At 37.9% G+C, this 288,358-nt stretch overlaps 1 protein-coding gene and 1 pseudogene across 9 annotated transcripts; both read left to right on the top strand.

Annotated features, from left to right (window-relative positions):
- The first annotated feature begins 72,146 nt into the window (after positions 1 to 72,146).
- Positions 72,147 to 239,281, top strand: ADD3 (adducin 3). Of its 8 annotated transcripts, none has more exons than XM_020987991.2 (15): positions 72,147 to 72,286; positions 210,348 to 210,569; positions 223,306 to 223,444; positions 225,728 to 225,879; positions 226,801 to 226,881; positions 228,204 to 228,353; positions 228,892 to 229,035; positions 229,147 to 229,245; positions 230,155 to 230,337; positions 231,009 to 231,266; positions 232,229 to 232,348; positions 232,919 to 233,005; positions 234,327 to 234,450; positions 236,272 to 236,367; positions 236,986 to 239,281. In XM_020987991.2, the coding sequence occupies exons 2-15, from the start codon at positions 210,375 to 210,377 to the stop codon at positions 237,276 to 237,278; spliced, it is 2,121 nt and encodes a 706-aa protein (XP_020843650.1). In that variant the 5' UTR covers positions 72,147 to 72,286; positions 210,348 to 210,374; the 3' UTR covers positions 237,279 to 239,281. The 8 variants fall into 8 exon arrangements, with proteins under 8 accessions (XP_020843650.1, XP_078007190.1, XP_020843649.1 ...); XM_078151064.1 differs by lacking the exon at positions 72,147 to 72,286 and adding an exon at positions 74,131 to 74,150; XM_020987990.2 differs by lacking the exon at positions 72,147 to 72,286 and adding an exon at positions 74,351 to 74,438.
- On the top strand, positions 134,286 to 139,335 carry LOC110209490 (NADH dehydrogenase [ubiquinone] 1 alpha subcomplex subunit 3 pseudogene; annotated as a pseudogene). Its single transcript, XR_013485272.1, has 2 exons — positions 134,286 to 134,361; positions 135,382 to 139,335. The product of XR_013485272.1 is annotated as an NADH dehydrogenase [ubiquinone] 1 alpha subcomplex subunit 3 pseudogene (transcript).
- Positions 239,282 to 288,358: the final 49,077 nt, after the last annotated feature.

Below are 288,358 nucleotides of genomic sequence, written 5' to 3'. Positions count from 1 at the left end.
TGGTTCCATTTCAGCAAACACCAATCATGGGGAATTGCTTCTCTGCATTGTTATGCACCTAAGGGCTGATATGATTCTTACAACACACAATCTGTCACAGGTCATCATTGTATTCTAGCGGCCAGTCTAACGTTTTTCCCATGGTTCCCTGTCTTTGGTCATGGGAGCTAAAGGACATGAGTGCAAAAAATATATGTACATTACAATCTCTCTCTTGGTCTAGCCTTATCTGTGATAGTGAAGGAGACACAGTGGGGGGCAGGGAGGGGGAAGGATAGGTAGTTAGGATAAGGTATAGTAAGAAGAAAGACCACTAAACTAGGAATCAAAAGACTCAGGTTTCAGTCACAGTCCTACCACTGAGTCACTCTGTGACTTTGAATGAATCACTTAATCTTTGTGGGCCTCAGTTTCCACAAATGTAAAATGTAGTAGAGTAGATTAAATTAGCTGATCAATAAAGTCTTTTCTAATTCTGAAATTCTATAATATACATTCCTGTTTAAAATAACATGCCTGTCAGGATAAAATGAGATAAAAGTAGTTTGAAAATAACTGGGGGCAGCTAGGTGGTGTAGTGGATAGAGCACCAGGCCTGGAGTCAGGAGAATCTGAGTTCAAATTCAGCCTCAGATCAGACACTTGGTACTTACGAGCTGTGTGACCCTGGGCAAATCACTTAACTCCAATTGCCTCACAAAAAAAAAAAAAGAAAATAAGGTTATAAATGAAAAGTTTATATTTTTGTTGTCTATTATCACAAGCATAATAACAGTAAGCTAACCTCAAGTATAATTTTACTTTGTGATGACATTATGATCACCTCTAGAAGTAGAGATATTTATATACCTGATCTGCTTATATACCTCTCTGCTTTATCTAGTACCAAAGAGAAAGAACATTTGGACTTTTCTCCAGTAGGACTAGATTTTACCACTGGCCCTTATCCTGCTCTAAAGATAATTTTGCCTAAGAGAATTAGGCCAGTACCCAGTAGGAGGGAAAGAAAAAGCATGGCATTCCCTCCATTCGGCTCAGACATTGTGTACAACTTGAGTGGGCCCATATGTCATAGGTTAATAATGTTACTGTCAGAATTCATAGTTGACAGACCATGGACAGGTATGACAATTTGTTGGAGAAAGCATATTTGTTATGTACAAGATAATACAGCATCAAATAAAATATCCTGACAACATTATAGACTGGGGCCAGAGAGGCAGGGATAAGCCTGTTATTTTGAAAGCACAATGTTATGACATTTTAAATATACTGATGTGTGTGTTCAGCAGATGTGAAGGCTAATTTGCTACTCAGATGAGTATCAATCAGTATTCTAGAGCATCATTTACTTTGCATTGTAAAATATATTCTTCATCTTCCTTTCCCACAAAACAATGCTGTATGTAACAGCTGTTGGTTCTAAATATGTTTCAATAAATAGAATATTCTCATGGTGGGAAAGAAAACCTCAGAACTAGTTTTCTAAATAAGTGTCAGAATTCTGAAAATACTGAAAGTAGGGAAAATGCTATTGCTTCTTCATGACAAATTTTAAGAATGCCATATCCCCACTAAAATGGCAAAAAAAAATACTAAAAAGGAATAAAATCCAATGTTGGTGGGGCTGTGAAGAAATAGTTACTCTAATACCTGGGGTGGGGAGGGGGTGACTGTAGACCAATAGAAACATTTTAATGAGTAAAGTAAATAGTGAAACTGATCATTCCTTTTAATCTAATGGTTCCATTCTTTACAATTTTACAATTTTTTTTACAATTTTTTTTTTAGGATAGGCAATGGGGTTAAGTAACTTCCCAGGGTCACACAGTTAGTAAGTGTTATGTGTCTGATTTTGGATTTGAATTCAGGTCCTCCTGAATCCAGGACCAGTGCTCTATCCACTGCGCCACCTAGCTGCCCGGTTCCATTCTTAAAATTCTGTCCTGAAAGCATCATAAAAAACAAAAACTACTTAGCTGTTCTATTTATCAATTCGTCACTAAATATTTATTTAGCATTTACTATATGTCAGACCCTAAGGTAAGCTCTGGGGATACAAGGAAAGAGAAAAAAACATACTGTTCTGAAGAAGAGCAGATTCTAATGGGAGAGACAACATGTAAAAAATTGTCTATAACAATACACCATAGAGTGTAAATATATATTTCCCTTGAACAGAAGGAACTAGCAATGGGGGTTTGGATGGGAGAAAAAAACCTAGAAATGCCTCCTGTAGAAGACAGGATTTGAACTAAGTCCTAAAGGAAGTCAGGGACACAATAAGTTGGAGGTAAGAAGGGAAAGCATTCCACACATGGGGGACAGCCAGTGAAAAGGCACAAAGGCAAGAGATGGCTGGTCAAGTATGTGAAGAACAACAAGAAGGCTGGGTGCACCAAGGCTTATGGAGAGGAGTAAAATGCAAGAAGACTGCAAAGGTGGAAAGGGCCAGTTTGTAAAGGGCTTTAAATGCCCAAGAATTTTGTATTTGATCTTAGAGGTAAGAGGAAGACACTGCACTTTACTGATTAGGAAGGTCATGTTCAGGCCTATCTGTGCTTTAAAAATACCATGTTAGCAACTAAGTGAAAGATGGACTGGATCAGAGAGAGACTTGAGGCAAAGAGAGTAATTAGAAGGCTATTGCAATAGTTCAGGTGTAAGGTGATGAGGGCTTGCAGCAGGATGTTGACCTTATATTGTCAAATCTTGGCAACAGGTTGTATATGTGGGGTAAGAGTGAGGTACCACTGATGCTGAGGTTGTAAGCCTTGGGGCCTGGGATGATGATTGTGCCTTCAACAGTAATAGGGAAGTTGGAAAGGGCAGGGCTTAAGGGGGAATGATAATGAGTTCTGTTTTGGACATGTTGATTTGGAGATATCCACAGGACATCCAGCTAGAGATTCCAAAAGTAGCTGCTGATGCAAGATTGTATCACAAGAGTGAGTTACAGACTGTGTATATGGAATTATCTACACAGAAATGATCATTGAACCCAATGGAGCTGATAAGATCACAAGTTGTTATGGCACCATAATATTTGGTTACATTCGTGCATTATACTTTGGACACATCTTGTTTTCATTTCTTTGGTACTGGAAAAAAAGTGCTGCTATGAATATAGCAAGTATGTACATAGAATCTATATAAGGTCCTTTCCCTTTGTATTCTACCTCTTATGGGTGTAGACCCAATAGTGTCAAAGGACATGTATAGTTTAGTGTCTTTAAGAGTGTAGTTCTGAATTGCTTTCTCGCATGCATGGACCAATTCATAGATCAAAGATCTGCCAACAGGGCATGAGCATTTTTTCTTACCCATAGCTCCTCAAAAAAAAAATGGCCAGTTTTGTCTTTTGTCTTCTTCGCCAATTTGATCAGTATGATGTAGAAAGAGTGGTATTAACTTGCATTTCTCAAATTATCAGTCATTTGAAGCATTCTTTCCTGATTGTTGATAGTTTGCATTTCTTCACTTGAAAACTGACCAAAGGAGTGTGCCCTCTCCCAGTCTCTACCTGCTGCCACCATTAATCATACCATATAAAAGTTTGCCTTCATTTACAAAAAGAGAGGTGAGGAGACTGATTCATTCAGCAATCAATTGAGGGACAAATCATTTGTAAGGGAACAGTTGCATGAGCTGCCTGTAATGGTGAACAGAATCATCTTTCCCTAAGTTCTGCCTTTTTCCCTAAGGGGGAAAGAACTGGAAGAAATCCTCAGACAGTTTGTGGGATATGAGCTTGGAGTTAAGCTACCTTTAACAACAGGTAAGGAACAGAGGAAATTAAACTTCCTATTCGTCATGTAACAGTCTTACCCAGCATACTTCATAAATTCTCAGTAGTTGGGTTACTCCTCTGCTTCCTGTCAGCATTGTCTGCAACCTCAACTCCCTGTCCTCCTGGAGGAAAGGGGAGGGAAGGCAGGTGCCCAGGATTAGATGTACCATGCTGAGTCTTCTCACTGACCTTTTTCCACACAGTGCACCAAGATGAATATACTTCCTCCTTCATCTTTCTCCCACAATTCTCTCTAAGAACAAGTTCCATGTTCCTGAAACTGTTGAATTCATAGAAAGAATCTGCTCCACTTGGCCATCACCATTTCTGGCAATATTTACAATGAAATCGCTACTGGTGTTTAGGTTTGTACATTTTCTGATGACTCTCTCCTGGGACCTTTCTACTTCTCACACTGAGAGAGGAATGTCTCCTGTCTTTTTAAAGGCAAGAGCTCTTTCTGAATTCACTCTGAACCACTTTCGGGATTGGTAGTCACTAACTGCTCTTTTATATCAAATATTGGAATTTGTAGGGTTCTAGTCAAGGTAACAAGGTGTGAGCACAGGTTACTTTTAGCGGGCAGCTGAGGAAGGGATAATTGACTTCTCTGCCTTAATTCCTCTCCATGCTATAATGAAGAAGAAATACAATCTGAATAGGTCAGACTGCTAACAGAGGGCTGCTCCCCTGCCAGTGTAGGAGGAGGAGAAAAGGAAAGTGTTAGGTATTCAGTATATTCGAGGCAAGGCTCACCAGCCCTTTCCTTGATTGGCTGTTTCAAGTGGTACCACTCAAAGTTCCTATTAGCTATTGGCAGATGGGATGATCCTTAAACTCCAGTGCCTAGGGGCAAGATGGGAGAAGGGCACCCTATGCCAGGTATGTCCGTCTAACACCCCAAATAATACTTTCATGTAGCTTAGTAAGGTGAATTCTGTCTTTCAGTGTCCTCTTCCAATGCCAAATTCAAACACTCAAGTCCTTGTGAACTCTGGCTAAAAATGTCTGCTTGGCAACAAAGAAACTTTCTTAAATCTCGCATTCCCATAGCAAGGCCACCCGGTGGCAAAGGGTTCCATTTTTGTAAATTTGTATCAATTCCTTACATGCCTTGAACGTCAGACCTTTATCAGTGATGTTTGTTACAGAGATTTTATTTTTCTGTTTAGGGGCTTCACTTCTAATCCTAACTGCATTTTTTTTTCCTGTACAAAAGCTCTTCTATCTCTTTTGATTGAACCACTCCGCAACTTTTTCTTTTCTTTTTTTTTTAGTAGGAGAAGTACCACAATTATTGCTAGAAGAAGGAACATTTCCTAGGCACTGGTAAAAATAATAGCCCCTGGGGCAGCTAGGCGGCGCAGTGGATAGAGCACGAGCCCTGGAGTCAGGAGGACCTAAGCTCAAATGTGGCTTCAGACACATAACACTCACTGACCCTGGGCAAGTCACTTAACCCCAATGCCTAGCCAAAAAATAAATAATAATAATAATAGCCCCCATCCCAAAATGGCAGTGTCAGTATTTCAGATTATTATAAAGAGGAACCTCTTAACAATTAGAGCAATCCAAAGATGTAATAGGCTGCCTCTGGAGGTTGCCTTTGAATAAGCTAAATGACCGTCTGCCAGGATGAAAGGAGGATATTGCTACACAGGTTAGGGGTTAACTAGATGGCATTTAAGATTTGTTCCTAAGACTCTATTAGTTGCTAACCATGAGATGCTCAGACTTTGCCTGGCGTAACTATGCTCAGTCCCTGTTCTCCACTCCACAGGAATCACAGAAAACCCATGAAACTATTTCATTGGTTGAGTCTCTTTAACTTTGGCTCATACTTCTATCTATGTGCCAGTTACCTTCTGTTCCTACTGACTCCTCAGTCTCTGAGCACTTGCTTTTTTCCCCTAGATCATGGCTAATCTTTGTGTCTGGCTCATTGTGCCATGTTTAGCCCTTTTTTGGTTTTCTATAACAGATATATATGGGAAAATGTTTAACAACAGGAAGGGGATGGTACACCCAATACACTTTTAAAATTTTTATTTCTTTTTTATTTTTAATTGGTGGAATAAAACAAGCTTCCTATGAGACAGTGTAATTTTAAAAAAGATGATTGTAGTGAAACTGCCTATTATGTATAATGTGCTATTCCTTTTAAATATATAATAGTTATCATGTAAATTTCTTTTTTCCCTTCCCTCTCCACTAATACACTTTTAAGTTTAATCTGCATTAGTGACATTTTCTCCATCACTTTCTTAAGTCTAGGTAATAAAAAGAAAATCAAGCCCTAATTTGTAGTGTTTGCCAATTTCCAAATGCTCGAGGTGAAAATTTAACAATGGATCTTACAAGCCAGGTCCAGCAGGTTCCAGCACACTCTAGCCTACTTTGTCTTCTCCAGCACTGACTCCTGGCTGGCTCCTTAGTGTTGGCATTCATGCTTATCTGGCTGATGGCTTGTGTTCTCTACATTCAGTTGTGGGTCTCACATTGCATTTACAACCTGCTTCCCACTTCTGTGATATTGGACAAGGTTTAAGCAAAGGCTGGATAAATATTCATCCAAGATGCTAGGGACGGGTTTTGGTAGGACTATGTTTCAGGGAGTGGTTGATCTTTAAGGTCCCTTCCAACTCTTATATTCTCTGTAAATCTTATGAAATAAAATGCTCCACATACACCAACAGATGGAAAGAGCAGTCTCTGGAGTCAGAAGTTCTGGGTTCAAATCTTGTTTCTTTTCTTTGACCACAGGCAAGTTGTTTGACCTCTCGGCTTCATATTTCCCAACTGTAAAATGAGGAGTTTGAACCAGGTGGTCTCTGAGAATACCTCCAGCTCTAAATATATGCTCACATGAGCCAATGAAAAGTAAATGGTAATTATTAGTTACAAAGTTAAAAAAAAACAATAGAGAGGAAAATAAAATATATATTTTGTCCATTGAAAACACAAAATTATTTTAAAAGGGCAAAGAATGAGATCCTAGCAGGAGTTTTTAATCTTTTTTTGTGTGTCATGCACCCCTTTGGCAGTCTAATGAAGCCTATGGACCCCTTCTCAGAATAACATTTTTAATTGCAGAAGATAAAATAAGTAGAATTACATAGGAAACCAACTACATTGAAGTAGAGTCATAAAAAAAATTTAAGTTCACAGACAACAGTTTAAGAACTTCTACACTAAGAGGAATGGCTGAAAAATTGTTGTGGTACTTTGTTGCATTAAAATGAATTTATTACTAAAGTTCTATGTTGACTTTTTAATGAAATATTTTAAAAAATAATTCACTCTGACTTTGCTAAGATATATCTTGGACAAGTGCTATTGAGGAACCTCTCCTAATTTAACCCTGAGCAGTCCCAGGACAATAATCTCTAGGAGCAGTGAATAAATATTTCATGTCCCTGTTGGAGTTGATCAAATTTCTCAAAGCAGGTGAGAGTGAAAGGCAGAGGTTCAGAGGCACAGCTGGTGAATGATCCCCCAGCCCTGAGAGTCTTTGGACAAAATCTGGGGAGGGAACAAAGAAAGGGATTTTTTCAGTTCTGTCTGTTCTGGAAAGCTCCTCCAACATCTTATACAATGGGACATAATGAGCATTTTTGCTTTTGCAGGCTGCCTTCAGAGCTCTCCACAGGTGCATTGGCACAGCTCTGGAGAGGCTGGCAAAGGCCTGGTTGTATTGTCCCCTCCCTAACCCCTCCTTAGAAGCTGCTCATTATGAAGGAAGGTGATGATGTTACATAATGTGTATCCCAACTTGCTCTACCAACCTAGAAAGAAAAGCAAAACATTAAAATGTCTTCAGCACTATGCAGAATAAGTTGCACATGAATAGGACCCCATAGATCTTGACAGATGGGCAGTGTGCTGAGATAATAACAGCTCACTGGCTTTCTGTGCAGTGTGGCTGATAGAGGTAAATACTTGTTATCTGATAAGAATCTTCTAGCACAAGGCCAACAGTAGCAAAATCTGTATTCTCATAATCTTGCTATTGGCAGTTTTTCTCCATAGACCTCAAAGAGTTTTGCAAATGTTTAGTAGGATATCACTTTTTAACTTAAAAAAACCAAAACCCTACTTTTGATCACCCCTGAGAAGCCAGGAGACAATTATGTACACTTTATATTAGCTAACAAACATTTACTCTTTTTTCCTTTTTAAAATTTATTTTTAGTTTTCAACATTCACTTTTATAAGATTTTGAGTTCCAAATTCCCCTCCCCCCCAAGACAGCATTCAATCTGATATAGGCTATACATGTACAATCATATTAAACATATTTCTACATTAGTCAACAAACATTTATTCTTAGAAGCACAAGTCCCACTACCTCTCAAGTGATAAAAGCACTCTCCTTTTTAAAACCCTTTAAAAAAAGGAATTTATGCTTCTGAAAAAAGAAAAAAAAGCTTGAGATCATTAAAGGAGCTTTGAGATTTCCTAAAGGCAATTCAGCCATTTCTTTTCCTCTTACTTAATTCTCAACCCAACTCATTGTCCATTTGTATTATTGTCTCATATATACATAGAGATAAAAAAAATTCTATGTTGTCCATCCAACTGTATGTCATGATTTGGAAAATAGACATATGTAGAGAATTGGTAGTGCAGAAATGTTCTAGGATACGCAGGCCACTGAGATGGTAGGCTCTTCCAATCACTTAGTCTTTCCTTTTTGGGTTATCATGCCAAACTCTTGAGAAATTAGAGGTCTCTTGTAGAAGGTTAAATGCAGCAAACACAATGTCCTTTACAAGCAGGAGCACTTGGAGGACCTCATTATCCACAGAGTCTCCCTCTGCAACTTTGACTCTACACCATGCTAGAGGGTATCATCCTGCAAAGGTTTCATCAGGAATGGGGTCAAATAGGAAGAATAAGGGACCTAGATGTTATAATCAGTATACCCAAGTATGTATCATCATTTTCATTGCAGGATCTATACCCCATGAAATCAGAACTCATACCCAAGTTCCTCGAGTGTTAAATGTAACTGGAAGGGATCTTAGAAATCACATAGAAATGTATACGTTGGTGTATGTTTTAGACATTAACTTAAATTGAACAGTAAGTCAAAGAGAGTATTTTACAGCTGAGAAAGCTGAGGCCAAAGGAGGCAAAAATGACTTGCCAATATCCTACAGCTTATTAGTAGTGGAGCCAGGACTGGAATACACACACACACACACACACACACACACACACACACACACACACACACACTCACACACTGTTCAGTCATTTTTCAGTCATGTCTGATGACTCTTCATGAACTCATTTGGGGTTTTCTTGGCAAAGATACTGGAGTGGTTTGCTATTTCCTTCTCCAGCTCATTTTTACAGATGAGGAAACTGAGGCAAACAGGGTTAAGTAACTTGCCCAGGGTCACACAGTTAAGTAAGTGTCTGAGGCCAGATTTGACCTCATTTGAAGATGAGTCTTCCTGACCCGGGCCCAGCACTCTATCCACCGTGCCACCTTGCTGCCCCATACACATACACATACATGCTAGTATTTCTTTTTTCCTTTAATCTGCTATGGATGGGAGAGAGAAAGAGATTTTAAAACATCTAAGTCCCTTTTAAGTCAGTGCCAACTTAGAAAATCTGGGCTATATTCAAATCATTCTGCAAATACTTTTTCAATGATCCTGGGAAAAAGATAGTGAAGTCTCACTGTGGCAGGATTCTGAGAATATGACCAAATAGTAGGGTTAAAAGGAGGGGATTGGAAACCAGATGTGGACTTTGCTCCAACTAGTGATATCAAGTGAGCTAGGGCAGATGATTGAGTCTCAAGCTTCAGATTCTGTTTCAATTTAGAAATCTAACTGGCAAGGACTTCAGAAAAGCCTTTTTTGTACCTGTGTTGGCCCTTTTGTAAAGTGGGGTTGCAATTAGGCCTGCCTACCCTATGTAGTTTGTTTGTCCCTTAGGCATACTTTGCCCAAAACACTGCAGTTCCTAAGAGTTTATGAATGAACTAAAAATATTTATTGTGGTAAATCATTCCAGCTCCACATAGACTGTGTAATTTATTATTTTTTTAATTACCTACCTCCTTCCTCTGGTCCCATCAAGTTAGGATGGCCTCAGGCAACATTCAGAACAACCCAAGATTTCGAAAAAATAATTCAAAAGTCTATTATGATCACAAAAGCCCTTTCCACAGTGAAACTGTCAGCAGATACACTAGCATCTTTAATAGAAAACCAATGTGTACATGAAGACATCTCAAAAAAAAAGGCCCAGTGAGTGGGAGACAATCTGTAACTGTCACCCCCCACCCCACCCCATCCCCAATTTAAGCTGAGTTTATTTTTTCCTAGTCACGGGTTGCAAAGTGTGTAGGTGTTAACACTCATTTCTCCCCCAGCTGAAACACCACCACAGACGCCAACAGCTCAGGAATATTTCCTGATTCAATCTGGCAAATGTTTTTCAATTCAAGAAAAATCCACTCAGCTCATGCTAGATACCCAGCACTGTCTTGGGCATGATGAAGATTATACAACTATCTTAGGAGAAGGAGGAAGCCTTAGCAACCAAAAGCAAAGAAAGAAAATGGTCTATTTCAACAGTGAAGTAACAAAACACAACCAAACAATCAGGATTTCAAAGGACCACACTCACACTATTTGCCACACCCTGAAGTTGGGGAGGCAAAGCCAGGCTTTTGCTGAGTTAGGTTTATTATAACAGGAGGGAAAAAAGCCAAGGCAGCCTAAGCTATTTCCCTAAGACAGGCTTGTTCCAAGCTCTTGTTCCTTTGGAAAAAAAAAAAAAGGACCATTGGGAAGCAAGCTGGGCCTCAAGTGGGAGGATCTAGGTTGGAATCCTGTCTTTGCAGCTTACTATCTGTATAGCCTAAGACAAGTCATTTGACCTTTTAAGGTCTGTTTCCTTATTGGCAAAATGAGGGGTTGGATGGATGGATAGAGGCAATTTAAGTATTAAATTCTATCATTTAATAACAAATGAGGGGAAAGACATCCTTTGTTGTATAATTTCTGTTAGACATGCAGAGGTGCTATCTAAGGTCCAACTTTCTAATGTATGCATTATCCAAACTTTTTGCTAGGGGGCAGGAGCTGGCATTTTTGCTTTTCTGCAGAATGGCACATGGAAAAAAGTCCTATATTTGGAGTCAAAGGACCAAGGTTTGGATCCCGACTCTGTGACTTCCTATGTCTATTACCTTGTACAAGTCATTTAATTTCTCTGGGCCTCAGTTTCCTCACTTGTAAAATTAGGGGTTTGGAATAGATGCTTCTATGACTACACGGCCTCTAAGGTCAGTCCTAGCACCAAATCAGTGGTTATTTTTCTTCTATAGTAATATCCACCCAACACTGAATCCTTTTTTTAAAAATGGTTTGGATTTGGCTCAACTAGAGAAATTAAGGGTTTACATACAGATTTTTTCAAAAAATCCTGATGAAAGTCATTTTCTCTTTCAGATGTTTCTTCAGGTATTAGTTATTCTACCAGTCCCGAAGGTGTGAGGACATTTCTAAAAAAAAGGTCTCACCTCATTTAAAATATCAAAGTCATACAACACCATTCTGGACTCTGTTTTCCTATGAAACAAAGACCATTCCTTCATGCTCACCTGAGTATCGGGTCTGAAACATGAGCTGATATTTATTTCCAGGATCACTCTGGTTTCCTTGCTGTAAACCATATGTTAAGTTACAAGAGGAAAAGCCCCATATACATAGTTTGTGAGTGCAAGGGGAGGAAGGATGAGGTCACAGGGCTCTGCAGGAGGTAATCATGGGTAATAACTAAAAGCTTCTAGAAAAAACATTTTCTGATACATTAGATAGATTGTTTTCTTAGCCCTTAAATGTAAGCAGTTTGTTCCTCATGATTAGGGGCCTTGCTCTCTGTTCGGTCTCTTGCTAGGCAATTGTACAAGTCAATGCTTAGCCTGCCAGCCTGGTAACCTGCCTGGGTTTTGTCCCCTGCACCTGGAAATCACTTTTAATTAGATGAATTTTTCCTTGCTCATGTTGCTACTTTTTTCTTCTTTGGTGGAGGAGCCACCTGCTGGGAGGTGGCTCATTTTACCTGACCTGTTTGTAATGAAAATCTGAGGTCACTGGGAATGAATATTTCCACCTCTGGCCCCCTGTTTTTTAGCCTAGACCTTTTAGACAGGTAAGGCAGGTGCTAAAAGGCAACCTAAGGCTTTACCTGGTGATCTTCCAATAGTGAGGTCATGGAAAAGGTCTAGGAGAGCTTGCCTTACTGAAAGTAGGTTGAGAGGCAGCCTAAACATTTAGTCTAGCTAGAAAATTGTGGAGGCAATAGGGCTGAGGTGTGAAAGAAGTCATAAGGTCAAAGATTAAAAGCTATAAGGGACCTTAGAGCTGATCTAGTCCAACACTTTCATTTTTCAAAGAAGGAAACTGAGACCCAAAAAGTCTGAATGACTTACCCAAGGTCACAGTTATATTTGTCCAAGGCAGGAAAGAATAGAACTAAGCTGATACTTGAAGCAGAAAGAGCTCCCTTTGAGAATTCAGGCCTACTGTTTCAGCCAGAAAACTCACAGTCTCCAAGAATGAAAAATGGTCATTTTTGCCTCAGGGGAGAAGATATTTTAGTATTCCATTAGAAATGAGCCCCTGTGGGTAAAAGCCACTCCTTCTCACCCCAAAATTGTGACATCCAAATTTTATAGCTTCCTGATTCAATGGATCCCTGACCTACCCTACATGGGACAGTAGGTTGGGTCCTGAGGAGTTTGACAAAATATCATTGAAGACAGGAGTCATGTTGCTACTTCCTCTTAACCTCTTTTCCCACACATCACAACAGTTTTTTTCTTAGGGACTTGAGGGTCAGAGAAGAAGCTGGCTGTAAATAAACCACCACTTCTACATATTCTATGCTCATCATCTCCCTCCCCTTCCCTTCTTAGTATTGTTGGGATCTTAGGAAGGATCCCGGAAGATAAATGGAATTTACCTTACACTGGGGAGTATAGCTGTTGCTAGTTATCATAGTTTAATGTCTTGGGCTTTTAATTTCTTTTCTTTTATTGCTGTCCCAGAGGCCTCATGCCTGCTATCTGTAGATCTTAGATGATACCTATCCTACTACTGTTTTAGTAATTCAAGTTAAAAGGCACCTTTAAATACCTTTTATGTGAAAAATATAATCCTAGGTGTCAAAAATACTAATAAAAAGAAAAGAAACAGTTCATGCCCTCAGGGAGCTTATATTTGCCCAATTTACGTCCCAAAAGCACTTGAAATCAAGATGATACCAGGTGTGGCTGATGTTCTAACTCCTCTAAGTGCTTTAACGACTCCAGTCTTCAGGGATCTATCTTTTCATTAACTGAACTCTCCTAGGAGTTAATTGGATCACATATTTAGAGCTGGGCCCAGGTCTTCTGACTATATAAATCCAGTATCATTTTCGATGCGCTGTGCTGGTAACACCTAGTTGTCCTGAGTGCTTTGGGTACATTAGTTCTGTCTCCCTAGCTAAACTTTTCCTCACACAAGAAACTCCATCTCCCAGTTGTGGGCATTTTTCCCTGGCTGTCCTCCATGCTTGAAATGTTTTCCCTATTCATCTCTTCTTCTGAGCACCCCTGCTGTCTTTTAAGTCTTAGCTAAAAAATCCCACCTTCCACAAGAAGCCTTTTCCAATCCACCTGACTTCTAGTGCCTTCTCTCTATTGATTATTTCTGATTTACCCTGTATATAATTTGTTTGTACATAGTTGTGTGCATTTTGTCTTCCCCATCAGACTGTGAGCTCCTCAAGGGCAAGCACTCACTTTTGTCTTTTTCTTTATATCCTCAGCACTTGGCACAGTGCCTGACATATAATATAGGCTCTTAATAAATAGCAGGTGCTTATTCACTGACTAAACTATAAACAACCTGAGGACTAGAATCACATTTCTTCTTCATTCAGAAGATTTTGTATGTACAGGTATACCCAAAACCTTTTTCTCCAACCAATGTAATTTCAGGCAAACACCATTAATTCATTGTTTTTAAAAGTGCCATAATGTTACAAAACATTGATCTAAGGTCAGTCAGCTGACTTCCCATTCGTAACACAAATAACATCATTCTTATGAAACTAGCTCCTTCTGCTACATTGTTTCATCTAATGTCAAAATTGTTTTAGAACCAATTCAGAAGGGTAGGCAGAGTGTATCTGTTGTGGGAATTCAACAAATACATGAGGATGTATAAAATTGATCTCATATTGCTTGCTTTCTCGATGGATGATAGAAAGGCTGGAGGGAGAGAATTTGGAACTCAAAATTATTAAAAATGAGTGTTTAAAACAAATTGATAATGAATTTAAAGAAAAATAGGTGAATAGATAGAAAATGTTGGCAATTCTTCTGAGCCAGTGATGAGTTGGTTACTGCTATTGCCACAACTACAGCCACTAGAAGACAACCATCATTGTCAGTATAATTCACAAGTACATAGTTCTTAATTATACATATATATAGTACTTTTCCTTACAACAGATCTATGAGGGAGACAGAACAATTTGTATTAGCACCATTCTATAGATGATGGAAATAAGGCACAGAGAGATTAAATGGCTGACTTTATAATGTCTAATAAGGATTCAACCTGGCTCTTCCCATCCAGTGGCCTTTTCAATACAGCATTTGTATTAAAATTTAATTGTCCCAATTAGTATCAGTCTGCAGACTAAATAGTAACTCACATTTATGTAGTACTCTCAGGTTTGCAAAGTACAGTCCTCACAACAACCCTGTGAGGTAGGTAGTTCAGTTATTATTGTACCTATTTTATAGAGGAGGAAACTAAAACTCTGAAACGCTATGACTTCCCAATGATCATATAATGAGTAATTATCTGAGTGGACAAATATCCTAATACCAAGTCCTCCACATATTTTACCATGCCAAACTTCCCCTGAAAGATGGAAGTGGACAAGAAAGAACCTGAATCAACTTACTGGGTATTGATTTTTAAGTGCCTAAAACTGCACTAAGACTTTTGGGACACTCTGATTTATAGGGTGATAAACTTACAGGTTTAAGACTGAAAAAGACCATAGAGCTCATCTAGTCCAGTACCTTCACTTTACACCCTCCAGTATAGACACTTTACTTTTGGCCTTGTCCCACTCGACCTGAGCCAAGAATGGGAGTGGAGACAAGGTTTGCCAGGAGAAACATTGGATGTCCTTCACAGCAGTACATAGAGCCACAGATAAAAACTGAGAGTGTTTGGAATTTTATTGCTGTTTTTTCTAGTTTGCTAAATTATTAGGTCTCTCTTAAAATCTAGAAATTTAAAAATACCAGTGTTTTCCCCTTTCTCCCTGTATCTGTAGCTCCCACCTTTGCCTTTTTCCTTTTCTCTAGTTTCCAGTCCTTAGAGGAGGTATGGTATGCTAGATTTGGAATCAAAGGACTCAGGTTCAAAACTTGGCTTTGTTATTTACTAGCTATATGATTTTGCTATAACATGAGAGGATTGGACTAAATTGCCTCTAGAAGGTCTTTTCCAGCTCTAAAACTTATGATCCTTGGGGTAGCAAGAGCTACTGTGCTAAGACTCTGGAAGGCAGAGTGGTCATGGTGAAGAATTTTTTTTTTTGGTGCATATTATATTTGGGGTTGTGAAATACCAGTTTAGGATAAATCAGGGCATGGATCCAGAGCAACAAGACATACAGAGCACAAGATTAAAGGCATCAAATAGGCCCCAAGGTGGACTTAGGCTAAATCTGTCCCCATTTAAAGTAACAGAAAATTGAAGAGCAGAGAAGCAGAGTACAGGGATGGAAGGCAGGTATTACAGAATGTTGGCAGGCATGGGCAATTCTCTTTACTTAATTTGATGGCACTCTGTCATGTTTCAGAGTTGGAGAGTACGGTGCTAGCCACACCTCCCCCATCCACTTGAAGAGCTGCAACTATATTATTACAGGTGGCAGCATTTCATGGTCCTGGTGCTCCCTGCTATTAGATGCATAATTCTTGTGATGCCCCTAGCTATAACAATGCCTGGGCCAAGTGTTGAAGGATTGGTGAGGCATTTTTCAGGCTCACAGGTATATTTATCCTACCTGTAAGACTATGCTCACTAGGTGTTCATTCACAGCCCCCAGGCTACCATATTAGGAGGAAGAAACCCAACAGTTCAAGAAGAAGAAAATCTGGAGGTTCAATTAACAATGTGTACTCTGTGTGTGTGTGTGTGTGTGTGTGTGTGTGTGTGTAGATGGTTTATAATATGTATGGCACTACTCAAAATGGGGAAGGAGACAGATAATGTAAAATATACAGCCTCTGTTCTCAAGGGGCTTAGAATCTAAATGTAGACACAAAGTCACACAAATATTAAAAGATACAGTAGGAAGAGCATTAGGTTTAAAATCAGCATGCCCAAGTTTAAATCTCAGTCTGATTGTTTATTAACTATTTGGCTTTGGACAAATGACTTCTCTCAGGGCCTCAGTCTTCTTATTTCTAAAATGACAGGTTGATCTTAGAGGTCCCTTCTAGTTCTAAATCTATGAACCCATGATAACCAACAGTTTAAGGCAAAATAAAATAAAAAGCAAATAAATATTCTTTGTAGCTCAATGGAGAGAAAGATTACTGTGGATTGGGGTAGTAAGGGAAAGTTTCAAGAAGGAGGTGAAACTTGAGGTGGGGACTGAAGGTTAGATAGGCAAGATTCAAATAATCTGAGAAGTAGGGGGAGGGAATTGTAGGTGCATATAAAGGCAGAGGCATGATAATTCACAAGGGTAAATTCAAGGGACAATGGGTAGAATAGTTTGTTTGGGGCCTAGATTACAAAGTGATTCATTTTAACCTCCTTTAAATGTTTATTTTAAATCTTCTGGAAAACTAAGAAAACTGTAACCTAAAATGGATGAAACTGTGCCAACCCTGAATTTCCTGAGAAAGATCTATAAATCTGAGGGAAGACAGGAGATGATGTTTGGTAGTAACCTGGAAAAGAAGAAAACACCAGTTGGATGATTTCATTTCTGAAAATTTACGCTCATCACAATGGTCAGAGTTCATGCTGTGTTTGTAATGAATCTGAAAAGTTATCTCCTAAAGGGAGTCTACTTAAAGACTGTCTTTGCTGCATGGACACCTGGGTGCAAGAACTCAGGAGGCCAACTCTGGGCCTTGGAATATCTCAACTTCCTCTGAGATTTCTCCTCATGACTAGCCTGTGGGAATGAAACCAGAGAGGGTGCCAGATGGCAGGGTGTAGGAAGTCTCTGGCTGCAAGGGGTTGGCCAAAATAAACAAACAAGTAGAGATCTGAAAAATGAATGGATAAACATTCGGACCAAAGTCAGCAGAGCTAGAGAATCAAAATCCCAAGGCCTGGGAGTTTTTGACATGAGAGTTCAAATTCATATCCTTGAAATAACTTTTCTACAACTAATTCACAATGTACTTAACTGTCTTCATAGAGCGATGTAGGAGTTGTGATTTCTTATCAAGTATGACTTTCCATAAAGTTTCTACTTTCAAATTAGATAATGATGAATTCATTTTTTTTTCTCATAAGGTACCCAGTATCAAACATCTACCTCCCTTTTTGTTGCGGGAGAGAGACAATTTAGCCAAAAGCTTATTCCCTTGGGCCAGGTCTACATTCCACCAAGTAGAAATCAGATCATTATTTGGTCAGTTTATATATTTAAGATGCATATGTGATGCTGTCAATGTGGGTGTTCCCCTCAAACACTGTGTGTGTGTGTGTATGTGTGTGTGTGTGTGTGAATATATATACATATATATATACACACACACATATATATATACACATATACATATATATGTACACACACACATATAGATATATATACACATATACATATATATGTACACACACATAGATATATATACACACATATACATATCTATGTACACACACATATAGATATATATACACATATACATATATATGTATACACACACACATATATATACATGCACACATATACATATATATGTACACACACATATAGATATATACACATATACATATATATGTACACACACACATATAGATATATATACACATATACATATATATGTACACACACATATAGATATATATACACATATACATATATATGTACACACACATATAGATATATATACACATATACATATATATGTACACACACATATAGATATATATACACATATACATATATATGTACACACACACATATAGATATATATACACATATACATATATATGTACACACACATATAGATATATATACACATATACATATATATGTACACACACACATATAGATATATATCACAATACATCTATGCTTGCCTATTCCGTGTAATTTTATACATTCTCTTTCAAAAAAATCTTTCAGAGAAGTCTCACCTCCCAAGCTGAGGGTCTTCCTTTAGATTCATGATAAATGCATGAATGCCTATGGAGCACATGGTCAATCCATTGGGAAGCTCTTGGTCTCCTTGTGTGAGTGGAACGAGTTGTTTTTTTTCCCGGACATGCTTAGTCTGATGTTACTCTTTATGATGCCGGTTCTTGGTTGATAATATATTGCAGCCTGCTTACTATGTACCTACTCTCCCTATGAGTGACCTTCCACTTTAATGTTTCTGAGGCACTGCAGACAGACAGTATCACCAGAAAAATATTGTTGTTAAAAGATGGATCTTTGCTTCAGGGAGAATCCTAGGGTCATTAAAAGCACAGCACATTTTCCAAAAGCAATCCAGCATGCTCTCCTTACCCAATTAGATTCTGGGGACAGCTCATCATGCATTTGCAGTGTTTGTCCGAAAGATATGTCCTGATGGACCGGATGAAGACCTGAGCAACTTACATATAAATGTTCACTTTCCTGTCAATTCATGGATTATACAGATCAAAGCACATTTTACAATCTAAATTATCTAGATAATTGGGTTGTATAGACCTAGCCTTAGGAAATTAACTCTGAGAGTCAGAATTTATGACCTAGATCTAAGAGATGCTTCAGTGTAGCATTTATTGCTGGGTTGGCTGGTTGCCTGTTTTGAGTTCAATAGGGTCTTGACTCAAACCAGTGTGAGAGAGGAAATGCCTCCTCCAAAAAGTTAGAGGTCTAATGCTGCTGACAAACAGGCCCCTGATGCATTTTCTCTCTCTCTAACCCATTTCCATCTTTCTTGTGTATTTTTTACTCCTGATAAGTCTGAATTATAATCATTCTGTGACGAGTGCACCAGGGGAAAAAAATCTAACTGTTTAGAATGCTTGTTTAAATTGGAAGAACTGTTTCCTCTTTGAAAGTAATATGCAGTCCTCTCTTGACCACCAAATGACTCCAAATCTTGTATGACTAGATAATCAGTATTTATATAACTGAAATAATTCAACTGAATTTTCCATGGTCCAGGACTAGAAAAAAACCTCAATTTCTTTCTTTTCTTTTCTTTTTGATAGTATCACAGGCACCACCAAGGACCCTCTAAATGGAAGGTAGAATAGTGTAATGGATAAAAGACTAGACCAAGCTTTTACATCCTACCTCTCAAACTTCCTAGCTGTATGACCTCAGACAAGTTACATAACATCTCTTTGTCTGGGTTTCCTTACCAATAAAATGGAGGTGGGGACATAAGAATTACTTCAGGTGCTACCCTACAAGGTAGTTATAAAGCTTAAATTTTAAAAAAAATTAGGTAAGTCACTTTGCAAAACTTAAGACACTATGCAAATGACAGTAAAAAGTTTTTCTAGAGGCAGTATACATAGTGAATAGAAGGCTGAGCTTGGAGCCAGGAAGCTCCCAATTCAGATCTCTCCTCCAGCACTCATTAATTGCACAACCTTGATCAAGTGACTTAAACTCTCATAGCTTCAGTTTTCTCATCTGTAAAATGGGGTAATGATACCTTTTGTACACACCTCACAGGGTTGTTGTGAAGCTCAAATGAGATCATACCAGTTGGGGTCTTTATAAACATTGAAGTGCTACATAAACATCAGTTGTTATCATTATTTAGCATTTATACCCTGGGTTTATAAATGTTTAACAAACACCAGTGGCCATCTTTTTTTTTAGTCTTCTATTAAATGAAAATGGAAACATAGCTTGCTGTTGACTGGCAACTGAGGCAATGGGTAGGTCTGTCTAAATATGTTTTCCTTCTAGTCTAAATCAATTATGTTCTATTGGAGCTGTCTCTGGGCAAGTAGAACTTGAGCTGTGTAGGGGAAAGGCAAAATTGCTGTTTTCCCCCAGTTCCTGTTTCCGTCACTGATCATGCTCCGTTTGGACTTCTGATGCTGAAGGGGGTGGAAGGGTTGACAAATCTGTTTCCATTTTTTGATTTTTGACTCTCCATGTTTGTAGCTCTCCAGCTATTACTGTGGAAAAGTGAGAATGGTATTAAGACATATTTGTCATCTTTGGGCAGTGAGAGGAGTTCTTTACACAAGAGTTGAAATGTTACTTCTTCCTTAGCCTCAGGATGATGCTCTAATGGATGTCAAATAGGCACTTGTGGGAATATCACAGCACTGGCTCCAATGCAAGTGTCCTCATGGAAATCAGGGCAAGATACCCTGAAATATGCCAATCTCTACTATTTAGTATCTGCATCTGGGCAAATTGTCTTGACTTTTGGATACCTAAATATTAAAAACTGTCAATCCTGCTCAGGAGAAGAAGTATGCTTTAAGATAGAATGCAAATGTATTCTCAAGGGCTTATCAAAAGACATGACTTCACTTTGTTCCTGAGGAATATTGATATTCAAGGCTGGTTTTGGGTGGCAATGTGATCTTGGTGAATTTTGTTTCTTCATGTTCCTATCTCTCCAAGTCAAACCCTTGCTCCTTCTGGGAAGTGTCCACTCCTAGTCCCACCTAAGATGTTCAGTGTCATGTAATCCTATAGTACTACCATTCTGACTTCATATCTTATCCTATCTTAATCAAATAATGCTCTAAATGCACCCTAACCCTCACACAAACACACCCCTTTGGACTTTGTAAAATCAGTGTCCCATTCTTTAACATGGCCTTACAAAGCCTCCTAATTAATCCCCCTGCCTTGTCTCTCTCCTTTCCAATCCATGCTCCACACAGCTGCCAAAGTGATATTCCAGGCTATCTTTCAAGATTTATTACACATTACTCTCCAATACAAGATCTGTATTCTAGTCAAAATGGCCTACTTGGTATGCCCCATAGACAGCATTCCATCTCCTATCTCCATGCCTTTTCATATATTGTCTCCCATGCTTGGAATTCATTCCTTCCTTACTCCTACCTCCTAGAAGAATCCCTATCTCCCTTCAAAGCTCAGCTCAAACATTTATCTCCCACAAGAGACTTTTTCTGATTCTCCCTGCCCCAGCCCTGCTAGTGGCTCCCCAAAATTACTTTGAGGATATTTTGTATTCATTTATCTGTGTACATGCTGTTTCTTCAGATAGAATGTAAGCTCCTTGAGAGCAAAGACTATTATGCCTTCTCTTTGTATCGTCTTGCACAGTGGTTGGGACAAAATAGGTCTTTAATAAATGCTTATTGATTGCTGATAGATTGATTTAATCTATTGGAGTTACAAAGGAATTTAATAAGTATCATATATTCAAAGCTTAGAGGTCATCTGTTTTGCCTTTGTCTTTGCATACCCCGCACTGGCAAAATGCCTGGCAAAAAGAACATAATAGATCTTTAATAAATGCATTTTAACTGATGGGAACCTTTTTTGGTCTCAAATAGAACCACATCAACAATGATCTATAACAACTCTGAGGCTGGCTGGCCCTGTGAAGTTTCCTAAATATACTCAGGGATGTAAATGAGCCCCCATTCAACAAGACCATACAAGGACACTTCCAAGATAGAATCTCTTGTGCTATTAGAATGTATAATTCATGGCCAAAGCCAATTCCGGAACTACTGGATGAATATGAGGCACTGAGCCTAGCGTGCTGTAGTGAGCACATGATGACGGAAAGACCAACTGACAAGGAGAGAGGAACAGTCCCAGAACTATGACATAGTCCCAAGCACTTGGCTAGCTGGTCCTTAGAGTAACAGCAATATCAATCAGTCACTGTCTTCCCCTTCCTCAAAGAGTAGTTCCTCACCAGCTCATAAACAAGTTAACTGAGTTCTAATAGGATCACAGAATTGAGAGTTGGGAATGTCTTAGAAATCAACCAGTTCAAATCCTTCATTTTACAAATGAGCCAAAAATAAGGGCCAGAAAGGTCATAGTAACATAAGGTCATAGATTTTGAGCTAGAAGGGATCTTAGAGATCATATAGTCAAATTTTCTTATTTTACAAATATGGAAACTGAGGCCCAGAGAGGCAGTTACTGACAAGAGTATTTAATCCTAGATCCTCTTATGTTTCAAGCTTTTTCTATAAGTAATAGTGTGTGTGTGTGTGTGTGTGTGTGTGTGTGTGTGTAACTCACTAATACAGACTAATGAGAAAGTCAGCCTGAATTATCAAAGAGTTTGAATTATAAGAAATTTTACTAAAACTATTTTCCATGAAGGAATTCAAACTTAGTTAATAAATCAGAAATCCTAGTAGAGCAGAAGTTCCATTTAACGAAAGGATGAGAGTAGCTAATAATCAAAATAAAATTCATAATAAATTTGTATATCAGTCCTCAGAATTCAAATGAGAAGGGTTTAAAATACTTGGATTTTACCACAGATGTGGTCCCCTACCACACATTGGCTCAGTTTGTATATTTTGCTATCTACGTCTTCTTGATTTACCACTTTACCTTTGAATATGGAACCTATTGTTATAAGACCATATGAAATCTGAGCTTGTAAGACTCACGGGCAGAGAATAACCCAACTAGGATGAACATTTCTTTTATCTTTCAACTTGAGGGGCAGGGGTAAGTTGAAATGAGGTGGTGGAATCAGGGAAAGCATGCAATTTATACAATTACTGGTCTTGATTTTAGGAGGAAAATGTGCTTCTCATTCCACACCCACACACACATACTCCACATAGTACTTTGTACATTTCTTATGTACTTAAAATGTATTCTTTTGTATATCTCCCTTGGGGGGGGTCCTGGGTTTTTTTTGTTTGTTTTTGTATCTCTAGTAGTTAGCGTTGTGTCTTCCACACAGTGAACACTTCTGTGAAGTTTCTTCCTTTTTCATGCACCATCTAATATGGAGAAGGAGCCTTTCACAAAATTTTGAAGTCATTTAAGTTTGTTTGTGGAGCTTTCCATAACCTTTTCTGCATTCTTCACTCTGTCTCCTACCTCTACCCTTCAGTGCCCCCTCCAAACCCCAAGCATCCATTTGTTCATTTGTTTCTCTTCTATCACATCCTATCAATCATTTATACCTTATCTAAAGCAAGGTCAAGTCAATGTTCTGTGTGTGCCTCACTTTCTCTCTTGTATTTACATCTTTAGCTTGATTTCTAACCATAGCAGGAAAAGCTTTGTCTCTTTTAAGGCATTAATTTAAGGAATGTAATTTAATTTAAGGAATCTAAGGCATTAAGGAACAGGTTAGGAGGCATTGCAGAGTGCTCAAATCACACTTCCTATTCTGTGTACCTGTTATATCCTGTCATTTCTTTACCTTTCTAATATCTCAATTGTTCCAGGCTTTCCTTCCTAATCTTCCTGTTTATGTAATTTTTAGTTCTGGCTCATTTCATTTCCAATTTTAGCCCCCAAATTCTCTTTACCCATCAAACTCCATGACCCCATCCACGAACCTTGGAGGCCCCTAGCTTCAATAGTACAAATCCTTTTCTCTCCCATGGTAATCAACGCTCCTGTCTTTCTGCTGCATTCTTTTTGTGTCTATACATGTTGCACAGACAGTGCTGGGAGTTTTCTCTAACATTGCTGCCCCTTCAGGTATCAATTTAATGATTTTATTTTGCTACCTGAGTGTCTATCTGGATCTGTTTTGTAAGACCCAAGATAGCAGGGACTATATCTATGTAATTCTTTGTATGGTAACTAGCATGGTGAAGCTGGTGTAGGTTTTGTAATAAAACTAACCTAGTCAACAAACTTGTATGCCTATCAAAAGGAGTGAACAACAGGCTCGTGAGAATGTGATTGCCACTTGCAGGAAAACATCACACCACCTTCATCAGTGCCTATGTTCCCACCACGATGAACCCTGATGACGTCAAAGAAAGAAATTTATGAAAACCTGGAGATCCTTATCATGAATTTGCCAAAACAGGACAAGCTTATAATTCTGGGTGACTTTAATGCTAGAGTAGGCTCAGACTACTACGTTTGGCAGAGAGTTCTAGGGAAGAATGGACTTGAAAACAGCAATAGCAATGGTCACTTACTACTAAAGACTTGTGCATCTCATGACCTTCTCATCACCAACACTATCTTCCGTTCACCTAAATGCAATAAAACTTCATGGATGCACCCTCATGGCAAACATTGACATTTAATAGACTATGTGATTGTAAGGAGAAAAGACAGACAGGATGTGAGAGTGACAAAGACAATGTGTGGTGCAGAGTGCTGAACTGATCATAGACTTATCCTGTCCAAGCTAAATGTTCCCATTCAACAAAGGAGGCATTCCCAAGGCAAAATGACTACCAGAAGAATTAATGTCAACAGATTAGAGCTCTTCTCTGAGTGGGAACAGTTTGTTGCTAACTTGGAGGGAAAGTTGAGCCAACACACAACAGTGGAGCAGAAAAGGAGTGGACAGCTTTCAGAGGTTTGGTGTATTTGTTCATCTGGGTCAGAACACTCACAAACATCAAGATTGGTTTGATGAAAATGATGGGGAAATTCAGAAGCTATTAAATGAAAAACAAGAACTCCACAGGGCTTACCAGAAGGATAGTTCATTCATCTCTAAGAAGGTAGCATTTAATTCCATCAAAAGTAAAGTACAGCAACCTATATTGAGTTGCTTGCCTTTTCAATGAGGGTGGGTGGGGAGGGAGGAAGGGAGAAAATTTGGAACTCAAAGTTTGAAAAATACATGTTTTAAAAAAATGTTTTCACATGCAACTGGGAAATAAGAAATACAGGAAATGGGGTACAGAAGTCTATCCTGCTCTACAGGAAAATAGAAGGGGAAGGGAATAAGAGAAGGGAGGGGGGAGAGATAGAACAGAAGGCAGACTAGGGGAAGGGGTATTCAGAATGCATGCTATCTTGGGGTGGGGGAGGGGTGAGAAATTTTGGAACTCAAAAACTTGTGGAAGTGGATGTTGAAAACTAAAAATGAATAAATTTATATTTAAAAAAAAGTAAAGTACAAGCAAAGCTTACAGACAAGTAGGATTCTTGGCTCAGTAAGAAGGCAGATTGAAATTCAGTTTTATGCTGATAATAACAATCCAAAGCTCTTTTAGGGTGCCCTGAAGGCTATTTATGGGCCAAAGACCTATGGTGCATCTCAAATATTCAGTGCTGATGAAGCCACATTGATTAGTAATAAGGACATGATCCTAGAGAGGTGGGTTGAACACTTCTATAATGTTCTCAACAGACCATCATCAATCAATGCTGAGGCCACTGACCATTTACCTGAGGTTAAAGTCAATTCCTCCCTAGCTGAAGTTCTAATGGAAGAAGAGGTTTTGAATGCCATTAGGCTCCTTTCATGTGGCAAAGCAGCTGGTGCTGATTCTATTCCAGCTGATATTTACAAGGTAGGGGGTCCATTGCTCATACAAAAGCTGACTGAAATTTTCCAGGTTATATGGCAAGAGGAGGTCATCCCCCAGGAACTCAAGGATTCCCAGTCACCAGCGGAGTGAAACAAGGCTGTGTGCTTGCTCCCATGCTTTTTATTTTTAGCATGATGTTTTCAGCCATGTTGTCAAATGCTTTCAATGAGGATAAACACTGCATCAAGGTCAGCTACCACACTGGTGGTAAATTCTTCAACTTGAAAAGACTACAAGCCAAGACCAAAGTGGAGGGAGTGTTGGTTTCTGTTTGCAGATGATTGTGCACTCAATGCAGCCTCTGAAGCTGAGGTGCAACAAAGTATGGATCAATTCTCTGCTAATTTTGGCCTAGAAATTAACACCAAGAAAACATAGGTGCTCCATCAGCCACCACCATACCACCAATACATGGAACCATTGGTGGCAGTGAATGGAGAAGTTTTGAATGCTGTAGATAAGTTCACTTACCTTGGTAGTATACTTTCCAGGGATGTACACATTGATAATGAGGTTGACACATTCATTGCCACAGCTAGCTCAGTGTTTGGGAGGCTCCAAAGGAAAATGTAGAAGAGAAGAAATGTTAGACTGACAACCAGACTGAAGATCTACAGAGACTTTGTGCTGACTTCATTGTTGTATACCTGTGAAACCTGGACATGGACCAGTGCCATGCCAGGAAACTGAATTGCTTCCATTTGAATTGTCTTAGGAAGATTCTGAAGATCACTTATCAGGATAAGATACCAGACACTGAGATCCTTTCTTGAACTAAACTGCTGGGCACTCAAACTCTGCTTCAGAAAGCATAACTTTGATGGGCTGGCCATGTTGTTCAAATGTAAAATGTACGCTTGCCAAAAAAGACTATTTTACGGAGAACTCACACAGGGCAAGTGCTCACATGGTGGTCAGAAGAAGAGATACAAGGACACTCCCAAGATCTCTCTTAAGAACTTTGGAATTGATTGTGACATGGCAGCCACTGGCACAGTACTGCTCAGCATGGCATGGCCACATCAGAAAAGATGTTGTGCTCTATGAGCAAAGCAGAATTGAAATAGCTCAAGAGGCTTGGAGAATCCACCCCAGGTGTTTACACAGACTGTTTGTGCCCGACTTATGGTCAAACATTCCAGCCTCATGTTGATCTGATCAGCCACAGTTGGACACACTGGGGCTTGACTCTAACATAGTGATGTCATTTGGTCCACTTCCAGAATAAGGGAGAACAGCCAGCCAGCATGAGACTAGTTGAAAGTAAGAGACATTGAATAAAAGCTTTTTAGGTATGACAATAGTTTCTCTTCTGCCTAACAAGAACAAAAAAATAGTGGATTTATAAAGTGATTCTGGGTCTGATGCTCTGGGTGACACTATGTAGAGCCTCCAAAGCTCTTATATCATCCTTTTGACAAATAAAACAAATATTTATTGGATACTTTGCTATGTGCAAGGCAATGTGCTAGATGTTGGAGAGCTGTGGTGTCAAAGTCAAATAGAAAAAGGGACCACTAAACCATACACAAATGATCCCACATAGTGCCTGTTTTAAAATGTTATGGTATCTATATTTTATTGTACTTTTATTTATTTTGTTAAATATTTCCCAATTACATTTTAATCTGGTTCAGATCACACTCATGAGTGTTGCAGGCTACATTTGATACCTCTTCTAAATAGGATACACTGGCATGTAAGGCATGATTGCCTTGTCAGGGGTGTTAATCTAGTCATTCAGTCCTCCTTTCATACAAACTTGCTCTTAGCAATTTCTCTAAAATACTAAATTCCTAAGTACCATTGAGTTTATAGGCAGCTTCCTTCTATGTATCTAATCCAGAGCCAGAACAAATGACATTTCTGCCCAAGGCAAACAGCAGAAAACAAATGTGTGGGGAGGGGAGGTCTGTGGACAGAGATCTTAGGATACTTCAGGACTGCTACCAGGCAGACTACTGCCTGGGAAGAGCAGAGCCAAGTGGGCCAGGTGGAAAGGAATCCACTTGAGATTCTGCCACTGGTGAGGAGCAGAAGGGGATGGAAAGAGTGAAAAAAGGAAGGAGCTTATTTATCTAGAGGCTTCCTATTTTAATGATTTATTTTTGCCAGCCAGATGTTAAACTCAGTTGTTTCTAAACTTAAGAAGGACTGCAAGTGCCTTCTAAATTTTCACATCTTGGGACAAAGCTCAAATCACCCTGCCCTAATTACTCTCCAATTTGATCACAGAGTCTCATTTCCCCTACAAAGTAGACTTTTAATTTTTTTTTAATTTCTTCCTTGCTCACTCATGTTATGATTTTTTTTAGTTAGTCTGCTGACTACATTGATCGAGAGCCTTCTAGACTCTCATTACAAAGTCCTATACTAGGCTCTGAATGATGTCTTTAAAATTCTAAGCCCATAGATCAAAGCTATTTTGCCTGGCTACAAGGCTATTTTTATTCCAATGGATCTCTCTTTCATCTGAAGTCCTCTAGCACTTACTATCTGAACTGTCAATTTAGCACTTACATATTACCTTGTTTAGTTTTCCCCAATCATTTTTTCTATATATTGTCTTCTTTATTAGATTGTGAGTTCTGTAAAGGCAGGGATCAGAGTTTATACTTCTCATATCTCCCTTCCCACTCCACCCTCTGCCACTAGGCATAGCGCCTTAGGATGATAGATGCTCAATAAATATTTGATTAATTGTTTGTTTTAACATCTAGTTTTGGATCATCTATTAAATTGCTTCATAAGTAAGATCATGTTCTGTAAATGGATTTTAATGATTTGCTCTTGTTTCTGTACATATGGTTACAAGCAGCACCTCCTTGGAGAGTATACAAAGAATGCTTCAGAGAGAGACTGCTTTTGTAGGCAGTATTTCACCTATTCTGTGTGTGACTCTTTCCATGTTCATTTCCATCTCTCTTTACTTCTGTTTTCTTCAATCCTCATTTCCCTTCTGGTTTTCACCTGGCATACATCACTTTCTGCCCCATTATGTTATAGTGAAAGTCAAGACATTGTCTTTTTTTGTCTATTCAGTTACTTGCCAACTGTGCTTTCATTGGAAACCACCTTCACTCTAAATCTTCTTCCCCTTCTTCCTTTCCGCCATGTATTTCTTGATATTTCTTTATTAATTGGATTATTCTGATGTACCCACTTAACTCCTTCAGGTTCATCCCTGGTTCCTAATTTTTAAAAAATGCTTTACATATCAAAAAATAAGACACAGAGAGAGAGACAAAGAGAGAACTTCAGAGGGTTAAGAAACTTAAGTGGACAGTTTCTCCCAAATACAACTTTGGGGATTTAGAGGGTAAGAGTGTGTACAAAATGAGTGACTGAATGAAAAACAATTTATTAAGTACTACGTGCCAAGCACTAAGCACCAGCACACCAAATACAAAAGTGAAACATCCCTTCTGCCAAGCAGTTTGCATTCTAATGGGGGAAGGAGTAATGGCCAGGGAATGGTATTTTGGTCAGGAAAGACATAAGGATGGTGAGTGAAGCTATAGGGAAACTAACTGATACCTCTTTCTAGGAATGGTAGTGTTGATTTGATTCTGTACCCAGAGTTGGAGGAGAGAAACAGAAAGGCAAAAAGGGTGAGCAGGTGGTAGCATGCATGGGCAGAGAGCACCATGGTTGGGTCTGGGCCAGACAAGATATTAAGAAACTCTCACCAATCAGGATCTCAAGGCAGGGAAAGAAACTGGAGTCAGGAGACATGGCATGAAAGTAGCTAGGTAGCTGCATACTGGTGTACTATGTAAAGATAGAGAAATTTTTAAAAGCTCAAGTGGTCCTGTGCTGAGTGCTACCAAATAGAGTTCTAAATATGTGTTTGTAGTGCATGTCCACATGAATATAAAATTCACTACATGGCTATAACATTAGAAGCTAGACACATACATTAGAGGGCAGGAGTGGGTTCCCAGAACTTAGTTATATCTTTTGTCTATCACTTAAAGTGGAGCTCCCACTGTAAACTCAACACAGGTTTTCTTTGCTTTTCATTGAACTTTTGACCTGAATTTCATTTCTAGGCCCTTTCCAGTTCCTCTGTCATCTATTTACAAACCATTATTGGTTGTTGAAAACACACACCCATATAACATATTCAAGTAATACATACATTCAGGCCAATCGGATTATAGAAGAAACGTATTTTCCAAGTTATTGAATTAAAACCAATAGAAGGGAGAGAGATGGGTTTAATTGTTAGCAGTTGGCTTGACAACTTGATTTGCTAGAGAGTAAAAAGGGCTGAGTTCACATTGTCAGACTCAGACAAGTTCAAGGCCAGTGCTTTGCCTGTAAATCTAGTTGCCAAGGTAATTCAACATAAGGCCAGAGACTCCTAAAATGACTACCACTGACAGCTCATGCCAGCAAGAGCAATCTGATTAAAAGAAATCTTTTAAAAAGAAACAGTACTTCAAGGAAAGCAGGAGTGAAATTAAAAGAACAGGATTTTGAAATATGGACAACAGAAAATCAGAACAGAAAAACAGAGAAGGGTGCCAGGAAACAGCAATAGGAGAAAGCTGGTTTTGTTAGCAAGTGTGTAACAGTGGCTAAAATTCTGTGAGCAGAGATTTCAGTTTCTTATTCTATTCTACAGGTAAAAGCACTATGTCCTACTTTTAAGTACCTTCTCAGGTTCATCAGCCTGGGTTCTTCCTTTTCTTCTTTTTTTTAACCAAATATTTATATCAGTGTAGATTCTTTTCATGATAACTTTTACTTTTCCACAACTCTGAACATGCTATTACTCTGCTTAAAACTCTTTAATGGGGCCTGGAGCCAAGACGGCAGAGTAAAAGCAGTGACTTACTTGCTTGAGCATTCCCCCAAACCCCTCCAAGTACCTGTAAAAAATGGCTTTAAACAAATTCCAGAGCAGCAGAACCCACAAAAAGATAGAGTGAAACAAATTTCCAGCCCAAGACAACGTAGATGATTGATTAGAAAGGTCTATCACACTGGGCTGGGAGAGAAACACAGTTCAGTATGGACACACAGGCAAAAGAGGCTTCAGCAAACCTGGAGAAGCCTCAGGGGACTGAATCACAGGCAGCTGTGGCATTTTCCAGACTTCTCAACAACCCACAAAAGCCAAAGACAACTTAGAAGGTCAGTAGAAAAAGTCTGTGACTGTGGTGGGAGAGAAGCTCAATCCCAGCCCCAGTCCTGGCGCAACCCTGGGAAGGCGGCTGCTTCCAGAGCTTCCAGACCACAGACTGAGGGGGAATCGAGTGGCTGATCAGAGGGGGATTGCAGGGATCTCTTTGCTGGTGCTGAGGCAGGATTCTCTTCCTTTGCCCCTGCTTAGATCCAGGTCACAGTTTTGAGTGGTGATCCTGGAGCAAGGAGAAGTGCTGGTGTGGTAGAGCTTGTGCCTTAGTGAAGAGGGAATCTTCCTCACAATTCCAAGGCAGAAAACAGTGCTTATGGTCACCCAAAAACCAGAGCACAGGCCAGGAAAGGATTAAACACCTCGCCCTTAAATCATACCACCTTGAAAGAACTGAAAACTTACAGGTCCCTAGAAGTATCTCTGAAAACAGTTGCACAAACCCCCCGAAGCTTGGGACAGCACACTCTCCACACTGGAAGCAGCCCCCTACCTTAACAAAGAGTTTAAAACTCAAGTAACTGGCTAGGATCATGAGCAAATTGTGCAAAAAAAAAAAGTCAGACCATAGAATCTTTCTTTGGTAACAAAGAAGATCAAAACATACAATCAGAAGACAACAAAATCAAAGCTCCTACATTCAAAGCCTCCAAGAAAAATATGAATCAGTCCCAGGCCATAGAAGAGTTCAATTTCAAGAAGCAAGTAAGAGAAGTAGAGGAAAAACTGGGAAGAGAAATGAGAGTGATGCAAGAAAATGATGAAAAACTAGTCAACAGCTTGCTAAAGGAGACCAAAAAATATACTGAAGAAAATAACACCTTAAAAAATAGCCTAACCCAAATGGCAAAAGAGGTCCAAAAAGCCAATCAGGAGAAGAATGCCTTAAAATGCAGAATTGGCCAAATGGAAAAGGAAGTCCAAAAGCTCACTGAAGAAAATATTTATTTAAATTAGAATGGAGCAATTGGAAGATAGTGACTTTATGAGAAATTATGACATTGTAAAACAAAACCAAAAGAATGAAAAAATAGAAGACAATGTGAAATATCTCACTGGAAAAACAACTGACCTGGAAAATAGATCCAGGAGAGAGAATTTAAAAATTATTGGACTATCTGAAAGCCATGATCAAAAAAAAGAGCCTAGACATCGTCTTTCAAGAAATTGTCAAACTGCCCTGGTAATTCTAGAACAAGAGGATAAAATAGAAATGTAAAGAATCCACTAATCACCTCCTGAAAGAGATCCCAAACGGAAAACTTCTGGGAATATTGTAGCCAAATTTCAGAGTTCCCACGTCAAGGAGAAAATATAGCAAGCAGCCAGAAAGAAACAATTCAAGTACTGTGGAAACACAATCAGGATAATGCAGGATTTAGCAGCTTCTACATTATGGGACCACAGGGTTTGGAACATGATATTCCAGAGGGCAAAGGAGATAGGATTACAGCCAAGAATGACCTACCCAGCAAAACTGAGTATAATTCTTTAGGGGGGAAAATGGACATTCAGTGAAATAGAGGACTTTCAAGCATTCTTGATGAAAAGACCAGAGCTGAATAGAAAATTCAACTTTCAAATACAAAACTCAAGAGAAGCATAGAAAGGCAAACAGGAAAAAGAAATCATAAGGGAATTATTAAGGTTGAACTATTTACATTCCTACATGGAAAGATGATATTTGTAATTCATGAGACCTTTGTCAGTATATAGGTAGTTGGGAGGGAAAAAAATTGTACATATAGATAGATTGATAGAGAGCACAGAGTGAGTTAGAAATGAATGGGTGATATCTGGAGAATAAAATTAAGGGGTGAGAGAGGACTATACTGTGACAAGGAGAGAGGGAGAAGTAGAATGAGGTAAATTATATCACATAAAACAGACAAGAAAAGGCTTATACAGTGGAGGAGAAGTGGGGGAAGGTGAGAGGGAATGAGTGAATCTTATTCTCATCAGATTTGGCTTAAGGAGGGAATAACATACACACTCAATTAGGTATGGAAAGCTATCTTACCCTACAGGAAAATAGGGGGGAAGGGGATAAGAGAGCAGAGGGATGATAGAGGGGAAGGCAGATTGGGGAAGGGGGTAATAAGAAGCAAACACTTCTAAGGAGAGACAGGGTCAAAAGAGAGAATAGAATAAATGGGGAGGGGGTCAGGATAGGATGAAGGGAAATATAGTTAGTTTTCTACAGCATGACTACTATGGAAATGTTTTGCATGACTATACAAGTATAACCTATTTTTAAAAAAATCCTTTAATGGATCCCTATCACATATCAAATAAAATCCAGATTCTACAATCTGTTATTCAAGGTCTCCCACATTCCATGCTCTCTTGTTCTACACCTTTCCTCATATTATTCCCTACACCAGGAATGATATCTCACCCTGTTACTTTATACTGACATCCTGCCCACCTTTTAAGGCCCAGTTTCAAATATCTCCTCTCCCATATTTTCCCTGATTCACCTCTCCCAACCTACGTTTCCACACCCCACATTCTTGCCACTACTTCATTTACAACCATGCTATGAACTTATCAAGAAGTATTTTCCATGTACCATATCCTCCCACAAGATTGTAAGGTCTGTGAGGGAGAGACCATGTCTTAGCAATCTTCACATCTCCCCAGTACCTAGGTACCCAGTACCTACCCCTTTAGCTCCTTGACAGCAGTGCTGTCTTTGTCTTTGCTTATATTTGTGTCTTTACACGCTTGAGGTAGACATTGCCCTAACTCACAGTTGGGTTTGAGGCCTGTTGGTTACCCTGAAGCAATCCAAGTATGTGAAGACTTCCCCTGATGGAACAGGCAGTTGAGAACAATTTGTTCCAGCAGCAATGAAGACAACTGAAGTAGGTGCTGTGGAATGCTCAGAGTTTGGTCAGACATCAAAGACACCTAGATCAAGCACTGCATTCTGGGCCATCAAAGTTCATCTTGACTTTTGTCTTGCCCCTGAACTTCATGACCCTGGAAGAGAGAGTAAGGCTGATGACTTTGTGGGACTCTGCCTCACTTCAATTCAATTCACTAGCAACTGAAGTCAAGACATCATCAGTCCTCTTCAAAAAGAAAGAATGAACAATTTGTATCCCCAACACTTAACATGGAGCCTAGCACATAATAAGTGATGAATAAATGCTTGTTGCTTTGTCTTGCTTAGGTCAGTGCTCAGTTCTTAGCAGGTACTTAGTGAATTTCTTGAAGTGAAATTGCTAAAGAAAATGGCTTAAGCTGATTTTTATAGTTCAGACACACTTTCTGGTAAGATAAATGCATCCCACAAAATCTGTCACAAACTGATGTCATTGCCTTAATACACTAAAAATATTTTTTGAATACATGTGTAATTGTATTGCGCCACAGTGATTTATTGATATGTGATTTATAGGCTCATAACATAATGACAATAATAACTCACTTATCTAATAATTTACAGCTTTCCTCATAGCAACCCTGTAAGGTAGGTATGGTGAATATTATTATTTCCATTCTATAGATGAAGAAAATGGAGTTCAGAGAAGTCAAATAACTTGCTCAAGGTCATGCTGCCACTAAGAGTTAGAGTCCAATCCATTTGCACATGTGTCATGTCTCTTGAATTAACCTATGATAAGACAGAGATTATTGGCAGTTCTACTATAAAAATAAGGAAGAAACCATCCTTGAGTCTCTTTACATAACCATATTCTCCAGACGACTCTATCTCTAGGGGCTTCAGTATTGAGACCTTCAGCACTGTCTGTTCTAATCTTGGGTAACTCATGATTCAGAAACTGATAACAATCTGTGTTTGTACCAATATGTTTCAATATTAGGGGTCTGGCTCTTTTCATGGTTTCTGTCCCCTACTCTGTTTTCCTTGGGGACATCAGAAGTTGGTTCATTTTGACTCCTAGAATTTCCTCTGGGATCGTGGCTCCACTCAGAAGATATTATACCTCAGCTCAGCCTCTGTAATACTAATAGCATTTTTTCTCATGCCCAACAATGTAGCCCTCAAATTAGGATTTCCCCTAGGCAAGGCTTTTGGGAATTTTCCTGTGGGGGAGGGGAGAATCTTAGCTGTGACTCTAGCACCCAGGAATGCATTTATCAATCAATTCAGATTTATTAAACACCTGTTACATTCTCGGCACTATGTTTGGCTCTAGCCATACAAAGACAAAAGTCTCTGCTTTCAAGGAGCTTACATTCTAAGAGGTGGAGGGAGAGAAGGGATGAGCACAGAATGCAGCTGTGTGTGTGTGTGTGTGTGTGTGTGTGTGTGTGTGTGTGTGTGTGTGTGTATACATATATATGTATTATATACCTTTATAAGTAAAGACCGAATAAATGTAGCCCCTCTGGACTACCTCAGTACTCACAAGTTTTCAGGTTCATTCCAAAGTGGGGAGGGGTGACTACTGTCACATGTAGGTCTGTACTTCTAAAATTATAGCTCATGACCCCACATTGTTAGACACAATTAGCTCAGAGAAAGGTATTAGTAAGAACAATAGCTACACTACATCCTCCTGAAAAGGCTGCCTCACATTCACCCACAGATATGCAGAGCAGTGGGAGGAGTGGGCACAGAGGGCCGAGGTAATGAGATACATGTAGGAAATGCATGATCAAGACAACTTTCGCCTCCAGTGCTACAGGGTCCTGAAAGTCCTTTCTTATTTCATATCTGTCCCACACCACCCCATTCCCGGTTGCCCAGCTGGGCTCCCTGAGTCTGCTATTTTCTACAGCTCAGAGAATCAGAGCTTGTTTTCTCCCAAATACATCCACAGTCAGCTCTCTTTTTACTGCTCAAAGTCCTGTTCTTTGAAGTTGTCTCCTGCAAGGAATACAGCCTTTTTGTGTTTCTTATCTGTCTGTCTGTATGGACAGACATGTATGTATGAAGAATGTGCATTTCTGTTCCCTGGCTCAAAGTATTCCACTCTCCCAGTTCAGGACTGGCTTGCGGGTGTTTCCTATTTGGTGGGTAACTCTATTGTGAGTAACAGCTGATAGGGAGAAAGGAGAGAAAAACCTTCTCTCCACCCCACCGCTGTTGCCCTCTAGTAGAGATGTAGAGGTCACACTCCACAAAGCTGCTCCTTGCCTCTAACACTTCAAACTATCAAACTGTTCAAATGACTGGCTTCTTTTTTAAAGGACACCTTGGGTATAGCCTGTCTGCCTAGTCAATGGCCAGGCTCTCCCTTCTGATTCAAAGAAAGAGTCTTTTTCACATTCCATAAAGGGATCACAAGATATCTTTGCCCATTGTTAGCATATTAATACCTTGTTATCCCTGTTATCTGACACTTTCTGTGATTACATCTAAGCTGTGAAGGGAACCAAATCCCCTTCATTACATACACAAAAAGTAAATACAAGGCAATTTATGGCAAAGGGAGTTGAAGCATTAGCAGCTGGAGGCATCCGGAAAGGCTTCATAGAATCTGAGCTAAGATTTGAAGGAAGTTAGGGATTATAAGAAACAGAAGTGAGGAGAGAAGTCAAAAGGGACAGTCCATGCAAAGGTGTGGAGGTGGGAGATGGAATGTCTGAACTAAGTCCAAGGGATACAGAAACAAAAACAAAAGAATCCCTTACCTCAAGAAGTTTATGTTTGACTGGAGGAAAACAATGTGTACACAGGTAAATAAATACCAACTGTACAAAGTAAATACAAACTAATAAGGGCTGGAACACAAATTGGGGTAGGGGGTGGAGAAATCAGGATAATCTCCTGGTAGGAGGTGAGCCTTAAAGTGAGCTAAGGATTCATCTTATTATTTCCATGAACCTAACTGTCCTTTCCAATGTTGTTTCATGTAAAGCTATGATTTTTGTGAAATCCATTGTTAAGAGCAGTATTATCAAATTTAATGGGGCAGAGAACTAGGATTATAGAGTCACAGACTCAAAGAAAGAAGGAATCTTTAAGGTCATCTTTCACGTAATCATAGATCTACAGCTTAGAGGATTCTTAAAGTGGTTAAATCCAATACCTTCAGTTTATAGAAGAGGAAATCAGGGATGTAGGTATCCTTCATAAGGTTATATAGGTGGTAAGTGGCAGAGCCAAGATTGGTAACCAGATTTTCTAATTCCACACAAAGAAACTTAGTAAAGCATGTTATTCATGTGTTTTCCTATGTCGTTTAAAATATTTGAAGAAATTTAAGTTATAAAGGAAATTACATCTCAGCAACTTACAAGTTATACTTTTAAAAAATGCTAAGCATCCCCTCATTTTCATTTATGGACAGTGTGTCATATTTTTCTATGGATAAATTGCTTCTAAGTATAAAATAACAGACAAAAGAGGCCAGGAAAATGAGTCTCTTTCTTTATCACACCAGTTGCAGAGGCATTTGCTGAGCATTGGAGTAGGATCATGTCTAACAAACTGTTAACCCTAGAAGATTCCCTGGAGAACAGCACCTGAGGCCCTTCTCCAACACTGATTCTAGGTACTATTAGAAGCAAGATGTTCTAAGGGATTGAGAAGGTAAAACAGGTCATCTTGAGACATGAAATTGAAAAGCTTTTGCAGGAACAAAATGAATGCAAGTAGGATGATAAGGAAAATATTTGAGAAAAAGAGTTTTGTGTCAAATACCTCCAATAAAGGGATGATATCCAAGCTATATAGACCCCAAAAGGGGTCTCTAACTAATATTAAACCAAAAGCTGTTTCCCAAAAGATAAGTTTTTCAAATATTATTACATCAGTTCTCAAAAGAAGAATTGCAAACTACTAACAATCATATGAAAGGATGGCTCCAAACTATTACTGATAAGAGATATACAAATCAGAATAATTCTGTGGACTCGCTGCACATCAAGGAAATTGGTGAAGATGATAAAAAAAATGGGAATAGTCAGTGTTGGAGGGATTGTAGAAAGACAGGCACACTATGTGATATTTGCAGAACTATGGTTTGATAGAACCCTCATAGAAAGCAATTTGAAAGTAGGGGAATAAAATGATTAAAATGTCCTTGCCCTTTGAACCAATGATTCCACTACTAGGCATATATCCCTGAGGGGATCGATGATTAAAAAAAAAAAAGGTTCCATGTATGCTAAAATATTTCTAGTAGCACTTTTTTGGTAGCAATGAACAAATTAGAATGCCATTGATTGGGGAATGGCTAGATAAGTTGTGGTACCTTGATATAATGGTATATTACTTTACTGTAAAAATAATTAATATGATGAATACACAGAAGAATGAAAAGACATATAAATTAGTTCAGAGTAAAGTAAACAGAACTAGCAATATATACAATTACTACAACAATATAAATGGAAAGAATAACAACAAATAACTGAATCTGTATATTGTGAAATGATAAAGACCAATCTTGGCTCCCAAAAAGGGATATGACAAGGTACTTTCCTCTTCTTTCCTCCTCATGCCCAACTTCTTTGCAGAAGTGGGAGACTGGGAGTATGAAACACTATAGATAATGTCAGATTTTGAGGTTTTGGCTAATTTTGTTGAATATTTTCCTCCTTTTTTATTCTTTGTTATAAGGGTTGGTTCTCTGGCAAGAAGAGGGAGAAGGATACACTGGGATATAAAAGCAAAAGACATTATAAAAAATTAAATTAAGTTTAAAAAAAACAAGAAATTCAACAAAGTAGCTAACAGAACATCTGTACAGATCAAAGCCTGTGCTCAGGAATAAGATTTATTGTCCTCAGTACAGAGCCTGGGGATTGGTAGGACAATGAGAATGAAATTTGTATTAAGACATTATCTTTCCTCAAGAGGGTTAAAGCAGGTTGATGGCAGAGGTAACATTGAGTTTGAACTTTGGTGGGTGTCCTTTTACATTCAAATGCTGGAGTGGCTCTATGTCACTATACACAGTCTCTTTGAGGGTGGTCAAAGTATTTGTTGAGAAATAGAGTGGGTCCTCACTCAGGGGATGAATTGGGTTGGGAGTTGTAGAGTGTCACCAGATTTCATATATGATTACTTTTGAAGTGGTTAGAAAGGCAGGTAAAAGTTCCTGAAGGAACAGGGAAATAAAGTATTTATTGTAGCTAAGAAAACAAAACTTTTAAAGCACAATTCATTGTTGAAGGCAGGGGTGTCATTGAGTCAATATCTCCCACACTTAAAGTTACCAACAAAAAATTCTAGCCCTGATGCCTTTATCAGGTGAGAACATTTCTATTGAATCAAGCAATAATCAAGCAATCAATCAAAGGTATTAAGCTAATATATTCTATGCTTGGCTAGACCTTTGTCAGAAGTGCTCTCAGCTTGATCCCCATGACTATGTATATACTGGGGGAGAGTAGAGACTTTTGTAAGGGTGTTTTATACTACATGTTCTTACTAATACATCCTTAGAAAAATGTCCCCTTTCTAAAAGTGAATTTAATCTGGTTGGCAAATTGACACAAACTGATAAAGAGAAAAGGACACTCATGGTGTCTTGTGAGCTACAATGCTCAAACTGACCCACCCCCTCCAATCTAGAACCCTGAGAAGGGGTGCAATAACCACCTTCTTCTGGGGGCTAGAGTTGCCATTGTGAGTTGGGGTTGGGAGAGAAGTACAATCCTCATTTCTTCAGGGTTTTGTAGCTATAACATGCCATCTGCCCCTACTTAAAGATGGCCATTTCCTTAGAGAGTAAGTAGGGGAGTTTTCCAACTTGAACTAATTTAAACAAAGCTGGAAGGCAATATTGTCCTTTGATGAGCATAAAAACATAAATGAGTCCACATACATAATTTGAGTACTAAAATCTTATAAAGTCAGCTATGTTTTAATCCTTCAGAGTATCCTCCCCCACTTCTTAACTCTTTACTGGCTTTTCAGACATCTGATCCTGTAACCAATCCCTGATTCTGATTTAGATGTCACCTTCTGCCTCTGGCCCCTGAGCTCAGCATCTCACATGCCTGGGAACTTTCTTGACCAATACTAGACTTCTGTTACAGGTATCTGACTCCTCTTTTAGTGAAAAACTTTAGGACACAGCCTTTCCTGGGCCAGGATGTTTCAGTCTGCACTACAGAAAGTCCTCAATCTCATCATTGCTCAGGGATGGGAGAAACAGTCAATATACCTAGCACTGTACTAAGAACATCTTTTGTCTTTACTGGTAGTCATAACAAATACATGGGGAACTTTGCCCTGGTGTTTTCTTCCCCATGTGTACTTGTTCATATTTTCTGTACTTATCATCTAACTTGAACTAGTTATCTTCATAATCATAATGACAATGATAAATTGCATGTCTTTAGTGCTCAGCTTTACAAAGCTTCCCCTTGCCCTCAGGCAAACAATAAGCCGTTGAAAGGCAAGGGCTTAGTCTAATTTTTTTTAATCTTCCTTAGTATCTACTAATAAACATTTGTTGAGTATATGAATGATCTGGCCAGCCCATGTGTAGCTGTTGAAGCAAATATGAAGAAAAAGACATTCTCATCACCAATTCTGCTGATGCTGAATTTAAAAGTAGCAATATGTCCTTTGAAGGACTTAGCATGGTATTATTATAAAAAGACATAGCAAGATATTCTAACCAACAAGTAATAGAGGGCAGCAACATCTTCCCAGTTCCTCAGGCTTGCAACCTAAGAGTCATCCTTGACTCCTCCTCACTATCTCTCTCTACATCCAATCAATTGCTGAAATCTGTCAATTTTACCTTTGCAACATTTCTCTATAACATTCCCTTCTCTTCTCTCATACTTTCATAATCCTGGTTCAGGCCTTCATCACCTCACACCTGGACTATTGCAATAGCCTGCTAGTGGGTCTGCCTGCCTCAAGTTTTTCCCCACTTGAGTGCATCCTCCATTCAGTCACCAAAGTGATTTTCATAAAGTGCATGTGCAACTGTCTCTCTCTCTCTCTCTCTCTCTCTCTCTCTCTCTCTCTCTCTCTCTCTCTCTCTCTCTCTCTCTCTCTCTCTCTCTCTCTCTCTCTCTTTCTCTCTCTCTGTTCTAGTGAGTCCATACTGCCCCCAGGATCAAATGCAAAAATCCTCTGTTTGACACTCAAAGCATTTCATAACCTAGCCCCTTCCTACCTTTCTAGTCTTCTGGCTAGATGTGTACACTTTGATTCAGTGACAATGGCCTCCTTACTGTTCCATGAATGAGACACTCCATCTCTCCACCAGGCATTTCGTCTGGTTGTCCCCATGCTTGGAATGTTTTCCCTCTTCAACTCTGCCTCTTGACTTCCCTGGCTTTCTTTATGTCCCAACTAAATACAGAAAGCCTTTTCAAACTTAATTCCAGTGCCTTTCCCTCTCTTGATTATTTCCTTTTTGTCCTGCATATAGCTTGTTTGTATATTGTATAAATTGTTTGCATGTTGTTTCTCCCATTAGATTATAAACTCCTTGAGGGCAGGGACTTTCATTTGCCTCTTTTTGTATCCCCAGTGCTTAGCACAGTACCTGGCTCCTAGCAGGTACTTAATTAATATTGACTGATTGATTGGTTGACTGATTAATAGAGAAGAGCCATTTTCATAGAAATAAAAAGCTTAGTGTTTTGTTTTATTTTTATTTACTAGGCTTAAAACACTTGTGTTTAATGTGGCAGTAGCAAAATATGCTTCCTGCCCAAGTTGGATACCTTTGCATGACTCAAGAATCTGGTAAAATGCCTGTCTCTGGTATGTCTCTGATATGGATGGCATCACTGCCAACAATCATAGAAGTTATCTCATGCTCCAAGAAAGAACATGGACTTAGAGTCTGGAGGGCTGAGTCTGATTCCCAACACTGTAATTTAGTAGTTGGATGACTTTGGCCAAGTTGCTTCTCTCCATCTCAGTTTTCTTCACCTGCAAAATGGAGATGACTAAATGATTTCTCAGATCCCTTTAAGCTCTAAGATTCTGTTCTATTCTAAATACCATTTAGAATTTGTAGAATTTCACTAACTATCCTTTACACCAGTGGGGAATCCTCTCCCTTTTCATCTCCATCTCCTGGCTTTCCCTGGCTTCCTTGAAGTCTCAGCTAAAATTTCACCTTCTTCAAAGAAGCCTCTTCCAACCTTCCGTAATATTAGTGCCTTCCCACTAAGATTATCTCCAATTTATCCTGCATAGATCTTGTATGTAAATTGATGTTTGCTTGTTGCCTCCCCCCTCTCCCTTTAGATTGTGAGCTCCTTGAGGAGAAAGATGGTCTTTGCCTTTGTATCATTTCCGTCTAAGAGGCAGCTGGTGGCACAGTGGATAAAGTGCTGGGCCTGGAGTCAGGAAGATCCAATTTCAATTCTGGCTTCAGACATTTACTACCATGTGACCTCTCTGTTTGCCTCAGGTTCCTGAACTGTGAAATGGGGAAAATAATAGCTCCTACCTTGAAGAGTTGTTGTGAGGATCAAATGAAATTATATAACATAGCAGCATAGTGCATGGCACATAGTAGCTGCTATGTTAAAAAAAAAAGAGCTTATTTACTTTCTTTCCCCTTTCCCATCACCAGCACTTAGCATAGTGCCTGACATATAGTAGGTACTTAACAAATGCTTATTGATATAGTCTATAAGAAGAGTACAAAATGCTATGGCATTCTAAATTTGGAGTTAGAATATTTGGGCTCAAATCACAGTTTTCCTATTTACTACTTTCATGACCTTGGGCATATTACCTAACTTCTCTGATTTTCAATTCCTTCATCTGGAAAATGAAGGCATTGAGCTGATTATCTCGCAGATCTCTTCTGGATGAAGATCCTCTGATCCTCCAAGATCCTCTGATCCTCTGAGAAGATAGAGAAATGTCTACCTAGGAACAGAATGCCTGAGGAGAAGCTTGGAAAGCAGGAGAAGAATTTGGGAGGCTCCCCCTTCCCCCCAGCCAAGAATAACTTTATAGGAAGGCTCTAGTGTATTCTCCAACCTAATGTTTCAAGGAAAACTCTCAAAAACTCACTTTAAATTAGAGCAAGTCACAAATCACCAAGAGAACTGGGTTGTCAGAAAGCCCCCCCACCACCACCCCCTTCCCCATTATTGTTTTCTAAGGCCTGTGGAATGTAGCAAACAAGTGTTAGATAATAACTTTGCCTGGCAACTCCTTAGCAAAGACTTTCTAGCTAGTGGGGCCCCCTCAGCCACAGAAGACTTCTCCAGGACAACAAATAACCCGGATGTCAGTCGTTCATTCTTGTCAAGAGAATTCAGATTGATAGATGAAAGCTCTCTCTAAAGCAAAGCAGCTGGGAGAGGATATGGTTACTGGTTTTTGGCTTCAGAGCTGCTATTTAAAAAAAAAATCAATCACTCATTTGTTAGACAATAACCAAATGCAAAATAAAAGGTACTTCATAAAAATTGCATTATAGTACCCCGATGTAATTTTAAATGGATTTAGTGTTGGCTGGAGATGCCGGATTGACAGTATGAAGAAGGAAATATTCTCTTCCTCACAGAACAGGTGGGAGAAGCAGAACATGCTTTTCAAACAAAGGCCAGAAACTCTGATGAGTGTTCTTCTCTGTAAGAGAGATTCACTCCTTCTCTACCTTACAGCATTCCAGACTCTCTTCAAGGCTATTTCTGGACTGAACATGATAAATAAAGGAAACAAATTTAGAAATGGCATACTTTATATGGTTATACTTACATTCCCAGACCAGCTCAAAATCCACTTTGTGAAGAGGGTAGCTCTTTGCCCTCAATTTGGGAAGATTAACAAAAATACCATTTTCCTATAATCAGAGCAAAATACACTAGATGCTCATAACAGCTAGCATTCATACAAAGTTTTACATGTATCATCTCACTTGATCCTCCCAATAACTTGTGACTTCAGGTACTATTGTTATACTCATTTTACAGATAAAGAGACTGAGGCTCAGCAAGGCTGACTGACTTGTCCACGGTAACATGGCAGAGTAAATGTAAGAGGTAGGTCTCTCCTTTCTCCAATCTGTTAGTCTTTATACTTTACCATGTTAAGGATACAAGTCAGCTCATAATAACAATCTTATTCCAATCACTTGTTAGGAGCCTGGCCATGGCTTGCCAAGCAGCAATCACTTTAGGTAAGGAGCAATCCAAGATGGATTTGCCTTTGCCTTAAAGGTAACATGCATGCTCTTGTTACCACTGAAACTCTGTTTCTTCAGTTACCTATGTAAAAATGTAATTTTAACAGGACAATCTATCAATAAGTGTCTTGTTACCAGCAAGTTGCATAAAAAGAGGAGTCAATGCCAATGGGAATATTGTTTTTGTTGTTGTCACCATGAGGAAGATTCTGTTTTATAGCCTTGTAGTTGTGCACACAGCAAACAAGAGAGCATGATGCAAGCTGAGATTATGATTTCAGGTTTTTCAAGAGAATTCAAAGTCAAAGGAAATTAAATACAAAGTAGCAGAAATCCTAGTTTATTTTGGTTTTTTGGACAAATGTCTCCAGTGATAAAATCCTAGGAAAGAGAATGTGGGAAATAATATATAAAATTAAACTGTGTCAGACTTAGAATTTTTTTTTACATTTTCCTTGGGGGAGGTCTCCTTGCTTCCTGCAAACATCTTATCATAATTTGGAGCAAAGTTACATTTAAAAAACAAGCAACACATGCAATCAGAGGCATTTGGTTATATGGAACTCCAGTTCCTTTAAAGCAGGGCTTCTTTACCTGAGATCTTCATATAGAATTCAGTGAATTTAGATGAGAAAAAAATTACATCTTTGCAAAATGGATAATTTTGATTACATTAAATTAAAAAGGCTTTCCACAAACAAAGCCAGTGCAACCAAGATTAGAAGGGAAGCAGGAAGCTGGGAAATAATATTAACAGCCAGTGTCTTTGATAAAGGCTTCATTTCTAAAATGTATAGAGAACTGAGTCAAATTTATAAGAATACAAGTCATTCCCCAATTGATAAATGGTCAAAGGGTACGAACAGGCAGTTTTCAGATGAAGAAATTAAAGCTATCTATAGTCATATGAAAAAATGTTCTAAATCACTATTGATTAGAGAAAAGCAAATCATAACAACTCTGAGGTACCACCTCACACTTATCAGATTGGCTAATATGACAAAAAAGGAAAATGATAAATGTCGGAGAAGATGTAGGAAAATTGGAACACAATGTATTGTTGGTGGAGTTGTGAACTAATCCAACCATTCTGGAGAACACTTTGAAACTATACCAAAACAGCTATAAAACTGTCCACCCAGGGGCAGCTAGGTAGTGCAGTGGATAGAGCACTGGCCCTAGAGTCAAGAGGACCTAAGTTCAAATCTGGTCTCAGACCCTTGACACTTACTAGCCCTGTGACCCTGGGCAAATCACTTAACCCCATTGCCTAGCCAAAAAAAATAAAAACCCAAACAGACAAACCCTGCATACCCTTTGATCCAACAATAGCATTCTAAGTCCATATCCCAAAGAGAACATAAAAAAGGGAAAAGGTCTCACATGTACAAAAATGTTTATAGCAACTCTTTTTGTAGTGGCAAAGAATTTGAAATTGAGGGGCTGCCCATCAATTGGGGAATGGCTGAACAAGTTGTGGTATATGAATGTAATGGAATACTATTGTTGTATAAGAAATGGCAAGCAGGCAGATTTCAGAAAAACCTGGACTTACATGAACTGATGCTGATGAAATGAGCAGAACCAGGAGAACATTGTACACAGTAATAGCAACTCTGTGCAATGACCAGCTTTGATAGACTTATCTCTTCTCAGAAATACAATGATCTAAGACAATCCAAAAAAATTGTGAGAGAAAATGCTACTTACATCACAGACTGAATGCAGACTGAATCTACTATTTTCTCTTTTTTTCTTTCTTGTAATTTTTTCCTCTTGTTCTGATTCTTCTTTCACAACATGACTAATGTGGAAATGTTTAATATGATCGTACATGTATAGACTATATCAGATTGCATGCCATCTTGAGAAGAGGGGAAATTTTTAGAACTCAAAATCTAATGAATAAATAAACATAAATTTTTAAAAATTACATCTTTTGTTTCAGTATAACTTGTTTCCTTTGTAATTCTACATATTTTATATTGTGCACTTAAAAGCATTATTCTGAGGAGTACATAGGGCTTCACTTGGCTGCCAAAAAGGCTCCTAACACACAAAAAAATTTAAGAACCCCACAGCCCCCATCCCCAGCCACCCACTGCTTTAAGGCCTGAAGGGCTTTCAACTGATAAATTTTGTTTTTTGTTTTTGGGTTTTTTTTTTGGTGAGGCAATTGGGGTTAAGTGACTTGCCCAGGGTCATACAGCTAGTACGTGTTACGTGTCTGAGGCCAGATTTGAACTCAGGTCCTCCTGACTTCAGGGCTGGTGCTCTATCCACTGTGCCACCTAGCTGCCCTCAACTGATACATTTTGCTTAGGCTTCACTCTGCCAATGGATGCTAAGTAAGAAAGGTGATAATGAAGTCAGAAATATGGGGTTTTGATTGAGGAAATTCATAATAATAATAATAATCCTTTACATATAGTACAGTTTTCAAATTGTTTCCATTTAAACCTTTAGTGTACATCTATCTTTCTCTTCTTCTCTAGAACAAATTCTAAAATGATAGGGTCTTGAAGACATGTCGGGTCTTTGTGATCACCACTTCCTTTTCTAAATCATCACTAACTACCCCATAACAATATATTCTAGAATTTTACCCAAATATCAAAGCCAAGCTCACCAGCCAATAGATTTTACATTCCATTCTCTTCCTTTAAAAAAAAACCTGGATGATATTTGCCCTTCTCCTATGAACTTTCCAGTTCTCCATTGACATTTACTACCTGTGAGGTCTTAGGAGACTTGCTTAACTTCTTTGGCTTCAGTATCCTCATCTGGGTAAGGATCAACGGAGGCAAAAACAGGAGCAGTATTGCCATGAGAGTACACTGTAGACAACCTAGACAGGAAGAGGAAATACATGACAAATTTAAGAAATAGATCATAAGCCTGGCAGAGAGGATGGAAGCAAGGGTAGGAAACAGATGATGCATACAAAAGGGTGGTGTGGTCTTATAAGAAGCATGTCAGAACACTAAAGCTCAGGATGAATTGAAACTGGTGAGAAAAATTAAGGAAAGCAAGAAGGCTTAGGTGGGGCTTTTGAAGCTATATTAGAGAAAAAGAGATGCTTCATTCAATAAGAAGTAGGATCCAAAAAGATCTTGGCAGTCTAGAACTTTGGGTCAAATCTAAGAAGATGAAATTTAACAGGGATAAATGTGAATGTCTTACAACTGGATTTTTAAAAACCCACAACAACTTCACAAATTCAAAGCATGTCTAGATGGCAGTTTGTATGGAAAAGAGCTGTTGGATTTAGTGAACTGCAAGCTCAATATGAATCAACAATATGATATAACAACTTTAAAAGTTGGTAATATCTTAGACTCTAACATGTGAGGCATTGGGTCCAAGACCAGATAAGTGATAGTCCTTCTGTATTCTGTCCTGATCTGTCCTGTACACCTGGAGTATAGTTTTTAAACCTAAAGGCCACATTTAGAGTTACTAAAAGCAGACTAGATTGCTTCATGAGGTAGTGGGGAGCTCTTCAATGAAGGACTTCAAGTAAAACCTAGATAACATACAGGCAGTGTCAAAGAGAGGCCTCTTGTTCATGTGCTGGTTGGACTATATGGTCTCTGAAGTCCCTTCCAACTCCAGGGTCATAAGTATGTACAGACTACAGGCCAGCCCATGCTCCATGCATGGCTATGTCCGAAGTTCTGGTTTCCTGTGACTTTGAACTCATTTCACATCCTATTAGAGGTTCATCCTCAGAGAGTTAACCACTAGATAATTTTTTTTTCAGCCATAACTTTGGAAGACTACATACTTTGGTTCAGACAAACCGCGATCTATGTTGGTGGAAGGAAGATTTACTCTTAGGAAATCACAGGGACTTTTAAAATATGAAGTATGAAAATGAATAAAGGAATATAGAAAGCAAAGAGAAAAGTTTCTCTAAGAGATAAGAAATTTGTTGAAACTCAACCTTTAAATAGGTCACTATGTGCATCACCATGGTGATCTTTCCAAAGTTTTCCTGGAAGCAATAGCTGCTTTTTAAAAGGTGGATCCACAAAAATTTGAAATTCCATTAAACAGATAAATATTTTCCAGAGAAAATACTTAACTCTTCAGGGAGTTTAGTCAGTAGTTCATCTTCATTCTCTTTTTCACAAGAAAACAGATAAAAAAAAATGTTCCATAATTGTTTTGGATGGTATTCAATTCTTAATTCTCTGCCTGAATCCAGCAAGGAATGTGGGTGCCTCCCTGCTTTTCTCCGTGAACTTTCTGTATACTGATACATTGACTGTCATCATGATTACTTCTCTGCAGAAAGAAGTCATTCGATCATCCTGACTAAACCATGAATTTCATAGGCTTACAAGAGAGGTCCTGCTATGAAACCAAATGACAACATCATCCCCACTGTCTTAATCTTTTTGCTTTACACCTTCCTCATCTTTTCCTTGCTACCAGTATTTCTTTGCTCTTCTTATTTCCTACCTCTTTTTCTTCCCATTCTTCCCCTTCATTCTCCTCTCTCTACTTCTTCCTACGTAGCCCTATGAAAATATAACCTAGAAGAGATAACTAAAAAACTATACCTGCTCTCAACCTTTTTCACACCCTTTGTTTCTTCTTTCATATTCTCACTCTACCACCAAGAAGTTTTGCCCCAGTTTTTCAATAATGTGTTCCCTTTTCTCATCAATATTGCTTTCCTAAAAATCTACATTTTAAGCTAAAACTCCCCTGTGCTCCCCCCAAAGAGAACCAGTCTGCAAATTCCATGAAACAATTTTATTCCTCTTGCAAATATGTTTGAGAGCCAGCAGATAGTTGGATCTTTTTATCTCACTTTATAACTGCTTTTTGAAGGACAAGAGGGAGAGAGGAAGAAAGACACACTTGTGAATTTCAGGGTGTACAGCAACAAGTGTGGCAAGAAAAGCCACCATTTCCCAGATGTGGGATGAAGACACATGATCAATAAGGATGAAGGCAGGAGTGCTGGAGTAGGAAGAATCAGGAGGGTAGAAAAAAGACATGTGTAAAGATAGAGTAGCATCTCATTTACGGCACCCATCATGAACAGTGGTCAGCTGGGCAAGATCTGCCAGCTGGTGATCAAATGACCAGAAGTACTTGAGCTAGAATGCAGATATTACAAAACTTTCAGTAGCACACTGGACCATACACATGAGTCTAAAAGATAGGGTTCCAGAAGCTACATATGTTATGGGACCAGTACCTGCAATGCATTAAGGTTATTGGGAATCTTCCCAGGCTGCCTCTGTGGGGGCATAGGTTTACAGGCATTGACACAAAATTATTTGGGAACAGATAGATAAGAAATAGTGGTCACCTGGGGGTAAAGTAATTGACTTTGGCTGAAGGGGCTGGGATACTGTCCTCTTACTATGTTAACATATGAGATAATATATGTAAAACACTTCAGAAACCTTGAAGCTTTATATAAATGTGAATTATTGTTCTTACTGTCTTGAATATTCTTTTTAAAATCTTTATTAGACACTTCAGGCTGCAGAATAGAATCTAATTTTTCTGGTACAAGATAAAATGAGATTGTGACTTTCCCAGGAAGAGAATCTGGATGATGGCATCAACCTTTTCGTTATTATTAAGTCTTTAAGATTGAACATGGTCCACCTGTCCTCAGTTGACATCATCATTACTATCTCATGGAAAAACTTTGCACTTATCCATGTTACAGTTTGTCTTATAGTGTTGTGTATGTATTTCCTAGTCTCATTAGTGTTAAATTTTGAGTAGCACATAGTCTTGAGAGTTAGGAGGTCTGGGTTTGAATCCTGTCTCTTACTACCTTATGCCACCAATACAGGAAGTGTAAGGAAAATCTGTTTCCACACGCTCTGCATCTGCCTTGCCTACTCTCTTTGTCTCCTATGCTGTTTGTATGAAGAATGTTGTTAAGTAAGTCATGTATTTTGAGTTATTTGTCAAATAATAATGATAGGTTTGCACTGAGCCTTCCATATTCTCTCATCCATATTCTTCTGCTCTCTCTCCCCCCCCCCCTTTCCCCTCTGAGACTAGTGGGTTCAGAAGGTAACTTGACTATAATCAGAAGTATATTTCATGGCCAGGTAACAGTTTCTTTCTCTTTGAAACCAACAAGCCTCCTAAAATGATCAGTTTTGTATTCTCATCAATACTGTGCTATAATCAACTGAATTAACATTCAACAAATGTTAGATTACAAATATATACAAAACAGGGTTTTGGGATGGGAGCTACCAAGACTCAAAACAAATATTTGATTTGTGTTGTGTATAACTTCTCACACTGCCATAGGCAAACACATTTGTAGACTTAATAAAACCTTTTTAATGATAAACACTCATATATTTAAAACTCAATTATTTGAGGACTTTTAGTAGTTATATTCTATAATATTAACATGCTTAGAGGTACATGAGGGCAGCAACATGCTGTAGTGGGAAGTGCTAAACTAAGAGTCAGAAGACTAGGGTCCTGGCTCTGCTGTTAATTAGTTGTACAGCTTTGAGCAAGTTATTTCATCTATCTTGGCCTCTATTTCATCCTCAGTTAAATGAAGGGTTGAACCAAGATTTCTATCTCCAAGATTCTTTGTCAATCCCATTTTCTTACTTTTTTTGTTTTTTGTTTTGTTTTGTTTTTAGGCAATAGGGGTTCAGTGACCTGCCCAGGGTCACATAGCTAGTGTCAAGTGATTCGTCTGAGGCTGAATTTGAACTCAGGTCCTCCTGACTTCAGGGCCAGTGCTCTATCCACTACGCAACCTAGCTGCCTCCTTACTTTTCTTTAATGGCATAAGATTCTCAGAAATAAGAAATGGTTTCCAGCTCCTTACTTCAGAAATGACCTCTCTTCCCAACAAAAGTCAGTGAGCATCTCTACCATTCCTCAATACCTTAATCCCTTATTCCTTTGTGAATATTCCCCTATTTAAGTCACAAGGTATAAATCCACCACTGTCTTTATCTCAATCATGAACATTTCTCTTACCTATAATTCTTCAGTCCCCAAGAATGAGAAGAAGCAAATAGGTAAATAAATTGTATGAAGTAGTGACTGGTGGAAAGACCATAGGATATTCTTGCTTTGGAGTCAGAGGACTGGGGTTAAAATCCTGATTCTGCCATTTAATAACTATGGGATATTGGACAAGTCATCTAACATCTCTGGCCCCAAGTTTCCTCTTTGGTAGAACAGGGGGGAGGGTTAGAGTTGATGTCTGAGGTCCCTTGTAGCTCTAAACTTATGATCCTATAATATACTAGGTCTTTATCTAGGTATTATAGAGGACAGAGATAGGAAAATCTGGAGACATTATTGGAAGCTGATTTTTGCGTTAATGTAAGAAAGTAGCCAGAGTTGGCCTATAATGGCAGTGTATTGCCTTGATAATGTTGTCAGTTCTCTGTCATTGGAAGCATTCCAACAGAAGTCAAATGACCACCTATCAAGGATGCCAAGAATTACCAGGGATTCCTGTATTGAGCAGCAACTGGTCAATGAGCATCCTCTAATGTATATTCAAACTTGAATATTGATTCTATTCTGACCTTTAATTTTATGGATAAGGAAGAGGAGGCCCAAAAAGTTCAAGGGACTTGCCCAACATTCCACAGCAAGGAAATGGCAGGACTAAAAACTTGAAATTTAGTGTCCTGAAATTTTATCCAGTGCTGTTTTCATTGCACTAAACTGACTTCTTCAATACTTTTTAAAAAAATATCTGGTCCTTATTTCAAGAAGAAAACCCTCCATGGTTTTACCTTGTTTTCTATGCAAAAGTATAGTGACATGAAGTATAGTCTAGTCCAATGCATTTGGTATCACCCTAATTCACATATTTTGGCATCAGCCTCCCAACTCAGTAATAGCAGAATTAATGAAGACACCTTGTAGTGGAAAGAGATTAAAAATTCAGAAATAGCTAAAGCAGCACATGATGACAGGCCCCATGATCACTATGTTCTTTCTTTGAATGGTAACCACAGATTCATCAATTTCATTCTCCCTCTTCCATATACCTCTTTAAAAAACAAATACACAAATGCAATTGCAAGCCAAAAATCCAGAATCTACCAATCCCTCTGAGGGTGTACCATATCCCAACTCAGAGGTTGGTGTATGCAATATTGTGGCTTAGTTTTCAGTGGGCTAGACTAGAAACTTAAAATAATATTTGGTTGTTATGTAAATATTTGGTGATAGTTTTCCTACTGAGGGCGACACCCTACTCTATCTTATGGGCATGTTACTCTTATAGCCTTGTTATGTGTAGGGAAGGGAGGGTGTAATATATGACTTTAATATTCAAACCATAAAGCTGATCTCTTTTTTTCTATCTCTCCCAAACTTTCTGGAAGTTGTCCATCCAAAAGAGTTGGCTCCTCATTTAAAATGAAATACTGATCAAGACCTGCCTTCTAGGTCCTTGGATGTGGCCTTTTGACTGAGTCCAAGTTTTACAGAAGAAATCCTTTTATTAAAGGGATCTGTTCTGTGAAGTTTGAATTCAGTCAAGGGCTGCACTTGAAGACCTAGAGGGCCACATGTGGCCTTGAAGCCACAGGTTCCCCACCTCTGATCAAGACTTTTTCATTCATTTTCAGAGGGGAGCTGTGTGTTTGAGGACTCACTTTGAACTAGGTCCTTCAAACTCTTGATGCTTGAAACTATGGTTATACGGGACCATGTTGTTAAATCCTGGAAGAGCTGCTCACAAATTTGTTAACAATTTACTTCCAATTGTTCAATGTTTACTTCCAAGGTCCAATTGTTAAACAGTTCCTATCCTCAAGAGCACTGCACTTTCACTGCATCAAAAAAAAGAAGAAAACAAAACAAAAGAAAACAAAAATGCTTTTGTCAATGATAGCTTCTATAAAATATGTTCATTTTGGGGTGCCAGTTCCAGGTAGTTTAAAGATATGGTCTTAAACAATTAAACAGGGAATCAGAAGTACCAGATGCAGGAGAGGTCAAGAGACACTGAATCACTCAATTTATGTCACTGAATTTCTTATCAATGAGAATTACTAACACTTTTTAAAAAAGGATCATAAAACACCACAATAATATAATAAACATGCCAAACATGTATTCAGCATCTACTGAGTCCAAATATTTTATTTGCATAAGTAAAAGCTATCAACTTCGTATTCCCAACTTGAGATCAATAGGGTACTTACTTTGTTTACATTATCTATTTTCTCCTTGGTGTTAATTCTCTCTTACCCCTTAAACAGAAACTTGTTGATCCAAGTCTGCATTGATAAAATTTATTAAGCTCTAATTTCTGTTTGCTCTCTACTTAAGGTGCTTCATAACTCAAAGTGATTGGACTTTTTTTTATTGCTTCAGTTAAAATGTAATATTCCTGTTATCTCCTTATGGGTGTGGCCCACACCCTTCCTGACTCCAAGCTTTGTTCATTCAGCATCATATCTACTAACACGTCTCTCCTATCATGGCTACAAATGAAGCAGTGAGAAGCTTGTCTGATTTAGTAGATAGAAGTTTATTTTAAAAGACATGAAGTGAAGTTAGGAGATTTATTTCCAAGAAAGACATGAATAAGAATTATGAGCTATTTGGGTATTTTGGGGAGGGGAGAAAGAAAGGATAACTGGATTTTTGCTCCAGTTATTGAAGGAACAGGATGTTCTTTCTTTCCCTGGGGACAGCTAAAGGAAATGAGAACTAAATTTAATGTTCTCATGTTTTAAGTTGGTGCCTTAAGTTTACATGCTCTTGTCACTGTGTTATTCACTAAGAAGATCTAGACTTTGTATTCAGGTCTGTTAGTTTAATAATCACTGATATTTTATAGCACTTAATGCTTTAAAGCAGTTTCTTCATTAAAATGTGAGGTAAGTAATGAAAGTGTCCTTGTCCTGCTATAGATGAGGAAACTGAGTCAGAAGTATGAAATAGCAGTCCCAAATCACATGATTAGTACATGACAAATCCAGGATTGTGACCCAGGTCTTTTGTTTGGAAATCAGTGTTTGTATTCATTCATTCAGCTATCACATATTAAGCACTTAATATGTATAAGACACTGTGCTGGGCACTGGAAATACAAAAACAAAATTTTAAACAGTCCCTGTCCTTAAGAGCACTGTACTTTCACTCCACCAAAAAAAAAAAAAGAAAGAAAGAAAACAAAAATGCTTTTGTCAATGATGGCAAATTGGGAAGTAGGAGAGCTTAGTATGGATGAATGAGTGAATATAGTTATTAAGGACGTACTTTGTGCTAGGTGCAAATACAAATAGAAAAAGTAAGACAGCCTCTGTTCTCAAGGAACTCACATTCTAATATGGAAGACAACAACTATGGAAAGTTTCAGCTGCATGTCAGATGGAATGGTCCCATCATCCTTAGGGTAGATACTTTGAAAATGCAACATTTCTTTTTTAAGACTTTTTTTTCATCTCAATAAGACCAGAACTTTCTCCAAGCAAAACAATAAATTAGATAACTTTTGTCTTTAAAGAATAAATGAGTAGAAACGAATAGAAAAGAATCTCTTTCCACCTGATGTCTGGTGCTAGAAATGCCTTTAACAAGAGGGGAAGTTTTTCATTTCACAATTAGAAACAAAGTTCTATAATCTGTATAACATTTGGGGGCAGTATCACAATGAATGAAGTTTATGTTAAGATGTAAATATCTGAGAAGTCCTTATAATAGATTTTGAAGGAGGAAAGAATAGAGGACATAACCCTGCTGGACAGGGGTGTAGGTGAATGCATGCATGCATGCATGCATGCATGAATGAATGAATACACATTTAGTGAGTGCTTACTATACAGCAAGCACTATAACAAGTTCCAGGGATACAAATAGAAAAGGTGAGGCAGTCCTTGCTTTCAAAGAGCTCTCACTCTAATGGGGTTTATGAGTTAAGCTGCAAGGCTTAATGGGGTAAATGTGAGTTAAGCTGCAAGACTAATGCCGATGACAAGGCACAGGGTTCATTAGGGTAGATAGGCATGCCAAATGATATTGCACCAGTTTCTGGAGGATGTAGTGACAGGGCTGGTGGCAAAGCCTAGCAAATCTTTGGATGCAGTATCAGGATAGCTGGCAAGGCCAGATAGTCCTTTATATTACTAGAATACTGAACTGAAGTATGAGAATTACTTTTCTTCAAGTTTCTAAGAAATATCCTAGAAGATAGATGCTTTCCTTTCCATCTGCACCTAAGCCCCTAACCAGCAGGGTTGTGTCTTCTCTCCCTCCTTCAAAACCTATTGTAAAGGAGGATTCTGGGAAGATGGAGTAGGTCAGAAAACTTTTGGCTCTCCAAATTTCTTCCATAAAAAAAGACAAAACATCACCTCAGAGCAGTGAAAATAAACACAGGGTAAAGCAGTTGTCCTCCTAAGACAATTTGAGAAGACCCCAGGAAAGACCTGACTTCCAGAGGCAGAGATTCAGCCTGAGTGAAGTGCAAACATTTACAGGCTGACTCTGCAGAATCAGCAAACAACAAGCCCAGGGGCAGCTGGGTTGAGATGCAGCCTCAGCCTCAGAAACTTTCATCTTGAAGACAGTGTTGGGGTTTGATGGCTGAGAAGGAAAAGATCAAGGCCCTTCCAGTTGTGGAGGGATGCCAAGCACAGCTTTGGTGACTAGACACGTCCTGGCCTGTGGCTGTAGGGAGAAGGAGCTAGCACACACCTGGTAATTGCAGTAGTGAGGGGCAAGGATCCTGCTGGCTGTGGGCACTTGCAGGAGAGCAGAGTCCCTGGTTTCAGGTCCAGGGAAGGGAAGACAGCTGTAATTTGCAGCCACCTGAGTTACCCCAGGGAGCAAGATCCTTTGTGGGGCAGTGTGGCTGGGGGCCCTAGCTGAGGCTTCAGAGTGGAGACAAGAGCCCAAGGTTGGGCCCTGAGACAGACCTCAGAAAATAATAGTAAGAAGAACTTGAGGTTTGGGGCATGATTCCCCATACCTCAAGGCTGTGATTGGATTACACTAACAGCTGTTAAAAACAAAATAAAACAAAAAAAATGAGTCAGCAAAGGAGAAAGAACCCAAACGTAGATAGTCACTGTGAGAAGATTTGGGTCCATATTCAGAGGAAGATAATGGAGCTTAAAAAGCCACTCCTTTTTCAATGAGAAATGTCAAATGGTCCCAAGCAAAAAAGAGTTCTTGGAAGAATTTAAAAAGGACTCTGAAAATCAAATAAGAGAGATTAAGAAAAAATTAGAAAAAAATAAAAGCAATCCAAGATATGAAGAAAATTATGAAAAAAATCAACTGAAAATACAGAATCAAAAATTTGAGGAAGAAAATAATTTCTTGAAAACTAGAATGGGGCAAGGGAAGCTAATGACATTCTGAGATGATTAAAAAAAAAAGGAATCTTGATACCATATTACAAGAAATTATCAAGGAAAATTGCCCTGAAGTTCTAGAACAAGAAGGCAAAGTAAAAATAGAAAAAATCCACTGATCACCACCTGAAAGAGATCCCAGGAGGAAAACTTACAGGAATATCATAGCCAAGTTTCAAAGCTCCCAGGTTAAGGAGAAAATATTGGAAGCAATAAGAAAAAAAACAATTTAAATATCATGGAGCTACAATAAGGATTATACAAGACCTAGCAGTTAGTACATTGAAGGATCATAGGTCTTGGAGTACTATATTCCATAGAGCAAAAGAGTTGAGTTTATGATCAAGGGTTACTTATCCAGTAAAGTTAAGTATAATCCTGAATGAAAATTAAAATGGACATTTAAGGAACTCAAAGACTTTTGAGACAAAACCCCCAGAACATAAAGGAAAATTCTATATGTAGTATCCAGGAGAAATATAAGATAAACATTAAAGACCAATTATAAGGGACTCAATAAGGTTAAATTGTTTACTTCATATATTTGAAAATATTAGCAGTGTTCTTGTGATTGTCATCATTATTTGTGTAGTTTAAAAGAAAGGGCTGAGCTGAGTATGATGGGGTGATTGTAAAAAAACTATAGGGAAAGATAAAAAGGAGTAATTATCTCATACAAATGAGGCATAAACAGAAAAAACTGATACAGAAGAAGCTAGTGGGGGAAGGGCAGGTAGTGCTGAAACCTTATTCTCATTGGGAATGGGTTAAAGAGGGAACAACATACATATCTAGAAGGGCATAAAAGTCCTCTAAATTCAGAAAGAAACAGGAGGGCAAGGGGATGAGGTGGAGGAAAAGGATACGGGAGGGACTCAGAGGGGTGGGTAGGTTAAGGAATAAAAGGGCAAGGTAGAAGGTAGAAATAAAGCAGAAGAGTGAGATGGGATAGGGTAAATAGGGTGGAAAAGATAGTGAGGAAATATAGTAAGGAGGAAAATACCTAACAAGTAATTGTAGCTTAGAATGTGAATGGAATGAATTTACCCATAAAGTGAAAATGGATAGCAGATTAAAATTCTGAATTCAATAATATGTTGCTTTAAGGAAACATTATAAAAATGAGAGATACATGCAAAGATAAAATAAAGGACAAGAAAAGAATTCAGCATATAAAAAAGCAGGGAGAGTAATTATGACCTCAGACAAAGTTAAAATAGATTTAATCAAAAGTGAAAATACAGAAACTACACTGTGTTAGCAATATTATTCGGTATTATTTTAAACCATTTAAATTTAAATACATACCTAGTGGTGGGAGGGCAGGTTTTATATCTAGACAGTATAAAATACCTGAGCACATGCCTGCCAAAACATACACAAGAACTATATGAACATAAACATAAAATACTTTTTATACAAATAAATTCAGATCTAAATAATTGAAGTAATATTTATTGTTCATGGGTAAGTAAAACCAATATCATTTTTAAATGACAATTTTACCTAACTAATCTCTTTATTCAATGTCATGCCAATTAAAATACTAAAAGATTATTTTAATGAGTGAGAAAAAATAATAACAAAGTCTATTTGGAAGAGCGAAAGGTCAGTAACTTCAAAGAAACCCGGGGGGGAAAAGATGTAAAGGAAGTAGATTCAAAAGTATCTGACTTTTAACTATATTACAAGGTGAGAACATTGTTGAAGTGCAAAAAAGATAATTTTGATTATTTTAAATTAAATTTTCCTTAAAATCTAGGTAGCCAAGAACAGAAGGAATGCAGAAAATTGGGGGGAAAGAACTTTCATAGACAATCTTTCAGATAGGGTATGATTGGGTTGTAATATTGCTGCAGTGTAGGAAATAATGATCTGGTTGATTTAGAAAAACATGAAAAGATTTCAGAGAAACCGATGATAGGAGGAAATAAATGTAGTTCAGAGTTATATACATGTGTGTGAGTGTTTATGTGTATATTTATAGACATATATATATCTCCATGCTTAATTGTAGCCTTCTTTACAGTGGGGGGAGGGGGAGAAGAGGCAAAAAAAAAGTGAAAAATGCATAGCAGAGAGCAAACAACAACAACAACAACAAGAAAGCAAAGAAAAGGTGGGTAGTTTTGAAAATAATGTGTAATATTTATTATATAGTTTTTCTTAAAAATAGAAATTTATTGTTTTATATTGAATCCTTTCTTATGGTCTGCTGTGTACATGGTAATTTTTTCTTTTCTCATTTTGTATTTAAATTTAAAATAAAAAATTTTATTAGAAAAAACCCTAAAACTTACTATTATTTTCAGTCATTTTCAGTTGTATCTGACTCTTCATGACCCCAAATCAGGGTTTTCTTGGCAAAGATACTGGAATGGTTTGCTATTTCCTTCTTCAGCTCATTTTATCAATTATTTACATCTTAGCATAAACTTCATACATAGTTATACTGCCCCAAAATGTTATACAAATTGTAAAACCTTACCTCTAATTGTGAAATGGCAGTTTCCCCCCTCCCCCACCCCCACCTCATTGGAGGCATTTCTGGCACCAGACATCAGGTGGACGAGATATTCTTTTTCTGGGTTTACTTCACAGTACTCCTAAAAGGTGGCCACCTATTCCTAGGTCTCAAGTTAGCCTTCTGGAATAACTTAGCATTGGTGGACTTCGAAAAGTGTTTATTCTTGTACTCCAAAGACAGTTTGAATAGTATTCAGAAGGGGAAGCCTCAGAATTCTTTCCTAATTTAGTTGTGGGAATTAAAGATAAAGAATCCTACTTAATTGTGATCATTTCGAAGTGCAGTGGAATACAATTTCCTAAGGAAATAATTTTTTTTAACATTTTAGGGATACTAGTATGGCTTTAAGGTAATTTTAAAAACTACTACTATTAGCTAATGTTCCCTTACATGAATCTCTCACTCCAGCTAAACCAAAATCCTGGAATCATAGATGTTGAAGGTATTATCTCATAAAAATCTGAAACATGAAATTCCGCTATAAGACCATCATAAGATCTAGACCTGGAAGGTATCTCTGAGGTTATCTAATCCAACCTCCCCATTTTACAGATGAGGTATCTGAGGCAAATGGAGGCTGATTTGCCCAAAACAGAAGCTGCCCTTCAAGGTGACCAGTGACTTTTTTTGTAGGCTAGTTTTTTTTTCTTCAACATATTTTTATTTATTTCATTAAATATTTCCCAGTTACATACAATTTTTTTAGCATTCATTTAAAAAAATTTTGAGTTCTAAATTCTCTTCTTATATCCCTCCCCCTGCCCTTCCATGAGAAGGCAAGCAATTTGATACAGATTACACATATGAATCCATGCAAAATATAATTCCATATTGGCCATGTTGCAAAAGAAAACACAGATAAAAAAAACTATATACACAAACAACAAACCCAAGAAGAATAAAGAAAAAAGTATGCTTTCATCTTCATTCAGACTTTATCAGTTCCTTTTCTGGAGGTGGATAGCATTTTTTGTCATAAGTTCCTTGGAATTGTCTTGGATCATTGTATTGCTGAGAATAGCTGTCGTTCACAATTGATCATCATACAATATTGCTGTTAGGATGTACAGTGTTCTTCTGATTCTGTTCACTTTGCATCAGTTCTTTTTTTTTATTAATTTATTTTGATTTATCAACATAAGATTTTGAGTTTTAAATTTTTCTCCCCTCCCTCCCTGCCTCCTTCCTCAAGATGTCACACAATCTGATATAGGCTATACATATACCTTCTTATTAAACATATTTTCATATTAGTGATGTTGTAAAGAAGAATTAGAACCAATAGGAAGAACCACAAGAAAGAAGAAAACCAAATGACTAGTATCAAAAATGAAAAGGGTGAATCCACCATCAATGAAGAGTAAATTAAAACAATAACTAGGAAATATTTTGCCCAACTATATGCCAATAAATTTGACAACCTTAATGAAATGGATGAATATTTACAAAAATATAAATTGCCCAGATAAACAGAAGAGGAAGTAAAATATTTAAATAAACCCATCTCAGAAAAAGAAATTGAACAAGCCATTGATGCACTCCCTAGTTAAAAATCTCCAGGGCCAGATGGATTTACAAGCGAATTCTATCAAACATTTAAAGAACAATTAATTCCAATACTATATAGACTATTTGCCAAAGAAGGTGTCTTACCAAATTCTTTCTATGATACAAATATGGTGCTGATACCTACACTGGGAAGAGTCAAAACAGAGAAAGAAAATTATAGACCAATTTCCCTAATGAATCTAGATGCAAAACTTTTAAATAAAATATTAGCAAATAGATTGCAGCAAATTAGTACAAGAATAATACACTATGACCAGGTAGGGTTTATACCAGGAATGTAGGGCTAGTTCAATACTAGGAAAACCATCAGCATAATTCATCATATCAACAACAAAACTAACAGAAACCACATGATCATCTCAACAGATGCAGAAAAAGCTTTTGACAAAATACAACATGCATTCCTATTAAAAGCGCTAGAGAGCATAGGAATAAATGGAGTCTTCCTTAAAATAGTAAGTATCACATACTTACCATATGTGATGGGGACAAGCTAGAAGCATTTCCAATAAGATTGGGAGTGAAACAAGGATGTCTATTATCACCACTGTTGTTCAATATTGTACTGGAAACGATAGCTTCAGCAATAAGAGAAGAAAAAGAAATTGAAGGTATTAGAATAGGCAAAGAAGAAACTAGCCTAGTTCTTTACTAATATTTAGTTTATTCTTTGTCTCCTGAATATATGCTTTCCACTCTCCAAGGCTTTGCTGATCCTATTTCCCTGGCCTAGCCTATTCTCCCATTTAAACCTTACCCATTCTTTAAGACCCAGTTCAACTTCCATCTCCTACATGAAGTCTTCCAAGCTATGCCAACCCAAATAAATAATTCCCTCCTTGGGACTTCCTCTCCTCTCCCCTGCCCCAACCCACATTAATTGTTTTTTACCTGTCATTTGATACTAACATACCTATTTGAACTGTAGTTCTTTTCCTACCTGCATCATGTGTCTTATATCTCTAGCTAATCTATAAGCACCTTGTAGGCAGGTATTATGTCTTGTACTTTGCATCCCCCATAAGCCTAGCATGAGACTTAACACATGGGAGGTATTAAATAAATATTTATGGGTGTTGATAATGATAATTCTGGATTGTTTTGAGATACACTGACTTACCATATGCTGTAGCACAGGATATATAAATTGTCCTGGAATATAAGTTGACCTCAGTTTGATTCTATAAAAATTCCAGTTTACTTACCATGAAAGTCTACCCTTATTACAATGATATTTTTAGAAGCTTTGGGAAAGGAAGGCCCCAGACCTGTTGACCTCTTTTTTTGTGGATCTGTGATTTCCATCTCTCTAGGGAACTCCCTCCACCAATGCAGATGGGCAACTGTTCTTCAACTTACAGTCTTAGAAAGTTATTGGGGGGGGTGGCACACTTAAAGGTTAAGGGACTTGCACTGGGTCAGTGTGTATCAAAGAAGTGATCTGAATCCAGGTAGTACAGTCTAAGGCACTACTAGACCATACTAACTCTCATTAACTTATTAACAGCTGCTTAAACAGCAAACTGGGGAAATCTCTACAAGCTATTGGCAACAGCTGCTGAAAAGTAGTAAGGTACCATACCTTAGCAGCCAGTAGAACCAGTTTGTGTGAAGACTCTCATTTGGGAATGATTTTTTTCATCATAAAAGGTTGATTTATATACCACAATATATACAATCAGTGATGTATAGGCTAGGCACTCTAGGGACAAGCCCTTAGTTCATCTTTTTCTATTAATAAGACCTTGAAGAGTTGAATAAGAGGAATGCATTTTTTCTTTTTCTTTTTTTATGAACAGGAAAAATCATGTTTGGACTTCCTCTCACAAAATGAAAACTAAGCCACACACCTCACATCCCTGGATTCCCTGGAGTTCCTGGAGTTCAACACCCATAAAATTGTTGCTCTAGAGGCTAAAATTCTTTTGAAGTTGCTGTGCACAGAACCATCTGACTAGGGTACTTAATAAGCACTGCTGAGTGATGTTACCACTGTATTATTAACACAAGCAGGAGAAATTCCAGTGGATTTCCATTCATATCATTACATGTACAAAAGATGTAGATACAATTGTATTATAAGGTCCACATCTTAGGGTCATCCCTTAAATAAACTTTATCCCTCAAACACCTGCAAACTGTGCATTTGATATACATGTATACAGGAGCTTCTAATATATCTTTGAGAAAAATTTACTATTTCTCCTTAAGAAACAGTTATTTGCAAGAGTTTCTCTTAGAGAGATAGAGACTTAAAAGGGAACACATGAGAATGGATAAAGCTAAATGCCCTTAGTCAAAAAAAGTGGAACCCAGTGGTGACTCTTTATAAGGGAGGGTAACAGAAATTTAGAAAACCTGATTGCTAAAATGGTTGTGTAAGGCAATCTCAAACATTTGGCTGAGGTAATTCTTTTAAAAATAAACCATATAGGTCACATAGCGCTAATAAAATATGTTGATGAATCTTGGAGTAGTGCCCTGATTATCTCTCCATGGGGAATGAAGAACTCATTAACATGAGCTCCATGTCACTCTCCCCAGCCCTGTTCCTGGAGCATTCTCCAGACTGGCTTAGTATAAAAGGGGAGAAAGAAAATTTATGTAGTTGGCCAAGTTTCTAATGAATAGCTCATCTAACCATGAAGATTAGCCTTACATGATATGAAAAGACTTCTGTCCTTTGGAATCTGAGGCTCAGAGAAATGAAATGAGCTGCTCAAGGTCATACAATTAGAAAGTGGCAGATTTAGGAATTAACCTTAGGTTCTCTGATTGCAAGTCCAAGACAGGGACTTAAACTTAGCTTCTCTGATTGCAAATCTAAGGCACTTTTCACTGTCACATTCCTCCCCCGCACCAAATTTCATTCCACCCCCAGGAAATTGATACTGGTTAGGGGTGGGAGAACAGAAGTAAAGAAACTTCTTAGTGAAAAAATACTTTTGTTTCCTAATGTTCAATATGTGTATGCTATCTAAATGCACATAAAAGTCTTGTGGGTGGCAAGGATAGATATGATTTATCTTACCTTTTTGAAGAGTAGAAAGGGCTGCATAGGCAGCTAGGTAGTGCAGTGGGTAGAATTCTGGGCCTGAAGTTAGGAAGACTCCTCTTCCTAAGTTCAAAACAGGCCATAGGTACCTACTAGTTGTGTGACCCTGGGCAAGTCACCTCTGCCTGTTTGTCTCAGTTTCCTTATCAGTAAAAAGAGCTGGAAAAGGAAATGGCAAACCACTCTGGTATCTCTGCCAAGAAAACCATAAATGGGGTCATGAAGAGTTGGACACAACTGAAAGATGACTGAACAACAACAATGGCTGAATAAGTTGTGGTATATGAATGTGGTGGAGTCTTATTGTGCTGTAAGATTTCAAAAAGACATGGAAAGACTTGTATGAACTAATACAGAATAGAGTTGGCAGAATGGAACAATTTATACGATAAAGGTGATATAAAAATGAACAATTTTGAGGACATCTATAAACTGATGAAGAATGAAATAAGCAAAACCATGACATAAATATCTTTCTACACAAATACTGAGGGAATTTGTTTTACCTATGAATATTTGTTATAAGAATTTTTTTTTCTTTTTCTTTTTTCTAATGGGTCAGGGATGGGAGGAAGAGAAAATAGATTTCTCTCTTTTTTTTAAATAGAGAGGTATAGGGGATGCTACAAATATGGAATGTTATACATTTTCTGATGAATTCACTATATTACTAGTGTTTCTTAACTGTTTTACTTTGTTACAAGAAACCTCTCACAAAGTGAGGGAAATCTATACATTAATGAAATGTAAAAACAAAACACATCAATAAAACTTTTTTTAAAAAATAGGAAGAGGGTCATGCTGCCACAGCCACCATGCTAGTTGGCAGGCTAGATGTAGAGTAGGTTTTTACTTATTTTTAGTCTATTTGCTATCTCCTGAACACGTTTTATGCTCTCCACGCTCCAAGTCTGAGGATGAGCAATCTTTTTTTCCTCCCACCTGCCTCTAAAAGGGGTATTAGATCAGATTATATCTATCTGCCACCCTTCAAATATCTTTAGTCTAGGAATATGAAAGCTGTTTCCCTGATAGCACTCAAGGGGGAGGGTAGTTCTTAATTTAAACTTGACAGCTTGGCCCCTTCCTGCCAAATACAGGTTGCACAAAAGAACATTATCAATAGCTAGCAACCCCTTTAATCAAAGAAAACAAAGAATAAGGAAAGTTATCCAGATCAGAACATACCAAAGAAAATAAAGGAGTGGATGAGTTTTTTAGCTGAGAATGAGCTAAGGTCTCAGTTCAACCAAGGAAAGAATAAACAATCTCACTGAAGGGGAGTCTCTTCCCAGAAGTCTCTGCAGTGGCAAAAACTTGACGTCAAAGGACACGATGGGAGCTTAGTCTCCTACATGTGTGTAGTTCTGGTCTGCCATTCATAAGTCTAAGGCTCTACTCTCTATCACTGTATCTTTCTTGAGGTCCTCTCTCAAAGTGTGATCTAAAAACTGAAGTCCCTTCTCCACTCACACAGTGGCTAGGCTCAGCATTCTCTCAGTCAATCAGGGGTCATTTCTCCTTCCTCCTACACAACCCAGGTCCCAGGGCCATCCCCAAGGAAAAACGGACTAGGCTTGGGCAGGGTCACACTAATGACAAATAGCAGTGGAGTAATTAACAGTTCAGTTACTTTAACTAACTATTGGATATATTGTATATTATTTTGTATCTAATTAACTTTTCATAAAAGATAAACAAAAGTACATTGGCAATAGCAAATGTTACTTTATATCCTCCTAATGTTAACAGTTTCTTTACTACTTTTTGTTACTAGGGTAAGCTTGTGGTCTTTAAAAGCACAATACAATTTACCAAAAATAATCCAGTCTATTCTTCTCCTCCTCTTTAATTCTCGGCCCACTTCATTATCCATCTATAGTGTCTATCCAAGATATAAATATTGAAGGACCGTTTCTCTGGGTTGTCTACCAGATTGCATATCAAAGACTGCAACATGGGCAATACATCTACAAACAATAATAATAAATACCTTATATTTCTTTAGTACTTTTAACTCTTCAAAGCATTTATTTTCACATATGCTATTTGACTCTCACAACAACTGTTTATGGTAGACAAGACAGGGGGTCCTAGTCACAATTCCATGTCTAATACAAGGGACTATTCAGAACCTAATGATTCAAACAATCCATTTAATAAAATGATATTGAAACATTTTCAGTTAAAAGCAATCCCCAAAGCGGTTATAAAGGAGGCCAGGAAGGAAGGAAGGAAGGAAGAGTTCTCTGGGGTCTTGAGAATGAATACAAGTGTGGTAATCAAGTCCTGGGTTCTAGTCATTCCCTATGGTTTGGCTTCTGAAGTAGCACAGAGATTTATGGATGCAAATCAAATATCAAGACTCAGGTTATCTTTCTTAGGGCAGGACTACACTATTAAAGGGAGACGTTTAAAAAGTTTGAGAGACATAGTTTCTGGGTAATTAGTCATTTTATTGATAATGCTAGCATGTTACCAACAAAGTGGGTCAGTGACACTCTCAATGCCAAAGACAAATCATGGTAGTGGGCTCACAGTTCATATGCCCTTGGAAAAGTGGGTGTTCCTAAAGATGGGAATCAACTCTGCTTGGTTAACAATTAATGAGAGAGAATGAATATTACAATGAAAAGTGGGCCTATTCTGAGGGTCTGGGTGGGGGGTGACAGGATATGTAAGTTTGATTAAATCATTTACTTCTAAATTACCTAGCCTTGGGCAATCTAATCAAAGAATTTATCCCCACCCATACCTGTGTAGAACATAATGGGCTTCCCCCACCTGGGTGGGGTCTGAACAAGATTGAGGGGAAAGTTAATTCAATTTCATTACCAGCAATGTCCTTCAGACACTAAACCTTGAAATGAGAACTTTAGGAAAAAGGGGAGATCCTGGATCTCCCCAAATCATTAGCTATTAATAATTATTTCTCTCAATTTCCTACATATTCTAGACAAAAGTATTTTCATTCATTCACTCAAGAACACATTCAAGAAGTACCTATTAAGCATCTACCATATGCAAAGGAGAATACAAAGCTATATTAGAGTCACTGTCCTATATCATATGAAACTCATTTGTTTATTTTTTGATCCAGAACCATCCACATATTTGCCATATGTTTCTCTTTTTTTTCCATAAGTTTCTTTATATGGCAGTTATCACATAGGAAGTGAGTTAGAAAGAACACACTGTGTGGACAGAAGATAAATACAAACATATAAAGGGAACTAAGAAATTAATTTCATTTGGTTCTTTCTCTATGTGAGGAACTTAACATCAAAATGATGACCTGTCCTGCCAGGCACAGATCATATCCTATTTAGTGTAACATAAAATATAGTCCAGATTGTAAACCAAATTCTCTTGAAATTGGAGACTAATGGTTGGAGACTAATTGGAGACTAACTGACCAATGTCAGTTTCCTCATCAGGTACACAACTTAAGCAGAATCATAACCTAAGGGAAAATATTCATGTCTAATTCAAAGCTTCCAGCTTTCCAAGAGGCAGCTCTAAAGGCCAAAATTAAGCCTCTGTTTGCCCTTAAATGGCTCCCAAATTAACTTTTTCTCTTGGAAGGCATGTCTGAATATATAAACTAAAAGAAATGCTAGCATCATGAGGACTTAGTGAAACCAATTGACTAGACAGAGAGTTTAGGGCCTTGAGATTAAAGCTCAAGATGGCGAAGGCCTGGCTAGTTAGTGTATCTAAACCAAGTTTCTGGAAGACACCCACAAAATTGTCTATAGCACTACTTTTTAAAAAAAAAAAAAGCATGCAGCTGTCATATTTCATTTTTAAAAAAATTTTCTCCATATAAAACTTTCCCTCCTACCCCCCTACTGGGATAAATCCTGATAGCAAATTAATTTAATTTATACATTTTACCAATGTTTGCCTTTTCCCCCCAAATGTGTAGTGAATGGTTGAATGTAAATTTAACTTTTTGCTACATCTCTAAACACACTTCAGTTATTAATTATTCAATATTATAATTATCTATGTTAGATTAGTATTTTTCCTAATAGATGTGGATTCTCATTTAATAAAGTTTTACAAACAAAACACCAAACTCTAAAGTAGTTAAATTAGGGTGGTGATTATACACTTAAGAAAATTATTGCATATTTAATGAAAGGATTAACCTGTAAATGGTGAGTTTCCCTGGTACTCCTAAAATAAGATTGAAACTTCATGTGTGTATGTGTATGTATGTATGTGTTTGGGTAAGTGGAGTAGAGGAGATAGGGGTTGGGCAGTGGAGACCACCAACAGCTTTGAGCTAGAAGCACCTGCACAAAACAACTAAGATATATCATTTAGAATCATAATGTCAGGGAATTCCCTATCAAACTGATGAGCTTACCAGATTTTTATGATTCTCCATGCCCTCTCTCCTGTTAGAGGGCACAAAATCTTTGATTCTCCATATCTCCTCCCTGTACAGGGTATTTGTTGTTTTTGAATTGTGTCTGACTCTTCTTGACCCCATAAGAAAATTGCACACTAGATTCTTCTATCCTCCACTATCTCCCAAAGTCTGTCTAAGCTCATGTGCATTGTTTCCATTACACTCTCTATCCATCTCATCCTCTGCTGTCCCTTTTTCCTTTTGCCTTTAATCTTCCCCAAAATCAAGGTCTTTTCCAATGAGTCTTGTCTTCTCATTATGTGGCCAAAGGATTTAAGCTTGAGCTTCAACATTTGGCCTTCCAGTGAATAGCATGAATTAATTTCTCTAAGTATTGACTAATTTTATCTTCTTGCTGTCCAATGAACTTTCAAAAGTCTTCTCTAGTACCACAATTTGAAAGTGTTGATTCTGTGCATTCACCTTCCTTATTGTTCAACTCTAACAGCCATGCATTGCCACTGGAAAAATCATAGATTTTACTATTTGGATTTTTGTTGGCAAGGTGACATCTCTGATTTTTAGTATGCTGTCCAGATTTGCTATAGCTTTCCTTCCAAGGAGCAAGCATCTTAATTTCATGACTGCAGTTGCTGTCTGAAGTGATCTTTGAGCCTAAGAATAGAAATCTGACACTACTTCTATTTCTTTTCCTTCTACTTGCCAGGAAGTGATAGAACCGGTTGCCAAGATTTTAGGGGTTTTTTTTATATTAAGTTCAAACTTTTATAACTTCCTCTTTCACCCCATCAAGAGGTTGCTATAATTCTTCACTTTCTGCCATCAGAGTAGTACAATTTACATATCTGGGATTGTTGCTGTTTCTCCTGGCAACCTTAAGTCTAGCTTTTGATTCATCCAGCTTGGCGTTATGCATGATGTACTCTGCATATAAGTTAAATAAGGTGACAATATGCAGCCTTGTCACACTCCTTTTCTAATCTTAAACCAATCAGTTGTTTTATGTTCAGTTCTAACTGTTGTTTCTTGGCCTGCATACAGCTTCCTCAGGAGACAAGTAAGATGATTTACTACTCCAATTTCTTTGAGAACCTGCCACATTTAGTTGTGATCCCCACACTAAAAGGCTTTAGTGTAGTCAATGAAGCAGAAGTAGTTGGGTTTTTTTTTTTCCCTGAAACTCCCTTGCTTTCCCCATCCAGTAAATGTTGGCAATTTGGTCTCTAGTTCATCTGCCTCTTCAAAAACCAGGCTGCTCTTCTGGTAGTTCTTGATTCATATATTGCTGAAGCCTAGCTTGCAGAATCTTAAGCATAACCTTGCTGGCGTGTGCAATTAGTGCAATTGTTCAGTAATTTGAATATTATTTGGCATTGCCCTCTAAGATTGGGATGTAAACTGATCTTTTCCAATCCAGTGGCCACTGTTGGGTTTTTTTTTTGGTTTGTTTGTTTTTTTTTTAACAGCATCATCTTTTAGGGTTTTAAATAACTCAGCTGGGACTCTGTCACCTCCACTAGTAATTGTTAGCAATGCTTTCTAAGGTCTACTTGACTTCATTAGTCAGGATATCTGGCTCTAGATCAATAATCACATCATCATGGTTATCAATGATGTTAAAATCTTTCTTGCATAGTTTTTCTATATATTCTTACCGTCCCTTCTTAATCTCTTCTACTTCTGTTAAATCCCTACCATTTTTGTCTTTTTGTACAGGGTATAGACATGTCTATTAGCTCCTTGTTAGGAGGACAAAAGAAAATTCCATTATTAAGGCTGTCCTTACAGAGAAGAATTGGTTGGTTTGGAGCTGTCCCTTGGAGCTTCGTAGGGAACAGATTTAGTGACTGAGGCTGACTCCAAGAAGATCTTGGGACAACAGATTCTATTGGAAGGAATCATCTTTTGTGCTGACCTATAAAAGTGAGCTGAAGAATGTGTTCAGTTCCTTTTTGGCTTCTTTCCCAATTTTGCCTTTGTAACTAAAAGATCGAGCACAAAGCTAAGGTTTACCTAATACCTAGGACATCCTTCTCCAACCCAGAGCCATAAATGACTGCTTGAGAGCAAAAAAGCACATGGAAATAGAATTCCTGAGAGTAATCTTTCCTAACTCAAGAGATGGCATCATCTTGGGGAATGTTGAAATATCATAGACCTACATGTGCTTGCCCATGTGGCCCTAAAGGGGAGTTTGTGGACAATGTCATTTTTGAAACCGAATCTCCTTGTTAGAGAAAAATTTCCTAGGTAGCATAATCCTACAATTTAGTCTTCTAGTTAAAGAAAGGAAATTGCTTGGACTATAACAGCCTTGAGGGTCAAGAAAAAAAAAAACAAATAAAAGAATTCAAAGAGCTGCCTTTTAGAGAGGGCTGGGGAGTTCTTCAACAATATACTTCTTGAAAAATAAGAGGATCACCCTCATGGGTGGGCCTTGCATGTGGAGGCCAGTAAGGGACAAAAGACATGATGTAAGAGAGCAGAAGACCTGGACTTTCCTTCCCCTTACTGCCTTGAGTTACTTGGGCAGTAGAGGTCTGATGAGAAGGGCCCAACAGCTTCAAATAATATTTGCCCTTGGGAGTGGGAGTCCAGACTAAAGGGTGACACTACAAATTTAAAAGGAACTGATTACCACCATAGGGAACAAAGGAATTCATCAGAATGTCAGGATATTGTTTTATCATGAATCTCAAGTTTGATGTCTTTCTGAGAGAAGTTAAAATTATGGGGTAGTATTGAGTCAGAAGGATTTTACAGGTGAAAAAGGCAGACCTATCAAAGAAAGTAGAGAATTGTATTGTTTGTTTGTGGGCTTGTGAGACTTCTATGTGTTTCCTACATTTATTTACAGGCTCTGGTGAGTCCTATGCATCTTCTGCATTTTCTGTGGGGCAAAATAAAAGTTTTCCTGTAATTAATATGCATTTGTTCATTGGATGCTTCTGTGGGAATTTAGAATGCTACTAACCACATTTATGTAAATTAAGACATAAAGTATATTTGGAAATTTTCCCAGAAAAAAAGTCATAGTCAGATCAAAAGAACCAAAGTGACACTTAATATTTTTAGTGTAGCCCCTAGGATGAAATCCAGTCGATGTCAGCCCAGAGCTTGGATAGCCATAAGTTATTATAAAATGATAGATTTTTTTATCTGGAAGAGAAGGTAATCTATTACAACCTCCTTTTTTATACATGAGGAACTTGAAGACTCATAAAGATAAAAATGACTTACCCAAGGTCATATAGCTCATAAACCAGACCTGCACAACTTGGCATAAGTTAGGGGCCAAAATTAAAATAGGCTAAACTTCTTTGGGCTGCAGATAGGTTAGACTAGAGACAGGCTGATAATGGTTGGTTGCCATAGGTCACATGACAAACAGGTGTGTATGCAGTGGCAAGCCTACCTTTTCTGCAGGCCTTGGGAAATCCTTTGGTCCGCCACAAGCAGCCCTTGGATTATATGTTGTGCAGGCCTGTCATGAACAGTATGTCGCACAATATATCAAGAAGTAGAAGCAGATTCAGAATCTGAAGCTCCGTATTTTAATTTTAATCCTGCTATTCTTATCTTGAATCCAGTCTTCTTCATTTACCACCTGAAAGTAATATTAGAAGTTAAATGATAAACTTGTCTTAGTGGAACGTTAAGGACAAAATTTAAAATACAAAATACAGACTCTAAAGGTTATTTAAAAAAAGTACACACTACAGTTTCATACATCATCAAGTATACATTAACTGCCTAAATATAGCATCACCTTCACTTAAAGCAAGTTAATATAGTTATGAGATCTTGTTTTGCTGTATTTAATATTGAATATATTTAGAATTGTTACAAAAATATAATACATCAGTAGTTCTTATCTAATTTCATTCTATACTGATATTACATATTCCTTTCCATTGTTAATTCTATAAATCATTTTGTTATATGGTTGCAAAAGCATTGAGTAGAAATTGAAATCTGTCATATTCCCTACTATCGTCATTCACTCAATGTCTCAAATAAGCTTACAAATGTGTGTTGATAGGACATATCCATTGCTGCTAAATACATGCATGGGAGTTTTGTAACTCCATTCATGCACTTAATCTTACATAGGTTCATTTTTATGCATACATCATTATAGAGTAATGATAGGAAATTAAATATTGGCTCCAAATACACAGTAGTTGCAGGTCATGTGTACCTATTATTTCACCCTGCCCCCTCAGTGTTTGAAATTAGCAGGGCTCTTAAAAACTGTTTCCAGTGTTTTATTAAGTCATGTTAAATCTTAGCCTCAATCACTGTTAATTTTAACCTTGACCTCCTACAGCTGTACTGCTTTTCTCAGTTCAAAATAATCTCCACATCCACCCTTTCTACATCTTATGAAGTAACGTTAGAGGGGGGAAAAATAGTCATGGCTTTAAGACAGAACTCTCTTCTCCAGTGAGCTCCAGTGGTAATTGCAGAGCCTCTGCTAAGTAGCGCACTTTACTACAGGCAGTATTGGAGGAGTTGCTGCTGCTGCTGCTGCTGCTGCTGCTGCTCTTGCTGCTGCGACTAAGTGCTGTAGCTGCAGTGTGTTTCTGTGCAGCACTGCAGAATCCACACCTAAAGAAGGAAAGACATATATACACACACGAACATACATAGTGGACGTTACAGCTTTGAACGGAGGTTAGGTAAGCAGATCTTCCATTCCTTTCTCTAGTGATTATGTGAAGGGGGATGTTAATGGGAAAGACTGCTCAACAAACGTGTTTAAAATGGATTATGCTAATCGGTATTCCTTTTGGGGTTTATAGATTTGTTTAGTAAATGTACCCTGTATTTTGAAGATTATTACATTGTAGCTGCACTAGGGATACTTTTATGACATTCATTTTTTAAAAAGGCTCATCCTGTGGCATGCAAAGCTTTTCGTTTTTGCTTTTTAAATGCAAGAAAATTTCAAGCCCCTCCCAGTATTTCTCCCTTCTAACCACTGACGAGCTAAAATGAAATGTGCATGTTCCAAATCTTTGTATTTTAGAACAGACAGCACTCCTTATCATTTTAAGGGTGTTTAAAATAATAATGGTAGTATGGTGTATATATACAGTACATTTTAAGCAGATGGAAAATTATGGCAGAGTCAAACTCCTAAAGCCCTAGTCCAGGAGAGTCAGAAAATGAGAAGGGTAAATTAATCATTTCTTGTGCCAAGACAAGCTTCATTTTCCACACTTCAAATGTTGAAAAGAAGAGAGTACTACATCTTAATTAGCACATTTTTAGAGGGAGGAGATAAAGTTGATGAGGGGGATGGTGTGAGATATGCCGAGAGAGGAACGAGGGGCACAGTTGAAGTGAGGAGGCTGTGTTGGAGAGGAGAGAAAGTGAATTGTCGCCTTTCCTAAGGGAACGAAGGGAGACAGTGGGAATGAAGTTTGCACAGTATACCTTCGGTGGAGATAACCCAGAGGGAATAACAGCCAGAAAGGAGCTAGGGAGGGGCGTGCCTCTTGGTGGGCGTGGGAGACATCTATTCGTGCCTGTGGAAGACATGTGCTTGTGAGGGACGTGCAAGTCTGGGGGTGTGCTAGACATGGTGTGCATCGATGGGAATTCTGCTACAAGGATAGGATTATGAGGAAAACGTACCCTTCCTGAGGTGGATGGCCGTGTGTCACGTGTAGAGCCACACCCCTGAAATTACTTTATGGGACCACTACGAGGTTACAAAGTTTGGCTGACCCAAGGTGTGCTTTGAAAGGTGGCACTGCTGTCTTAGTTCACTGTCTTCCATGGGGGTGCGGGGAGCTTTTGTAACTTGTCCGGGAGAGAAAAAGACAGACATCTCCGTGGCAGACACATAAATCCAGATGCTCCGCATCATGCAGAGAAACAGACAGATTTGAGAATGAGGAGGCTCTCTGTCTCTGCCTCTACTGTCTGTCTCTCCTGTGTGTGACTGAAGCCTCTCTCCTCAGATCCTGGGAGAGGACTGCAGTGACTGCCTCCACAGTGTGAGTCCACGCGCGCGGCCAGAATCAGGGAGCGATGCCCGCTCACGCTCGCTGGGCAGCAGAGCCAGAGGAAGGGGGCGCGATCAGGCCGGTGGGGTGAGGGCCTGGATTCTCCTGTCCGTCCGCATTCAGATTGCCCCTGCGGTGGCCCTCCCAGAGGGGACGTGATGGCAGAGGATGCATCCCAGCCCTAAGGACAGAAGGGGGCGCCTAGGGCCGCCGCAGCCTTTTTGGCCAGGCTCGTCCTCGTCCCCGCCCCCGCCCCCATCACAGAGGCCGCCTCGGCCCCAAGGACTAGCAGGCGGACGCGCGCCCGACCAGCGGGGAGAGGAGGGAAGAGGAGGGAATAGGAAGGAGGTGGGAGGGGAGACTCCGCCGCGGCACACCCCCCCCCCCGCCCAGAGCCCAGACGCAGGGAGGGGGCGGGGCCTGGGCTGCCCGAGGAGGGGCGGGGCCAGGTCGAGGGGGCGGGCGAGTCGAGCCGTGGAGGCCGGTCCCGCCGGAGGGAGCTGCCCATAACGGTCGCCTCGGAAAGGGGGTGAGAGGAGAGGAAGGAAGGGCTTTAAAAAAACAAACCCGCATAAGGAGGAGGAGGGGAGGAGGAGGCGGCTGCGACCCAGGTGTCGCCGCTTCCTGCGGGAGAGGGATCCGCGCCCCGCGCGCGCGCTCGCTCGCTCCCCCGGCCCCTCCCCTCCTCCGTCCTCCCTCCCTTCCCCGGGGGAGGGGCGGCGGCGGCGGCAGCTGAGGCAGATCAGGCGGCTGCAGCCTCAGCAGCCCGGAGCCGAGGCGCAGGGAGGGAAGCACAAAGCCGGCTGCGCGCCCCGAGGTAATGCGGAGGGGAGCGCTGGAGGAGAGCTCTGGAGGAGGAGGTGCCCTAGCCCAGCTTCCCGCGCCGCGGTTGGCTGGGGTGTGAGAGTGGAGGGGAAAGGGGGGGGAGATCTCTGCCAGGGGGTCGGGCCTCGAGCGAGGGGAGGGGGCGGCGTGGACGGGGGCCAGCGCCGCAGAGCTGTCTTCCTATTGGTTGCCCCTTTATGGCCTCAGGTAAGTCACCCCCCCCAGGGGGAGAAGGGGGGTGCTAATCACGGGGAGAGAAAGAGTCGGCTGGGGTGGCGCGAGCCCCGAAGCACCTGAACTGGGGTGGCTGGAGGCCCGGGCTGCTGGGGCTGCGTGTGCCTCCTGGGGAGGGGGTGGGAAGGGGATACCCTGCAGGCTTGTGCGTACTTGTGGTGCCCCCCACGGTGGGGTAATCTTCCAAAGCCGATCCGCAGCTTTGGTGACACATACTTGTTCCTTCTCCCCCGGGGGCGGGGTGTGTGTGTGTGTGTGTCGAAGCTTTCTAGTTCCCCGGGCCTGGAGAAGACTCGAACCCCTCTAGTTCATGGGGGGGGGCCGAGGCTGTAGGTGAGAAGATCAATTCCAAGCAAAAGGTGGTTTTCGGAAAGAAAGGGAAGTGTAGGGTAGGTGTGCGGGGAGAACGTTGAAACCGTGTCCCCTTTTAACTTTCAACAGAGGCATTTCAAAGGAGAGAAAGCCCACTCCCCCAGACGCCCAAAGTTAGGCTGTGCTGTCTGCCCAGGGTGACAAGAGGTCACAGCAGATTTGGTTTGCTTGTTTTCCTGGGTATGGGCAGTCTCTTTGAAGTTAAAAGGTTTATAATCCAAAGCAAGGATATGGGCAACTAGGGCAGGTTGGGTTCCTCTAATTAAAATGTCTGGAATGATTTCAGGTGAGCTACGTTGGTGCAGAGATTTGATTTCAAATAGGTCACCTTTGAAAAGTGTGTAAGTGAAATTACTAATTTCCAAACGAATTGCTGAGGCTCTCCTAGGGTTAAGGATTCTCAGGATTGATGAAATTGAAAGGGTTTGGGGGAAAGTTTGCCACCTGTGTACCTGCAAGATCCATTCCAGTGCATGCAGTTGTTATGCTCTGTAATCATTTAAGATTAGCATTATGAAATAGCTGCATTTATTGATGGGGTTCTTCAATGCTAGTGTGAGATTTTCCCCATTTAATTTCGTTTTTGTTTTTTTGTTTTTTGGTGTTAAGTCGGGGTTAAGTGACTTGCCCACAGTCACACAGTTAAGTGTCAAGTGTCTAAGGCCGGATTTTTTTTCTTAATTTATTTTTATTTATCAACAATCACTTCCATATACTTTTGAGTTTAATGAGGTGGGATTTGAACTCAGGTCCTTCTGACTCCAAGGCTGGAGCTCTATCTACTGTGCCACCTAGCTGCCTCTCCCCTAATTCAATTTCCAGCTCGATTTAACTTGGCCCAACTTCTTGGGTAGCATTCTGATTTATGTGAAGAATAAATCTTTTTGAAATGCTTTGCTCAATCCGAGTACTCTCCTAAAGTGAGATGGCTTGGGAACCAGTCTCAGTTTATTCTTATTTGGGAGTCAGTTTACTTTTATAACTTTAGTAGAAACGTTTGGAGCAATGTTTTGAACTGATAGAAAATTCACTTTTCCTGGTTAAAGCAAGTGAATGTTTAATCATGTGAAGGATAAGCCGGAGACATAGGTTAATTTCCTTTTAAAAAATTTAAATTTTTAGCTTTCTGAAGATTTCATTCTGTTAACTTCTAAGCAAAGCAGTATACAGCATAAAACACTCTGGACTGTGGAGCTGAGCAAACCTGAGTTTGGGTCTTCTCTCACACTTCCTACTCTTGTGACTGAAACCAATTTAGTCAGTTTTTTCATTTGTAAAAATGAGGATTGTAACCCCTATATTACTTACCTCACCACTTTGTTGTGAGGATGAAATGAGACAATGTATTTAAGTTATTTTCCAAATATTAAAATATGTCAATTATTAAGCACAGAGACTCAGATGATGGCTAGCTTTTAATTTTTTTTAAGTGTATTTTGAATGGAGGGGGAGGGGGAATCTCTTATTTCATCAGTATGGAAACTCCCTCCTGGTGGTCAGTTTGGCTACTAAATTAACTCTGAATCTGAGAGAGTTGCCTGGGGCATTGATAGGTTAAGTGTCTTTTCCTGGGGCATTAGAACTTGAACCTAGACCTTCCTTACTCTGTCTGGCCTGTTATATTTTACTGTACTTTATTGTCTAATGCACCTAGTTATCTAATGCTGTTAGATAACATATTGTTAGGGGGGTTTTTTAGTTATATAATTTGTTAAAAAGAAACCAAACTAGCCAGCTTTGAAAGGTGCTTTATATTGTTTTCTTGAATATAAATTAATAATATATTACTTAGGAAAATGTAATACATGTAAAATAAGTGTTTCCTATCCTACGAGTATCTTTAAAGTATGTATGTCTTAAACAGAAATGGTTGACTTGCTAAAGAAAATGGAAAAAGTGTAGGTTTTCTATCTCATTGCTAACTTTAACTACTTGTTCCTACAAGATTTAGCTCTGAAGAGTATGAGGTATGGGTGAATGCCAGTAGACACTGGATTGAATTATCAAATAGTTAATCAAAACCGTAGTGCCTTTTGACACACTAATAGACTATGACATACATCCAACAATGTCCCTGACTAAACTAAAGCTCTGTAACAAGTGGTGACCACCCAGCTTTTGTGTTTTGCTGACTGTGCTAAGTCTCATATCTGGCATAAATGATTTCATGAGTCAAAAAGACAAATAAGACTGAATAGAAAAATAGAACATAGATTCAGAATGTAGTCAGGCTACTGTTTTCAAAGCTATTTGTTACTTGCCATTTTTCTCTTACTTTAAGAGAACTGCTATGTTCCAAGCACTCTGGAGGGGCAATGGAAAGTAGTGTAAGCAGAAGAAAAGTCATTAGTTCACCCTGAAATGACTTGAAGCAATATAGAGTGGGTGTGAAATTCTGAGAAACAGTAGTTATCAGCCTATCAGTTTGGTGTATAGTAATCAGTGATAGCATGTCTTTTTTAAGGAAAGGTGTCATGCTACCTATCAGATAAAGAGGCTGTGTCACCACTATTTATAGGCACTGGAGAGAGTACTAAAAATCAAAAGAAAGCTTTTCTATGGTAGGCAAAAGACTCCTGGTCATCTGCTCTAAGAACCAGTTGGATCCTTAGAGATTGTCTAATTCAACCCTGACTCAAAGTAGGAATTTCCTGTACAACACATAAGTGTTTTCTATGGTCAGGCATTATTAGCCTTTTTAAACACGTTACTCAGGTGGAAGATTACAGCTAAATCTCTAAAAGTGATTTATGTATCTGCGGCAAGTGGATTATCTTTTGATTTTGGAAAATGATGTTTTGATAGAGACAACCTGTGTGTAGATAAAATGATGGAAGGAAGAGTTTAGTGTTCAAGATGTTAAACATTTAAATGATGATAAGTAGTAAAGGCCACTGCTATGAGCTAGTCTAGTAATATGCTACACCCATACCCAGTGGGCACAGTTCCCTCTAGAATCAAGCATTTTTTTTAAGTAAATAAGGGTTAAGTGACTTACCCAGGGTCACAGAGCTATTAAGTTTTTAAAGCCAGATTTGAGCTCAGGTCTTCCTGATTTCAGGGTGGATGCTCTATCTACTATACCACCTAGAATCAAGCATTTTTGAAGCACATACTAATATCATGTTGTTACTTTGTTTCTTCATTGATTCAGTGTGTGAAACTTCAGTTGCTAATGGCCCATTAGCAAAAGATTGCATTTTCTTAAAACCTTTTTATATAATACCACTTGCCTCCTAATTTCTGCTTTCTTTTTAACACAAAAACAAAACAATGTACTTTTTTGCTTGTATCCTAAACCATTTAAATTCTTTGGAATAACTGGTGATGGTACAAATTTCAATGTGTTTTGGTCTCAGCAGGATAATTGGCACATAGAACAAATTAATTATAAACTAAATTAGGTATAGTTAGGCATTTTTATTGTAAACTTAATCATCAACAAAATAAACATAAAATAATGAGTGAAATATTGCACAAGCCTGTTAGCATGTAACAGAGGAGAACCAAATAAATTAACAAATAAGCTCCAAAGTGTGTCCATGTCTATGTCTGGCTGAAAGTCAGCTGCTTTTGACATGGCTTTCTTTTCTTTTTTTTTTTAAATTTAATTGTATATGCTTAAATATTTTTATCATGCCAGTATTAGTCACTGTTGAACATATAGGATGTTTCAAATTTTTTCCTATTACAAATAGAATAGCTATGCTATGAATATTTTTGTGGAGATAGGTACCTTTTCTCCTTTTATAGTATTTATTATCTTAAATCACATCCAAATGGATTGGTGAACAGTGCCAGACTCGGGAGTCAAAAAGATCTGGATTTAAATCCTACCCCTCCTACCAGCAGTGTGACCCAGAGCAGGTCATTCAGTCTCTTACTGCTATACTTAAATAACTGCTTATCTTACATAAAGTCACAGATTGGTTTTGATATGCAACCAGTTAAAGGAGTTCCCATACCAGGAGTTCTACAGATCCCCCAGTTTGATCAAAAGGTTTGATCAAGTTTGTGGTCCTTATTTCCATAACATTGTTTTCCAAAATAATTGAACCAGTCTGCAGTGCTGCCTGTAATGTATTTAAGTGGCTGTTTCCTAGCATGATTGTTGATTTTGAATTACATCATTTTTGTTTCTTGTACCATTCTATTTGTTAGTTAAGTATTTATGAAATTAAAAAGTATAGTTTTCAGGTTGATGTACCACAGATATATGACACATATTTGAGTGGATAATTTAGTGCAATAAAATATATCCATTGTTATTCAGGGAAAGAACTGTTGGTTAAAGTTGAAATCCAGAGAAAACATAAAAGCCACAGCTTGTGCTCATCATACCACTTAAATACAAAAATTAATTGCAGAATCTAATGTGAAAGTGATTTTTTTGTTGTATGTGTATCTATAACATCCACAACAACTGTAACTGTTAAAAATTCAAACTGAACGTCATAATGTATTGTATCGCCGTATTATTTTAGGAAGGAGGAAATTGAGGTGTAGAGGATAAATACTTATCCAAGGACTAACAGCTAGTGGTAATTACTCAGGATTTGAACTCAGAACCCCTGATACCCAATTCTGCACACCTTCCACTACACTATTGTGCCTATTAATACTCTATATTCCTATTTTGGAGTTCATGCTATGGCATATGTAGGTGAGACTCATGAAATCCTTTTCATACTCCTAATTAGATTATTTTGGTCGGGATCCAAGATAGCCCCCATTCTGCATTATAGCAGTGCTCCCTTTATATTACCTAGGATTTCCAAGTGGATTTTGGATTAAGGATGGGTAGAAGTTTTAGTGGCTTGGTTAGTTTATTTTTATCTCATAGTATTAGCAAATTATCATCAATTTTACTTAGAAATTGTTTCCTTGAAATTCATTGCCTCTACAAATAGTGAACATTTATTGTGCCAAACCTTATGTTAAAGAACTGCATGGGGTACAGAACAATTCCTGTCCTTACATTCTAATTAAGAAATTTACAACCTTGTCAAGTTTACAATGTAAGACAGAATTGGAAGAACAGAAAATTATTTAATGTAAAATGGGGAAGAGCTTTTAACATTAAAAAAAAGATTAAAAAAATCTTAAGAGTGGACGTCTCCAGATTTAGCTGGTGTTCAGCCAATAGCAGTGACTTGAAGCCTTTCTATATTGTTAGGATCTGCCAGATTTTGTACTCCTCTGATGTAGTCAGGGTTCATCACCACAAGGCTGACCACCAGGTGATGAATTTTTTTTTTCAGGCATAGAAATTCATGAAAAGACCATTCATTTACTAAAGCATAGAATAGGATTGCAAGCTTTGTTGAAAAGAGTATATCCACTCTAATGAGATAGTGAATTCTTGGAGTATGGCAGAAAAGGAAATAAGTTCACTTAATACTTTTAAGAAATGAGATTGTTAAAGAAAATTAGATGAATGCCAATGGGGAAAATTTCATCTGGAAATTTGAGGTAACTCAAAGCTTATATTTGAGTGGTTAATAAAGTACTGTTCAGTTACACCAAATCTTGTCTTTAACAGATTGTCCTAATGACTGAGCTAGCCTTCCTTTGTAAGTCAACAAACATTTAAGTGCCTACTACATGCCAGACACTGTGTAAATTTGGAAATTTTAAAAATCTACATTAATTTCTTTTTGGACTCTAGGTAGAAGCAGAAATAGAGATAGATTCCAATTATTAGAATGACTAGGCATGGGGCAAGGAAGAAAGATACTAAGTTTTCATTTTATGAATGTGCATACTTTTAAATGTCAGATTTATTTTCTCTGGCATGTGTTTATTTTGTGATAAGTAAAATCATTTGTGATATAGTGAAGGTTTAAAGACTGTAGTAGACAGTAACACAGGGAACAATTTTCTTCTTAACTTTCCTAAGGGTACTCAAATGCTGCTAGGATATAATTTACTTTATTGTGGTTTTAAAAAGAAGCACACTAGATTTGGAATCAGAAGATGTGGGGTTGCAGTGGGGTAAGTCTGCCACTTACTAGTGATCATGGACATGGAGAGTAACATTACTTCTGAATTTCAGTTTTCTCATTTTTAAAATGGGAATGGGTAGTACAAGTATTTTATCTGATAGGGCTGTTGTGAGAAGTGTTTTATAAACCTTCAGGCATTATAGAAATGACAGTTGCATATAAATATGATATGATTATTGCATTCAAGCAGTAACTTACTGAAAAGTATCCCAGGGGCCTGAAGCAGATGAATTTAATTTCAAAAATTGTCTAACAAGTGAGAAGTAGTAAGAAGTACCCAGCTGAACACTTGCAGTTTTTTAAGTTTGCTTAGTGGGAAGGTGACTTTGTCTACTTTCTAATTATGCTAGAACAACTTTTATGTGACATTTGTACACATTTATACTAAGTAGGGGAATCTGAATTGAACCCTAATATGAGTTAAATTGAACTACACTCAATTTAGGGTTATTTATTAAATTCATTTTCTTATAGTGGGAATTGTATGCAAGTAAAGAATATTGTTCAAGGATATTGTTCCTGATGTTGGGTGCCCTGCTGAGGGAGCTGGAATTTCAACAATGTTGAAAGAGTAAGTTTGTAAAACTGCTAGTGTTTTCAGTAGCATGGGGACATGGTGTGCACCCTTAAATCTCTTAGCTTCCTGCAGTGTTTCTAAGAAGTTCCTTGTTAAGGGCCGTACCTACAAGGACATAATGAAAGCATTCATTTTTCCTGTTTAATATGATATTATTGACATACTCTCTTCTCCTAAAATGCCTAAAGCCTACAGAAAGAGATGGGATTAACACAGTTCTCTGCTCAAAAATATTCTCAAGGTTATTTGGCTCAACTAAGGAAGTGTATGTTAGAATCAAGCTCTTCCAAGACTCCCTTTAAAAGCATATTACTTTTAATCCTCCATAAGTCAGAGCTAGTAACTGTTAAGTTGCAGTGCTTCTTTTGACCTCAGTTGTCATGTTAATGCATAGAGAAAGAACATTCAATAAGATTATCATTTTTAATATCAGAGGAAGTATGTGTGCACTCCGGGTGATAGGGCAGACAGAGAAGGAACTTAAATGGGGTTCTGAATGGATACTTTTGTTACTACTCTGGAAGAACTCCTGGATTAGGAAAGAAAGTCATTTAGCAAATGGTGCTTATGTTCTTGTGTTAAAATGTTGTCCAAGTCATCTTTTCTTTCCCATATGGTTTGTACTCTTTATGTCTTCAAAGAAATAAAGGAGTGATATTTAAGTAGTCTATACTTGATTGCTTGAGGTTATATTAGATGATGGAGTAGCTGTGAAAATCAAGCAGGGATGATGGAGAACTCCCCCCAAGGTGATATAAAATATAGTTTTGAGAAACAGTGGGAGAGGTTGTAGTAGGAACATGCTAAAAATTGATTTCTGAAACAGAAGTGTAATAATTCGCTGTGTGGTCTTCATGTAGTTGACTTTTGGATTAGGATTTCCTCATCTATAAAATGAGGTTGGACTAGATCATCTTTAATAGTTTGGTTACTTTAGTTTTTCTTCTCACATTAGTAGCTAATCGTATATAAGAATTCTGTTTTGTTAATGTGAATATTCCTTTTTGAAGAAAATCTTCTGATATTAAAATTATCCATGGGAAACTTCTTTTACTCACAAAATATTTAGTAAGCACTCACTCTGTTCCCAGCCCTATGTTAAGGATTGTAGACAATGTAAAAATGTATAAGAGCTTTATCTTTATTTCGTTAAAGGGGCCCTTAGAGGTCATTTTGATCTATCAGTACCAATATAGGAATCACCTCTACAAAATCCCCTAAAAATGATTATACAGTCTTTTTTTTCAAAAAGACTTCTAATGAAGTAGAAACCACTACCACTTTATTTGAAAAATTTCTATCTAATTGACATAAATGGGAAAATCAAAACCTCAGGGAAAAGGGTAGAAAATTTGAGGGAAAAGAGAAGGATGAGCAAAGGTTTCTTCCACCTCTAAAATTCTGTGATTCTTGTCGTTGCAAACTCTGTTATTAAGAAAGCAAAACCTAACATTTGAAAGAGATTTAGTAAGTTTTAAAAACTCTGGGAATCTGTATTTAAGAAAAAAAAACACATTGCCATTAGTTACAAAACTAGACTCTGTGTAAACGTAGAAAATGTTTTGGTCCCTTTTTTGGGTAATAAGTACCATATAAAATGGGTCCATGCCTACATTTCTTTTTCTTTTCTTGCTTTCTTTTTTTTTTTTGGTGAGGCAATTGGGGTTAAGTGACTTGCCCAGGGTCACATAGCTAGTAAGTGTCAAGTGTCTGAGGTCAGATTTGAACTCAGGTCCTCCTGACTCCAAGGCTAGAGCTCTATCCACTGTGCCACCTAGCTGCCCTGAGTTCCTACATTTCTTGAACTTTGGTTAAAGTATGCAAGTTTTTAGGCATTAGTGAATGTTGCAGACAATAGTCATAGCTTTTTGTAAATGAAGCTTGCCAACCCCTCATGCAATAAATAAATTGGGATCCTTTTGCCAACTACTAGAGAACAAGGTGCAGTAATGCAGGAATATGTTAGTACTAAATAAGAACACGATACTTATTTGGCAGTGCAAGGGAAAATCTTGAGAAACAAACTGCTTGTTTGGTATGATAAAAGGAGTCCTGGTCTAGAAGCCAGGAAACTTGTGTTGGTACATCTGCCATTAATTGTTTGTGTACTCTTGGGCAAATCACTTAACCTCTCTGAGTTTCCTATAAAATGAAGGGGGTGGAGGTTGGATTAGATTATCTCTAAGGTCTCCTCTAGCTCTAATTACCTATGAATCTATATGCTTCTTTATTTCACATGGTAGTTGATATCAAGTAATGTATGTACCCAGATATACAGCCATGCATTCATATTTACATGCGTATACATATGTACATAAAATGTCTTTATATATTATATAGCTAATAGCTATATATTTAGGCTCTGGATATTTTCTCTGGTTATCCCCCATGTCTGGAATGCTCTCCCTCTTCAACTCTGGCTAATGCTGCTGTTTGTCCTTTGTTTTCAAAGAGGACCATGACATCAGGCAGATGATGCCATGACATACAATTGAATTGGATTTAAGTGAGGGAGAGCTGTGCAAAATCACCAGCCTCACTTTCTCTTCTGAGGCTATCTGGATCCAGTGGCCAGATATAGATCAGAACAACTGGATGCAGTTGGCCTTTCAAGCCAAAGGCTTTAACAGGTCTCAGTTTTACTGAGGCAATGCCCATTCAGTGATTAAGGCTTAATAAATAATGAGGCAAATGGGGCAGCTAGATGGTGCAGTGGAGAGAACACCAGCCCTGGAGACAGGAGGACCTGAGTTTAAATCTGGCCTCAGACACATGATACTCACTAGCTGTATGACCCTGGGCAAGTCACTTAACCCCAATTGCCTCACCAAAAAAAGAAGAAGAAGAAGAAATGAGGCAAAGAATGGACTCTTTTTAAAAAAAATTTGATCTGGGAGGGGAAGAAAGACAGCTTTCTTTAAGTTCCAACTAAAATCCCACCTTCTACAGAAAGTTTTCCCAACCTCTCTTAATTCCGGTACATTCCCTCTGTTAATTATTTCCTACTTATCCTATATATAGTTGACTTTGTATATATTTGTATACTGTCTCCTTAATTAGATTGTCAACTCCTTGAGGGCAGGGACTGCTTTTTGCCTCTTTTTGTATCCCCAGTGCTTAGCACAATGCCTGGCACATAATTGGCATTTAATAAATGCTTATTGGTTGATCCTCAAACCCAGGGAACTTTTAGTTACTGGATGTCATCCTGTCCTTTATTCTGTCTTCCCTCTTATTATTCCTTTCCTTTTTTCCCCTTTCCATTCTTTTAGCCTGTACAGTGAAATGTAACCCTGTAACTAACTTATATGTGTGTATTTGTATTATTCCCTTCTTTGACCACTTCAGAGCAAAGTGAAGTTCAAGTGTCACCTGTTCCCTTCCATCATCCCTTCTTCTTATTTGTATAGACTTCTACATAATGTACCCCAGTTGTGAAATAATTTTCCATTCTTCCTTTCCTTTTTCTCTTCCTAGTATATCCTTTTCTCATCCCTTTCCATTCTTCTTTTAAGATAATCAGAAATATATCCCTGATGATGATAGAGTTCTAATGGGGAAAGTATCATCTACCTATATAAATGAAAACTCTTTAGTCTTACTTAGTGCCTTATAATTGCTCACTCATGTTTATCTTTTTTGTTTCTCTTGATTCCTGTTTGTATTTCAAAGTTTCTATTTATCTCTGGTCTTTTTCCCCCTCTTAATCAGGAATGTTTAGAAGTTCTCTTTTATTAAAGATCTATTTTCTCCCCAGAAAGATTATACTGTACCCAGTTTTGCTGTGCAAGTTATTCTTGGTTTTAAGCCTTTTGCTTTTTAGAATATATTCTAAGCTCTTCTGTCCTTCATTATGGTGCCCCTAAATCTTGTGTGATCTTGACTGGGGCTCCTCTGTATTTGATTTTTTTTTCCTTCCTGGATGCTTGCAGTACTTTTTTTTTTTTACTTTTGTCTGACTTTTCTACTATAATATTCATGAGAGTTTTCATTTGGGCATTTCCTTTAGCAGAGAACCAGTGGATTCTATTTCTTCTTTGCTCTCTGGTTCTAAGAGATCTACAAAGTTTTCTTAAAAGAATTCTTGGAATGTGATATCTTGATTTTTTTTTTGTCATGGCTTTCATGTAGTTCATTGATTCTTAAATTAATCTCTCTTTGTTTTTTACTATGAGTTATATATTTTCTTCCGTGCCACATCCCCCTCCACCCAGGGCTTTTGACATTCTAATTTTTGTGGAGTTATTTTCTAGAGTAACGTTTTGTCCTCTTGTTCCAAGGTGTTATTTCACTTTCTGAATCTTCCTTCCATAGCTCTCACTTCTTTTCCAATTTTTCCTTTAGCCCTCTCATTTGGATTTTAAAATCTTTTTTTAAAGCTCTTTTTAGACTCTATTTTGACTTCTACCCAAACTGTGTTACTCTCTCTCTGTGTGTGTGTGTGTGTGTGTGTGTGTGTGTGTGTGTGTGTGTGTTTTGTTTTACCTATAGGTGTTTTGCAGACATTTGATTCTTCAGGATTTGAATCTTGAGTCCTATTACCATAACTCTTTATGGTGGGATTCTTTTTTTGTTTGCTCATTCTTCCAGTCAGCTTCCTGACTTTGGACTTGTTGTTAGCTCTGTGCATTTTTAGGGAAATGGCTGAATGGTCAGCTCTAAATTGTGCAGCACCTGAGTTTTCTGGAAGAGCTTTTGGCAAATTGGTTTTGGTTTGGTTGTTGTCCTTCATTCTCCAAGAGCACCAAAATGACATTACTATGCTAGAGTCAGGCTACAGTGTGTCTGACTATGGCTGATCAGACCAGCACAAGCTCAGAATGCTCTACCACAGGTCGGGCACAAATAATCCATGTGAACATTTGGGGTGGATTTTCTAAATTTGCACATCTCAAATTTTTTTTTTTAGCTATTTCAATTCTGCTTTGCTCATAGACCATAACACCTTCTCTGATGAGAGTACACCATGCTGGATGGTCCTGTGCCAGTGTCTTCCTTGTGACACAATTAATTCCAAAGTTCTTAAGAGAGACCTTAAGAGTATCCTTGTATAGCTTCTTCTGACCACCATGTGAGCACTTGCCCTGTGTGAGTTCTCCATAAAATAGTCTTTTTGGCAAGCATACATTTGACATTGAAACAACGGCCAGCCCATTGGAGTTGTGCTCTCTCTAGTAGAGTTTTTAAAAAAGTATGTGTATACATACATACATATATATATATATATACATATATATATGTATATGTATATATACATATATGTATATATGTGTATATATACGTATATGTGTATTATATATGTATATGTATATATATATATGTATATATGTATATGTATATGTGTGTATAATATAGTCAAATATTGGACAGACCAGACCCTACTTCATTTGTAGGATTTGATGTGATCATAGTGCCAAGTGGAATTGCTGCCTGCTTAATTTTAATTGTATTTGCCGCATGAGTTCTAGACACATATGACTAGGACTAAGAGAATCCAGTACTTGTTGGAGTGTTTGGGAAAGTGGAGAGTTCAACAAAAAGCAACAACTTAGCAAATATGAAATCATCATTAAAAGTGTGGGGGGGAAATATTTCAGTGCTTTTCTTAGGCAGTCAAAATCATAGATGGTTCCAGTACATTGCTTAATTCCTTATTTTTAAAGTTAGACACAAAAATAGCAAGTGATTACTTCTATATAACTAATATTTAGGGTTTTTAAAAGAATATAACTTTTACTAGCTTTTTTCATTTCTAGATACTCTTTTGTGAGGGAGTAATTGGGTCCTACTTGGGTAAATTGAGCAGTATGGTTTTTTTGGAGAGTATTTTCAATAGTGATTGTAAACTCTCCTCAGTAGTAATAATTATAGGGAAAGCTGAAGGTATTTTATGAGTCGTTAGAAGTATAGGTGTTTGACCTAGCCACTTGGGTTTGTTTCCCTAGGACTAAAGAAGAATCTTCTGTAATATGAATTGATAAGATACTTTAAAGTAATCACAATGATTGTAACATTCTTTATTTTTCTGATCAATTTAAGACATTTTACCATGTTTGTGGACTGAACAAAGAACTTTAACCAGGGCTCCTATTTGTTTGTAGTTATTGGGACTTTTTAGTTTGGAAGATGGCAAAGAGTTCCCGGAGAAAAGGGTATAAGATGAAACTGTTTTCTGTTTTTCTTTATTTAACTATTTCCTTATTGTTTCTTTGGCCCCATTGCTAAGTTGTTTCCTTTTTAGAAATTCAAGGAAAGCTATTAATTGAAACATTACAGTGAATTGTATCTAACTGGAGCATTGTGATAGAATACTGTTTCATTATCTTTGATTTGTGTCACTTCCCTCATTGGCATTGTGGATTGGAAGGTATTTTGCCTTTCCATTTCTCTGTTACCAGTAAATTAGATGATTTTGCAAGTCTGTTCAGAGTATGTCTCTGTTCATAAATTTAGTTGGTATAATGATTTAAGGAGTCAGTGGATGCCTTGATTCTGCCATCTGCTTATTTCTCTCCTGATATAAATTGGCACCACATCAGTTGTTATGTAGAGTGACTTTTTGGAATTGGCAATGGACCACCTGTTGTATTTTGGTAAGCCTAGTTGGTACAGTTTTCTAGCAAACTGACCTGATAACCTAGATCGACCCATAAACATTTCTTATCATTTGCTGGTATAGTACAAGAAGCACACAGTAAACTTGCTTGTTTTGTTACAAATGATTGGGAGTTTTGTTTGTTTGTTTGTTTTTGTATTTGACATTATTATGAGAGCTAAACGTTTGTATTTAAATGGTACTGTGAAATACTATTTGCTTGACGATGCTGGCAGTAGATTTTTTTTTTTTAGTCAATTGAGTGGGCTTCTTTCTGGGCTACAGAGTGCTTAGGAAATTCTGAGACTAGAATGGTACTTAATTAGGAAATACTAGTTTTGAATAGTGGTCCTTACCTCTTGTAAATTTCTAGTAGCTGGACCCCAACTCATAAAAAGTTAACTTATTAATGTGAGATTCTGCTCACAATGTAGGGACTGAGTAAGAGAATACAAATTCTCATTTTGAAAAAGTAATTTAAAGTTCTGTTCCTCTTGACTATAGATCAATAACATTGTTATAGATGAAGAATAGTGTATTATTCTGAAGTTTTCCATTATTGTGAAGTCTAGTTGCTTGGCGTGGGTAGTCCTTTGTAAATGGAGTATATATATATATCTTCTGTGGAGTAGCACAAGGAAATAGTAGTTATTGAGAAGGTATCAGAATAATTTTTCAACCAGAAGTTCCATACTTTTGTTTTAGGGACTAACTTGCATTTTTAATCACCTCTATTTTTGCTTATAAAGATGGCGTTTGGCCAATGTCATTTGCTCCTCAGTACAATTCAAGCAAATGAGCTTCCATCCCCAGATCTACTTTCTACTTGGCTCTATATGATTTGATGATTGAATTGGCACAGAGCTGTTCTTCCTATAACATATTCTGAGATGTTTTCAGAGCACATCGTATTTTCTTGACAGTAGCAACATCTCCTGTTGCAAGTTACAGATATTGTAGGCATTCTTACACTGAACTTTTAGTATAGCTACTTTTTGCTTTTAGTCCAGCTATTTCTTTCCTTGTGTAGTACAGTTTGTAATAAGTTAGTGCCCTTCGGAAAGGCTGTTGTATTCTCTCACAGTTCCATCTCTGGGATAATTCTTTGCAAGCAAAACAACTTCAGAGCTCCTCTGCTTTTGAGAGAACTACAATTGTGCTAGGTGGTAGTTATGCCTCATGACACAGATTTTGGAATGTCTTTTTATCTGTAGTTGTAAAGGACTTCGCAATGTAGCAGGAGAATTTGCTTAATATAAAAGCACAGTAAACTTGGTTGTTTCTTTTATAGGTTCTAAATATTTTTCCTTAGCTGTCTTGCCACTCTCTCTTCTCACTCCATTTCCCCTTCCTTAGTGAATCAATTCAACTCTACACTTACTATCCCTCTCTCTTGAATCCCTAGCACTCTTATCATATCTTGATTTATACCCAGCATTGGATCACCCCGACATTTGCTCCTATACACATGCTGCTGAAGGAAGGTAGAGAAAATCACACAAGTGTTCTGACTGGTTCACTATGAATTTATGTTACATAACCTCAACTGGGCCCTCACTGCTGCCAGGCAGTCCTATACCTTTTCAGGTCACTATCACACTCTCCACAGTGACTCTTCTGAAATTTTATCCCTTCTTAACTTCCTATGGTTCCTCCTACTCCCACTCTCTCAGTTCAGAAGCCTGCCTTATTTTTTACAGAAAAAAAAATTGAAGTCATCCACTGTGAACTCTTCCTTCTCCCCTCTTCATCATCTTCTATCACTCAGGTGCTTTCTGCCAGTTTCACCTCTTTCGCCCCTGCCTCACATGAGGAAGCTATCAATAGTTACAGAATCCTTTTGTGTGGCTCATTTGTTCTCTTCTTAAAACAATCCCACTGTTTTCTTCCTAAAATGAAGAAAGAGGTCATTACACTGAAACTGGGGTTGGGAAGATTATGACAACCTAGAATCATAGAATGTGGCATTGGAAGAAATGTTAGAGATCATTTTAGTTGAAACCCCTCATTTATAGAAACTAAGACTTAGTGATACAAGGTGACTTGTCCAAGGTCATAGCATGTTAAATTACGGGATCACCAAGTTAGTGCTAGAAGGGACCTCAGAATCCAATTCCTTACTTTAACCAGTGAGAAAAATGAGATCCAGAGAGGTTATATGCTAATGGTCATATAGTGAGTTAGTGGCAGAAGCAGGATTAGAACCCATGTTTTTTGAACCCCAAATCCAATGCTCTTTACACTGTACTGTAGTTATTTCTGTATTCCTTCAGATAGATTGTGACTTTTTTCTGCTTGTCTTATCATTTATTCTACATTACTATCAGTTATTATTTGCTGGATGTGTAATATTGTTTTAAGCAGTAAGGTTATTTAATAAATATCATGAAATCAAATTGTGTAATAATAATGAAATGATAGTATGTAGCATTTATATAATGCTTTAACGTTGCAGAGTATTTTACATATATTAACTCGTTTGACTCTTATAACAACTCTACAAGATAAGCACTATTTATTGTTCCCATTTTACAGATGAGGAAACTGAGACAGAGATTATTTGCCCACAGTCATATGGTTAGTAAGTATCTGAGGCAAAATTCAAACTCTGGTTTTCCCTGACTGCAAGTTCTCCTTTCTGTCCACAGTGTCACCTGTCTTAGATTATCTCACCCCTCTGGACATTGTTTTCCTCATTTCTAAATTGAGAAGTGAACTAGAGACTCTCTAAGGTCCTTTTCAGCTCTGAGATACTATGATTCTATTGCAGAACAAGGCTAGTACACACTACAGTGATTTACAACTGGAACCCTGCCAATGTGCCCTATGAAAATGAGGTTTTATTGTCTAAGATCCTGTGAATGGACTAATAAAAGGCAAGATCAGGAAAGTTCTTCCTCTCTCTGTATATACGGTAATTGAGAAGAGGGCCTCATCACTCCAGGAAGTTGTCAACTCTTGGAGTACAATGTTTTAATTCTGTTTGAAGCAGTGGGCTCTTGGCAGTGGACAGAGACTTTCCAAAAACAATGGAATGATCAAGAATAGCAAAAATCTCCTTAGAACAGTTTAAAGAAATGTTTTGGCAATTTTTTTTGCTTCATTATATGCAGTATCATTTCATTGTGAATGTTTCTGTGAACTCTTTTTTTTTTCTATCCTCCCTTTATGGAACAGCAGGAGACTGCCTTTTCTCTTTGCTATTTTCAGATGTAAATTTGTTTGTAAGGTGATTAGGGTAAATATTACTTCAGTGAGATTTAGATCTGTTCCTATGTATTTATATGCTTTTGATAAGTGCTAAAAATCTGTCCTGTAAAATCTAATATTTATTTCCATTCCTAAATGCAGTCTCTTAGTCCTAAGATACCTGTATATTCAGGGAAAGAGTGGTTTGCTTTTATATCTAAAGCCTAAGTATGCTATCTGTTGCCACTCTTTTCAAAGCACACATTGAAACAAACAAAAAACCTGTTAAGACAGCTCAGGTAGAACTTATTTTTGGAGAATTGCTTTTCTTCCATTTGAAAGGTGATGAAAGAATGACTTCTTCGTACTTGGTTTAGTTTGGTTTTCCTGAAGAGACAGTTAAGTAATTTAACTTCACCTAGGCAGAAATGATAGAGGTTTGTCTTTGTATTGATGAGTAGTCATAGATGTCCCTCTATATTCATCCTGTGTATAGATGGTTTGCACATAGTTGTTAATATGTTGTCTTCCCCATTAGATTATGAGCTCCTTGAGAGCAGGAACTGTGGTTGCTGTTTGCCTTTCTTTGTATCTCCAGTGCTTATCATAGTGTAAGCACATAGTAGGTGATTAATAAATGCTAGTTGACTGATTCTAAATAAGCAAAGATTTTTTTTCCCCTCCTTGTTCTGGTTGCCTATTACTAAAGATATGGAGGATTCATTTCTACTTTTTCCTCTAACTTTTGACAACATTTACCCCCTTGATACTTTGTCAGCATTACTATCGAAGTATAGCTATGTCCAAAGACATGTTTCTTTTTAAAAAGTGTGATATTGAACCTTTTAGAACTTACTTTGCTTTTACAATTCACCTCCAATTGCTGTAGCAAATAATTATATTGGCTGTATATTTCTTTGCCTTGTGTCCTTGATTAGAATGAAAGGGTTTTTTTTTGTTTTTTTTCAAAGAAGGGACTAGATCTGGATTACTAAGGACATAGTATCATGAACATCATTAGAGAGCTTTGACCTCTGGTTGACTGAATTTGGTTATAGCCCTGATGGCCTCCTGGAGAATTAAGGAACCTATAGTTGCCAAGCTAAATTATACAGCTACTAGTATTGCATCAGTATTTGGGGTTGAGTGAAAGTGCAGGGAAAACTTTAATATTGAACTTTCATTGTGGAAGATTTCTACAAGGAGCCTTGGTGGTATTAATAAGGAATAACTCTTTTTAGAAGAATGAGAATAGAGGCAGCTAGGTGGTGCAGTGGATAGAACAGCAGCCCTGGAGTCTGGAGGACCTGAGTTCAAATCTGGCCTCAGACGCTTGACACTTACTAGCTGTGTGACCTTGGGCAAGTCACTTAACCCCATTGCCTAGCCAAAAAAAAAAAGATGAAGAAGAAGAATGAGAATGCCAATCCAGCAGGAATTAGGGGCTTTGTATAAATGGATCCAATATAGACTAGGGCCAGGAAATTACAACTACTCCTCTAGAGCTTTGATTTTGCCACACCCTTTTCTTTCCTACCATGATTTGTAGTTCCTAGCTGCCATGGACAATCATTTCTAATTTTATCCATAAATGAAGAATGTCTCAGTGGGTGGGGATTTTTCTGTATGGAAGAACAATCTATTCTGATCAATTCTTGCTTGTCAATTTTGCTTTCAGTAGAGAATGAAAAGCCAAAACTCTTATTTTGATACTCAGGTGCATGATTTCAGCTATCAGAGATTATAGTATGACAAACAGAGCTCTGAACTGAGAATCAGAAGACTTGAGTTCAAATCCTAGTTCCACCATATGGTATCTGTGTGACCCTGGACATGTCACTGTAATCTCTGTATTTCAGTTTCCTCTTCTGTAAAATGGTGTAGTAGTATTTAAAGGCCTATATAACTCAGTGATATTACTTGGCCTAATAATAAATGCTGTGTTCTTATAGGAGTTCACACATATTAGGAGATTTCAACATATATGTTGATATTCCCTCAAATGCCTTAGCCTCCCAGTTCATCAGTTTATTATAGTCCTATGACTTATCATCTCAGCTACACATGAGGTCTCTCAGACCTTTGATTTTGCCATCACCAAGTGTTCCACCACTGCAGCTCAAGGATTTCAAAATTCATTTATCTGATCATACTTTTCTATAATTCCGTCTCTCTCAATGCCTATTCTTTTTCATAAAAAACTTCTCTACTTGTCAACTGTGAGTCTCCATCACCCATCACAAAATTCTTTGAGTTTGCTTTCATGTGTACATTTAGTACTGGTTTGGAAGTCATCATTTTGGCTGAATTTAATAAACTTTCTGTTTTCTTTGTTATTTTTTCCCTTCAGTAGAATAAAAGGATATTGACATCAGGACATGCTCAATCCAATATGATTTACACCCCTTACTAAAATCATTGTGACATATTACAGTTTTCTCTTTCATGAACTTACCAGTTTGCCTTCGGAATTATTAAAATTAAATGGCACAAATGCATAGAAGTAAGTTACTGGAGGAGCCAACAGAGCCAAAACTTATATTAGGTCCTTTGACAATGTACTAGAAAATACAATACATTAATAATTTATATTCATTTAGGTAAGCGAAGAATATTGTGTTATATTTGGCTTCACTGGGAGTTGAAGACCAGGGGTGGGGAACCTGCAGCCTTGAGGCCAGACGTGGCCCTCTAGGTCCTCAAGTGTGATCCTTTGACTTCACAGAACAAATCTTTTTATTAAGGGGAATCTAGAGAATCTTGGAATCTAGGAGCTTATATGTAGGTACTGGTACCATATTTGTTTTATTTGACCAAAGTTCTTGGCTTCAAACCTGCATTATCATGAACAAATATGACATAAGGTTGGGTCACAATGTTTTGTAACTGGTGGAAGTAATATGTGCTATTCTAAAAATTAAGTATGCTACCCAAACAGAAGTTTTTTTGGGTTTTGGGGGGTTTTTTTTGGCTAGGCAATGGGGTTAAGTGACTTGCCCAAGGTCACACAGCTAGTAAGTGTTAAGTGTTATGTGTCTGAGGCCGAATTTGAACTTGGGTCCTCCTGAATGCAGGGTCAATGCTCTATCCACTTTGCCACCCAGCTGCTCCCAAACAGAAGTTTTTAAAAGGATGAGATAAGCATGAAATAATATTTGATCAAAAGGGAGCAACTGTTATCTTACTGAATAATCAGACCTATGCTTAAAGCACTTTAGCAATTGTATAGGAATTGGATTGGAGGCAAGGAGAAAAATCAAGAGGCTAGTGCAAAAGTCAAGATAAGAGGTGGTGTAGAAATAAACTAGAGTGGTGGTTATGTGAATAGAGACAGATAGATGAGAGAGTGGTTGTGAAGATAGAAATGACCAGGTTTGGCAACTGAATGGATATAAAAGGTAAGAAGATAGAAGGATGATGTTGCCTTCATTAGAAATAAGTTCAGAAGGTGGGTTTGGTGAGAAAGATTATGTAATAAAGCCTGCAGTGCATATTTGCAATCCATCCATGCCTGCTCATTCTATGCAACTTACTTTGTCCTACCCAAAATTAAAAGGGGAGGAGCATGGCTCTTACTCATTGGTCACTACTTTTTTTTTCCTGAACAAGAAACACCTACTGTAGCCAGAGGTAATATGGGTGAAGGAAATGGTTGGAGTTTTTTTTTTTTGACAGGGATGGGGGTGGGAGGTGGGACATTTTCCCAACAGCACCTGCATAGCTTCTTCTGTGAGTGTCCAGATGGGAATTAGTATAACTGGGTTAAAATTACCCTGTAGGAGCTTACTATCTTAATGGGGGAAGACAACACATAAAAGGAAGCTGAAATGGGGTAGGTAGTAGAAGTAAAAGGTACCTGGGGGCAGTTTGGAGAGGAATGAGATGCAACTTGCCTGACTTCTTCTACCTTTCCAGTCTTCTTATATCTTACCCACCACTCCCCTGTTGTGTGATCCAGTGACATTGGCCTCCTTGCTTTGTTGTTGGCCTCACAAGACATTCTCTCTTCAGATTCTGTCCATTTTCACTGGCTATCTCCTGTGCCTGGAATTCTCTTCCTCCCCAACTTCACCTCTTGGCTTCCCTTGCCCCCTTCAAATGCCAGCTAAAATTCTACTTTCCGCAGGAAGCCTTTCCTGTTCCCTCTTAATTCTAGTGCTTACCCCCGTTGATTATCACCAGTTTATCCTGTATGAAAATTATTTGTACATAATTCTTTATATGTTTTCTCCCCCATTAGACGGTGTGAGCTCCTTGAGAGTGGGCACTGTTTGCCTTTCTTTATATCCCCAAGCTTAGCACAGTATCAGGCACATAGTAGGTAATTAATAAATGTTTATTGACTAATTGACTTCAGAGGAGGTTCTAGGAGGAGGTATACTGAAGGAGAGGCCACCAGTGTGTGAAATTTAGACAACAGTAAGCTTCAGGATAATGAGTTAGGCATGGTAGAGAAAGTCCAGAGTGCACCCCCTGGAGAGAAATGAGACATGGCTTGATTTGGGAACCCTCCTTAAATGGAGCTTTTGAAGGAAGATATCCAGTCTGAGCAAGAGGCTGTAAGGGTGGAGAATTCTTCCAGTGTTTGAATTCCAGGGCTAGAGTGAGCCTTAGGATAAAGAGGTGGGGCATAGTAGACGAAGTTTAGTGTACAATCTAGAAGGAATGAGGATCAGTTTGAAGGACTTTGAAAATCAAGTGGATGATATTGTACTTGATCCTAGAGGTAATAGGGAGCCATTGGAGTGGTTTGAATATGGTCAGATACCTGTATCTTAGGAACGTCAGTTTGATAGCAGGAGAGACTGGACTGGGGAGAGATTTGAGGCAAGAAGACCAACCCGGCTATTACAGTAGTCCAGAGGTGAGGTGATGAGAGCCTAAATCAGAATGGGCAGAGTGTTAGAGGACAGAAGGGAACATGTAGCAGAGCTGCCGTGAAGGGAGAATTGACAGGACTTAACAACAGATTGAATATTGGGTGTGGGGAGTGAGAGAGAGGAGTCAAGGATGACACCTGTGTTGTGAGTCTGGATTACTGAGAAGACAGTAGCATTCAAAACCATTTGGGGAAAATATAGAAGAGGGGAGGGTTTTCTGGGAGGGATAATGAGTTCAATTTGGCATATGTGGAGTTTAAGATGTTTATAGGACTTCAGATCAAGATGTCCAGTAAGCAGTTAGAGATGAGACTGGAGTTCACCAGGGAGGTTAGGGCTGGATAAGTAGGTCACCAACACAGAGATAAGGGAATCTACATGAGGTGATGAGATCACCAAGCAAAATAGTATAGAGGGAGAACAATGGAGAACTGAGGGCAGAAGACTGTGGGCATGATCTGGATGAAGATACAGCAAAGGAAATTTAGAAGCAATTGTAAGAAAGGTAGGAGGAGAATCAGGAAAGTAGTGTTGCAAAAACCTAGAGAGAAGAGAATATCAAGAAGAAGAGGGTAATAGGTAATGTCAATACTGAATAATTCTAATATATTATACTAAACTTCTTGGGGAGAGGGGATCAAGCTAAACTTCTTTTCCCACCTTCCCCACTCATGTATAAGACTGAGCCACAAGAAGCATAGGCCTTAGATCTGGAAGGGATCTTTGAGATGCTCTAGCCCAATCTCTGCATTTTATGAAGGAGGAAAATGAGGCCTGGACGGGCAAAGTGACTTGTCTCAGCTCACAAATTATCAAATCGTAGAGCTGAGTGGGGTTCAGGTGCATGTCCTCAGATTAGAATCTCATGCTGTTTTCACTACACTTCCCTGTCATTTACAGAACTTAATGTTTGTCTCAGGATGTATTGAGCCCTATTAGCTAAACTCTTTCATTTCCTTGTCTCTCTTCTACTTAGTTAGGGAAAGTTTTTGTGAAGTCACAAAAATGCATCATGAACTTGTTATCCTTATGCAGGACCAGGCTGATCTAGATATTATTCCAGTTTTAGTGTGGCTGCTTCTGAAGCAAGTCATCTAAAAGGTAAATATTTTTGACATGGTTAGCAATATAATTTTGAAATTTTAAGTTGGACATGTTTGGCTGCTGGGTTTTTTTTTTAATTTTTTTTTAAGCATAGAACATATTTAAACAGGAAAAAGTTCCTGTTGTCAATAACCAGAAAAGCATGAAGGTTGTGATACCACTTGAAAAGCGTATAGAACTCAGGACCTAATTTTCCATTATTTGCATGTTGCATTTAACTCATGCAAATATTTCATGAGTTACAGTAGAAAAGAAAAGGAAGAAATCATTATGTATCTTAGGATTAGTAGTGTCTTGCTCTGATTTTTGTGTGTGATGTTAAATTTTACTTATCAGCATAGACAATGCAACGTATTCCATCAATTCCTTTTATTCATTTTAATTTTCAATTAAAAAGCTTTGTACTGATTTGGTCTGATGCTTTAGAAGAAAATGTTCTGCTGTGACATTTTGTCTTGACAGCAATTTTAGAAGGCAATTTTCAAGAAAATTTCTACAATATGGCCTTTCTGAGAAGCTGAAAAGTTCATTGTTATGGTTAGAGTCCAAATCAAATGTAATTGCTTTTCATTTAACTGTTAAATTAAGTAATGTCTTTAGAGATATCTATTATTTTAATAATTTTAAATAGAAATAGATGTAAGACCAAGATAGTTTCTTTAAAACTAAAAGGACTTTGAATCCAATTTCTTTTTTTTCCAATTTCTTTTTAAAATGACTTAACATATTTGGGAATTGGCCGAGTTTGATGATGAAAGTTTTGATGTTAAATTCCTTGTAAGTTAACTTAGATGAAAGCCATATTACTTTTAAGCTAATTGATTTTATTCTGTTTATTATTCTGTGGTTTTGTTCTATAGAGAATATGTAAAACCAGAATTAAGGGAAATCCTTAATGGAAATTTCTATTTTTTCAATTTAATGTAAGTAGAATAAATTGATTTTTAAAAATTTCCATCAGATATTCTAACAAGCAACTTATAAATAGGTCCCCAAATTGCTATCTACTCAGTCCAGTTTTATACATAAATTTGGAGAATTTTAGGTCTTGAATGAATGAATTACAGGTCATTCATTCTGATCCAGTCATTTTATAGATAAGGAAACTGAGGCTTAGAGCAGGGAAATGACTTGTCTAAGGTCAGTTTGTGACCTTTTTTCAATGACTCTTTATGATGAGACTTGATCTGAATGAGAATCATCCACCTCTGATGCATCCATAACCAACAGGGAAATATAATTATTATTGTACTAAGATAGAAAATTTTTCTACCATAGATGTTTAGGGCAAGAAGTTTTCTCTTTATTTTTCTGGTTCTTATATAGATAGAAACTTTCTATAGAGCAATACTGTTAAACTAAAATAGAAAAGGAGACCACTAATAATCTGTACATTGGGGCAGGTAGGTGGTGTAGTGGATAAAGCACAGGGCCTGGAGTCAGGAAGACTTGAGCTCAAATCCAATCTCAGATACTTACTAGCTATGTGACCTGGAGAAGTCATTTAGCTCTGTTTGCCTCCATTTCCTCATCTGTAAAATGAGATGGGGAAGGAAATGGAAAACCATTGCCAAGAAAACCCCAGATGGGGTCACAAAGAGTCAGATACAACTGAAAAATGACTAAACAACAATCTGTACATAAGAATCCTTGTGGGCTGCATATTTATTTAATTTTAAAAGGTAACATTACCTGTTTTATTGCATTTTTTATTAAATATTTCCCCATTATAGTTTAATCTGGTTTTAGCTGTATTGAGAATGTTGCCAGTATAAGATACGTAGTGTATAGGGAGTGTATTTGACACCAGAGTGTAATTTGAAAGTTGTCACATTTCCCATTCCCCTCTAGGAGGAAGGAAGTGAGGGAGGGAGGGAAGGAGAGGGTGTGAAAGGGGGAGAAGAAAAGGAGAGGGAAAGAAGGGAAGGAGAAAGGTAAGGAAAGGGAGGGAGGGGAGAGTGAGAATGAGAGAGAAGAGAGAAGAAGAAAGAATAGAAAGGAAGGAGGGAGCACCAGAGAGAGGGAAACAGAAAGGAAGGAAAGAAGGAAGAAACAAATGATGAAATAAATGAATTTGCCTGCCCCTTCCTCATTGGTCTGCCACTTACATGAAACTCTACCAATAGTTTATTTACTTTGGGTTTTTTGTTTGGTTGGTTTGGTTTTTAGGCAATTGGGGTTAAGTGACTTGCCCAGGGTCACACAGCTAGTAAGTGTCAAGTGTTTGGTCTGAGGCTGGATTTGAACTCTAGTCCTCCTGACTTCAGGGCCAGTGCACTATCCGCTGAGCCACCTAGCTGCCCCTAGTTTATTTACTTTGGAATAAGATACTTCTTTTTCACTCTTAAAATAAAAATGCCTCTGGAAGGGCAATAATTATATTTTAGACCACTTTCTTCCTTTTGTCGCAGATAGTGGAAAAGCATATCTTAGATGGAATGGAAGCTTTCGAAGGGTGACAAGGAGAGTGATTATTTTAGAAGGATGGGTGAGGTGGGAAGTAAATTTTAGAGGTAAATTTTCCTTGTTCATGATTTTACTTAGAGCCAATGTTATTTTTATTTAACTAGAAAATGTTGGTAAGCCCCATACTCCCATTCCTTGGGCATTCTAGTCAATATAGGTTTGTCGTAATATACCTATTGTACAAATGGTTGGAGAATTTTGGGAAACAGTTCAAGCGGTTCATTGCTCAGCTATTTAATGTGATGTTTTTGTTATGTTAATTGTATTTCAAATAGATGTTTTATTTAACTTAATTTATCAAGTAAAATAGCATTTGTAAATGTTTCTAAAAGTTATAATTGCCTAATAAGTAACAGATTTCAAGACCTAATTCAAATGCCATTTCCCTTATGAAATCTTCCTTGATTTCTCACCTTCTCTGGTGGAAGTTATTTTTTCCCCCTTAGTCTGATTGTTTCTCACACTTCACATGGTACTTAGTACTTGTCAAGCATCTATTATTTTTTTTGTGCAAAAAGTAAGTTATGTCTTTATATAACATTCTCCCTACTAAATTGCAAACTCCAAGAGAGAAGGGATTTTTTGCATTATTTTTCTTTTGGGTCCTAGTGCCTAGAAGAGTGCTCTACAGAAATAAGTATATAACAAATGTTTGCTGAATTGGAAACCACTTTATTTGTCTTCTCTCATCTTTCCTTCTTGAATTTACTTCAGTGCTTAAACATCCAAGCAGATAGAAACCTCTCTACCCTTTAGAAGTAAGTTTTCTGAGTTACTGTGGTAGAAAATAATTTACCACCTGATGGCTGTCCTTCTGATTCTGAGTCTTCTCATACTAATCCTTCTTTATCTCTGCAGCATTTGGAATTGTTCACCACTTTCTCTCCCCTGAATTTTCATGACACTCTCTAACCCTTCTTTTCTCTATATTCTTTCACTTAGTGACATCACAGCTACCAGGGGTTAGATTATCTGCATGCAAATGACTTCCAGATCTATACATCTAGGTCCTAGTCTCTGTCTAAGCCCTAGTCTCTGTCTTTCACTCCAGTCCCACATCAGCTGCCTATTTAAAACTGGATGTCCTGTAATACATCTCAAATTTAACATGTCCAGAACAGAGAATCCTCCCTTTTTCTGAAATTCACTGTTATTATCTATGGCACCACCATTTTTCTGATCACCCAGGTTCTCCATTTCGGTGTCAGCATCATACCGGGCTTCTTAGTTTCACTCATCCAACTCATATCAATATTTGCCAAATCTTGGGTCAACTAGGTGGCGAAATGGATAGAGCACCAGCCCTGAAATCAGGAGGACCTGAGTTCAAATCTAGCCTCAGATCAAACACTTGACACTTACTAGCTGTGTGACCCTGGGCAAGTCACTTAACCCCAATTGCCTAAAAATAAAAAAAAAATTTAAAAAATATATCTGCCAAATGTTGTCATTCCTATTTCTACAACATCCGTCATATGCCTTCCCTTCTCTTTACTCTCTTAGTTATCCCCATAGATTAGGTCCTTATTGCCTCTTACTTGGACTATTACAGCAGCCCCCTGTTTAGTCTCCCTCCCTCAAGTTTCTCCCCATTCCAATCCAACCACACAGCCACCAAAATGATTTTCTTAAAGTATAGGCCTGACCATGTCAACCTTCCCTCCATTCAGCAAATTCTAGTAGCTCTCTATTATCTCTAGCATCAAATATAAACTGCTCTGATTGGCTATTAAAGCTTTTCACAACCTGCTATTGCCTATTGCTCCAGTCTTCATATACAGTCCTCCCCTCCATGTACTGTATGGTTCAACTATATTGACTTACTTGTCATATACAACACACTATCTCCTGATTCTGGATATCCTAGAGACATCTTAAACTCAGCATGTCCAAAACTGAATGTACCTGTAGCCCTAAACCCTCCACTTTTCCAAACGTACCTATTTCTGTCAAAGAAACCACCATCCTTCCAGGTTTATGATTTCAGAATTATCTTCAGTTCCTCACACTCTTTTATTTCACATATCTAATTAGTTGCCAAATTTTTGCTGATTTTACCTTCATAACGTCTCTTGCCTCTGACCCCTTTTCTCCACTACCATAGTTCAGGGACTTCATAAACTTTCACATAGGTTATTATAACAGCCTGCCTTAAGACTCTCCCCATTCTAGTCCATGTTATCCACTGCTGTCAATGTCATTTTCCTCAACATAGATCTGACCCTGTGGCTCCTCTAGTCATTCACTTCCAGTGCCTTCTTATTGCCTCTAGAATATAATATAAGCTCTTTTGTTCAGCTCTTAACGCCCTGCACAACCTGGCTTCTACCCATCTTTTTGGTCTTCTTGGATGCTACTCCTTCTGTACTTCTCAGTCCAGCCCAACTGGCCTTCTCTAGATTTCTCACACACAATGCTCTTCTTTTTGCTCTCTATGCCTTTGCCCTGGCCATCACACATGACTGGAATTTACTGCTTTCTTATGTCCACCTCAGGCCCTTTCTTTGTTTAAAGATACAGTTTAAGCACCATCTTCTGTATGAAACCTTTCCTGCTTCTCTGAAATGATGGTACTCTTCCTCCTTAAACTAGCATATATTTAACTGCTCTGTTTATATGGGTATTTATTAACTTTAGATTTTTGCTTAATATATTTTATATGTTCCCCTCTCCCTCAGTCATTAAAACGTTAACTCTTTTCAAGTAAGCATTGTTTCCTTGTACTTGAATCCCAGCACCTAGCAAAGTGCCTTGGGTGTAGTAGGTGCTCCATAAATATTCATTGATCTGTGTCTTACCGATGCCTGTCTCCTAGGCTCATCTCCTTCCTCATTTTAACCTCCTAGAATCTTATTTCCTTCAGGACCCAGCTCAAGCACCACCTTCTACATGAAGCCTTCACCATTCCTGCCAGCTGCTAGTGTCCTTCCTTGTGAAACAAATCTTGTATTCATTTGGTATATAGTCTGTATTTACTTATCTAGGTACATGGCTCTCCAATGTAATGTAAGCTTTTTTGAGGGAAAGGACTCTTTTATATTTATATATTTATAAATAATAATATAAAATATAATAAACATAAATATTATAATAAGATATAATATATTCAGATTTAATATATTTATATTATACAATACATATATTAATACATAATATGTGATATATTTATTACATATAAAAATAAAATATATAAAATATAATAAAATAATGGAAATATATTTATACCCCCATTATTTGGCAGGGTGCTTGACTCAGAACAAGCACTTCATGTTTATTAGTTCGTTGATTGGTTAACTTGACTGATCCTCAAAGAACACAAATGGTAGTTCATTACTAGGCCTTTACTTGAAACCTGGGGGCCATCTGCAATCATCCTGATCTATATTTTGGCATTGGACCTTGATGGCTCCAGAGGAGAGTGTGAGGCTGGTGACTTTGCACAGCCTTCCTTCACTTAAATCCAATTCATTTGCAAGTCATAACATCTCCTTCCTGATGTCATGGTCCTCTTTGAGCACGAAAGACAAACAACAACGACCCTGGGCAAGTCACTGAATCTCTCTGCCTCAACTTCCTCAGTGGAAAATGAGGATAATAATAGCAACTACCTCCCAGAGTATGTGAAGAGCATATGAGATAATATTTGTAAAGCTTTTAGTATAGTACATGGCACATACTAAGTGCTGAATTTTTGTTCCCTTCCTTTTCCCCACTCTTTAATGAAATAATCATTGTAAAAAAAGACCAAACAAAAAGCCAGACACAGTCCTCTCCTAAACAACTTTAACATAGATAATTCATTGACAGGCATGGTTCTAAACTTTTTATGGAATTCAGAATATTTTCAAAGTCTAATTTAGGAGCTTTCTGAAAAAAAGAAGACTCAAGGCTCTGGAAGAAAAATCTCAAAAATTAGTTATGATTTTTCTGTAGGCAAAAATTTGTTAATTAAATGACATTATAAACTTTTGGTTTTTGATTAAACATGTCAATTGCTACAAGAATTCAAGGTCTAATCATTAAAATATTCTGCTGTACATAGTATATGTACTATCTGCATTATACCTCAACTGAGGAATGAGTACTTGGCAAATAATAATTATTAGTTATAGATGACTACTAAAAAATTACAACTGCAAAAGTCAGTTATTTAGCAATATGAGAATATTACAATCCCTGTGTTAACTGGGAGGAAGGGAAAGGAGCAAAGGGAATAAAAGCATTTATATAGCACCTACTATGTTCTAGACAATGTGCTAAGTGCTTTTACAAATATCTCATTTGAGCAACTCTGTGTATCTGATGCTTATTATCCCTATTTTTTTTTCAGTTGAGGGAAGTTAGGCAACAAAGGCTAAGTGACTTGCCCAGGGTCATACAGCTGGTAAGTATCTGAGGCCAGATTTGAACTCAAGTCTCCCTGACTCTGGGCCCAGCATTTTAACCACCACGCCATCAGCTTCCTATTTCAGATAAGCAAGCACACTGACCACCTTTTAGTACAGGCAAAGATTTTACTTACACTAGTTCTGTTACGACAAGAAGAAATAATATTTCCTACTGAGTATTTTCTCACTCAAGTCTGGAATCAAATAATTGGTTTTAGTAGTGTGGCAACTCTGTATAAAATACAAGCTAGGAAATATTCATGGAGTCACCTCTAATGTCTCACCTCCCAAAAGCTATATTAAGATCTGATCTGTGAGCTCAGAATGCTTTAATATTGAACATGTGCCTTTCTGACTGTTTTCTTTATGGCAATGCATGTATTCCATACACAGAAAAATTCCCCACAGGAAGTCAACTCCCCAAGTTTTGAAAAATCTGCTGTATTTGCAGTCTTTTACAAATAGAAGACAACTTCTCCAGTTTGCTGTATTTAGAATAGGAAGAAAACGAAATCAGCAGAAAGAAATCTGAAGACACCATAGAATCTAAGGAATCCATAGAAAACTGCAAAGTATCCATGAAATACATTGAGAAGATACTGGTACTACTTTCCAAAATGAATCACTCCTTCAATAAGCTGGTGGTAGTTTAAGAAGGTGATGACTGCTGTACTAAGGATATCAGGCCCTGTAAAAATAACTTGTTCAGGAAAAAAATTTGATAATTGCAGAACACAAATAATAGAATGTTTAAGCAGAATCTATTCTAATATCTTTATTTCACAGATATGAGACCTAAAGCCAAAAAATAGTGACCAAAAGTCACATGGCTAAGTAACAGAGGCAGAACCAACATTCACCTCCTTTTTATAGTATTGAACAAAGTATGACTGAATATATAAACCTGCTATTGTAATAAATTAAAACATACAAAATGAACCTGACACATAGTTAATGATGCACATAATCATTACACTGTGTGATAATGAGACATGACTAATCAATCTTACATAGCTAAAGCAATTTAATAGTTTCTCTGTACCATCTATAATGAAAATCAATATTGGCAATTTTCTTGGATAACTTGTTATGTTTCATATCTTTAATAACAGCACACTCACACTATTCTGGAGTTCTCTTGATCTAACCACCCATTGTTTTGTTCTGTTGTTTGAGTCATTTCCCAATTCTTTGTGACCCTATTTAGGACTTTGTTGGCAAAGATACTAGAGAGTTTGCCATTTTCTTCTCCAGCTCTTTATAGATGAGGAAACTGAGGCAAAGAAAGTGAGTTGTCCAGGGTCACATAGCTAGTAAGTATCTGAGGTGGGATTTGAACTCAGGTCTTCCCAACTCCAGGCCTGATGTTCTATCCCCTGTGCCACTAGCAGCCCCAGAAGTTTATGGTAGGAGGATTTTTAGTATTAGAAGATACCTTAAAGATCATTTAGTCCAACCCTCCAATACCACCAACTCACTTTACAGATCTGGAAAGTGAAACCTAAATTGGGGAAGTAACCTCCTCAAAGCCACTCAGGCAATAAATGGCAGTCAGAACTGGAGCCCCAAGTCATTTGAGTCCAAATGCTTTAAGTCCAAAGATCAAGACCTAGTAGAAGGACCTGTGGACTAATGGGGAATGATAAAAGCCTCACCCCAAAGGGTGTGGGTTAATCCTTTTTGAAACCTTTATTACCCTCAGTGGCAGTGATAGAATTGAGCACTTTAAGTACAAGCTCCATTGAGTGTAATTGCACACTCAGCTGTATGTAGTTTGTACCCCATAATTTTCTCAAATCATAGCATTGTTTGGTTATTGTAGCTAAGTTTTGGTGTAACATAGACTATAATGAACAAGGTAGAAGGAAAAAGGGTACTTCCAAAGCCAGAGGGACTCAAGGGTATGTATGGTCTTTGGTAAGAAAAACTCTCCCTTCTTGATCAGCTTCCTCCACATCCTTTGGTGGCCCAAAGAAGGAAACTTAAAAAAACTTTAAAAAAAAGGGCTTGGATATAGGGTCCCATTTCATCATACTACTTATACTGCAAAGTTCATAATCCTTAGTTTGTAGAGACTACACAACCACCTCAGACTACCTATGTGTTGGTGACACTATGAACCTATTGTTTTAAACATAAGCAATTGTGAAGAGATTTGGCTTCATTATGAATTGCTCTACAAAAAAAGAAGAAACCCAAAACTTTCTATTTGAGATTTTAAAGTCTTGCTAAAGTGCATTAGACATGTTATTTTCATTAATATGGCAAATGGCTAGTCAAATATTTACATGTCCTTCAAAACAAAGATTTTTTTTTAAAAACCTCATAATTTGGTTTGCTGATTGATGGGAAGAGAAATATTCTTCATTTAAAAGTTAGATTTATGTTTCAATGTCCCCAACCTGAATCACAATAGTTGGTTAGAAAAATAGCTCAGTTTATCCACGGGCTCATATTTAGCAGTTTATCTATAGTTAGTAATCTTTCTGTGTCACTCACATAAACACAGTTTTCCAGTTTTCCAACCTGCTGGTGATTCAGGAGGGGGAGGAGGGTGTGTGTGTGTGTGTGTGTGTGTGTGTGTGTGTGTGTGTGTGTGTGTGTGTGTGTGTGTATGCAACTATGAAAGACATTTCATACATACATACATATACACACATACATACATATATATGTGTGTATATATATGTACAAGACATACATTCATACATACATATACACACACATACATATATATATGTGTGTATATATATAGATATAGATATATAGATAGATATAGATAAATAGAGATAATTAACAGAGGGAAGGTACCAGCATTAAGGTGGATTGGGAAAGGCTTCTTGAAGAAGGTAGAATTTTAGCTGGGATTTGAAGACCAGAGTTAAACATGGGGATAACAATTCTTGCTTTGCCTATCTCTCTTTTTTTTTCCTCTTTAAAATTTTTTTTTCTTTTTCTTTTTAGGCAGTTGAGGTTAAGTGATTTGCCCAGGGTCATACAGCTAGTAAGTGTTAAGTGTTTGGTCTGAGGCCGAATTTGCACTCAGGTCCTCCTGACGTCAGGGCTGGTGCTCTATCTACTGAGCCACCTAGCTGCCCCTTGCCTATCTCTTAGAGGTATTCTCAAGATCAAAGACAATGTTTATAAAAGGAAAATATAAATCATTATCATTCTCCATTGTCTACCTAGTCAGATTAAAAAGTTCACCTACTTAGGTTTCCCGTCCCCTCAAATTCATTTAAATAATTATAACCTAATTGAAATGCTATATTATTATCCTAATGGCTGTTTATTTACTTAGTGGCTAACCTAATATGTACACATTTCATTCTTTTTTAAAAATTTTTATTTATTTTTAATTTTTGGAGGCAGTGGGGGTTAAGTGACTTGCCCAGGGTCACACAGCTAGTAATTGTCCAGTGTTTCAGGCTGGATTTTGAACTCAAGTCCTCTTGACTCCAGGGCTAGTGCTCTATTTACTCTGTCACCTAGCTGCCCCTACACATTTCGTTCTTAAGAAAAAAATATCATTTTCCTTAGAAAAGAGTTCACTGAAGAAATTATCTCATCATGTAAATCAGTAGTTCTCAAACTGGGATCCATGAACTTGCTTTTTTCATATTGTTATAACTGTGTTTTAATACAATTGGTTTCTCTTATAATCTTGTGTATTTTATATTATGCATTTAAAAACATTCTTCCGAGAAAGGGTTCATAGGTTTCACCAGATTTCCAAAGGGTCTATGACACAAAAAGAATTAAGAACTCCTCCTACAAATGATTATTTTAAAAATAAAAGGAGCAGAACAAATTAGTGTTCTTAAAAAAAAGTAGCATGAAGATGGCATAAGAAAATTGTAAAACATTTAAGGAATATATATAGTTACTCAAAAAGTGAAGCCCTATGAAAATAAAGAACATCTCTTCTTCATGTAAATTTACCTTATAATTCTGTTCTTAAGAAATAAAACTTTAGAAAGAAAGATAGTAAAAGTGATACCAAAAAAAATCTGTCACATATTCAAAATACCAAGCCATAGATAATGGTTAGGAATAGTTTTCAAAAGAAAGAAAAATGAGATCTATGTCACTATTAGGAGGCTTATGGGATCATAGATCTAGAACTGGAAGAAATATTAGAGGCCACATAGTTCAACCTCATCATGTAAACCAAGATAAATAATTGACTCTGAATTTTGACTTTAAAATATTCAAATTGACAAAGATAACAAAAGTGAGAACAAGTAATGTTGAAGGACTCTGGCAATACAGGCACATTATTAATAAAATGCCATTGGAGCTGTGAATTAATCCAGCTGTTCTGGGTATCAATTTGAAATTAACTTTGACCTTATAATCTCAATCCTGAGTAGGTACCCCAAGGAAATCAAAGAGGGAAACAAAGGTGCACTATATATACACCAAGATAGCCATTGAAACACATTTTTTGGAGCAAAGAACTGGAAAAAAAAAGTGCCCATTGGCTTGAGAATGGCTAAAAAACTAGTGGTATAACAGGGTAATAGAATATCATTCTTGTATACAGTTGTAAGAATAATGACTATGAGGATGTCATCATGGAATAGAAGCCGTGTATGAGTTCATGAGAGGCAGCTAGTTGGCACAGTGGATAGAGTGCCAGGCCTGGAGTTAAGGAAGACTTATCTCCCTCAGTTCAAATTTGGCCTTAGACAGTAGCTGTGTGACCATGAAGTCACTTACCCTTGTTTGCCTCAGTTTCCTCATCTGTAAAAAGATGAAGAAGGAAATGGCAAACCACTCCAACATCTTTACCAAGAAAACCCAAAATGGGGTCATGAAGAGTTGGATGGGACTGAAAATTGACTGAATGGCAACATGAATTCATGATGAATGAAATAAACGTAATCAAGAGAAGAGCATATACAATAAGTACAACAATACGAATGAAAAAATCATTAAACAAATTTGGAGTAGTTGAAAACCCAGCAAAGTTTTAGGAGAACAAATAATAAAACATAACTACCCCCCCCCCAGCATTTCACAGCAAAGGAACAGGGAACCACTAGAACAGAATAGGGTTTATACTGTTTGATATAGTCAATGTATTGAATGTTTTGCTTGTTTTTTATTTGTCACAAGGGAATATTCATGGAGACGGGCATTGAAAAAGCTGTGATGTAAAGACAAAAGGCACCAAAAAATTTTTTTAATTTAAAAAAGGAAGAGGGGCAGCTAGGTGGTGCAGTGGATAGAGCACCGGCCCTGGATTCAGGAGGACTTGAGTTCAAATCTGGCCTTAGACACATAATACTTACTAGCTGTGTGACCCTGGGCAAGTCACTTAACCCCATTGCCTAAGCAAAAAAACAAATAAAAAATAGAATAAAATAAAAATAAAAAAGGAAGAAAAATAGTCTAGTGTCTTCCCAGTGTTCATTTTCCTGTTGTCAAAAAAGCCCATTTTAGTAATGACCCTTCAGGGTGGTATACTAGAAAGAGCGTTGGAATGGGCAGTCAGTATACTAAGACTGTAGGTATGATTTCCCCCCTAACTGTATGACCTTGGGAAATTAACTTCTTTGGACATCACTTTCTTCATTTATCAAACAAGGAGTTTTAACTAGATCATCTTTAAGGCTCTTTACAGCTCTAATGTTCTATTCATTATCTACGATAATGAAATTTATAACATTAAAATTATAATTCCTTAGTTCTAATGACTCATATTATTCTAGTGCAAAAGCTGCCAATCTTGTAGGCTGCTGTCAGAAAACTCCAAAGAGACCTGAACCCAGATTGAAATATAATTGAGAAATATAACAAAATAAATAAAAATGCAACATAAAAATGTAAACTTGTGGTTTTCTAAGTCAATATGTAGCCCACAGGGATCCATCCCTATCTGTGTTTGAAACCACTGATCTGGTGTATTAGATCTCTTGTTGTCACATATACAAAAGCCACAGTATATTTGTCATCCTTCATATCCATCCTGTCTGGTCACTACTTTATAAATAGATAGAATACTGATTACTTTGTAAAACACAGAAAGCCCTACTGTGTCTGCAGTTTGTAACCTCACACATTTCAGTATCTTGTTTGTTCATAAAGATCAACTTGGGAGAGTATCTCAGTGCTCTTAATAACTTAGGAAATGAGGAAATAGAGATCCAAAGAGTTTGAGACTCTCTTGGATATCTCTAACTCCTATGCATCCCAGTGTTCTACATATGTGACTCCCATATCCATAAATTTAACCATAATCTCTCTAGTTCTGTCAGTGACTGCCTGCTGAACATCACTTCATCATTCCAGTTTCAAATCTTTTCTCAAGAACTAGTTTGTGTATTGACTTGGCTCTTTTCAGCAATACAGTGATCCAAGATAATTCCAAGAGACTCATAATGGAAAATTCTGTTCACATCTAGAACTGATGGGAGTCTGAATGCAGATTGAAGCATACTATTTTCATTTTATTTTTGGTATGTTTTTTTCCCTTTTGTTCTGTTTTTTCTTTCACAACATGACTAACATGAAAGTTTGTTTTACTTGATTGTACTTATATAACCTATATCAAATTGCTTACCATCCAAGGAAGATGGGAGGGGAAAGAGGGAGGGAGAAAATTTGAAACTCAAAATTTTATTAAAAATGGCTATCAAAAATTCCTTCCATGTAATCGGAAGAAATATTGTTTTTTTTAAAAAAAGAACTAGTTTGTGAGCTGAGGCAAATCAGTTAACTTCTCTAGGCCTCAGTTTCCTCATCTATCAAGGGAAGGAGTTAGATTCAGTGACTTCTGGGGTCCCTTCTAGAGCAATGTTTCTACAGACCTTGTTCTAGACAAAGCACAAATACAGTAATTCAGAATACATGGTTAGCAGTAGGAGACAGTTGGTTCAGTGGACTGAGCACTGGCTCTGGAGTCAGAGGACCTGGATTCAAATACTACTTTTGAGGGTTACTTACTACGTTAGGCACGTTGGGTAAATCACTAAAACTTTTGAGCCTCAAGTGTCCTCTGCTGTAATGAGGATTGGATTGGTTGGCCTCTGAAGTTCCTTCTAGCTCTACATCTGTGATCTTGTGTCCAAAACAGAAAAAAGGACTCATATCTTCACTGCTTATTACCTACCCACATTTCCCTATTTCTCTTAAGAGCACTACTACTGTCCTCTAGCCACCCAGTTTCACAGCCTTAGCAGTCCTGACACTTCCCTTTCCTTCATCCCCTATCTCCTATAACTTGCCAAGTTTTATTTATTTTACCTCCACAACATTTCTTGCCTAGCCTCTTCTCTTCATTCACATAACTGATATCCTACATCAGGCTCTCATCATCTCTCCCTTGGACTACTGTATGAGCCTCCTAATTAATCACCTTGCTCCTATTCACTCCCCTCTCCAATCTACCTTCTGCATTATTGCAAAAATAATCTTCCTAAGGCACAAGTCTGACCATTTCATACCTCTTTTCAAAAACTGCCAGGGCTCTTCATACCTATAGGGTAAAACATGCATTCCTTAGAAAGATATTTAAATCCCTCCACAATCTGAGTCCTGTCTATCTTTCCAGCCTTATTTCATACTGCTCTCCTTCATGAAAGTAGTATGTTCCAGCCAGAATGGACAACTAGCCATTCTCCACACTTGATAATCCATCTACCTCTACCCGGTGTATTCACATAGACTGTTGCCCATGGCTTCAGTACATTCCCTCCTCATTTCTAACTGTCTAAATGTGTATCTTCCCCCTAAAGGCTCAACTCAGATACTACTAACACTGTAAAAACCTTACCTGATCTTTTCATTTGTTAGTATTCTTTCCCTTCTCAATTTTCCTTGTGCTATATTTATTTATGTGCATACTGTGTTCCTAATTCAAGCTTCCATGACAAGGGCTGTTTCATTTTTGAAATAGATCCTTAATAAACTTAATAAGTTCATTAAATTGAAGTCACTTGCCAAAAGCTCCCAAGATAACAGGTGGCAGGACCAGAATTAGATAGAATGCAGTTTTTCAGATTTCTGGCCCAGGACTGTCACACAATCTTGTAACACACAGAAAGCAGTTACTGCAAGAATAGCAATTAAGTGTCTGAGGCTGGATTTGAACTCAGATCTTCCTGACTGCAGGACCAGTGCTCTATCCACTGAGCAATTTAACTCCTAAAAGCTAGGCTTTCTGTTTTTTATAGGAATATCACTAGGCATATGTAAATGGCAGTAGACTTTATAATTGGGCAAGATTTGTTTCAGTTTTGTTGAAAAACATTTGTTTTAAGTGTCATATTGTGTAGTGGAAAGCCAATATATACTAGGAGTGAGGAGGCTTCATTCAGTTCTAGTCCTGGGTCTTTTCTTACTAAATATGACCCAGATTGATTCTGTCTCTGAACTTCAGTTTCCTTATCCATAAAATGAAGGTGTTGGACTAAATGATCTCCAAGGTCTCTTCCACTGCTAAGATTATGTAGCACCTACTATATTCATTGTAATTTTGTGTCTCCTTGGAAACATTTCACAGTATGGAATATAATGTATAAAGCACAAAGATCTAATGAATGTATTCAAATTCTAAAAGATAGGATTTTTTATTAATTTATTTTGATTTATCAACAATCAGTTCCATAAGCTTTTGAGTTTTAAAATTTTTCTCCTCCTTCCTCCCCAAGACGGCATGCATTCTGATATAGGCTATACATTCCTATTAAACATATTTTCACATTAGCAATGCTGTAAGGAAGAATTAGAACCAATAGAAGGAATCACCAGAAAGAGGAAACAAAACATAACAGAAAAAAAAAAATAGCAAATAGTATGCTTCAGTCTGCATTCAAACTCCATAGTTTTTTCTTCGTGTTTGGATAGCATTTTCCATCATGAGGCCTTTGGAGATGTCTTAGATCCTTGCATTACTGAGAAGGGTTAAGTCTATCAATATTAGTCATTGCACAGCGTGGCTATTACTGTATACAACGTTCTTCTGGTTCTGCTCACTTCATTCAGCATCAGTCCATACAAGTTTTTCCAGGTTTTTCTGAAGTCCACCTGCTCATCATTTCTTTTTTTCTTTCTTTTTTTTTTTTGGCTAGGCATTGGGGTTAAGTGACTTGCCCAGGGTCACACAGCTAGTGTTATGTGTCTGAGGCCGGATTTGAACTCAGGTCCTCCTGAATTCAGGGCCAGTGCTCTATCCACTGCTCCACCTAGCTGCCCCCCTCATCATTTCTTATAGCACAATAGTATTCCATTACATTCATATGCCACAACTTGTTCAGCCATTCCCCAATTGATGGGCATCCCCTCAATTTCCAATTCTTGGCTACCACGAAGAGAGCTGCTATAAATATTTTTGTACATGTGGGTCCTTTTCCCATTTTTATGATCTCTTTGGGATATAGCCCTAGAAGTGCTATTACTGGGTCAAAGAATATGCACATTTTTATAGCCCTTTGGGCATAGTTCTAAATTGCTTTCCAAAATGGTTGGATCATTTCACAAGTCCACCAACAAATCATTAGTGTTCCTATTTTCCCACATCTTCTCCAACATTTCTCATTTTCCTGTTTTATCATGTTGGCCAATCTTATAGGTGTGATATGGTACCTCAGAGTTTTGATTTGCATTTCTCTAATCAATAGTGATTTAGAGCATTTTTTCATGTGACTATAAATAGCTTTAATTTCTTCATCTGAGAACTGCCTGTTCTTATCCTTTGACCATTTATCAATTGGGGAATGACTTGTATTTTTATAAATTTGACTCGGTTCTCTATATATTTTAGAAATGAGGCCCTTAGCAGAGACACTGGTTGTAAAAATTCTTTCCCACTTTTCTACTTCCCTCCTAATCTTGGTATCATTGGCTTTGTTTGTGCAAAAACTTTTCAATTTAATGTAATCAAAATTATCCATTTTGCACTTCATAATGTTCTCCATCTCATGTTTGGTCACGAATTCTTCTGTCCTCCACAAGTCTGACCAGGTAAACTATTCCTTGCTCTCCCAGTTTGCTTATATATCAGCCTTTATATCTAAATCATGAACCCATTTTGACTTTATTTTGGTATATGGCATGAGATTTTGGTCTATGCCTAGTTTCTGCCATACTGTTTTCCAGTTTTCCCAGCAGTTTTTGTCAAATAGTGAGTTCTTATCCCAGAAGCTGGGGACTTTGGGTTTATCAAATAGTAGATTACTATAGATTGACTACTGTGTTTTGCATACCTAACCTGTTCCCCTGATCCAGTAATGGTTCTTTTTAAAGACAGTGGTCATGTTTTCACAGAATTAAACAACATACTAAAACTGTATGCACACTTAAAGTCAACCAAATATTTTATGTACAGAAGTCCTTATTTTAAATGAATTCTGAATTTAAGTTTTAGAGGACAATCAGGACATTAAAAGGAACCTCAAATGTGCCTTGGAGCTTCAGCTTGTACACAGGAGGGCTGCTTCTTAAGCACAGTAGTATAAGGAATTCATCAGAGGCTATATTTTGGTCAAATGACATAGAAACATTTATGGTATATAACCAGAATGGCTGAAAAGCAACCCTATAACAAAGGCTCTCATGATTTAACAATAAAAACAAGTTAATTTTTCATGAACAGAATTAAAATATTTTGTTCTGTAGAATGACTGTGGAATTTTTTGGGTAGTAAAGTTAAAGGATTGTATTCATATTTGGCTTATCCATTTGTTGGCACACAAAGCAAGGCATTCCAGTCCCTCTTCCACTCATCCAAGTTTGCATCTTAGGAGTTCTCATTCTCCCTCATCCCGTATACTTAATCACTTCTTAAGTCTTAACAGATTTTACCACCACAACATCTTTCCCTGTCATCTCTACTCATGCAGTCATCGCATTGGTTCAGGCCTTCATTATCTCTCTCCTGGACTATTGAAATAGTTTCTTAATTAGCATCCTTTCCTCAACTCTTGTTTCCTCTCCAATCTGTCCTCCACATAGGTGCCAAAGTGATATTCTCAGAGCATAGGTCTTATTGTTAACGTTGCTACCTTACTTGTTAACCTCCAATAGCTACCTGTTATCTCTAGAAGCAAATACAAACGCTTTTGTTTGGTAATTAAAGCCATTTACAACCCAGTTCCACTGTACCTTTCCAGACTTATTGCATGTTACTCCCCTTTACATAGTCTGTGGTTCAGTCAAACTGGCTTTCTTGCTGTTCTTCACATCTCTCATTCCATCTCCTATCTTTACCTTTACACTGACTGCCCCTCCCTCGGTCCCCTCCCCACCCCCAATGCTGGAATGCTCTCCTTCCTCAATTCTGCCTTTTAGAATGCCTAGTTTCTTTCAAAACTCAGCTTAAGTGCTACCTTCTACAATAGATATTTTCTGATCCCTCAAGCTGTAGTGCCTCCCCTAAAATTATAACTTGTATTTATTTTTATACATTTATATGTGTGTGTAACAGGTAAAGATCAAGGGAATTTCTCCCCCCCCCCAACCCCACCTCCATTTCACATGTGTACATGGTTTTCGTTTTTGCCCTGATAGAGTTCTTGAGAACAGGTATTGTTGAATTTTTGTCTTATGTCTAGCACAATGTAGGGCAGATAGTAGGTCCTTAATAAGTGCTAAATAATTATAACAAATTGATTCATTATCATTAAGAAGAAATTAACAATTTTCTTTTATACCTGATTTGCCAAATTTTGGCTTAAACTTTGGAGCCAATTCTAATCTCTTGGATGATATACAAATAGGTGCTACATGAATAGGTTCCATTATCTAGTTATCATAAGAGATTTTTCAGTAATAGGGAAGCAATTTGACTTTGCCCTTATCTAAAATTGTTCCATAAGATTTTTGGAAAATAGCTTATCTGGGCTCAATCATGATTCAGCCTGGTTCAGTGGTAAAGAAGATTGATTCAATTAATTCCTTACCTGTGGATGGAGGAAAGAAGTAGTCGTTTGTTTTTTTTTCAGTGTGGTCTGGGAAACATTTGTGGTTTTTGCAAGGCTTGTCCAATTTCTTGTCTAATTGCATATTATTTCTGAAACTTGGATTACTTTGTTCCTTTTACAAGTGCTTTTCTCCCCCTTTTTGTCTTATTATGTTTTGTGCTCTTATAGATGTAGTCTCAGAACAAAAAGGACCATGTCCCATTTCATTGTTTGTCTAGAACAGTTTCTATAATAGAGATTTTTTAAACTCAGCTTTTAAGATCAAATGTCTTAGAGTTTTTTCCCCTAAATCTTTGAAAGAAACTAAAGATTAGGCAAGTCCCTTTAGAAGTGCAATTTGATTTTTTTAAGTCACATAGCAAATATATTTAAAGGCAGGTGTGTGTGTGTGTGTGTGTGTGTGTGTGTGTGTTGTGTGTGTGTGTGTGTGTTGCCAAAATCTTTTTACAGAGGAGAAAGAAATCTGTGTAGGTTTTTTGACCTGTCTATCAGATGCTCTAAGCATATCTATTAGTTCTTTTTCCTCCTTTTTGGTAAGAAAGTATTCATATAACTGCCTTTGAATGATAGGCCTTATCTTTCATTAATATTGTACAGAGTTTTGTTAGGACACTTTTCTAAATCTGTTATCCACTTAACAATTCTGAAAGTATAAATGGGATTGTGTAGATGTTAATTGCTTTAAATATGCTCACTTTGAGCTTTGATTTCAGGATGCCAGTAAGTCTTTTCTATTAATAGCTTTAGTGTAGTGTAGATATGTCTTGTCTGGAAGAGACCAAAGCATTATTATCACCTTCATCCATTGATTAATTTGACCTACACATTCAAGTTCAAAGCCTTCCATCTCTGTCTTTCTTTGGTTTATGTTAATTTATACTTATCAAGTTCAAATGACACTTAAAATGGGGAGTTGGAGGAGCTGTTTAGTTATGTTTTGATTGGAGCCATGTAGCTCAATGTCATCCATGTACTTGAAGTGATTGGTAAAATGATTTGGTTTTATTCATGCTTTAATTTGAAAGCCACACTTATTTTCAGGAGAGACAGTCATAGATTTCAGGTTAGCAGAAGTATGATGGGTTTGAACTGTTTCCTTGGAAAATGCTGTTTTATATCAATTATTCTTGACATTACTGTGTTGTCATGTTTCAAGTAGAGAATAGCTTTTATGTAGACTTCTGATACTTCAGCTTTCTTACTATATTTACACATGGTTCTATTTTCTATAGATGCAGTATACAAATAAGCCACCAAAATTATAAAATTGAGTGAAAGACTTTTGAATAATTAATAAAGGCCCTGTACTTTCAGGTATCATGTTCAATAATTATCAAGTCAGTAATAAATTGCTATATATGCCTCAAGGAATTTTTAGCACTATATGGTATATATTGCTTTCCATAAAGTACATTGGTATGTAATTAACTCATATTTTGGAGAGATTACTGGTAATGTCTTCATTTGAGATGAGAACTTATAGCTAATATATAACCTAATTTGAGATGAGAATTTATAGCCAATATATAACCAATATATAATAGAACTAATGAGAAGCTTCAAAAAACAATAGGTGTCATCAAGGAAATGTATGATAGGAAGAGAAGAATTGGTCATGTAGTAGGGGTAAGGGGTGACAGATAAACAACAGGGCTGCATCAAAGGTCTCCTCAAAATATTAGGAAAAAGCAAGAAAGACCTACTGTCAAATGAACTCTCTGGTAACCTTAGTGGGGGACATGGACAAGAGTAACACAAGTTAGTCAGGTATAGATGGATTTCAATGTATATCATTGGATGCAGTTTCCAAATCACTGTGTTCACAGATCCTTTTCAGCATTATTATTATCGATGCTCAGACTCATTGGAATACAGAGATTCCTATGAATTCTTATATTTGCCCATATTTGAGATCCTTATATGTATTGAAGGAGCCACATGTCAGCCTTCATAAAGAGCTGTACTGAATGTTTCTGCAGGTCACCTATACAATTGAGCTGTGCCATTACATCACACCTTGAAAATTAAGGTGATAAAGACAGCTTAATTAAAAGTGCTAAATACCATTAGTTTCTAATGGCTTGATTTGGGCCAGTTAATAGAGCATTTTTTTCTTGACTCCTAAATGACTGATGTCAATATACTTTAAAAATCTAATGATGTAAATGATAGCTTAACTTCCAAATTAAAGTAATCAAACTTACATACCAATTACATCAGTTACATACAGTAACTTAAAAGCTACTAAAGCTTAAAAGTGTACTAAGACTTTTGGCATAGTCTGTATTTGTCAACTGGTTGGTTGGTGGTTGTTCTCAAAGAGGACCAAAATGACATCACTATGTTGGGGTCAAGGTATACAATGTATTTTCACTGTGGCTTGATCAGACCAATGTGAACTTGGAAGGTTCTACCGCAGCTCAGGCACAAATCGTCTGCCTGAACGTTTGTAGTGGAGATCTCTCTAAATTTGTGCATCTCACGTTTCTTTTGAGCTACTGCCATTCTGCTTTGCTCTTGAGCACAGCACCTTCTTTGATTCAGGCATGTCATGCTGGGAAGTCCTGTGCCAGTGTCTCCCTTGCCTCACAATTGATTCCAAAATCCTTGACAGTGTTCTTGTATGGAACTACATTGTCATTAGTTACTGCTGATAATTTCCCTGTCTTAGAGACCAAGAGTTAGTAGAAAAGAAAATCAGTAATTCTACTAAAAGGCAGGGATGCTAACTATAAAGTCATTTTGAAAAGTAAGAGAATAATAATTAATAATAATAATAGCTTATATGTGTATATGTCATTTGATCCTCTCAACAACCCTGTGAGGTGCTGTAAGTAGCATTATATAATATTCCAGATGACACTAAGGCCCGCAGAGGGTTAAATGACTTATTTAGGGGAACACTAGTAGTATATATAACTATCTAATGGATTATACCAGGTTTTTGAGGGCTTGTCAATGGAAAGAGAGCTCATACCAACAAATCATGGATCCTTTGGTGGTATTAAAAACACAGCAAAACAACAGCACATGATTCCAATTTGAAATGTATCCTGTTGAAAGTCATGGTGTACAGCTATGTAAAAGGGTCTCTAATAGGCTAATAACTTGCCTTATAGAGTGAGCTTTTTATTTTAAAATTTTATTTTAAAACAGCCATCACCAACAAAAACATTCAAATAAACAGAAAAATATAATCATATATAATACCATAAGCTACTAATAATTTAAAATTGGTTTTCAAAATATAAATTTTGATTTTAACAAAGTAACAATAGCATCCTGTTTGTTTACCTTTCTATTTTTTTTGAACTTTTGCTTTTATGATGGCTTGTTGTTTGTTTTCACAGAGGGAGAGGAATCTTGGTGACCTTTTACTTAGTAATTATGAGTAATAATACTTGGTTATAGTTATTTGATAAAGCTGCAGGAGAATTCAGAAATCACCTGGTCGACTCACTGTTTTTACAGATGAGCAAACAAAAGCCCAACAAAGTGAAGTACTTACCCCAAATCATGTGGCTAATTAGGGGGGTTTGAACAGAGACCTAAATCCCAATCTAGTATTCTATCCACTATATTATGTTGCCTCGTTTGATTATACAGTACTCTGGACACATATTTAAATTTGTATTATATTTAATTGTGTGCATATTTTATTCTATGTAGTAGGATATGAACTCCTTGAAGCTGGGACTGCATCTTGTTTATATTTGTGTAGCTCCTAGTGCTTAGCAAAGTGACTTGTACATTGTGGATGCTCAGTAAATATTTGCATCCTATTTGGATGGGAGGGAGGGAAGAATGGTTCAACTTGTATGTTTGGTTGTTGTATGCAAACCTCAGAGTACTAGAACATTTAGCCCTTTTGCATTTAAAGCCCTTTAGGCCTGATTCCAATCTATCTTTCCAGACTGATTACACATTACTCCCTTCCCCCTTGTGTACTCTGTGTTCCAGGCAAATTGGACTACTTGCTCTTCCAAAGTGCAATATCCCTTCTGTATAGTTGGAAGAATGCTGATTTTGTTGTTGAAGGACCTGTCAAATTCTGCTTCTCTCATTTACCACCTGTGTGATCCTAAGCAAGTCATTTAACTGTTCTTGGCCTCAGCTTCCTCATCTGTAAAATGATAGAGCTGGATTAGCTGGTTTCTGAGGTGCTATGACTTTACTTCCAGGCCTTTGCACAAGTGGTCCCCCATTGCTGGAATACTGCCCTTTTCTCTTCTTCATGTTTTTCTTCTTCCTCCTCTTCTTCCTCCTAGCTCTCTTCAAGGCTCATCTTGAGGGCCACTGATTACAAGAGATCTTTCCTGATGCCCCTAGTTGTTCATGTCCTGCAAAACCCCAGTTTATATTTATCTTGGCTATATTTGTCTGCATGTATTTTGTTTCCCCCTGAAAAATGTAAGACACTTGAGCATGGGGACAATGTGGTTTTGTCTTTTCTGTACGTTGTAGGTGTTACTTAAATGAAGAAAAATGGGAATTGATATTTTTATTGCACATAGGCTTAAATTGAGAGGGCACTTTCCCCCAAATTCAACCCCACTGATTGTTGTTCCGCCATTATAGTTTCATTCCTTTGAGTTGGGAAGGATTTTTATTTTCAAGAGATGTGAATCTTTAAAAGCAAATCCTTCCCTAGAAGGTTAGCATTGAGCCCCATTATTTTATATTTGAATTATCTGGCTCGTAACTTAGCAGAAATTAGTTGCCAACCAGCCGAAAAGCAAAAGTATGACTTAGGGACAGACTGTGATTAGGAGCGGGGCATTAATAGGAAAAATAATAGATGCCAAGAACAAACCCTGCCTAATTCACAATTTGGGGTAAGGGATAGTCCTTGGAAGGGTGTTGGCTTAAGGTTAAAAGGAGCCATAATCTGTAAGATTTCTTGGAAAACCCAGGCCCTATCCTGGTATTTGTAGCATATATGGAGGAAAAGAACATTACAGTTGAGTCTAACTGTCTGGTTTCAAATCTTGGTTCTGCCAGAGGCTCCCTGTGTTACTTTGGAAGTCCCTTTTTCTCTCTGAGCTTCAGTTTTTTTCATCTCTAAAATGAGAATCATAATACTTGCACTACTTGCCTCATAAGGCATTGGGTGGGGGAGGAAGCATTTTGTAAACTTAAAATGCTATAGAAACAGGAGCTATTATTATGCTCTATCAGAAAGAGGACTTTGTAGTAAAGGATAAATCTTTAAGAACTTTAGAAATGTGATATATGTATACAGTTATTCCTTCCATATCTCAGAAGCTAAGGGTGTGGTGCCCCTGCAATCTAGAAAAATTCATGTAAAATTTTTTGGCCCTCATTTCATACCTAGAAAAGAAGTTTGATTTTTTTTAAATGGGGTGTTTATAGTACTTTATTATAAAATTTGGGTTAAATATTTGGTCATAGGTTCTGTGTCATCTGCTGTCATCTGTGGCTTATGCAAAACTCCCCCAAACTTCCCATTTAATTTCTTATGCTGACCTGATGGGAAAAGTGGGGGTGTGGAAGAAGTAACTATTATACACAAATATATACAAGCTAACAACTCTGTGAGATAGGCAGGTATTGTTAGGCTCATTTTGCAGGTAGGGAAACTGAGGATCAGAGAGGTTGTGGTTTGCTACACCTGCACGTGGTTCAATTGGAAGAACATTAGATTTGGAGTAAGAGAACCTGAGTTCAAATTCTGCCTCTGGCACTTAATAATTATAATCTGCAATAAATTCTTGAAAAGAGTGATGCTACTTATCTCTAAAGTTAAAATAGAAAGGAAAAAGTAATGTTCATTTGTGCCAAGTCAGGTATACAAAGACTTTTTTTTTAGTGGAGAATCTGATCTGCTTTTTCTGATTTTTGAAGTCAGGATCACAAGAGACTGGTTAGATTTATTTATAAACAGAAGGAAGAGAAAAGAGACACATTAGTTGACATTAACTACCAGTCTTCTAATTGTTCTGATTAGTCTTTAGGGCTAATTTAGTAGTCTTGCATTATACTCTTAAATATGGCCCTCCCAAAAAAAAGTGATATAGAAAATTGACATTTTAATCTTCAAAAAGTTGTATTAGCTTTAAGAATGAAAAGCTGGCACAGCTTGAGGGAAGGGGGTGGTGGCTGTTTAAATGGACCTGAAATAGGGGTGGTAATGTCAAAACTTTAAACTAAGTGATGTCCCAGATGATTGACTGAACTTTTGATTCACTTATTTGAAAGCCTTGGAAATCAAAGATACAGCTGGCATGTGGAAAGCTTATAGGAAGAATAGTAAAGTTAATATGTTTTTAAAACCTGCCAGTTACTTAGCTCAGTTTCTCCATTACCCTTAATTATAGAAATATAGTCTGTGGTGCCTCTTAAACATTACTTTGCTTAAAAACAAGCATAGTTGGGGTTGTCTTAAGTGCTGAGGAGTCTTGAGTAGAATTGACCAAAGGAATAAAAAGTCTCATATGGTAAGGTTGGGTTTTTTGTTATTGTTGTTGTTTGATCAGAGATTCAAAGTCCTTAATGAAACAGTTTATCACTTTGAAGAATTTATAGGTCCTCTTTCCTTTCTTCTTTCCGTCCTCTCCTTCCTGCTTTCTTCCTTCTTCCTTCCTTCCTTCCTTTTTCTTCCATTCCTTCCTTAGTTTCTCCCCTTTTTTCTTTCTTCCATTCCTCCCTCCCTTCCTTCTTTCCTTCCTCTCTCCCTCCCCTCCATTTCTCTCAACTCTGTTCCTTTCCCTCTTTCTTTCCCTCCCTCCCAAATATAGCCCAGAAAGTTTAAATGAAATAGATTGTGTTAAGGAATTTGAATCAACTCAAGTCAGATGGCCTAGTTTCTAACCTTCTACTAGCTATGCAACCTTTGCCAAGTCTTTCTATCTCTCTGAGCCTGTTTCCTCATCTGTACAGTCAGTATAGTACAAGCCTAAAGCCAAGAATGTGGTAAATTTTTTTGTTTTTCTTTCATTTACCCAAACAGAAAAGACATAAACTGTTAAGTCTGGAAGGAATGTTAAGAGACCATCTAGTCTATCTCCCTCTCATTTTATAGATTAGTAGATGGATATTTAGTGAAGTTATGAGACTTACTTGTCTATGAGCCTTTACCAGATGGTGGTAAAACTAAGACTAGAATCTAGGCACCCAGATTCCTAATCCACTGTTCATTTCACTTTATTAAACTGCCTTTGCTAAAAACCACATTGCTGATTCCATGGGATTATTGTGAGAAATAAATAAAATAATGTATGTAAAAACCTGCATTGTATTGTAAGGTACAATGTAAATGTAAGGGGGTTGTTACCTAAGCTTTTTTTTAAACTACATTTTTATTGATATCTTTTTACATATGTTATATATCTTTTTTACATACTTTTTAACTTGGATTTTATAATTTCATAGTACTTAATTGACTTCTAATTAAAAACTTGATATTTACCTTGGACAGTAAATTTTATTAACATTTAAGGGTGAACTAAACAGCCCATTATGCACCTTTCTTAATATAATGAGATAGTGATACTAAAAATAAAGCATATATTATAAAATCATGCTAACCACTGTGAAATCTTTTGGCTGAGATATGCATTCCAGTATATTGACTGTAGTAGCATGTATATATTCTGATGAAAGTGAAGTTCTTGAATTGTGCAAAATATTTTTATCATTCATCTAGCATATAGCTTTAAATTCAAATTGCAATTCCAAGGTTTGTAGATGGGATGGCATTCCCCCAAAGTTTCTGCTTCAGTGAGCCTAATGTTTTTATGAAACATTATCTGAAGAACTTTCTAGTGTTCTGCAGGTATACCTAACATTTTGTGGCAATGTATATATTAAATGCAAGGGCTACTTGCTGGGTTTCTCCTTTAATGATATTTTAATCTTCGGGTGATATATGTTTTTTTGTAGTCAATTGATTACTTCTCTGGCCAGTTTTCAGCATGAACAGTATTTCTGTGAAAGTCAGAGCAAATTGTAAGTAAAACCTAGAAACAAGAAATGGGCAAGTCTTGACTTCACTCTGTTTCTTGGGAATTGGGAATATTTATAGGGTAGTAATCCAGCCTTCTTTGGGTTTGTTTAGTTGTAGCTTACAGTGGTCAGATATACTGTGTTTTGAAAGTTTGGGAAAGTCTTTGCTGATTACTTGAAGAGAAATTCTTTTCCCTACAAATTTCAAAGTCTTGGGATAAAAAGTAGCAAATTCACCTTTGTGTTATTGCAAATATTATGTTGTACTGACCAAGTATTAAAAGAATAAAATGGAAAAGTGGGCAAGTAGAACTGGAAATTATTATGGCAAATGTATGAATACTTTACCTACTGGCCCTAGGCGCTTTGACTTGTAATGCCAGCTCAACTTCTGTAGCCAGTCACTCTCTAATTGACAGGGGAGAAGTAGCATTGCCATAGTATGACTCCAACTCTGCCCAGTTTCCTCATACTATCATTTGTATCTATACTGTTCAAACCATGGCTTTGGCCGAAATAATAAACCCTGGCCAAGAAACTAATATTTTAAAATCTATGTGTAATGTTGTATAATTTAACTCAAAGAAAACTGCTGTCACACTGCTGCTGTGTATTAGGTACTAAAGAAAGATATACTTTTGATGAATCCTTCACGATTGTCTTATTAGAGCTAGGTGGTATCTTAGAGATGTTCTAATCTGTACTTATTTTATGATGAAGAGACTAAGGACTAGAGAAAAGAAGTAATTTGTCTGTGGTCATGCAACTAATTAGTGTCAGAGCAGTTTACAATCTGGCATGGTACATTTTGTATACATATGAGTGCTATGTCAATATAGAGGAATTCTTAGTTTTAAACATTTTTTATGTTTGCTTTTCATCATATATATAGGCCACCCCTAATATCAATTGGTTTTTCAAAAATAGGGCATTAGATGAAAAATGTTACAGGGAACAATGTAATAAATCTAAAAAGAGATGATGAGTCAAATGATATAATATGGTTTAATGTAGTAATGACAGTATTGCAAAAATGTCGTTGTCAAAGGATCATATATTAGATCAGAAAGAGTCTTTAAAAATTAGCTGGTCCAAACCCTTCATTTTAGGATTATGGCTTCATGGATTGAGAGCTGAAAGGAACCCAAGTGATAATTTAGTGCAGAGGTTGGCAAACTCTATAGCTCACGGTCAAGTTTGGCCCACCATCTGTTTTTGTAAAGCCCATGAACTAAATGGTTTTTACATTTTTAAAAATTATAATTTTACAATCCTACAGAATTTTGCCTGTGGGGCATAAGTTGATGACCTCTAATCTAGTTCAGCGTCTTCATTTTTCAGATTTTGAATTGGAGGCTTACAGTGATGAAATGACTTGACTAACCCAATAGTAGTGAGTGGCAGAATCTTTTTTTTGAACCTATGTTCTCTGACTCCAAATCCTATGCTCATGCCCTGTCCCCTCCACCCCCACTTTTTTTTTCCTCACACGAGTGAGATTTGGAAAGTGAATTGCTAATGTGTTAGAATGACATCTGAAGAAAGAATTTGGATTTTCCCAACCTTAAAATATAAGAATGATGACATAATTTAACTCTTTTTTTTTTCCTGCCAAGAAAAAATTATCTTTGAATAGGAAAAGACAGAATAAAAATCACTGATAAGAAGTTGAAAACTAATGAGATAGTATCTTAATGCCCTCTTTGAGTTCAGGTCCAGAAAATATGACAGGCTAGGGCACTTAGAGACTTGCAGATAAAGTTGCTAAGCCCCTTCAGTGATCTTTGAAGTTTGTGGAAAATAGAAAAGGTGCCACAAGTTTAAAGAAGGGAAAATAATGACCCATTTCCAAAGAAAGGGAAGAATATAGATTCTGAAAACCATGTTCCAAAGAACTTGACTTTGATTCCTGGCAAAATTCAGTAACACATTATTAAAGGGATTGCTAACAAACATCTACAGGAGGAAATATTGATCACAAAGAGTCAGCATGGCTTCATCACAAAAGGTCACGCCAGACTAACCTCCTTTCCTTTTTGACATGCTTACTAATTGGTAGAGCAGGGAAATGTTGTTGGTTACCTAGATTTCAGCAAAATGTTTTGACAGTCTCTCTTGTCCTTGTGAACAACGTGGAAGGAGTAGGCTGGACAAGAGCACAACAGTTATAGAAGGATGCAGAACTAGTGAAATGGACAGTCTTCAAAAGTTGCCATTAATAAGTTGATGCCACTTTTGACAAAAATTCCCAGCAGAGTGCCTTAAAGATGTTTCTCACTTTGCTCTATTCAACATTTGTGACTTGGATGAAGGCACAGGTATCATACTTATGAAATTTGCAGGTGACACTAAGTTAGAAGTGTATTAGGTTACAAATACTAACACATTAGATGACAGACCCAGTATTTCAAAAGATCTCAATAGACTAGTACAGTCAGTCACCCACACCTAATATGATGAAAAAATTAGTGGATTTAAATGTTAAATCCTATCATTTAGATTCAAAAAATGGGCTTCACAAGTACAAGATAAAAAAGGCAAGGCTACATGAGAGAGATACATACAGAGAGAGACAGAGTGCAAGCATACAAGAGCATTTATTAAGTACTTACTATGTGCCAGTCTGCACTACTTGCTGACAGTCTCTGCCCTCAAGGAGCTTATTACATTCTTTTGGAGGCAAATATATAAAGGGGAGCAAGGAAGGAAGGAAGGGGTGGTATATAAGCAGCAACATCATGTAGAGATGCCTATGAGGTGATGTGAAAGATCAGTCCTGGGCAAGGTAAAGAGAAAACTCACCTATCAAAGCCTGGTGTCCCAGAAACAGAATCCAAAGTTCCAATGAGAGAGGTTGAGGATGATCACTGTTCAGACAACTGAAGGGAAGGAAAAGGAAGGGAGTCAGGAAGTGATGACTGTTTATATGGAAAATATCTGGGGATTTTGGTAGACTGCTAGTTCAGTATGAATTAACTGGGAGACATAACAGCAAAGGAAAATTAATAGGATCTTATGCTGCATTGAGAGGCATAGTGTCTAGAACATATGAGGTGATCTTCCCTCCCTGGTTGGATCACATCTGGAGTATTGTGTTCATTAGCAACAACAAAGTCAGTATATCCAGAAGAGAATAATATGGACATTGAAAGTACTGAAGACCATACCTTGTCAGTACTTGTCATATGTTGTCAATAGGGATATTCATCCTGAAGAAGAAGAGACTTTATGAAGTGGGACAGATGATTTTCAAATATTTGAAGGATTGACATGTTGGAAGTGAATTAGAGTTATTTTGGTAAGCTTTTGAAGGCAAAATCAAGAGCAGTGGGTAGGAGCTGTGTCAGAGGCAGATTTAGACTTGATATAAAGAAAAAAAACCCTACCTAATACTTAGAATTGTCCAAAAGTAGGATGAACTGCCTTGGGAGGTAGTGGGTTCCCCCTTACTAGAGATCTCTTTAGTGAAGTCTTGCTGACCACTTATTTGGGATGTTGTAAAAAGTATTCTTGGTCTAATAAAGGTTGACCAGTACTGACTTGGTCCACTACTAGATGACTTCTAAGTTTCTTGCTGAAACTTTATTGCTCTCCTTGCTTCTAGTTTCCCTTTTCCAAACCATCCTCCACACAGTTGCCAAATTGATGTTCCTAAAGTACCAGATTCAACCATGGTACTCTTTTGCTCAAGAAACTTTAGTGGCTTCCTATTACTTCTAGGACAAACTACAAACTCCTCTTTAGTGTTTAAATCTATCCTTCTATACTGATTTCACACATCTCGCCCCCTCCCCCATCCCTATGTATGCTGTTTGTGCCAAATTGGCCCATTCTTACCCTTACGTGACATTTCATCTCCCATCTTCATGTCTAGAATGCTTTTCTTCCTTAAGTCTGCCTACTGGATTCTTTAGCTCCCTTCAAGGATCAGTACAAGTATAATGAGGCCTTTGCTGATGTCTCTTTTTAGTGTTGCTTGCTCCCTGCCTCTTGAAATTACTTAATATTTTATATTGACTTATTTGTGTACATGCTGTTTCCCAGTTAAGATATTTGAGGATAATTATTTTGTCTTTTATTTCCTTGACCTGGAAAGAGTATAGTGAATTGCAGATGTTTAATAAGTTCTTTTTGAATTAAATTGAATTCTGAATCTGTAAACTGAGGTCTAACTAAGCAAAGTGATTTCCCCAACAGTGCAACGCTTTGTGAGTGGCAGAGACTGAGCTCAAGAACTGAACTGGTCATCTCATTCCTAGTACAGTGTTCTTTGGGAAATGTCATAACAGATTTGCCTCAGTTATTTATTTGTAAATACTAATTAGTGATTAAATCAATATTGTTTTAGCAGACTTGACATTAAAAACTTTATTAGTTTTCCCTTTCATATCAACTCTACTGAAATAATCCTGGTCATTTGCTATTGTCATTGTCATTTGTGCAACCAGTTACAAAAATTTTTAAGTATTTGTTACAGTTGAAATTATAAGATGGTTACTTTAATAAAGACATGTATTCAAGATAGTATATCAATGGAATTTTTTCATCTAATCTGCTTTGGGCATATTAAGGAAAGAATTTGGTTTGAGACAATAGCATAAATTCCAGGCCTCCAAGAAAAGCCCGGTGAAGAAGGGAACCTCACCGTACCCAAAGACCCTTGCCAGTTCCCCTCCCCCTTCCAGTCTTCCTTTCATAGATTCCCAAGCACCACAGGGAATGTTTGGATGGTAGCTACAACCATGGAGAGGATGGAATTTTAATTATGTTATTGTTGGTTTTTTCCAGACCTGTATCTTTGTTGAAAAGTTGTTTGCATTCCTATGGTCCAAAGTATAAGGAAATGATCCATATTAACAATTTCCAATTATTTCCTCAAGGGTTCCTTTATTGCCAGACTCCTTTAATGTCTTTGTTCATAAGAGAGAGAGAAATGACTCAAAGAATTACTTTAGATCTCTATGGACCCATCTGATACATTTTCTTCCAGTTTTTCTTATTCAGCTATAACCCAAGGCGATATGCTATGTTCTACGACAACTGTATCCTTTCTTATTATTTTCTTGTTACTCTTTTGACAATAATTGCTAGAGATCTGGTCCTTTTCTCAGAGTATTTCTCTGGAGTTCTCTTAATCCTGTTCAGAACACTAGGACTACAGGATTATAATTGGCTCAGGATTTTTAGCTGTTCCTTAATTCTTTTTCTATCGTGACGTGAATTGAAGAAGTCACTTGAAACTTTTAAAGTAATATGCTATGTGAAATGAATTGATTTCAGTTAAAAGATATAACATTACACTAATAGCAATGTTCTATTAATAAGTAATGAGGGATGGTTCCTTTAAGCTTCTGTTTGTGATGGTGAAGATGACCCCATGATTCAAATATAAAAATATTATCCATGTTCTAATGAGCAATAAAAGAAAGAAGGAAAAGGCAATCTGTAGCATGCCTAAAGAATTCCCATTGGACAACAGATGATGGGAGAAATTGTTATAAAGAACTTTAAGAACACAAATACAGTAAATGGTAGCCCTCAAATACATCTTCTTGAGATCACCTTTAAATACTAAGTGGAAAATCTGGCCACAGATCGAAGAGATCCTCTTCAGTTTTATGAATCAAAATTTTGTTAATGATATTTCTATGCATGGAATTTTTTTCATAAAAGAACAATATGCTACCCTGCTTTGATTTTACTAGCTAATGAGTTAATTGCTTTGTAAATAAACACTTTGCTGAACATATGGGATTTAAGCATATTTCTTGCTACATTTGTTTTGTAGATGGTTTTATAATTAAAAAATCCCTATACTATTCCTGGTATCTACCTTCTGGTTTGCTTCCTTTAAAATTTTTATTGATATATTTTGGTTTCATATTATTTTCATTTCTGAATATCTCTCTCCTGCTTCTCCTACCCAACAAGTAGTCCCCTATAACAAAGAATAAAAAAGGAAGGAAAAAAGTGATAAAAAACTAACCAGTAAATCAGTGAAATGAGATAGTATATGTACAATCTCCTGTTTATGCAGAAGGATGATATCTTTCCTTTTAAAAAAGTTATTTTTCATTAATAAGCCCTTATTTTCTCTCTTTTGCTTCTGTTCCCCTCATTGCAAAAAAAGAGAAACAAAAATGAAATTCTTACGATATATATGCAGTCAAGCAAAATAAATTCTGCCTTGGCCAGGCACACAAAAATGTATGTCTCATTCTGCATCTTGAATATAATGCTTTTCTGTCAAGAAGTAGATAGTAGCATACTTCATTATTGGTCCCCAAGAATTGTGATTGGTCATTGCATTGATCAGAGAGAGTTGTCTTTCATAGTTGTTTGTCTTTACAATGTTGTTATTGCATAAATTATCCTCTTGGTTTTTCTCACTTCATTCTATATCAGATTATACAAGATTTCCTACATTTTTCTGAAATCCTTTTTGTCATTTCTTATACCACAATAGTATTCCATAATGTTCATATATTATAATTTGTACAGCCATTAATAAACATCTCCTTAGTTTCTAGTTCTTTGCCACTGCAAAAGAGCTGCTACAAATATCTTTGTACATATAAGTTCTTTTTTTTTATATTTCTTTGGGACTTTTATTCTAGTAGCAATGTTGCTGGATCAAAACGTATATATACTTTTGTGGCTTTGGGGGCATAATTCCAGTTGCTTTCCAAAATATCTGGACCAATTCACAACTCTACCATTAGTGGATTAGTGTGCGTGTTTCCCCAACACCCCTGCAACATTTGTTGTTTTCCTTCTTTGTTAAATTTGCCCATTTGATAAGAGATGGAACCTGAGATGTGCTTTAATTTACATTTCTCTAATAGTGATTTGGAGCATTTTTTTTCACATGCAACTAATGGCTTGGATTTCTTTTTCTGAAAACTATCTCTTGGTATCCTGTGTATCAGTTGGGGAATGGCTTTTATTCTTATAAATTTGAATGAGATTCTTATTTGGAATCATCTTATTTATCTTGGCAAAGTGCCTAGTAGATAATAGGTGCTTAATAAATGCTTGTTGACAGGACTTGGAAATGTCAAAGAAAGTTGCTGCAAAGATTTTTTTTCACCCAGTTAACTGTTTCCCTTCTAGTTTTGTCTTCATTGGCTTTATCTGTACAAAAACTTTTAAATTGCATGCAATCAAAATTGTCCATTTTATCTTTTGTGATAATTTTTATCCCATGTTTGGTCATGAGGTGCCTTTTTACAACTCTTTTCTGGGCCACCCTTGGTCTATATAATTGCAGCATCAGTTTTCATTGTTTTTTGTCATTGTTGTCTTTTTCCTTTACATGTTGTAGTCATTGAGCAATTGAATGGCATAGTTAATAGAGTGAAGGACTTGAAGCAGAAAGACAAGAGTTTAAATCCTAAGACACTCCCTAATTGTGTGATCCTGAATAAGCCAGTTAACCTCTCTGTGCCTCAGTTTTCTCATCTGTAGAAATGGGAATAATCATAGCACCTACTTCACAGGGTTGTTATGAGAATCAAATAAGATGGCTTATGTGTAGCACTTCACAAACCTTAAGATGTTCTATAAGTGCTAGGTATTATTTTCTTTCCTAGTTCTGTTTGTTTCGATTTACATTAGTTCAGATAAGGCTCCTCCAAATTCTGCGTAATTTCTCTTCCCTCCCCCCTCATTCTTTCCTCCCCATGCATACACATTATGTGTATGCCTCTGCCTCATGCTCAACCATAGTCATCATTCTTAGCTAAGTAGTATTCAGTTGATTTACTGTATTTTGTGATGATTTTTGCCACTTCTTTTTTCTATTTAGAAGCATATTTTTATTTTTTGAGTGATTAATATCCCTTCCAGAAATGTCCTAAGTAATTGGACAGTAAAGTAGTTTTGTGTGAAGCTTTGCAAACCTAAGAACTAAAATGAGTACCTATTATCATACTAATTATCATAATGTAGAAACAGCCTTTTTTCTTTTAAGTTTGGTAGGATGCTTCCCAGAGTACAATCTTCCCTTTTCTCTCCTGAACTCCACCCCAAATTCCACTTGCAATCTTGAGATAGACCCAGAAAGCATCAGCTGGGATGATGGCCTTACTGGTGCAGAAAAATCATTTGTGGTAGGGGGGGAAGTGGCTGATCCTAGAACTGGCTTTTTGTTGACCCCTTGCCTACCAAAAATCCCTTTGTATCTCTTTTTGAGTCTCGTTTTCTTTCTGAAAATATTTCAAATGCCTCTTTATAATTGAATGTCTGTCTTTTTCTTTTATAGTTAAGCTTGCATTTGCAGGGTAGGTCACACTGGACTGCATCCTAAGCTGCATTGCTCTTTGGAAGATATTTTTCCATTCCCTTTTGTGTTTTCTGGTGGGTACAGAATAGTCTTGAATTATTTAATTTCCTTTCCTTTGTATTTGAGGGTGTTTCTTCTGATCATTTGCAGAATATGTTTCTGAATTGAATTATTAAACTTAACCACTCTGTGTCTTGGAGTTTGAGCCTTAGGGTTTTTTTTTTTGGAAGTGATCTGTGAATTCTTCCAGTTGTTATTTCATTTACTATGTTCAAAAGTTCTGGGCAGTTCTCTTCTATTGTTTTCTGCCATTATGGTTTTAAGATATTTTGTCCTGTTGTAATCTGGGAGACCTGTGTTCCCTAGGTTGTCTCTGTGCACCCTGTCTTCAAGATCAGTATGGTTTTACTTGTACAGTGGACTTATTTTCTTTTAATATTATTGTACTTTTATTCTCTTCTTCTAGATTGTCTTTTACTCTGTATATTTGTATTTCTGTTGTTCTCTCCTTTGTTTCTTTGGCAAGAGTTTTTATCATAAATTCCAGTTTTCCTATTCTACCCATTACTTTTGTTATTCAGGACATAAATCCTACTCTCATAATTTGCATTTCTCTTTTGAACTACTCAGGAATAGCATGTTTTTAGTTCCATGTTCCCCTCAAATTCCACAGGGTCTTCAGGCTCATCAAATATTTCATTATTTTCTTTTGTTTTCTTTGCTATATTTATTCATAGATGTTTGAACTCATTGGCTAGATCTGGAGGCTGTATTTCTTTCTGCTGTTAATAATTTCCCTGTTGATTTATCTGCTAATGTTCAAGGTCTTTTAGTTTTCTTCTTCCTGAGATCTTTGGTGATTTCAGTCTCTCCCCGCCCCTTATTTTCCCCTATTAATTGCTTTCTGAGTCTTTGATTTGCTGGTTTCTTTGAGGACTGAATCCCAAAGCATCTTAACCTTCTGTCACACTGTGCAATTCATGGTATACCAGCCAAGGTTTCTACCATAAGTGACTTTTGGGTGAACAGAACTGGCTCCATCTGGGTACTGAGTACTTTCCCTCGAGCTTAGTGGAGTGCCACATAGTGCATCCCTACCCCCCACCTTCAGCTTTGCCATATGCACACTGTGTGCTGTTAAGGTGTCCTGTCCTGCTCCCTCTGTTCCTCACTTCTCTAATAGAGAACTGCCAAACTCAGTGCTAGGAGGTTAATTTTTTAAATTTAGGTTTCTGAGGCTCAGTGAAGAGGTAGGGTAGGATGTGGTGCTGAGCATTATTTCCAGTTCAGACACACATCCTACCTCTTTCCCTGTTTCTGGCTCTCCCACAGAGAACTTTTGCAGCACAGAATGCTGTCTGCTGTGGTGCTGTCTGTGTGGTCCCAATAAGTTTCAGTAGTACTGCAGAGAGGTATGCTGGCTGGCTATTTGTCCTAGCGTGAGTAAACTTCTACAGCCTGCAACCAGGATTTCCATGGCACTGGAAAGAGTAAAGGAGACTGGGGTTTGGGTTTTAAATCTATTGTAAGACAACATGGGTTAGCTAATACAGCCTTGCTGCTGATAGTGTGAGGTGAGGTGAATGAATACTCAGTGGGCTCAGTGTAGATGTCAATTTATGGGTTTATTTTTCACTTTCTTTTGTATTCCAAATATGCTCAATCATGGAGACAGCTGAAACTTCTTTATCTTCAGCAGATAATTCCTGTTTTGGAGAGGTTTGAGAGGTTGAGGGAATCAGAAAATGTCTAGTTTTTCATCTTGTCTAATCACATGACCCAGAAGTTGCATCTCTTGTTAGACAGGTCATTGGGCAATGGGTTTTTATTAAGGGCTTTCTCTATCTTTCTTTAGGCCTTCAGTGACCCAAAGTTGGGTTTCAGAATAAAGCTGAGAATTCATGTCCTGGGTGGAAAAACAAGAGCCAGGTAAAATAAATAAACAAACAGTGTATTCCTCTGAGCATTCTATGCTATGACCTAGCTGTTTGAAACTCAATATAAGAATAAATAATTTCATAATTGGGAAGAAAAAGTTAGAAATAAATTGAAGAAAATATAAACTGTCAATTTTAAATGTGAATGTAATAACCAAATAAAATTAAAAAGAATAATTTGAAAAAGAAAATAAGAACCTACAATCTGTTGCTACAAGAAACATATTTAAAAAACAAAGATATACACAGAATAAAAATGAGAATATCAAGTGAATCCAAAAAAGCAGACTTTGTGAATGTGTTCAGTCATTTAAGTTGCCTCTGACTCTTTGTGACCTTATTTGGGGTTTTCTTGGCATAGATATTGGAGAGGTTTGCCATTTCCTTCTCCAGTTCATTTTACAGATGAGGAAACTGAGACAAACAGGGTGAAGTGACTTGCCCAAGGTCACACATCTAGTATGTGTCTGAGGTCAGATTTGAGCGCAGGTCTTCCTGACTCTGCGCCTGGTACCACCCAGATCCCATTGCAATCATGCTATCAGACAAATCAAAAACAAACTTTCAAAACATAAAAAAGGGATAAACGAGGAAACTGCATTATTCTGCAAGGAACCATAGACGACAAACCAATATCAATGTTGAATCTAGATCTTCCAGATGCCTAAGCATGAAAATTCATAAGGGATACATTAACTGAACAACAGAAACACATAGACAATAAGACAATAATAAAAGATTTCAATGTCCTTTTAGTTTTGGAAAAATTTAACAGAAAAATAGAGGAAAAAATATGGAATTGAACAAATTGGTAGGGAGACCAGAGTTAAGAAGGTGATATCTTCTAAAAGAGACTACTAAAGAATATATATATTTTTCATTCCACATAGAACTTTTAAAAAAATTATCCTTGTATTAGAGAACGGAGATATTACAAATAAAGGAAAAAGGTAGAAATAGTAAGTAAATACTTTATAGACTATAATACAATAAAAATAGTAATTACTTCTAGGACCTCAAACAAACGACAGAGACAGAAATGGAGACTTAAAAATGAAATCGACTGCCACCAGTCCCAGCTGCCACTGCGGTGACGGGAAAAGCAACCAACATGGCGGGCAGACTGGGCCGGTTCCTGAAGGAGACCTGGGCCAAGGAGCCGGTGTTGACCGTGTCCTTAGCCATTGGCACCTTGGCTCTGCTCATGTCTCCCTTAAGCCCCTACACCAAGTATGCAGGCATAGTCAACCGAGCTACCCCTTACAACTACCCTGTTCCTGTTCAAGATGACAGCAACATGCCTGACATCCCTAGCCATCCTCAGGATCCCCAGGGTCCTTGCCTCCAGTGGCTGAAGAATCTGTGAATCCCCCATCTGCTCCCCCCAAATAAACATCCTTGTCTTAAAAAAATAAAATTAAAAAAAAATAAAAATGAAATCCTAAATAATGAGTGAGTCAAAGAACAAAACATAAAAAGAACAAAATACCAAAATTTCTGGGAAAGTCATAGGGGGAGGTTAGAAATATATATACAAATATATATTAAGAAAATAGAAAAAAAGAGAGAATTAGTGAATTGACTATACACTTAAAAATTAGAAAGTCAACAAATAAAATGAGCACTGAAGGATTAAAAATATTATTGAAGAAATAGATAAAATGGAAACAAAAAACCCTAGAAATGAAGAATAAAACTGAAAAGTGGTTCTTTGAAGAAACTAATAACATTTATAAACTTTTAGCCAATCTAATTGGCAGGAGATCAGATAAACAAAATAGCAAATAAATAAAGTGAAATCACAACAAAGCCAGAAGAAATAAAAGAGAATATTGAGAACCTTCTTATTATACACACTTATATACTAACAAAACTGAGAACACAAAAGAAGTAGAAACATTTCCAAAACATATAATACCTAGACTAACAAAATACCAAATTGATATCTAAAATAATCAAATTTCAGAAAAGGAAGCAGAACTGGCTACAAAGGAACTACTTTAAAAAACCCTCCTGGCCCTGATGGAGTCACAAAAGAATTCTATCAAACTTTTAAAGGAAAATGTTAAACATACTGTGCAAATTATTCTCAAAAATTGACAAAGTGCCCTACCAAATTCTTTTTATGAAACAAATATAATCCTAGTACTTAAACCAGAGATGCATCAAATCACAAAAGTAGAACTTCAGACCAATATCATTAGTGAATATCTATTCAAATTTTTTAAATAAAATCCTGTCAAAGAAACAACTGTGATTTACCCAAGAAATCCTCCTTGATCACATTCAATTTGTATCAGGAATATGAGGATGGTTCACTAATAGGAAAACTATCAACATAATCAAATTAAAAACAAAAACATCTAAAACCACATTATCTCAAGACATGTGAGAAGCTTTTGACAAAATTTGATACTAATTTATGATAAAATCCCTACCAAGTATAGGCATAAAGGGACCTTTTTAAAAGTCATAAAAAATATCTATTTAAAATCAAAAGCAAGTATCATATGCAATAGAAATAGCACTAAAACTTTTCTGAATAGATACAAGATATTAAAAGGATGCCCACTCTCCCTATTTTAATTTGATATAGTCCTGGAAATGCTAGGAATAATAATAAGACAACAGGAAAAAAATTAAAGATATTGTTGTTCAGTCTTTGCAGTTGTGTCTGACTCTGTGACTCCATTTAGGGTTTTCTTGTCACAGATACTGGAGTGGTTCTCCAACTCATTTTACAGATGAGGAAAGTGAAACAAAACAGGGTTAAGTGACTTGCCCGGGATCATATAGCTAGTAACTAAATGTCTGCGGCCAGATTTGAATTCAGGAAGATGAGTCTTTCTGACTCCAGGCCCGGAACTTTATTCACTGCACCACTTAGCTGCCCAAGGTAAAGAGAAGGCTAAAAAAAAAAAACTATCCCTATTTACTGATGATATGATGGTTTGTTAGGAAAATCCTAGGGAATAAGCAAAGATACTAATTGAGACAATAGCTTCAGCAAAATTTCAGGCTTCAAAATAAACCCTCAAAAATCAATTGAATTTATACATAATAATTTTAAAAGCCAATAGGCAATAATAGAGAAATCTCATTCCAAATAACTATCAAATTCATAAAGTATCTGGGGAATCGATTAACCAAATCACACAAAAGACTTGAATAAATGCAATTACAAAATGCTCTTTTGAAAAATGAATACTTTAGATTGGAAGAATATTCAGTGCTCATGGCTGGGCCATGTCAATATAATAAAATTACAATATTATCAAAGTTAATTTGCACTTTCAATGTCATACTAATTAAATTAGCAAAGTGATACTTTACAGAATTTGATAAAGAATATCATAATTCACTTGGAAAAATAAAACATGGAAATTATCAAGGGAATGATAAAAAGAGGAAGGGGAAGAAGACATAATAGCCCCTCCAGACCTCAGACTATATTATAAAGTAGCAATCATCAGAACCATCTGGTATTGCTTAAAATGTAGAGGTAGATCAGTGATATGGCCTAGAGTCAGAAACAGAACTCAATAACTTAGTATTTGATGAACTAGAAAACATAGATAAGTTGAGAAAGAACTCTCTGGTAAAAACAGCTGGGAAAACTGGAAAGCAGTCTGGCAGATATTAGACTTAAACTGATACATTACACTGTATTCCAAAATACATTCTAAATCAATAGCTGTACAGGCAATTAGAAAAGAAATAGAGGCAATTACTGAAGATAAAATAAATAACTTTAATTACTTGAAATAGAAAAGCTTCTGGACAGACAAAATAATTGCACCTAGATTGAGAATGGAAGCAGTCAAATGAGGGGAAAAAAATCTGTGACAAATTTCTCTAATAAGGGTTTGGTATCTAAAATACATAAACAGCTAACAGCTATGTATGCATACACGCGTATGTATGCACGTTCCTCAATAAATAAGTTTTCAAAGGGAAAACAAACAACTCTTAAAGGATTTGTAAACTGTTAGCAAACACATGTGAGAAAGCTCCAAATGCTTAAAGGAGAAATGCAAATCAAACAACTCTGAGTTTTCACCTCACAACCTAAAACTTGGCAAAGATGACAAAGTATTGTAATAGTACTGGGGTGGGGAAGGTTGTGGAAAGTTAGTTATATTGGTGCATTGTTTGTGGAGGTGTGAATCTAAACAGCTATTTCGAAAGCAGTTTGGAATTATGCAAATAAAATTACTAAAATGTCTATATCCTTTGACCCAAAGATTTTTTTTACTGGATTTATACCCCAAGGAGGATATACACCCAAGTATTCATAACAACACTTGAGTTGGAATTGGAAACAAAGTAAATGCTCATTCATTAGATTATAGCTAAATAAATTATGGTACATTAATGTAGTGTAATTTAATGTGGTGTAAGAAATGATGAATATGATGAAGATATACGTGATATTCAAGATACAGGATATACAAGGAAAGATCCATATGAGCTGATGGAGTAAACAGATTCAAGAAAACAATATACACAATAATTACAACGATGTAAACAGAACCACACCCTCACAAAAAAATCAAAAGTGAATGTTGCAAAATTATAAAGAATAAGCATGATTCAAAAGAAGAGATATGAGAAGACCCTCCTACCCCTCTTTGCAGAGGTTGGAGATCCACAGGTGTTACATATTCCACAAACTTTCAGCTTTTTTTCAATATATTGATCAGTTATGCTGATTTCATCCTCTTTTTCATGTCTTAAAAACCATCTGTTATATTGGATGGCTCTTGGAGAGACAGAGAAGGAATGACACTGGGGAAAACTAATGATGTAAAGAAAAACTTCAACTAAAAACTCATCTAAAAAGTAAATTATTAGAGTATCAGAACTTTCATGCTGAGGTTAGGATCCTTATTCCATTTGGAAAATGCTAAAGGTAAAAATGTATAAAATTTGAAGACTGAAGTCCCACAATATTCTTAAATATTATTGCTCCTCCTTTGATATTGTGGTATAAAATTGTCTTTACAATTTGAATGCCTTAGTGTGGCATACTCTATCCAACTGAAGCTTATTTTTGCCTTGAAAACTTTCCTTAGTCTAGATAGTCTCTTTTTTGTTTCCTCTAAGAGGATTATTTTTTTTTCTTCAAACAATACATTGTCTCCTTTCTTCAGGAAACACCTTTTTTTGGATGATGCATTTAGTTTTTGTCATTTCCACTTCAGTGTGAACTATGAAGTCATCCTTTTCCTGTGAAAAGGAAATTTCCCAGCTGTTCATAAAATGTGGAAGCTGCTTGGAGAGAGAGCAAAAGCTCAGAAAGCTATGTTGCTTCTCCACTCTATGTTATCAAATTGTTTTTTCCGTAGAGCTGACCTTTTTCTTTTCTGTTCAGATGTGTGCCATCCAGCAGTCAGGGTAACAGTTTCCTGCTTGTTACTTTTTTTTACATGTACCTGAGAAAGAATGCTTTGATATTTATACTTTGACCAAAAAAATGGCATAAAATTCTTACCTTCCCTAAAGTTTTATTAAAAAGGAAAGACTAGGAATTGGCAAAGATGGAAAGTTTGGTATTGGTTTAACTAACTACCTTTTGAAGGTAAATCTAGTGTCTTCTTGGTTAAAAATACTTACCACTTCCTCTCTCACTTTAGACACACCCATTTAAACTCACCAACCATCATTTCCTTTGTTTTTTAACCTGTCTTGTTTCTGTAGTGTGCAAGTAGAGCTATTGTTTAGGCTGGGACTGGTTTATCTGAGTTCTATTGGGAATTTACATTCTATTTTAAGACAGACAACAAGTAGTTAGATGGTATTTACAAAGACATATTTTCATACAGAAGTGTGGACTAGGGTTTATCTTATTTCCGTTAAATTACAGTGGATGGAATGATTTATTTTCTGCTTTTACTTATCAAAATGGGGGAGTAGGAAGGGGGATTGTACCTGAGATGTCAAATATGCATCCAATATGGGCAAGTGGCTATTTTGTGCCCTTCATTCAACATTAAAAAAATTGTTGAGTTCCTTGTATGTCAGAATACCATGATGTGCTTAGGGTGGGAGAGATTCAGAGTTTTGAAAACATCCTCCCAGTTACCTAGGTTCCCAAATTTAATTTCATCCTCAGCTTCTCACTCTCGTCTCACATATCTAATTATTTACCAAATGTTGGCATTTCTATCTCCATGGTATCTCTGAAATAAGTCCCCTCCTCTCTGGTCACAGAATTACCACTTTAGTTTAGTCCCTTATCAACTGAACAAAGACTATTGCAATAACCTTCCATTTCTTCATCCTATCCCAACCTTGGTACAACCACCAAAGTAATTTCTTAAAATTCGGATTTTTTTATAACACACCCTACTCAACAAACTTCAGTAGTTCCCTGTTACCTCTGGGATCAACTATAAATTCTTCTGTTTGGCATTCAAAGCTTTTTATGACCTAGCCCCTTCTTATATTTCCAGTCTTCTCACATATTAGTCCTTGCTCTGTGGATCCAGCCATATTGGTCTACTTGCTTACTATTTTATACTGTTTGAATTCTGGGCCCATCCCTATGCCTTTGCGCTGACTGTTCTGCATGGCTGAGCACAACCTTCTCACCTCTGCCTCTTAGAGTCCTGGCTTCCTTAAAGGCTTAGCTCAAGTGCTGCCTTTTATATGAAGCTTCTCCCGATGCTCCTGGATATTGCCATCCTCCCTTCCATGACCAAATTGCATTCATTTTGTATATATTATGGATGTAAGTATATGCTTACACATGCTGTCTTCCTCATTAGGATCCAAGCTCCTTGAGGACAAAGACTGTTTTACTTTGTCTCTGTATCCCAGAATTTAGCCTAGAGCTTGGTGTAACATAGAAAACATTTTATGAATGCTTATTAATTGATTAATCCCTGCTCCTGTTGGAGCTACAGTAGTAACAAGAACCAAATACAGTTCTTGATAACCACAATCATAATATATAGTCTTATGTGATAAGTGCATTAGAAACATGTGGTGTAAAGTATGAGTGAGAAGGTTATTACAGCTATGCAATTAGGGAAAGGTTCCTGAAGGAGTTAGCATTTACGTTGGACATTAGAGGAGAGGAGAGGTATTCAGTACACAAAGACAGAGAGAAAGGAATTTCAATCATAACAACATGAGCAAAGGTATGAAGTCAGGAAAACTCAAGGCATGATGAGGGAAACAGTCTGGTTTGGAGCATAGTATATAGAAGCAAACATTATGAGAGAAACTGAAGAGAATTAGGTGGTGCCCAACTGTTGGACTTAAGAGAGACAAAAAAATCAGAATTTTACTGATTTTTTTACTGGTTAGTAGGGAACCACTGGAGATTTTTTAGCAGAAGACCAATTGGACCATATCTATGCTTAAAGAAGATTAGTCTGGCAGCAACATAAAGATGGATTGGAGGGGATAAAGTGAAGGCAGTAAGACTTGAAGGAAAAGCCTCAAATAGAGTTGGGGCAACAGTAATAGAGGCAATAGGAGGCAGTAATAGAGGCAACAGATATGGCAGGAGAATCCACAGAACTTAGTAATTGATTTGGAAAGTAATGGAAGAAAGCATCAGAAATAACATCAAATTTTCATAGCAAGTTCAGAAGTCAAGACAGATTTAGAGAGATGTACTGACTAGTTCAAGATACCTTCTGAATTGCCTACAAGATGGTGAAGAAATTTGTGCTAGGGTGTGAAGATTTCAAAATGTCTTTTAAAAAAAGAAACACAGGGCTACTTTGGTGATATTTTGATGCTATGGAAACAAACTCCAGGAGTTGAATATTAAAGATCATTTATACTATGTGCCAAAAACTGGTTTTGTCATTGTTGGTACAAACTTGTTCTTCTAGAGGAATGCAGTCAATATATCAGTTGTACCCTATTGTTTCTTCTTAACCAGAAGTTTAATCTATAATTACTCTCTCAAAATTCTTCCCATTATGCTGACAATTTTGGTGGAGGTGAATTTTTGTGTTGTAAAAACTATAAAAAATAGGGAATATGTGTATTAGAGTGGAATGGGAGTGGGTGGGAGAGAAAGAAATTGGGTTGTGAATCACTTTATTAGATTACTACTTCCTGTTCAGCTAAGGGGATGACTCTGTAACTTTGTGAAATCAGCTTGACTGGTCCCAGCTGTATCCTGTGCTATGCTTGGTAATGATTTACTTTCCCACAGATCCACTTGGTTGCCTTTCTACTTTCCTATATTGAACACTACCACAATATTTAGTAAAGCAGTCTGTGGCAAAGGACTGGATGTTTTCCCAGATATTAATGTGAACAGTAGTTAAATGTAGGGTTGCAGGCAGAGAGAATTATATATGGGGTGTACACTTTTCAAAAACTGAATGACACAGTGAACCTATTTTCTTTACAAAGGGAGGGAGAGGACTGGAAAAAGTGTTTAGAGATTTTATTTAACATTATATTATAATTAAAGTCTTCCAGTGATGAGAGTCAGTGTGCTAGAATAGAAAGTGTTGGACTTGGAGTAAGAAAAGCCTCCATTCATCCTCCCTGACACTGGTGGTTAATACATGGGGCAAGTCACTTGATGTCTCTCAGCCTCAATTTCCTGACTAGGTTGTGAGGCTGAAATGCAATGATGCCTACTTTTGCTACTACAGAAATTAAGATATAACTTAAAGATTACACATGTAAAACTTCAAAGTGGTGTATAAATGCTAAGTAACTAAGCTGAGGCTTGGTACTAACTGTCTTTATTATTGGGAATGTGGTTCGGTCTATAGTTACATAGCTAACTCTCTCTTTTCCAGTCAAAATCCCTTTAATTCAGTCTTAGGATGCCTTAGCTCAGCTTTCTTCCCCTGCTTCTGTTTTTGACTCCTTCATAATCATCTGTGTCAACTCTACTCCTCACATTTCCTTATCTTACTCTTTCGTCTTTTTCTATCTTACCCTATAGAACCATGTTTCATTGTTAAATTCCTCACATCAATGAACCCTCCCTTGATGAAACCTACCTTCTTCCTCTTGGCAGAAACATGGAAGACTACGGGGGTCAGAATGCTGTCTATATTGTCAGACATGATCACTGTATCTGGTATTCTTACATAATTATTCATCAAGAATACCAGATATAGTAGGTAGGTTTCATCATCTTTTTTCCAGAACTAACAGTGCTACTTAAAATTACTTTTTCATTTTGTTGTTTTTTCTTTATATTATTGTATATGTTGCTTCTCTACTTATTCCATTCTACACCAGTTCATACAAGTCTTTCTGTGTGTGTGTGTGTGTGTGTGTGTGTGTGTGTGTGTGTGTGTGTGTGTGTGTGTATGGGGGGTTAATTTCCCCCAATAGAATGTAACCACCTTGAGTCAAAGGGAATGTTTCATTTTTGTCTTTGCATCCCAAGCACCTGACATAATTCCTGGTACAAAGTGCTGACATGTTTGTTTATTCATTGATTGACTAGCTGCCCTTAAGATTAAATATCTTCTTTTCATTCTCCTTCCCTCATCATTTTACAGCTAAATCATTTTTTCAGTACTCATCCTTCTTGAACTTCTTTGACATTTTTGACCATTTTTCAGGATGCTTATTGGGTTTTTAGGACACTGTGCTCATTCTCTCTGCACCTCTCGATCTGATGAATCTTCAAATTCATCTCCTCCCTTCGTGTGTGGGTATATCCCAGGACTCTGTTCTGCCCCCCCCTTTTTTTCTTTCTCTCTCAACATTCTCTCTTTATGATCTCAAAACCTCTCATAAATTCAGCTGTCATCTCTCAGCTCCAATTCCACGTCTCTAACTGCCTGTTGGACATTTCTACCTGGATGACCACTGACATCTCAAATGTCTAAATGTCTAAAACAAAATGCATTATAATTCCTTCTAAACCCACCCTTTTTCCTAGCTTTCTTATTTCTGTCAAGGACAGCACCATTCTTCTAGTTTTCCAAGTTCACAACCTAGTAATCATTCTCCAACTTTCCGTTCTCCTCAACCTTCCATATCCAGTCAGATGCTGAGTCTTATCAAGTCTGTTTCCACATCTTTTGCATCCATCCCTTTGTCTGTCTTCAAATAACTACCTCTGGGCTAGACTATTAAAATAGTCTCCTAATTGGTCACCTGGCTTACAGTTACTCCCCTCCATCCATCATTCACATAGCTGCCAATTTGATATTCCAAAAGCAGAAGTCCATTAGTTCTCTGTTTCATACAGTTTTGTGGATCCCAGTTGCTTCTAGGATAATAGACAGACTACTCTTAATAAAAGCCCTTCACAATTTAGCTTCTAACTTATCTTACCAGTTTGATTGCATATTGCTTCCCTTCAGAAGTTCTAGCAACACTAGCTGATAGTGGAGGATATGCTCACATTTGTAGAGATAAAGATGGCCTGGTGAATAATTTTTCCTTTATTGCTGTAGAGTGCTTATTTGCTAAGTCTAAATAAGAATACTGTTAGGAACCAAATTTTGTTATTTTCAGGAACCATAATCTCTAAAGATTATTTTGGGGAAGGGTAAAGTCAGGTGTGTAGCATGTCGCACTGTGTTAGAGGCAGGGAGGTGGCACAGTAGGTAGAGCACTGGGCTTGGAGTCAGGAAGACCTGAGTTCAAATCCACCCTCAGACACTACCTGTGTGCCCCTGGGCAAATCACTTTACCTCTGTCTTCCTCAGTTTCTTCAACTGCACAATGGAGATAATAATAGCACCTACCTCACTGGGTTGTTGGGAGGATCAAATTAGATAATCCTTGTAAAGTGCCAGGCACTGTGCTAAAGGCTATGTAAATATAATCTCATTTGATCCTCAAAACAAGCAAATGTTATTGTGCATCATACATAGTAGGCACATAAGAATAATAATATCTAACATTTATGTAACAGTTACTATATGCCAGGTACAGTGCTAGGCACTTTATAAATATGATCTAATTTGATCCTTATAACAACCCTGAAAAGTAGGTGCTGTTATCCCCATTTTACAGATGAGGAGACTGAGGTTGAGTGATTTGCCTCAGACCACACAGCTAGTAAATGTCTGAGGTCATATTTGAATTCAAGTCTTCCTGACTCCAGGCTCAGTGCTTTATCCACTGTGCTACCTAGCTGCACCTAATAAATGTTTATTCCCTTCCCCTTCTCTTCCCTATTCCCTTTGTATTTCACAAATGGTGTCCTCTCAGTACAGTGCAATAGTCAAATGAGAAATAGAAATCTGTAGAAGGGAGAAGTGAACTCAGTGGCAAAGAAACTTAGAGTTAACAAATTGATCACTGAAGAATTATGAATTAATTTTTCTTTTTTGCCAACTCGGGTTATTGGACTTTGATAGGATAATTACCGATTTAGGTTCCATCATGATATGAATAATTTTTTTAAAAAATCATATAATAATGCCAATTTATATTTGTATACAATTAAAACAATAGTTTGGAAGGAATTAGAGATTTTGGGGTTTTTAAAATATTTTTATCATTAAGTGTTTCCCAATTTCATGTAAAAAAGTTTAACATTTATTTTTTTTTAATTTTGGAGGCACTCGGGGTTAAGTGACTTGTCCAGGGTCACACAGCTAGCTAGTAAGTGTCTGAGGCCAAATTTGAACTCAGGTCGTCCTGACTCCAGGGCTAGTGCTTAATATTCATTTTTTAAATTGAGTTACAAATTCTCTCCTTTCCTCCTTCCCCTTTCTTCCCCTTCCTTGAGAAGGCAAGCAGTTTGATATTTATTATACATATGAAGTCATGCAAAACATATTTCCTTATTAGCTATGTTGCAAAAGAAAACAAAAACAAAATAAAACAAGAAAAATAAAGTGAATAAAGGTATGCTTCAATATGCACTCAGAGTTCATCAGTTCTTTCTCTGGAGGTGGACAGCATTTTTCATCATGGGTCCTTTGGAATTGTCTTGATTGGAGTAGCTGAATCTTTCGCAGTTAAGCATTGTTACGATATTAGTTATTGTGTATAATGTTGTCCTGGTTCTGCTCACTTCACTTTGCATGACTTCATATAAGTCTAAGTTCTTCTTGGAACCATCCCATTGTCATTTCTTATAGTACAGTAATATTCCATTATAAATCATAAACCACAACTTATTCAACCATTTCTCAATTAATGTGCATCCCCTCAATTTCCAATTCTTAACCACTACAAAAAGAACTGCTTTAAATATTTTTCTACAGATAGGTCCTTTTTCCTTTTCTTTGATGTCTTTGGAATATAGATTTAGTAGTGATATTGCTGGGTCAAAGGGTATGCACAGTTTTATAGCACTTTGGGTATAGTTCCCAATTTTTCTTCAGAATATTTTAACTAGTTCACAACTCCATCAGCAGAGCATTAGTATTCCTATTTTTCCACATCCCCTTCAACATTTGTCATTTTCTTTATTTGTCGTAATAGCCAGTCTGATAGGTGTGAAGCGGTTATCTCAGAGCTGTTTTAATTTGCTTTTCTCCAATCAGTAGTGATTTAGAGCATTTTTTCATGTGATTATTGATAGCTTTGATTTCTTCTTCTGAACACTGGCTGTTCAAATCCTTTGTTTGTATCCTATGTATCATTTGGGAAATGGCTCTTATTTTTATAAATCTAACTCAGTTTCATATGTATTTGAGAAATGAAACATTTTTCAGAGAAACTTGCTGTAAAATTTTTCTCAGTTTCCTGTTTTCTTTCTAGTTTTGGCTGCATTATTTTTGTGTAAAAGCTTTTAAATTCCATGTAATCCAAATTATCCCATTTTACTTCCTGTGATCCTCTTTAACACTTATTTGGTAATAAATTCTTCCCTAATCCATACCTTTTCCTGTGCTCCCTTAATTTACTTATGATATCACCTTTTATGTCTAAATCATTTATCCAGTTTAACCTTATCTTGGCATACAGTGTCAAATGTTGGTCTTTGCCTAGTTTCTGCCAAACTGCTTTCCAAACAATTTTCCCAGAATTTTTTTTTTCAAATGGTAAATTCTTATCCCAAAAACTTGGATCTTTGGGTTTATGAAACACTAGCTTACTGTGGTTTTTTACTACTGTGTATTGTGCACCTAATCTATTCTACTGATCGATCCACCACTCTACTTTTTAGCCACTGCCAGATTGTTTTGATGATTACCACTTTCTAATATAGTTTGAAATCTGGTACTTCCTTCACTGGTATTTCTGGCCACCTTCCTTCCCATTTTTTTTATTGATTCCCTTGACATTCTTGACCTTCTGTTCTTCCAGACGAATTTTCTTGCTATTTTTTTCTAGCTCTATAAAATGATTCTTTGATAGTTTGATTGGTATGTCACTAAATAGATAAATTAACTTATGTAGAATTGTCATTTTTATTATATTGGCTTAGTCCCAAACAATAGTTTTCAAAGTACTTTCACATAGAATATTTTATTTGATCCTTCCAATTTGTGAGGTGAGCAGGATAAAAGATAGTAGAATGTCATTCTCATTTTACAAATGAGGAGGCTGAGGTTCAGGTAAACTAACTTGGCCAAGATCAAATTTCAAGGAAATGGAAGAGCAAATTAAAAAACAGAATTTTCAGATTCTGTTTTTGAGAGGCACTTTGGTACAGTGGGAAGAGTGTTGGACTTGGAGTCAGAAGATACCTGACAGGTGAGGAGGGTTTAAATCCTACCTTAAGTATGTATTAGCTGTAGTATGATGGCACACCACTTGACTTCTCAATTTCTTCATTTGTAAGATGAGTAATGGTACTTATGCTGCCTACTTTATAGGGTCATAATGAGGGACTAATGAGATAATTTATGAAAGAATTTTTAAAATCTTAATAGCACTATAGACATGTTAGCTATTATTAAGAATGCAAATATACACTTTACAATATTTAATTTGGAGTGTGAAATGTCAAAATAGAAATTATCATTTGCTAATTTTACTGCATTGAGATCAAGACTATGAATGTCTTTTTTAAAAAATTTTATGTGTATGGGCACTTTTCATAGTGAAAAAAAATGCAAAAAGCAAATTTCTGTTCCCACTGCCTGGGGAGCAGTGATGGATGGGATTCTCTCTTCTCCTTTGCCTTTCCTTTTCCCTTTCCCCCTTTGCTCTTCAAAAACATATCATGAAAATAGCTTTCTGCCAGCAGATAAGTTTCCGTATCACATTTACTGTCAAATTCCTGGGCTATGAGATAAAACAGTAGTAGGGCAAAAGGGGGATAACTTGAATATAAAGTCTCTGATTACAGTAAGGACCAGAACAACTTGTCATCTATTCTGTTAAGGCACAATTTTGCAAGAAGGAGATGTGCTGGCTGGAATAGGAAATTTGGAGATCTTAACCCAGCAGAGAGGGACAACTGAATTTCCAAACAAACAAACAAAAAAGACAAAGCCAATCTTGGCCATTTGTTTTCATGTTAGTGATTCCATGTTGTTTGCTTTTTTACTTTAATTTTAGAAAAAAAATTTATAATTACAAATGACTTAAACTAGAATTTAGTTTTGTAAACATGTTTAAAATTTTTTTATACTAGATAAATCTTTACATTGTTCATTTTCTACTAGAGGAGAATCATGGAGGGGTGAAATAGTTCAATTCAGACAGATGGAACATTTTTTAACACTGCTGATAAAACTCTTGAGTGACTAGTTGGGACTGGGAAAGTAGAAGATTCATACATAGTATTTTGTTAATGTAAATATGTTTTGCATAGACTAAATGATGTGTTAATCTACTGATTTGAAAACTACTTAACTGATGATAATATTGCATTGGTATAGTTAAAGTTACAGCAGTATTAGGATTTATTTTAGCTTTTTCAAGAAATAAACAGTTTAACATATAACATTTAAGTATTGATGGTGCTTTTCATTCAGTAATTCCCATTACATAACTTGCTTGATTTTAGAAGAAACATTAACCATTTTGTTTAGATGCTAATGTCTTCACAAAGTCAAAACTGGTTCATAGGACAAAGTGGTATTTATATGTATGAACACTTGCTACAGAAGGATGAGGGCTGCTACCCAATGACTATCTCCATGTCCCCTGCCCTTAATTTTTGCAGAGAAATAATCCATTATTATGATGTCAGCCTAATCAATACTGTCCAGGTTGGGGGGGGATGACAGGACAAGTTCTCTTAAGTATTCAGCTCTTTATATTTGTTTATGATTCTGTATGAGTGTCTTTTAGAAACAGCTATTTGAGTATTTGAGAAGTGCCTTGATCATAATGGTAAAGGGTCATGCTAGATATCTATATGTTGACTTTACTAGGAGATCCCTGCATAATGTGCTGCACTTAGTAGGTACCTAAATGCTTGTTTGAATCCAATTGATAACTATTTGCATCTTATATGTATTTGTTGAGTTGCTGCAACAAATCAGCATTAAGTTAAAGGATCGGGCTATTAAAATCACAGCTTTTTTTGTGCTTTTCTCTTGTTTAGTGTGTTATAAGCTTCCAAATTACTATTAATAAGCTAAGTATTCTTAGTTAGCTTAATTGCTAGTAAGCTCCCTATTTTTCCAAATACATCTTGACCTTGGGTAGTAGCAAAAACAAACTTTGGGGGGGGGGGTGAGACAATTAGGTAAGTGACTTGCCCAGGGTCACACAACTAGTAAATGTGAAGTGTCTGGTCTGAGATCAGATTTGAACTCAGGTCCTCCTAATTCCAGGGCCAGTGCTGTATCCACTGTGCCACCTAGCTGCCCCTAAAACATACATTTCTTAAACGTATATGTCATCTGTTCCAAAAGATGGTCCCTGAAGTTCTGTTATAAATTCAGGAGGAGCTAGCTCAGTTCACTTACTAAATTGGCTTGTGAAAAAAAAATGGATTGCATCTCATTTCAAGGGGGCAATAATGGGTAGGAAAGAAGGGAGTGGGGTACAGTAGAAAAATTAACTGTTGACCCTAAATGTGAGAAAACAATTAAGTGTAGGAACTGGCTCTGGTGACAAGCCTTCCAAACTTGTCTTCTCTAACCACTAGTTATATTATTATGAAAAGCTAAAACAGCAAATGTGTCTTACCTCAATGTGTCTTACCTCATATTCTCCCATCTCAATTTTTTATTAAAGTCAAAAGCAACTCCAAATGTTGTGTTGGTTTTGTTAGTACTATATCATTTATGTTGGGTCAGTAGAAGAAGAGGGGAGATATACATGTATACATACATATATACCTCTGTGTGTGTGTGTGTGTGTGTGTGTGTGTATGTATATATATATATATATATGTATATATATGTATACACACACGTATTTCTTTCCATATATAAGTGTTGAAGAACTGTCTTGGTGTTTGCGAATGGTATATGTGGTACTGGCTGTATACTGAAATACCAAGCCTTTTGTATGTCTTAGGATAAGTTTAATAACCCAACCACTGAGGATTACTTTAGCTATTTAAGCTTTTTTAACCTTCACCTAGAATGTAAAAAAATCTTAAATATTATCTTCCTTATCACCTAGCAACCACGCCTACTCCCCCCCCAAAAAAAAATTCCCCAGTGGCTAATGGGTTTTTTTGATTATTGAACAGAAAATTGGATCACTGCTAAGTGACAGGGACTATATTTTATTCATCTTTTGATGTCCTGATTGTGTAGTATTCTCTGTCCATGGTAGGTGCCTTGTCAATGCCAAATTTGTTCAATTGACAAGCACTATAGCTTTGCATTTTCATAGAATTTATGGTGTCTCACCTCCAAGTTCTTATTTCTCTATATAAAACAAGAGTAGATAACAAAAGTGACTTTTCATTTTTTGTAGACGTTTATATGCTTTTATATATACGTGTGTGTGTGTATACGTATATGTATGTGTGTGTATATATATATGCGCTCAGTATTTTGCAGAAGTATATTTTAATAGGATAATAGGTATACTTTGTGTTGTACTTAACTTTCTATGTATATCCTTCGCAGTAGAATGCGAGCACCTTGAGTGCAGAAACTATTTTATGGTGGGGTTTTTGGTCTTCATATCTCCAATGGCTAGCAGTGTGCAGAGTAGGCACTTACTATTTTGTGATTTGAATTAAGCTTAAGCTGGAAAGAACTTCAGAGGTCATCGAATTCCTACATTTTTACAGAGGAGGAAACTAAAGTATGGAAAAGTTAAGTAAGAAACTTGGCCAAAGGTGTCCAGATCAATGGCGGCTGGGATTTGAATCTAGTCAGCTCTCTGACTCCAAGCCTTGCACTCTTTTCATTGTTTCATGCTGTAGTATTTGTTGTTTTTGCAAATAAAATTGCCAGTGTTTGTATTCATTTCTGAAGTAAGGTATTTTGAAGCTAAGCTTGAATTTATCTTCCAATCTAATACCCTTAACATTTATAACACATCTGATATATGTTGAGGATTGTGCTAGGCTAGGCAGTGAGAATATAAAACAAAAATTAAGTTCCTTGATTTCCAGGTATTTACATTTATTAAAAGGATACAATATGTCACCAACAATGACTGTAACATAATTTGAAGAGAGAGACAGAGAGAGTGGGCATACCCAAGTGAGCACACTAATAACTAGGGGGATCAGGAAAGATTTCATGTGAGCATTTGAGTTGAGCCTGGAAGGAAATTGGGGATTCTGAGAGGCAGAGGTGTATTCCAGGCACAGGGAGACAAAGGGCACAGTCTGTGCAAAGGTACTGAGGCTAGGATGGAATAATCAATTAGGGAAAAAGCCAATGAATTCCAGTTTGGCTGAACCATAGAATGTATGAAAAGGAGTCATATGCAATAAACTTGGAGATATACAAATATAAGACAACTAAAAAAGAACTGAATTAAGAATGCCCATTTAAAAAAATGAATATCACAATAGAGGAACAACTTTTTCCCTTTAGTATTGTAGAATGCTTCCCACACCACTTAATCTTCTTGTCTTCCTATTCTGAGCTCTTCCCTGAACTTTAGTTAGACTGTGGAACCAGACTGTGAAGGACTTTAAATGTCAACCTGAGTTTTGTGCTTTGTACTAGATGTAACAGACAGTCCCTGAAAATTCTTAAGCAGGAGAATAAAATGATCGGATTTCTACTTAGAAAGATTATACTTGGCACCTTGGTTATTGTGATACCCCCCCAAAAAAAACCTTTGCATCTTTTTTTTTCAACTGTTATCTTAAGGGTTTGATTCTTATTATTGCTCCATTTTACCTTTGTTAAATTGGTTCTAAATGTGAAAGCCATTTATTCCACCCTAAGTTTTTCCCCATTGTAAAAATACTCTTTTTTTTTTGCTCACATAGAGGATTATAAGAACTTTCAGTTGAACTAAACCAAAGTTATTCACTCACTGTCTTCCCAAGGGTGTGCCTCTTTTTTTGCCACTGTGGTTACTTGGTCTTTCTTATTGCTGATCACTTCTGTTTTTTCCTGTTGTCCTCTCCTTTCCTAGCTCCTCCTCTCCCCTATTCACCCAAGGAGGGATTGAGGGGGGAGGGTAGCTGTATATAAGAGTGTGTGTGTGTGTGTGTGTGTGTGTGTGTGTGTGTGTGTGTCTTTCTATCTGTCCTTCTGTCTGTCTGGGGGTCTGGGTGTTTTAACCACCTCCCACTTCTATGACTTGGAAACACTTTTAAGCAGCTCATATTTTGATGGACCTCCCTGAGATTCTCTAAAGAAATAAATGTCAATGAAGAATTTAACCATCAAAAGTTCAGAACTCCTGGTTTTAGAAGGCAGACAGGTTTTTCAGCCTGTTTCCTGTAGCAGGGTTAAAGTATTAGATATGCATGCTCAAAGTACAAATGGGCCTTGCCCTTACTTAACAAACATGTCTTTAAATGTAACAAAGAACTTATTTATTTGTTTCTAAAGTTTAATTGATGTGGTTTTTTGATATCATCGTAATTTCTCTCCCCTCCTTCATCCAGAACCATTTGAACCTTCCTTTTAACAAAGAAAAACATTTAAACAAAACTGACATTGCATCCAGCATTCCATACCAGTAATCAAGTACTTTCCTACAGAGAGACAGGAGGTATATGCACTTGTCTGTTTTCTTGGACCAGGATTGGTTATTACAATTATTGTTATTTTTATTATGTGACTATGTTATTAATATATGATTATTACTTTCATGATAATGATGGTGATGATAATCATGAACACTTGTATAGTGATTTAAGGTTTACAAAGTATCTTACATATTTCATGTCATTTGAGTTCAGCTGCTTTTTAGTAGGAACTTTGGCAAATTCAGATATTTGTTGCAGGTATCTGATTTTCTCAGAAGCAGTTCAGAGATATACATGTATATAATATATGTATTTTTTATAATAGAAGAACAGTAGTTAGTATTTTAGCTATACATACTTAAATGTGGAAATTAGTAAAATCTTCAATTTTACTCTATTTTATAGCTGTTATATATAGTAACTATCATAGAAAGCATAGCTCACTTATTTTCAGGCATTCAACTTGTCAGCCTTTATATATGTGTGAACATGTGTGTAATATATGTATATGTATGCATAGTGTGTATATGCATGCATTTTTATATACTTTTAATTGACTTACCCAAATCTTTCAAAGCCAAAAACTATCCTGTCATTTCCCACAAATATCAGTATCGTTCTCAGGTAGTGAGTACTCCTTGACAGAATAAAGTGCTGGTGGTGTAATTGTTTGTTTGTTTTTTGTTTTTTTTTTTTCATTTTTGCGGAAATTCATATGTACCCCACTGGTACATTGTTGGTGGAACTGTTAATCAGTATAAAAGGAAAAGCAAGTTGGAATTATGGAAGTAAAGTGATTAAAAGATTCATATACTTTGGTCCAGGTATTCCTCTAATAGCTTTATGCCCCAAGGAGGCCATTGACAACAAAGTCCCTGTGAACCTCAAAATATTTAAAAGCAGTTCTTTTTATTATTACAAGGAATTGGAAACAAAGTAGGTACCCATCAATTTGAGAAAGGCTAACCAAATTACTATCCATGTTTGAAATGACAAATATGCTGAAATACAAAGAAGCATAGAAAGATTCACACCACAAAATGAAGCAAGAAGAGCCAAGAAAACAATGTACTCATGGACTATAACAATGTAAATGGAAAGAACAATCATAAAAACAATCAAAAGTCAATGCTGCAAAATTATGAAAAACAAGCGTCGCTCAAAAGAAGAGATAGGAGAAGACATTCTTACCCTTCTCCTTTGCAGAGGTGTGAGATCCACAAGTGTTGCACATTCCGCATATGGTAGAGTGGTGATTATTGGGCCACTTGCCGAATACTAACTGCTGGCTGAATGATTGGAGTACTGGTTTATGAATATGTCATGTCATTACACACCTGAGAACAGTGTGCAATTTATATGTTTAGCTTAGCTCCTTCATGACTTAAAATAATGTTTGAACATAAGTATTAACCTACCCCTTAATACTTACATGTTAGGTAAATGAGATTTTAAAAAGTAGTTACAAAAGAAAAAAATTATAAATGGCTGGGCAGCTTTACAGTGGAGTTTATTTTGTAACCTTCAGGGTTTTTTTTCCCTGTTACATACCATTAAAAAAATTTTTTTTCAATGTATGGTATTTTTTTCCAATTACACATAAAGATGGTTTTCAACATTCACTTTTATAAGATTTTTAGTTCCAAATTTTGTTCTCTCTCCCCCCCTCCCTAGGCTATACATGTGCAATCATATTAGACATATTTCCACATTAGTCATATTGTGAAAGAAGAATCAGAACAAAAGGGAAAAACCACAAGAAAGAAAAAAAAGAGAAAATAGTATACTTTGATCTGCATTCAGACTTCATAGTTCTTTCTCTGGATGTTGATACCATTTTCCATCATGAGTCTTTTCGAATCGTCGTAGATCATTGTATTGCTGAGAAGAGCTAAGTTTATCAAAGTTCGTCATTGAACAACGTTGCTGTTACTATGTACAATGTTCCCCTGTTTCTGCTCACTTTACTCAACGTCAGTTCATGTAAGTCTTTCTAGTAATCTTCAGTTATAACAAAAGGGTCAGTCTGGATGATCGTGTGCCTTCCAGCTCAAGATCCTATGAGCCTCTTGATGATTTTTTAAAAAGAAATGATATTCATTGGGGCAGCATTATGCAGAATAATTTTATTTTAATTTCTATATTTTATTTTTATTCATTTATTCATTCATTTATTTAAAAATTTTGTTTATATATTATTATTTATATATTTTATTTAAATTCTATATTTTAATTTCTTTGGTTAAGTCCCTGTAGAAATACTATCTATACCTAATCTCAGTATTTCCCAAAAGTTTTTTTTTTGGTGAAACTTTTTCCACACAAATTATTTGAAATGAAAAGCATATTTTTCCAATACACATTGTAGTTAGACAAAAAAAACAATAGCTAGGATTTGTTTTAAGGTTTGTAAATGTTTACAAATATCTCATTTTATCCTTACAACAACAGTGGGAGGTAGGTGTTATTATCACCCCCCATTTTACAGCTGAGGAGACTGAAGCAGATAAAGGTTAAGTGACTAACCCAGGGTCACAAAGTGTTTGAAGCTAGATTTGTATTCATGTCTTCTCAATTGTAGGTTCAGCATTTCATCTACTACTCCACTATGTTGCCTCAGCTCCTCAGCTGAGGTTGACCAATGCGAAATGTTATATTTTTAACAATAAACTGCTCTTTGGGGGAAAAAAATTAATGATTTACTTTTACTTTCTCTGCAAAGTATTGCCACCCTTGGAAACCTTTTTTCTTTTTTAAAATCCTTCTTGGTTTCTGTAGTTTTGTTTTTCTTTGAGTAATAGGAATCTTGGAAAATGTTATAAGTAATCCTATCCTACTTACTTCTGCTCTTGAAGATCTCCCTGATGCTGCTTCCTCAAAGTTTAAGAAGGGTTTTATGAGTGTTTCATCTTTAGGCTGTTAGCTAAGAAAACATGCAGATTATGCCCTACCCAGAAATTAACCCTTGGGACTGAGAAAGTCAAGTTTGGGGACCACAGTGCTACATTGCTTGTTACTTATCTCTCTTTAAAAGGTTTTCTTTCACGTGGGCTTTATCTTCACCTGAAATACTGTTAATAAACTGTTTTCAAATACATTTTTCCAACAAAGCAACATTTTCTTTCAAATTTTTCTTTGATTTAGCAAATTATCAATATACTTACACAGTTAGAGTTTATTTTAAGTGGAGTATGCCAATTAACTAGATGGGATAAGTCGTTGAGTCCTCTATTCCATCAGGCTTAATTCTCCTTTTATTTATTTATTTTTTTGGCAATTGGGGTTAAGTGACTTGCCCAGGGTCACACAGATAGTGAGTGTCAAGTGTTTGGTCTGAGGCCAGATCTGAACTCAGGTCCTCCTGATTTCAGGGCTGGTGCTCTATCCACTCTGCCACCTAGCTGCCCCTAATTCTCCTTTTATTATCAAGGATATATGTGTTTTGGCTTTTCTTTTTAAAATCATAGGGGAATGATTCTAGGCAAAAGTTCCACTTTAACTGTTAAATGTATTTTACTGATTCTTGCAAGTACTTCCTAAATACCAGAACATTTCTTTTATCACATGATCATCAGTTAGTGCAATCTTTGATCAGATATTAATGAAGCAGAGACCTTTGGCCAGCATGTCCAGACACCAAAAGTTTTGGCATTCATTTCCTTCAGAATACTGAACTTCCCACAAAACAACAACAACAGATAACACCTCAAGCCAAAACTGTTTTTTTCAGACTGTGATCCTTAACAGGCAGAGTTTGTAGACTCCTTTACATCTCCTAAAGCAGTGGTTCTTAACATTATTTTGTTTTCATGGATCTGTTTGTCAGTCTGGTAAAGTCTATTGACTCCTCAGAATAATGTTTTAAAATTCATAAAATGAAATAAGTTGAACTACAAAGAAAAGCAATCATTGAAATACAGTTATCAAAATATTTTTTAAAACAAATTCATGGACCCCAGGTTAGGAACCATTCTCTAAAGCATCTGTTTGTAAGTCAAATGATTGACATTTGTACCAATGTATTATCACTAGTGCACCACTTACGGGTACAGTATTCGTATTCAGGATGTGGCTCACTTAGTAAGCACAAAGCATTTGGGAAGTGCCTATGTGCTAGCATGTGAGGGAGGCACTAACGATAATGAAGACTCAAAAACAAAACAGGCTGTGCCCTTCAGAAGCTTACATTCCTTTGGGGGAGACTGGAAGTATACATGTAAGTATATAAAAAATGAATGCTAGGTAATTTGGCTGGGGGGAGGGGAGTTGGAATAAGAGTCAGGAAAGGCCCCATATGTGAAAGAAGACCAACTGCTTTAGAGCAACTCCTTAGGATTCCTTTTTTAAAAATAGATTTTTATTTATACATTTTGTTTTGTATCTCTTAGATTTCTTCCTGTATTCTTCCCCTTGACCCCTCTCAGAGAGCCATCCCTCATGACAAAGAATTTTTTTTAAAAGGAAGAGAGGAAAAAAAAATAATCAAAACTAATCAATGTATTTTTAAAAGTCTAATGTTATACGCAATGTTCCATGCCTCTGGACCCTGAACTCTGCAGAAGAGCAAGGAGAGGTGTTGTCTCATATCTCTTCTTTGAGGTCAAGTTTATCTTCATAATTTCATAATATTGTTTCCATTTTTTTGGTAGTGAGCATTTGTTCCATTTCCATTGTTATAGTCATTGAGTATATTGTTTCCTAGCCTTGCTTACTTCACTTTGCGTCAGTTCATATATGGTTTTCCATGCTTCTCTTTTTTTTATCATGCTTGTTTTATCTCCCAGCATAACAATATTTCATTATATTTATGTTCCACACTTTGTTTAGCCACATCTCAATCAGTAGGCATCTGTTTTGTTTCCAGTTCTTTGCTCCCACACAAAGTATGCCTATGAATATTTTGGTGCTTATACAGCCCTTCTTTTTGTCAGTGACCTCCTTGGAGTATATACCTAGTAGTGGAACTGTGGAATCTCTGGGTCAAAGTGACATTTTAGTCACTTTCTTCTCATGATACCAGATTGCCTCCAGAATGCTTGGAATAGCTCCACCAACAATGTGTTGGTACACTTGTCTTTTTACAACCTCTCAAAATGAACAATTCACCTCTTTTGTCATCATGGCCAGTTTATTGGTTGTGAGATGAATCAACCTCTGGGTTGTTTTGATTTGCACTCTTCTTATTAATGATTTGGAACATGCTTTCAGATGACTATTAACAAATCTTCTTTTGATTATTGTAATTGATTATTATAATCTTCATATCCTTTCCCATCTAGCTTTCTAAGGGACTTTCTAGCCCTGGCTGTGCTTCTGCTTCCTAGCTCAAGAATGACAATGAGCACTTATCAGTAATTTGTGGAGTATGCTTCCAGCAACCCTTATTTCCTTTGCTCTGATTTGCTTTTTGCTAATCCTCAGACTTTTTCCCCCATTATGTTTTCTCCCGTTGTGTCCTGCTCCTATTTGTCTCTTCAATCACTCAGTCACTTCCATCAGTTATCTAGCTTATCTCTAACCCAGAGCTTTTTCATTATGTTAACTTTATCTTGGAGCTATTTTATTCCTATTTTGAAAGCAACCTCTCCACTTTTTTCAAAGACTTCACCAGACTTTTCTTCTACAAATGTAGTTTTAGAATTTTTTCATTTTATATAAGCTATGCAGTTCAATTCTCAAATATCTTCAAAAATTAGTAGGGACCACCTAAGAGGTGGTAATAACAATGGGAATATCTTACATTTCTAGAGTATTTTATAATTATCCAAGCACTTTTGCATCTCTTGTCTCTTTTGATCTTATCAGCCCTTTGAAAAATAGAGGGGAGATGATATTCTTCTTTTATGTATAGATAAGGAAATTAGATGATCTGCCCCAGGCTATACTCATCTACTAACTCAGTGTTTTTCCCAATAGCCTACACTTCAATTTTCCTGCCAAGGGAAATATACAAGAATTGGAAGTCAGTCTAAGGGAAGAATTCTTCTAATTAATTAGGGGGCCCTAAATCTCAGTGACAAGTCAGCTTACCTATTTGTTGGTTTAGTACTTTGCACATGGTATACTTAAAGTAACTATTTTATTTACTATACTCAAAGACCCTGCCCTTATTCTCCACTATTTTTCCGGTCCCATCCATCTCCTCTGAAGTTTGTACACCATTATTTTTAGTCCTTGAGTCCTTTGGGCCTACCTAGACATCTTCTATTCAGAGACACACAACAGTCTCTCCAGTATCAGGTTGATCCTGCTCTCCACACCCCTTATCACACTGACGATAAGAAGGCATTAAGAAAATAGGCGAGTTTGATGTGGTCTTTAAGGAATTGTCACACTTGTACCTGTCTTAGCTCGCCATGATTTTGTCAATTCCTGATTTGATTTTGATTTAAAATAAAAAACAAAAGGCAGAGAGGGGCAGCAAAAGAGAACTCAGTAGAAATATGTTAGTTTGAAAGATGTCCAATGCCCTTTTGAAATGAAGGACTCCCCTGGAGCACTTGACATATACCATCCTTCCAATTAATTTACATGTTCTTTGCCTTTAAGAAACAGTTTTAGATGATGGAAAGAACACTTACAGAGAATCAAGAGGCTTTCTTAAGTAGTTGTGTGACCATGGGTCAGTCATTTTATCTCTTTGGGTCCCACTTTTGTTATCTGTAAATACAGGGAGATGGATTAGGCATTCTCTGGAGGCATTTTTGGCTCTGAGTCTGTGACCGACATTCATGACTTCCAGATATCATTTTGTCTGTTAACTGTATGAAAGTTATGTGGAACCCCAGAGGAGATTCTAATTTAGTGGTTAGTGATGTCATAACTATGTATGAATAAAACCATTTTTTTGGCTAATGTGCTAAGAACTTAATGGCTTTTTCATTTGGTAAAAGCTCTTTGTCATTGCTGCACACCTGCTCTGTTCTGACCAAGACAAGGTGAACTCTGCCCTGCTTTCTTCTTCTCAGCCAGCCTTAGAGATTAGCTTGGCTCTCTTGGGGCATTTTACACTAAGCTGAAAGTCCCATTGAATTGAGGTTTGCCAAGCAAAGATCATCCCTGATACTACTTAAGCCCTTGATGATACCAGACTTGTAGAAGTATGCGTTTCCATCAGCCAAAGATTAAACAATCAACTCCTCCCTTAGATGTTCTCTTGACTAAATGATATTTGTTTAAGAGGGAAACACCTCTTTTCAGTTCTCCTGCTTTGTTTTCATTTTGGCATATGTTCCAAGAAGAGTCCCACTACCTGCTGGGAGGCTTTGACTCTTTAGCCTCTGACAACTTCAAGATCAGTTAGGAATACAGATTTGGAGCTAGAAGGTAATTCAAAAGTTCAATCCCCGCATTTTACAGATGAAGAAAATTAATTGGACTGGTTAGAATCCCAACAACAAGTAGTATTAGCTGCCCATTGGTATTTAGGAAAAACATGGTAATACAGTCATATTTTCCTTAAAAAAAAAACACGTAGTCAGAACCTATTGTATTCAGAGTATTGTGCTAGGCACAGCGGGAATAAAAATGAAAACTCTGCCATCAAGAACTTTAAAGTTGAGAAGGGGGGATAGATGATGTGTACAAATAACTATAGTGTATTGCAATATGCATATAATATGAAGGTCAAATAGGATGAGAGATTCATAGAGGGTACTTTTAGCTTTAGAAGTGAGGGAAGGTTTCATGGAGAAAGTGGCATCTAACTCAGATCCTGTGAAGTAAAATAATTTAATGTGCAAAATGGTGGAGTCTCTTCCAGGAATGGGAGTTGGTCCTACACAAATGCATACAGGAAGGCCAAAGCAGGACAAAATGGAGAATGGTGAATGGAAAGTATGTGAAGAGGACTCGATAAGAGATAAGACTGAAGATGGGTTGTAGTCAGATTGCTTATGGTTTGCATGGAAACCCCTGCCAGCTCTAATTTGTTTTCTATTTATGAGCGAACTAACAACAGCTAGCATTTATATAACTTTTTAAAGTTTGCAAAAAAGTTTACAAATATTATCTCGTTTGATCCTCCTAACCACCCTTTGAGTTAAGTGCTATTATCATCTTCATTTTACTGATGAGGAAGCTAAAGTAGAGAGATTATGTTACTTCTCCAAGATCACACAGAGCTGGTGAGTTCCTGAGGTAGTATTCAAACCTATGTCTTCCTGACTCCACCTTCTCCATTGTGCCACCTGCCTGTGCCTGTTTCTAGGGTAGCACCATAACATTTAGCATAACTGCATCAGTCTGAACAGAATGGGTGCTCAAGGGAACTGACTAGTTCTGTTGGATTCTTTATGAGAACTTTCAGTATGGCTTTCCTTTGCATCAGAGGGTTGTCAAATCAGTTGTTTTGTTTGGCAACTTAGGAAGATGTTTTAAAAGTAGGTAGATCTTGATTACCTGAGACTTATAAAACTGACCATTAAAGATACCCTTTTCACTTTTTCTTTTTATCCACATACTTCCTGGTACACAGTAAGCATGGAACAGTGAATGCTTCTTGATTGATTCTTTGTATTCCCCATACATGGTGTTCATCTTTGCATTCACAGAATGTATAGGGGATGATCCTTCCTCACCTCTGCCTGTTCCTCGGTACCCCTGGGTTCCTTCGTGGCTCAGTTCAAGTGCCACCTTCTGTATAAGGCTTTTCCTGACACCCTGATCCCTCCTCCCTCAGGCAATAATACCTCCTCTCTCCCATTTTTTTCTTTTTTATATGCTTTTTTAGGTTCTGGCTTGCCTGATAGAATGTAAGAGATCAGAGACTATTTCATTTTCTTGTCTTTGTATCCTAAACACCTAGCCCTGTGCTTGGCACAGAGTAAGCATATGATAAAGGCTTATTGATTAAATGTACTTAAATTCCTAAAAATGGCAGGTATGTGCATGTATTAGAATAATGCTTCTGCTAACCAGAAGAACCTGCTTTTCTTTTTATCCATGGGCAAAATATTAACTCCTAGTAACTTTCATATTTGTAAGGAAACTTAAATATATATATATATTGCACAAGCAGTTGTGTAATCTAAAAGGGCTTGCTGAATTCAATATTCTTTGGTTATATGGATTCCTGAGAATGTCACACCTTCTCTGTGCTGATAAATCAGTGTCTGTTCTGGATAATGACTCTGACGTAGTTGGCAGATTTCCATTCTTATCAGAGGGGAAATATCTTTCAGTGAGTTAAAAAAAGTGTGTGTGTGCGCATTCATATGCAGAAATATAGGTGTATATAGGTTCTTCAGATATAAAATTACCCTGCTAAGTCTTAAAGAGAGTTAGATCTGGATTTCATTTTATCCTCTTCAACTTTTTGTGATCTTACGCACATTCCTGACATGTTACAAACAGCTTGTGTCTCTGAATGTGCAGTATCAATTTTCAGTGGTGAAAACCCCAAAAGGAATCTGGCTGATTCTTCCATGCACAAACAGCTGGGTAGTTGTGGATGGAATTAATTGTTGATATCTATTGGCTGTGTTTTTCTTTTCTTGTCATTTCCTCTGCAGCTGGGAAAGTCAAGTTTGACTTGAAAACAGACATTTCCAGCAAAAATGCAAATCCAAGAGTACTAAGATGAGATTCAACTGAAGAAAAACTCCAACAATTGCTTTTGGGTCAGTGAATTTAAGGTAGTAAGCTGCCTTATGGTTATTCATTCATATAATCATAAAAAAATCAATCAGAAATATATAGCACTATAATCCTAGAACTTCAGAAATGTTCTGTGTACCTGAAATACCCTCTCCCCTTTCCCATCAATATCTGCCTATTAAAATCCAATCCATCCTTTAAGGCACAACTTGAAAGTTTCTGTGATCTAAGTTACTAATGATACACTCTTTCCTTTAGACCTCAAAAAAGCATTTTGTTGGCTAGATTCTAACTAATAATATGATTTCATATTAATTAGTTGTGAATATTTTGGGTGTTATTCAGTCATATCTGATTCTTGGTGACCCCGTGGAACATAGCAGGCCAGTACTATCCATGGGGTTTTCTTGGCAAAAATACTGAACTGGTTTGCCATTTCTTTTTCCATTGGACAAAGGCAAACAGAGGTTAAGTGACTTGCCCAGGGTCACATAGCTAGTAAGTGTCTGAGGCCAGATTTGAACTCAGGTCTTCCTGACTTTTGGCCCCATGCTCTATCTGTTGAACCACCTCTTAGATGCCTGTGTTGTACCCACTTAACAAATCATGAACTCTGAGAGAACAGGGACAACATTTTTGTTTAATCTTTGTCATCTCCCTTAGTACCTAACACAATGTTCCAGACGCGGTGAGTACTTAATAAATAAGTGGCAAAGGACTAGCTGGAACAAGACATGGAAAGACAGAAACATCATAACAGGACAGGGTGGGGGTGGGGAATAGGTGGTAGATTGGTTGTAGTCTACTGAGATAGTAGAGCCTCAGGAGGATATATGGTGATGAAAATAGCCCCCAATCTTTAAACTTTTCATTGAGGATGAACTGAGGGAGGGGGAGGGGAAGAAGGAAAGCTTGGGGTATCCTGCCTCTAAGCACTATTATTTGGGGTGATACCACTCAGGCACCCATCTGTTCGGCTTTCACCACCTTCAAGCCCTAGTGGAGGGGTGTGGCCCCTGGCCACACCAAAACTGAACCTGGGCCTCACCCACCATCAATCCTTTTCAATTCAACTAGGATTTACTATGTGTCAGATACTATGCTAGTCTTTGGGGATACAAAACAGCAGTAAAAACAGTGACTGCCTTCAAGAAGCTTAAAGTCTAATGAATGAGCTTGATTTGGGAGGAGTTGTCATCTATATGAGAATATGGATAGTAATAATAGGCTGTGGACACTTGCTTTCCCTCCTAGACCTACCATCCTGGACAAGGTACTAGTGGTCTAGATAATACTTTGGTGGTATAATTGTTTTAAATAGTAAACTATCTTTCTGTATCTTCCTGGGGCAACTGGGTGGTACAGTGAATAGAGGGCTGGCTTGGAGTCGGGAAGACCTGAGTTCAAATCCAAATTCAGACACTTTGTAGCTATGTTATCAAGCGCAAGTCATTTCGCCCAGTTTCCTCAGCTGAAAAAAAGAGGGGATAATAAGCATCCACCTTACAAGGTTGTTGTGAGCATCAAATGAGATTATATTTGTAAAGCACTTAACACAGTGCCTGGCATGTAGTTGTGTTATATAAATACTTATTCCCTTCCCCTTCTTTCACAACCAAATTTCTATAGAAAGCCTTCTATGGTCCTTGCCTTTACTCACTTTTCTCCCACTCCCACTGATCTATCCTACTTTTCCTCCTCATTCTCCTTTGCCTCATCATCATCCATGTCTCAAGCCCTAGATGTCCAGCAAGACTTTGTTCTAGGCTTTCTTTTCTTCTCTTTTCTCTAAGATTCTTTTCTTTGTCTTTCAACTCATTCCTACTTTTCCTTTCTCCTCAACAGCTTCCATGAGTTCAATGATCGTCTCTTTGCAAATAGTTCCTACATCTATGTATCCATCCTAATCTCTCTCCTGAACTCTATTCCCTCATAGTATCATAGAATTAGAGCTGTAAGACTAATGCAACCCCCTTATTTTACAGGTGAGGAAACTGAGGCCCCAAATAGTTACGTGATTTGCCCGAAGTTGTCCAGATAGTAAGAGGCAGAACTAGGATTCATATTCAGGTCCACTGAATACAAATCTAGTATTCTTTCTGCTCAAACATTGGATTTCTCCAACTGGTTATCACATAAGTATGTCAAAATCAACATGTTTAAAATGGAACTTGTTTTTCTCCCTTAAACCTCCCTCTTCTCCAAACTTCCCTATTTTTGTTTCTAGCACTGCAGTCCTTTCAGACACCCAGTTTTGCAACCTCAAGTGTCATCTTCACTTCTTCCTTTAACCCGCCTGCCCTCATCAAGAGCCAAGCCTTATAAATTTGACCTCCATAACATCTCTTGCTTGGCCGCCGTCCCAGTTTGGTTCCTCATCAGTTCTCTATCTAGACTATTATAATAGCATCCTAATTAGGTTCCTAGCTTCCAGTCTCTCCCTACTCTAATTTTCTCCCCACATAGCTACCAGAATAATTTTTCTGAAGAACAAGTCTGCCCATATTACTTCTTGACTCCAAAACCTACTGTGGCATTTTAGTGACTTTTAAGATGAACTAGAAACTCCTTAGCTTGGCATTTAAAACTCTTCCCAATAAGACTCCACTCTACCTTTCCAGGCTTATTTCACCTCACTCTCCCTTCACACACTCTCAAGTCCAGCCCATTTGTCCTTATTGTTTCCTGAATTTGTCATTCAATCTCCCCTGGCTATGCCTGTATGTTTCCCTGTCATCTTCATCTCTTAAAATCCCTAGCTTCCTTCAGGGCTCAGATCATAGGCTATTGCCTACACAGGCCTTTCCTAATTCCTCAATTCCCCATGGTTGTTTAATGCTCCCCTCTCCTCAAATCATCATGTATATACTTTTCTGGTTATATGATATATATTCTACCCCATTCCCCCACCATGGAATGGAAGCTCCTTGATGGTAGGAATAGTTTTGCTTTGTCTTTGTGTCCTCAGCATGTAGTTCAGAGGATATTTAATAATTTTTTTTTTGGATTGGATTGTCTGGAAAGCTGCCACATGATCTTCTGGGGTGAATTCTCCTCCCCTACCTCTCCTAGCCCTTCCATCGGTGTCCTAGAGTCTCTGTCTTCCCTGTTTCCAACTAAGGGCAGCTTTCTTGCCTAATCTGTCCATTAGGAAAACATCATAATACTGTGGAAAGATCACTAGACTCAAAGGAATTGGGTTAAATTATGGCTCTCTTGCTACCTTGTGACATAGGTCAAGTTATTTCAACTCTCTGAGTCTCAGTTTCCTTACTTGTGAGGATTGAATTAAATGATCACTGAAATTCTTCCTAGCTAGAAATCTACTAACCCATAATCTATTTCACCCCCTTCATTTAAAGATAATTATACTGAAATGCAGAGAATTGAAGTGATTTGCTCAGCTGATTGTATAGCCAGGACTAGAACCCAGTTCTTCTGATTCCCAGACTAATAGTTCTTCCCATGCTACTTGAAACAAAATATGGTTTATTTCATTACACGCTAAGAACAGTATGTTGCTGACATAATTTGGCAATATCAAAGAAAACTAGGTCTGTTAGATCTCCCTTCAAATATCCTTAGGGCCGCTTCCAGGGTGCCGCCCAAAACACTGATGAAGCCTAATGAAGTAGGCTGATTTATTGCTTTTCAAGTTTTGGGGGGGTTTTTTGAGCTAGGAGGAGGGAATGTGGTTCATATGACTTCTTCATTGTTTTGTCAAGGTTTATTTTTTGTTCTCAACAATTTTGTGGCTTGTTTTTGGGTGTTTGACTTTTGTTATGTGGTATCTTGCTAACGATTGAAAATTCAATGATGGTTATCCTTGGGAGGGTGTGATGATAATAGCTACTTAAATTATTCTACTTATTATTCACTTAGGAAGAGTAGCATGTAAGTAAAAAAACTTCAGTCTTGAACACTGCCTTTTTTTTTTTAATATCAGAGCTTTTAAAAGGTGTCTCTTGTGTGTACCCTGTGTGGAGTAAGGTCATGTTGGCAGGTAGGAAGTCATGGAAACAATTAAAATTTCTATGGAACATTGAGTCACTTGTTTGGAGTAGTGGGTGGTGGTTGTGAAATAAAAAGACAGAGCCTTTGCTATAAACAAAAGTGGTTTGCTTTGGAAGTGCATGGACTGACCATTTTCTTCAAAATGATTTTTACCTGGTATGAGTTCAAATCACAAACCTACCAAGCAATGTTAGAGATGAAGTGCTGGCAATAATTCTCCATTAAGCCTCTCTTTTTGGAAAGCAGCATTCTACTCCTACTGTGTTGTATGTGGCCAGATTAGCTGTAGCGTTAGTGAGGATTTTAGATAATTTGCCCATATTCATATATGTTGAGATTCTGAAAAACAGACTGAAGTAAAGTATCACACCTAAGTGTAACTTTTTTTCATGCCTTGGGATGTGTAAAACCTGTTTCTAAACTTAGATGTTGGCATGTTCTGACTTCCCTTTTACCAGTTCTCTTCCGTCTAGTGATCTTCTGTTGGTTGGTCTGCCTGACCTACCTTTCATTTCTCATTTACAACAACAGGTACCTGGGAAATCTGTCCCTTATTCTAAGGTGGGGAGGCTGATAGGAGAATATAAACTTTTCCCCCCATTTCTTTGAGAATTCATAAACAAATGTGACTGCTAAGTTCAGGAAAACCTGGAAAACTTTGTGTTATTAACGTGCAAAACTTGGTTTAGCTAAAGCTAGCAGGGGTGTGTTATTTCCCCCAGAGTGTACTCCACCCTTGCTCTAACCACATTTACTGGGGATATCTTGCTGTTTATAACAAAGTTCATTTTTAGGGCAGCATTGCATCAGAATTGCCACACGCTAACCAGCTTAAGAAATGTTCAGCAACCTCATTTCTTTTTTTTTTCCCCTAAGTAATTGAATTTTCTGTTGCACTGATTATCAGTAGATAAAGAGACATAGAGCCTATAGATGGATGATTCTGTGCCAGCTGCTGATAGATTGCCAAATTATTCTGTTTTGGAGGAACCACTGGGCCTTGCTGCTCAGCTAATCCTGTAGATTTTTGTTTTCCAAGTGTTAGAAAATTGCCTAGAAACTTAATACTCATCAGTTCTCAGTTTGGACAGTAACTTGAATGTAAGCTTTTTTTTTTAAACAAAAGTTTGAGATGATGTTAACTATTGAAACAAAGCAAACAATGGTATTTCCATAAGCATGTCCAATATTTTATAGACTTATACAGTACTTAATGCAAAAATACTTATATTTTGCTTCATCTACTTATCGCGCCCATTTTTAGCATACCCTGGCAATACTGTGTTCCGAGACATCGTGGCATGAACTTTGTGTGTAAGAGTGGGTTCATTGAATAAAAAAGGCAGCATCTAAAGAGTCTTTATTCCTCCTATAATGATGCTTTGTCCCTGTTACTGCTGTGTATTTGATAGAAGAGTTGGGGGGTTGGGGAAGCCCAAAATTCTGTTCATTGCTTTGTCTTTTCTATGCTTCTGTGCTCTTTAGAGTTAGTGACGTGAGTGGTAAGTTGAATTACAGCTGAATTATTGTGGTTCAATACAGCTCATGCTAAGCTTTTTTTTTTTTCAATAGGGGCTGACCTTTTTTCTTTATGTATTGGGATTTTATTTTGTGACTGAGCTTGAAATTCACATTAATTGCTTTATTATATGTTGACTTAATAAGGGTCTGGTTAGACAGACTGCTGTTGTGATCTGCACGGAATGTTATCTCCTTTCACATTTTAATTTGAAATGAAATGATGGTGCAATCACCATTTGTAGTGAAGAATTTGTACAACCTACCTCCACTTACAAGAGTAATATTATGGTTTGAAAAGTAAGGTGATTCTGATGGCTAAAACAATGGACAGTAAGTGATAAAAGATAGTTTCTCTTTTGGGCTCCTCTGAATCAGACTTTAATATATTTCCATTTCAGTTCCATAATCTGCAAAGTGGTAGTTATTCTCTTTGACTACCTGCTTCTCACCATAGAAAAATGTGAAGGAAATGAATGACAAGCGTGGTGTGGAGAGGAAACACTAGTGTAGGTGTTATACAAAGGGCTCTCTGGTTTTGCTTTTGCCATGGACAAGTCATGTGACCTTGGGCCACTCATTTATTTTTCAGACTTTTTTCTCATCTATAAAGTGACAAGTTTGGACCAGGTGATTATAGTGCTTGACATATAGTAGGTATTCAGAAGACATTTGTTGAATAAATGAACAAGCCTCTAAGGCAGGAGTTCTTAAACTTCTTTGTCTATTATGGACCCCCCCCCCAGACACTCTAATGAAGCCTGTGAGCCACTTCTGAGAATAGTATTTCTTGCATAAATTCATAATTGAAGGAAATGCAAACTTTAGTTAGAGGTTAATGAAAAGAAAGTATTTTTTCCCATCCAAAGTCATAGACCCCCCCCCCCTTGAAACCTCTTTACTTTGGGGGTCTGTGGACTCCAGTTTAAGAACTACTGCTACTCTAAGGCATCTTCCAACACACGCACAAAAAAAATCTTTCATTCTGTTTCTATTTTAATAAAGATGTTTGAGGTTTCCTAAAAATGTCCTTATTTGGATTCTTTGTCTTTTGTAATTGTTTTAGAAAATAGTACATAAGAGTATTTGTACATCATCAAATTACCTATGTTAAATTATCAATATATCTACCATAAGATTGACTCTGTATTATCCCAATGCATTCTCTGACCTGAACAGGGCTTTGTCTGCCTTCTCTTCTATCTGCACTTATCTAATTCACATTTCATAGTGGAGAGAGGAGTGAGGGCATTAATAGGAACATGGTAAGGGGGATTCGTACTCCATATTCTAACTGGGATTGCTTCTCTTATAGCGAAAGGAACCTTGTTAGCCTGCAGTATCCCCATACTACATACTGCTCAGGGGCAACTCATGAGGGAAGCTTGTCTGGGAAGACAATAATTTCTCAGTTTGGAAAGATGCCTTCAATTTTTTCTGGCATGTAGATACTGCTTAGTAAATTACATCTTCATTGACCCAGATGGTATCCTAATGAGCTGGGGAAAAAAATACTTTAACCACCTCAGAAGGGAGCAGTTTGTATGTTTTTCAACGCTGGATCAGGCCCAATTTTGTTTTTTTAATTTACATTATGTGGAAAAATCCATAGCAAATGTTCTTTATTTTAATCCTAATTGCATCTACCTTTACATATTTCTATTTTTAACAGATGTCCAAAGTTGTTTTGAAAAAATAATGTGATCACTGTTCTAAAACATTTAAACTGATTATCTTATATTTTCCATTTTCATATATAATAAAATCTATCAAGGCTTATGTTCAAGTTTATGAGCATTGGTTAGAAAACTGCTACAGAGCCAAGGAGAGCTGGGTTCATGTCCTGTCTCTCACATATATTGCTATGGGCAACTCTCCTACACCTTAAGTTTCAGAGAAGATTCCTGCATCAGTACAAAGTTCCCTCATGTGAGTTCCCTATATCAATGAAGTCACAGGTTAAGTCCTTGTCCCCAAGACAAAACCTTTTTTCAAAGCTTGAATACAGGAGAAGGGAGAGCAAGTATGTGTGTGTAAGTGTGAGTGTGAGTATGTGTTCAGATAGATTCTTGTAATTTTCAGTGAAGCCAGCCATACACAGTTGAGCCGAGGGCTTTGGTACTTGGCTTTAGTCTCCCTGTTTAATATTGTTTTCGTATTCTAGCCCTCTAATCCATTTCCTTGCTTCACTGAATACCAAAACTGACATCAGTGGACTTAACCAGAGCTTTCTGATTTGATGCTGAGGAAGCAACCTGAGAGCCGAACTTTAACCCACCATCCTGCCTGCTAAGTTACAGAGTTACAGGAGCAAGAATTTATGCTGCTCTTCAAAAAGGATGTTTGGCATTCTGTATGTCATAACTTCATCCTAGTCAGACCTTCAAATGAGGGCTCTAATACAAGACAGTATTAGAGCTTGGGTTCCATTTGTTTAATTACAGCAAGAGGACAACTAACTAAAGGTAGGAGGACTTTTTTTTTTAAATGCCATTTAGGGAGACTTGTGCTACAAATTAAACCACAAGGTCATAGATTATAAAATGTTAGTAGGAAATGACCTTCAAGGTGATCTAATCCCAAACTCCTAGTTTTGTTGATGATAAAACGAAGGCCCACAAAACAGAAATGTCTTGCACTGTGTCAAATAATAACGAGAACTGAAACTGCAATCCAAGTTTCTTAACTCCTTTTCCAGTGCTCTTTCTCCTGTACCATCAAGCCTTCTTGCTGCAACCTCTTAGAAGTCAGATGGTATAGTGAAAAAACCACTGAGCATGGCACCAGATGGTCTAGTTTCTAGAATTTTCTCCTCTTCTTACTGGAACAAGCAAGTTAATTTTTGTGAGCCTCAACTTGGACGTCTATAAAACAAGGATAATAGTATTTATGCTACCTTCCTTACACAATTGTGAGAAAAACAATTTTAGAAACCAAAAGTGCAATTTGATTGGGAGCTGTTATCAATTGAAGGCTGACTCATTTCAAAGAGAGTGTGCTTTTCAAAACCCCAAATATTAGGATATAACATAATAGCTGGTATTGTATGTTGATTCTGTGCCACAAATTCCTTATGCCAACTACTAAAATAACATTCTTTTGTTTCTTTTCAATGTGGTAATTTTCCAGGTCTCCTTTGGGCAGTGGTACTCAGCAGAAAGATCTCTCTATAAGCTTTGGTTTAAGAAATTCAATGAAAATAAAGCATGGTGTTTTTTTTTAAATCATGAATTGGCAGAGATAACCATCCTGGCATCCTTTTAGGGCAACATAAATTACCCTGGGGATTTATTCTTGCCTTTTGCATTTGTATATCTTATTTTATCATTATTTTCTCTCAGCTCTACTTTTTAAAAAGAAATAAACAATTAAGTGAAGCTTGGGTGTACTTACTTGAGTATCTTCTGCTAAAATTCATTTATGAGATTAAAATCTTGTTGGAACAGCTGTGCCTAGTATGTTTGATTGATTTTTAAAAACTATTACTCTCTAAATGGTAGTTTGCCAATGGTTGTTCTAGGCTTTGATGACCCAATACGATAGTGCCTTTGTTGTCATTCTAGCCTTTGTGGTATTAAAATGACAGCTGAGGAAATTCCCATAGCTTGCTTAAGATATACAGGATGCTGCTGTCTACAGGATGTTGAACAAACTTTCTCTAAAGCATTTGAAGCTGTTTTCAGAAAACAGTTCAGCAAAATCAAAGTCTTCCAAATAGACAATAGTTTGAGTTGAATCAAAAAAAGCTCTTTAAACAAAAGAGAGAAGAAAAGAGTCCCATCACTCCTCTTATATTATGCAATCCCAGAAGAGAACTGCTGTTCCTCCTATGGTGAACAGCTCTTGGCCAGGGCCTATGACACACACACACAGTGGGAATTCACTTCCCCTCAGGAAATGCTTTTTTTTCCCAATGTATTATCTTGCTGAGGCAACTACAGTGAACAATAGGTTATTAAAGTATTAGAACAACAAGTGTCATAACTAAGCCAACATTTACTTTAAGTAGTTATCCTAAAAGAAAGTTTTGAGTAGGCTTCAGAATCAGTTTAACCATCAGTAACTGCTGAACATAAAGTCCTTGACAATTTTTTTAAAGGAAAGCAGGGAAAAAGTGCTCAAGCTAATGATGAACTTTTAGAGGTTTACTGTAATCATTTCCTACCTACAGAGGGACAAAAATAAAACTAAGCCATTTCAGGTCCATATTCCAAGCATAAATTATGTGTATTTAAAAATGAAAAACTGCAGAAGTTTGAAGAGTAGCACTGGTGAAATTTCTTGTGAGAGCAAAATGCCTTAACTGCAATACTCTGATGCAGTGATGGACTCTATCTAAATTTAATTTGAGACACCTAAATATATCAAGAATTATTTTTAGTACTTTTCCCCCTCTTTTGCTTTTATAAAAACAATCCACTTTCTTTTCAGCTTCTCACCAACACCATGAGGGGAATGTATTAGGTATTATTATTATTCCCATTCCCATTTTAGGGTTAAGGAAACTGAAGTTGAGGGAGTTTAAGTGACTTACCTGAGGTCGCACAGCTGACAAGTGTCAAGTGGGACCCAGGACTATTGACTTCTAGTTCCCAACTTCACCCTGCTCTGCCATGCTGCTTAAGAAATGAATTTTTAATACTGACTCTCTCAGGCTAACACAAAGGAGTTTTCATTGGTCTCTTTTAAATGTTTTTGTTTGTTTGCTTGCTTCATGGCTTTGAAAGACAATTCAACTCTAACTTGTGGGCATTTATCATTTCATTAACGTGTACTAACTTTACATATACAGTTCTTGCATTCCTTTTTAGCATCCCTAATTCATTACCCATTTTTCAAATATATTAACTGAAGAACTAGATGGAGAGTATGTGTATTGACAGGATTCATCTCCTTTGCCCCTAAATTAGTCCATACTTATTTTATTGATGTTGGATTCTTCAAGGTACAACTCAGATGCCATTTCTGTGCTTCCTTCCCCAATTAGCCCTACTCAAAGTGATCTCTTTATCCTTTGTATTTATTTAGTTTATTTGGCACTTGGCATATACTGTCCAATATTGTTAGCTTTTTGTGTGTTGGAACCAAAGTGAGTCTTACACACCTTAGTTACAGGGTAGGTTTGTAGATTGGACTAGTGGCTTCATTTTTTCATACGGCAGCCTTATTTTTGTATGATCTATCACATAATATCAGAGCTTGAAGGGACATCAGATTCCATCACATTTTAATTCATACCTGAATTGGAATCTCTTCTATAACATGTCCAATAAGTAGTCATGCATCTTCCACTTGAAGACTACACATTGTACTTATGGATAGCTCTAATTGTTGGGAATTTTTTTTCCTTATATCGAGCTGAAATCTACATTTCTGTATTTTGTACCATCTGCTCTTCCTTTTGTCCTAAGACCCTCCTCCCCAAATGTCTAATCTTTCTTCTAAATGACAATAGTTTAAAATATTTGAAGGTGATTATCATGTCCTTCCCTCCTCCCAAAAAAAGATCTTTTCTCCGAGCTAAACATGCCTAGTTCCTTCAGCTGATTGTCATTTGCCACGTTCTCTAGTTCTCTTACTCTTAGTCACCCTGCTCTGGATGCACTCCAGTTTTTCATTGTCCTTCTTAAAATATGGTGTCCTAAACCGAACACAGTATTCTAGGTATGTTCTGATCAGAGCTGAGCAGATCAGGTAGAGCAGGACTTCATTCTGGACGTTGCCCTTCTGTAAATGTGGTCTAAGTCCCTTTAGCTTTTTCAGCACTGTTGATCCATTTTGAACTCACAAGTTCCTATGCCCCCCCAGATCTTTTTCAATAAACTGTTTAGTTATTACTTCCTCCATGCTATATTTGTGCAGTTGATTTTTGACAGTAAACTTGAGAGTTTACATCTATCCTTATTAAGTTGTATCTTATTGGATTTGACCCATTATTCTAGGCTTTCATTCTGTCATTCAACTTGTTAGCTCTCTCTCAGAATTTTGTGTCTTATGCAAATTTGATAAACATACCATCTATACTTTGATCCCAATTACTGATAAACATATTGAATAGTACTGGGCCAAAGACAGAACCCTGGAAAACACTAGAGACTTCTCTCTATGTTGACATTAATCCATTAGCCATCATTCATTGGATTTAACCTTTCAACCAGTTTTATATACATCTAGTTGTACATCTATTCTAAATCGTGTCTCTTGTGTTTCTGATATATCTAGCCTAAATCTTTGTCTTGTCCCAAGGTTACCATACAAAAATTATTAAATATCTTCTCTATGACATTCCCTAAATATACCCATTTAGTAAATTGTTCATTATCTTGTTTTTAAAGAAAAAAGAGTATGGCAGTAATTTCTATAGGTCTGTCTGTTATACCACAGTTTGAAAAAAGTTTTTGCACTTTCCATAACCTTACACTTTTGTGGTTGCTTTCTCTCCTGTTTAACCAATTCAGCAGATCATAGTTTTGATTGCCTTATCTACCTTGAGTAACTGGCCAAGCTGGTCAGACGATGATTAACTCAGTTTTCAGGATATGCTCCTGATTCTTTGCCCCAGTTTACCCTATTTGCTGACAGTCAGCTCTCCCACTCACTGTGTTCTCAGGGATAGTTTGGTTCAAAACATTCTTCATTTTTTAGTGGGCTCTATGTGAAGTCTGTAGAAAACCCTTGATTTTCTTTATCTCTTCTTTTCAGGAAGTATAATTTGGAAAGTGGAAAATGGAATTAGAATTTTATTCTTGGATTCTGATATGAGACCCAAATCTAGGATGCTGTACTATTATAAGAATTATTTCTTCGGATCATCTGGCCTTTTTATTTCTACAATGTAAGGAAAAACATCGATTGCAGTGCCTTCATTAATATTCTTAATAATCAGTGTGGTAGCACTTTATTATTTCAAAATACTTCTTCACAATAAAAGTCAAAAGTAGAATGGAAATATTTAACAGCAACCTATCATTCAGTAAACATTTATTAAGCGCCTATTATATGCTACACATTGTTCTAAATGCTGGAGATATAAAAAGAGGCAAAAGACAGCCCCTGTCCTCAAAAGCTTAAAATTTAAGGGGGGAGGGGCACAGTATCATATGCAAACAAATATATACAAGACAAGCTATATGCAAGATGAATAGAAAATAATTAATAGAAAAGAGGCACTAAAATTAAGAGGCGCTGGGAAAGGCTTACTGCAAAAAAAAAAAAAGAGAGAGAGAGAGATTATACTTGAGGCTACAAGTAAGGCACGGAAGTAAGTAGGTAGAGTTGAGGAATGTTCTCATTCCAGGCATGGGAGACATCCAGAAAAAAAATGCCCAGAGATAAAAGATGAAGTATCTTGTTCATAGAATATCTAGGAGGTCATTGTCACTGAACTGAAGAGTACATGTTGGGAACTAAGGACAAAGAAGATTAGAAAGGAAGGAGGGGGCTAGGTTTTGAAGGGCTTTGAATGCCAAATGAGCATTTTGTGTTTGATCCTAGAGGTTATAGAAAGCCAGTAGAGTTTTTTGAGTAGGAGAGTGACACGGTCAGACCTATGTTTTAGGAATATTACTTTGGTGGCTGAATGGAAGATGAATTGGAGTGGGGAGAGACTTGAGGTAGGCAGATCCACTAGCAGGCAACTTCAGTAATCCAGGTGTGAGATGACTGGGGGCCTGCACTAAAGTGGAGGTAGTGTCAGGAGAGAACGGGATGTAGACAAGAGACCTTGCAGAGGTGAAATAAACAAGCCATTGCAACAGCTTAGATATGCAGGGTAAGAGATTATTGGTTTCCAGCCTAAGGGACTTGGCAGAATGGTTTTGCCTTCTATAGTAAGAGTAGAGAGGGGGAAGGAGAGAGTTAAGAACGAAAGAGACTAAAAGAATGAGTTTTGTTTTGGACTTGTTTAGTTTAAGATGTCTACTGGACATCCATTCATTTATACTAGTGAGCTCTATGTAGCCTCTGTTTTGTTTGATAGCAAAATATTTTACTTGGACTTGGAGATCAGCTAAATAGGTACTGTAGCTATTTCTTGTGAGTTTAGTTTTAGTGAGCATCAGAAAAGTGAAAATCCAAGTTCAAGTCTATATGAAAGAGACAGCAAATCAAATGGTCTCCAGGACTGTGTGAGTGGGTGTAAATAAATAGCTGAGTCACAGTAATATTCTCTCAAGTGAATGACTAGAAAAGCATTCATATTACAGTCAGTATCTTAAGAATTGGTGCAGAATTTTGGAATACATAACCCTTCTTATTGAAGAACATCCATGTGACAGGCTAAGTTGTTAGCCATCTATAAAACCTCTAAAAACAGGGAAATGCTATTTAAGTAGAGTCATAGGCTAAATTCATTCAAAAATACTACTAATTCTGGGGAGCAACTTGGAACTATACCCAAAGGGCTATGAAACTATGCATACCCTTTGAGCCAGCAATACCACTCCTAGGTCTATATTCCAAAGACATCCCCAAAAAAGGGGAAAGGGCCTATTTGTTCAAAAATATTTATAGCAGCTCTTTTTGTGGTGGCTAATTGGTAATCAAAAGGATGCCCATCAATTGAGGAGTGGCTAAACAAGCTGTGGTGTATGATTTTAGTGGAATATTATTGTGCTATAAAAAATGTCAAGCAGGCTGATTTCAGAAAAACCTGGAAAGACTTACATGAATTGATGCAAAGTGAAGTGAACAGAACCAGGAGAACATTGTACATAGTAGAGTAATATCGTTCAATGAAGAACTGTGAATGACTTAGCTATTCACTGCAATACAGTGAATGATCCAAGATAATCCCAAAGGGCGAATGATAAAGCATACTGTCTACTTCCAGAGAAAGAACTGATATTGTTTGAATACAGACTGTAATATGCTATTTTTCACTTTCTTTCATTCTTTTTCTTTTATCAAGTCTTCTTATAGAAAATGACTAATATGGAAATGTTTTACATGATTGCACATGTGTAACCTATATTTGATTGCTTACCGGTTCTGGGAGGGAAGGATGGAATTTGAAACTTAAAACTTTAAAAAAAAATGTTCAAAAATTGTTTTAACATGTAATTAGGAGAAAATTTTATGTGTGTATACACACACACACATATCACAAATTTAAAAAAAGAATAGATAGTAACTCTCAACAGAAATAAAGGTTATATAGAAAGAGGAAAATGTTATTAATTTATTCATGTGCTAGGCAGAACTTTTCCAGGTTAATTCATTTTTCCTGACGTTGCTAGGAAGCATTTATTCAATTACTATACAGCCACAGGCCCATTTAAATGAGGAGGGTAGAGAAACAAGAGTAGCCAGGTGATGCAGTAGATAGTTCTAGGCCCAGAGTTCAAGTGTGGCCTCAGACACTTAGTAGCTATGTGATCCTGGACAAGTCACTTAACTCTGTTTCCCTCAGTTTCCTCATCTGTAAAATGAGCTAGAGAAGGAAATGGCAGACCACTCCAGTATCTTTGCCAAGAAAACCCCAAAAGGGGTCACAAAGAGTCAGACATGACTATGGCTAAATAACAAGCAAAAAAGGAACAGGCCCTAAAATCTACAAGACTTCCCTCCAGTCAGTCTACCTTCCTAAAGTCTGGAATTTTATAGTGTAGATTCTTTAGCAAAATTTAATTTAATATGGGATTTATCATTTTAAATAAGCTTTTCCTTTTTTTTGCCAAAGTCTTACCTTTACCAGGTCCCAGAACTACAAACATATTTCCTTTTAATGAAATTTGCTGTGTGAAATACAAACTTTACAAAGGAGATAAATTGTGGATAACTTTTGACTTTGTAAAAACATCCTTTGTTTTTCAAAAGTATTGATCACAGAATGTTTAAAGAGCTCCCCTAGTATGAATCAAATAACAACATTTTGGATTTTAACTTTTAGCAACACATTTTGTCTTTATATCCTAATTTGTCTGTATGTCCCCAATATGAACATAGGACCTTGTACATCATGAGTTTTTAATAGCTTGTTGAATTGAATTCTATTTAAAAAATTGAGTGTTCTGTGCTGAGTAAGTCCTTTCCTCAGTGCTGTTATGCTTTTTTCCTTCATAGGCTTCATACCTCATATGATAACTCATAATAACTCATTTATATAGCACTCTAAAATTACAAAGTGTTTTTGCAGATATCATTTGATCCTCACGGCAACTCTCTAATGTAGGAAGTGCAAATATCATTATGTCCATCATATGGATGAGGAAACCAAAGTTCAGGGAGCCTGTGACTTGACCAGATCCTAGGTTTTCTGACTTCCAGCTCATTGTCTTTTCTGCTGTGCGCTGTACCTCTTCTCCCTGCATAATGTGAACATTTTTAGTGAATCTCCGTGCAAAATGTCAGCCTTTACCCCGAGGTATTCAACTTTCTGTATTCATTATTAGGCAATTTTCGGTCCTTGTGGCATTTTGCCTCATTTTGATTTTCAAGGAAGTTTTATGAGAGCCTAGATTATTTTGTTCCTTGTAATGCATAGCATCTGCTGTTTCAAAATTGTCAAATTGTGTTTCAATTTGTAAATCTCAATAGTAGATTGTTGTCCAAATCCATCTCTTTAGCCCTGCATGTTTCGACTGTTGGGCCTCCTAGACTGTCCTAGGCAGGAATTTTTGTCAGTCAGGAAACATTCATTAAATATTTGCTCTGTGCCCAGCATTGTGCTAAGTGCTGAGGATGCAATGAAAGGCAAAAACTCGGTCCCTACCTTCAAAGAGCTCACATTCTAAGGCCACAACCTGTAAATAATTATGTTCATACAAGATATACACAGTATAAATGGAAGGCTTCCTCACAAGGAAGGCACGGACGGTCACTAGGCAAAGTCTGACAGAAGGTGAGGTTTGAAGGAAACCAGGCAAGCCGGAAGGCAGAGGTGACAGAGGCACTGAGTCAAGAGATGGCCCATGTGTGTGAGGAACAGCCAAATAGGCAGGAGGCAGGCCAGTGAACCTTGATCATAGGGTTCACAAAGTGGAGTAGAAGTGCAACAAGACTGAAGATGTTGAAAGCAACTAGGTCACAAAGGGATTTAAACACTGAACAGAGTATTTTATATTTGGTCCTGGAGACAATAGGAAGCTATAGAGTCTATTGAGTAGGGAGATTGACATGATCAGATCTGCTCTTTAGGAAAATCACTTTGGCAGCTGAGTGGAGGATGGATTAAGGTGGGAAGAAAGGCTGTCGGCAGGGAGACCAGAAGGATGTTGCCTGGAGTAAAGAGCACCTGTACCAGGGTGGGGGCTGTGTTAGTGGGGAGAAGGGGTCTTACACAAGAGATGTTGTGAAGGTAAAAACAACAAAGCATGGATAGATTGGATATGTGAAGTGAGTGAGAATGAGAAGATGAGGGTGACACTGAACTTATAAGCCTGATATGTCATGACCTCTTCTACAAACATTCTGCTGACAATGAAGAGAAGTCCCTCATAGTAGACCCTATTAGCCTCCAGCCCCAGAAGGGAACAGCAGTTTCTAACGTCTGAAAGAGTGATTTGCCGAAGTTAAATCTTACCTTTTTCATACCAGAAGATAAGTGAAGACAGGTAGCACATTTATGTGCAAAACTTTTCATTTTGATGATGACTTAATTAAGATAACTAACAATGAGCTCAAATTTGCACAATTTTATAAAATTTTCAAAGTACTTTTTTCAAAACAACCCTATGAGATAGGTAGTATGCATATTATTATACCCATTTTTTAAATGATAAAACTAAGATGGGAGGATTGAAGTGACTTGCCAATGGTCATTCACATAGGCAATGGAGACAAGTTAATAAGTGTGTTGCTTTGAGCTGTATTTTCTTCATAGATTTAATAACTCTGTTTACACTTAACATGCAGAAGAATGGTTTTGGTCTTTACTATTGCTCATACTTAAAATAGCAATACATAGAATTTAAATCAGGACACATTCTTTTAATATTGTGATATCTATGTTCTTTGTAATGATTTTAGGTTCATAACAAACCTTGGATAAGTACTAAATCAATTTGCCTTTCCAATATAATGTATATAGAAGAGGCCATCCTTCACAACTTGGGTATGTGGTTGGCATTCACTGTAGATTCTCATAAATTTTCACAAAGGAATTTCTGTTCAAAATCTGATGTGACAAGAACATTCATATCTGTTTGCTTCAGATTTCCATGGAAACTTTGCTTCCCAGCCTAACATTGTAGTTTGCAAAGGTCATGCCATTGTAGAAGCTATCCATGTTTCATTACTGCTAAACACATCAGTTATCTTATTTAATCTGCAGTTTTGATTCTTTGTCATTTCTGTAAAGTTGATTTTGAAAATATCTGCAAACACCTACTTTGTATCCCATTGAATGAACATTATATAATCATTTAAGAATAAAGGATATTAATTAATACAAGAATGGGCATTCCTTTGACATAACTAAAAAAATTTAGAGTTTTAAACCAAATTGATCATTCATGTACAAAAATAGCATTGTAATATGTGATGATGACTCAGAAAGAGGATCTCTAAGTCTAGTAGACATCTCTTTCAGTGGACTTATTATAACCATTATCACGTTCCTAAAATACATTATTACAAACATGGTTTTTTGTTGATTTTAGTGGTTAAAAATCCTATCAATGTATGTGTTTTCTAACAAGTTTCATTATCATATGGAATTAATAGTTTGAATCTTTAGGGCTTAGGGCCAGAGTGATGGCCTCAAAGTCATCCCTGCCAGTGAAAATCTAATAGCTAGAATTCCTTTTTAAATTAAGTTGGTTTGTTGTAATGAAATGTTTAGCTAACTACAATTTCGTGTTTGACACTTTCAACTGTATTTTATAGGATAGCACTGTGAAAACTAAATTCTTTAGCTAGGAAAGCTGAAATAGGAGGTTAGGTGAACGCATGTTCTGTATTGTTTTACTTGTTTTAATTATAATTCAATTCACTCTAACAAAAAGCCTCTTGGAGACAAAGATGATCCCATATGCTTCTTCTCTTTCTCCACAGTGCTCTATAGATGGGAGTTCTTCCGTAATTACTCATTTAGTTGAACATGTAGAGTGCCAGGCCTAAAGTCAAGAAGACATCTTCTTCAGTTCAAATCTCATCTCAGACACTTATTAGCTAGGTGACCCTGGGCAAGTCACTTAACCCTGTTTGCCTCAGCTTCTTCATCTGTAAAATGAGCTGGAGAAGGAAATGGCAAACCACTCCAGTATCTTTGCCAACAAAATCCCAAATGGGGCCATGAAGAGTCAGACATGACTGAAGAACAACTGAACAACAAAAATCCAAACTGAACAGTATGAGATTGGTTCCCTATACTCCCAAGCCTGAGTGTTTTTATTTTGTAAAATGATTTCACTCTTACTATTGGGCTTTCCTTGGGATTGACTTTTTCATATGATCCCCACCCCCTTACCCCCAACTAGCTGTTGCATTGCCATTTGAATAAGAGATAGAATGTTAGAATGCTCAAACAATATTTGTATCAAGCATTTAGAGAAACAAACACTCCATATTTCTTTTCTAATTACTCACTTTGGTACAATTTTCTTTGAGAGCTTACAGGACATTTAATTAGGATTAAGTTTAAGTACCAATGTTTATCAAGCAAATTTAACAAGTGAATTTTTTTGGTTAAAAAGGGGGCTTCTAAACTTGTGAAGTTTAGGGTTGAACAAATGACAAAATGGATTTGTTTATAAAATATGCAAAGATTTGTTGCTTCTTAGTAACAAATAGCTTTTTGCCCTCAAGGACTATCAAACAGTAAAGAAGTAAAGATTTAAGATATCTCCAGAAATTGAAGGTAATGAATCTCTCTTTAAAAGTCGTAATACTTAGTGAGTCACTTTTTCAAACCTCTCGTTTATCATAAGCTGTCAAGTTCTGGATTGTTTCCTAGACCTCAGTTTTAAAGATTTCACTGATACCAGGGGACTCAATAAGAGAAACTAAATGTCTGGAAGGTACATTTGAGTAATCAATCCACTAGTCTCCACCAACTTTTCCTTTAAAAAAATCCTTGTGTTTTTTTTCCCTTCATATTTCCAGAGGATCAATGTTCTAGATAAATGAGGGTTGAGGGGGTGTGAGCAGCACTCACCATAGTTAGGAGGAAAGGAGGCAAAAGGGCACTGTGCTCATATGTTTTTGGAAACTGCAGCAGACCTCAGGGATTACATCTCTGTGGTCAATTGTTTTACCCATTATTTTACAAGACTTGTATTTTTAAAAGTTCAGTTCATACTAGTTTTTCCAAGTGATTCATGTTAGGAACAGTTGAAAACAATTCTAGATCACTCTGTAATTTAGATGGCAAGAAAACACACTTCCTTAGAAAATATTCATGTATTTTAATATTTATAGTTATTTTTACCCCTTAGATGCCTATCAATTAATTTTACCTTTTATAATATGTAAAAATTTTTGGAAAAAGTTAATAAAAGATGTTACTTCCAGATATGCAAGTTTTCCTTTAAGACTTTAAGCAAGTCATGCTTTCTTTGTTTTGTTGTTCCCCTTCCCAAATGGAGGAGACAATATTTGCTTCTTCTGTCCATGTGGAAGTCATGAGATACTCTTTAGGGCTACTAATACCTTAATAAAAAAGGGGTTGAATAAATCCAAGACAATATTCAGAGGCCAATATCCTTTTGCCTTTGAACCAAGCAGCCAAATGATTTGCCAGATTAACAAGTACCTACTTAACATTTTTATATAAACTAGTTATATAAACTATCCTAACCTCATGACTTGGAATACATACCATGGAGTACACACAGCTAACAGACCTTTTTAATTTCTTCTGACATATTTTTTCTCAAGCAGCCAGTACTCTTCCTATTTATGAAAATATGTTAAATTGAAATCTTTTCATAATGAACTCTCTGTTTTCCTATAGATTCTAAATGAGTAATCAATATCAGCTTTTACAAGATGATTAATAACTTAATTTTTTTTTCCCTAGGAGTCCAGCTTTTAGTTGGGGGTTTAGGATTTGCCCATAATACTATGCACAATAATGAAACATTGTTAATAATGAAACATGTTCATATAATAGAGTATCGGGTATGTTAATGCATTAAGAAAAAGGGGTTGGATAAGTCCATGATGTTCAGATGCCAGTGTCCTTTTGGAAAGATGATGGATTTCATCATGGAATTGATATTAAAATCTAGATTTTATGTTATAAAATATGCACATAGATAGAATGTTTCAAAAGGGCAGAGATCTAAGAAAAGCAGACAGATATTTAAATCACTGATGTAGAAGGGATAGTAATGGATGAGAAGGGGCTCGATTTCACCACTTGTAATAATTTTATAGCTGCACCATATGTGTAATTTTTATTGTTTTCAATAGTCTGAGAATATTTGTCATTTCATCATTAACAAGGAGGATATAAATCAGGTGGTATATGCCTAGTGTCTACCACACTGAGCCATGATTATTAGAAATCCAGATGTACCCTAATTGTGCTTGAGTTCAATGAGCTATACCGTTTCCAGAAATTGAGAGTTAGGAGAAAGCTTCAAGTTCATCTTGTCTACCCTATGAATACCTGTAAAGGAAATAATCCTATTTAGCATTCCTAGCAGGTCATCTGGCTGTCACTTAAGGACATGCATTTCTGAAGTTTTTATTCACTGCCTACTAAGCCTCTTCTGGATAGCCCTAAAATAAAATTTACCTCTCTACATAACAACTTCTACCTATCCTGTCCCCTGAGATGAAGCAGAACAAGTCTAAATCTACTTCCATGTGCCAGCTTTTCAGTCAACCTTTGCCCACTGTTGCCCAGAAGTCTTTCTTTCTCCATGCTGAAGATCACCAATTCCTTCAGCTGGTGATTATATGACACATTATTTTGAGTCCTCTCACAATCCTTCCCTTGACAGCAATCCCTTGACACATCCTAACTTGTCATCATCTTTCCAAAAAATGTAATACACAGAACTCATAGTATGAATGAATGGATGAATTTATGAGCATTTATTAAGTACTTACTCTACATCAAACATTGTACTAAATGCTGGGAATAAAAAGAGAAAAGGTAAGATAGTCTCAGTTTTCAGGCTTGCATTCTAGTTGTTAACTAGACTTTAACTAACGACACATAAAAGAAAAGCATGCTGAATGGCAGATATATGGCAAGGCCAGGGTCCTTAGGCTATGTCAGTAGGTCAGATGATGGTGCAGGGTGTAGAGGTAAAGCAAGACAATAAATGGTCCTGCACAGTCTGGAGGTCCTGCCTCTTGCCAGAAGGTAAGAAGAGAGAGGGTTGGTGGTATCCACCTCCTTCAAGGCCTGTGAGCAGTCAAGCAGCCTTGATGGGTTCTGAAATCTCTGGCCAGGGAAGAATTCTCTGAGTACACACTCAGGGATAAGCATTTGAGCATTAAATAAATATATTCAGGGATAGGGATGAGAACTTAACCTCTCATTTTATTAGCATAGAGAATTCTTTCTACCAATGTAAGTCAATGCCATTTCTTCCACTCATAGTCTTAGTTGCCTGAGACATTAAGTTCGTTGCCTGGGATCACACAGCCAGTATATGTTAGAAGAGGGGGAAGGAAAAGGGAATAAGCATTTATATAATACCTACTAGGTACTGTGCTAAGCACTTTACAAATATTATTTCATTTGGTCCTCACAACTTTCTGAGGTAGGTGCTGTTATTATCCCCATTTTACAGTTAGGGAAATTGACTGGCTTCCTAACTAGTACACCATACTTTATCTTGGGTTTAATAACAAGTATGTGTATAAGGCTTGATAGTAATCAATAACAGTCCAAATAGTAGATAGTGGCTGTTTTGATGTTTGTTCCCAACTCAATAGGCTGAAGATTGTTTTCAAAGAGTGCCACATATAGCCCATAAGCATGTCCTTCTGAGAATGTGAAATTGTAACTCTATTAAAAAAATCAGTCCAGAATGAAAGGGCCTTAGCTATAGTCTAAACGTACTCCCTTATTTTGTGGAGTTTTCATGTTGATTGACTGGTCCAAGGTCACACAAGGCTAACTAAAAGCAGAATCTGGATTAGAAACTAAGTGTCCTGATTTTCAAATGTTCATATCAATATACTATGCTGCCCTTTTATTTGTGATCATACCCAGCGTTCTACCTGTCTTCCTTGCTATCTCATTGTTTCTCTTCTCCCTGAGCATCGTGCTATGAAAAATTTTCTGTCATCAGTAATAAAGAGGACAAAGTGGATAAAAAAAGTCCAGTAAGATGTCATGGGGAAGTAGGTGGAACACTGAACTGAGAACCTGGATTTGTCTGACACAGACTAGCTGCCGAGTCATTTTGCCTCAGCTTTCTCATCTGGAAGATAAGGATTTGAATTAGAAATATCAAAGATAACTGGTAACCTGACATTTTCTGAAATCTCAGCTTCATTTTCCTAAAAAATTTGAATTGAATAAAGTTTTGAAGTAAAAATGTGTGTGTGTGTGTGTGTGTGTGTGTGTGTGTGTGTGTGTGTATCTTAAAGAACTGGAATAAAATAAAAGAGCGTTGATTTTTGTGTTGATAATATTCTAGGTATTTTCTAGAAATAGAATGGTAAGTAATTTATAGAAATTAGATATATAAAGAAATTATATTAGAAATAGAAGAGTTAATAACCTAGCATTTAGAGCAGTGGTATCTAAAGGGAGAGCCATGGCTTGACCCCAAAAGGGGGATAATCACCCAATCAAAGGGTGAAGAGATGGATCACATACCACACTCCATTACATAGTTAATTGTAGGTTTATCTTGAATGCAACTATATCACTACCACTCCTTTTAACATTCCCCTATTCAGTCCCTTCCCATAGGCTGAGAATATAACTTATACTGACACAGGCACTTTAGCAGCTGTATAGGCAAATTCCTCCATCCTAACACTATGTTCTTCACCACTGGGGTTGGGTTCTGCTCTCTGGGAAAGTGGCCAGTGAGTAATTCTTCCATCACGCGCGCGTGCACACACACACACACACACACACACACACACACACACACACTTTTTTGGTGGGAAAGAGTAAACACAGAATAAGCAGTCATGGATAGGTTGCAACACATTATCTTCTCCCCAAACTTCTTCCAGATGTCTCATTTCTCTGGAGGGAACCATCATTCTTCCAGTCCCTTAGGTTCTCACCTTCATCTTTATCCTTGATTCTTCGTTTAATTGAAATTGCCCTCTTCAGAGTTGCTTAATTGTTGTCTGATTTTTTTTTCCTGTTCACCTTTCAGCAGTATTTCACACTGTTAACCACCCTCTTCTGGATGCCTACTCTCTCCTCTCTGGGTTGTCCCAACATGGCTCACTCTTGGTTCTTCTCCTAATTGGAGGAGTCTATCCCTATTTCTCTAGTCACATAGCCACCATCCTGGTTCAGATTTATTACCTCTTACTTAGACTATTACAATAGCTTCCTAACTGGTTTCCTAGCCTCGAATCACTTCTCAGTCTCTTACTAGATTACCATTTATATCACACCCCTGATTGTAGGTGTACTCAAAGTCTCTGTTCTGGGCTCTCATATTTTTCTATACTTTCTCACCTAATAACTTCATCAACTCTCATGGAGCTTAATTATCATTTTTATGCAGCTGATTCTCTGATCTAAAAATTCAGCCTAGTCTCTCCTGAGCTCCAGTCTCACAACATGAACTGCTTATTGGACATTTCTAATTGGATGTCTCATAGACATTTCAAACACATGTCCAAAACAAAAAGCGTTATCTTTTTCCTCAAGTCTGTACATTCTCTGAACTTTCCTGTTCTGAAGTTTCTGAACTAACATCACTCAGGTTCTCAGTATTGGTATTCTCTTTTTCTCCTCACCCCATATATTTGATTAGTTGCCAAATCTTTTGATTTCTACCTCAGCAATATCTCTGACATCTGTCTCTATTTCTCTATTCCTATAGCCACCATCCTAGTTCAGATTTATTACTTCTCACCTAGACTATTACAATAACCTCCTAACTGGTCTCCCTGCCTCAAATCTTTCGCCACTCCAATCTATCTGCACAGCCACCAAAGCAATCTTCCTGAAGTATACCTCACATCCCTACTCAGTAAAGTCCAGTGGTTCTCTATTATCTCTAGGATCAAGTAATATTTCATCTTTATCTTATCCCTTTTACTTTCAGTTTTTGTATGAGTTTTGTAACATTTAATTATCAATATAGTAGTAAATGTATATAACTTATTAATAAATATGTGTGTTGAGCTACACGAACAAAAAAATTTTATTTATTTATTTTGTAGGTGTACATAACCAAAAAAATTTGGAGACCACTGAAATAGATGATGAGTGCCATTTGGTCTTGGAGAAAGTGTATTGCTTACCAGTAGTCTCTTCTATATCTAAGTCTATTGTCAGTTTTCTTAGCAATAGTTTCTCCTTTGCACCTGATTTGTTAGTAATATTCTATACAACTTGCATTAATAGCATGTTAGTAGACAATGCCATGAGCAAAATTAAGATTGTGTTGAAATTAAATGTTAGATCACGTTTATGTGCTGTTCATATCCTCAGATACTTTCAATCGTATTCATTAAACATTGAGGGTTGTTTTCTTCCTGTCCTGATATTCTAGCTATTGGATCCCTTAATTGTCAAATTTAATGGCCTTTTCTCAAATTTCATCCTTTTGATCTGTCTTCAGTGTTTAACACTGTTGACCATCCTTTCTTTCTCAGTTCTCTATCTAGGTGTTAATGATGCTGCTATCTCTTTATTCTTTTTTTTGTCTTGTTCCATGTCAGTCTCCTTTACTATATCATCAGCCACATCAAACTCCTTAGGCCTTGTTTTGTGCCTTCCTCTGTTCTTTCTTTTTCACATATACTCCTACTTAAGGACCTCCTTAATCATCACCTCTTTGAAAATGACTCTCAGATTTATAGATCTAGCTTTAATCTCTCTCCTGAGTTCTAGTCTCACATTACCAATGGACTCTTGGATATTTTGAAATGGTTGTCTTGATAGATATAGGTATCTCAAACTCAGCATGTCCAGAACAGTTCTCTTTCTTTCTTCCCTCAGAACACACCCTTCTTCCAAATTTCCCTATTTCTCTTAAGGGCACCACCATCAATCATTCCATTCACTTTGGTTTGAAACCATATTGTCATCCCCAACTCCTCATTCCCACACACCCCACACATTGAAGTATTTACCACATATTGTCATTTCTACTTTCATAATATTTCTCACAGCCAGCCCCTTCTCTATGCTCACGATTACAAACCCATTTCAAACTTTGATCACATATCTCCTGGACCAGGGGTGGGGAACCTATGGCCTCAAGGCCACATGTGGCCCTCTAGGTCCTCAGGTGCAGCCCTTTGGCTGAATTCAAACTTCATAGAACAAATATCCTTAATAAAAGGATTTGTTCTGTAAACCTTAAACTCAGTCAAAAAGGCACACCCGGGAACCTAGAAAGCCACATGTGACCCCGAGGCATTAGGTTCCTCACTCCTGTCCTGGACTATTGCAATAGTGTCCTAATTGATCTCTCTGCGTAAATATCTTCACACGCAGTCCAAAAAAGGAACAGTAGTAATGAAAGCTTCCTTACATCTTATAGATGTAAATAATGGCTATTCTATCATTCAAGCTCTGATTTTGTGAGTTTTATCTATTTCAGCTTTTACTGATCTCTATTGTTAACTTCATTCTCCTTCACTCTCAATGATATTTGAAAGCAATGATCAATAATTGGAAGCAGCTTGTCTGTTAAGTTTTAATTAACCCTGGAGATGTAACTTTTCAGCTAGTAAAAAGCAGTTTGGGGTATTTTCAATGTTTTCATTATTTCACAATTTGAGGAGAAAATTACTCAGCAAATCAAAATTTGTGTTTTTTAAGTTAAAGTATGCTGCTCTTACATCTTGGCATAATTTTTTTGTATATTGTTTTATTTGTGGAACAATAGGCCTTGTAATTGAAAGAATGGCCATTTCATTGCTTATATTTCAGCTAGAATCTGCCAAGAATTTTAAATTGGGAAAGACTTTTCATAAGGAGCAACTTTTTGTAAGAAAATTTAGCATTCACATTCTCAGCACAGAAATGCTTACCATATTCATTTGGAAGGAGCTTTGCAATAACAAAATAAGTTAAGATAGTGGTTAGTGGTCACTAAAGGCATTTCATAAGCTGTCAAAGATGTATTTCTACTCTAAACTCAAAAATAGCTGCTAAGGGAAAAGGATCTCACCATTGCTTTGGGCAAGAGAGAAGAAACAAAGCTCTGCTCCTAGTGCTTGCACAGTTGAGAATCCTTCCAAACTCTTCTTCCTTGAAATCCATGCCTACTAATTGCGATGGCGAATGTGTCCTTTTTAAACTTAACTGTTAAAAATAAACTGCTTTGCCACATCCTAAACCTTTTTCTGATTTCACTTAAGTTTTAAACTCTCACCCCCTCCTCAAATTACCTTCTGTTTAGTTATTTCAATACCATATTCTCCCCTCTACCATTAAAACATAAATTATTTGAGGGGCAGTTACTGTTTTATTTTTGTAACTTCAGCACCAAGTGTTGTGTTTTGTGCACATGTAGAAACAATAAATGTTTGTTGACTTGAATTTCTTGGAGGCAGTTTTGAGCAAAGGGTGGGACATATGTGGAAAAAAATAGCAGTAGATTTGTCTGAAGACTTGGGACCAAATCTGAGCTCTGTTACTTTTTTCCAAGGTGGCACATCACTCCCCCTTCTCCAGACCTCATCTGTAAAATGAGAGTGTTAGATTAGGCGATAGTATAATGTCTATTCTAATTTTAGATCCTATTAACAACAGCTTCTGGATCTTTAGCTTCCTATTTATAGAGGAGAAGGAATAGTATCGATTTAAAAATAGCAAAAAGACCCTCAAATTTACTGTCATCTAGAAGAGGGAGAAAGGGGACTGACACGAATTAATGTTTCTGATGCTTATCTAAGCATTTGTCTAATGAGAACTTCCCACATGTGGAACATATGGAATGATTGGATCAAGGACAAAATGGCTGAGAAGTGCTCAGAAACCACCCAGAAAAACAAATCTCTCAAATGTATGTTCATTGAATCATAACATTTTCTTGGTTGGAAAGGACCTTAATAGAAAATTTAATCCAAAAATCTCCAACCAGTCAGTGATGACAAAATCAAACCAAGTCATTTGTGGGCTAGCAACAACCAATATGGAGCCCTACTTGCTAAATATATCCAAGAAATGCTAGGAAGAGTTGTGTCAACAACAGCATAGCCTTCTCCCTATCATATGCAAAGTAAATCAGGAAACACTTCCCAACAGTTGCCAATGACAATCCATCTGACTGATTTATGGGTATTTTCAACATGGAAGGGGGCAGTGCTGACAGCTTCTTATTTCTTTCACTTCTTTGTCAGAGACTGATGCTCATTTTAATTGTTGTTCTATACATGTACAGAAGCAGGCTTATACCATCACCACCATTGTCATTCCTCTCTCTCCCAATTCCTCAGTTATTTTCACTTTAGGAAAATGATGTAAATCACCTGCTGAAAAATATTGAGGACCCCTGATTTAGTTCAACTCCTTTAAATAACTAACTAGATAATAACTAGAACTAAAGTCTAGAGGGTTTAAGTGATATAGTGGTAAGTTAGTAGCAAAGCTAGAATTTGGTATGTAAGTGTTGAAGCCTTACAGAGTAGTGTAAAACACAGACTTTTGACAATATAAAATACCCATTCTTATTAAAAACACTAGAAAGCATAGAAATAAATGGAGCTTTTCTTTAAATGGTAAGTAGTATCTAAAACCAAGAGCTATTATCTGAAATGATTACAAACTAGAAGCATTTCCAACAAGAAGAGAGTTTAAGCAAAGATGTCCATTATCATTATTATTATTCAATATTGTACTAAAATTCTGGCTACAGCAATAAGACAGTAAAAAGAAAGTAAAGGAATAAGCATGATCAATGAGGAAACAAAATTATCACTTTTTGCAGATGATATGAAAGTATACTTAGAGAATTCTAGAAGTTCACTATAAAGAATCAAGTAAGCACAGTGTTTGATCAACCCAAAGATCCATTTATTAGGGCACAAACTTGTTATTTGACAAAAACTGCTGGGAAAACTGGGAAGAAATCTGGCAGAAACTAGGGATAGACCAACATCTCACACTGTATGCCAAGATAAGCTCAAAATGGACACATGATTTAGATATAAAGGATGATATAAGCAAAATAGGGGAATATGGAAGAAATTACCTATTAGATCTATGGCTAGAGGAAGAGTTTAGAGATAGAGCAAGAGACAGAGAGATTCACTAGGGGCAAAATGGATAATTTTGGCTACATAAAATTGAAAAGTTTTTGCACAAACAAAAGTAATGCAGCTAAAATTGGAAGGAAAAGTAGGAAACTAGGAAAATTTTGTAGCCAGTTTCTTTGAAAAAGGTTTTATTTCTCAAATATATAAAGAACCGAGCCACAACTCCAAAAGATTCATGATATAAAATGCTGTCCACCTCCAGAGAGAGAACTGATGGACTCAAAGTGCTGATTGAAACATATATTTTTCCTTTTTAAAGTTTTCTTGCTTTTTTCCCCCCAATCACATCTAATGCAGAGATATGTTTTGCAATGTTTGTTTTAAATTTGGCTGAATCTTTTATTCTGAATTTAGACATTTCATTGTAAATATAACTTCAAATATATTTTTTTAAAATTTATTTTATCAGCAATCACTGCCATAAGCATTTGAGTTTTAAATTTTTCTCCCCCCTCCTTCCCCAAGACAGCATGCATTTTGATGTAGACTATACGTATATATTCCTATTATATGTATTTTCACATTAGTGATGTTGTAAGGAATAATTAGAACCAATAGGAGGAGCCACAAGAAAGAGAAAACAAAACAAAACACAAGAAAAAATAACAAATAGTACGCTTCAATCTGCATTCAAACTCCATAGTTCTTTCTTTGGATGTAGATAGCATTTTCCATAATGAGACCTTTGGAGATGTCTTAGATCCTTGCATTGCTGAGAAGGACTAAGTCTGTCAACATTAGTCCTTGCGCAACATGGCTGTTACTGTGTACAACATTCTCTTGGTTCTGCTCACTTCACTCAGCATCAGTCCATCCAAGTGTTTCTAGGTTTTTCTGGAGTCCACCTGCTCATCATTTCTTATAGCACAATAGTATTCCATTACATTCATATGCCACAGCTTGTGCAGCCATTCCCCAATTGATGGGCATCCCCTCAATTTCCAATTCTTTGACACCACAGAAAGAGCTGTTATTAACATTTTTGCACATGTGGGTCCTTTTCCCGTTTTTTATGATCTCTTTGGGATATAGCCCTAGAAGTGCTATTGCTGGGTCAAAGGGTATACACATTTTTATATCCCTTTGGGTATAGTTCCAAACTGCTGGCCAAAATGGTTAGATCATTTTGCAACTCCACCAACAATGTATTAGTGTTCCAATTTTCCCACATCTTCTCCAACATTTCTCATTTTCCTGTTTTATCATGTTGGCCAATCTGATAGGTGTGATGTGGTACCTCAGAGTTGTTTTGATTTGCATTTCTCTAATCAATAGTGATTTAGAGCATTTTTTCATATGACTATAGATGGCTTTAATTTCTTCATCTGAGAGCTGCCTGTTCATATCCTTTGACCATTTATCAATTAGGGAATGACTTGTATGCAATATATTTTGTATTTATGTATATAACGGGTATCATATTTCTTGCCTTCTCAATGGATGGGGGAGGGGGTGAAGAAAGGAAGAAATTTTTTTTAAAGAATAAAACAAGTCATTTAAAGCAAGGGAAATAACCTCATCACACTTGGGTTCTTTCTATTTATTTAAAGGTATATTTAAGACAGTTATTTTAGAACTTCAAGATAACCTAACATTAAATGAAGGAATAAAAAAACATGTGAAGCACTTACTATGTATTAAACACTGAACTAAGCACTGGAGGTACAAATATAAAAGTTAAAATGACCCTGCCCTCAAGGACCTTTATTCTAATAAGGGGAGAACACACATATAGGAAAGTGATGGCCAGGAAGGAATATTTTGGTTTAGGAAGTCATGGGAATGGTGAGCAGAGCCATAGGGTGGTTGATTTACACACCCTATCCAGTAGCAATTAAGCTTGAGATTAATTGATAAAGAATTAGGATCATATTTTGAGCAAATCAAGCAAATTATTTTGTCTAGAGATGCATAGAAAATTTTTTGATTTGAACTTAAATGATGTCCAAGGCAAGTTTAACCTTAGTCAAATATGATGTACCTTAATTTTCAATGCATTTTAATAACATTTTGCTAAAGGGGAACTTTTATTGTAGTCTTTTAGCTCTCCCCATATTTATTACAGGTCACTACGAGTAATGACTATACTTAATGTTTTTAGATATCAGTGATTCTCAAATATTTGGGGTCTGTCAACAGCAGAATAAGAGATTCTATAACCATCTACTATATCTGCTAGTTTTTTACCCCTGGGGAAAAGTCCATGACAATGAAATAGTATCAGGATTTTATTAAGTATCCTAAGTGCAATAATAAACCCACAGTAGCCACAAATGCACGGCTATTTTGTAATATAACTAACTTCAAAAGATTATAGAGGAAGAAGGAAACCAAGGCTCTAAAAGGTTGGAACATATACAAGACAGAGTCTCAGGACTTAAACCTAAGTCTCCTGATTTCCAGGAAGGTGTTCTTTGCGCCATATGCTACTCTGTGGATTACAATTGTATTACAAGGATAGAATGGTGATATGGATAAGAGAGTGAAGTCAGAAAATATACATTCTAGAACATAATCTAAAGGAATAGAAATATATGGATAGAGTTTAAATACTAACCTCACTAAACTTCATATATTAATAAATATTGCTAAATCTAATTCAAGTTCTTACATTGCTTTAAGGAAAAACCTGTAACTTTTCAATATCCAAAGTGTGAGATAGCTTACATATGACAGTTTAATTTCTCCAGTACTTCATTGAGACTTGGTGTCAAATTTCCTTAAGTTCCTGCTTACAAATTATAAAAGACAAAGCATTAATTTATATTGCTCTCTCATTTCTTTCTTTGTCCTTCCTCCCTTCATCCCTCCTTCTTTTCTTTCTTTTCTTCCCTCATTCCCTCCCTCCTCCTTCCTTCCTTCCTTCCTTCATTCCTTCCTTCCTTCCTTCCTTCCTTCCTTCCTTTTTCTTCAAGGACAGTTGCTTGTCAACTTCATACAATTTTTTGGTTCTATACTTTTTTCTGTTCCATGTATTTAATTTCAGCTAGAACAAAAGTAGTCACTGTCCTTTATTTGGGCAGATAGGCAGGAGGCTAGGGTCTGTGGAAAAGCCAGTAATGATCTCTACCAATCAAGAGTTAAGTACAGTGGAGTCTATCACATCAGCACATTTAACTTAATTTAATTCAATTATATCAATTGAGCAAAAGGAAAAAAAAACAATTTGACTAAATAGTACAGGTCTCTATTTTCATTCCACTCAGAATATTTCCCAGAATGAATGTTGATAATAGACATGAACCTGCATGACTTCCATCTATCTCAGCTTCTATACGCCTTCCATTTTAGAACGTCATTTTCATCATAAAGATAAATAAGTCTCGTAATGAGATTTGTTCTGTGAAGTTTGGATTCAGTCAAGGGGCCGCACTTGAGGACCTAGAGGGCCACATGTGACCTCGACGCTACAGGTTCCCCACTCCAATTTAGACTGTCTTCATCAGAGTCTGGGGAGAGGTGGTCAAGGTGGTGGTGATGGTTGTTTGACTTGCCTAGCAATGGGACTTCCTATCTCCCCTCAGGGGATCTTGCTGCTTCAGCTAGGTGGGCCTGCCTACCTTGTTGGTAGGGATGGCTAACCCTTTCTCTGAGGAGTTACTTCCCCAAATGAATACTGTGAGGGCTGGGCTGGAAGCAGGACAGATGATCTGGTTGTGGGGGCAGGGTGATGGGTGCTGCCACTGCCACAGCCCTTGTGCTTATCTACCTTTTGATGGCTCTTGGTCAGCAGTTATTTCTGGTTATAATGAGGAAGGCAGGCACTTCTCTGCAATGATTTCTCCCCTCAATAATAACTATGGGAGCTGGGCTGGAAGCAAGTCTAGTGGTTGGGGTGGGGCATACAGCTGTTCCCAGGGCTCTTGGGTTCAGGGTCCTGAGTTGTCTCTATCAGAGTCACCAGGGAGATGGTGGTTAAGGTAGTTGTGGTCATCAAGAATCAGAACTACCCAAGCTGGAGGGAGACTAAATACTTCAATCCTGGGTATGAAATCAAGAGTCAGAGATGTCCAGGCATGGAAATGAAAGACTTTACATTAGAATTCCAGGCATTACAGTAGGGGTAGATGATATATCTTAATGTTACTGTAAGACAGCATTGGCTGGGGCAACATTAGGCATGCCATGCCAGTTTCTAATACAAAATATTTATAAACAGGAAACAAATTAATGCATAGTCTATTTTTTAAAGTTTTATAAAATCAGCCTAGACCATAGTAGACTTATTAGAGATCAGATTTTCTGAAATTCCTAGGCCTTTTTCTAAATTACCTTTGAAAAGCCTTTAAACAAACTTTTAAGGAAACAAGCTATTTTTTATTCTAAAGGTACATTTTAAAATTCACTTCAACAAACATCAAATGTCTCCTCTGTTTGTATAAGCGTTATGCCAGGTTCTAGGTGTATAAAAATTAAAAAGTAGAATAGCCTCATTTAAAATAAAATGTTTCTGTTCATAGTGGGGGTTGGCATGACATGGGTATATGAAGGTATATGACATGCACACAGATAAGTAAAATACACAGTAGGATGTGATGGGGACAAAGGACAAATCATTTTTTGTAGAGGAAAAGCATACTTCAGCTGTGAGAATCAAAGAATGCTTTATAAAGAGCATGTGGTACCTGAACTAAGCCTTGAAGGAATAGGATTCAAGAAGGCAAAGGCGGGAAGGGCTTGGACCAATTCACAGAAGCAAGAGATGCCTGCTGAGTTCTGGGAACAGCTAGTACTTATTTTTAATTAGAGCTCCTCAGTGTCTTCTTCACAGTCCCACTTCTCTTCTCTCCTCCTATTCTGCTTAAACTTAGCCAGGCTCTCTTTCTCTTTTTTTTTTAAAATTTCTATTTTTTATCAACTTATAGCCTCATGGATTTAGAACCAGAAGGGGCATCAGAAACTATCTAATCCAATTTCTTCATTTAAAAGATGAGGAAAGTTACCCAGAATCACACAATGTCGTAAATGAGATTTGAAGCCATGTTCTGACTCCAGAGCCAGTTGGAATCAATTCTGTCATGAAGAGGGGCATAAACACACGCCAAATATCATCAGAATATATGGTTACAATCGTTTCAAGGATTTGTTCTAGGCTCTGGGGATAGAATACAAAGGCAAAAATGAAATAGTCCCTGCCCTCGAGGAGCTTACCTTCTATTATAGGGGAGACAAAATGTACATTTATATGTACATACATGCTAGATACAAAATGAGTACAAGGTAATTTGGGGGTGAGAAAGGTGCTAGCAGCTGGGAGGGGGGAATCAAGAAGTACTTGTAGAAGGTGATTCTTGAGATAAATTTTTAAAGAAACTAGAAATTCTAAGAGACAGGCAGAGAGTACGACGTAGGTGTATGGAATAGCCTATGTAGGGACACAGAGATGGGGGAGAGAGTTTTTACGTACAAGCAAAAACAGGAAGGCCAGTTTGACTGGTCTGAAGAGCGTGTGGAGAATAATGTATGCTGAGGCTAGAAGCTTCCAGTATTATTTATCCTCTGCATTTGGAAGCACATTTTGGGTATTAATAAATGTAAGTGGAGTTGGATTTTTTAAAATGATTTCCTAGCCAGGAGTTATATAGCGTAAAAGTTTAACCACATGAAGTTTAGCCTTGCATCTCTGATGTTGCCTATGATTTTTCCTACTGTGACCATATTAAGTAACATTCCTTAACTTCAGATAGTTTTAAAACACAAAAGCAAGGTATGGCTAAAAAAAATCATAATCTCATTTGAAATCATGTTTCTTTTTATCATGTTGAGATCCCTGAGAATAATGTATTTCAATAAATAGCTTTCATTCAGATTTCTAATGTTGGTTGAACATACCCACACATTGCCTGGGTAAATGAGCTTCTTATTTCTGAATGATGTACATTTCTTTGGGAGGGAAAGAAATGTAAGACTTGGGTGCATTCTTAAGAGAGTCTGTGTTTTAGGATTTTAATTCCCTGTTGGAGGGTATGTATTATAGATGTTTTTGTTTTCATCAGTCAAATAAAAAGAACATTGTGCCTTCCCAGATGTACAGTATAGAGATATATAAAAGCCGTGACCTACATGATACCCTCAAAAAGCTTGAGAATGCTTTCATCATTCTCTAAAGCTGACATTGGTATGTGCTGTATATGGCCTCCAACAGTAGTTTATCGTCAAAGCCTCTCCTTCTAGAAAGCAGATATAAATATAACTTTTATCTAGGACTAACTACTTAGATTTCTCTTAACACTCACACTTTAGTAGGTTCTCAGTTTAATGTATTCTTGAACAGAACTCCATCATTTGCGTACATTTTATCCATGTTAACTGGCATTAGACTAACATATGTGTCCATTAATTCTAATGATTTTACAATTAAAGTAGTTCAGATGATTTTTTGAAACTAGCATACTAGCTGAATCCTATTTTACTAATATGATAATGTCTTTCACAAGGTGATAATATGAATATATTAAATATAACTTTGTGTGGAATAGATTCATTCAATGTTGCATAGTAATACTAAGTATTACTGTACTGTATATACTATAGTATATTCATACAGTACCCTAAGGATAAAAAGTGATTTATATTCATTCTAATTATTTTACTCATTATTTCATTTTATAACTATCTTATTTGATCTTGCAACAATTTTGTATTATCGGCTCCATTTTATAGCTCAGGAAAACAAGAGCTAGGCCTCAGAGTAAAGTGCCTTGCTCAGAGTCACAGAGCTGGTAAATGATGAAGCAGGGTTTGAACCCATAGCTTCTGACTCTAAGTCCAGTGTTCTGTATATTACACAGCCCTGCTTCTCTCACAGAGAAATCTAAATTGCAGTGCACATCTGTGAAATATTCCTTCCCATTTCTATCTCTGCCCATCACCCTTCCTCTCTTTTCCTTTCTCTTTCTTTTTACTCCCTCTTCACCTTCTAAATGATTCTGGTCATAATTTTTAATTTCTGAGCTGTTTCATCTATTTGTGTCCTAAACTTATGGTTGTTTAAACATATTCTTATTGTAATTAATTATAAAAACATCTGGACAAGATTTTTTAAAATAAGTTTTATTTAGGCTTTAAATCTTTTTCTGTAAAATATCCTCTTCAGGAAGAAGTTCATTGCATCAACAAAATATTTTTCTGGCATTAATGTTGAAGGCTGCTTTTTTTTAATCTTCAAATAAAAGAAGACCATATAGGAATTTTTTTTTAAACAAAATAGAATGATAGTCATGGTTGGCTCTTCAGACAGGACAGAGTTATAAGGAGGATCAAATCCAGAATTTAGGCCTTTTCAAGTATCAGCTGGAAATGGGTATGTTTGGAATCAGTTATTTGATCCACAGAATCTTACAATCACTTCCTCTCTTTCAGACCATGACAGCAGTCCCATGTCAAACTCTGATCCTTTACCCAAAGCAAGGACAACTGTTATTGTTCAACTGTTTCCAGAGATGATGAATATAACTGCAGATCAGAATTACGAATGTCATACATCTGTTTGTATATGTGTTTTGGAGGATATAGTCACAGCATCATTGAATTTTGGAGTTTGAAGGACCTTCAATAGCTAGCCTAATTCTGTTGTATAAATGGATAAAGTAAGGCTTAGAGAGGAAAACTACTTAGACAAAGTCACACAGCTAGTCAGCAGAAAACCTAGGTCTAGAACCCAGTTCTTCCAGTTCAGTTTCCTCAGAGGGCAGTATAGTATTGTGGAAAGGATATTACAACAAAGATGTATAAACTTGATAAATTAATGATTTAATTGATAAAGGTATTCCTGCACAACTCCTCTATTCCTTCTAATCCTATGGGATCCTATTCATGTTTTCCCATAGATCTTCCACAGAAAATCTTACTCAGTGTGCTAAAAGGATTTCTCTTGTTCTTTATGTTGTGTTAGAGATACCAGTGTACCAATAGGTATGTCCATCATTAACTCTTATTCTCACTTAACAAATGCCCCATATCCTTTTCTGGTCTCACATATATCTCATCTGCAAATCACTGTTGGTAACTTGCTACAATCTTTAATGCCCACCATTCATATTTCCATTGTTCTTTAGATACTACTGAAATTGTGATATCCAACAATTCAGAGCCACATAGTATCAATGAGAGAATATTAGTATTATTAAGAAGGATTTGCATAACACATGCTGTTTGAAATCATTGAAAGCATTGAATGGTGTCCCAAGCACAATACTATGTGATCTCTTCCTGCTACTTAATTTCATGCTGAATTAATCCTTGTATTGCACTTGTCCAAAAAAATAATCTAGCACTTGCTTCACTCACAGTTTGAATTTTCTAGGATACTAATTTAATCACTATTCTTCCAACTCTGCATTTTCACTGGCTGTCCCACATGGCTGGAATGCTCTCCCTCCTCATTCTCTGCCTCCTGGCTTCCCTGTTGTTGGTTTTTTTTTTTCGAGTCTCATCTAAAATCCCACCTTCTGCAAGAAGCCTTTCTCAGTGCCCCTTAATATCAGTGCCCCTACTCTGAAATTTTCTCCAGTTTACTCTGAATATATTTTGTCTGTACATAGTTGTTTACATATTGTTTCCCCCATTAGGATGTCAGCATCTTGAGGGCAGGACTGTTTTTGCCTTAATTGACTGAGTGACTGACTGAATTATTCCTGTCTTTGTTCAACTTAAACCCGGCTTCAGCAAGAAATTTTAAAAAGAAAAAGTTTCTCAATAAATGCAAAAGTGATTAAATATTTCTCCTTGCTCTGGCATGTAAAGACTAGTGCTCTGTTAGGACCAAAGGCCCATTAAAATTGTTTTTATAAAGTTTATTCATGTCTCCCAGGACAACTTCCCATTTTACTGTCCTTGATTTGAAGAAATTGTTACATAAGCCCATTTTGTGTTCCATAACTACTCCCAGATTGTCCACCATGAAAAATGTTTTGCACTTACCACTAACAGAATCCATGCTTTTTCCTTCAGAGACAATCTAGTTACTTCAGATAAACTACTTAAAATACCACCTCCTCTGGAAGCTGATATTCACGGTGTGTTAGGAAAGATAACTAGAGCACAGATTATGCGTAACTACATTATTGATTTCTTTCCATGGTTTGCACCATGTTAAATCATCAGTTTTGCCATTTCTGTTGCCATAGAGCTTGAGAGGAGCTATGTTAAATAATGTCAGAGACCTCAGGGGAGAATTCATTAGACCATCCATATGTAAAAGAGTTGAAGAAAGGGTTAATTTTATGAAATTTATGAAGAATTGGTAGTAGAGAGTTATAAAGAGTCATTAGACTTTATTAGAATTAGTTATAACTCCTTTTACAAACTGTAGGCTTGCTCTCAATACTAATAGCAGTTGGTTTATCTTTGTGAAAGCTGAGAATGAACAAATAGTAAAAGAATCACATCACTTTGTAGGCTCATCTATATATGTGAACAGTTTAGGGGCCTAAACATATTTTCTGTGATACTCATTGACCTATTTTTTAAACGAAACCATTTCAGAAAAATTTGCTTCTGAGGAATAGAGCCATGAATGTCTTTGTTTTAAAATGTTATTTATTTGTATTTTGAACCTAGACATAAATAAAATGGTCATTTCTACATAGTAAAATAGAAAAAGAAGATTGTACATGAGACTGCAGATCTCCATTATGTGCAGCTTGCTTTTTAAAAATACATGAGAGGGAATGTGGGAAAATTGGGACATTAATGAACTATTGGCAGAGTTGTGAACTGATCCAACCATTTTGGCGAGCAATTTGGAACGATGCCAAAAGGGCTGTAAAACTGTGCATACTTATCTTTGATCTAGCAATAGCAATACTAAGTCTGTATCCCAAAGAGATCAAAAAAGAGGGGAAGGGGACCTACTTGTACAAAAATTTATAGCAGCTTTTTTTGGGGTAGCAAAGAAATGGAAATTGAGGGTATTGCCCATCAATTGGGGAATGGCTGAACAAGTTGTAGTATATGACTGCAATGGAATACTATTGTGCTATGAGAAATTATGAGCAGGTGGATTTCAGGAAAACCTGGAAAAACTTAAATGAACTGATGCAAAGTGAAGCGAGCAGAGCCAGGAGAACATCATACGCGGTAACAGCAACATTGTATAATGATCAACTGTGAATGACTTAGCTATTCTCAGCAATACAACTATCTAAGACAATCCTGAAGGACCCATGATGAAAAATGCTCTCCATTTCCAGAGAAAGGACTGATAGAGTCTGAATGCAGACTGAAGCATACTGTTTTTCTCTTTTTTTTTTTGGTTCAAATTTTCTTCCACAAAATGACTGATGTGGAAATATGTTTTACAAAATTGCACATGTATAACCTATATCAGGCTGTTTACTTATTCTCAGAGAGCAGGGAGAGAGGGAAAGAATGCAGAACTCAAAATTTAAAAAAAAACAAATATTAAAATTTGTTTTTACATGTAACTGGGGGAAAATTATTTTTTTAAGTATGTAAGAAATTCAAACTATAGCTTTCAAAGCTTCTCTCTGCTTCTTTCTGGCCTCCCATCTGGTCTCTGTTATATGTTTTTTAAAAGATGTTTCAATGACTCTTTTGTTATTGTTGTTGTTTACTCCTCATCTCCTCACCCCTTTTTCCTCTGTACCTTTCAAAAAGAACATAAAAACAAAGACATTGTAACAAATATTCAGAGTAAAACTAAAATTCTCACGTTGACTGTGGCTGGAATTGTTTTGTAAAGCTACCTACCAAAGAGCAGTTTGGATTTTTGGTTGAATTTATTCAAACTAGCTTGAAAGTTTACTGGGAGAGCTATTACTAGGAAGCTAGTTTGGAAACAAAGACTTTCTCAAAGATCTGATCCTTATAATGTTTGGTAACTCTCTTTCCTACCTCCTCCCTCATAGTCTGTGTCTCTTTGACACTTTGGTGAGGTTGTTATCTGATGGGGTTTATGAAGTATAATATGTTTATTTTAACATCAATGTGAGATAAAGATGAGATTTCCTTCTCTAACACATACTTCAATACAAAATCTTTTAGGGAGAGGAGTCTCTACTGGGGAAACACCAATAGCTGCTAAAATCCAATAGGATAACTCATAATTCTTCTTACTCTATACTTGATATATATTTGAAAATTTTTACTTTTGTGATACACATAGTTGCTATTCAGTATTATAGAAAACCCCTATTAAATTACCAACATCAATAGAGAACATTAAGCTTGCTAAGAAATTACTATATATGGTTGTTTTTTGCTTCCTCTCTCTTTGTGTATGTGTGTGTGTGTGTGTGTGTGTGTGTGTGTGTGTGTAAGCACACACAGAGCTATTTCTAAATGCAAATTCTAGATAGGCACAACTGAAAGCTGAAAGTAGACATGCCATAACACATAACAGCCCAAAATAGCTCACTTGAAAGGGCCCTTTAGTAACCCTCCACTTATGTCAACTACACATCCCTGATTTTCTTATACAGTCCCGACTTCAAACATCTTGTTCTATTGTCCTTATATTCTAGCATCCTAGAAATTCTAGTATTTTGGCATATATGGTATTCATCCATGCAAGGTGGCACAGACAGGAACTCCCACAGAGTGATGGAGGGACACAGTCTGCTACAGATAAGAGCTTTGAGTGGCTATCCCCCTAAACTTTTTGGAGAGCTTCTTGACCTTAAACACCATGTACTAGATTTGACTTGGACACAGTGCTGTCCCGTTCAATCCTTGGAATTGAGAACTAATCACAAAGTTTTCTGAACTTGAGGTCAGAAGTCATAGATTGAAATCTGACCCTACCAGTTTTTTAATCTTTTTTAAATTTTTATTTTTTTAAATTCAGTTTTATTTCAGTTTCAAGTTATCTCTATCCTCCTATCCCTCCTTGCCTATTGAGAAGGCAAGGAAAGCAAGACTCAATATAAATAAGTATAGAAGTGCAAAACAAATTCTTAAATTAGTCATGTCCTCAAAAAAAATTAATGAAGGAAAATATGCTTCAGTTTGTATTCTGAGTCCATCAGTTCTCTATCTGTGAGTGGAGAGCATGTTTCATTATGAGTCATTTGGAACTGTGATTGGTCATTGTATTGATTAAAGTTACTAAGTCTTTCAAAATTCATTTTCTTTATGTTTTGTTGTTGTATAAATTGTTCTGGTTCTACTCACTTCACTTTGCATCAACTCATAGAAATCTTCTCAAGTTTTTTCTGAAACCATCCCCTTCATCATTTCTTACAGCACAATAGTATTCCATCACATTCATATACCATGATTTGTTCAGTCACCTCCCAGTTGATGGGCATCTCCTCACAGTTTTCAGTTTTTGCCACCACAAAAAGAGCTGCTGTAAATATTTTTGTACATTTGGCTCCTTTTCTTCTTTCTTTTATCTCTTTGGGGGGGTATAGGCCTAGTTTAGCTGTGTAATCTTAGGCAAGTCATTTAAATTCTGTAGACCTCTGTGTTCTCATCTGTAAAATGGGAATAATAAGAGCATAAGTCAGAAGACTGGGGTTTGAATCTTGCCTTCGAGTCTTACTACTTTCCAGTAGTATAAAATCTTTGAGGGGGAGTGGGGGAAGAGCCTTTTGTAGTCCATAGTTTCTTTTAAAGTGCATTGTGAACAACAGAGCATTACATAAACATCAGCTTTTATTTTTAAGAGGAAAAAGTTCATGTCTTGCTTACTCCTTAGCATTTTCCTTGATTAGCCCCCTCCCCCCACCACTACCCACATTCTTGTCTCTATTGTACAATGGACTGCCAATCCCAGACCTATACATGAAAACCGTCTACTGCAGGAACATCCCAGTATATGATTAGCAAGGAAATGCCAGGCTACAGGGGCAGGGTGGGAGGACACTGAGGGAGCAGCCCATGGCCTAATGAGCACTGCCCCGGTCAAGTTATTAAGTCTCTCTGAGAAATTTACGGTCTGATGAACTGGACAGCTTCCTAGAATAGTTGGATATTTACTTAGGATGAGGCTAGTGCAGTGTTGTTGTTTTGCTATAAGGGGTGGGGAGGGAATACTCATTTATATAGCATCTGTTACACACCAGGCACTGTGCTAAGCATTTACAAATATGATCTCATTTGATCCTCATGACAACCCTGTGAGGTAGGTGCTATTCTTATCCCCATTTTATAGTTGAAGAAACTGAGGAAACAGGCTAAGTGACTTGCCCCAGTTCACATAGCCAGTAAGTATTTCTGAGTCTGGATTTGAACTCAGGGCTTCTGTGATTCTAGGCCCAAAGCTCTATCCACTACACCACCTGGCTGCCAAAGCTATAGCAGCTGCTGGTCTTTAACCACTGTTGCCTACACCACCACCTCTACCACTCCCTCTTGCAGGCCAGTTTTAAGTATCTCCTGTAGGATACTGTTTCCAAACATAAGAGTCTGCCAGCTAGAGCAGGTGTGCTGCAAATGCAGAGTCCTTTTGTCGAAGATAATGTAACTGTTCTGCAGAATAAACTAATTTTTTTTTTGCTAGCTATAGAATTCATCCTAATCCAAGACAGCATCCCATAGGAATGAGTTGGTAAAGGTGCTGTTGCTCTGCTATGATAAACCAATAGCTAGGTACCATACAATGTGGAGCCCTCTTCATCTTGGCATTTAAAGTCAATCAACAAAGCATTTCACTTAACAAGCTTTTGTTGTTGTTGTTATTCAGTCCTGTCCAAGTCTTTTGGGGTTTTCTGGGCAAAGATACTGGAGTGGTTTGTCATTTCTTTCTCTAGCTCATTTTACAGATAAGGAAACTGAGGCAAACAGGGTTAAGTGGCTTGCCCAGTGTCATATAGCTAGTAAATATCAAGGCCAGATTTGAACTGAAGAAGATGAATCTTCCTTTTTCAAGCCTTGTGCTTTATCCACTGCACCACCCTATGTCAGATACTTTGCCAAGCGCTGGGAATACATATACAAGCAAAAAGTAAGAGTCACTGGCCTCAAGGAGATCACATTCTGATGGGGAAAAATCACACATGAGAGGAAGCTGAAAGGGGGCATGGTAGAGGAGTCAAGAGTACAGCAGCCTGGCTGCATGCAGCATGTCATTTCCCAGCTACATCCTTTGGTGTGGGCTGTCCTTCATGCCTGGGATAAACACCTCCCTCCACTTCTGCCTTTAGAAACCCTTACTTCCTCCAAAGCTCAGATCAACTGCCCTTTCCTACTGTCAGTGCTCTCCCAAAATGTATTTGTTATATGTGGTTTTTGTATTTACTTATGTGTAAACCTGTTTTTTCCTCCAGTAGGAGGAAATTAAAAATGATGGGGGGAGGAGAGTGGCATGTGCATCCAAAAGACCATCTGGAGAGGAGTGAGATATGACTGGTCTGAGCACCATCCTTAAGGAGGAGTTCTGGGAGAAGCTATCCAATGAAAAAGGCAGAGGCCCAGGGAGCATGGGGATCTTCAAGGTGTGAAGCTTTGAAAGCTTTGCACAATGTGGCTCTGCTCTGCTTTTCTGGATGTATTTAATATTATTTCTCTTCATTCACTGTATAGACCAGCTAAATTTGCTATTTATCATGAGTGGCTAAGCTGGCACAGTGGATAGAATACCCAGCCTGAAGTCTGGAAGATTCATCAGTTTGATGTTTGCCTCAGTTCCCCATCTGTAAAATCAGTTGGAGAAGAAAATGGCAAACCACTCTAGTATCTTTGACAAGAAAACCCCAAATGGGGTCACAGAGAGACAGACATGACTGAAACAACTCAACAACAACAATAACAAAAGACTGTACTTTCTGTCAGCCCAGGGTACTGCCCATGATAGCTAATAGCTAACATTTATGCAGCACCCGCTCTGTATCAGGCACTATGCTAAGTGCTTTACAATGGTCTCATCTGATCCTCACAACAGTCCTGAGCGGTAGGTACTATTATTATGCCCATTTTACAGATCATGCAGCCAGTAAATGCCTATGGGCAGTTTTTGATCTGAATGAAACCACATCTATGTTATTGTGATTCACAGTAAAAATTTTTGCATTCTTGGTAGATCAAATGTTGGCTTTATTTAATAGGTTCACTTCATTCCAATGACAATTTGCCAGCACACTAAAATAAAATGTTACAAATTCTTTGGAGAATGAAAATTGTAAGTAGATAAAAAGGGGTGTGAGTGTGTGTGTGTGTGTGTGTGTGTGTGTGTGTGTTTGCTTATAGTCAATGAAGTGATATGTTTTACTTGACTGTACATATTTGTTACAAGAAATGCTTTTCTTTTCTCCCTTTCTTTCAATGGAGCACGGGGTGGTGGGAGAGAGAGAAAATATATTTCTCTTAAGTAAAAGAATGAGAACTGAGTGGTGCTACAAATGAGGTAACCATATTGTTAGTTTTGCTTAGTTATTCTACTTTGTTACAAGAGACTCACAGAGTGAGGGTAATCTGGAAATGTTGGTTATGTAAAGATAAAACACATCATTAAAACTTTTTTTAAAATGAAAAAGATCTGGGTTTTAGTGGACAACAAGCTCGATGTGACTCAGGAGTGTGATATGAAAGCCCAGAAACTTAGTGCATATAAAGAGGTATCTAGGTCACATTTCAAAGCAACAAAAATGGTGAATGGCCACTAAATCATGCCCCATGAGGACTAATGAAAAGAAATAGTGATGGATGTTTAACCTGGAGAAGAGAAGATTTAGAGAAGAATGTGGTAACTCTCATTGAGTATCTGCAGGGCTGTCATATCAAAGAGGGGCCATACTTGTTCTGCTTGGCGCCAAAGAGCATAACTAAGAGGGACTGATGGAAGCTGCAAAAAGGTACCTTGAGGTTTGACATAAGGAAACACTTCCTAGGAATCTGAGTTCTTTCAAAGTGTTCCTGATGCAAAGGCCATATTTGAACTCAGGTATTCCTGACTCCAGGCCAGGTGCTCTATGCACTGTGCCCCAAAGCTTCAAATGTTGATATGGGTTGGATTCTCATTGACCTATTACCAGTTGTGTTTACATATATGCATACCTACATGTGTCTGTTTTCACTCCCTCCCATCTTCCCTCCTCCCTCCCTTTTTCTTAAAAAGATGTTTAACAACTATGTATACGTAAAGCAAAACAAATTCTCACATTACCACCTCCAAAAACATGTCATTCTCTTCTTGAGTCCCTCACTTCTATTTCAGAAAGTGGATAGTATGATTCATCATTGCTGGTCCCTGCACGGATCAGAATTCCTAAGTCTTTCAAACTCGTTTGTCTTTACAATGTTGTTAGTGTACAGTTCGCACCAGTTTTTCTGAAACCATCATTAATTCTTTTAATGCATGTATCAACCCAGAACATACATGCACAACTTGTATTATAAATCATTTAAGCATTTATTAAATACCTGTTATGTTCTAGACCCTGTACTAGTTATTGGGTACACAGGTAACACATTACTCATCTCCTATTGATTTTCAGTGTTTTTCTTCTTGTAAGACCACTAACGTTTTCTTTACAAATTTAGCCACTATATTATTTTCTGTATATATATTCAAAATCAATATACTCTCATTATTATTGGTGTCTTTAGCACAGTGCCTAGCACATAGTAGGTGCTTACTAAATTAAATGTTTATTGATCAATTGAGGCATGATTGAATTTCCTTTTTTTTATTCCTTTTAATGCTTTCTGGTTTGAAATTCATCCAGTATTATCATTGCAAATCAAGAGTTTTCTTAAGGTAACTAAAGCATGGTGAATTTTAGGCTACTCTTCCCATTTATTTCTGGCTACATTTTTTCATATTAGATATGTTTCCTGAGTTCTGTGAGTGAGCAAATAATAAAAGCCCATGGAACAAGCTCTATAGATTTTGCTCATCTCCATTAGCTTCTCTTTCTACCTGGACCAGATATTTGTTTACCCTGTCCTGAAAGCTCTACTCTGTATCTCTCCAGTGATGACTTTAAAACTTCCACTACCTTTTGATTGCAGCTTTCCTTTCAAGAAGGTGGGACTCCTACCTTGTTATGAATTACTTCTTTCTGCTTTCACTTGTATTGTCCTTTGTGAATTTTTGAAAAAGCTACTTAACAGAAAAATAGTAACTGACAGAATCCAGTAAAAGTGCAATATAATAAAAATATACATAAACCACAAAAGATTGGGGGGGCCACCAAATATGGAGACTCATAAGCCAAGAAATATTGTAATTATTCATGAAAACATATATATCCTCAGAATGCTAAAAGCTCAGATTTGGAAGGGACCTCAGATTTCATCTAATCCAACCGTTGCCTGAACAGATTTCACCTCCCCTCACTAATAAGTGGTCAACTACCCTTGACTTGAAAGAACTTTGCCAAGGAGGAAACACTACTGCCTGATGCAACTCTTTGCATCAGGCGCACTTTGAACGAGCTCAGATTCTTAAGAAGTGTTTCCTTATGTCAAACCTCAAGGTACCTTTTTGCAGCTTCCATCAGTCCCTCTTAGTTATGCTCTTTGGCGCCAAGCAGAACAAGTATGGCCCCTCTTTGATATGACAGCCCTGCAGATACTCAATGAGAGTTAACCACATTCTTCTCTAAGTCTTCTCTTCTCCAGGTTAAACATCCATCACTATTTCTTTTCGTTAGTCCTCATGGGGCATGATTTAGTGGCCATTCACCATTTTTGTTGCTTTGAAATGTGACCTAGATACTTCTTTATATACAGTTTAAGACCGCACTAAGTTTCTGGGCTTTCACATTATACTACTGAGTCACATTGAGTTTGCTGTCCACTAAAACCCAGATCTTTTTCATTTTAAAAAACGTTTTAATGATGTGTTTTATCTTTACATAACTAACATTTCCAGATTACCCTCGCTCTGTGAGTCTCTTGTAAAAAAGTAGCAAAGCTAACAATATGGTTACCTCATTTGTAGTGCCACTCAGTTCTCATTTCTTATACTTAAGAGAAATATATTTTCTCTCTCTCCCACCACCCCACACTCCATTGAAAGAAAGGGAGAAAAGAAAAAAAAACATTTTTTGTAACAAATATGCATAGTCAAGCAAAACATATCACTTCATTGGCTGTAAGCAAATACATACACACACACACTCACACCCCTTTTAATCTGCCCACAATTCTCATTTTCCACGGAATTTGTTGAATCATTTGAAAATCCTGAAATAACATTTTACTTTAGTGTGCTGGCAAATTGTCACTGGAATGAAGTGAACCTATTAAAGCCAACATTTAACCTATCAAGAAAACAAAAAGTATTGTGGATCATCATGATATAGATATGGTTTTGTTTAGATCAAAAAATGCCAATAAAATAATAGATATTATCTGTGGTCTTTTACAGTTTAAATGATATCCTAATTTTCCATTTTATAATCAGTTTTTTTTCACAATTCTATTTGGCAATTAGTTGATTTCATTATCATGATTGAGCTGCTTGTTTTCATCAGCTTCCAAAACATAGTTTGCAGTTTAGTGTCATTACCTAGGAGATCTTCACAAAGATAGAACTTGATCTGATTTCATTTGAGAAACTGCTCTATTTAAGGATGTTGCCATCATTACTAGGACAAGAAGCTTTCTATGCTTGTATTCTTTAAGTTAGATTTTGTAATGACCTTAGTAGACATCTCCCATTTCTCTTTTTCTTGATACAGGTGACGAGGAATTGACAGTCTTGAAGCATGAGTTCAGATGCTAATCCGGAAGTGATCACGACTCCTCCCCCTCCCAGTATGCCTCATAAAGAGAGGTATTTTGATCGCATCAATGAAAATGACCCTGAATACATTAGGGAAAGGAATATGTCTCCAGACCTAAGACAAGACTTCAATATGATGGAGCAGAGGAAGAGAGTCACTCAGATCCTCCAAAGTCCTGTGAGTCAAAGCAATTTAAAGAAACTAGAGTTTTTCTTCCTGCCTAGGAACATTGACCTGTAGAAATGGAAAACCCAAAATGCCCCATTGAAAATGAAATCAGGATGAGGATGGGCGTGGAGGAAGTTCCAGTGGCCCCCAGTCCTTTCAAAGAAGCAGACAGCTAATTTATATGTTTGGCTTGTAAAGACTTAAGAACCAACTAGCATTCACTAAGCATTACTTTTTCTTGTGAATTTTCTGGGTGCTATGCTTCATTAGAGAAGTACAAAAGCAACTAGTGAGCTCAAGGACATTGAGCTCAGGCAGAAAGGCATGACTGATCTAGTAGGAATCAAGACCTCGGTGAAATGCAGCTTATGCACAGATGTCATCCTTCATGTGGTTACCTGGATGTTCAGAAGGGGATTGGAGAAAGGCATGAGAGAGGGGAAGGAAAAGATAATTTTGTAATCTAAAACCTATTTATGAAACAAACCCCCCCAGCCTGACTAAATTGATTTTAAAAGCATACTAACCTACACTGAGACAGGGTAGAGGTCAACAGAGATCTGGGCTTAGTCAGGAAGGCCTGGGTTCAAGTGCTGCCTCTGACACACACTAGATGTGTGAACCTTGGCAACTCACATAATTGCTCAATGCCATGGGCAGTTCCTTAATACTAAAAATTGTAGAGAAAATGAGGACTTGCATTATTTTCTCCCTCTAAATAGCACTGTACCCATGAAATCAGAAGTCCAGCCTCTCTCACTAACAGGCTGTAATCCTGTCTTTGAGACAACATCCAGATTCTCTGAATGATCTCTAAAAGAATTGTTACTGTTGCTCTAACCTCAGAGTAAAATCACAAAGGCCATGTGTTAGTTGTGGAGGATGAGAGAGCAGCCTAATTGAACATGATTGAAAAGCCACAGTAGTGCTGAGAATGCACATACTTTCTCCACAGGTGATAGAGGGATCATGGAGTCTCAGCATGTTTTCACCACAGGCTCCAATTCAGCTCAGGTGGCTCTTGGATGAACCCTTTTTGTTTGTGACTCAGTTTTCTGGATAATGATAATATCAGTATTTGTACTTTCAAGTACTATATTGTAAAGGATTGCTCAAATTTGTTAATGCCATCAGACTGGCTTGTTATGTGCACAGTGAACTCAAAGCAGCATTGATAATGAAGTTAGCATGGCCCTGAGGATCATGCAGTTCTTATGGTCATGTGAAGCCCAGCTTGGGAATATTGAATTTCTAACTGATATTAAAATGAGTATGCAGACATGGACATGTTCAAGGTGACTGTAATAGATTATTTCTCTTACTTCCTGTGGGTGAAATCGCAAAATTTGAATCAAAAGCAGACTGGAGATTCTCCCCCCAAGCAACTCGTGCATGCAAGTGACTCAGGCTAATAGCCACGGGGCCTGCTTGTAAAGGGAGCAGCAAATACTAGAAGGTTCCAGAAGTGGAACACTTCAGGGAAAAGATGAGCTTTTCAGTTTGAACGTTAGTTCTTCTAGCCTCGGATAACAGTGCAGAGCTTAGACAAACGAGACTTCTAAAATAAAAGAACAAGGACAAAAAGAAAATTCAGGAATGAGCAAATATCTGGATTTTTTTTTAAGTTGCACCTTTTCTATTTAGTAAATAGTACAATGGTGTATTCACTTTGTTCATCATCATCAACTGAATTCAGATAGCTCTGATGGCAAGAGGAATAACCTGTATAAACCAATCTTGAGTGGCAAATAGTAACAATGTGACTTAAAGAAGATAGACTTGAGGGCAGCTAGGTGGTGCAGTGGATAGAGCACCGGCCCTAAAGTCAGGAGGACCTGAGTTCAAATCAGCCTGAGACCAAACACTTGACAGTTACTAGCTGTGTGACCCTGGGCAAGTCACTTAACCCCAATTGCCCCCACAAAAAAGAAAAAGATAGATTTGAGAATCCTTACATATCGAGGTTATTTACGAAATACATTCAGAATAGATTATTGACCCCTAGTTATATGTGAGAAAATAAAATTTGTGTAAGGAAACTTGTGCCTTTGGAACCATTGTTTTGTCCTGCAGTTTAGTGGAGGCAGAATCAGGGAAGAGTTCCCACCTCATTGCTGGCTTTCTCCTACTAACCTACCTAGGCTCTGACTCTGACAGCAAATCATTGAATTTTTATTTTGTTTTCCTCATTTGCAAATTGGAGGGCTCTATTGATAGAGAACTGGGCCAGCCTCAGAGCTCAAAAGTCGGGTTCAGGTCCCACCTCTGACTCATAATGGCTTTGCAACTCTGGGCAAATCACTTAACCTCTTAGTAGCCTAAGTAACTCTCTAGGACTACAAATTGCAGGGAAAGAGCCAATTTGCTTTGGTAGAGAGACTTTCTTCGTGGAGGAATTCCCTCCAAGGAAATCACAGGTTTTCTTTCCCCCCACTATTTGCAAATTGGCTTAACAATATTGGTTATCTTTACACCCACTGGAGATGAAAAAATAATGGCTTAGATCAGTCTTCTGGATCTTCACTTTCCAGCTGGCCTTGTGAAGTGAATCATTTTTTGCTGGGTGACTAGTAAAGAATAAAAGGTGCCTGTATTTTGATACCACCTGAGGGAAGAAAAGTAGGCAGTGATTTAATTTTTTAAAATAAATTATAGGCAGATAATTCTTCTAAATCCTGACCAGTGAGTCTAAAATCTCGTGCATGAGACCTTTGGGAGAAAGTCTGCGCTTCTTCAGATCTCTACCTCAATATTATGATAATAATAACAGCAGCTAGCATTTATAAGCACTTTAAGGTTTGCAGAATGCTTCACATGTGTTATTTCATTTGGTCCTCACAACAACCCTGTGAAGTAGATGCTGTTATTATCCCCATCTTAAAGATAAGGAAATTGAGATAGAGAGAAGTTCAGTAATTTGCCCAGAGTCACTCAGCTGCTAAATGTCTGAGAACGGATTTGAACACAGGTCTTTCTGACATTAAGCCCCACACTGTATCCACTGTACCACCCATGTGCCCCTAAGTATACTAATATAGAGTATTAAGTCATAATAACCTTGAGTCCTGTGAGGTATGTCCTCTTTAATGATCTTAAGTGATGAAGTAGATACAAATTGCACTCTCAGCTCTGGAGCCCTAGATTCAAGTCCTTCTGAGTACCACACTGATTTGGTTGACATAATTCTGTCCCTGAAGAAACTTTGTTTTCCATTTCATCATTCTAAAGGGGCAAATGATTGTTGTTGTTGTTGTTGTTGTTTGCTTTTTTGCTTTTTGCCAGATGACGATTCAATGGAGATTTTTTAAGCGAGTTGTGATACTGGATGAAGTCAAATATATGATAAAAGAGTTAGGATTCAAAGGCCAAAGAGAATCAAGGCAATAGAAACCACTAATAGACCAAACATGGAAACATGGCTTCTTGAACCAGAAGACACATGAAAACTCTATTTGAACAGTAGAACAACTTTCTTCTCACCTTAGAGGTGAGTTTCTTAATCTTTCATGTGTGTCATGGACCCCAGTGGCAGTCAGTGAAGACTAAGGACCTTTTCTCAGAATAAAGTTTCTGCGTATATAAAGTTATATACATGGGATTAAAAAAGTAAAACAATTTTACTGAAATACTTTTTTCAAAGTATTTTTAAACGAAGTTTATGGAACCCAAATTAATAATCCCTGTCTTTCTATAGAAATGCCTTCAGGGATGGTGACAATAAATCAGCCGCTTTGTATTATCAAAGTCTCACTAAGAGAAGAAAATCTGCCAGTATGTGACAACATGGATTTCTAATTCCCGCAGTAGTTAACAAAAGCTTCCTATTCTTTTCCTTATTCTCCACCTGGGGCCACCCTATGCTTTAAAAAGTATAGGATCCATTCTCCACTTTTCACCACTTCTTCAAATTTTGCTGTCCTTAAATTTTTTTTATTGATCATTTGAGTCGGTACTACTTAGTAAGGGCCTATATACTTCCATTCTCATACCTACAGATTTGATCATTTATGAACATAATACTAAAAAGAAGAAGAAGAATAGAGTTCTCATGTGACTTCTGATTCAAGAAGCCATGTTTCCATGTTTGGTCTATTAGATGAGGAGGAGGAGAAGGAGGCAGAGGCAGCATCATATTGGACAGTCAGAATTTTACCTTAAGGTGGATGTTTTACTTTAAGATGAGCTATGATTTCATTCTCCCCAGTGGGGGGACCTTTTGTAACCTTGCTTAGAGATTCTGAGAGTATGCCATAATCAAGAAAAGTAAAGGATGAAAGCTTATAGTATTTGTAAATAATATATTTAAGTGTGCAAAAAAGTCATTCATATTATTTTCTATTTAGAATACTCTTCTAATATGGGAACCCCATGAAGATAAAAAAAATCATCTCTCTCTTCTTCAGATTCCCTTGCCCCAGATAAGTAAACCAAACTCAAAAACAAACAGCCCTATAAATGTTTTGAAAAGTCAGAAGTTTTACCAGAAGTTTTGAAAGCATGGTGCTGTACTAAAAAGCCACAATGACCACCTTAGTTCAGGCCTTCATTACCTCTTACCTGGATTATCACAATGCCCTTCCCTGCCTCATGTCTGTCCCCTCACTCTAGTGGGTCCTCCAAACTTTTTCCAAAGTGATTTCTTCTAAGCACATATCTGACCATGTTACTCCCCTACCCAGTAAATCCCAGTGGCTCCCTCTTGCCTTTTATGATAAAATATAAATTCCTCCATTTCACTTTTAAAGCCCTTTACAACCTGACTGTACCCTATTTTTTTAGCCTTATTGTACATAACTCCTCTTCCTACACTCTGTGATCTAGCCAAACTTACCCTTCTCTCTGTTGCTCACACACTACACCTCTCCTATGGGCCATCCCAAATACCTCCCCAAATAGAATCTTTCTCTTCCTTTAAGATACAGATCAAGTCCTATCTTCTACATAAATTAAGCTTCTCTGATTCCAATTGCTAGTACCCTCCTAGCCCAAATACTTTGTCTTAATTTGTATTTATTCTCTATATACTTACATATGTAATCTTACCCATTTGGATTTAAATTTCTTGAGATAGATTGTTTCATCCTTCACCCCAACACATAGTAGGTGCTTAATAAATGTTTATTGATTGAATGATAAGAAGAGCTATGGGTATCTGCCACCATTTCATTTCAAGGCCTTGAACAAGTAATTTTGCTTGCCTCTGTTTTCAGTGTGTGAAATTGCTAGCTTAGACTAGGTTATATTTAGCCCCTTCCGTCAGTATGTGATCCTAAGTATGAGTGACAGAAACATAAGCAGTATACATTGTACCACATGAGCTGAGAAATTAGAGGTGGTGCACAATCTTCCTCTTCCCTTTGCCATCCAAGATTACTCTATCCAGGACTTCTGACTTCAAATCCACTTTTCTTCAGATACTTCCTAGCCATTTCTTGATTACAACATGACTCTTGATAATCTTTTTCTTTTAACAGAAGAGAGAATATTTTCATAATGAATTTCATTGTTACCAATCTTCACTGCCAGAGAGTAAAAAATAGGTTTGTAGACCTACATGCCTCTTATTTTAATTGCATGGCATAGCAAAAATAAGATATTCTCCAACAGAAAACTGCTTTGATAAAGTTTAATGAGAAAATGAGTTAAGTAATAGCAATTAAACAGCAGTCTTTAAAGTTAATTTTTCTGTAAATTGCTTTAAGGCAACAGAGAAAAAGCCTAAATTCTCTTTGACTTGTATAAACTCTATATAGTGTCTAAGGAAACACTAGATTGGAATGTATGGACTCTCTGTAGACAAATAATGAAGTGCCCATGACAGAATGCAGGAATCAGGTATAGTCTCATTCCCTTGTTCATCAAGTCTTAGTGAGGTAAAGTCTAAATTCAGAAACTGGTAAAGAACTGGGTGGTCCTTGACTTAGTAAAAACTGAAAGTTTCTCAACAGGCCCCAGCTAAACTTGACTGTTTAAAATGGAAAACAGCTGGTGGGCTTGAAATAAAAAAAAAATCAAGTTTCTGGGCCTTCCTTCCACAAGAAGCAGTTTAGACTGGTTAAAATAAATATTCAACGTCATTTGCAGAATAGGACAAGCGTGTAGGTGGTGATAACTTAGGCATTTTGGTACCCTGAAAATTTTTCAAATCAAAACAGTGTCAAATATTATAAAAACATCTTAGGTGGAAATTCAAAGTCATGTATAATTCTAGTGTGTATATGTATATAACCAAGGTCTAAAAATGCTAATAACATTCCATAATTTGAATAGTTGGCAAATTCACCACTACCTATTTAGGTTTTAGGAGAAGCTTAAGTTATAGAAACTCTTTATCTTTGTGTGTGTTTTTCCCACACATTATCTCCTTGAAAGATACCACGCTAACCTGTTAACTTCATGTTAAGATACTGTCGCAAGAGACAACTTATCCAGAAGACATATCTTTATGTTTTTCTTCCTTTCAACAGGCAATGATAATCTATTTTCCAAATGGATTCATTACTTTATGGAGGAATTCTAAATTTATTTGTAATGCTTCTAATCCCCTTTCAGAGGAGATCTAATAACATAATTGCAGGGTGCCTTGGGCACAGCTAGTCTGTAATCTTTTCCTTTTTTTTCTAGTTTTCCTCCCCCCAGTAATTACTTATTATGAGGTTATCCATCCAGATGTATTTTTTAAAACCCTAACCTCTGCCACAATCTTGATATCCATCAGTGTTCTGTTAAATGATCCTCCACTGTAGTGAAGTTGAATGAGACTGATAAATTAACCTTAATTTAGTTTTGTTTAAAATTCATTGAAATAGTTCCTTCTCCTTCTTTTTTAAAAAAATTAATCCTCACCTGTTTTGTGTTTTCACATTTTCCATCTCTTGCTGCTTCTTTCTCCTCAAAGTTGTGCCTGTTAGAATTTTTTTTAAAAAACTCAGAAAGAGGATTTCAAAATTCTTTTCATTTTATTAAAGTCTTTTAAACATCTGTGAATGTGAATATACTGAGTACTAATGAGTAGCCTTAACCTGTGTGAAGTTCAAATTTTGGAACCCTATGTATTTAAAAACACACGTTCTTCAGTTCTGCCTGGAAAAAATCATCCTCTCTGTAGCTTAAAACTTTTATTTTTCACCTGGTAACTTCAGCCGTGCTTTTTTGAGTTGTTTTCTGGGATCACTACACTCATTTCAGCACACTGGGAATGAACTAAAGTTGTGGCCATTCATTTATGTACCCAGTGTTGAAGGATGTGATGACTCTTTTCTTGCCATCACCTCAAGGTGAAGACCCCATTCTCCCAATGGATGATGGCTAAATTATATGGTGAGAATTTCTCTTGAATGACTTTTTAGCTTATGAAGCTCTTTAAGGAAAAAAAAAACACTGCTTATATTTTGTGAAATGAATCATTGCTACTGTGGACTCACCATCCAGAGTAAAGTTGAAATTTTTTTCCAGATTCTTGAATTTGAAGGTTATTGAGGTCGGGGAAAATAAGGTCTGAATTTATTCAGTACATACTTGTTATAAGTCTAATATGTCCTGTGAACTGAGGTAAAGATGTATAAGACACAGTTCTTGCCTTCAAAAATCTAATAGTATGGGGGAGTAGTCATACAATAAATGACAATATGAATAGTGTCCCTCCACTGAAGTCCAGCTTTTAGCCACAACTTGGTGAGGAGGTAACTAGATTCTCATAGATTTTGCCTATAGAGTGCAAGTTCTTGGCAGGACCTACTGACATAGAAAGGCTTTGAGTACAGACCAAGCCACAGATTGTATGTCATCTAAGGACTGGCCTGGCTGGGCTCCAAGAGGCTCACTGCTGGAAGGTTAGTCACAAAGAGACAAATATTTTTGGCCACAAAGATTTGTGGAAGAGGCTGCTAAGGTGTGAAGGGTTTGTTATCCTGTGGAGGGAGGAAATGCAGACAAAGAAGAAATCACAGAGCTCTGGGGCCAAAGTGCCAGATAAATGGTATAGGCAGCAGTAAGTGCTACTTGAGCTCAGTAGGGACAGAGCTCACTTTCCACTGTAGTGATTAGGATTAGGTACAGCTTCTTGGAGCAGATATTTGAGCTTGGCCTTGAAGGATAGGTAGGAGGAATTTAGAAGGCAGCAAAGGGAGATGGAAGGTATTTCTGACACAAGAAAAGGCATAAATAAAGGGACTGAGGCAAGAAAATGTTAAGATGTGCTCAGGAGATGCTAACAGTAATGAGATTTTCAGTTTGTATAATATCTGAAATTTATCTAGCACCACAAAGAATACAAAGTTCTTTAATACATTATTTATATTTGAGTCTCAAAATAGTGTTGCAAAATGTGTCCTACAGGCATTGTTATCTCCATTCTACAGAGTAGAAATTCAGGCTCAGAATAGTTAATTGGTCCCCCAATTTGGAAGTGTCAGGAGCAGGATTTGAGTCCAAGTCCCCCCTCCATCCGTCCATCCATTGTCAAGTTTTTTCCTTACAGCTTTGTGAGGTAAATAATAAAATTGTTATCCCCATCTTATTTTTATTTATTTATTTTTTCGAGGCATTCAACATTAAGTGACTTGTCCAGGGTCTCTTAGCTAGTAAGTGTCAAGTGTCCAAGGCTAGAGGGGCGGTGCTCTGTTCACTGGGCCACCTAGCTGCCCCACTTTAAAGCTGAGAAAACAAAGGCTTTGAGAGGATGGGACTTGCCTCCTCTCATGCAGTGAGTAAATGTCAAAACCAGTGTCTTCTGACTCAATGACTGGAGCTTTCTCTACAACCTTACTGAACAAAGGTTTCATTTAGAGAAGTCATAATAGTTATGCAGCTCAGCTTCCTGTTAGGTCTTTAGGAGTTTACAAAGCACTGCCCTCAATATTACCCTGCCAGGTTGTCGATAGCTGTTGGTCCTTTGTTCTTGAAAAGAACCAATGACATCAGGGGCTGATATCTTGACTGGTGCGTGAATTGGATTTCAGTGAGGCAGAGTTGCTCAAAATCGTCAGCTTCACTCTCTCTTCCAGAGTCCTTGAAGTCCAGCGGCAGAACAAAAGTCAGGAAGGCTGGCGTTGGTCTGGGATGCACACCCTGTGAGATAGTTAAGAATTATAATCATTTCCTGGATGATTGATCTGATGCTCAGACGTGAGCCCGGCTGAGATTTGAACTCACCTCTCCTGACTCCAAGTCTAATAGTCTTTCTTAATCTCCACAATACTAAGCTGGGGGAAATGGAGCTGGAAATATAGATAGGGGCCCAATTTCTTAAGATTCTGAATGCCAGGTGAAGGAATTTGAACTAAGAACTCTACACATATCACAATTTCCAAAGGCAATCACTCTGCTAATACAAAGCCTGTTATGTTTACTTCAATTTGAAGAATATTAATCATAACCTATAACTACATGTTGCTATTAGGATCACAAACTTAGAGCTAGAGCTGAGCTTAAAGCTCAGCTAGTCCAACTCCATTCTACAAATCAAGAAAATGAGGCCCACAGAGGATAAGTAACTTGCCCATGGAAGAGCTGGGATTTGAATTCAAACTTCTGATTCGAAAATCCAGCATGCTTTCTTACTGCACTGGAAAAGACCTCAAAGGGTTTGGTTGCATGTGTTGGTCTATAGTATAAGCTTTGTTTGAATTAAGAGTGTAACAAAACTAATCTATTACCTCTGCACTTCTGGAAGGAAGCACTTAATTGACCTGCAGATACGGGATTAGAATCATTTAACCTGTTAATCAAGCTCCTCCTATGCAAAAACTGAAGAAGTCTTATGTGGTATATATCTCTGGGAGCAAGATGTATTATTTGAACTACCCTAGTATCCTCTCCACCATTCCTAGAGTCAAGATCTTCATGCCTTTTATGCCAGCAGGAAAAAAAGAGTCAGGGTCTACATTGTGGCAACCTTTCCATACTTTAAAGGGATGGGGGCACATTCAGATTGTACCTTTTGAGGTGCTTTCAGAACATAGAAAGCATTATTTTAATTGTGTAATGGAAACATCCTCCCTGTGGGTATTGAGCATCCCATTTTGTCTGTAAAGCTAATTGAATCCTTGGGGCAGGGATCATAACTGTTTCATTTTTTTGTCCCTTTGCCAAATAGTTCTCTGCACATAATAGGTGCTCAGTTAATGTTTGTTTAATTAAAACAAAAAATGAAGGCTGCTGACAAGGAAATGTCTGATTATAGCTCAGAAGGAGGCAGAACTACAAGAATACAACTTGGCCCATTGGCATGGATTTGTCTATTATAAAACTTTTATTCTAAGGTTTAAAAGTTAGTGAGAGCCCCAACTAGAGAGCTTTCATATATATGGGTTTTATCTATATTTACTGTATTAGAAATTAAAGCATCTTAGTATTATTATGAAAATAATTTTGACCTCATGGACCCACTGAAAGAGTTTCAGGAACCTCCTGGAATCTCTGCACCATACTTTGAGAACTTTTCAATTAATACTCTAGAAAAGAAATGAACAAAGTTTTCTAATATGTATGAAAGTTAATCTTAATATATCATATTAAGAATTGATGGGGCAGCGAGGTGGCGCAGTGGATAGAGCACCGGCCCTGAAGTCAGGAGGACAAGAGTTCAAATCCGGCCTCAGACCAAACACTAGACACTTACTAGCTGTGTGACCCTGGGCAAGTCATTTCACCCCGATTGCCTAAAAAAAAAAGAATTGACAAGAGGGTTATTCCAATTTGAATCTCATGTATTTAACCAAATATTTCCTATGAACATCTAACAAACTGGTAATGTTTTGCATCAGCTTTCTCTGATTATACTGTTAACTCACACTCACAAAGCTCTAGAGTTTTTAAAAAAATTTAAACATTCATTTTTTATTATGAGTTCCAAATACTCCCCCTCCCTCAGGACTTTCCCCCAGGCATTGAAAAGGCAAACAGTGTGGTACCCATTAGACATGTGAAGTCCTGCAAAACATGTATCCATATTAACCATTTTGCAGGGGGGGAAAGCAAGAAGAAGAAAGTAGGAAAAAATGTGCCTCAATCTACACTCAGAGTTCATCAGTTTTCTTGAAGCCAGATAGCATATTTCATCACGAGTCCTTTGGAATTGTCATGGATCACTGTATTGATCAAAATAGCTAAGTCTTTCACAGTTGATCATTGTTACAGTGTTGCTGACACTGCGTATAATCTTGTGGTTCTGCTCACTTCATTTTGTATCAGTTCATATAAGTCTTCTCAGGCTTTTCTGAAACCTTCCACTTCATCATTTCTTACAGAACAGTAGTATTCCCAACACAATCTAATACCGCAGCTTGTTCAGCCATCTCCTGATTGATGGACATCGCCTTAATTTCTAATTCCTAGGCACTGGATTTTTGAAAGAAAAACTAGGTCAACAATCTCAGATGGGAGAAGCAAATTTGCCTGAGCTGCATATTAAAGGCTTTGGGCCTAGTTAAGCTGGGCATATGTGAGGAGACTTTTTGAGTCTTGAGGTACATAGCTTTGATTTATTCCTGGGGAATATGGCAGGAACTGTTAAATACCATATTTTTTAGATATAGTTTTCTTATGGTTTAGAGAATTCAAACAAGGCAGGTGGATACCACAAATGAATCAAATAAAGCTCTAATTGGTGATGCTACTAATGAAGGAGAAAACAAACTTAAATGAGAGGACACATAGTGGTATAACAAGATTACTTTGGTCAGAAGGTAAAATAAACTGTTTAGACTAATATTGTGGCCTGAAAGAACTTTTAAGGCTGATGAGATTTTTTCATTGTAGGAAAAATATGAGTTTCCAGAGTGATGTTTTTTCTCTTGGGTACATGCACTTTGATTTACATAAAGAGCACTTCTGAGTATGCTGCTTTTCTTTTCTGTCTCTAAAAGTGAAACAAATCTCTGCTATGGGCCTATGGCCAAAATGGAAACATCTGGAACTCGAAGTTAGGGAGAATTAAATTGCTTCAGCACCTGGTGGCCCTTGCAAAGTGCTGCTGTTGGAAAGGAGCGAGTACCAGCTCATTTTCATAGTTCTTCAGGCTGCTAAAGAGCTGCCATAGAAATCGCTAACTAGAAATTCATGATTAACTAGACGTGAAGAAGAGAGTGTGGTAGAGTGAAGAGAGTGCCTGATTTTGAATCCTATGTGTGACATTAGTTATATGACAATCTGCAAAGTAATTTAACTTTGCTTAGTCTCAGTTTCTTCATTTGTAAAATTGGGATGATTCCTGCAGTACTCACCTCACAGAGTTATTGTGAGTCTAAGATGAGACAATACAAATAGATCACTTTGTGAACTTTAAAGCACTATAGAAATGTCAGCCTGAATGTAAAAATATTAGGCCATGTCAAGTGCTGTAAAGGCAAAGAATCAGTCCTGGTTGAGATTATGACACTCTTAATTAAGGAGTAGGTTTTCAGAAGACCTTATATTCTGTGCTCATGAAAAATATTAGTACTTTTTCCCCCTTAAATAATTTCCCTAAATGCCAGAGACTGTGAACTTTAAAAGGCTTCACTTACTTTACTATTGCTCAAGTCTCTACTTCTTTCTCAAAGGCAGGGCCTCAGTGTTTTGTTTTTGTTTCCATGTTATTTAGCCTCTTGTATATGGTTTTAAGTTGCTTTAAATTTTTTAATTAAAATTTATTAAAAAGGGAAAAAATAAAAATTGCATCTTAGTCAATAGAATGTTTTGTTATTTCAAATATTTAGTTATAGCAAAGTTGGCTGTGCTCACTGATGAGCCTTCTTTGTTGCAGGCCTTTCGAGAAGACCTGGAATGCCTTATTCAAGAGCAGATGAAGAAGGGTCACAATCCAACTGGACTCCTAGCATTGCAACAGATTGCAGATTATGTCATGGCCAGCTCTTTCTCAGGTTTTGCTTCAACTCCCCTCAGTAAGTTAGTTGGGAAATTAAAGTTTTGTCATCTGTGGCTTCTTTTTGAAAAGGTCCTGTCATTCTGCAAACTAGCTCTTGCCTATGTTTTGTACTTGATTCTCCTAGGTGGAATTTTCAGAGAAGAACATTTAATCCTTAGAATAAGATAGCAATACTTCTTTTTACTGTTTCGCATCATTGCATACTAATTTTTTTGTAGTAGAAGCAGGAAATATGAGAGAGAGAAAAGAGTCCAAGATAAATGAGATTTCAAACCTGGGTGACTAGGAAAAGGGAAGCACTAGCAATACAAATAAGGAAGTTGAGAGGAGGGGCAAGTGTGCCGAGAGTTATGGGGTAGATGATTAGTCAAAAGGAAAAATGTAGAGAAACAAGAAGGTTACAGATAGCACCTTGAGGGACACCCACACCCAGGGTGCAAGAGAAGATGAGTCGCCCAAAGAGACCAAGCTAAAGTAGTCATACAAGTTTTAAAAAAATCAGGAGAGAGCAGTGTATTGGAGAGATGAGAATATCAAATGGAGAGTGACCAACAGTGTCAAATGCTACCCAAAAAAAATCAAGTGTTAGGACTGAGAATATACAATCAAATTTTACAGTTGATAACCTATTCATGACTTCAGAGCAGTCTGTGTAAAACCCTAGGGATGCTAGCTAGATGTCAGGGGCTAAGGAGTGAGTAGGTTTGAGAGTAAGTGGAGGAGATGAGTGCAGATAACTCTTTCTAGAATTTTAGCAGTGAAGGGGAGGAAAACTGCAGGACAGTAGCTTGAGTAGAGTATGAGCTTGAGGTAGAGTAATGGAAAAGAGGTTTGTTAGTTCATCTTTAGAATACAGAGAGCTAGAGTAAGATTGCAAGAAAAAAGAAAGGAAACAGAGATAAGGAAGGAGAATTCCCATGGATTATGGGGAGAGGAAAGGAAGAGTAGAGAGAAAGAAGAACAATAGAATCATGAAGGTTCCACAAGAAATGTGAAGTTGTGGTAGAAGTATAACTAGAAATGTTGGAGCTGAGGCAAGTACCACCCACCATGCCCACAGTGTCTTCAGTTAAGTAAGGCAGGAGGCTTAGACACTGCTCCATGGGGGAGGATGGGAAGAGATCTGGGACATCATCATGAAGTCACTATTGGGGAGTTTTGGTGGAGATGGAGGTGGAACTCGAACTCACTCCAGCATGCCATCTGGTGGTTTCCTATTTTATTTAATTATTCTTGCTAACTACATGCTAAACTTGACTATTTCTCTACATTTGCAAAGGATTTTAAGGGATATCAGTACCTTTCTCAGTTCAGTATATTGGAACAAAGCTCTCTAATCATGGCTCTGGCTGATAGAATCGAGTGTATAAGTGGAAAGATTGGCCTTGGCAAGGAGAAATGATAGGCCATCTTCTTAGGCTGAAAGGAATGAAAGGATGAGTCAAAACATAGAGGTTTTGAGGTATAGAGGAATGGAAATAAATGAGCTAGAGACAGATGGTCTCAATCCTCACAGTAAAGTAGAAGAGAATGCAAGGTCAATCTGTTGGGAGAGAGAGGAGTCAGGGTCAACACAGGGCTTGAAGAGGTTTAGCACAGCTGCTCTGCAGTTATTAGGGGTCAAGAGAAGGAAGAAGAGCCAGTTAAAGAGATGTAGATCAGTCAGCCAGAAGGAAAACCTGGATAGTGGAATATAGAAGCCAAGGGAGGAGAGAATTCCAAGAATGGCGGATGAGCAACAGTGTCAAATGTTGCAGAGATGTCCAAATGGATGAAAACTGAGAGAATGCCATTGGGCTTGGAAATTAGGTTACTGGTGACTATTGGGAGAGTAGTTTCTGTCATATAGTGAGGGCAGAAGCCAGGTTGTTATTTAATTCCAGTCTAACTCAAATGCTTCCTGCATTTGTATAAAAAGGTTTTTTTTATTAGAAATGTGACTTATGTTTTTCCCTTTAACAAAACTAGCAGTCTTAGTGTTTCAATGGTGGTTTCATAGTGTAATCTTTCTTTTTAAAAGCTATGTGTGGGTCTTGGGCTAGTCAAGTCTTAGAAATTGTTACTTCTGACATCCTAAGTAAGTAACAGCTTTTACCAGGCAAGAAGAAAAGATTGCTGATACTAATTTTGCTCTGTATATTCTTCATGTGTTCCATGAAGGAAGCCTGTCTGCGGAAACACTGTGAGCTGGTAAAGCAGGGATTATCCCAAACCTAGACTGCTTCCTGGAGGAGATATGAATTGAAGCGATTTACAAGGAACTGACTTCAGTCTATTTCTCTCTCTTTCTCTCTCTCAGGCCTTGGAATGGTTACACCCATCAATGACCTTCCTGGTGCAGATACCACCGCATATGTAAAGGGGGAAAAACTCACTCGCTGTAAACTGGCCAGCTTATATAGACTTGCTGACTTGTTTGGGTGGGCACACTTGGCAAATTCCTACATCACAGTGAGTTTTTAAGCATTTAATACGCTTTCTTTTTGATAATCCACTCTTGCTTAGAAGGCATCATTGTTTTCTTTCTCCTTTCCCCAGGGTAAGGGTGGAGGAGAAGGTAAAAGGGAATGTATCAGGAAAGCAACTTTCAATCTGTGTCTTCTGACTGCAGAACACCTGATATTTATTTGAACCTTCCCGTCCCTGAGGAAGAGACTACAACTCTCCCAAATTATTCAGCTCAATTCACTAACTGTCATGCTTTTAATCCAGGCCAGGAAATCTATAAATGAGGGGACTGAGCCAGGAGGTCTTTAAATATCTCTCCACAGTTAACTCTTAGAACCCTAGGATGTCACATTATCCACATGGCAACAAAAACCATTCCTGCTTTCCTTTGAGTTTTCATGGCATTAAAGAAGCGATGTGATGGGGAAGGTGGGGATGGACAGAAGATTTCTGATGGGTTTTTGGTTATTTGATCGTTTCACTGTTCACTTTGGCCTGATTTTTTTTTTATATTGCCTACTTGGGATGAGAGGCAGAGCATTTAAAATTTTCAACGCGGTTTTGCTGTGATTAGCATACTATGTAGCAAACAAAGCAGCCCCTATCCTACCTCCTGAAAGATAACCATTAAGTGTGAAGTCAACCCTAGACTTAAGTTTGAGTCTTACCTCTGCCAATCTCTGTGCCCTTGGACATGTTACTTAAGCCATGGGTCTTAACCTACTTCCCTCATCTAAAATTAAAATAATATTTGATCTCCTGATTTCACAAGATCAAGTGATCCTGTAAATCTCTAATAAAGCACTAAATATTAGTATATGGCAAGTGGTATTTGTTATTTACTAGTGTTATATGTAAAATTTGGTGCTAGACTGTAACTTCCTGTGTGCTTGGCTTTTTGTTTGTTTTTTTTCTCATTTCCAGGTAAGAATAAGCAAGGAACAAGACCACATTATCATTATTCCTAGGGGTCTGTCTTTTTCTGAAGCCACAGCCTCCAACTTGGTATAATTTTCATTATTATTATGTTACTGTCTCTGTGATTCCTTACCTTTCTTGAACATCTTATATTTTTCAGTCTGGGAGGAAACAAGTAAACATAGAGTTGTAAAAGAAAAATTGACTGAGCAAAAACTGTTAAGTGGTATTCTAGTGATTGTTTGTTTGGAGGGATGAAGTTTAAGTGTAAGATAAGTGTCCTGATAGGTAGGCTGGGTTTGATTAGTTCACCTCTTCGTATTTGGAAAATAATCTTCTTTTACTTTTCATGGTCTATGCTGGCTGCCTTACTTTACAAAAAAAAAAAGGAGAAAGAATACTTTGTAGACATTGATAAACAACATTTCTCATAGCATCATAGCCTGGCATTTGTATTTTTATGCGCTACTATTCATTCAACAAACATTTCTCATGCACGATTCATTGTGCATTGTAGGCATTAGGTGCTGAGAAAGATAGAGAAAATAAGGAACATGGTACTTGCCTTCAATATAGCAAGGATGATAAGACTTGTACATATATTATAATATGATCATTTTGGAAGAAGGGCACAAAATTTTCCTGAGTTGTGGGAGAGTGAAGGAGACATTGTTTTCATCTGGAGGTGAGAGGGAATCTTTTAAATAGAGTTCATTGAAAGGTAGCATTTCAACCAAGCCCAGAAGTACAAGGAATATTTCTTTAGAGCAAGATGAGAGAAGTTGAAAGGAAAGAGGTTATTCCAGGCAGAGGGAAAAGCATGAACACACAAAGGGGAAAACACAGGGTGTATTTGAGAGACAGCAAGTGGTCCAGTTTCCCTGAAGTATGTGGGAAAGCAGCATGAGATAAGGCCGTCCAGGTGAGATAGAATCAGATCGTGAAGGACAGATTATAAGTTTAGGTTTTATTTGGAAGGTGATGGGGAACAATTGAAGGTTTGGAGTTATTGTGTTTGTTGATGATGATGATGATGAAGATGAAGAAGAATCTATAGAGTGATGACAAAGCTATGCACTAGGAAGAACCTATATAGGAGAGATTGGAGGTAGAAAGACCTATTAAGCCATTCTTATCCACTAGGAAAAGCCTCAAGAATGGCAGGACTTAACTTTAGCCCCAGATGCTGCAGTGTTGCACAATGGAAACTTTCTAGCTAGTGTAAAAAATGCAGACTTCCCTAGACCACCTGATTTTCCCAATAAAAAGCTTGAGTTACTGGCAGGCTTCTCCAGGACTGGGCTAACTTGATGGTACTAAGCTTCATTGCAAATACTACCAAAGTTTCCCCTTAAGTTTGACTCATGGAACAAAAGCAAAATCTCACGCATCTCTTTCTTATTTTGCAGGTAAAGGTCAACATAATAGGAGAAGTAGTTGATCAGGGAAGTACAAATTTGAGAATCGACCATACAGGATTCAGTCCTCACGCTGCTATCTACTCCACACGCCCTGATGTTAAATGTGTGATACACATCCATACTCCTGCAACAGCAGCAGTAAGTTGTGGGGTGGGGAGTAGAGGGTCCCTACAGTGACTTGGGGGAAATGAGTCAATTTCGTATATTTCCCTGTGCTTTTTGTTCTAATGCTGTTCTGCATTATTACACTTTCACAGAAGCCCTTCTTAAGCCATTAATAGTCAAAACTCTTTCCAGTGATTTCTTTCTGTACCTGGAATGTGAAAGTAAGATACTTTGGACCAGAGGCTTCAGTTCTGCTATTTATAACAATTTGTTGGAGGAGCAGTAGAATCAGGAACACGGATTTTTTTTTTAAATCCGAGCCATTTAATGAAAGTTATATTAGTGACCTGGGATGGGAATGAGACATTTAATATTCTCTACAGAAACAAATTGGCACACCATTTAAATTGGTGGTACACTGCAGATTCCAGGACCTTATATCTAGTATTTTGCAGAAGATTGCAGGGCAAAGGAGTAGCCGAGTACTTCATCAGCTGTCTGAAGGGTATCTAGTCCCTGTAGAAGTTCACTACTGTTTGGGCTTCATCATCATGTTGATACAACTAAATAGGTATCCTCAATGAAGTGTGGGATCCTTCCAATCTCTCAAGAGGCACTGATCCTGGGAGAAGTTGCATATTATGATTACCAAGGATCTCTGGATGAACAGGAAGAGAGAATTCAGCTACAGAAAGTTCTGGGGCCAAGTTGTAAGGTATGTGGCAGGGTTTCTGGCTATGGTGACTACTTTTGTTGCTATTGCTATTGATTCAAACAGTGTGAGCTGTGGTGATTATTTCAAGTGGTTCTGGGGCTTCTATTTTAGGTGCTGGTGCTAAGGAACCATGGTGTGGTAGCACTTGGAGAAACAGTAGAGGAAGCCTTTCATTATATTTTTAATGTACAAATAGCCTGTGAGGTACAGGTAAGATATATGCTCTGTTTTCATGTCTAAAATTCAACTTGGCCTTAAATAACAACCCTTTTAATTAGGGTCAATACTTGATTATCTGTTGAACTGGAAATGGGGGTGACATTGAAAGTGACAGATAATCCAACTATGTCATCTTTAGTGTTGGTCTGCCCCATGCCACTTCCCAAATCTTTTTGCCAAATCTCTAAACAAGGCCTTTAATAACAGATTCCTTCTGCTCCTACTTACTTTCTTATGGAGGTATTAAGAGGTAAAGAGAAACAAGAGCTACAACCTGATTAATCAGCTCTTGAAAAATTGTGTATTAGTTGTAACTGCTTTTATTAAAGCCAAAGGAATAAGGGTAGGATTAATGTGAATGTGTGTGATTTCCTTTTCTGTCCTCAAGCTATAGTATATCATATATAATATACACACACACACATATGTTATACATAGATGTATATATATATTTATATTTTGTTTTCTGTTCTTTAAAATGGAGATATTACCTACCTCACAGGGTTGTTTTAAGGAAAGCACTTGGTAAACCTGAAGGCATGACATAAATATGTTATTAATAAAAATTATCATTATCATTTTCCTTTAATAAGTTTAAGACATTTCATACATAATTTCTCCTCTTGTGTGTTATGTAAGAAGTAGTTAGTAGTATTGATTTATTGAGAAATTTTTTTGAAATCTCTCTCAACTGACCTTAAAATTTTTAATATGCCTTTCATTTTGGTCTTTAACAGCTCTAGCTATGAATTTCTACAAAGGTGTTAGCCTTTTCCTTTGGGCTTAGCAGACTGTCCAAGATTCACATAATTTTACTGATCAAGAATTTTGGTCTTTTAAAAAAACTATAACCTACTCATTATCACCTTATCTGGCTGTACATTTTTCCACTGGTTATAGGTCCGGGCATTAGCAGGAGCAGGAGGAGTAGACAATCTACTTGTACTAGACCAGCAGAAATACAAGGCTTTCACTCATTCTGTGGCAGCAACAGGAGGAGGAGGTGTGAACATGAGTTCCCAACAGAAGTGGAAAGTTGGGGAGATTGAGTTTGAAGGACTAATGAGGACACTGGACAACCTGGTAGGCGGACAGTCCAAAATGAGCATCGATTTTGTGTCAGCCCCAGAAGGTTCCCTGGCTCCTTTTGGTCTTGGAGCATACCTTTGACCCCCTCTCCTAGAAAAATTACTCTGAAAAGCTTTCTGAATTGTTTTATCTCTGTTTATATACATGTGAGAATGGAAAATATAGATGTCATTTTATCTTTGATTTCCTATCTCTTACATAAATGTCCTAGGACAGAATACCCTGAAACACAAGAAAAGAAACCTGAAAGCCTTAGGGATATTTGGTAGTAAAACACTTTTAAATATCTACATCAGATATGAGCATATAGCAAAGAATTTCTCCATGTTTTATTATTTTGGTAGGAAAATCTGTTTTTTAGTCAGGAATTGTGAAAGTAACATTGTCTGAAGCAAGACTGGTAGTGGTATTAACTGGAATTAATTTTGACCAGAAAATGAAATTTGTCTAATTAACTTTAGTGCTGTGCAGGAAGATGAGTTTTATTTTGTTGCATGGGCTTATTTAAGAATTTTTTTTTGTTGAGAGGCAGTTCAGCTTATGGGGGAGGAGAGGTTAACAACAAAAGAAACAGCTTCTGGAATTATCTTTAAGGTATTAACACCAACGATATGTTGAAATTGGGGTGTTTTGATTTTCCAAGTGCTATTTTCTCCCTCTTTTAGGGGTACAGAACTGGCTATGCTTATAGGCATCCTTTGATCCGAGAGAAGCCCAGACACAAAAGTGATGTGGAGATCCCTGCAACTGTGACTGCCTTTTCTTTTGAAGATGATATGGTGCCCCTTTCACCTCTCAAATTCTTAGCACAGAGACAGCAGCGTGAAAAGACAAGATGGCTGAACTCACCAAATACTTACATGAGAGTGAATGTGCCTGAGGAATCTTGGAGTGGGGAAACCAGTCCCAGAACAAAAATCACAGTATGCCATTATTTTGTGTCTTATGCCTGTGTGTCCTCGCCATTCTTCTGAGTCACCCAGGCATTGAAAAGCTTCATGCTAGCAAACCGTTAGCAATATAGCATAGAAGCTCTTGACACTACAGCAGTGGATCAGCACCTCCTGAAAGCTCTTCAGGAGATTAGAGAGTTGGGTGAAAGTTCCCAAAGCTGCTATTATGCCCAAGTGGCACTTGAGGTGTAGTGTGTGGTACTAGAGAACAGGCTAGCCCATCTTTCTCATCAAAGGTTTTGCTTCAGACTTTTATCTTTTCATTTTCTTTTGACATGACATTTCCCATGAAAACTCTTCCATTGTGTTAATCAAGAAAATTAGAATGATCTCAGGATTCTAGCCATTTCTCACTTTACCTATTAGATTGTTCGTCACCTGTAAAGCTGTGGGTGATGAGATAAATCTTATAGCCAGCTCCTACCTTTGTGAATTTCTCTTACCCATCTTATTGGCAACTGGCATTATGGCAGGGATCATCATCACCAAAATCTTTCAACTTAATCATGGTCATCATCCTTTAATGATCAGGATGAGGAGCTGCCAAGAGTGCTTCCTTTTCAAAAATACTGATTCAGCTGCATAGCCTTGTTTTTCTACTGACTGGCCGTGGAGAGTGGAGGTCCAGAAACCATATGCGCCGAACCTCCTGAAGTGGCTCCCTAACCCTGAAGCTTAGACGAAACATCCATGTAGGATTTCTGAAAATGTGTTACCATGAGGAGAAAATGAAATCTGAATCAGTTACTCAATGTGCATATATTTATTTATGAAGACACATATATTGTGGGACATAGGTAAAATTGGTAGATGCTGCAGATTGAATGGCTTAATGTTATTACTGAAATTCTTTACAAGACTAGCCCTCTGCATCATCTTAATCACAGTGTTTTGGTTGTGGCTTCTCATTCTCATTTTACTCTTTCTCAAAGTGGATGAAAGCAGAAGATTCCTCTAAAGTTAGTGGTGGAACACCCATCAAAATTGAAGATCCAAACCAATTTGTTCCTCTGAATACAAACCCAAGTGAGGTCCTGGAAAAGAGAAATAAGGTAATAATTGTTATTGAATGGTCATCATACAAATTTGTATTCTATGTATACTGCTAGGTGTTTTCACAGTCCAATAGATGTTAATGGTTTATTAAAATCATGATCGAATCCTACAATTCCAAAATAAAATATGGAAGGGGGGTGAGTGGGTGTGCAGTGCTAAAGAAGGCTGTGGTATTTGAACCGTATTCAGCATTTCAACTAATGTTCATTGAATATCCACCATGTGCCCAGATCTGTGCTGCTTGCTGGAATGTATAAAACAAGATCTTAACATTCAAGGAACTATTACTTAGTTGTAGGAATGCATGCAAAGCATTTAATCATGCACCCCCTTGTGGTGGTCCGCAAGTGGCAAACCACGTAAGACAGATAGTAACTGCTATTAGCGATCAGCGAGGCTTCCGGCAGGGATCTGAAGGCTAAAGATCAAGGAAATTCTTGGTTAGTTCCTAACATGTACTTACTCTCTGACTGTCAGATGTTGGTGTTTAGCTAAGAAGAAAGTCAAAGGCATCTATGTAGTGGATGACAAAGACTGCTTTTGCTGTTGTTGTGTTTCTGTCGTAGATTCGGGAACAGAACAGGTATGACCTGAAGACAGCAGGACCACAGTCTCAGTTGCTGGCTGGCATTGTTGTTGATAAGCCTTCTTCAGTAAGTCAAGAGAGCAAAATGATTTCACTTAAGCTGCCACATTAATTACTATTAATTGGTAATTCTAAGAGAAATATTCAAAGGCTATCTCCATGACAAATTTAGATGAATTCTTTGGGTATAGTTTTATTTTTACCTTTTTACTTATGTTTATTTTGTAAAAGAAAAAAATTTTTTGATTTGTTATTATATTTTCTAATTAATAACATATATCAGAACTTGGCTTAGTTTATAAACTTACTTCCTAAAATTGACCTACAAGGACATTATTAGGGTGGAGGAGAAATTGTGATTTTCTGTCAGCAATCACAATATTTCAGATTCTGGAAATGGACTGAAGCTTTTGTTTACCCCTGAGCCTTACGGCATCACAAACAGTGGATTATTCACAAAAGGTAGATTGTTTGTTTTCATTACTCTATTATAGGGGTGGGAAACCTATGACCTCGAGGCCCACATGTGGCCCTCTATAAGGCCTCCCCTTGATAAAAGGATTTGTTCTGTGAAGTTTGCATTCAGTCAAAGGCCTGCACTTGAGGACCTAAAGGGCCATGGGTGGCCATGAGGCCACAAATTCCCCACCCCTGCTCTGTTATTATTGTAATAGCCTCCTGGTGGGTCGGCCTGCCTCAAGTCTCTACCTACTCCATTCAGCCACTAAAGTGGTTTTCCTAAATCCCAAGTCCATTTCTCTCTCTCTCTCTCTCTCTCTCTCTCTCTCACGCACACACACACACACACACACACACACACACACACACCCCTTCAATAAACTCCAGTGCTTCAGCGGTTCTCATTTGGCTCCAAGATCAAATACAAAATGCTCTGTTTGGCATTCAGAGCCCTTCATAACCTAGTCCCCTCCTACCTTTCTTACACCATACTCCCTGACTCTTTAATCTAATGACCCTGGTCCTCCTAGTTATTCCATGAACAAGATACTCTATCTCTCATTTCTGGGCATTTTTGCTGACTCTCTCCCCTCCATGCCTGAAATGCTCCCTCTCCTCCATTCTACCTACTGACTTCCCCAGGCTTCCTTTAAATCCCAACTAAAATCCCATCTTTTACTAGAAGTCTTCTTCAATCCCCCTTAGTTCTCCAGCCTCCCCTTTGCTAATTATTTCCAGTTTATCCTGTAAATAGCATACTTTGTATATACCTGTTGCCTCTCCTTTTAGATTTAACCTCCTTGTGGTTTGGGACTGTCTTTTGCCTCTTTTTGTATCCCCAGTGCTTAGCACAGTGCCTGGCACAAAGCAGGCACTTAAATGTTGACTGATTGATTATTACACATAGCGATTGTTTTCTTCTTTTCTAGACCATGCATTTTGAAGAAGATGAACATGCCCCACCAGCTCCACCTAACCCCTTCAGTGATCTGACAGAACGGGAACTTGAAGAGTATAAGAAGACAATCGAACGCAAACAGCAAGGCCTGGAAGGTCAGTGGCTTAATTGTAAATTAGGCTTGGGCAGCCAAATTCTGAACTTGGGAACTCCTCGTGATCTTTGTGAGATATAAGATCATGAATAGAAGGGCAAGGAAGTTATTTAGCTTTAAAAAAACAAAAAACAAAAAAACCTTTCCCCTTTCCTGGTCTTCCTCCTTTGCTGCTTATTACTAATTCATAAATGGAAAGGAGCAATGTAGAGAGATACCAGGGACTATGTCTTCTAGGCACCCAGAGTACACTTGTAGATAGCAACTTTGGAATGGGAGGGGGTTTTTTGTTTTGTTTTAAGACAAAGTTTGCTAAGAAGGCAGTGTGCTGTAGTGAGAAGAGGACTGGATTTGGAATTAGATGGCCTGGGTTCAAATCTTGGCTTTACCATTTAATACTTGTGTGACTTTGAGTAAATCACATAACCTCCTTGTGCTTCTGTTTCCTCAAGTGTAAGTGAAAGGGCTAGACTGGATGACCCATAAGGTCCCTTCCAACTCTATGGCTATGATTCTGTGATCCTAGAAGTGAAAATCTCCAATGGTTCTTAGTAAGAAAAGATCTATTAAACTGAATAGACACATATTAAAGCCAAAACTAACATATTAACACTTTTCTTTCAAATTTGTGGTACAGGGTTCTTTCCTTGATAACTTTTGGTGCTTGGTTATGCAGTATATAATAATTGGATAATAAAAATAATAATATAATAGTTGGAAAAAAATAATTGGAAAAAATCAATGGCAAAAACCAAACTCTAAGAATTCTGAGGTATTTGAAAATAGTCCTCAGTGGCAGCCCAGCAGGCAAAGCCTGGCTGAGTGCCAGAATGCCAAGTGACTGTCCTGTCTCCACAGTTCTGCTTTAGGATTAGATCTTGGAAATATTAACAAAAGCATCCCAGCCAATTCTTTTTTCTAAGGAGACTCTATCAGCATGCACAATGGCTCTCACTCACATCACTGCTTAGAAAAATACATATAATTATCTTTACTCCTCACCCAGAAGCAAAGAGCCAAGGTAGTTCAAGAACTCTGTCCCTGTTAGAAGCCCTACTGGAGAAATTAAGGACATTTGGATGTTCTAGAGCAGAAGTTTTCATCAGTGTATCATTAAAGAAGAGAGTCATCTTGACTCATTAATATAATAAATATTCGAAGGAGTATTTTTGAACTTAGTTGTTATATTAACATAAGGTTGGCAGCTATTTCCAGTTTCTATATTTATAAAATGTTCCTTTTTAATTTCTTATTTTCGAAAGCCTAAAGATACTAGGTAACAAATATTATGTTTTAGAAACTTAAATGTATTTTATCTACCTTTAAAGCTTGTCCACTTTCATCATCATATTCTGTAATAGCCTACTAATATTGCTATGGCGGGAATTAGCAATGGATATTGTTCAACAGGACAAAGCATTCTCCTGCACTAATGTAGCACAGTGAGCAATGATTCATAACTGTTTAAGGCCACAAAGTGCATTTGGTATTTTCTAGGTAAGCCTGCAGCTGAGAGTTATACACATAGGCTCTTGCTTGGCTTGGGTGACCAATAGCTCTGTACCAGACCCGACTTCCTTTTTAATCCTGGGTGTAAACTAGCTAATTTATTGATGCTTCCTGATACCAGCCAAAAACTTTAACACATTAACCTCCTAAAACAAATACTTACTAACCTTGTGATAAGCTTTAGCACAACAAATTCATTGATGAAGGGTGGATTGTCTTATTATAAACAAACCCTGTAAATGAATGCGCTAACTTGGACTGAAATCTCAATCATTTGTTTTGCATGGCTTTTAACTAAACTCTTATCCTACAGATGCTGAGCAGGAAATAGTCTCAGATGATGGTTCATCTGTCTCACAAATTCAGTCTCAAACTCAGTCACCGCAAAATGTCCCTGAAAAATTAGAAGGTATTCAATGTAGTTTCCCTTAGTCACCCCTGAGATGGTCTTATAGCTTGTCTCCCGTATCATTCATGTTATCACATGTAAAGAAATTAAATTCTCAATGATAACAAGTTTGCCTTGGATATTATTGAACTCTCCAGTGGGTGAGATTTTTTTTCATAAAAGAGGCTAATGATTTTATTTTTAAAGACAAATCATATGCTGAACTTCAGCTATAAGCAGTTATTAAGCTCTTTGAGGGACTGTTTTATTCTTGTCTTTGTATGCCCAACTCAAAGATATTGCCTCAGTAATGTCCAAGGTAATACAGCAATGCCTTGATACATTGTAGACATTTCACAACTGCTTATTGGATTGAATTGTATTCAATTTGATTTGTCTAAGTTCTTGCTGTCAGGAGTGTATAATCTTTCTGAGATTGATTGTTGGAATGTCCTCATGTAATTGTGATGTGAATTACCCAGAAACTGGCATTTAATGAAACTTGAGAAATTGTATTCTATTAAAGTTTTTTCTTCAATGTGATTTAAAAAAAATTTTGCACATTTTTTTTCACAAAATCCAAATGTTTGAACAAACATGTTAAGCCTTGCCAGTAACAGGAAAACTTCCTTTTTGTAGAAAACCATGAGATATTTTCCAAGAGCATCATGTCCATGGAAGTGCCCATCGTGGTAGTGAATGGCAAAGATGATATGCATGAGGTAGAAGATGATCTTGCCAAGCGTGTGAGTCGATTAACCACGAGCACAACTGTAGAGAATGTTGAGATTACCATTAGGCCTTCTGAAAAAATTGAAGAAGTCCTCTCCCCTGAAGGCTCTCCTTCCAAATCACCATCCAAGAAAAAGAAGAAGTTCCGCACTCCATCTTTTCTGAAAAAGAACAAGAAAAAGGAGAAAGTTGAAGCCTAAGTACCTCCTTTTTATTATAATGTGACATTGCACATTTAAAAGCCACATTTAAGTCAACCATTAATATACATTTGTAGATCAGCATTAGGGATTGACAGCAAACTGGACTTAAAAATTAAAAACTGAACTGGAAAAGGGTTGGATTAAAAAGAAAAGATGTAAAACCCGAATTCATCTCTCATTTTGTAGGTCCAAAAATTGCTCTGAGTTTGAAACATTTTGCAGTTTAAATGAGATCTGCTCTAGCAGGTATTCATGCAGTGCCCCATAGCCTGAGCTTTCCCTGAAGTGCTTCAGGCCTTCTTTCACCGTCGTGTCTGTCTGGGAATATTACCAGTGAGGGAGCAAGAGAATTTTTTTATTTTTCGAGCTGTGCTTCACTTGGTAATAAGATTATACTTTTTTATTATTATTTTTGACCACATCTTTTCTGTTTCTGTACCCACTGTTTCAGTGGATAGACAGTAACAGAATATGTAAATCTTTTTAGACTACATCCTACAGAACAGGTATACACTGGCACCTAATAGAAAAACAAAACTTTAAGCAAAGGTTGATTTGGAATCTTTTGCATTGTGTAAAATGGCCTCATCTGAAGTAACTTTGTTTGCCAAATATTTCATTTTAGTGAAATATAATTTTTGAAAACTTCCTTTTTTATTAGTTAGAAAACCCCTTATTTTTCAATAAAGGGGATTTTGTACACCTAACATGGATAACTTAGTTTAACTCTGGCAAAACAAATTTTTGTATGTTGAGATGTTTGTATACCATTCAGTATAAAAGTGTTATAACCATTTAAGCCAATCTTTTATCAGTAGAGCCTATCTGAAAATGCTTTGGACTGAGTGTACTTAAATAGAATTCAAGAATCCAGGGGCTCAGGATCAAAAGGATCATAGCACATAAAAATGAAACTGGATTCATGTTTAAAATCCTAGTAAATGTTTCTCTTGGTATTGCTAATGAATGAAAAATTAATCTCAATAAATAACCAAATGAAAGGGGGAAATTGTTTAACAGAAAGTGAAATGTCAAGAATAAAATGAGACGTTGGGTGAGAAAAGTCCCCTTTTGGGAATGCCTGGTATGGCGTATGCCTGTGCAGTATAGATCATGATTTCTTAAATTGGCATGAAAAATGTGCATTAAAACTTTTAAAATTCATGTCTCTGCCAAAAGCAACTCTTTACTTGGTTGCATTTACATTTTATAAGGGTCAGATACTTCTGACTTATGTCCCATTGGACAGCACTAGAATAGGTGAGCATGGTGTATGCCAGCAGGGGAAACTACCACTTCTTCATTTTTATCGATTGTCTCATCTTTTCTGTTTTCTTCCTTTCTATTGTAAATAGAAGTCTAAATCTAAACTTAACATAGCAGTTTTTTCTTTCTATGAAAATTTGACTTCATGAATCCACCACAAATTAGTGACTGATCATTGTGATCCCCAAATGGCCAGTGGGCAAAATAATCCAAGGTATTTCTGGAGGGTGAGTTGGCATGCAAAAAATCACGTTGATTATGGTGTGTTATGGGGCTGGTTCTGTTTTGACTGTATATGTGTGATGATGCCAAGTTAAAATGAATCCTGGAAACCATATTCTAGATATCACTAACTACTGGAATCAGTGTTTTTAATCTCTTAGTGAAAATTTTCAGTTTTGCTTAACTTTGTTTTTGAGGATTTTTGTTTATGTTCTACATCATTTGTGTTGTATTACAACATATGTAGAAACAGTAATCTGTGAACTATGCTTTTCATAACTTTTTTTAAACAAAGAATCTATCTAAATGAATACAATGTGCATAAGTATTTTTTAAATGCAACAGTGAGCTCTTTGCACCTTCTGCTAATGCCTCTATTGACTTGCTTTGGCATAAAGAATGAGCCAACCAACTCTGTGTCCTGTGGAAAAATATATAAATGTTATCTGAGATTGCTCCTAGATGTAATGCTAATTAATGTTAAATCACAAATAAACAGTATTTTAAATAGACCTTTCCAGTATCAGATGCCTTTAATTTTAAGGGTAGTCAACCTAGCAAAATGAATTTGTTGTCAGTTGGCTTTTATAAAAACTTCGGTTAACTGGGATTAATATTTCTAGGAATTACTTTCTGATTATCTTTCAGTTAAACACAAACTCCTTTCTCTTTGAGTCATTATTGGTGAAACTTTTTCTAAGTTGTCTGATTCTCTTTCCCTGCCTAGGTAGGTTGTAGCTAGTAAGCATCATTTAAAGCCTAAGGCTCTTTCTCAAAGGTCTTTTTTTTAAACATTATTTCTTATTGCCCAGGACCATTGGAATAGGAAACAGTGTTGATTGGTCCTGGAACCCGAGACACAGTCTAGAAACCACCTTTAAAAAAATAATTCTTTAAATGGGCTTATTTTCTTGTGATTTGCTAGGGGGAAAGTGCATTCAATTGAGGGTTCTGATTACCTGAGGTTTTTAACATACTTCATGAAAATTAAAGGTATGCGAAAATGAATGTACTCATTTTTTTTAAACATAGCCAATTATTCCCTTGGCATCTAAATAACACTGCAGTGAAAAGCAATACCTCTGGTAAGCCACTCATTTCTAAACTTGCCTTTCCTTCAGCAGCAAAGACGACTCCTCAGCTCCCCACCCCTCTAGGCCATTCTGCTTTGAAGCCATTTCATTTAAAAATGTCCTATGACATTTGGAATGAAGCTATTTCCATTATGTGGAACTTGGGGGGGAACCCTCATTTTTTTTATTATTATTATTTATTGTCTGTAAAACTCAAAAAGCAATTTTATTCACAGAAACCAATGGAAATAATTTAGCCATCATATGACAACAGGAAGATATTATTTATTTTGCTGTTGTGTAGCATATAAATCAAAGAGAAGAGGGTTTCATGGTCAAAACTTGGGCCTCGTAAATAGTGAAAGAATTGTCTGCATATTAGCCACTAGAGGGTGCATTAAGTCTTGTCTTCTAATCCTGTTCCCTGGTCTCCTGGTCTTCACACAGCAGGAAACACTACTCTCCTCCCTACCCCACCCCACCCCCAATCTCCAACTCAACCCCTGCCTTGAATCAGCTTGGTTTGTGGTTAGATCATTCATGTTTGTTACAAAACAGAGCATTTCCAGGTTCTTGTGAGGGAAATGATTCTCATTTGCAGTTCAGCATTCTCTTCACTTGCAGGACTGTTAGGTGTACGGTGTTTTCTTTGACTTCTCTTTGTTTCACCAACATGGTTGCCACCAAAACCAGTTTACTGTAAATGCCAGTTCTAGCTACACAGTTATCACTGGAAAAGTTGTCATAAATGGAAACTGGTGAGAAATCCCTCTCTTGAAACAGACTTTCTACGTTTCTCCGCTGAGCAGCATTCCCATTTTCACACTTACTTCAATGACACCAAATGGCATTGGTATGGGTACTATTCTCCACTTTGGTACATAGTCTCCGAGAACTGCTAAGAATAAAAAAATGTATCACTCTGTCACCAGTGGTTCCGAACTTAGGCTGCTCTTCAGGTGACATACACACACAGTAGACCCTTACAAAAGGCAATATCACGTATTTTAGAAGTGAGGAAAGTACTTTGGGGTTAATTTTTGGATCTCTCCATATACCTAACACTGTTCTTTTTACATAGTAAGCACATAATGAAGGTTTAGATAAGGTTGAATTGAATTGAAACGAATTGACAAAAGCAAAAGACTGGCTTGCTTGTGAGCAGAGGATCTCAGGAGACAGATATAAGGAAAGTGAACTAATAATACATCACTCTTCTTGTCTCCAAGACACTTGTTTTGTTATCATCCTGGGTGTCTGTAAGCACCTAAACTCTTAAGTGCTTTGAGGAGGCAACATATGATCTAAAAGCTGATGTTAACGTTCCCATTCAACCTGGAATTCCTTTCAGTTGAGGGGAATGTTGGCATCCAGAAGTTACCCTTGACTCGGAGGGAGGTGACAAATTATGAGGAAACTGAAGAACTACCAAATCAGACTGGCCTGTGGTGATAAGAACCTGGCTTCTCTTAGAATCCACATCACCATATGTAGAAGATAAAAGCAGCCTCTCTCCTGCTGCAGATAGAATTACAGGAAGAGTTTTTCTTTCTACCTGTGCAATTAAAATGGCATATGTTACATAAGACAATTTCTACCTCTTAATTGTGGGTCTAGGGTTCTAGGCCAAAGTAAAAGGAGACTTCACCCAAAAAGGTATTCCCCACCCAAATAAGTAAAGGCCAGACTAGTGCTAAAGTCCTCTGCTTACACCTTTATTTAAAGGAATCTTCTTAAACAGCCTGTACATTCCTCTGAGAAATGCTAGAAATTAAAACACAGCCAAGTCATTTGAAACTTTCACCAAGAATCAAAAACTAGTATTTATTACTTCCAGAGCATATGACTGAAAGATGGCCATTAGGTGGCATTGGTGGGTTTGATTTGGTTTTAGCCAACTGACAAGCTACTTTTAAAAAGTCTTCGTGCCTTGGTAAATGGCTTGCCAGCTATATTCCAGATCTGGATGGTTCCATGCACAGAGCTTAGTATGGTGCCTGGCACATAGGTATTTAATAAATGCTTGTTGACTGGCTGGCTGGGAAAAGTTGTTTAGATGCCAACCATAACTTTACTATGGGTATGTATAGTAAAAGCTTTTAAGAGACATGGGTGATGGTCTGGCAAATGAATGCACGCTTATTAGTGCTTATCATGGCAAAGTTCTGGGGGTACAAATAAGTTCATCATTGATGTTGACTTGTACAGCCCATCAAACATGTGACCCAGATAGTCAAACACAGATACTTTAGCAGATTTAGAAGTTTATCTAGGTCTAACTTCTAAAGCAAACAACTTCCTGTTACATACCCACCCCTTTCTGCCCTTCTCATTATGTGCCACAATTCTGAATTAGACATACTCCCTGAGTTCAATAGCAGTTGACCATACATATTTATTGTTTTGAGATGGAATTATGCTAAATCTTATATAGGCTTTTATCAGTCTGGATAAGAATACTGCTTTGTTTCCTTGGATTTGGGGGCTACCAAGTACCAGGACTGAACACCTGGTGGCTTCAGGATATGTATAAATTAGATGTGCAGAAAAGAACACAGATTAAAGCTAAGATACTTTAGAAAGACTGACTTTTTAAAATCAAAGTAACACCAAGCGATTAATAAATGAGATTCACATAAATAGTGCTCCTCCAATGGATTTCTTTTCAGTACTGAATCGATAAGTAACCTCAGATTATATTAGTGATTTAAATATTAATCAGCAGGATTTTGTGATGGATGGTAAAGGTAAAAAGAAGCCTTACCAGATGATAGTCCCAAGTTGTAGGAGGTGATCCAGTGGTTATGTGAGAGTCCTTTGGACACTTCTTGGGTGAATGAAGATGCTGATTTGTTTATTGTTTGAGATCCCATTTATACTTCTCATGACCAACAGCTGCATTTTGATGATTGCATGTATATTTTCTTTGCCCTAGTGCAGAAAGGTAATACATGGGAAGACGGGTGGATATCAAGTCCTTTTTTTTGAACCTGTGTCATTTCAAGAGGGTTAAGTCTTTGTCCTGGAGCAATGGTGCAGGTTACTGATTAAGCTACTCCTTTGTCTCTAGATTTGAACAAGATTTATTGCTGCATAAACTACCTTTGGGCTTGTCATTCTCCCAGTCCAGTCATGATGCTGCCTGTGATTGTAAAGCCCCTTATTCTTTGTCCCAGACAACTCCTATCACAGATCCAAATACCAGCTCTATGTCAATCCCCAAGCCTTAAAATCAATGGCATCGATTTTATGAAGATACTTTAGCTGTGCACTGAAGAGTATCAGATTGCTGAGGAAGCCTTCTTCGATCCTTAAATTGTGCATCTGAAATGGATAAACCAAGGCTAAGCTACTGTAATTTATTGGCCACTCCAAGATAGAGTAGACACCAGATGAGACACCAAGGAAATACAAAAAAAAGTTCCCAACCCCTTCACCCTCATTAGCGATTACAGGAAATACAAAGCTCAACTAGACCACGAACCAGATATTTCTCAACAGCCAGCTTAGTCTATGGCCCCGATAGCAAAACAAATAATAATTTGGTCAGATTTCACAAACCAAAGAGTCAATTCAGGTCAATATATGGATTAGAGATTTCTGAGTATACCCCCAGGTTGCCAAAAGCAGTAACTCCCTAGCAGATGCAAATTGTAGTAAGGAGAGAGGTATGGTTATGAACTTCCAGAAGTGAGACAGCCTGTTCTGTGGACTCCCTTTAGGGTACTGTTTACTTCAACTTTTTCTGGGTAAGAGATATAATTGTTATATCACCTTGGACCCAAAGCAACAAAGAGTTGGATGGATTTTTAAACAGATTGTTTATAAACTAAATATTCTGACTGTTTAAAACTATGCTGCCCTCTCACATGAACAGTTCTTATCAAACCTCTAAGCACTTATTTCTTTATAATTGAGGGTCCTTAAAGATTCCTATTGTGGAGGAACTGACAGGAAGTAGTGTTTCTCTCTACAACTTGTTCCCTTCCTATTGGATAATATGGAATTCTACTCATGGGCAAGTGGTTAAACTTTAGCTTCAGCCGCCAAGATATCCTTGGTATTAACTGAAGAAAAAGTGATCGTGGTCAACTCATTGGTATATATTGTCAAACTCTTCCAAAGATCTTTACTGTGTGAACATACTGAGCCTAAATGTTTTTTTCTAGTTAATATATTTTGAAATTGTTGGCTTAAGCTTAAATCATTTAGGCAAAAATAAATGAAAGTCTGTGTGATATGGAGCAAATCACTTACTTTTCAGAGCCTTGGTATCTTCACCTGTAAAATGAGAATAATAATCTCTGTCTTGCTTTCTGTACCACTTTGTTTTGAGTATCAAATAAAATGATGGTAGTTAGATGACACAGTGGATAGAGTGCTGGACCTGAAGTCAGGAAGATTTGAGTTCAAATCCAACCTGAGACACTTGCTGGCTGTTTGACCCTGGGCAAGTCACTTTACCTCTTTTTATTTCAGTTTCCTCATCTGTAAAATGAGAATAGTAACAACACCCACTTCCCAGGGCTGTTGTGAGGATCAAATGAAATAATAATGGTAAAGCACTTGACACAGTGCTTTAGTAAGCACTATATAAATGTTAGCTATCACTATTATTGGATCATAGTATTAGAGCAGGAGGAGACCCTTGACATCACCTGGTTCAATTCTCTTATTTTACATATGAGAAAACTGAGGCCCAGAATGGTTGTCATAGGTCACACTGGTGGTAAGTACTAGTCAAACCTAGGTCCTCGGACCCCCAGTCCAGAACTCTTTCTAAACAATCCATTTGTTGTTGTTCAGTCTTGTCTGACTCTCTATGACCCCATTTGGGGTTTTCTTGGCCATTTCCTTCTCCAGCTTGTTTTACAGATGAGGAAACTGAGGGAAACAGGGTTAAGTGACTTGCCCAGGGTCACACAGCTAGTAAGTGTCTGAGGCTGGATTTGAACTCAGGTCTTCCTGACATCAGGCCCAGCACTCTATTCATTTCTCCACCTAGCATTACTCCATACTCCCTCTTTTTGAATGTATGCAAAAGTACTTTGTAATCATAAATTGCTATATAAATGTCACATATTTTCCATGTTCCTTTAAAATATTGCAAATTTTAAAAAATATTTACACTTCCCCTCACTGAAATTATTCTGTATAGATGTATGTCCTAATAGTGACCTCGGGTTTTTTTTAACCTTTTGATTAATGTTGAGAGAGAACAGTGCTTCCATATTTAATAAAATTAGACTTGGGCATCTGTGTTTCAAGGTGCTGTCTGTGCAGTATGTAAACAGAAATTTCTGATTCTTAAGTCACTGTGAACCAACTAATATTTTTTGAGACCTCAAACTTTACCAATACTGCCTGCCTGAAAAAAAAACACAATAGATTGATAAATAGAAAGACAGACTATGTTCTTTGGGAGTCATTTTCTTCCTAAAGATGTTAATCATAGATAACTTTACTCTAGTAAAGACACCAGCCTTCCTGTCAGAGGTCAGTGTAAGTCCTTCCAAGGAAGGAAGGAAGGAGGGAGTAGAGGGAGGGAAGGAAAGAAGGAATTTTCTTCCCTCTCTCCAAGGCCAGATGTATCTATTCCTTTATACTAGCATATCACAACGTACAAAATTTAGTGGTATCAGAAATGGGGAAGCTTATAAATAATGGCTTCATTCACTGAATCCCTCTGGCCTTCTTAGAGATGCTACTGTGGGCTTTCTGAAGCCTGCCATCAAGTTAGGCAATAGAAACCTTGTACTTGGAACCACCAAAGTTGATCACCAAATCCCCAAAGCCAATAATTGACCCTAAATAGTTGTCTCCCTCTAATACCACCCTGCAATAAAGAAAAACTCTTCCCTGCTGTTCTCTGTTCTTTCCTCTTCCATGGTGTGTAGGTTATCAGACCTTCTGCTCTATCTTCTACTTCTCTGAAGCATCTTTCTCCATTACCACCTCTTCCTCATGCTCTACCCCATTCCACTCCATTGTGATGTATCTGGGTCAATGACAGTGGATGTCAAAGAAAAGCAGAGAAAAAAAATACATGGTGATTCTCAGGATAATGATCACAACTAAAATATAACTTGAAATTTGTCAGATATCAAAGTTACCAATGATTTCTTAGTTACCAAATTCAGTGGCCTTCTCTCATCTCTCTGCAGCTTTTGACACTGTTGATCACCCTCTCCTCTTTGACATACTCTTCTCTCTAGGTTTTTGAAAAATCACTCTTCTGGCTCTCCTCCTACCCTTCTGACCACTCATTCTCAGTCTCCTTTGCTGGATCCTCATCCATATCAGGTCCTCTAACTATAGGTGTCCCTCAGGGTTCTGTCGTGAGCCCCCTTCTCTTCTCCCTCTATCCTAGTTTACTTGGTGAGCTCAGTAGCTTCCATGATCTAATTACCATCTCTATGCAATCTACAAGATTTTCAAATCTACCTATCCTGCCTCAACCTCTCTACCTCTAATCTCACATATCCAACATATCCAACTTCCTTTCAGACATCTTAACTGGATATCCAGTAAATATCTTACACTCAAAATGTCCAAAACCAAACTTATTATCTTTCTCCTAAGCCCTCCCCCTTCCCAACTTCCCTATTGCTGTTGAGGATGACGCCATCGTCCTAGTCTCTCAAGCTCACAACCTAGATATCATCCTCAATTTCTCACCATATTTCACTCCCTATATCCAATCTGTTGCCAAGGCTTGTTGATTTCACCTTTGCATCATCTCTTGAATATATATTTGCTCCTTTCTCTTCTCTGGTACTGCTGCAACCCTGGTGCAGGCCTAATCCCATCTTGCCTGAACTATTGCAATACCCTGCTGGATGGATCTGCCTGCCTCAAGTTTCTGCCCACTGCTGTCATTCAGCCACTAAAGTCATTTTCCTAAAATACTGGTCTATCTACATCATGCCCCCTATTCAATAAATGCTGGTAGTTCCCAATCACCTCTAGGTTCAAATACAAAATCCTCTGTTTGGCATTCAAAGCCTTTCAAAACTTAACCCTAACCTACCTGTGCAATCTTTTTACTCCTTTCCAGGTACTCTTTTGTTCAGTCACATGGGCCTCCTTGTTGTTCCACAAACAAGACACTCCATTTCTCCGCTTTAGGCATTTTCTCTGGCTGTCCTCCATGCCTGGGAATGCTTTCCTTCCTCATCTCCACCTATTGCCTACTCTGACTTGCTTTAAGGCCCAACAAAAATCCCATCTTCTGTAAGAAGCCTTTCCCAACCACTTTTAATTCTAGTACCTTCCTCCTTAATTATTTCCTATTTGTTCTACATATACCTTGTTTGTACGTATTTGTTTCCTTCTTGTTTCCCTCTATTAGGGTATGAGCTCCATGAGGGCAAGGAGTGTCTTTTATTCTTTTTGTATCCCCAGTGTTTAACATGTTGCCTGGCATGCAGTAGGTGCTTAATGAGTGTCTATTGGCTGACTGACTTCTTGTGTATCCGTCCCATCTGTCCAATGAGACTTTTAAGGTTCTAGAAAATAAAGACCATATCTTGTACTTCCCAGTATCCCCTACAGCACCCACTGCACATGCAGTGCCTTGCACCCTGTAGAAGTTCACATGCTTATTGATAACAGATTTATACAGCCTGTGTGTACATAATTATATGTAAATAGAAAGCAGGATTCTTTATGACCTTCTTAATAGTTTAAGTCAAGAAGTATACCTGAAGGAAAGAGTGGATGTGTCCTTCTGGCCAGCCAGTTGGCAAGGAAAGACTTAAGTGGAAGGTAGAACCTGCAGTGATAATCTGGGCACTTATCCAGGGGAACCCATGAACAAATGTAAGAGAAATGTACTGTTTCCCCAGCATTCTCTTTTAATGTGCTAATAACTGCTATTAAGAACAGCAGCTTTCAGTTAAACGATTAAGTTGAGGCTCCCAGTATTGCTATGTGAGGGGTTGCTTTCCCATGATTCACATGATGCCCCAATTTAGGGACTTCTCTTCCCAAAAATACATTTCCTCTGAGGTGAAAATGACTTCCAGGTAAGGAAGTGTTTGGCCAATATGGCTACCTGGCACATTTCAGTGCTAGGTGGATCAACCTGATTCTGGAATAAGGATGTACTTTCTGAACAAAGGGATTGAACTGACAAGTTCTATGACAGTGCTGCAAACCGTGGCAGATTCCATGCCTGATGTAGCAAACCCACGTAGAAGCCTTAAAGTACGGAAAAGATTATAATCTAATGAACAGGATCCAACATTGAGATGGCAGCGTGGTAAGTTATGCCATCTGAATTTGAAGGACTTTTTCTTGGGGGGGGGGGAGTGTCCTGTCTAAAGTCTAAAAATCAGCGGTCATCAGCCACCTATAATCTGCATCTAATTGTCAAACTTAAGGTTGTTGCCTTTGCTAGGGTACGTCAGCACATTAAAAGAATATGTTAAGAAAACAGTAAATTTATCTAATATTTGCTCTTTGGTTCCCAAGAATAATCATGGTTAGCACCTTTTAGATTTACTAAAAGCTTTTGAGGATAGTGGCCATCAGCTAAACAAAGAAATCATTAGCTTATATAGTCCACCCTTCTATTCCCAGTTTATTGATGCTTTTATCACTAATGAATGTCGGCCAGTCAAGACTTAAGCTGTAGCACATGTATGTCTGGATAACACAGTGTTATCATGTACGTATAATGTATCATATAAACACCCTGAGGTGTCCACAGTAGAAGTTGCACAAGATTATTGTTCTTATCCCATGTAAGTTAGCTTCTTTTCTATTTTTTCCAGTGTCTCCTTGACCTAGTAGAATAGGAGGAGTTCATATTAAGGGAAAGATAAACTACAGCAGGCCTACCCCTTTTACCATTATCCATTGTCTGGTATCCAGTTGAGGGATTCTCTCTCCTGTTCTTTCCAAACCTCTTTGCTTAACTAACAAGGCATCCAGTCTTTGTATTCCCTTGAAAGGGGAGGGCAGGAGACAAGGAATGAACAGATGTCCTCTATGTAGATTGGCTTGAATGGGCATTAGCCAATAGGAAATTTTCCGAGGTGTGGTTTGGGATCTCACATGGCATGGAAAGATGATGGACAAAGGACCTGTTGTGTTGGCTTCACCCAACAGGCTGTTTAGAAGCTCCAGAGCCTTGAATGACCTTATGCTAAATTCAGGAGGTCAATGAGAACACTTGGGTCTGAGCCAATTTCATTGGGGATCTAGCTGAAAACACAAACAAAGGACTGTGCGTTTAAGGTGTGTTTAAGAGAACCACCTGGGTTGTTTCTGGAAAGGATGTCTTATCTTCCTGTCCCTCCCAAAAGAAATCTCAAACCCAACTCTGATCTAGGAAAGAAATTGCCTGTTAGACTTTGGTCTTCTTTGCCTCCGTGCTAGTGCTGCTGAGTAGAACCTTCCCACAACAGGCTAGAGTAAGTTTTCCTTTAATAAAGCCTACTTAATAAAGTTGCCTGTCTGTTCTCTGTCTTGGGAATTTTCTGCAGCCAAATAGGATAGGGTTGGACCTCCTCTACTTATCAGTGGGAGTATACTCAGGAAATCACCAGAACAGCGGCAAGGCACATTTATAAAGGGCTCTAAGGTTTACGAAGTGCTTCCCTTCCCACCCCATCCCCCCTGCACAATCCTATGAGATAGACAACGCAAGCTGGCCCCTGGGTACTAATTACACTCAATAAAGAATATTTCTTTAAAATGATTTAATTACTCAGTTAACCCATTATTAACATAAGTTACTCAAATATATGCCTGTAGTTTCTGCTTTTACAATACAATGTACTCTTGCAAGCCACACCGTGAATTTCATCACTGTCAAACATGCACTGCTCTTTTGGTCTGTTGGTACGTGTACATTCTGTACTTTTGTACAAATCATCATTGAAGGAAACTATCAGACGAATGGGTAAAGGCAGGATAAGTGAAATCCAGGTACTTACTAGGCAGATGCATCGAAGGTACAAAACAGCAAAGTATAAATTCTGAAAAGAATTCCACCCCTGCTGATTTGCACCAGCCATTCTGGGACTTCTTTTTATTACTGCTGATAGTTGAGATTAGTGTCACTCAAGTTGTTAAATGAATTCTAATATTAAGGCTGCTTAAGCTCTTTCCAGGTACTCCGACATCAGAGTGGTATTAATTACCCTAAGCTCATGCCAACCTACATCCCCTATGGTATCTGCCACACCAGGACAGGAATAACAAGACCTGCATTTGCACAACAGGGTCCCTGGGCATGTGAAAGGCTGGCGTCCAGGCACTGCCATTCTCCCCCTCAGCCCTGATCTTGGAAGCCACCCAGCTCCTCTTTCATATGGGGCTGGCTGAGACTTGGGAATCAAATGAGGTCACTGTGGCGGCCTAGCTCAGAGAATGGTGATCCTGGGTGAAGAACTGAAACCAGGCAGTATGGACATAACAGGTCCTGTTTGCCCTGAGGAGGTAACTGCCAGACATACTGATGCAGGTCTGCTTAGGGCCTGATAACACAAAAGAGGAACCCGCCTAACTTTATTTACTCTTCCAAATATAGATGTCTCCCCACCCCTCTAACCTCTCCTCACCCCATTTTCAGATCAGTTGACTCAACTCCTAAAGGTAAATGGCAGGTGGGCCTCGTAGGGGTTATGAATTAACTAGTGATATGAGTGGACCCATGGAGGAGCTGAACAATTGGAATATGACTCTAGCAGCCAGCACTCAGGGGCCCCCAGCTCCCCTTGGACCAAGGGTATTTGCTCTGCTGGGCATTCAGGGCAGCTTAAGTATTCTTCCAGAGGATACTCTGGCCCACATGGCCTGCCCCTCCTCCCAGCTAGAGTTCTTGTTGAAAAATGTACTGGAATTCTGCTACCCTAGTGGTTCCAGCTCCTGAGAAGGTCTAGGGGGAGGGGAAAAGGGGGCGGTCTCGCTTTATATTAAAGTTTGGCCATTTTGTTTCATTCTTGGTTAATGAGTGGAATTGTTTGGGGCAATTCAGCGTTGCAAGTATATGCATTTCTGAGCTGGGGATTTCATTAGGTTGGGTTACCATAGCCACTACTGATTAGATGTGGAAGTGGAGCCAGGATTAGAGCTGTAGGGGAAGGGAGATGCTAGAAAAGGACTGGACATGAAGCTGAGTTATGAGACACTTTTCATCTCCCCTGTGAGTTTTCCCCATTTGGAGGGAATAAGTTTGAGTTTTTAGCTTCCTTCAAACTTCTGTGGGACTATTTTGATCCAGAGGACACCTTGGGTAACATTTAGTGTGAGACTTTGAGAATGTGTTATGCAAGTCCAAACTGATCTGAGAGATCGAACAAGGCTTAGAAAGCCTTACAGGGGAGCCAGGGACCAGCTTTTGTCTGTTCAGAAGTGCAGCTGTGTTTTCAGATGCACGCCCCCTGCTCCACGTATGGCCTTCCTACCTCTTTACCTTGCTCTCCTCCATGAGAGGTGAATATTAACCTCACCTGGACCTTCCTGCTCCAAAAGGTGTGCCTTCTGGCCCCTCCAGGTGTGTCCAGGAGAATGTGTATATGAAAGTACAGGCTTTTTAGAGCCCAGCGGCCTCTCCTGAAACCTCCTGAGAGACAGAATCTCACACAGAGCTGTGCCTTGTGAAGGAGGGCAAGGAAACCTCGGAAGAGGCCCCAAGGGCTAGTGTGTTGGCTGAACAATGATTCAATCTAAGGAGGGGTTAGGAGGGCAGATGTGTTGGCAGCCTGGGATGCTTCTTTCTTGTAAGGGTTACTGGGACAGACAGCAACTCAACACAACCAGGGACTATATTCTGACATGCAGAATAGGGATATAGAGGGCTAAGTACAGTTGGGAGGCAGGGTACTAAAGCTAGAGAGTAACCTCTTAAGTCAAGATCTATCAGCTTCCAGGCAAGACTCCTCCCTGGAATTTTTTTTTCCCATTCTCCCTCCCCTCTCTCTATTGTCAGGAGTACCTAAACCCCCAGCTCTCCCCCTATTCTCAGCTTCACAACAGGCCCTTTCACCCCTTACACTGGGGGTCAGCCAGGAGGGAGAAGCAGCCAAATATAAACAGGCCAACTCCCTCTTCACTTTTGGGGAGGAGGGGTAGGAGGGCGATCAGGTTTCAGAGCCCTCAGCCTGGTGACGGTACCTCCCTCTCTCCCTACTGCTCTCTTCCCTTTTCTTTGCCAGGAATTGGAGAAACAGTGATTGCTGCGGATGGCTGGCTTTCTATTTTCAGGGTATTGAGCCCAGCTAATTGACAGTTAGTAAACATGGATAAAGAAATTTGGGGGCTGGGAGGGGACAAGAAGTGACTGGTGAGGTGGGAAAGGAGGGGATGGGGGGAGAGTAGAGGAGTTGGGGAAAGAACAGATGGCGTCCAGCCATGTTTCCTGTGAGGGGCTGTGTCTGGGCCTGGGGGTGCTTCTTTAACCTGGAGCCAAGTGCAGTTCTGGAAAGACAAAGCATGTGTGTGGGATGAAAGAGGAATAGGGAGGGGTATCAGTGGGTATGGGGGGTTGGGAGGGAGGGAGGGAAGGAGGTTTCCCATTCCACACCAGTTGATGGTTTGAGAGATCTTTCACAATCAGCCCCAGCCCCAACTAATCTCCTTTCTTCCACTCTCAGAAGTTATTTCTCATTTTCCCATTACCACTTCCCTGACCTGAGCCCCCATTTGTGAGTGGGAGCCTGGAACTGCCTGAAGTATGCTTGGTGTCCTCTACAGAAAGCATGAATGCTAATGTGGCCGGGGGTCTTGGAGCCCTTTGCTGACTTCCAGGCACTTGGAAAGGCATAAATGATCCCTGGGAAGGCTTGGTTCAGAGAGCCTAGATCCTCAGCCTCTTACCTCATGGCTCCAGCATCAACTGATAATGCAAAGATGGGATGGTTTTCTTCTCAGAACCCACCTAAAGGCAATGGGCCTTTTTCTAGGGCCAAGGAGAACAGCAAGAGTATGCACCCTCAGAACTGGCCTTATGGGGAGGATGGTTTGCCCATGTTGGCCCCAACTCAGGAGTCCCAGCCCTCTTCTGTTTACTGAGATGATATTGGCTTGGTCCATCAAGGATTTGGAAGTGAGTCAGAGATCTCTCTTCTTTATCCCCTGTGCTCATTCTTTATGCTTTTTTTTTCTGTGAAAGAATATAAACAAGAATACATGACCCTTGTCCTCAAGAATAATTTTTTTGTCTTTTAGTTATGTACACATAAAAAGATAACCAATCATTATCACGCAATATATGATAAGAATCAAGTAAGGAAAATGGACAATTGTAGGAGTAGGAGTACAGGAGAATGGTAAATGTGGGGTGGAGAGAAGGGGATGCACAGGAGGCCTCATGGGAGAGGTGAGATCTGACCCTGGCCTTGAAGGATGAGGATGACGTTTTGGGTAAACAGATGGGAAAGCATCCCTTCTGCATTAAAAATGGCTTAGAGCTTGGTCATCCAATGCTCAGATGGGCCTGTGTAAGAGGTATCAAGGTACAACTCCAGAGCAAATAGTAGAATTCAGCAAATGTATGGTTGAATGAGTGAATGAATAAATAAATGGCAGTCAGGCTAGACTCTATGCTGCGTGAGATCTGGACCAGCAGACTTGAGTGATTGCTTGGAGCAAAGGACTTATCTAATAATTTAGGAAGGTAAACACCCTGATGGCAGGCCCCTGAGGGAAGTCTGGAACATCTTTATCCATCACACCACAAATCCAGGAAAAGACCAGGATTTCAAAGATAATTCCAAGGGAGGGATGCTGTTACTGTTTGGGTGTTGATCATTGGCCAAAGTTCCCACCCTAGGAAAAAGACTTCTTTCCAGCTCCCTATGTACTCTTTGTCCCCACTTCCCTCAGTCTTCTGTCAGCACCACCCTCCTTCCCTTTTCTTTCCCCTTTCCCCTTCTACTTCCCTATAAGGTAGGATAAATGTCTATACCCAACTGAGTGTGTATCTCAACAACCTGTCTGACCCAGTATAACTCAAAAAGAGAGCTACAACAATTTATCTATTGGCTATGCTGGATTTGGAAGTGAGCTTGGTGGAATGAATTTTAAGTTTGAGTCCACTCTGCCTAGGGATGGCCAGGTGTTGGGGGGAGGAATGTTTTTATTTCTGTTCTTGCAGAATAGTAAATACATAAAAGAGCCCTGATATTAATTGGTTAAGTGATATTAGAGCTCTTATCACTGGGAATTATCAATAATGTAAGGGAGATACTAATTGTAACTGTTAATTAATAATGGGAATAACATACCAGACAACAGAACGAGAGAATCATCTCTGACCCCAAGAAACCTGAGGGAGAGATGGAGGACCCAACTTGCTAGTACAAGTGTGGATTAGTCCGGAGTGTTGCTATGTTAAAAAGCAACAAGTCTTTATCAGTACACAGACAGAAAGAAAACCAGAAAAGAAACCAATGCAAATAGGTTGTTACAGTTGTTTTGTTAAAGGGTTTTTTCCCCTTTTATCAAAGTGTAAATTAAGTTGGAGCTTAAGGTTTTATTGGGGATTTCATTTCTCATTTTGCTTATTTGATTGTATTTGTTGGGACTTGCATCAAATCTGTAATCATTTTAATCATGGAAGGCTTTGAAAGCCAGCCAAAGGATTTTAAATTTGCTTCAGTAGGAAACAGGGTCATAAATCAAGCTAGAAAGACACATAGAAGCCATCTAGTCCAATTCCCTTATTTTACAGATGAAACAACTGAGGCCCAAAAAAGTAAAATGATTTGCCCAAGGTCATACAGATAGCAAGCATAAAAAGTGTAATGTGAACCCAAAGCCTCAGAACTGAGAGACATTCAGAAGTTTGCTGGTAAGTGTTTAACAACCAGCTCTCCAAAAAAAAAAGTATGCTTGACACACCTTTAAGTTTAATCTGAATTATTAGCTTTTTACCTATCATTTCTTGAGTCTAAACAATCAACAAAACACTCATACCCCAATGTGTAGCTTGCCACTTTCCAAGATGCAAATGCTTACACTAAACATTTTAATAAGCACTGGAGCCACTGCTTTTTTCTATCGTACCATCCATCCTGGAAGCTGAAGATGAATTGATAAGCTGTATTTCCTGGGTTTGCTCTTCATCCAAAGCTGTAGTCTTTTTCTACCTTCAGCTATTGGCTTTGTTGGGTGGTACCATGTTCTCTTCAGCTGGAGTGTTACAGTGCTCTTCCAGTGAGGGCAGTGGGACCCTTCTCTTTGACTCCCTCAGAACCTGAAGCTCTGTCACTCTTCTTGGTTCAAAAGCCCTTTCCCTCAGTAAAAGCATGTCACATTGCCTTAAAATGATCAGTCCCAATTAACCGATTCCACTTTCCATAGTCCCTTGGGGACAGATGAACAGCTAGAAACAACGGTATTAATACCCTCTGTGCCCTGGAGTCAAGTCCACGATCTCTCTGTCTTCATAGGCAATGAAGCTAGTCAAAATCTAGACCCTTTCTATAGTAGGGCATGTCTATTTTGTGCCTAAAGATTTTCCTTTTGCATTTCAATTTGCCTGTCTTTTAGTCCCCACAGATCTCCAGTTTTTGCTGAAGTCCTACCCTTACATTCATTTGTCCAGCACTTATTAAGTGCCTATTATGTACTAGACACCAGAGCTAGAGACTACAACAAATAGTCCCTGCACATATAGCCATATAAGTATTTTACATTTTCTCATTTTACCTTTACTACGATGCTGGGTGCTATTATTATCCCCATTTTACAGATGAGGAATCTGAGGCAAAAGAACTGTGCCTTTGCCAAGGGTCACACAACTAGTAAGTATCTGAAGCTAGATTTAAACTTTGGTATTCCTGAATCCAGGTCTAGCACTCTCTACCTGGCTGATGATAATGAAACCCATAGGGATTGATTAAATCACCAAGAAAGAAAATAGAGAGAAAAGTCCAGGACAGAGCCGGGGGGAGAGAGACACACAGCCATGGTTAGGAGATGGCACATGGATGAAGAAGCAACAGAGGAGATTGAGGAGGGATAGTATTTTTAGAAGTAGTCACACCACTGTGCTGACTAGGTATACACTACAAATTTATGCCATCTAATCTTAATTAGGCCCTCAGTGCAGGATGGCATCCTTTTGTTCCTTCCTAATTGACTATCACACTCCCTACAGCAGCAGTTCAACACCACTTCTTCTCTTTTCAAGTCTCCTACATTACTTATCCCCCGTCCCTCTCAACAGAGGACCCCAACCCTATTTTACTGAAAAAATAGAAGCCTTCTATCATGAGTTTCCTCTTCTCCCCTTCTTAATGGCTCTGCACACCTCATTCTCTTCTTTGATCCAATCTCTAATGGAAAAATAGCCCTTCTCCACACTAAGACCAACCTTGTTTCCACTTTCACCTTTGGTTTCATCCCTTCTCATCTCTCCCAGGATTTTGCCTCTTTGATCATCTCCTCCCTGAGTCCATTTGCATGGATAGTTTATTCCCTCCAATGATGCAGATTATAACACATCTAGGCTTGCTCTTCACATGTGCTTCTTATCCATATTCTCTTGTAAACCTGTCACACATAATAGGGACCTTCCTCAAGTTCCCTTGACATGTGCCCATAGAAATAAAAATGAGTAACATTTCAAAATGATTAACCAAATTGGGTATATCCTCATAGGATCTAGTGTGAATTCTATGAATTAGAAGATTTCTTTATCTCATTAAGCCTGAATTGAAACCCTTGGGGTCTTACCCATTATTCTACTGCTAGGAATATACCTTGAAAATGTTATCAAGAACAAAACCCAAAAAAACAAAAATAGCCATCTGTTCAAAGATGGCCATAGAAGTATTATATATTATTGCAACAGTTAACAATGAAAAACTGAAAACAACCTAAGGGTACAACAACAGGAGAATGTTTAAGTACTTGTGATATATTAATGTAAGAATAGTGTAATTAAAACCAACAATTATTAGGAATGTAGTTCACTCTGGAGAGATGTTTATGAAATAATGTAAAGTGAAAAGAGCAGAATCAAAAGAATGTATACCCTATGACCATATAAGAGGAAAAATGAATAAGAATATATGGATAAAGAATTCTGGTGACATTTTAGAGGAGTGACTAGAAAATCATTGTGAAATTTAAATATAAATAGTTATTAAGCAAGTTTAATTGGTTGAGTTGATGTTTGATGTTAAGCTATTAATAGTTACAGGGACTGGACCTGTGATTTTATTGGTGTAGGGAAGTCGGATGAGGGAACTCCTTCTTTCAATGCAGGTCCTCACGTGTTCTGCAGCTAAAAGTCTTAATGAGTTCTCTAGGGTCATACTCAGGTGGGTCTCAGAAGCAGGACTTGAACCCAGATCTTTCTAGCTCTGATGCCAATTAGTCTATCAAGCTTTTAATAAAACATATAAAATTTTATTAAAAATTTAGAACGAGTCTTCGTATTGCATTGAAAAAGAAAAGAGAAAAGAAGGGTAGAAGAAACAGGGAAAGGAAAAAGGAAAGGGAAAGGGAAGAGGGAAGGAATACCTTGGTTCTATCTTTAATCCAAACCTGGCAGCCTCTGCATGTGTCATTTTCCTTAAGGCTTTGGATGATGATTTCAAATCTTACCTAGGGATGGGCTCTTGGGTCTCCTTTGAACCCTCAAGCTTTGTCCCAGTAGAGCTGATAATTGCATTCAGAGTCAATCAAATATTTATTGAGCATATACTAAATACAAAGTCCCTTTTCTAGGCACTGAAAAACAAAGATATATGAGACATGGCCCCAGACCTTAAGAACCTTATAGTCTAGTTGGGGAGATTTTATATAAATATATGTGGAAACACACACACACACATATGGGTATGGATACTGAAACACAATACTGGGCTTCCTATAAAAATAACATTCCCTTACATTTATGCCTTTTTCAAAGCATGTTAACATATGATCTCATTTGATCCACAAAAGCAGCCCCAGAAGGAGAGAGGCAAAGAGTCATATCCCCATACTTGCCAGATAAGGAAACTGAGACCCAGTATGAACTTAGGAGATCTTGACCCAAGGTCATATGGCTGGTAAATGTTAAGAGTTCAGATTAGAACTCCAAAATATTTCCTGTACACCTGTAATTAAGTACTCTGGGATTTGAGAGGGGGAAGAGATTATCGGGAGCTATGCAGAGGAAGCAAGCCTTGAGCTGTACTCTGAAGGACAGAAATGAGTGAACCAGAGGTGAAAGGATGGATATCACATTGTGAAGGCAGGAACAAGTAGCTCAGTGGAGGATTTGGGGAGGGGAGTGATGGGAGATGAGCCTGGAAAGGTATCCTAGAGACCAAACAGAGAGCAGAATCTGGGGTCCTGGGGTCCCTTTCTTCTCAGCTGATTCCCAAGGCCATCACATGCTTTTCTCAGTTCCATCCCGCAAAATGATGACTCCTTCCCCACTGCCAGAAACATTGGGCCAAAGTAAAGGCGAGTAAAGCTAACATCAGATGTAAGCTGGAGGCCTTTCCCAGGATTCTCACTTCCACCCTAGCTACCCAATCGACACCTTCTGCCCTGTGGCCTTGAACACACACAGGAGGTAAAGGGGTAAAGGGATAGAAGAGATGCAGTGGTACCATCTCAAGTAGGCTTGACTGAGTTCCCTGAAATGCCCAGGAAAGAAGGAGCCAACTACTTTTCACAGCCAAGCCCTACTTTAAAATTTTCATTCTTCAGAAGAAATGCCCTCTTCAGCAAGGGACAAGGCAGCAACACGGAGTGCAGTTGCTTTCTAGATGAAGAATAGAACATAGAAGAAAAGACACATAGACAGGAATACCCAGGAGGAGACTGTGTTTGGTTTGGTCTCTGTTTAGTTACAGAGGCTTCAGAGAGAAAAATGGAGGCTGAAGACTGGAAGCCACATTTCCAAGACAGCATCTGCTGGAATGATGTTCACTGCTGAAGGGTCTTAGGGAACTGCCCGCTTCTTTGAGGGCTTTTAGATATTCTGATGAAGCTGCTGCCCTCAATAGTGCTATCCCCCACCCCAAAAATAACCTCTCTCTTTCAGCAATGAGTACCTGGGAGAGAAGGGTGGGAAGAGGGGCAACATTTTGAGTGTGAAAAGCAGATAGGATAATTAACACCCAAGATGGCTCAAGAAATCTGGCCCAGACCCAATGAAAATCAGGCTTAAGGTGATACAGTGTTAGGATAAAAGAGAGAAAATGGAATGTAACCCCCTCCCCCAGCATGTGCTTAGAGTCTAGCACTCCCTAGAAAAGTGTATTTGTGGGCTACCTGCAGACAGATTATTATAAGAAAATGTTAAAGTCCAAAATCAGACTGCATCTGATCCCTCACCTTCCTCTAAGACCCCTCAGCCCTTTGTCTACCCTGATGGCACTTTTCATATTATTTAATGATAGTTATCTGTGCCCATCATCTTTACCCCTGTGAACTCTCTGAGGGCAGGGATCATGTGGTCTTATTTGTCTAAAATTCAGGTCCACATTTGATACTCCTAATCCTCATCAGCTGTCTCACAAATGTGAACCTTTAATCAGAATTAGGATCAAGTTAAAGAGTGAGGATAGCTTCAGGGCTCATGCTCACCATCAGAAGACCTGCACATACAGTACATCATGGAGTGAGGGGAGAGCGAGACCTGTTTGATTTTTTTTTACTCCATGGAACATCTTGTGAGGAAACTCTACGAAGGCCATCAATACCTGCTCCACACACTGTGGTCTTAGAAAGTTTCTGAGCTGACCTCTCCCTTCTGTTAGTATATCTCAAGGGAATTTGAAGAAGGTCCCCATACACTGAGTATGAGTATGACAGCAAAAACTCTGTGTTCAAATCCTGTCTCTGACACATACTTGGCTGTGTGATGCTGGGAACTTCAGCAGCAGCAGCAGCACTGTCTTTTTTGGTCATGCTTGACTCTTCATTATCCCCTTTGGGGTTTTCTTGGCAAAAATACTGAAGCGATTTGCCATTTCCTTCTCCAGCTTATTTTACAGATGAAGAAATTGAGGCAAACAGGATTAAGTGATTTGCCCAGTGTCACATAGCCAGTAAGTGTCTGAGGTCAGATTTGAATTCACAAAGATGAGTCTTCCTGACTTCAGACCCAGCATTCTATTCATTGTGTCACATTTTAAGGTTTGGAAAACACTTTACAAATATCTCACTTTATCCTCACAACAACCCTGGGAAGTAGGCACTGTTGCAGATGAGGAGACTAAGGCAGACTTAAGTTATTTGCCCACAGTTAGTAAGGGTCTGAGGCTGGATTTGAACTCAGGTCTTCCTGACTGTCCAGTACTCTAGCCTCTTCCAAAAGTAGCTGCCTCAGCATTTAATCTTGGCAAGTATGTCACAGAGTCATAACAGTGTCAGAACTGAAAGGGACATTAGAGATAGGATCAGATTTGCATCCGGGAGGGAACACTGAGGTCAAATAATTCCAACACCCACATTTTGTAGTTAAAGAAGCTAAACTCCAGGGAGCTTGTGATGTTGCCAAAAATACAAATGCTATAAAGAACAGAATCAGGATTTAGACCTAGGCACTTCAGTGCCAGTGGTCTTTCCAATGCATCATCAAAACCCAAACTTCCCTAGATAAGGACACCAAGGCTCAGCCCAGATCACATTCAAGCAAGAAGTCAGTGATAGAACTGACACTAAAAAACCTGGAATTCCTGAAACTAAAGCCAGTGTCCCCCATTACTGTCTGCTTCCTCTCGCTTCCTTACAGCATAAATTATTGGGCTCAAAGCTGGCCAGGGCCTCAATGACCATCTGGTTCAGTCCCCTCATTTTACAAATGAGGAAATTGGATGACCTGCCCAAGGTCAAACAGCTAATAAGCTTCTGAGTGGGGATTTGAACCCACATTCTCTAACTCCCACACCTTGTACGTATTCTCTCCACTGTGTAATGCTACCTTCTACATAATCACACCATTTAAAATGATCACCCTTCCTTCTGAACATTTGGGGAAGGTATAATTGGACTGGGGAATCATCATGCCACCGTCCTAACACCTGGATCATGGCTTACCCAGGGTAGAAAATGGGAATATCAAGAAGAAGAAAAAATAAGAGTAGGAACGGATTGAGGGTCAGATCCTGGGTCCCAGGAGATCTGTACCAAGAAATCTCCTGAACTTCCCCAATTCCCAACCCTCTCTCTCCCTTCCTCCTCTTCCCCCAGCAGAAAGAGTGCTTTGTGTCAGAGGGAAAATTCCTTCCGCAATCTGCCTAAGGTTATGGAAAGACCCTGAGATATTGCCTAGTATCCTTTCCTCCATCCCTGCTTGGAGTCCATTCTTGAGATGATCTCCTGGTGACCTCAATACCCCTGTCCCTGCTTCTACCAGTTGGGTTCATAAGAAGGCTTCTTATTTCCTTCTGCCTATGCTTAGTACCTGTGTTCTTAGAACTGACCACACCTAAAAGAAAGCATTAAAAAAGCAAAAAGTAAACAGGCTTTCCCTTAGGATCAGGGGCTACTTCATAGTCACTGTTCTAGCCAACCTCATTTGACCTTCCAGAGTCATTTATTCCCTCTTCCAACCCTTCTGGCACCTTCTTCAATGTCTTAGCTTATTTCTTAGGACTCCAAATCATAGAATATTAGAACCCAAAGTGACATATCCAAGCTTACTGAGCTCGGGGAGGTTGCAATATGGATGTCACAGCTAGAACTCAGTCTCCTGGCCTCTAGTTCTGTGTTCTTTCTCCCACATCCTCAGCCTATCATCTGCTGCCAGCTCATTCCTACCTGGTCCTACTATACCAGTTAATATAACTCGACCCTGGGTCCTGCACCTCCCTTTCCTTTCCACCCACATCAGCTAGCCAGGTCCTATTGGGCTACCTTTAGTGTGACGTGACCATCTACTTCAACCAGACCTTGTTCTCCCATTATAATGGGAGGGTGATGATGCTAAAAGAAATACTCTCAGCCTTTTGGTCTTCTCCTCCATGAACTTTTAGGTTTTATTGGAGATGAGTCTATAACTTCATTCACCTAGATGACAAGGCTAGCCTTCCAACTGGTTTATCTGCCTTATGTTTCTCTCCACTCCAATTCATTCTGCCAAGGTGAGTTTTCTATAGAGTAGGTCTAACCATGTAACATCCTTTCTCAACGAGCTACCTTTATCTACTCTGGAAATACCCTGTTGGGAAAGATTGAAGGCAAAAAGAAGACAGCAGAGAATGAGATGACTAGAAAGTATAATGGAAACAATGACCATGAACTTGGACAGACTTCAAGAAATAGTGGAAGATGTGATATGGTCTCTGGGGTCACAAAAAAATTGGCCATGATTTTTTCTTTTAAGGATAGGCAATGGGGTTAAGTGACTTGCCCAGGGTCGCTCAGCTAGAAAAATTGGCCATGATTGAACAACAACATATACCCTATATGTACCAACTTATTTGCATGTTGTCTCTCCCATTAGAATACGATCCCATCGAGGTCAGGGATTGTTGGGTTTTTTGTTTTGGTTTTTTTTTTGTATCTCCAGGAAATGCTTGTTGACTGCCTTACTGATTTAGTGGCTAAATGGTCGGGAATTTCCTGAGGCACAAGGAGGTTGAGTGATCTACTCAGATCACAGCCCTAGTAAGTGTCAGAGGCAGGATTTGAATTCAGGTCTTCTGAACTCCAACCTCAGTACGATAACCTCTGGGATTGAGGGTGAGTAAGCACCTCCTATGTATCCAGCCCTGTGCTTATCACTGAAGGGGATACAAAGATGTGTAGACATGACCCCTGACCAAAAGGAGTTGATAATCTAGTACAGGATATAATATAGGGGCACCAAAAAAGGAACATAAAGCTAAATGTGATATGTGCATAAGGAGGGTATGAATACAGCATGATGGGAGTTCAAACAAAAGAAGGCCATTCCAGCTAGATGGAGGAGATCAAAGAAAGGTTCATGGGGAAGATATTTGAACTGGTCTTGGAGAAGAAGTAGAATTTCAATAGGCAGAAATTTAGGAATGACAGGAGAATGTGTGAGGCATAGGAAACTGAGTAGGCAAAGAATGAAGGCTGGAAAGTACTGCACATAGATTCATCTAATCCGTTTATTTTTATAATGTGGGTAATTGAAGCCCAAAGAGGATACATGACTCACCTAAGTTTACATAGTAAATTAATAGAAAAGCCAGGACTAGAAATCAGGTCTCCTGATTCCTAGGTTAGAGTTCTCTTTATGTGCATTGTGCTGTTTGGCTAAAACACATCAGGGAAGCAGCAGAAGATAAGTCTAGGAAAGTGAGTTGGGACCAGATTGTAGAAGGCCTTGAATGCCAGAATAAGAGGAAACTGTCTGAGGTGAGGACTGGGGCCAGTAGGAATGAGGCAGGAAAGTGCTGGGAAAGAATTCTCAGTGGCTTGAGATGGAGTGGCCTCACCAGTTTCCCAAAAAGCCTTCTTCTATTCCAACAAAACCATCTGTAAAAGGCCATTCCCAGAGAATATGAAAGGAAGGAAGGATAAAATAATGGATGGATGGATGGATGGAAGGGAAGGGAAGGAGGAAGCAAGGAAGGAAGGAAGGATTTTCCTTCCTTCTTTCGTGGAATCCAGCAGGTTTCCACTGACAGAAATGGGGTAACCCCTTTCTCAAAAGTCCTAACAAAGGCAATGACTCTTGCCCTATCTTCCAGCATCACTGGATGGAAAGATCATTTTTTTCCATCCTCTACTGTTTGTTGTATTCTCTTAGCAGTGAAAGCACGTATTTCCCTCTCCTTTTGATCTCCTTGCACCTGGAAACAGCTCGCTTTCTATGTTCTTGTGAGCTTTCTCAGAGATCAGGAGCCCCTGCCCTACATGTGCTCTTTATCTCCATTGGACATCATTGAGCTTAGAAGCGAGGGTCAGAGCCCTATACAGAGTAGACCGGGTGCCGAGGTCTAAAACATCAGTTTAAAGCATGCCCTACCTAAATGGGATGACTTTGAGAATTCTTGGGCCTGGCCTCTCAGATGTGAATTGGTCACTGACTCATTGTGAAGTGCTTTGTGAAGTGCTTAAAGGCCCTCTTCTTCCCCCACCCCCACTTAGCTACTCCATTAGTCTGCTGCAATTGGGATTGAAATTCCCAACATTTTCCTCTTTTGGATTCTCAAAGCAGGGTCTGGGGACTCCTGAGTATCCCTGAAACCCTTTCAGGGGGTCCTTGAGGTCAAAACTACTTTCATAATAATGCTAGTATGCTTTAATTTCTAATATAGTAAATATTGATAGATAGAACCCACATAAAAAAGGTCTTACAGAAGTCCCAAATAATTTTTAAAATTATAAGAGTATTCATCAGTTGTGCTGACTTTTCCCCCTCTTTTTCTTTTTTTGACTTAAAAAATACTATTTATTTTATGGGATGGTTCTCTGGGAGGGGAAGTATGGTGCTGAGAGAAAGTATAGTGCTGTGGGTGGGAGGAGTATACAGGGGTCCTGAGACTGAAAAGTTTGAGAACAGCTGGAGGAAGGTTTTGTCTCTAGCAGGGTCTAGTCACAGTTTAAATGTCACCTGAAAGTTGAAGAAACAGAGGCAAGCTAAGGTTAAGCGACTTGTCTAGAATCACACACCTAATGTCTGAGGCCGAGTTCGAACGCGGGTCTCCCTGACACCGGGCTCAGTGCTCCATCTACTGTGCACCACCTGGCTGGGAGTAAGATTTGATGGTAGGGAGAGAGGTGAACAAAAGGGCAGCAGTTCACCCCAGACGTGCATGGGATGGCCCACTAGAGTGGTAGAAGAAAATATGAAACCTCTAGTTATGTTTTTTAATCTAATATGATGGGGGGAAAATGAAACTTTACTAATACTTAGATTGGGCAGCAAGGTAACACAGCAGATAAGCACTGGGCTGGGAATCAGGAAAACTCATTCATGAGTTCAAATCCAGCCGCAAACACTTACTAGCTGTGTCACTTGAAACTACTATGTATATGATGGTTGCAATTACTATTAACTGGGTAAGACTATCAATATGACATTTTAACAGAGACCATTATCTTCTTTCATCATCTTACCCCTGGAACCTAGAGCAGAACCTTTCCCATAGTAAGTACTTAATAAATGCTGGTTCAATTTAAATAAATTAAAGCTATACAATTCCATATAAGTGTGAGCAATTAGCACTGTGATGAGGAGGGGAAGAAATGAAAGGAAGAAGAGATGATGATCTGCTCACAATCAGAGGTGTAACCCATTTCACCCAGGAAATACGAGGCAGTCATGTAGCAAGACCCAGGGATCAGGCACAGAGGGGATACGGGCTGCATCAGGACCCACAGAACAACAAAAGAACCCAGAGGGAGATCCACTGCATTGGGTAGATCTTCTCTGAAGAAGGGCATGGACCAAAATTACCCAGGATCAGAAGGTGTGGATGGGTCACAATCTGCATTTCTTGGGATAGAATACCTCCATTATTGATATAGATAACACACCACTGACATATTCATTTCCCATTTAATAATACAGAGAAACATTATGTGTGGGTCTTCTGCCTTTGAACATGGTTGCAGTTACCTTAAGGATAACCTGCTGTTTTCCATTTTTCCCAGGAAGGACAGGAGCCTGTAGAAACTGCCCAGTGAGTGATGTGGTAGGGTAACTGGGGCTATTTAATTCACTGCAAACCCAGTGGTCCCCTTTCTCTTAATGGTTTGCTCCTATAAGTTTTAGGAAGACACACATTCCATAATTTTAACCTATAATAATAATAATGGCCAGCATTAATATAGCACTTTAAGGTTTGCAGAGCAGTTTTAAATATCTCATCCTGGGAGGTAGGTGCTATCCCATTATACAGATGAGAAAACTGAAGCAGACAGATTAAGTGATTTGCCCACTGTCACACACCTAACAATTGCCTGAGGTTGAATGTGGACTTGGGTCTGTCTTCCTAACTCCAGGTCCAGCACTCTACCCACTGGGCTACCTAGTGCCTAGAAAAAAAATACTCTAAGAAAAAAATGAGGAAAAAGAAATCATTTTCAGGTGGGAATGATCAAGAAAGACTTCATGGAAGAGGTGGTACCAGAGTTCACTTTAGAAGAGTGGGGAGGAAGGAAGGAAATAACCATTTTAAGTGCCTACTATGTGCCTGGCATTGTGCCGAGCATTTACAAATATTATCTTTGCTTGGTCCACACAGTAGCTCTGTGAGATAGGTGTTAGTATTATCCCCATTTTACAGATGAGGAAACTGAGGCAGACACAGGTTAAAGACTGGCCCAGGATCACATATGCAGGTAGTAAGTGCCTGAGGCTGGCTCTGAACTCAGGTCCTCTTGACTCCAGGTCCAGAGCTCTATTCACTGTGCCACCTGGTTGCCCTTTTACCTAATATCTTTATTAGGTAAATATGAGAACAGAGAACATACCAGGCATACAGAATGACCTTTAAGAATGTACAGACAGGAAAGGGCAGGGTAAGTTTGAGGAACAGCTAGAAGTCTAGTCTTGTTGGAATGCAGAGTGTGTAAACAGGAGCTGAGTTAAATAAAATTTACAAGGTTGGTTGGGCCAAGATTTGTGGAGGGACTTAAAGCCGAGTTATAGAGTTTGCATTTAATAAATGCTTGTTTATTGTTGGTTGGCAGGAGTTAATTCTAGAAGCACTGGGGAGCCATTGAACCTTTCTGAATAGAGGAGTGAGTGATCTCATCAGAGCAGTGCATTAGGAAGATTACTGGGTCAGCAATGTGAAGGATGGATTGGAAGTGGAGAGACCAGAGGTAGGCCAATTCCACCTCTAAAAATTTAGAAGAGACCATCACAGCTGTCCAGAAGAGAGGCGATAAGGGCCTGAATTAGGGTGACCAGAGAAGGAGAGATGATGAATTGAGACACTGCCAAGGTGGAGCTGACAGGAATTGGTAACTGATCCGGTATGGGGGAAGGAAGAGAAGGAAGAATCAAAGATTACTACGGTTTTAAGCCTAAGAGCTGGGAAGGATGGCAGTAGTCTCACAAGGAATAGTTTATTTTAATGAGGCAATCAGAGCTCTCATCTGTAGGCATGGGCCCTTGCTGAATGATAGAGGCCAACATTTACTCCCATCCTCTTTCCTGCCAATGGCTTTCAGTTGGGGTTTGGGGAGCATCTATGCAACTAAGTGAATAGGACAATGGGCCTGGAGTCAGGAAATCTGAGTTCAAATCCAGTCTCAGGCATTTACCAAGGAAGGAAGGAAGGAAGGAAGGAGAAAAAGAAGGAAGGAAACAACCTCGAGCAAGTCATTTTACCTCCATCTGCCTTAGTTTCCTCAACCATAAAATGAGGATCATAAGCACCTACTTCACAGGGTTGTTGTAAAGATCAAATGAATAATATTTATAAGGCACTTAACACAGTGCCTGGCACATAGTAGGTGCTTAACAAATGCTTATTCCCTCCCTCTATTCCCTCATTGACCATATCAAGCTCTGACCACCTTAACCCTCTACCCTCATACCACAATACCCCCTCCAGCCCAGTCTCATAGATTATTGCATTTTGTTGTTGTTTAGTCATTTTTTGGGTTGTGTTTGACTCTTCCTGACCCCATCTGGGACTTTTTTTGGGAAAGATACTGGAGTGGTTTGCTATTTCCTTGTCCAGCTCATTTTACAGATAAGGAAACTGAGGCAAATGGGTAAAGTGACTTCCCCAGTGTCACACAGCTAGGGAGTATCTGAGGCCAGATTTTGACTCAGATCTTCCTGACTCCAGGCCTGGAACCACCTAGCTGCTCAGAGATTATTGCATATATTTCGTATATATGTTATATACACCTAAACAGATATACATTGTCTCCCCTAGAGAATGTAAGATTCCTGAAGGCCAAGGACTGCTTAATTTATGTCTTTTTAACTGCAACACCCAGTACACTATCCGACCCATAGTAGATACTTAAGAATGCTTGTTGATCTAATAAAGGAGTCTGTAAGGATAGGAGAACCAAGGGAATGGTATTCCAGAAGCCAGAATAGAGAGTACCCAGGAGGAGAGGGAGACCTGTAGTGTCCAGATCTTCAGAGAAGACTGAGAAAAGGCCCTCAGATTTATTCGTTAAGAGATTGTAAGGAATCTTAGGGTCAGAACCTTGGCAATGAGGGATCCAGAAGACAGTGGATGGTAAAGAAATGGAAGTGGTGAGAGTAGATGATTTATCTGGAGGAGTCTGGTAGAGAAAGGGAAGAAGAAACATAAGTGAACAGCTTAAGTGGATAGCAAGGTCAAGTGAAGGTTTTTAAAGGATAAGATTGTTATAATTCTTCTCTTTTAAGAAGTTCTGGACATATTTATACTGCTGATAGATGGAGAAGGCTGGAGATCAGAGAGGGGAATGATCAAAGGAGTAAGATTTCAGAAGAAAACAGGAGGAAGAGCCAATGGGAGAGAGGGTTGTATTCCCAGCCTAGTCATGTACTTTGCATATAGTAATAACTAAGTGGTACAGTGACTAGAACATTGGACCTGGAGTCAGAAAGATCTGGGTTCAAATCCAGCCTCAGAGGGGCACTTACTACCTTGTAACCCTAGGCAAGCTAGTTTCCTCATCTGTAAAGTAGAGATAACAATAGCCCTACTTCCCAGAGTTGTGGTGAGGATCAAATGAGAAAATATTTAGACCTTAGGACTCTCATCAATCTAATGATAAACCACAACTCCAGAAGACTGAAGATGAAACTCTCCACCCATCTCCTGCCACAGAAACAATGGACTCAAAATGCAGAATGAGGCATACATAGGCAATGTGGGGACTCCTTTTGTTGCCCTATGCATATTTATTATTAGTTGTTAAATTAAAATGTTGTTCAATCCGGGGGGAAGAGGACAATGGAAGAGAGAAATGATAACTAATGCTTGTTTAAAAAAAAAGCAAATAAATTTATTAATTCCGCACCCCTTTTTTTTCTTTTTTCTCTTTCTTTCTTTTTTTTTTTTTTGAAAAAGGTTCCAGTTTGGGAGTATAACTAGCTTCTTATACCACATTTGTTACTGACTTGCTAGCTATGTGGGCAGGTGTCACCTTATCTGGGCCTGAAATGTTGAGACCTACTCAGCCAAGGGCAAGAATAAAATGAGATTATGTCCCCAAAAGTGTTTGTTATACTGTAATAGTCCCATTCCATTCAAGGGTTGGTGAGTACCTACAATGGAGGTTCAATGACTTATCATCTGTAAAGCATTTTTTAACCTTAAAGTGCTATATAAATGCTAGCCATTACTATTATGTATGAGTCACTAGTCTAGGTTCTAAAGAAACAAAGAAAAATAGATGACACACCTGCTCTCAAATAGACAGCATGATATAATGGAAGGATGACTAGATTTGGAATCTGAGATCCTAGGGTTGAATCATAGCTCTGCCTGTATGACCTAGGTGGTTCCAGGCCTGGAGTCACTATCTCTTTGGGCCTCAGTTTCTCATCTGCAAAATAATGCAGATTTCTAAGCCCACTTTCAGCTCTAAATGGTAACCCATTAGTATCATAATCAAATGGTAAGAAGAATAGAAGGTATCTGCGTAATCAATTAGGATTTACTACAAGAGAATAGAAAGTTGGGGCAGCTAGATGGTGTAGTGGATAGAGCACTGGCCGTGGAGTTAGGAGGACCTGAGTTCAAATCTGGCTTTGACACATGATACTCACTAGCTGTGTGACCCTAGGCAAGTCACTTAACCCCAATTGCCTCACTACGAAAAAATAGAAAATTGTATCTTTCACAGTTATTGATAGGAGAAGATGTATACCTAGGCCCAAGACAAAAGAGACTATTAAAGACAAAACCAATTATCTTAATTATGTAAATATTAATTTTTTCACTCGAACAAAATTAATGCAACTGGAATCAGAAGAAAAGATATGGACTGGGGGGAAAAGCTTTGCATTAAAATTGATATAAATCTGACATTGAAAATCTATAGGGAATTGACACAAATCTACGTGATTAGAAGTTATTCCCTAATAGATAGATAATCAAAGGATATGAGTAATTTTCCAAAGAAGGAATACAAATTATCAACAATTCTTTGGGAAAAAAAAACTCTTCAGATCACTAATAATAAAAGATGCAAATTAAAATAACTCTAAGATATTGCTTTACACCCTTCAAACTAACTAGGATGATAAAAGAGGGAAAACTAAATAATAGAGGAGCTATGTAAAGGCAACCCCACTAATTCAAAGCCAGTATTGCTGTAAATTAGTTAAGCAGTTCTGTAAGCCAAGTAGGAATCATACAAGAAAAATCGTGACATCGTTCAAACCCTTTGACTCATGGATCCCCTTATAAGAACCATGTCACAAGGTTACTGAAAACAAGAAAAGACCCATTCACAGTATCACTATTTGTGACAGCAAAAAGCTGGAAACAAAACATGTGTCCAAGGACAGGGAATGACTGAACAAGCTACCGCATACGTATGTAATGGAATGTTACTGTGCCATATGGTGCGACAGAAATTAACAATTCAAAGAGATGTGGGGGGAAATTGTATAAAGTGAAGAGGGTGAGGAGAGAAGAGCCAAACAAACAATGTACACAATGACTACACCAATGTAAATAAAGGCAACACTAAGAAATAACAAAACTGGAGCCCGATATATCATCACAATTAAAGAACTATCCTTTCTGTTTACGTCTTCAGAGTGACATAACCATTTACTGTATTTAGGTGGTTTTGCTAAACTGTTTTCAGGGAGTGTACTTTATAAAAGGGTTTGTCTTGGTGTTTGTTGTTCTGTATCTGTCACGCCAAAACAAAATGTATATATCAAGAAATAAAGCAATTTTAAAAGAACTATGATATAAAGGAAAACTTGATAAGCACAAATAAACGTCCAGTAAAAGAACTTTGTGCAATTTGAAAAAGAGCTATAATTTTCAAAATTGGAGGTAGGGGGGTAGTCAGGGAAGGCTACATGAAGAGATTATCACTGAAATGAAACTTAGAGGAAGAGATTTCAGCAGGTCAATACAGGGGAGTGGGGCCTAGAGTGGGCAAGGTCCTGTCTTACCACCCCTATCTCTGGAAGAATGAGTTATGATGCCCCCAGTGTAGTCTTCCTGCTTGGATGGAACCCAAGTCCCAGTCTCCAGTGGCAATTCCTCCAATGCTCTCTCTTTGTTCTCCCCGTGCCCTCGAGAGAAGGTGAGAGGACAAAAACAATAATTCCCTCTCTTCTAGCATCCAGATCATACAAGAGTTCATCTAGTCTCTCTTGTCCCCATTTCCCCATTCAAAACACCTTCCTCTGTGTATCCCTCCCCCCCAAAAAACATTAATCCATTAACGAGAGCAGGGGTCTAGTGCAAGAAATATTTATGTAACTCTTCCCTCTTCCTTCCTCCTTCAAAGTTTCTTTGATCCCTTTTGAAGTTTGTCCATAGATATCTTCTCTTTCATCTATCAGTGACCCTTAAACAGGATGAAAAGTTAAAAAAAAAACCACACACACACAGTAGCTTCACAAAGCCCTAAAAGTATAGAAGTATAACTTCTTAGTCTCTTCTTATAATCTATGCTTGTATACCTTTCTTATGTCAATTACCCTGCTTGCCTCAGGCTTGTATTGAAAAAATGACTCAATTTTTTTTCCTTTTGGTGAAATTCCAATTTTTTTCCATTGATCATTAAGATTTGTTTTTTAAGATGTGTTATGCTGGGATTGCAAAATGATTGCCAATGCTTTTATGGGCTGTCCTATTAAAGTTGTCCCATGATTTCTCATAAACAAATAGTCCTGGATGATGTGAGCTATTTTCCTTGTCATATGAAGGACTTCCTCCTGGCTGCTCTTAAAACTTGGTGTATAATCTTGAAGTTCTGAAGCTTGACTATGATGTTTCTTTGTGCATTAAACTTGGATCTCCTTTCTGTCAGTGAGGATTACATATAGGGCATACTAAAAGTCTTAGTGCAGTTTTAAGCTTCAGTGATAGCTTAATATTTAATACATAATAGCTTAAAAATACATTAACACATCCCTCTATGTAGGGATACCCTACAGCAATCTTTCCTTTCTATTTCCAACAGTTCTTGGTAATATTTGTATATGATTTCCTGAAATATGGGATTCAGACATTTTGTTTAATGTCAGGGTTTGTTTTGGTTTTTGTTGTGTGGAACACCTATGATCTTTAGACTATTTTTGCAAATTCTATCTGTAAAGTCAGGAAGGTATGTGGTGAAACAGAAAATATGTTGGATTTAGAATTAGAAGGATCTGGGTTCAAATACTAAGCTTGCCCCCTTTGCCTATGTTATTTTGGTCAAGTTACTTACCTTCTCTGGGCCCTGATTTCCTGAATTGTAAAATGAGTGGGTTGAAATGGATGATTTCAAAGTTCCCTTCCATCTCTAAATATATGGCTCTATGACGCTGCATACCTTGACTTGATGTTTCAAGTATTTACAATCTTGTATTTTGTTCTGTTCATTTTCTTACACCTCTTCACTTCAGAATATCAAATTTGCCATTCACTTTTTCAGAGCATTTACTGTTTCAAAGAGATTCTGCATCATTTGCTCTCAATTCTCTCATTCTTTTTAAGTTCTTTCAGAGATTGACTTTTTGTTCTAAATCCCATCCTTACGTTTTAATTATTGTATTGCTCCTCTCAAGTATTTGGGAGATTCTAGCAGTTGTTGACATACAATTTCTAAAAGTCCAGTTGTAGTTGTGATAGCACTTTCCTTTTCATCAAAGTTTATTTCTTTCACTTCAATCAATCAATTAATAAACATTTATTAACTGTTTACTCTGTGCCAGGCACAGAATGTTTGACAGGCACAGTAATATTTATTCAATAAACATTTATTAAGCGGTTACTATGTGCCAGTCACTATGTTAAGTGCTAAGGATACAAAAAGAGTCAAAAGATAGTCCCTGCCCTCAAGAAGCTTACACTCTAATGCAGGAAACAACATGCAAACAAATATCTACAAACTCCATATATTTATTCATTGCTTAAGATTCTTTTCTTGTTTACTTATTTTTTTAGTCTCTCTGATCATTTTTCTGTAATACTTTTCCCATGAGTACTTCTTTCCTCTCTTCTCTTTGCTGTTCATTGTCTTGTGCTCTAACTACTGTGCAACCTGGCTGCCTCATAGCTAGCATTTATATAACATCTTAACAACCCTGTGCAATAGATAATAGTATTATCCTCATTTTACAGATGAAGAAAATGAGGTTGAGAGAGGTTGAGTAACTTATCCAGGGTCACACAGCTACTAAGCGTCTGAGGCAGGATTTGAATTCAGGTCTTCCTGACTCCAAGTCCTGCGCTCTATCCACTAAACTATTATATAAATATCAGATATCAATGTTGTTGTTGCTATTCAACAGGCTAGTAAAGGGGACAAATCTACAAAATCTAAACATAATAGTAACGAATCAAAAATTAGCCACCAGTTCAAAAAACCATCCAGAAATACAAGTTAAGGAAAGCATGGCTAGACAATGGTTAGTATGAAAAAAGATCTGAAGGGTTTAGTGGCCTGAGAGTTCCTTATGAGTCAACATTGGCACAGCACCAACAAAGCTAATGCTCTTCTAGGCTGCGTTAGGAGAGAGTGTGTGTCCAGAATACAGATTAGATCCTTATTGTACTTTTTCCTGGCCAAGCCAGGAGAAAATTTGGTGAATTACATTCAGTTCTGGACACCATACTTTAGGAGGGACACTGACAAGCTAAAGTGCATCCATAAGAAGGTGACCGTGAGGATAATGAAGAGTCTTAAGTTCACATCATACAAAGATGGTTGAAGGAAATTGTTTAGCCTGGAGAAGAGAAGACCTACCGAAGCATGATATCTGTCCTTAAATATTTAAAGGCCATTACCAGAAAGAGGAATAGACTTGTTCTGCTTGACCCCAGAAGGCAAACCTAGGAACAAATGGGTCAAAGTTGAAAGGACACAATTTCAAGTTTAATGGAAACAAAATCTTGCTAACCATTCAAGCTATCCAAAGATGGAATGGGCTGCCTCTGTGAGTGATGGGTTCTCCCTCACTGGAGGTTTTCAAGGCAAAGTTGGATTAGCACTTTTTAAGGGTGATGAAGAGATTCTTGCTCAAGTATAGTTTGATAAATAGCCTCCAAGATGCCTTTTAACTCAAAGCTTCTGAGGGATGGATGGAACAAAGCTGAAGTTGGAGAGGGAGACTTGCACCTCTGTTAATCCAACAATCAAATTAAAATAGATATCCTAATTGGAAAATATTTAACAAAATAAATAAAAATACAATAAAACATAAACAATGTTAACATGTGATTTTCTAAGTCAGTATGCAGCCAGCTGAGTTCCTTATATGTGGTTTAATGGCCCTATCTGAATTTGACACCCCTAAATGACAGGCTATGTATGTCCTATTGAGCTTCGACTTATTTTAGAGACTACAAAATGACCTGTAGCTTATGTGGATTTGTTCCACCATGTTATAATGGGGCCTAAAGGTGGAAGGGAAGCAATCTTGTCCATACCCCTCATTTTTCAGTTGAGGAAACTATGACTCAGGGAGGTTAAGTAATTTGCCCAAGGTCACACAGATAGTAAACATAAGAAATGGGAAATGAAACCAGGTTCTCTGAAGCCAAATCCAGCATTCTTTTTGCTGTTCCCATTGTACCCTGCTGCTTCCTCTTGGGGATCAACTACATTTGGAAGAGAAACTTTACAAAAATACAGTTTGGTAGAAAGTGCTAAATTTGGATCCAGGAGATCTGGGTTGTAATTCTGCCTGAGATGCTTATTAGTCGTTTGACCATAGGCAAGTTAATTCATGTCTCAGAACCTCAGTTTCCTCATTTGTAAAATGGGGGTATACTTATACATCCTACCTACATGCTTCAAATCTGAAATAATGGAATGAAATTCCATGAGATCCTAGATCCAGAGCTGGAAAGACACTTAAAAGTCATTAATCCAACCCTGTCACATTTTACAGATGAGAAAAATGAGGCCCATTGGGTTTAAGTGATCTGTCTAAGGTCATATAAGAAGCAAGGTAAGAAAGTTAAGTGAATCCCAGGTTCTCTAGCTCCAAATTCATTGCTCCGTCCATCGCTCCTGCTATATGGAAAGTACTTTGAAAATCTTAAAACAAGATAAAATGAGTTTCCACTGGTGTTTTTATTGTTTACCAGATCTGCAATTTCGCTGACATAGGAAATTCCCTCTACCAACGCACATCAGCAAGCATTATGGGACTCAGAGAAGTTAAGTATCCTGTCCAGGCTCACACAGGCAAGATGAAGGGCAGAATAGCATATGTGGTGCAGTCAACAAGCATTTATTAAGCACCTACTATGTACCAGTCACTATGTATAGTAGCTTCAGAGCTGGCCTTCAAGTCAGGAAAACCAGGGTTAAAGTTCTGCTTCTGACTTGTTATGAGGGAGGAGAGCAGCATGGCAGATAGGTTGGTTTTTGTTTGTTTGTTTTACCACCAAAGCCACCAAAGAACTGCTAAATATCCAGATTTCTTGACCAGAAACAGCTATAGCATATCTTTGCATAGTCTATTATTCATTACCTTTGAACAACCTCCAGTGACTCCCTGTCACCTTCAGGATCAAATATAAAATCTTCTGTTTGACATTAAAAGTCCTTCATAAAAAGTAGATAGCATTTATACAATGTTTTAAGGGGGAAGTTGCGAGTTGCAAGGTTGCAAAGTGCTTTATATATGTTACCTCATTTGATCTTCACAATAACCCTGTGAGGTACGTACTATTATCCTCATTTTGCAGATGAGGAAACTGAGGCAGACTTAACTGATTTGCCTACAGTCACACAACTAGTAAGCATCTGAGGCTGGATTTGAATTCAGGTCTTCCTGTCTCCCAGTTTACTGCTCTACCCACTGCACCACCTAACAGGTCCTCTCTTACCTTTCCTACCTAACTTCCTCATCCCTATGTATTCTGTGATCCAGCAACACTGGACTCCTCATTGTTCCTTGAATAAGATACCTCATCTCCCAACTCTGGGCATTTTCAAGGGCTGCCCCCATGCCTGGAATTCTCTCCCTTCTTATCTCCCTTCTCTTGGTTTTCCTGGCTTCAAGTCCCAACTAAAATCCCCCCTTCTACAAGAAGCTTTTTCCAGTCTCCCTTAATGCTAATGCTTTCCCTCTGTTTATTATTTTCAATTGATCCTTCTATATCTTGTTTATATATAGTTGGTTGCTTATTGTCTCTACCCACCCACCCCCAATCAGACTGGGAGCTTTTGGAGACCAAGGACTGATTTTTGCCCCCCTTTTTTTTTTATCCCAGCACTTAGCACAGTGCCTAGTAAGCGGTAGGTGCTTAAAAATTAAATGCTGCTGACTAGTCCAAATGTGAAAGGAAGAATGCCCAATGAGAGCTTGAGGAAGCTCTCACGTGGTAAGTTTCCTGTTCCATAACCTTCACCCACAAGTCTCTTGGTAGTTCTCCTTGATTTCTTGCTGAGACAGACAACCACATTGTAAGGAATCTGCATCTGCAGCCAGTCCCACCCTGTTCTCCAGAATCATGGGCCCTCCCTATAACTGTGTCACTGGGCCAAGGCCAGGCCAGCCACCAGGGCCTGGAAGAGGCTCAAGCCGCCAGCAGCAGCCGCAGCAGCTCCCGTGATTTCTCAACCCTGATTTTCCACTTTCCTCTCTAACTGTGCATGGAGGCTGAATGCTCCCCTTAGGTTGTTCTACATTCTAAAATAGAAGACGAGAGTATCCCAAGACCCAAAACAAATGTGCTGCTTAAGCAAGAATAGTTGGGGTTCTTGGTCAGTGCTTCCTTCCTCCTAGTTGGCATTAGTCACTGGGCTTTAGTGCTCCACACCTGACTTCTCCACTTGTTGTTAAGTCATGTCCAACTCTTTGTGACGTTGTCCATGGGGTTTTCTTGGCAAAGATACTAGAGTGGTTTGCCATTTCCTTCTCCAGAGGATTAGGGCAAACAGAGATTACGCAACTTGCCCAGGGTTACATCGTTAGTAAATGTCTGAGGCTAGATTTGAACTCAGGTCTTCCTGACTCCAGGCCCAGAGCTCTATCCACCGAGCCACCTAGCTAGACTTTACTCCCTGGTCATTAATGGGCATTTGGCCAACCAGGACTCTGTGGAGCTTCGGCTGAAAACTATGGATCTGGTTATGTTGTCTGGTTGCTTCCCCTCTTCTTCGGAACTGCATACTGCTAGTTCAGAAGCTGAACACACTTCTAATTGCCTGTGACTGACTTTTGGTGTAGGTTTAAATTGTCTCCATGGTGCTAGTCATCTGTGGTTTCAAACCAAAGAACAGATGTCCAATTGATTCAATTCACTGAATTGTCTGGAAAACTCCAGTTTGTAGATGCCATCTGAGAAGAAAAGATCTTCTAATGTAAGAGAATACAATAGAGATTGATCCCTTATTTTAGGGACCTCATCCAGAAGTCTTAGAAACAATCAATCAATCATTTTTAAACACCTAATATGTGCCAGGCTCTGGGGATAGAAGACAAAAATGAAACAGCCTTCAAAGAGCCTACATGGGGAGTGGGAGCAGTTGGACCACATGTACATTTATATTCATATACAAAATGATTAAAAATATATATAAAGGGAAGGATAAAGAACTATAGATAAATTATCATTAATGAATATTAATTTAAAAATTTTAAATTATATCCTGTCAAATTACAGTTATTTACCCAGGAAATCATTTATAACCAAGTCATATTTATGCCATTAAGGCAAAGATGGTTTGACATGAGGAAAACAATCAACATAATTAATCAAACTACAAGTAAAAACATTCCCAAGCCATGTGATTATCTCGAGATTCAGAAAGGGCCTTTGAAGAAGTATAATGTCCATTTATACTAAAAGTAAACATAAGGTGATTGGGGTTTGGGTGAAAGACCTCATCAACTGGAGCATCAAAAAAGGCTTTAAGTAGCTGGTGTCACCTGAGCTGAGTCTTAAAAGAAACTGCTAATTCTAAGAGGAAGAGAGAAGTACATTCCAAGTATGGGAAGACAGTCATTGCAAAGATACAGAAACAGGAAATACAGTAAAGAGAATGGCACAGAGCCCAACTTTTTTGTGAAGGTATTTTAAGTTGAAGCCCATTCTACCCCCAAAACTGAAGTCATAAAGAACAGTTAAGCACAGTGAAGTATGCTGGTGGAGAGGGGAAAGGAGTGCTTTGTAACTTCTGTTTTTGCTATCTCTTCTTAGCAAATATCCCTTTGTAAAATCCAATGAATGTTAATTGGGTAAATGATACCAGAGAGGTAATCACTGGACAGTGATTTGGAGGAAAATCCACCAGAATGGTGCCTTGAGATGATACCATTAGAGAAAAAAACACTGCCCATCATGGGTACCCTCAGTAACCTGAGAGGGAGATGTAGCCAGCTAGGCTGTGGAGACCCAATTCATCAGTGCTTGTGGGTTAAATGAGTAAGGTAAGGATCAGGTTATAATGCCTGCATCAGTCCCTTAGCCAGTTCTCATTGCTGCAGATCACTATGAGATCCAAATGTGCACTGGAGGAGAGAGTTTCCACGCCCTTCCCTGCAGTGATGAAATCACTGGTCTAGACAAAAACATTGCTTTGGTTCTTCTTACAATGGAATACAGTATTTTGAAGATTTCACTGGCGCCCTTTTGGGCTTGAGGATTAGGAATTTGAGTGGGGAAGAGAGAGAGAGGGAAAGAGAATATTTGAGCGTTGTGGGGGCAAGTTCATCCTTTTGATGGTGCCAGAAATATAGATTTGTTTTTGGAATTTTCTTGGGTAACTGAGGTTAGAGGGGTTCTCTTTCTATTGGCTTCCATGATAGTTACTTGGGATGCAAGAGCTGACTTCCCTTCTGCTTTACTTTTGATTTTGAAAGTTGAGCCCAATGTGTGGTCCTAGGGACTTTGGAGAGCTGGATCCCTCATTCCTGGCTATTCATTCATTCATTAGCCTGACTATTGTATGTCTTATGTGCCCTTCTGCAGGCTTGGCTCTACCACTGGTGGTTAGAAGCATTTTCTTTGTAATAAAATCAGAGGATCCTTGCTGTACCTCCCATGGAGAAGCCAGAGATGTATTTTCAAGGGAGGGAGTGGTGTAGCTCTGGGGCACAATTGTGGGTTTTCCTTGGCTGACTGAATTTTCCTACCCTTCCCAGAAATATTCAAAGTCATGTGCTTGAAGCCTGCTCAAATCTGGGAGTCAAGGGCTATAAAGATCTATGAGAAAATAAGCAAATAAGCAAAAAACAAATAAAAGAGGCCTCAGTGACATTTTCCCTTTAAAAACCACCAGCCTCTCCTTTCACTCCCCCCAAATATTGTTTCTCTTTTCTTGGACTTAAAGGTTCCATGAAACACATGCAAAATGTTTTCCTTCATAAGGTTTTTGTCTTAAAACCAAATATGACCTGTAGGCCTAAAGGCCCTTCTTCCTGTAAGGGACTCCACCTCTGGATTCACAGGTAACCAAGTTCATCCTGGAGTTGGATCTCTCACCAAAGAGAGGTGGAGGATCTCTCTCTCTCTCTCTCTCTCTCTCTTCTCTCTCTCTCTCTCTCTCTCTCTCTCCCCCTCTACTTCTCCTCTCCTCCTCTCTCTCTTCTTTCTTTCTTTCTCTCTGTCTCTCTCTCTCTCTCTGTTTCTCTCTCTCTCCCTCTCCTCTGCTCTTTTCTCTCTTTCTTTCTCTCTCTGTCTCTCTGTCTCTCTCTGTATTTCTCACTCTGTCTCTCTCTCTCTCTCTCTCTCTCTCTCTCTCTCTCTCTCTCTCTCTCTCTCTCTCTCTCTCTCTCTCTCTCTCTCTCTGTATCTGTATCTTTCTCATTGCTTAAGGTCTCCCCAAAACGTAGGTAACAAGGTCTCTTTTTAGAAAAGACATTCAAAATATATGACATTCATCAGGTTTTCTTATAACACTTTAGTTTCTGAAGCATGGAAAATACTTAAGATGGAAATGATTCAAAGAACAGAGGTACATATTAACAACTCATTATTCCCGTGATATTCTGCTGGCAAGTCACAAAGTTCTCCTGATCAACCCTTGCTACAAAAACATATCTCAGAAAAATACTTTAGTATTTGTAAAAGGAGTGGAAGAATTCAATTCAATTCAACAATCATTTACTGAGCACCTTCTACATTCAGGGAACTTTGGTAGGCACTGAGGCTACAAAGACAAGCCCTACCTTCCAAGAGCTCACTTTCTACTGGGACATGTAACATCTAATCAGTCTGCAAGTATTTGTTAAGCACCTATGACACTGTGTTAAGTTCCTGGGATACAGATACAAGAATGAAATAATCTCTATTTGTAAAGACCTTACATTCTGAGAGATGAGTGGATTATCTATCTATCTATCCATCTAGACATGGACATGTCTATATTTACAAAGATACTTGTGGATGGATGAATTTATATATAGAATAGATGTAAAAAGAATAAATACCAAGGAGTTAAATACAAGGTAGTTCTGGAAGGAGGGAACTAGCAATTAAGGAGATCCAGAAAGACCTCACATAGAAGGTGGTGGTTGACCTGCATCATGAAGAAAGAAAAGAATTCTGTGAGGCAGAGGTGAAAAGGGCGTACATTCCAGGTATGGAGGACAACCAATACAAAAGCATCAAGATGGGAGATGGCATATCACATAGAGTGCTGAACTTGGGTTCAATTAAACATAGGTTAACATCCTCCTCCTGATGCTCACCAGCCCTGTAACCATGGGCAGGTCACTTACCTGCTCCAAGTCTCACTATTCTCATCCATAAAATAGGGATGATAAAACCTTTAGTAGCTACTAACTCAGAGCTGTAGTGAAACTCAAATGAGATGAGTTATGTAAAACTGCATTTATATGTCAACTATTATTATTATCCTTAAACTCAAGCTTCTTCAACCAAAGACATAGCATATATTCACCAGCATGAATGTACAAGAACCAGATGGTCCAATATTCCAATAAAATACAAACATTTATTAAGTACCTACTGTGTGCTAGGTACTGTGCTAGGCTCTGGTGACCCTTCGCCCCCCCCAGTGGAACAACACCTGTGCTCAAGGAGCTTAAATGCTATTGTAGCTTGGATGGGTTCTATCCATCCACGGAGGCTTGGATGAACAACTCTTAGTCTGACTTTTTTAAACAGTGAAGACTGAACAACACTTTGCTATTCAACCAAAATGTAGCTGAAAGTGGCTGTCATGTACAAAGTGACATGCTACCCAGAATCTGCAGCAATCATGCCTGCCTACCTCACTAACTGACCTGTGAGAAGAAAGGTCCAGACTGATGAGTACTGAATACTTGTGTTCAATCCATGTGCCTCATCTTTAGAAAGTGCATTAAGGAGTTAGAGGAGGTCTAGAATAAGGCAAACAAGATGGTGAAGGGACTCCATTTGAAGCCCTATAAGCATCAGAAGAAAGAACTGGGAATGTTCCTGCCTGGAGATGAGAATATTTAGGAGGAATCATTCAAATATTTGAAGGTGGATTAAACGATCTGCTTGGACGCAGAAGGCAGAGCTAGGAGAAATAAGTAGAAGTTCTAGATAAACAAATTTTGGCTCCACATAAAGAAAAATTTCCTAACAAGTAGAGCATTCCCAGAGTGGAATGTGCTGCCTCAGGCAGCAATAGCTTCCCCCTCACCAGGGGGGAAGCTCAAGCAGAGGACAGGTAACCCCCATGGAGGCATATTGTACAGAAGATTCTTATTTGGCTGGAGTTGGACTTGGCAGCCTCAAAGATTCCTTCCACCTGCAATGCAAAGGTTCTGAAGGTACAAGAAGGTGGGGAATGTCCAGGAAGAGTGTTCACTTAGTCCTAGTAATTCTCACTCACCTACATGTGTTGCCTCATACTTACTGTCTGCCTACTGCATACAAGAACCCCATGCTATACACCTACAAGCGGCAGTGTGCTGATAAATGTTTAAAAATCGGCCCCTTGGGGTTGGGGGTTGGGGAATGCACCCATGACACACTTTTAAATTTAATCTGCATCATCAACAACTTCTCCATTACTTTCTTAAATCTAGACAATTAAAAAAAAACAATAAATTAAGCCCTGGTTTGTAGTATCTGGTTCCCAATGTGTAAATGCTACATCGAAAACTTAACATTTGGCTCTCCTGAGCAGGAATACAAAAGCCAATGAGACTTGGCCCCTGCCAGATAAGTTTAACTAACAATATAAGGCAATGTCCAATGCTACTTCTCTATTCCCCACCCCTTACCCACAAACACACATACCATAGTTCCTTGAATGGAGCTGGTAAATAGCAGGTGTTAATAAAAGCTTAATAGTGGACTGAGCTAATTGCTGGTGACAGGGAGACCTAACACAACTGACTCAGTGCCAGGCAGAGTCTTTTTGTAGAAAAGGCCCAGGCCATGTCTCCAGTGAGCTAATTCGTCTGCCTTAGCACTGAGATGATAGGCAGGGATGATAAGCAGCAAATTAGATTGTTCCTCTTTTCCTTTGTATTAATCCTTCCAAGTCTTCAACCAGACTCCCCAGGGATATGTCTGCTAGTAAATTCTACATTCAAGGACTATTCTTGGGAGGTTGAGAGGAGGGAGATGTTTAGTAGTTTGGGTCTTAGGCTGGAAAAGTCCAGGAAGGGAATGGAGGATTGAGGCTGCCTCTTAGCCTCCCATTTCAAGCTATACATAGGTGATATGATGCATATGTCACCAGGCCAATTATAAAGGATAGTCCTTGATGAAGTTTATTTAGAGGACTTCACCAGACCTGCTCCTGATCTTGGTACCCACTCAACAACACTAAAATCTGTACTACAAGGATAATCTTCTATTTGAACCTGTACCTCACGAGCCCCCGTCTTTTCATTTACCAAACTAAGCTTGATGACCATGAATTCAAAACAAAGACATTTAATGGAACAGAATAACAAGACAGGAGCAGAGAATTGAGTCAGCTGTTAAATGCTATCGGCACCAGAGAATTACAAAATTTCACAGCTGGGAAGGACCTCAGCAACCATTTAATATAATCCACACCTGAAAAAGTATCTACTTTAACATATTTGCCAAGTGGTCATTCAGTAACTGTTTAAAGACCTTTAGTGAGGGAGAACCTACTTGGTCCTAAGGAAGCCCATTCCACTTTTGCATAGCTCTAATTGTTTAGAAGTGGGTTTTTGCCCCCTGACATCAAGGCTAAATTTGCCCCTTTGGGACTTCTATCTAACCCTAAACCTCCTAAATCTCTATCCTACTCTAAACCCTAAATCTCTACCACTCAAAAGCCTTCTTTTTCTTTTAGCCTCAGCTCATACCACCAAGTCTTGGTGACTTTCTCTCTAAAAACCACCAGCCCCTCCCAGAAAACTACCCTGATTCCTCCAGCTTAAAGATTTTCTCCTTTCACAAATTTTCATACAACATTTTGCCTACATCTCTCTTTCATTCCCATCAAATCCCACTTTGTATCATACTTACTTGTGGTTCCCTTACTCATGGCCCAATAAAATGTAAGCTCTTTTAAGGTAGAGAATGAGTCATTTTTTATCTTTATATACCCAGGCCTAGAACAGCATCTTACATACAAGTGGCACCCAAGAAATATTTTATGAATGGCCTTCCTTCACAGAAGATAGGTGGTGTACTCATGTCTAAGCAAGTCATATCCCCTAAAGCAGGTAGGGAACCTGTGGCCTCGAGGCCACATGTGGCTCTCTAAGACCTCAAGTGTGGCCCTTTGACTGAATCCAAACTTCACAAAACAAATTCCCTTAATAGATAGATAGATAGATAGACATACAGATAGATACATATAAAAAGATAAAGATAGAGATATAGACAGATAGATAAATAGATATAGATAGATAGATATAGATATAGATAGATAGATAATAGATAGAGATAGATAGATAGATAGATAGATAGATAGATAGATAGATGAATAAATAAATAAATGGATAACTAAAGGAGCCCAACTGAGAGAATCTGGTCCTCAACATGTGGTCTGAGGACATCTGGTGGCCTGGTAGGGTTCTCCAGGTGGACTATGGCTACTTTCTCATAATGTTAAGATGACCATTTGGGAAAGCAGTACAGTTCACTGGAAAGAGTGCTGAATTTGAAGCCCAGGAACTTAGGTTAAAATCCCCATAATACTTTATGCAAACTATATAACCTTTCTTGGTCTCAGTTTCCTCAGTTGTAAAAGGAAGAGGATGGGTAGACTAAATGACTTCTAAGGTTCCTTATGGAGCTATAGATCTAGATCTATGCTCCTACTGTCAAAATAAATGATCTTAGAAATAACAAAAAAGAAAGAAAGAGAGAGAGAGAAAAGAAAAGGAAAAAACTACACCCAGGCAACAAAAGGAGAAAAGGAAAAGAAGGAAGGAAAGAAGGAAGGAAGGGGGGCGAAAGCATTTATTAAGGGTTTACTATGTGAAAGCACTGTGCTACGTGTTGGGGATACACATAGAAAAGTAAAACAATTCTAGCTCTAAGTGAGCTCACATTCTAATAGGGGAGACCAATATATAGGAAAGTTCAGCGTCAGGGCAGATAAAGAGGCCAAGAGATCCATATGCCACATCCAGAGGCAGGGCTTACATAAGGTGAAGTCTAAGTGATCTGGATGGCAAGTAATTCAGTTCAGCTGGACCACAGAGTAGAGAGTCATCTCGGCCCTCAGGAAGCTTGCAGTTAGAAAACTAAGTCTAGTGTGTGAATAACTACAATACCAGGCATTCAGTACAACATAAGGTTCCTTAGGGCAGGTTTCAGGACCCTCGTGCCTAGAATATAGTAAGTATTTAATAAATGTTTAATGTTGAGGCACACAATATTTGACACCTGACACAAACAGTGATTGGTTGGTGAAAGGCAGAGTGAGGGCTGGGTCGAACACTCCTGGAAAAGGACCTAGGTTTGAGCCCAGTCTTAAAAGGCCCAATCAGGTTCAGATGGATGGAAAGCAGGAGCAAGAGGGTTCCAGGCAGGGAAAAAATACACCAAGACAATAAAGTGTAGGGACAATAATAAGTAGATCAGTTCAGCTAGTGTGGAGGACTCATAAAGTGGAATCAGTTAATCAAACAAGCATTTATTAAGTTCCAAATGTATGCTAGGCACCATGATAAATCACTGGAGATATGACAAAAGTGAAACAATTCCTGTCTTCAAAGAGCTTAAAAATGTCATGCTGGACTGGTCAAGCTCATCCCTCATGAGCATGACTAGCATGTGGAGCTAATGCAATCTCCCACATAGACTGTGGAGCACCCACAGACATTCTGTTTAACTGGTTCTAGTCTGCTTACCAGGTGGAGAAATGACCACAACCAACTTTTGATTGGCTGCTGAAGTACATTTAAAAGGTACTAACCAACCAAATCAAAGCTCCTCCTCTTTCCTACTTGGGTGAGAAAGACTTGCTGTAAGCCTCTGGATGAGGAAAGGCTTCCCACCCTCCCCTCTGGGGGCCAACATGCAGCTGGTGAATACTGGACTCTGTTCTTTGCCACTTCTCCATTTATTATTCTTACTTTTTAGTAAAGGCACAATGGAGATGGCTAAGAACTTATGAGCTTTGAAAGGTCAGAACAGAAAGCACCAGAAGTCTGGGAGCAAGAATCTCCATCAGAGTTCTCAGGCAGCCAAGCCTGGTCCTACAGCATAGCTCAGGAGTCAATTAAACTCTGAAACCAAGATTCAGGGTTCTATAAGCAAGGGAGTAATTCTGTCCATTGGTTGTGTTGCATTTGGAAGCCAACTTGTTGGAGCAGATGCTTTGTAGAAACTGCTTTGAGTTTGAGCTCCCTCTCTACAGGGACAGAGGTAAGAACAGAATGAGTGGCCTATTTCTGCCAGCCATAGGTGTCCCCCAAGTTTCTGTCTTAGGACATCGTATTTTCTATATATTTTGTTTCACTTGGTAATCTCAGCTCCCATGAATTCAATTATCATTTCTATGCAGATGATTCTCAGACAGATATATCCAGTCCTAACCTCTTTCTCATCCTATAGGCTCACATCTCCAACTGCCTATCTCAAACTGAATGTCCCATAGACATTTTAAACTTAACATATCCAAAACTGAACTCGTTGTCTTTCCCCCAAATCTTCTCCGCTTCCTAACCTCCCTCTTACTGTTGAGGATACCACCATCCTACCAGTCATCCAGGCTCATAACCTAGGTGTTATCCTTGACTATTCACTCTCTCTCACTACATTTATTGCCACATCCTTTTGATTCTACCTCACAACACCTCTCCTACATATGTCCCCTTCTGTCCTCTGATACTGTTGTCATCCTGGTGCAGGTGACTTCAAACCTGAATATTATAATACTCCCCTGATTGTCTCTCCTCTCTCCAATCTATCCTCAGCTGCCAAAGTGATTTTTCTAAAATGTAGGTCTGATCATGTCACACACCCACACCCACACACACACACACACCAGTAGCTCTCTGTTTCTTCTAGGATCAAATGTAAAATCCTTTCTTTGGCTTTTAAAGCCCTTCACAACCTAAGCCTAGGCCCTTCTGACCTTTCCCTCTACGTACACTAGGATCCAGTGACTTTGGAATCCTTGCCCTTCGTTGCATTAAACATTCCATCTACTCACTATGCCTTTTCACCAACCGTGCTGAAGGCCTGGAAATCTCTCCTTCCTCATCCCTGCTTCCTGGCTTCCCATGAGTCCTAGCTAAAATCCCACCTTCTGCAAGAAGCCTCTTCTGGGTCCCCCTTATTGCTAGTGCATTCTTTCTCTCTATATTAATTTTGTCTACACATACACATATATATACACACATACATATAGAGTAACTATACATGTATACATATATAGCATATACTCTGCATAGTAATTGTGGACAATCTCAGAGGGGAGATATCAATATCTAATTCTCTCTCTCTCTAAATAAGTGTGTGTGTGTTTCACACATGTATGTGTGTGTGTGTGTGTGTGTGTGTGTGTGTATACACACACACACACATATATAGTAATTATATATGGGGTATATAGGGAGAACTAGAACCTCTGGTATGAGGGCTTGCCTCACTCTTTTCTGGGCTGCTCATTCTCCTTTAGTGTCTACATGTCAACCAACTCTCACCTGTGGCTCCAAGAAGCTGTAGCATGCACAGCGGCCATATCCCATTAAAACCATATCAGCAGCTGAGCTAAACCAGGTTAGACAGGCCTCAAACCCATCAATGAATTAGGGGGATGTCAACCCCAAGCATGTGAAGACTTACCCAGTGCAATGGACAGATGAGAACAATTTGTTCCAATGGCCATGAAGGCGGCTGAAGAAGGCTCTGTGGAACATTTAGAGCTTGGTTGGACATTAAAGATGCCACGGTCATTCACTGCATCCCGGACCACTGCCAGCTATCCTGACTTTTGTCCTGCCACAGGAGTTCAATGACTCTGGAAGAGAGAGTGAGATGGACACATGTGTGTAACTCTGCCTCCCTTCAATTCAATTATAAGTCATTACCCCTGTGATGTCATTGGTCCTCTTTGAGAAAGACAAACAACAACTACATATATGTATGCATGTGTATGTATATATGTATATGTGTGAGTATGGATGTATGTATACATGTGTGTGTATGCATGTGTGTGTGTGTATACACACACACACACATACTCTCTGTATAGTTGTTGGAAGCTATCTCAGAAGGGAGATAGTGGTATCTATTTCTCTTTCTCCATAGATAGATAGACAGACAGTTGGAATGTATGTATGTTATGTATGTATGTATATGTATATATGATATATGTGTGTGTTTGCATGTTGCCTCACCAATTACTTGAGAGCTCCTTGAGGGCTCATTTTTGCTTTTTTTTGGTATCTTTTCTATCTTTTGCTTTTTTTGTATCTCCAATGTTTAGCATACCTAGCATATGGAAGGCACTTAATACAATCCTATTGACTTGACTTGACTTGACTTGACTAAGAATTCCCCTATTCAGAGGAAGGTAATGAGACTGCAAAGAGTAAAGAGACAATGATATTCAGAGGCTGGATGATAATTCTGGGATAATCGAAAACTGCCTGGAAATATCTCTGTTGGTATCGTTAACGTTGTTGTTGTTAGTGGTGGTGGTGGTGGTATGTGTGTATGTATGTGTGTGTGTGTGTGTGTGTGTGCGCACATATTTAATGGATTGTGACTTCCCAGGACACTGCCAGTAAACTCTTAATCTGATGAAGGGAGACACTTTGAAATCTGTGGTCCAAGGGGTACGGCTTCTGTGCAGTATTATCACCAAAATAGAAATTCTCAGGGAAGGCAGGTACTTCCTTTGGCTTCCTTTCCCTTCTCCACCCTCTCTTCCTTACCACCTCCCCCACCCACCACATATATTACATACACACAGAGCTGGGCTCATAGGGGATTGGGATGAGGGTGAGCAGGCTTTACAGCATAGAGAAAAAGTAACAAAGGCAGAGATGAATATGCAGTATTAGTAATTATACTGTACAGCTTCCAATTTGTATTTCAATATGTCATTTCCATAATAAAACTGCAGAAGCAGGGGCAA

The sequence above is a fragment of the Phascolarctos cinereus genome, unplaced genomic scaffold, assembly GCF_003287225.1.
Source record: "Phascolarctos cinereus isolate Bilbo 61053 unplaced genomic scaffold, phaCin_HiC Scaffold_3;HRSCAF=262, whole genome shotgun sequence".
NCBI classification, from domain to species: domain Eukaryota; kingdom Metazoa; phylum Chordata; class Mammalia; order Diprotodontia; family Phascolarctidae; genus Phascolarctos; species Phascolarctos cinereus.
Note: the sequence above shows the minus strand (reverse complement) of the source record. Positions and strands in the feature narration are given on the sequence as shown.

Coding starts and splice junctions, on each gene's coding strand:
- ADD3 (XM_020987991.2), top strand. CDS start 210,375: ATGAGTTCAGATGCTAATCCGGAAGTGATCACGACTCCTCCCCCTCCC. Junction 210,570..223,305: donor CTCAGATCCTCCAAAGTCCT/GTGAGTCAAAGC, acceptor TCTTTGTTGCAG/GCCTTTCGAGAAGACCTGGA. Junction 234,451..236,271: donor CAAACAGCAAGGCCTGGAAG/GTCAGTGGCTTA, acceptor CTTATCCTACAG/ATGCTGAGCAGGAAATAGTC.